The following is a 243,793-nucleotide window of genomic DNA, read 5'->3' on the forward strand; positions in this document are numbered from 1 at the left end:
CTGTCCCTGGCTAATCTGGCCCTGTCTTCCCCACTTTGTAGGGGTTACAATCAGTAAAAATAACAGATACTGGGTAAAGCCCTGGCCCTTTTCTCTGCACTGGTCGGTTGTGTAAAACTGATGACCGCCCGGAATTTAACTGTCCGAGTTCGCGTTAGGGGTTCTCGGTCCAGGCTCCCCTAGGGTGAGTATAATTTGTACAGGTCTATGTGTCCTTCTGTCCTTCTGTTTCTTTTTTGGCTAGTAGCATTCAAATTGAAAATGTTACCCTTACTAGCCCCTGCGAGTGGTGAAGTTAGCTTTGTAACGTGACGTCGGATGCAGTACCACTTGATGGACTGCATCCAATGTCACAGCATTGAAGCCCAATTTTGAGAAGAAAGCTGGCCCCTTCAGGTCATCTACAATATTCACACATTGACACAGATTTCCACTGACTCTGGTTGTTTCAGTTTTGTGGCAAATACAGTGGACAACACGCAAAGGATAGGACCTGTCACTCTCTCGATGATGACTTCACACACTATCTTGTCCAGTTCCACTTTCTGTTTCAAATAGAATGGCACTTTTTGGTTTTTTAGAGCAATTGGTAGTATAGTTTGCTCATTGTGCGGCCTCACTGTTGGTGCTTGGAGACAACCCACTCCTTGAGAATGTCGGCAGAGCCGTGTCACATCGCAACAATGCATCTTCACAGATTTTTGTCATATACAATCTCGATTGTATTTTCTTATGTTAGTGACAGAGAGGGGCGGGCTGGCCTATCTGCCATTCTGCCACCGGCACAATCAAAATGGACTTTGGATGGCCATGGGGCCAATTTTATAAGCCATATTAATATCCATGGAGCTGGGCTGGATTTTTGTAACTGAAGTTGTACTTGTTACTTTGCCTCACACAGCCTGGCGCCAGCTCGCTGCACAGCGGTAAACGGATGCATGTATGATTAGAATGCACACAGTGTCAGTCAGAGAACATCATCAAAGAAATGTTAACACTTAGTAAGTGTTAACTTTGCTTTGATGATGCACCATTAGCATGAGTCGTGGGGCTGCCAGTGCCCCAGCCATCCACTGGCTTGGCGCCAGACAAGAAGCTTCACGTTCTCTTCGAAAACACCAATAATTCCTGTCGTGGGGAGTGGGCTCTACATCAAGTTTACTTTTGCCTGCTTTGGGTGGGGAGCAGGGCGGGGCTGATACAGGAATGACTCTTGAGCCTCGCCCTGTCAGGACAGGGTCTGGGGACCTGGTGATATGTAGCAGGCTGGCAGTGGGAGCCAATCATGCTCAAGACGCGTGGGCCGTCATGCACATTGTTGTGTTGCTGGGTGGCACACCCAGCACAATGCGCAGATATTCAAAAGGAAATGTTTATGACAGAGGAGGGAGCAGGCCTCAAGCAAAGCACGCCCGACAACAAGGAGGGGCCTATTTGAGTTGCCTGGCCCAGCCTTAAATTGCAATGGAGAGTCTCTGGAGACAGAATGTGTGCATGTGGGTTACACACAGTCAGTAATAAAATCATAAAATTGAATGGGCCAGCAGGGGTCGGGAGTGGGAGAAGGTGCAGTCACTCTGCACGAGAACAGCCAAGTGAAGTGTTTGTCATTAATTGTTACTATATCTGTTAATCGAGAAAGGGCCAGAGCACTGACACTCAGTCAGTGTGTGTCACGGCCATGCAATCATCGTATCAGCATGACTAACAACACATGCAACTCAAACCACAAAAGGATGTTTGAGCACAGGCAAAAAAAATGAAATAAAATCACATTTCCAGTCAGACTAAATTAGTGTCTTTTGAATGAAGATCGGGTTTTCTCAAACACCTGTTGCAGGCAGCAGCATACCTCCCATCCATGGCATACATTTGATACATAAATAAATAAATATGGTGGTGGGAGCATGAGATGACTTAAACTCAATGCTGTTCCTGGTGCTGTATCCGGAGCTGGTGCATAAGGGAGTCGTATCATGGTCTGCGTGGGTTATTGCTTGCAACACCTGGCTCAGTGTGGGCTATACAGCACAGCAATGGAGGGCCGGCTTTTGTAGTAATGCTAGTCCTTACAAAAGTGCACCATGGTTGAGGGGAACACTGAATCCTAAGATGACCCATTTGTGTGTACATAAATATGCGCGTGCAGGATTGCTAATTTGAATGAATGCCAGAACAACACGCTTAAAGTAGTGTGGACTTGGCCCACATGGAAGAGCTTCCCTGGACAGACTGGGTGCAGGGAAAGGTGAAAGGTCATGTCCTGGTGGTGCATGCAGGGCCTAGATATCCTGGTTGATGTGAGGTTTTCAGAAATAATAAAATTGTGCAATCTTTCATTCTACTAGTTGAAGCGTCAACCTGCTCCAAATTCCCATTCCCCTTTTACCTTTATCTTCCTATCTCCACCCTCCATATTCTATCAAGCCTGGCCCCAAGTATTCAATTGTTTGTTTATTAATTTGTAGGGCGCACCGAACCCTTAGGTAACTGGGTGCAACAGAATACAAATGATACTTATAGCTTAGTTGCATAATGAAAGACGGTAAGGTAGGGTTACATAATAAAAGACAGGTAATTACATAATAAAAGACAGGTAGGGTAGGGTACATACATACATTGTGAAATGAGGTGGTACATACATACATTGTGAAATCAGGTGGTCAGGTGAGGTTCATATATACATAATTACAGAGTCAGAATATAATACAAAGAGCAGCTAGGTACAGCGGTACCAGCGGATGCAAGTTCCAAGGCTGGTGCAAATAGGTTAGTCATAATGGTCGTTGGTACGTAACCAGTTAAGGGTGTTGCGTCTGAAGCTGTAGTAGGATTGATCTCTTCTAAGATCAAGCGGGAGTGCATTCCAATGCTGGGCAGCTTTAACCGGAAAACTGTTACCACCTGTTTTTTTTAACCTGAATCTAAGTATTTGTATCAATGGGAGTTAGCCACTCTAGAGGGGCGGGTTGATGTTCTTCTGACTATTCTTTCCATGAGATAGGGTGGGGCTGCGTTGTTTAGACATTTGAAAGTTAATGAGACTGTTTTGAGGAGGATCCTATCGTTAATTTTAAGCCAGTGATGGTCTCTTCTTGTATTGGATACATGTTCTCTGGTCGGTAAGTTCAAGGCCATTCTAAGGGCATTATTTTGCATAATGTTGCATAAAACCTCAGAGAATTATTGAAGAAATGTGATGTAATCATAAGTTACCTGCCATGTTAAAGAGGGGCAGGTGTCAATTTGTGAGAAGGCGCGCTCTGCGCCCTCCCGCATCGTTATGTGGTTCGGCCCACATTTGGGCCACAACACTGAGGGAAGTGACCTTGGGTTAGGGAGGGGGCGGGATGAAGGGAGAGGAAGGGGGTTCCTCAGTTTATGTAAAGACCTTGATTAAAGAAGGTTCCTTTCTACCTGCTGCCCACTGCAAAAGATTTAGGCTTACAGGTGTTTGGCAGTAAACCCACTTGGTAGCAGTCTGTACCACACAGATTCACCTGGTAGCTGTGGCTGAGCAGTCAGACCTCTCTCAAGAAAAGTTAGGCAGTATGTGGAGTATACAAGATAGGGAAATTTACACCGTAGAACAAGCAGACACAGAACAGAGCTTGGGTGTAAAGATATATAATTATTTATTTTAAGGACACATCTATGAAAACACACTGGCACTAATACGGCAAACAACTTCAATTACAATTACTATAAGTATCAATCCCCTAACAATATTTCGACAAGTCTAGGTTCAACGGCACCACTTATTTGCAGACAGAGGTGAATGCTTTAACCTAGATGGCACTCTAATATTCGTTAGAACGTGAGAGAAAAGGCAGGGTATGAAACCAACTCGGTACCAACACTTTTACGAAGCAAATGCAAGGCCCGCAAGGCAGGGTCTACTGTGGATCACAAAGTTCAGAGGCCAGGCCCACTCGGAGGGAGGCAAGGCGATATGTCCCAAAAAGTATCACAGTGGAAACGCACTTCGAGTCTTTGTAGCAAATTGTCACAGAAAGGTTGGACCAGTTTAGAACAAAAAGTTAAGAAGGTCTGGAGGCGACCCAATGGAAAGGTAAGGATTTAAGACACCTCACCTAACCGTCACAAGGGAAGCCAGGCGGACACGGTACCTTGTAAGTGAAGAGACAGCTCCGGCGGGGGCAGTTGTTCTTGGTGGTGGATGCAAGTCGGGGCTTTGCCAAGAGATGAGATGATCTCGTCGTCAAAGGAAAGTTGAAGATCGTTGCACCACCAGGGAAGAGACCAGCCGCGGAGTGCTCCGTCACAAGGCACCACCTTTTGGTTGCGGTATGGGCTAGTGTCTATCCAGTTGCCGGGGTGCTCAGCACGGGCAATTCGACCACTACGCCCTGGAAGCGAAGAAAAAGCAAAGGGACTGGTTGTTCCCACCAGTTAGGGGGAGAAGACTCTCCAGCAGGGAGATCTCCTCTGTCGTTGGGAAGTGGTCAGTCGGTTCAGCAGGGCTCCACCGGAGGTGTCGTCGTTGCAGGTCGGCTCAGCTTTACCCTCGTCGGATTCTTAGGTCCTGTGGCGACTTCTGAAGATCCAGTCCCAAAAGACCTGCTTTTATGCAGGAAACCCCCATTCATTCAGCCTAGCTGTCAATCAAAACACGCTAAGTGGTGAGCGGGTTGGCTCACCACTTGGGCCAATCACACCAGAGTGCGACTTGAGTTGGCAAGGCAACTCAGTCCAGGCTGCCTAAACCCCCTCTCACACCTCCTGTTGTACCCAGACAGAATGGCACCACTCTGGAGGGCTTCTGTGTAGAAACCCGCCAAAAGAGGAACAAAGGGCTCAACCTTTGGTTCGGAGTTACAGAGGTGAACACAGATGCCATTTTAAAAACCGAGTTCTGGCAGAAAATACCAACCGGTAGATTTATTTAAGACAAATAAACCGGCGGTATGTTAGAGACTAACAGGAAAAAGTATTAGCCTCCAACAATGGGAAGAATCCCATAGAGTTATATTCGGGGTTGAATATAACAAGTAGTTTCCACTGCCACCAGCCAAAACTCGACGAGGGGGGACGGGACAGTGCCCCCGCGAATAACAGACCCAGGCGTAATCGAATTACCCCTACTAGTACGTCCACAATAGGATGGTTTGTACTAGTTCTGTTAGTAAATTTAGGTCTAGTAAAGCCAATGGTGATTTTACATGCCCTGGGAGACAGTAGTCAGTCCCAGGGTATGGAGTCTATGGTGGGGATCCTCTAGGACGCCCCAGTGTTACGGCACGGAGGGTGTGGTGTAACACACATAGTAAAACACATGAGACCCTATGGAGTAAAAGACCCCATAGCCCATAGAACACATTGACATTCACAGGAATCAACCACATTCATGTCCAAGAGTGGGAGAAAAGAGTCTCACTCTTGGCAGGATGGAAAAAAACAAACTCCAGAAATCCAGCAAAGCTGCTGGGGGACTCACAAGGTTAGGAAATTCAGCCTAAACAGAGAATTCTCCCTAACACTCGCTCCCCCCCCCCACAGACTAAGGGACAGGAGGATTTAATCCACTCCTGGATGAATCTCATACCTCTAGTCGATGACATACATCCTAGAGAAACCATCAGCATTTTGGTGGTGACACCCTGACCTGTGCTCAATGGTGAAATCAAACCCTTGCAGGCAGATTGACCATCTCAGTAGTTTTGGGTTTTCCCCTTTCATTTGCATTAACCATCTCAAGGGTTGGTGGTCAGTATGAATGAGAAAAGTAGAACCATACAAGCATGGCCTAAACTTCTTCAGAGCCCACACGATAGCAAAGCATTCTCTTTCGATTGTTGCCCACCTTGTTTCAGGATCCTTCAGCGTGCGGCTGATGAAGCAAACGGGGTGCTCCCTACCTTTCCCATCCAGTTGACTGAGTACGGCACCTATTCCTACATTAGAAGCATCTGTCTGCACAATGAAAGTTTGGTGGTAATCAGGAACTCTGAGTACTGGGGCTTCGCAAAGAGCCTTTTTCAGGTTTTCAAAAGCCTGATTGCACTCCTCGTTCCATCTAACCTTTTTAGGAAATTTTGGAGAGGAGATGACATTCAGAGGAGAAGCTATGGTCCCATAGTTCTCAATGGAATTCCTGTAATACCCAGTGAGACCTAAGAAGGCTCTCACCTGGGTATGTGTAGTAGGTGTCGTCCAATTTTGCACAGCTTCAATCTCACTGAGCAAAGGCCTTATTTCTCCACCTCCTACCTCATGTCCAAGATAGACTACCTTACTCTGTCCAATTTGGCATTTACTCGTCTTTATGGTCAGATTGGCTCGTCCAAAAGCCTGCAAAACATCTCTTAGGTGGGTTACATGTTCTTCCCAGGAATTGCTGAACACTTTTATGTCATCCAAGTATGCCATGCAGAAGTCCTCCATCCCATTCAGAACCTGGTATACCATCCGTTGAAATGTAGCAGGTGCATTTTTCAATCTGAAAGGCACCACCTTAAACTGGTATAAGCCAACGGGGTAGAAAATGCAGTTTTCTCCTTGGCATGGTCTGTTAGGGCTATTTGCCAATAGCCTGACGTCAAGTCAAATGTGCTGAGGAACTTGGCTGAACCAAGTTTATCCACCAACTCATCTGTTCTTGGCAAAGGGTGGGCATCAGTCTTGGTGACTGCATTAAGAGCTCTATAATCCACACAGAATCTAAGTTCTTTAGATCCTGCCTTTGGTACTAACACAACTGGGCTAGACCATGGACTAGTAGAGGGCTCTATTACCCCGAGATCAAGCATCTTGCTGTCCTCACCTTTGATGTGGGTTCGTACATTTTCTGAAATTCTGTATCCTCTGCTTTTGACTGGCAGTCACCAGTGAGCATGTCATGCTGGCCCCAAGGGGTCAAGCCTGGTGAAAGCGAGAACAGAGGGGCAAACTGATTCAACATAGATTTGCACTCTTCTTGTTGCTCGGGTGTCAGATTTGAAGAGAGATTCACTCCTTCAATTTTTTCGTCTAAGGGTAAGCCTCTGAGGAGATCAGGAAGAGCTTCACTCTCTTCTTCTTCCTCTGATGATGCTAGAAGCAACGCTCCTACATCAGGTCTCGAGACATACGCTTTGAGTCGGTTGGTGTGGAAGAGTGTCGGAGCCTCCTTGGGATTGCCCAAGTCCACCAGATAGTTGACCTCTCTGAGTTTACCCACAACTCTGAAGGGTCCCATCCATTTGTTTTGCAAGGCCCTCTGCCTTGTTGGGATCATAACGAGAACTAGCTGGTCTTGAGTGAACTCAACCATGTTAGCCTTTTGATCATGCCAGTGCTTGACCAATGCTTGTCCAGCTTTCAAGTTATTACTTGCTTCCATCATCATGTGCGACATTCTCCTCCGGAGACCTATCACGTAGTCAGTCACTCTGACTGGCTGGGGGGAAGGAGCACTCTCCAACCCCTCCTTAATCAGGGCCAATGGACCTCTGACGGGATGACCATAGAGAAGCTCAAAGGGAGAATAACCTACTCCCTCCTGAGGGACTTCTCTATAAGCAAAGAGAAGGCATGGCAGTAGAAGGTCCCACTTTCGTTTAAGGGGTTCTTCTAAAGCACCTATCATGCTCTTCATGGTTCGGTTGAACCTTTCTACCAACCCATTGGTTTGTGGGTGATAAGCTGTCGAGAACTTGTAAGTAACTCCACAGGTTTTCCACATGGCTTTCATGTAGTGGGACATAAAGTTTGACCCCCTGTCAGAGATTACTTCCTTAGGAAACCCGACCCTGGTAAAAATACCAAGGAGGGCCTTAGCCACAGCCAGAGCTGTAACAGTCCTCATAGGAATTGCCTCAGGATACCTAGTAGCATGGTCTGCTACAACAAGTTTAAACCTGTTGCCTGAGGAGGTTGGAGGATCAAGGGGACCAACAATGTCAATCCCTACTCTCTCAAATGGGACTCCCACAACTGGGAGAGGCACTAAAGGTGCCACATTCTTGGAGCCCACCTTACCAGAGGTCTGGCAGGTGTGGCAGCTCCTGCAGTGTTTTTCTACTTCGGCCCCCATCTTTGGCCAATAAAAGTAGAGATAGAGACTTTCCTTAATCTTCTTGAAACTCAAGTGACCGGCCAAAGGAATCTTGTGGGCTAACTGCAAGAACTGTTGTCTGTTCTCTTGGGGTAATACAAGTCGTTTGTAGTCTCCAGGTGCAGACTCGGTTGGTTCACTGTAGAAGAGGCCATCTTCCCAGTGCAACCTGTATTTCCCAGGCTCTTGCCCTTCAGCCTGGGCTTCTGCCTGGTGGCGAAGACCTTCCAGAGTTGGACATTCCCTCTGTCCCTTACTGAAGTCCGCCCTGTTGGGTCCACCTTCTGCCAGTAAAGACTGCAGCTCAGGATGGTCAACAGGATCCAGATCTCCAATGAGTTCCTGGCCTTCTATTAGCTCTTCCTCAGAGTCTAATTCTACCACACAGGGTTGTACCACCCTCTCAGCCTCAGCTGGAGGGGGAGTTACGGGTGTAACTTTGGACAACCGCTGGGAAGTCCTTGTTGGCTGCACTGGAATGCTGGCTGCTGGTTTTGGTATAGAAGTCTTAGTTTTCCCTTTCGCTTCTGATTTCTTTGAGACAGCAGCTGACAATTCCAGTGGAGCAGGAGTGATATCTTCCTTCATCATTTCCTGGGGAGTACCTCTCATGGATCTCTCCCTTGCAGGTCTGGTTAGCTCCTGTAACCGTTTACTAGGAGGTCTGTGTCACGATGCCCGCTCCCGGGGAGCCGGCTCAGGCCCTGCATCCCCGAAAGCGGACATCAAGTCCCCGGGGAAGGTCCCAGCAACCCCTTATAGGGGCCCTTTGGACAGCATCCTGGCGCCTATGGCGCCAGGCTCATTGAAAACGTCAGTCCTGGCACCATAGGTGCCAGGCTCATTATGAAAGTGATAGGGTGCACTTACCTGATGCAGACCATGCTGCAGAACCCCGGCCTCCTTGAGGCCTGAAAGGAACTACTTTACCTGCGGGACTCATTTACCACCCGGGCGTGGTCGGGGAAGGATACATACCTGATTGGAGGAAGGACACATTCTAGGAACTTCTTCCAAGGCTATTTAAACCACACCCGATCAGCCACACGTGCTTCGCGTTGTTCTGCATCTAGCAGCTGGATGCTCACCGTGTCTGCTCATGACTTCTGCCACACCTGCCAGCATCCTGAATCACCTGCAAAGGAAGGGAACAAGAGAACAGAAGAAGGAAAAGGCCTCACCTGCTAAATCTGCATCCCAGAGACATTTCGCCGACAATCCTGAAAAGGAAGACATTTATTTTTAAAAGCACATCGCATCGATCGCTGCAGCGCCGCATTCTACTCACCTCTACAGGGCGCCTCCATGTTCAGCAGCGACCATCCGGATTCGCAGTCGCGCCCCCGCGCCTAGGGAGAAAAGACAAAAACAAAGGTGAGAGAAAGAAGGGAAAAGGGAAGCTAAAACTCCATGTCAAGACTTACCTGTTGGGTCATTCCCTTTTCATTTCGGGTCCGCGCCGCATCCAGGCATTTTCGGACCCCGGCCCCTAAGGGGAAAAATACATCAGTATTAATGAGTGAATGAAAAGACATTACCAAAACACTCATTAAAGACTTACCTGATTTCCACAAGGATTTCACCGCTCACCTCGGGTCGGTGCCTGTTCCCTGGCATTCCGTACCCCGGCCCCTATGGGGAAAAAGACACTAGCATTAGAACATTAATGCATGGACACAAGGGGAACCACTTATAGAAAACTTACCTGGAAGCCAAGCAAGTTTGGTTCTCACCCATCCGAAAATCCAGTGACGTAACTGGATACCAACGCGCCCCTGCATCAGAAGCAGGATGGAGAGCGCGTCCTTCCAGACCCTAAGGTGAGACGCTACGGGGAAGCACAGAAGGGTTTTGAGGAGGGTGAGAGGGGTAAGTGGGAGGCCGATTGCATTACCCCGCAGACAGTTAACCCCATATTCTCACCTACAGAAGGATACTTCTGCGAGTCAGACAAGCCAGATCTGGGGCCCGGTGCAGTCCATCTTCCGAACCCTGCGCATCACCTTAGACGAGGTCACAGCAGCGCGAACCAGGCCAGCGCCCCCGTGGGAGTCAGGTGAGCGTTACAGAACGTGAAGCCTTCCTACAAATTCCCACCCAGGCGCTATGGAAACTTCTGAGACTGATCAGTTGGCCCAATTACTGGGGGAATTACGGGCCGAAGTACATGCCGCTCGTCAAAGACTAATGCCCTCAAGAGGGAATTAATAATATCAAAGGAAAGAACTGATGACCTGGCCAGACAGCTTTTGCAAGGTCAAGCTGGACAAACTCCTCTACCCTGTTCCGGAGGGAACCCCGCTCCTGTGGTTCCCAGTAACCCTGTGCAGATTAATCTACCTGGAAACATGCCGCTGGCCCCACCTGAACGCTTTGCTGGGGACCCCAAACGATTCGCCGTATTCATGAATCAGTGTCGTTTGCACTTCCTATGCAGACCTGGGGCCTTCCCTAATGATCAGACCAAAGTAGCCTTTGTATTGTCATATCTCAGCGGCTGCGCTGCCGATTGGTCAGTTCCACTGGTTACTCAAGATGACCCGATTCTCCGTGATTTTCAAGGATTTCAAGCAAGCATGGAAAGGTTATTTGCTCGACACTCTCAGGGGCAGGCTTTGGATGACGAACTTCTATCCCTGCGACAGGGCAATCAGGACCTCCTATCCTATATTGCAACCTTTAATAGACTAATTGTGGAAACGGGATGGCCAGAGGATAAAAGAGTCACTTTATTTTATCGAGGTCTACGCGGAGAACTTAAAGAAGTCTTGGCCCAAGTTGTAAATCCGCCCCAAGAATGCACAGAATATATAGACTTAGTGGTCCAATTGGATCACAGTCTTCAAAACAGAAAAACAGATCGGTCCAGGTTTGAGACCCGGGTGTTGGTCAAGACCCATGCTAACCCCAAGGGAGTTGATGTCTCTGAGCCTATGCAAATTGGAGGGGTTAAAGAACCCTTAACTCAAAAGGAACGTGAAAGGAGGCGGCAGTTAAAATTATGTCTTTATTGTGGGAACTCTGGACACTTTCAACGAAATTGCCCGGCAAAACCGCCCCGAAAAGCGGTAGGAGCCGCTGATAAAAACCATAAAGACTCTGTTTCGGGAAACGACTCAGCCCGACAAGCGTAGGGGTCCGCTTGCCGAGCTTGAAAACTAACTCTCAGACCTCGCATTTCATTGTGCCAATGGTTCTCGTAGATCCAGAAAAGCCTAAGCGGTTGCATGCAATAAAGGCATACATCGATAGTGGGGCTATTGGAAACTATGTGGATCGTGAATTGGCATCTAGGATTAACCTCCCTCTCCGTCCTAAAACCAGCAAAGATGTCATCACCACAGTCGATGGAACTGAAATTGCCTCTGGACCGGTAACACATTCCACTACTGGGGTGACTCTTATTGATCCTGACTGCCATCGGGAGGCAGTTGTGTTTGATGTAATCAAGGCTCCACAGTTTCAGGTTATTCTTGGAATTCCTTGGTTAGAGACACATAATCCTCGAATTGATTGGCGAGCTAAGAGAATAAACTTCCCGGATTGTGCACAAACATGCTACCCAGAAAACCTGAAGATTAATCTGGCATCTGTAACCTCTGCCTCCATGCAATTACCTCCGGAATACCAGGACTTTCAGGACGTTTTCCAAAAGGAACAGGCCAACACGTTACCTCCTCACCGGTCGTACGATTGCCAAATCGATCTGGTGCCCGGTGCACAACCCCCTTGTAGCAGGATTTATGCCCTTACCGAACCTCAGAACCTGCATTTGAGACAATATTTGGATCAATACCTCGCCAATGGTTTTATTCGCCCATCAAAGTCCCCGGCATCCTCGGCTTTGTTCTTCGTGCCTAAAAAAGAAGGCGACCTTAGAACTTGTATCGATTACCGCGCATTGAACCAGATAACGGTTAAAAACCGTTATCCACTGCCTCTGATTCCTGAACTCCTTGACCAGGTGAAGGACGCTTGCATATACACCAAGTTGGATCTCCGGGGGGCATATCATCTGGTGCGAGTAAAAGAAGGCGACGAATGGAAAACAGCATTCCGTACAAAATATGGATTATTCGAATACCAGGTAATGCTTTTCGGGTTGTGCAATGCGCCTGCTGCCTTCCATTCTTCATGAATGATGTCCTTCGGGAACTCATTGATGTTTGTGTTGTCGTCTATATCGATGACATTCTAGTGTACTCCTCTTCGGAATCTGATCACAGAAAACACGTTAGGGCAGTTCTGGAAAAACTGCGCCAACACAAACTATTTGCTAAACTGGAGAAATGTGTTTTCCATACCACAGAAGTTGAGTTTCTCGGTTTCATCCTGACACCCAAAGGAGTCCGAATGGACTCAAGAAAAGTGGATGCCATCCTCAAATGGCCATCACCTAGCTCTGTAAAAGGGGTTCAAAGCATGCTCGGCTTTGCCAATTTCTATCGCAGGTTTATCCCGGAATTTTCACGCATAGTACAACCCATTACTGCACTCTTGAGGAAAAATAAACGTTTTGAATGGTCTGAAGAAGCCGAGCAGGCCTTCCAGGATTTAAAAGCTAAGTTTACCTCTGCACCTATATTGAAACACCCACGTCCAGATCTCCCGTATGTCGTCGAAACTGACGCATCCAGCCTAGCCATGGGAGCAGTTCTGTCTCAAAGAGATCCTGAAACCAACCAACTGCATCCCGCAGCATTTTGGTCCAGAAAATTCTCGGCACCAGAGATTAATTACGCAATCACTGACAAAGAACTGTTAGCCATAAAGTCCGCTTTTAAAGCCTGGCGGCATTACCTGCTTGGCGCTCGGCATACCATCACGGTGATCACTGATCACCGGAATTTACAGTATTTGAAAACCGCCAAGGCTCAGTCATCACGGCAGCTCCGATGGGCTTTGTTTTTTGCTGAATTTGATTTTGTGATTACCTATCGACCTGGCTGCAAGAACGGCAAAGCAGACGCCTTATCCCGAATTGGAATGGGAGAATCTGATACAAACTCAGAACCAGTACCAATAATTCCCGAACAGAGAATTCTAGGCATAACTTTGTTACAGACGCTTGAAGACATTCAAGTCAGAGTGAAACAACTCCTGGACACTACAGTCCTACAGGATTGGTTACAAAAGGGATCAGACTTTACCATAGATAATGGTTTACCTTATTACCAAGGACGCTTATTCCTGCCGCACAAGGATTTACACGAACTGGTTATTTCAGGTTATCATGATGCATTAATAGAGGGACATCCCCGGTATTGCCAAGACAATCGAAAAGGTGAAACGACAATTCTGGTGGCCCTCTTGGCGGAAAGATGTTAAATCTTTTGTGATGTCCTGTGGTGTTTGCGCCCAAAATAAAGGTCAAAAGAAAAGACCAGCCGGTCTCCTTCAACCTCTAGACATACTGCCAGCACCCTGGCACACCCTATCAATGGATTTTATTACGGACTTGCCTCCTTGTTCGGGATACAATACCATTCTGGTAATTGTGGATTTGTTTTCCAAAATGGCCCACTTCATTCCTTTGAAAGGTTTACCTTCAGCTTCTGTCCTAGCCAAAGAATTCCTCGAAAATATTGTTCGGCTACATGGATTCCCATCTATACTAATCTCTGACCGGGGAAGCCAATTCATTTCCCACTTCTGGCGCAAATGTTGTCAAATGGCACAAATCTACGTAAGATTATCGACCAGTCACCACCCTCAGACCGATGGTCAGACCGAGAGGACAAATCAGACCCTTGAGCTGTACTTACGGTGTATGTTACAGCAATCTGAAAGCAACTGGAAAGACATTCTTTGGATAGCCGAATACGCTTATAATAATTCGGTACACTCTGGAACTGGCCATAGTCCTTTTTATATCTTGTTTGGACATCACCCTCGAACCTCAAACCTCGACTCACCTCAGAACCTCGGAGTGCGCGCAGTAGAACATCTGCATTCTACCATTACCCGAGCCTTCAAAGAGGCGACCACGCATTTACAACAAGCCAAGAGAAAATACAAGGAGAATGTTGACCTACATCGGAGTGAAGCACCTCCGTATCAGATTGGGGATCAAGTGTGGTTAGCTACCAGACATTTACCGCTCAAAGGGCCTCAAACTTTTAACCCGAAATATCTGGGACCTTATTCTATTACGGCAATAATTAACCCAGTAGCGGTTAAACTTGATTTACCAGCTAATATGCGAATTCACCCTGTTTTTCATGTGTCACTTCTGAAACCAGTGGTCCCCGGAACTCGGCTACTCAAACCTCCAGAACCTATTCAAATAGATGGGGAACCCGAATTCGAAGTGAAGAACATTTTAGATTAAAAAATGTTTAGGTCAAAGCTTTTCTACCTAATTGATTGGAAGGGGTACGGACCTCAGGAGAGGTCGTGGGAACCCAGTGACCATGTGCATGCACCTCGATTAGTCAGGAAATTCCACTGACTCTTCCCAAACAAACCAAAACCCCCGGAGGGAACAACCTTGGGAGGGGCCTTGGGGGGGAGTGCTGTCACGGTGCCCGCTCCCGGGGAGCCGGCTCAGGCCCTGCGTCCCCGAAAGCGGACATCAAGTCCCCGGGGAAGGTCCCAGCAACCCTTTATAGGGGCCCTTTGGACAGCGTCCTGGCGCCTCTGGCGCCAGGCTCATAGAAAACGTCAGTCCTGGCGCCAGGCTCATTATGAAAGTGTTTGGGTGCACTTACCTGATGCAGACCATGCTGCAGAACCCCGGCCTCCTTGAGGCCTGAAAGGAACTACTTTACCTGTGGGACTCATTTACCACCCGGGCATGGTCGGGGAAGGACACATACCTGATTGGAGGAAGGACACATTCTAGGAACTTCTTCCAAGGCTATTTAAACCACACCCGATCAGCCACACGTGCTTCGCGTTGTTCTGCATCTAGAAGCTGGACGCTCACCGTGTCTGCTCCTGCATCTTGACTTCTGCCACACCTGCCAGCATCCTGAATCACCTGCAAAGGAAGGGAACAAGAGAACAGAAGAAGGAAAAGGCCTCACTTGCTAAATCTGCATCCCAGAGACATTTTGCCGACAATCCTGAAAAGGAAGACATTTATTTTTAAAAGCACATCGCATCGATCGCTGCAGCGCCGCATTCTACTCACCTTTACAGGGCGCCTCCATGTTCAGCAGCGACCATCCGGATTCGCAGTCGCGCCCCCTCGCCTAGGGAGAAAAGTCAAGAACAAAGGTGAGAGAAAGAAGGGAAAAGGGAAGCTAAAACTCCATGTCAAGACTTACCTGTTGGGTCATTCCCTGTTCATTTCGGGTCCGCGCCGCATCCAGGCATTTTCGGACCCCGGCCCCTAAGGGGAAAAAGACATCAGTGTTAATGAGTGAATGAAAAGACATTACCAAAACACTCATTAAAGACTTACCTGATTTCCACAAGGATTTCACCGCTCACCTCGGGTCGGTGCCTGTTCCCCGGCATTCCGTACCCCGGCCCCTATGGGGAAAAAGACACTAGCATTAGAACATTAATGCATGGACACAAGGGGAACCACTTATAGAAAACTTACCTGGAAGCCAAGCAAGTTTGGTTCTCACCCATCCGAAAATCCAGTGACGTAACTGGATACCAACGCGCCCCTGCATCAGAAGCAGGATGGAGAGCTTGTCCTTCCAGACCCTAAGGTGAGACGCTACGGGGAAGCACAGAAGGGTTTTGAGGAGGGTGAGAGGGGTAAGTGGGAGGCCGATTGCATTACCCCGCAGACAGTTAACCCCATATTCTCACCTACAGAAGGATACTTCTGCGAGTCAGACAAGCCAGATCTGGGGCCCGGTCCAGTCCGTCTTCCGAACCCTGCACATCACCTTAGACGAGGTCACAGCAGCGCGAACCAGGCCAGCGCCCCCGTGGGAGTCAGGTGAGCGTTACAGTCTGGGGGTATGAGACACAACTCTGAGAGTTTTTAAATCGTTACCCAACAGAACTCGTCCTGGTACCTCACTCTGTATGCTGACAGGTATCTTTACAGTCATGTCGTTACACTGGATGAGAACTGGTAATTGGGGAAGCATCTGCACAGGCCCTCCAGCTAACTTGGTGAGGCGTTTGGGTGCCTTAGCAACATCCTCAGCCTGAAAAAAAGATTTATCCACCACAGTTATGCAGGCCCCAGTGTCCCTAATGGCAGGAGTCTCCTGACCATTCACCTGGACACTGTCCTTATAATACTCTTTAGTATTATCTGGGATAGAATTATAGACATCTAAATTCTGTTGTTCCCACAAACCCAGAGACACTAAAGAAACACTGGCTGAGACTCCAGTGGGTTCATCAGCCAGTAGTAGAAATTTCCACTTGCCATTTGGACTTCCTCCTCTGGAGCGAAGGCTAAGGAGACAAGCTGGACCCCTGAAGGTTTACCCTTGCATCTGGGATCTCCTTTCACATGGTCAGTCGAGCCACAAACAAAGCATTTACCGAATGCTTTCTGGAATGGTGGCTTGTTCTGGCCTCCCTCCGGTTTGGCACCAGAAGGTACACTATTCTGCTGCGGTTTTCCTTGTGGCTTACCCTTATGGTTTTGTTTGGGGCCCTCTTTGGAATTTGAGTTATTAGAATTCTCTTTTGAGTCTTTTTTAGGCTGTTTTCCCTCATCCTTCTTCTGAGTTGCCCCAGAATCCTTATGAGTAGCCCTGTTGGCAACCCACAAGTCAGTAGCCTTAACTAGCTTCCTGGAATCCAATTCGTTCGAGTCAGCCAAGTGCTGTCTGAGCTCAGGAGAACAGGCATCATAAATAGACTCCAACATAAAAAGATTCTTCATACCCTCATAAGTGTTCACCTTGTAACCCTTAATCCATCCCTCTAAGTTTTTCAACCCTTCACTCACCCAGGTAGCCCAAGGGGTACCATCATGCTTTTTGAGGGTTATAAACCTCTTAAGATACTGGGAAGGGTTCTTCTCAAATCTAGCTATCAAAGCTAGTTTCACACTTTCATACTCTTTCCTATCCTCCTCCCCCAACTCCATTACCACATCAGTTGTAACAGGGGGGAGCCTAGAGAACAACCAGGTAAGTAGCTCATTACCTGTGATGTTCTGGAGCCCATGATTGTACTCAAACAAACTCAGCCAATCCAACACATCCAACTTTGGTTCATACACACCAATTAATTCCTTAAGCATCCGGGGTCTTTTGGGACTGGAACTTCTAGAGGAGCCAGAGACAGAAGCAGTTTCGACAGACAACTTTTTCATTTCTAACTCATGATTGAGCTCCATTTCTCTGAGCCTAAGAATTTGTTGCATTTCTTGGTGTTTCTGTTCAGTTTGAGCAGTAATCCTTCTGAATTCCAAGTCTATTTTCATTTTTTCTAGTTCAAGGACTTGAGGACTTAGTGTGGGACCTGTTATAGGGCCAGTAGGTACAGCTGGTAAGGCAGACAGGAGAGCAGGGGAGACAGTTTCGTTAGCCTCTCCTTCCTCTTCAGCCTCTTCATCACTATCATCAGAACTTTGATTTAGATCAACACCATTACTGTTATCTACATTTGCTGGAGAAGTTGGTTCCTCTGAACCTGTACCCAGACTTTGGTTTTCCAGCAATCTCGCTATCAGTTCTACTTTCTTGCCTCTTACAGAAAGATTCTCTTGTCTACAGAGAGCTCTCAAACTCTCATTACTTTCGCCTGACAAGAACGCTTGGCTGTAAACTTCCATAGTAGACATGTTTTTGAAAGTTGCTTTTTAGTGCTAAGCTTTGTGGTTAGTTATCCTAAAGTGTTGAAAAGCACTCTAAACTGTATACTCGATACAAATCCCACCGCTGTACACCAGTGTTAAGCAGAAACCTGTGCAGTTCCCTCTGGGACCACTGCAAAAGATTTAGGCTTACAGGTGTTTGGCAGTAAACCCACTTGGTAGCAGTCTGTACCACACAGATTCACCTGGTAGCTGTGGCTGAGCAGTCAGACCTCTCTCAAGAAAAGTTAGGCAGTATGAGTATGTGGAGTATACAAGATAGGACAATTTACACCGTAGAACAAGCAGACATGGAACAGAGCTTGGGTGTAAAAATATATCATTATTTATTTTAAGGACACATCTATGAAAACACACTGGCACTAATACGGCAAACAACTTCAATTACAATTACTATAAGTATCAATCCCCTAACAATATTTCGACAAGTCTAGGTTCAACAGCACCACTTATTTGCAGACAGAGGTGAATGCTTTAACCTAGATGGCACTCTAATATTCGTTAGAACGGGAGAGAAAAGGCAGGGTATGAAACCAACTCGGTACCAACACTTTTACGAAGCAAATGCAAGGCCCGCAAGGCAGGGTCTACTGTGGATCACAAAGTTCAGAGGCCAGGCCCACTCGGAGAGAGGCAAGGCGATATGTCCCAAAAAGTATCACAGTGGAAACGCACTTCGAGTCTTTGTAGCAAATTGTCACAGAAAGGTTGGACCAGTTTAGAACAAAAAGTTAAGAAGGTCTGGAGGCGACCCAATGGAAAGGTAAGGATTTAAGACACCTCACCTAACCGTCACAAGGGAAGCCAGGCGGACACGGTACCTTGTAAGTGAAGAGACAGCTCAGGCGGGGGCAGTTGTTCCTGGTGGTGGATGCAAGTCGGGGCTTTTCCAAGAGATGAGATGATCTTGTCGTCGAAGGAAAGTTGAAGATCGTTGCACCACCAGGGAAGAGACCAGCCGCAGAGTGCTCCGTCACAAGGCACCACCTTTTGGTCGCGGTATGGGCTAGTGGCTATCCGGTTGCCGGGGTGCTCAGCACGGGCAATTCGACCACTACACCCTGGAAGCGCAGAAAAAGCAAAGGGACTGGTTGTTCCCAGCAGTCAGGGGGAGAAGACTCTCCAGCAGGGAGATCTCCTCTGTCGTTGGGAAGTGGTGAGTCGGTTCAGCAGGGCTCTACCGGAGGTGTCGTCGTTGCAGGTCGGCTCAGCTTTACCCTCGTCGGATTCTTAGGTCCTGTGGCGACTTCTGAAGATCCAGTCCCAAAAGCCCTGCTTTTATGCAGGAAACCCCCATTCATTCAGCCCAGCTGTCAATCAAAACACGCTAAGTGGTGAGCGGGGTGGCTCACCACTTGGGCCAATCACACCAGAGTGCGACTTGAGTTGGCAAGGCAACTCAGTCCAGGCTGCCTAAACCCCCTCCCACACCCCCTGTGGTACCCAGACAGAATGGCACCACTCTGGAGGGCTTCTGTGTGGAAACCCGCCAAAAGTGGAACAAAGGGCTCAACCTTTGGTTCGGAGTTACAGAGGTGAACACAGACGCCATTTTAAAAACCGAGTTCTGGCAGAAAATACCGACCGGTACATTTATTTAAGACAAATAAACCGGCGGTATGTTACAGACTAACGGGAAAAAGTATTAGCCTCCAACAATGGGAAGAATCCCATAGAGTTATATTCGGGGTCGAATATAACAAGTAGTTTCCACTGCCACCAGCCAAAACTCGACGAGGGGGGACGGGACAGTGCCCTCTCGAATAACAGACCCAGGGGTAATCGAATTACCCCTACTAGTACGTCCACAATAGGATGGTTTGTACTAGTTTTGTTAGTAAATTTAGGTCTAGTAAAGCCAATGGTGATTTTACATGCCCTGGGAGACAGTAGTCAGTCCCAGGGTATGGAGTCTATGGTGGGGATCCTCTAGGACGCCCCAGTGTTACGGCACGGAGGGTGCGGTGTAACACACATAGTAAAACACATGAGACCCTATGGAGTAAAAGACCCCATAGCCCATAGAACACATTGACATTCACAGGAATCAACCACATTCATGTCCAAGAGTGGGAGAAAAGAGTCTCACTCTTGGCAGGATGGAAAAAAACAAACTCCAGAAATACAGCAAAGCTGCTGGGGGAATCACTAGGTTAGGAAATTCAGCCTAAACAGAGAATTCTCCCTAACACTGTGCGTGTCATCTTTCATGTGCATTCAGATGCCCTGGTAAGCTGGGTCCGCTTACAGCTAAGCGTGGCCCGCTCACTTCCACACTCAGGGTTTTGATTTTCAAATGTAGGCAGGTATGCTCCCAGGCGCTTCAGAATGTTGGCATGCATGCTTTCAGCATGTTCAAAACAAAGCAACATTTTGTCGGATTGCTATTTTATGCCTCGCTGTGTCATTACTATAGTCTCTTTGACACAAATGCATTTTGCTGTCAGCCAAAAGGTTTGGAGTTTGAGGCCATCTCTTGACAACCTATAGTATCATTGATAAACTATAAACTATAATAACGACAATTGTTCAGAAAATGACTCTCAGAAGTGAGTACTGGGACGAGGAAGAGGGGCGTGGCGGTAATACTATTTACTGCCATACCAAGATGGTCGCCAGGAGACGCAGACATTAACTACAATGTGGTTTAAACTCCAGTTTTTTGATTTGTGGTTTGAGCTACAACTGCTTTCAAACATAAATGGGAAATATATATATTTATTTGTCATCACGGAATTAAATACAGCATTTGACAAATATGTCACGTTATGCGTTTTTATTTCCATATTACATAAAAACACATGGGCTTCATTTGGCTCTGTGTTTCTTGTCACGATCATTCTAATCCCTCTGTTCTAATATGTTCGCTAGTTTTTACGTCAGACGTGCACAAACACTTTGGCTCTTGCAGTTTCCTCTTATTTGTCAATCAAGTGCGGACTTTCTGTCGTCATTTCCTGGCTGTCAGACTGCAAGATGGCGTGTTTATTACTGAGGTGACTTTACTGAGGGGATGGGAACGGATTGCAGAGGGTTACGCGTGTATATGTTTAGGAATTTTTCGGGACGAAACCTAACAAGAGCTGGCCGGCGGTTACATGGGTGTATTGAAAACTTGGGAACAACAGTGGGGTGATACGTGTCCTGCCAAGGGCACAGTGGACACCGTAGAATGGGGAAGGGTACTAGTTCGATTACGAGCGGCGGACAGGTAGTGGTACACTGGCGTTGCGGTATAGGGTAAACAGTCGAGTTCACCGATTTTTGCTAGAGACACCTTCTATTTCCTCGAGGAAGCGGATAATTTATTTTTTCCTGTCGCTTCTAAGATTTTCTTTACTTCAATGTAATGTCGGTTTCGCCGACATTACATTGACCACCCAGCTCCTAAATGCTTCACTTGACTTTATTCCAATCAGAACATTTGAAACGGCCTCTGAGCCCTATGTTCACCAACCGAAGAGAGCATTAGTTGGCTCTGACTGACTGCACGTTCAATGAAGAGCGAAATTGTTGAAAAAATACATTATTGAGCAGCAATAGATTTGAGACAGTAACATCTAGAATAGTGCCCTCCCATTTACGCAATGAACATAAACGTGTGTTTCTTGTAATATTGTTGCATACGTTGTCTACTTCTTATTTTGTAGTACAAACCAATACATCTTATTTAAGTTGCAATCTTTTTGGAGCGGGTTGCAGTAAGGCGCAAAGTCGGGAGAGGTGGCGTGTTATGGCTTTTCACCCTAGGCGCAGTATTATGTAAAAACTGCCCATCACACAATGGCGTAATAACCAACATGCAAAAGTGTTGCTCTGATTCCTTCTATCATTGAGAGCAGATCATATACTAACCAAGAAGTGCTCGGGCACAGTTAAAGAAGATTCTCTGTGGTGGTCCTAACCATACAACAATCTTCAAACTTCTTGTGCCGCGCCACCTCCTTGGTATAATAAAAAGTGTCCTAATAATATGATTAAAAAACACCAATGTGTGTTACTCATTAAACCGTACATGGCACTGAATGCCCACTTTTTGGTTTTGGCGCTTTTTAGTGGCGTAACCAATTAAGGTGTAGGCTCTAACTCGAGTGGCAGCAGTGCAAATTGTAATAAGGGATGTCCACGCTCAGGTAAGTTCTTTGTAGGTCTTTAATGTCTCCCAGTACATGTTGAAACATAGGAGAAAAGACCCTGACTTCCCACCCAGCGGGCACTCGCCAACCGACTCCTCTAGAACACGCACACGTCATCCAAGTTATAGAATGCATTGCTATAGGCGCGCGCATTACACACATTGTAATGATATAGAATGCATTGCTATAGGCGCGCGCATTACACACCATTGTAATGATATACTACAATCATAGATTACAACACTTCTCCCCCCCTTTGATTAATCAAGAATTCAAAGAGGGCTAAGCCAACCAACCAGAATGCACAACATGTGGCCACCATGATGTGCACTCCATTATAATCCCTGAAAATTGCATACCCCGCAAATCAAATGGTGCAAACAGAAATCCACACTTTTTGTGAGAAGAACCATGTGTCAAGGCAATGTATATCCCTTACCAGATCGTACACTTCCGGCAAACACCACCAACTCGCCGCCTAAACACAACCCAAAGCAAAATGCAACTTATACATTGCACATTAACCAAACCAACCCACCTAGAACACCAACACAACCTGCACCACAGAACACCAGTTCAGCCACCTTATTCCTACAACCAAGGACCAACCTACGAGAACACCAACCCCACTCCGAGCTGCCCCTCGGAGAACAGGACTGCCACACCTGACACTCTAAATCCGAGCGACACTCCCAACCATCACTGCACTAACCACCTTCTGCCCCAGGCTGCCACCCCAGGACCTCCAGGCTGCCACCCCAGGACCTCCAGCCTGCCAGACCGGAGCACAACCCATAGGACATGCACCCTCCCGGCCGTGCAAAATCCCAAACAACAAACGCAACCCAAAGCACTACCACCGGTAATATCAACCCCGGGAAAAAAAAAACATTCTAAACAACCAAGAAGTAAGTAACGCAAGCATAGCACAGTACCCTCAGCAAAGACTACTGGCTCTTACATCCCAACAAATCAACCTAACAATCCTACTCTGCCATCGAAAGGCGACACCAATAACTGAAACCTGACAATAGTTATGCAAAACCTCAACTCCACTTATATAGCACGCAGGGCCCGGCCGGCACCCCACACCCCATGGAGAAACATGCCATTACACTGGCACCCAAATAGGTCCACCCGGCCACCTATTAAATAAAACAACATTACACAAATCTTTCTTGATAAAATGCCATGGGCCTCTGTCCAAGTGTCCTTCCCAGCTAAACCAGCTTGCATGAGGGAGGATTCGGGCACACCCACTGTGAAATTGGTATAAGGTGTGGCACAAAGGATTTTGCAGTTCTATGCAGCTGCAGGTGGTTTGTTATAAACAATTTAGTAACTTAGACACTCATAACTGCAATTGTTCCTGACGTGCCAAAGTTTACATTTTTAGCTGCACATTAGATCTGTTAACTAATTACAGTTATGCACAACTCTGACCACTTACTCAAAATTACGCATACGAGAGCTGGTTCAAAATGCCAGCTTCCGTTGTAACAGCTTGGTGATATGACCACCACGCTCGAAACAATAGCCAATCTTGGTTTCCTTTGGCGAGGAGGCTGATTGGGGCAAGAGTTGAAATAGCTGGGAGCCGTCTAGGTCCTTGTAGCCTAGAAAAGTCTGGTTAACTAAATACCCAGAAGTATCTGAGGCTGTTTTTGACCTCCAGGCCAACATTTACCATCCTAACATACTGTATGACGTTATCTTTGTCCGTATCCATAGATGAGTATTAAAACCCATTCATAAGATTTTAAAGGACAATGGGCCCATGTATAGGTGCACATGTGCTTTCACATAGAGTTAGATTTGTTGCCAACTGTTTCAGCACCCTCTATTAATACCTTCCTCTGTTGCTCTATTCCCCTTCTTGTTCCATTGCACACCTGCATCTCTTATTGCATCCCCCTTTAAAACTTTGCATTCTCCTCTTTGCGCCCAGGTGCCTATAAATGCTAAGAAGAACCATAAATGCCAAAACTATTGGCGTTGACAGTGCTTGTTTCAAATGGTCTGCACAGCATTCATAGTGCTAATAATAACCTTTTGGACACCTTCGAAGTGGGTCTATTCATTGCCCATTCTTTTCGTTTTTATTCAAATGAATTGTTTAATTCATTGTAACCATGACTTACAATCATGTTCTAGTCCTGTTTATTTTCATCTCAACTAATACTTTTGTGTAAGGCTTCCTCGATTATGAAACCACATAGATATTAAAAAAGCTAAACAGTGAATATATATATATATATATATATAATTTTTCAGTGAAAATTCTTTGTTAAAGGGACGTTATGGTTCAAAGTAATACCGAAAAACCCCTGAAATTCGGCAGTTATGGTAAGGTAAGCAACCATAACTCGCGCCACCGTGCACTGCTAACACTAACACCCAGGACATCAAAGATGACATCACAAAAGAGCCTTTTTATTTTTTTTTATTACACACCAACACACTCCACTGAATACAATTTTTAATCCAAGTTTCACCGCGCTGTCCACTGTCGTCGGCGAATGCAAGATGGCGGGCGCCACAGAAAATCTGAAGCACCACGCCGTCCAATCAGCGAACACGTCAGATGCCCGCAGACATCGCACAAGCCGCTCGGCCAATCGGCACTGTCCGCGGAGCGAACCGGGAAGTCAGTCCGCGAACCGAGATATCACTAATTTTTTTGCCTTACATTTTGGTCATTTAAAAAAAAACTACTGGACGGATTTACACCAAATTTGCAAAAGCACGCTTTCGGGACCAAGCACCCGCTCCTGCCGCAAATGTGGTGTAAATCCGTCCAGCGGTTTGGGCTGTAGGCGTGCGCAATGTTTTTTCCCATTATGTCTATGGGAAATAACAAAAGTTTTGGGTCCCCCCCCCCCCTATAACTTTGCCCACCCTGGACCAAACCTCTCCAAACTTTGCAAAAAAATTCAGAGTGGGCCATATACATTTTTTTGCAAAGTTTGGTGAGGATTCGTCCAGAGGGAGCGAAGTTATAAGCCCCCCAAAAAATGCTCTTCCTATGGAAACACCAACTTAACCATAACTACATGGACGCTACTGCGTCCATGTAATATATAATATATATATATCCAACAATTAGTTTGTCCTGCACATTTATTTGTTAAAATTACCTATATAAAGGTACATGAACAATCTGTGTATGATACATGAGTTTGACTAAAAAATACCTCTTTTGTCCTAGACTTTTATACACAACACATATACAGATACAAAACGCATAGACAAATTTCAACTCTTCACATGTGTTCAGTGTTCCTAATTTCTATTGCTGCCTAAGTCGATCAGCTGCATGTGAAATCTGTGTATTCCTAAGGGTTTGTTCTTCATCCTAGGGGTCCTTATGGCGCATAGTGTCCTGTTCGTGGTAGTTAATTCCTAGAACAGTCACTCGACCAGTTCTTAGTCGAGGATTGGCTGAGTGAGTGTTTTAGTCACTCTTTTTAATCAATTTATTAGGATTTTTTGTTATAGAACTATCTTTGTCCTAATAGTAATGAGCTCCCCTTCCGTTAAATAAGCCACCTTTCTTAATTTTAGCGAGCTTGCCAAAATCTGTTTGCAATCGAGACTGATGGACAGTTTGCTTCAGGATTGCGTCCCTCCAACCTCCTCTTAACGCTTGCTCTTGCTGTTCCATGATTCTCTAAGCATCTAGTAACAACTGATTTTGTAGTGTGAGTTACACAAGTATTATAATAAGCTGTCAAATGCGGCACAAACTCTCAACTTCTTTGGTGTCTGAAACCAGAGTTATTTTTCCAGGATTTATACCGTGCACCACTACTATCTGCATGTTATGCATGTGCTCTACTAATCTGAGAGAGGAGGGGGTGAGGTTAGTGGGGAGCCGGGGCGGGATGAAAACTTGCTGTTGTTGATGCATACAGACCGCATGTATCCTGAGCTCTGTATGCAGGTCAGTTTTTAGGTGTTCTTTGTCAAAAGCATAGTGGCTTTTGTGCCTGAAGGGGAGCCTTGTGCCCACAGTGCTAGGATGCATTGACCCAGAGTGTGTACGTTGGTGCAGATAGCCATGATTTCACAGAAAAATTTGGCATTTGAAATTGCCGAATGCGGCAATGCCGAATTCGAATTGCGCCCCCCCACCTGCCCCTCTACTTACTGTTGGTGGCGCACCTTGTTTGCCACAGACTCGTCCAATGGGAACTGGTGCTGCAAGGTACTCCCCCCCCCCCCCCCCCCCTTTTTTTTTCCCTCAATTTTTTTTCTCACTATAATGGCACAGAATGAGATTTCTTGGACATTTTCGGCTGTTCGGAATTTTCATTCAGCTGAAATTTGAACCAATATCCAATTCTATTTTTTGTTTGTGGAGTGTGTGTGGCTTTTTTAAAAAAATATTTATTCAAATACATCTGTAGATACCAGTTGGTGTTGCATGAGCTAAATGCCAACATCTGGGTGGGCAGACACACCCTTCCGATCATTAATTCATTTACCATGGGGCGGATATCCTGGTTGTCAGGTGCTGATACTCGTAAGATATGCCAGAGGATGTAGACCCCTCCCCCCCTTAGTCAGGGGCTCCTATAAAGGAGGACTTTATTCCCAAGAGAGGTTGCCTCCTGAGAACCAGAAGACTCTGGTGCAAATGGCTTGGGCAAAAAAGTTGTAGACCGGTGGAATTAAAGAGTGCACCTCTTTCTGATCTGGGGGAAAAAGAGAAAGGAGGTCTGTGAGTAAAGGGATTGGGATCCCTTCCCCTACCAGCCCACCCCCCTGTCAGTAGTTCTACTTAGATTAAATTGTTTTTGATCCAGACATCCAGTGCGCCAGATACGATTTGGAGGTGGGACTATTTTACTCCCTATTTTTAAACTTTGAGAGTAAATGTGATTTCAAGGGAGTAAAAATAGTTTGCTTCTTTGCAAGACAGTAAAAAGTAGTTTAAACTGTATGGAAATCATTATCTTGCTGCAGCTTTCTGCATTGTGACATAAAAGCAGGTTTCTCTCACAATCAACAGATGAGGTGCATGATGCAATGTCACAGACACCTTTCGCAAATTGAACGGATGATCACTAACACTGTTTTCCTTGCATGTAAAGAAAGGGTACAAGATCAGTATAAGCTTTTTAACGCTTTGCTCATACAGAGCCGGTCAGCTTGAGTAGGAACGGGCAGGCTTGCCCTACACAAACAGAAAAGGCCAACAAGGGCAACCCCAATGCAAGCTTTCAGCATGTAGAATAAGTGAAGGGCATCAGTGCAAGGTGTAAAACAAGGGCAGAAGATTCCCACACCGAGAACAGATCCGGAATGTGTCTCTGTAGTACAAGCTCCTCTCATATAAAACAGGTGTAATGTAGCGTTCATTAGTGCACACTCCACTCCTAAAATAGAAACTATATATGATCTCAGTAGACCATGCTTTCCTAACGTAGAACAAGAACTTTGCAAATCTCAACAATGCTGGATTACCACACTTGAAACAGATAAGTTCAACTTGCATAGAGCAGGAACTGCATGGGATAGAGCAGTGCAAGCACCCCCACACTGAAGAGGTAAGTTAAGGGTCTCACCACAGCAGTCAAGCTACACTCGCCTATGACTGGAACATCATAGGCCTCAGCAGTCCAAATTACTTTCACAGAGAACATGCTCAACATGTGCCTTACCGATAAAGCGTTTAGGAGAACCACCCGCAAAGAACGGGAACAGTTAATTGCTTCATTAACATCCACAAAGATAAAACTAATGTAACATTAATAGCAACTAATCAAAATACGTAGGCTAAATGAAATAATGCTTTGCATACTAGGAATTCAATAAACCATGATAAGAAGGAATTCAGCCTAGAAAAACAATTTTGATACCAATTCCTAGCCACTCTACAGCTGCTTCACATTCTAAAACATGTTGCAGAATGGGATGTTAATATAATACAGTGCGATAAGTCACTCAATACACCTTTCATATTGGGGCTGGCCATTTTATTTCTGTATATATTTTAATTTTTAAGACACAAAAACCTTGCCAGTTACACAGTAAAGCAAACCTGAATTGTATTGTGTTTTTGGTGCGATAGCAGAATTGTCTTTGGATGTTTAAGTCCTTGTTTCCTGGAACTAGTACCTAATGGTTGCCAATGTGTGACACAACAGTGCATACAGGTATGGGTTGAATACTAAATTATATATCTAATCGCATGCAATCCTCCAGATAAGGGTCGTACGAGGCCTTTTTACGTATTAAAATATTGTAAATACAACACCTTTTAGTTTTCTGTGAGTTTTTTACACTCTAGTGGAGGAAAGGTCAGTTCACTGGACAGAAAACTGAACATCTTGATTTGTACCTGCCTGGATGAAATTGAATGCTGTAGAGAAGCAGTCTGAAAACCAGACATTTTCCCTCTGTGTGCATTTAGACTTTCAGACTTTCAGACTTTCACACTTTCAGAAAGAAACAGCACACAGTGTGATAATTAAAGGTTTCTTTTGATCAACTTCTGCTGTGTTGTGTGTCTGCAGATCCATGCAGGAGAATTATGCTTGCATATTTATTTTATTTTCCTAGCAGATTATGGTACTACCAGTAATAAGATAGAAAAAAGTTACTATTGGGAAATATCCTTAGTAACAAACAAATTATACTTCAAGTGAATGCATGGATGGTCGCCAACTTCTTGACGTTGAATGAAAATAACTTCTTATTGTGGCTACTGGGCAGGGACTCGAGAAACTAGATCCATTTTATAAGAGTTTTAATAATGCTAATAATCAGATTAGAGTTAGTGTAACAACTGTGGGCGTCCATCTAGATGCAGAATTGGGTATGAAGACTTGTCACACGTTCGCTCATCATGTGCTTATGTGGTTAAGCTCCTTAATAAAATCAGGCTTACATCTCGCTTAGCAGTAGAGCAATCTTGTGGTCGGCCTTAATCAACTCAAGATTTGACTAATATAATAGCCTTTTAAGTGGGACAACAAAAGCCAACCTTGTGATTCTCCAGACTACCCAGCACAATGTGGTACAAGCGGTCTTTGGTCTTCGAACAGGACCACATTACTAATTCCAGAAGGGCACTGCATTGGCTGCCCATTAAGCACAGGATTCCGCATAAGATTCTAGCATTATCCTATAAATGTTGGACCTCCATTGCTCCCTCTCATCTTCCAGAGCGGCTTACGGTTGATCATCCATTGCAATAACTACAAATTTAAACAGCCACCTTTCAGGCTGGCTAAATCTGGAGGTGTTCGCTTTCTGGTACAGGCCCCCAAAGAATGAAATGTACTTACTTTAACCTCAGACCTTCCAACTCCCTGTCAGCTTTCAAAGGCGCAGTTAAAATGTACCTGTTCACTAAACGTATGATGCTTTGTTAAATGCTCCACATTATTCTTGACTCTGGCCATTTGTTTGTCTGTTTCACTGTGATCCCTGAGGCCTACGGGCATGTAGTGCGAAATTAGAAATAAAATAAATGGTTGCATTAAAATCATTTATTTTTTGAAGTTCCTGCATTGTGTGCGTTCATCAAAACGCATGTATGCAGTGTGTTCATTCATGCTAATGTGTAGGAGAAGGTTTTCTACAAATATAATATATTTTTTGAAGCCAGACATCTATGCTATACAACTTATTTTTTTGTCCATTTATTTTTTTATTTCTAATTTATTCTATTCATTTTCAAGCTTAGTCATGTTTTGGTTGCCTGTCGCTTACGTTTTACACTCTTCTGTAGGCAAATCATTTTTAGTCTTACAATTTAATTAACACTCTTAAAAAAGAAAAGGGGTCTAAAATACTTGCACCTCGTAACCATATGAGGCACAGATGGGTATGGAATTTCTAGTTTAAACATACACTAACCTTAACTTGGAGCCGATGTGGTAAATGGTTCTATAATTGGTTAACAGCAGCAACGCCCTTACTCGAACTTGAGTGATATTACACCAATAGCAGGCTTCACATCATCTTTCAAACTTCAAGACTACAATTCTAACAGTCACAATCTGCCACTCCAGCTGTGCAAGCATTGTACTAAACAAATAAGGTTTCATTTGTTACTGAAATAGTAGAAACTAAGCAAGACCTCTCCCTGTAGAGATACTCCAGATAGGTATTTAAATTTATGTAGTGGTTTGTGCAGCCTTCCTTCAACTTCTAAGCACTGTACTTATTATTGCCCCTGTCAATAATTTACTGATTTAATGAAGGATGTAAGGCGGCCTAGCAAACATTTGACCATGAGATTCTGTGCATGCTAAGAAACTCGGTATTGGCACACATCTGTTTCATTGATGAGAGGATGCTACTTCACTCTGGGCTTCCATCTGTTAATTGTGAGAGAAACCTGCTTTTCTGTCACAATACGACTGCTGACACATAAGAATAATTTCCATACAGTAACTTTTTTTAATGTGTTGGCTGTATGTCGCCTACTTTCTACTTTCTGCTAAGGATTGAAATTGCATTTCCTCTCATAGTTAAAAATAGGAAGTAAAATACTCCCACCTCAAAAGCTTATCTGGAGCACTGATCTCATGGTCACATTTTGGCTAGACAGTTAATGATTTGTTATTTATATAGAGTTTTTGCCAAAGCGCTGTATATAGAACATATGTACATTTATCACCCAACCGAAGTTGGTACTCCTTTATCGACCTCGGAAGGAGGAAAGGCTGAGTTGGCCTTGTTGGGTTTTGATTCTTTAATCTGCAGATCACTCAGATTGTAGCAGCGAGCGCTCAACCTGCTGAGCTATCTTAACGGCTAGCATCCTTCAGAGGTCGGTGAACTATCGACTGAGGTCTAATAATCGCAGTGTTTAGACGTTGGATGAGCCATGCATGAAGCGCTACAGAAAAAAGTTAAATGCCTATCTGGATTCTGACTACAGAGACAGGTTTTGATGAGTTTCTATTTCAATACAAATGGAACGGTTTCATTTTTGTTTACAGTGCTTGCACTCCTCAAGAATCGAGTTTTTCATGTTCTAATTGTAGTCATGAATATTTGAAAGAGGCTACCTTGAGCAAGGATTCTGCTGCCATTGACCATTTATAGTAATTTACCCCATTGACTGTAAGTTAAGGTTGAATGGATGTAGCTAGAACTTGCATACTTAGCAGTGCCCCACAAGGTTCTGAGGTGAGAGTATTTTACACACTGTTTTTATAATTGGAATGTAAATTTAAATTACAAGAGTACATATTATTTGCCATTGCAAGAGTGTAAAAAGTATGCAACGGGCAATCAAAAGAGGACAAAATGAATAGGGCCCAAAACAGTTGTTCAGCAAAGATGTCTGGCTTTAAACAATTTATAACATTTGTGGAAAACCTTCTCCTACACAATGTGTATGCACACGCCATATAGATGCATCTTGATGATAAATGCACACAGGAATTCTGAGAAATACTTTTGTGCAATACAGGTTTGCTTTCACTGAATAAAAACATAATTTGTTACACAAGATAATTCTCAATTGTAACTCAGTTTTCAGTCTTATTAATTATATGATCCTAACATGCTAGGAAAATCTTCACAAGGCTTCCGTTTGCTCTGTGATCATCTTGACCCAATACAAAATGCTGAACAGAGAGAAACCATTCCATATATCACACTGTACTATGTTTCTTGCTGTAACTCTTCGGAGAAAAACATCTGTTTTAGAGGTTTCTCCTGCAATTTCATCCATGTAGATAAAAATGAAAAGAAGCGTTCTGGGATCTGTCAAGTAACATGACCTGCCCTCAACTGGTGTGTAAATGGAACGCGGGAAAATAATAAAGCTGTCGTATTTATTTTAATGCGTAAAAAGTCCCGTTACAATGCTTATCTGGAGGTATGACCCACTTTTCAAGGCCCTGGACTATATGGCAGATGGTCCGAGGGTGATGGGAAGAAGGGACTACCAATCGAGGAGATCAAATGATATTCAAAAGGAGAGACATTAGGGCCAGTGCCAGTACGCTGATGTCAATTGGGAAGAAGGCGATGGTAGCATTAAGGTAGTAGCCAAGCAGAGTCAAAATAACGTGGCAAGGTCATACCAAATTGATCCAAACGGAAGCAGCAAAGAGAGCTACTCATGGGGAAAAAGTTTTTTTAGTAGCTCCACCTTTTTTTGACTCTCCAAATACTGCGGCCAGTTCTACAAATATATTTTGGAGGTGGGAGTATTTTATTCCGTTTCTATAATTGGGGAGTAAATGCCAGTTCAAGAGAATAAACATGTGTTTTCACCCAAAAAAGGCTACACATTATGTACCATCCATCCAGTGTGTGCGCGTAAAGTAAAAAAAAAATATCTCATTAGAAACAATTAAAGCGTTCTGTATCAGGTATTTGGCTTAAAACAATGTGTAGCACTTGTGGTAAATAAACTCGATAACTTGTAGGCACGTAACACAACTGCTTCATAATAATTTACACAACCAGTATTAACTTGTGTGCCATTAAAATGGCTAACATTATAAGCCCCCATAAAAATAAAAAACGTCTGTTTTCCCTGGGATTTGAACATAGATCTGCTACAAGCATGTAACCCTTAGCTGTCTGATCTGTAGTTTAATATAAAATGTGTAAATGTGGTTTGTGAGTGATTAGCCACATGTTTACGGGATGACAGTAGGTGCTGAAGAAGTCTGACAATGGAGTATTTTAGCTTTGCTAATAACTTGTGATTCTATTTGAGTCATCCCTTCATTTGGGTGATAGAAAAGGGTAGTGTTTTCATGCAGTGAGGGCCCCTTAACCCAGCAGGACATCAGCCTTGGTGGTCTTGATGCTGCAGAACACTCAGGCGAAAACCTACTCCATTTATCAACCGCGCTGTGGGGGCGGCAAGCCTTGCAAATTCTTAAAAATCCCACTAGACCTGCAGGGCGAGTTCCTTAGTTTACATACTCGACCTAAGAGAAATGCATTTGCCCCAAGTGGACTGGTGACAAAATATTTACCAGTGCTTTTTGTAAAATGGTGCATGTCGCCATAAACGCACTTCATATTTGGTGCAATGCTGTCAAGCATGTCCAGTGACACTTGCATTTGCCATTTACTGCAAACAAAATGTGTTTCCAGTAAATGAAAAATAAGTTTCTACTATCCCCATAGTCCCCAGCAAGTCGAATATCATGCAAATGGTACTTGCCCTTCTTAAAAACTGCTTGCCAAAGCTAGTGGGCTAGTAGATTTTGTGATTCCCTGGGTGGACATGGCCTTTAATGGCCCACCAGCCATGTCTGCCCCCCACAGAAGTGGTGAAAGCCATTTACGCCCCCCATACCTTCCCCACCATGGTGCAAGATAAACATATAGAGGTGAAAACAGTCACACACTCTTAGGCATCGAAGGAATAAAAATCCTTCCTTAATTTTAGAGACTTGTAAAGCTTAAGACCTCCCCAACACCCAAAGGTACAGTGAGAGAATATCTGTGAATTATAATGGCTAAAAAGAACTAACTTACCCTTTTCAATCTACTACAGCTTGTAGAGGAGAGACCCACTGTAGTGAAGCCTGTAGAGGAACAGCTTGGCCAAAATCTGGGTACTGTACTATAGCATGAATTTGCTCACTCTGAGACAATAATGTCTGCACTGCAATCTGTAGGTGAGATTCTCACTCAGATGCTCTATGCCTTTACTGTTTTGTGTTGCTGAAATTCTTAATCACAGCGTTCGCTAAGCTAATCCTTCCTTTTGGGTCAGGATCAGTTAGTACAATGAGGCAGTGATCACAATTAATCACACTTTTGAAGAGAGTTTTATTTTTTCATAAAGATGGGTTGTGAGAGTTTAACAAAGAAGGGAATGCCTTTTGATTGGGTTGGTTAGGCATACAATGAAGTTTTTTCTGATTGACAGTACAAGAAGGGGATCCTGTTAGTAGAACTTGCAATTGCTTTGCACCTCGGTGGACTTTGTACACAACATTTCTTCAGTTCTTGGTACAAGAGTGTTGGCTAGCAGTGTCATTAATAAATCAGAAGTCGTCCTTGTGTCCAAACAATCCACTAAATCCTTCCCCCTGGATTCTTCACTGGTATCACAACATGCCTCTGAATCAAACTGTTCCTTTGTGTCTTTCTTGGCCCACAACAATCCTGTTAGATAAACATTGTTCAGTCTTATAAGTTACTTTTTGACACAAAGTTCTTGCTTGCAACACAAACACCTTCCTTGTTTAACAAACACTGTATCTGACACTTCTTGTATGATTGTACATTTCCTGGTGTACTCCCCTGCCAGGATTCTTGATGCACTGTTGTCTAGTGTACTCGCCTGCCAGGACTTCTCTCTTTCACTCACAATTGCCTGGTATACTCCCCTGCCAGGATTCTTGATGCACTGTTGTCTAGTGTACTCACCTGCCAAGACTTCTCTCTTTCACTCACAATTGCCTGGTATACTCCCCTGCCAGGACTTCACTTGTATTTCACAACTGCCTGTTGTATGCTGGCCAGGACTTCTTATGGTTTCTCTTTTTTGTCCTCAAGTAGCATACACCTTTCTGTTTGGCTAGTTATATCTACTTGACAAATATTCACTTTGCTTTTCTTAAGTTAAAAATCTTTTCTCTTCAAGTAGTATATGCATTTCGGGTTGACTTGGTATATCTACTTGACAAAATATTGACTTTTACAACGTTCAGAATCTTTTTGCCTTTTGTGTTTCAGAACAATCTTCTTTGCATTTCACTTTCTGTAAGTTTATAATGTTCTAAACTTCTTTGGCACGTTCTGCGTTGACAGATCCACTGGTTTCCAGTAACGTTTTCGGTCTTGTTCGCGCATACACAGTATGCATTCACTGTCTGTTTACCATTCCGGGGGGCTCTGCACCTGTATGCTGCCTTCACTGGTAATGCTGCTTCTGACAGCCAGACGCCCAAAGCCCTCTTGCAGTTCCATGTGTCTCCACGGCCCGCCGCAAATGCACTACGTTCCCTTCTTTCCTGCCGGTGAGCCTCCTTGTTCTGTGACTCCGGTATCTGCTTTCAGCCTCTGCACAGCAAGTCTGGCTTCTCTCTCCCACATGCCGGCTAATGTCTCCAGCCTCGATCTGTCTTTGTTGAAGCCCTCACGTCTTCTCTTGAGCTGCCTCTCCCTGTGCGGTCCAGATTTTTAAAGGTCCGGCGCACAGGTGTATTTTACCAACAATAAGCATGCTAGATGCAGTTGCAGCTTTGTGTCCACTCCTTCTACCTCCTCGTCTCAGTACTTGGAGAATTATGGGATTTGGAATCTCTTAATGATTTTTGTTGTAAAATGTTTGAAGAGTTTTTTCAACAGTCTTACCTGCAGCAACATTCATAGCAGTAGGCTATTGGGGCATGGGGCAATAGGGGTTTTCCAATGGAGCCATCTCCTCCCATGTGGTCCTCCCTAGTATAGCCACCCCCAAGTCAGGATCAGGTAGCGGCTGCCGTCCCCTGGCCACATGGCAGGAGGCTACCACTGTGGAATCCGTGATGACTTCATTGGATTCATGACCGGGAGCTCAGTCTTCCCACAGTGTAATAACCGTCCCATAGGCTCTCTTGACAACTGTGAGAAATGTAATGTTTGATGGTCAGTGCATCATGAAGGGACCTTTGCAGAAAAGCACTGGAGACTGAACAAGGGAGTAAGTGTGTTTCCTCTGCCCAGCCCAGCCCTGAAAACTGCAACGGCCACTGAAGCTGCGTGAAAAGCTTTTCTTGCTTTTCTTGCTCACCGGAACTGACGGATGTTAGGCTTTTCCTCCTGGCATCTTCTCCCTACACCTGAAGGACAGATACCTCAGGAGTCCCTAGAAGAAAAGGGGGCCGGGTCGACGCGCCTTCACTTGCTTTGGGGGAAGTGACAAAATGCTGATGATGCCCTTAGTCCTGTGGGAAGGGCTGTGGGTTATTGGGGTTGTTGGAACTGATACAGCTTTCTACCTTTTCAAGACCGCATTGGGATGTTGACCACGCTGTAGTGCAAGTGGCCGAGGCAGGTTGTGGTGCCATGGGTAGGCAAAGGGCTCCTGAGGGAGCCCCATTGGGTCAATACCATTTGACTACTTTGCTACTGGATCTATTTGTTGTCGATGAACATTTCATCGACAACAATTGGTCGACAGGACATTTGGTCGACGTAATTTCGTCGAAAACCAAATGGTCCTTTTTTTTTTTTTTTTTTTTTTTTTTTTTTTAAATTTATATTTTTATGTTTAAGGTTGTAGTTTAGGGAAAAAGGGTTTTCGACGAAATTGGTTCGACCATTTGTCCAGTCGACCAATTTTTTTCGATGAAATGTCTGGTAACCTTGTTGAACTATGCTATTTGGTTGTCATTTAAAATGAGTACAATTATCATATCCTTGCCATTAATTTCCTCTCAACCTTTCTTCCTGCATCTCCATGCACACCTCATTAGCTTTCTCTCTCGGAATCTGATCTGTCATCTACCCAACACCTCTATCTGGTCTGCACTCCTCAGTATACAGCAATTACACCTTGGCCCCTCTTACTCCTCAACACTCCTTCCAAGATGCTGCTGCTCTTTTCTTCCTTACAGCCCTCTTTTCTGGTTCTCTCCTCTCCCTTTTCAGAGTCGGTCTCATCTGAGCAGATTCCTTTAAACCTACCACCACCGTTATACCACTGCCACCAACACAGTCACTGTCATTCCCTTCACCATTGACACAATCATCACAGTCAACCTCCTCTGTGACCAGCCATTCAACACCTATGGCTTGCTGACAATCGGCACTGCAGACTAGACCGACATCTAGGGATTTCCCATGACTTCAGTGTAAGGAATCATGTTTCAGTTCTCATATTTCATGATGTGAGTTGTTTTGCACCATCCGGCAAAACTCAAATATTGGTTGACAGAACCCTGTTTGTTTGATATAATTGAAATTAAATGAATCCGCATATAAGCATTTTAATACTCTGCTATGCGGTTATGCGAAGATAATCTGTGCATTTATAGTGAACACGAGCATCCTTAAATGTATGTAACATTTATATGTGCAAATATACTTAGCAAGTATGTGTTTATAGCAGTGAGATACTTTCTTGTGGGCTAAGGCTGCTTCTTTCTTGTATTTCCAACTTGGTCATGTCACAACTAGTTTAGTTCCAAGCTTGAGGGTTGAAATATTTTACTTTCAATTTTGCTGTGCATAAGAGTGACTTAACGTGACCATTTCTTTGCTTGCAAATTTAGGTTAATATATTTCATTGTCATTCATTAAGTGGTGAATCATTCCTGGATCTTAAGTATTGATCTCTATCCCTGCTGTTAAATACTCTGCACCTCAACTAGGGGGTGACACAGACATGATATGGTATGAAGGGAACAGGCCTTTGTAGTTGCCCCAGATCCCAACCTACTCTTTTGGCCACAGCTCTGCTGTCTTTAGGCCGCTTACTTGCTGATGAGGATATATTTGATGCGCAAAACCCATGTTTTGTGACCATTCATATGTTATGCATGTAATAAGTAAGAACATGCAAGAGTTGCATGTCTGTGTCAAACAAGGACAAGAAAGATGTCTTGTTCTGCGGTTTCTTAAGTGCCCAAGGATGGAAAGTAGCACAACCTGTTTGGCAGGTTTTGAAGGCGCACCAGACCAGGTGTGAAATAATCATCCATTCTTTGTTTTTAGGCTCCCATCATATTGCATTCTGATACAGGAGGAAAAAGGACCTGAAGCGGGAGGCAGTGCAAGGGGTTCCCTGCAGCATATCCCCCCCCCCAACCCCTCCCAAATCGCTGATGTTGCTGTGTGGGCAAACAAGGCTTCCACCTGTGTTTTTTTATTTTATTTTTTATTTTTTTTTTTTTTTTTTTGTTAAACTGCAGTGTTGCCTATTGGATAAAAGAGGAACTTCACAAGAAACTGTTTTGTGCTGCCTGAGTAACTGATATGCAAGAAGAAAAGTAAATTTGAGAATATTTACATTCTTTAATTGTATAAATAGATCTAGTATGCCCCTTATCTGGAGGGCTGTCTACTGGCTATGAACGCAATAAGTCTCATGCCGATCAGCTGGTTTCGTAGCAGGGTGGCAACATGTTGCTGATGACAGCACCGGTGTGGGTAATGTACTTTCTGAGCATCCCGCGTCCCTCTCGGGTGCTATGACAACCACACTGGAGGCCGTACTGCGTCCTCTTTCGAAGTGAACCGTTTTTCTGCATGCCATCAAATCAGTTTGAATGAGGCACAACGTTCCCTCACTTCTTTTACAACCTCTGTTTGTTTCCTTTTAGGTTCTGTAGGATGATCCTTGGATGTGCACTGGCATTCACTATGTTTCAAATTCTTGCATAGGAATTTGGTGGTATGCAGGATGCGATTTCAAAGATGACATTTTGGTGTGGGGTAAAACGGACAGTGAACACGATGAACAGGAGAGCAGTTTTTTTTTTTTTTTTTTTAAATTTCTTTTAGCCTTTTGTAAATTGACCATTAAGTTATGTGTCAGATCAAAGTACAGCGTGTGACATATCTCAGACATGCTATATTGTAAGATATCAAGCCCCGTGAGAGAGTGGTTAAATGTTACAGGCCCACTCTCATACCTCCAAGGAACAACTCCTGTCATTCCTTGGCATAACTGAGTATTACGTGAAATTCATCCCCTCCTGCACAGAAAAATATTGACAAATGAGAGCGCACCTTCAGAAGCATCTCCCTTTTTTATGATCCTAGCACTGCCAAGCTTATTTTGAAGTATTGTCACGAGATATAGACCGGGTACCCTCTCAGTCCACCTTCGATGTCAGATGCAAAACTGTTCTCGCAGTCAATGTTTTTGAGACGGTACTCCATCAGTGGTACCTTGAGACCCAGCTAAGTGGTATGAGTGATTGAGGGGGGGTGTTGGCTGTGTGGTTGGCATCAATGCATTTCCATACCGTCCTGTGGGGGCCTTCCCTATCTGGTTAGAACTGACCACAAACCCCTCACATATGTCGTGACTACCAAAGACCAAAACTCTGTTTCGCCAAGCATTGTCAAGTGGATCAATGATTTACAGGAATAATGGCAGAGCACGTCCCTGCACAAGGGCACAGTCTGTTTGCAGCGACTGCTCTGCTCAACCTCTTGCATGGTTGCGAATGAGGACAGTGTAGATTGCATATGTAATGCCCGCGGTGAAAAGGGGTGAATGGCTGACTGACTGTGACAAGGCAGAGTTAGTGCATTTACAATGATTTGCGTGATTCTAGTGCAAGGTTGACCAATACTAGGTGAGCAGACGTTGCAGGACTGTTTTGGATGAATTGACTGGGGAACCGTGGGGTGCGACCATAGGTTCCTTCAATTTCATTGAGGGATCTTCTTTCATTTTATTGAAGCCTTGCCTAGAGACCTTTGTGACTTTTATTGGTGTCCAGCCATGGATAGCGACGTGTAGCTTGCAATAAAGGAATGTGCCCCATGCGTCGTCATTGTCAAAAGGCAGTTAGTGCGGGGCAGCCTAGTTTTCTTGGTCTGATTAAGGTTGAGGTTTGGTATAAGATGCGTGCGGAGCCAGGAATGAGACACGGACACAGAGAACTTAAGTCTGTTGCTATGAACATTTCATCAAATAAAAAGGGGTTGAAAAATGTCTTGCTGTCCTAGCTAGGAGGTATTTTCCCTAACTCGACCAAAGCTAAGGGTCTGTCCAATGTCAAGATGTCCAATGCAAACTGTCCCTTGTCTGAAATCTTATCCTTGCCCTTACAATCTAAAAGTAACTCTAAGGTGCTAAGTGTAATGTCTCTCGTCTTCCAAATGAATAAGGTTCACTCTCCCAGGGTATGTTTCCCTTCCCTGGGTTTTTCTTCAAGATCCTAAGGGCACATATCCTCAGAGTTCTTTGGGCAACACACAAAATAAAACACCTTGTATTCAACACAACTTAGATGTGACTCCCAACTACGTAGGACACCTGGTGTACTCCCGTGCCAGGCTCTCTTTTTAATTCCATTTAACTTTACTCAGTCTTTTTTTTTGCCTGGTGTATTCCTTCGCCAGGACTTCTTTACGTGATGTTTTGCACACTTACAAACTTGACTTTGCCTGGTATACTCTTCTGCCAGGGGTTTCATGTGATATTCTTTAGACACTTGCAAACGTGACTTTGTTACATTCACCTCTATTAGTTCTTTTTCGGTAATAATCTCATTTTCTCTTTCATTCACTTCACTGTCCTTTTATGTTCTTTGGTAGCATTGCCAAAGTGCCCTGTTGTCCCAATCTCCCTCCTTAGGCCTCAGCGGCTTTCTGTGGCGTTCTTAGGTTTCCTCACGGTAAAAGGGAAGCAGCAGTTCAGTGTCCCGCCTCCACCTTGCAGGCTCACTGGCTTCACCCACCAGCTTCCGCGGCTTCGCGGCTCCCGCCTATTTGCTGAATTATTCTGTGTGCGAGGGACGTATGTGCTGCTCTTCGGTTCCTGCGGCCTCCAACCAGACATGATACTGGAAGAGGTCATCAATAGGTTTTGTGGGTCGTGGGAGGTAACTCCTACAACAAGCTTGATATATGGGAGAAATATCTCTATTTAGGGAAAAAGGGGGGGGGGTATGTGTCTTCACCTGATGATGCTATATTATCCCTTTGAGGGTCCCTCCCCCATAAAGCTGCCCCTAGTGCCAGGTTCAGGCAGCGGCTGCCGTCCCCTAGCCACATGGCGAGCGGTTATGTTTATTGAATTCATATAACGCTTTAAGCCAAAGCGCTTTACAATAAAACAGGTTGAAAAGGTGTGATGACCCCCTCAGAGTCATCACAGATGACACTGCATATCGTGGGCCTCTTTGACGATTCAAGGAGGGAGGGTTAAGGTTTTTGCTAGTTACGGTGGTATACACCTCCTAGGTGCGTGGAGGTGTCTGCTGCAGAGTCTGTGGCAAAGGAAATGTGATGGATCTCATGTATAAAGTTTTTGATCAGGAGGGTGTTCTGGGGAGTCTGATGACGGACAACAGCGTGCAGTTGTCTGGTGAACCGTCTAGACTGGAGCATTTTGCTTTCCAAGCATACAGGCATACTCCAGCTAGTCTCACAGGCCACAATCCTTTTGAGATGAGGGGCAGAAAGACCGGAGCAAAATTTAGGCCAGTATGTTTAAGGGTGTGGTGGAGTCCTAATCCTGGATTAATTGGAAGACTGTGGTCGTAAAGGGTCAGGCAGAGGAAGTGGTAACAGGCTGGCATCTCCAGTGCCAGGCATGGTGCCAAAATACTTCAATTGCTTGTAGGGTTTCTGGTCTGAGTGCGTAACCCCAAGTTTGTAAAGCAGGGTTTACTTGTATTCCTACCACTCCAAATATTGGTCAAGGCAGGTACTGACTGTCATATAGATGATAAATCAATTTGGAGCAAAAACAGGATCCCCAAAGTGCATATTGTATTGATGGATAGAATGAGGTAGTGGTTGGGGCAAAGTGGCTGATATCCATTGTCGGGACACGGGTGCCAGGGCAAGTGTTGGTGGGTACAGATGTGGATGTGAGCCCCTGGGCCATTTGACGATCTTGACCAAGTCATGTGCACCTGTGCCACTCTTGCAGAATTAGTACTTGTCTCCTTCAGGTACAATGATTTTGTGTGTGAAGTGTTGCGTCTGGGGAGGGGAGAGGTGTAGTAGTCGGGTCAATGGTTAGCCATTGTACGTGTTGCAATTCACTGTTGTGCACATTAATGTAATCCACAAGTGTTTTGTACAGCTACATTGTTGATGCTGCCTTTAGTCGGGCTCACTCCATTGGTACCTTGCAAGGTCGCTATGGATGTTTTTGGTTGGCACTTTGGCTGTGAAGTGCCTGCAATAAAGCTCATACCTGCGGTCCTGACCTGGTGTGCTCACTTCAAATTTATATCTATATTTGGGAAAGTTTGTTTGTATGTTCGCGGTTGTCTCCAACCCCATAACAGTTGGTGGGCTGAAACTTTGGCCCAAGGTCGGCATGACAGTCTTGGGTGTACTGGCGATAGTGAAATTTGACCATCCCCACCCATTTGAGCTGCACAGGCGATTTGTGGAGATTGCTGATGTTGTGATTTTTTCAAAAATAGTAAGTTGGGGCACAATATAACATACACAAGGCTATAACGGACTCAGGCAATGCCGGGTGGTACCATTAGTAATATGTTTTATCATTTTGACATAGAAAAATAACAAAATACATAAAAAGAAATGCATCGGCAGAATGTACACAATAGATCCGTTTGTGTGACAAAGATACTTTTGCTAGGAAAAAGAGCAAACTGTGAAAACATTTGTTCAATTATACGAACAACTTAAAGGAGAGTTGTGTTTTTTATTTACTGGTTGCCAGTGAATGTTTCTCATGAATTGCCTTTAAACTTCTTGACAGATCAGGGAAAAGATTCTCCTTGCTTATATTCTGCTAGTATATTTGCAAATTGTCTGCGTAAGTGTGGCATTTGATGTGGTCACAGATGAGGCTCAAGGCTATCGCAGGGTTCGTGTAAATATTTAATAGAAGTAGTTGAACTGCCTTGCAGTACTTGTATGGGAAGTGTAACCAAGTTGAGGTGAAGTTATGTTCCTAGTCTGACTTATTGATGGTTGGTTTTAAAGCCTTTAAAACCAGTTCAAGTTCTGTTCCGAACACCAACTACCTGCACTGGTTGTGTCAAGGGTTGCAAATGGTTGACAATGTTGCAGGCTGCCGGCCAATTGATATGGATGGTCGAGTGTGGGGGTGGGGGAGCACTGGAATCATCTGTGGATGGACTATGATCCCAGACGTACACAAGGACAAATTCCTTGCTCTGCTTAAGGCCGAAATCCTGATTGAAAGGTGTCCAGAATTGTGTTTGAAAACAAATTGTTTGAAGATTATGGCGATCCAGCAGGGATGGAAATAAAGATCTGATGAGCATGGACAAAAAGCGTCTACTGGGTATTTGGCATCGTCCAGTAAGCATGAACGATCTATACGGAACAAGGAATTGGTGTATCGCAGGCTTCAAATGTAACTTGCAAGCCACATGGTTTGCCTATTATATATGATCTGTCCAGATTTAAATGTCATAATGGCCTTTTCTCAGCCACGCAGAGTTAATATCTCATAGATATGCTTGTATGACACCAGCTAGCTTCTGCATCAAGTAGCACCTGGTTGCTATTCGAGTCCATCTAACCAGGCTCTTCTACGCTACAAGCAGGAACTAAATAGCCAACAGAAATTTCGAATCCTGCATTGGATAGACCTGTCATGAGGCGATGTATGTCTATGGCACTAAAGGTTCAAAGAATGCATGATTTTTAAGCAGTGGGATGGTGAAGTTTTATTTGATGGTGTCCCATAATATAGGTCCTTTGTGCAGAGATTGGTGATGCTCAAGGATGTGAACACTGCCACTAGCAACGGTTGAGTGATGGATATCATTGGATACTTTTGGTATGTTTAAACCTTTTTAGAATCCTCTATTTCTATTTTTCTATTTCTATGTGTTTGTAACGCGCCGACAGCCCACAGGCATCAGGGCGCGGAGACATCCTGAGAGGAAAGGTAGCATTATTAAGAGGGTAAGATAAACCAATGTTGGTTCGCGAGGAACAAGTCGGTCATATATATACCTAAGGAGGCCCTGTAGAGTCAGAAAGTTATTGGAAAAGATGTGTTTTCAATAGTTTCCTGAACTTGCTATAATTACCTTCCAGTCTTAAATTCACTGGAAGGCTGTTCCAGGACTTAGCCGCTCTAATCGGGAAAGCTCTGCCACCACCTGCTGCTCGTTTGACCAATGGGACAACCAGTAGCCCTATGTCAGCTGATCTCCGGTTTCTCCTAGGTGTGTAGATAGAGAATTTCTCCTTAAAATATTTTCGGGCCTTGCTATGAAGGCATCTATGAACGATCGTCGTGGCCTTGAAGAGGACTCTCTCTTCAATTCTGAGCCAAAGAAGATCCTTCCTTGCTGCCGATATGTGCTCTCCATATTTGATTTTCTTAACAATGCGAACGGCATCATTTTGCATAACCTGGCATCGTTGCAACTCCTTCTTGGTGGCGCCCACTAGCATCGCATTGCCATAGTCCAAACGGGACAGAATAGTCGCTCTTGCGATATTTGCAGCGTTAGCTTCACTTATATAGGGTCTGATGGCTCTCAACAGTCGCAAGTAATATGTATTGTTTTTCTGCAAATAATTTACTTGTGCTTCGGCCCCCACTGATGCTTCTACCAGCATCCCTAATGGTTTAACTTGGGGTAGCACTGGAATTTTGGCTCCTTTGGTCTCCTAATTTGGATCTTACATGCTTAGAACCAAAGATCATGAGCTCGGTCTTGCTGTTATTAAGACGCATCCAGTGCTTCTGCATCCAGATGTCAATGATTTTATAGACTTCTTCTATTTTCGCGCAGTCTGCGGTGTAATCTGCCGTCATTTCGAAAACCAATTGAGTATCATCGGCGTAGTTAGTGAAAAACACACCGATGCTTTCTAATAAGTCACAGAGACTACGCATATAAATGTTGAAAAGCAGAGGAGACTGGCTGGCTCCCTGCGGTACTCCGAAAATGATGAGAGCTGCATCAGAGAATGTGTCTCCCCAATGAATACGTGCCTTCCTATCACTTAGGAAGGACGCTATCCAAGCCAGTGCTGATTGAGAGCAGCCTACGATCTTATCTAGTGCCACTTGAAGTAGTTGATGGTCCACTAAATCAAATGCTGCGCTGAGATCCAGAAGCATAAGCATCCCTGATTTGCCCTGTTCTATCAGCTCTAACATGTGGGACTGTAGGTCGAGCATAGCTGACTCCGTGCTGTGCTGTTCTGAAGCCCGATTGCTGTGTGTGTAACATCTCCAAAGTCTCCACGTGTTTTTGTAACTGATTTGTGGCGATTTTGTCCAGAATCTTCAGTACAAAATTAGTTTGTTATAGAGCGTAGGTTGCTGGGGTCTTTCGGATCCAGGCCTGCCTTTTTAACCAAAGGAGTTATTGTTACTTTTTTAATGTTGTTGGGTATTTTCCTTTCGGAAAATGAGGCGTTAATTATTTTAGTGAGGGTAGGTGCGAAAAACTTTGTCCAGGATGATTTTTGTGGGCAGAATGTTCTACGCACAGGATGTAGGTTTCATCTTGGCCAATAGCAGACAGAAATCCTCCTCCGTTATAGCTGTGAACTGAAAGCCTTCTCCGTTGTTTGGTCTCGGTTCTTCCATGGTGCAAGTTTCCATACTAGTGGACTCCCTTGCCTGTATTATATTCGTTCTGGCCTTTAATATTTTAGCAGCAAATGCTTCTTGTACTCTCTCACAATCATCTTGAGAACGATTGTGTGGTAGTGAGAGTGCCTTAGGTTTTTCGATAGACTTGAGGATTTCGAAAAGTTTGCTTGTAGAGTTAGCAGCTGACTCTATTTCTCTATATAATAGTTTAGTTTGGCTTCTTTGACTGCCTTTCTATACTCTAGATCCTCTAAGATCCCACTCTGCCCGAAGTGATTTAATTACTAAACTCTTGGCAGACCTCGAGAGCCTGGAGGTAGCCTGCTGCTGGTTAAATCTCCAAGCCCACCGTGGTCTAAGAATGCCTGTCGTTCACCCAACCTTACTGCCTACAGAACCAGGTCGGTTATGGACTAAGATTTCAGTAAGCAGTGGTGATTTAATCTTTTGTTTTGCCTTTCCATTGTTTCAACAGTCACCTGGAGCGTTGTTTCTGGTAGTGTCTTAGATCGATCCAAAGGATATCTTCAACTTAGCCCATTTCAGAGATGCTGTTATTGATATTTTATTTTTATACATTCTCTCATTTAAAATGTTTCCCCTTTCTGGGCATGTCTAAATGCAAATGCAACACCCCCTGGTTTGTCTGATAAAATCCCTCCCTAAATTATGGAGCTTAAAAAGGGGACTGGGACTAACCCAGACTGTGTATATTTATGAAAAGCTGTTGATGCACGTGATATAATGAGAAAACAAGATGCTCTACAAAATGTGGGAGCCCCTCTAGTGAGAACGAACATGGGCCAAATACCCTGTTGTATGGAATTTCTTCACTCAGGAGGGTCTACAACCAAGTTTTAGCTCACTGCACCCTTCACAGAGGATAGATATCCCACACTCCTTTTCAATTTTGTAATCCTTTGAGTTTCACCCTAAGTAACTAAGGGTAATCAAGATGGTGACCCCTTGCTAACTGTGCCTTAGAGAGGCTCAGCTTCACTTCACTGAGGGAGGACCAACTAGGCCGAAACATGTGTCTGGGGTTGCTGATGGTACCTCTTGTTCAGAAGAGAATTGCCTAGCATTTCATTGCTGCACTGCCCTTGTGAGTGGGACCAAGACTGATGATGCAAATGAATAGTGTTCCTCTGTGAAGGGTGAAGTGAGCTGCAATGTGGTTGTAGACCCTGCTGAGTGGAAGAAATTCCATAAAACAAGGTATTTGACCCACGCTCGTTCTCAATAGAGGGCCTTCCACACTCCTGTTTTACAAGGCTATAATCTACATCCCTCATAACACCTACCCATCCTCTTTCGACTGCATTGTCCACCTTGGATTCAGTTACTTCTTGGAAAAACCGCACAATGCTTTCCGTAAACCCACCCTACCAACAAATATTTTCTCTCCATTGACTTCAGTAGTAAGGAAGAGTTTGTAAACAATACAAAATGTGAATATGGCTGACTGTACAAATTCAATAAACATGCATTTTGGGCTATGCCCCTTCTGAAAGTCTTATTTTCTGAAAATAAACAATTGTCTTAACTGAATGTAATTCGAACACCACCCAACTCAACAATTCATTTTAATATAGTCTCCTCCCTTTTTGTGTGTGAAAAAGTTCACCAATCTGTGCGCAAATAAACTGTTCCTTTTTTGGGTAAAAACTGCAAACTACTAGCCATACATAATAATGTAGCCCTCAATTCTCCACATTCGTACAGCACTCAATTTCTTATTCGCTGAAGAGTGCATATTTTGAGACATGGTGCTACTTTTTTAAAGAGTTCAGCCATCCTATTAATTTACCTACTTTCTACTTATTTATGTTGTCCAACCAATGATTGTAGGACAATGCTCTTAATCTCCCAAATGCATTCACTTTCCAGTAGCCATGCGATTTGACACAAATTTGTAGAAACCCATCACATTTGCTAGAAGAATATTTCTCCCAGGTTTATGTTATGGGAGATATGGAAAATAGAAAAATCTATGTTCTGCCCCTGTTATGAATCTGGAGATGGTGCTTCTATATATATATTTTCTATGTTTGTGTCGTGTTCCATTTAAGGTGCATCAAAAGTAGACCCTGTGGCAATGTCACAGATATTGCATCCACCATTGCACCAGAACCTGGAGAAAAACGATGCAGTCCAACATTCTCTTGTGGTGTGAAAAGACCCAGCCTGGGAGTGCCGAACCTCACACAGATCTCCTTGAAAACCCCTGGATTCAAGATCCAGTCCTGTGTGGGAGAAATATGTCTGCTCAGCATGCTCGCTGCTGTGTTCTTCACTCCCTTTTATGTGTACTGCTTTCAAGGCAATCAGATTATTCTCTGCCCAGCAGCCACCTTTGAAAAGCTAGCTTCACCGGATATTGAGAACTTGATCCGCCCTGTTTGTTTATGCTTGCCATTGTGCTTACGCTGTCTATTTGTAAAATCACCAACCTTCACTTAATCTGTCCCTCGAAGTGGATTAGTGCCCTTCTGTAGATTGCTCCTAATTAATTTCACTTGTAGTATACAGGAAATATGTCTCGTTCCCACGTCTTTTGAGGCATGTTTCTAGTACCTTTTCCCCAGCCAATCCCGCTGGCATTGGTGGGAAGTGTGATTGGAGATGGTTGATCCAAGGGAAACATTTTGCTTACATTTTCATTCTGTAGGGGCTGCATGCACTCAAGCTGGTATGGTATGCAGTGATTTTACCGAATTTAAAATAACGAACAAAAGTTTTACCGAAATAAATACAGAACTTTAACTATGTATATGGGGGTGGGGTAAGGGGTTCAAATGGGAGGGGTTTGAGGTGTGATTACAAACTAAGAGCAATAGGGAGTCTGGGGGGGGTGGGGGAACAAATCCCAAATTTTAAAAAAAGGTATTTCTCTCAGTAAAAATGGTTAAACGGGGAGCCGCTAGGGGGTGCCGAGATGTGCTAACGTTTTTTGGCCGGTCTCCGTCCCGGGTGCCGAATTGGTGGGAATTGAGCCCCCCTACCCTGTTGAAGCTGGATTCTGACCCCCATGTAGGCAGCCTGGACCTTGCCAGCGGCAAGTGGTCCCGGAGTCCTGCAGCGCTGGGAGACCGAAGTTGGGCAGTGCTCTTACCAGAGGCGGGTGTAGCTTGTGGTCCTCCTCAGCGGGCCGGCCGCTCGGGAGACGACTGCCCTTCGGTGGGGGAGGTGCAGCTCTGGAGGTGTGCTCTCGGTCCGTCTGCGGGACCAGGGCTGGGACGTCTTGAGCAGCGGCTGCCTTCTGGCTCCCCCGGGGATTGTGTTTGGCGGATGCTGGAGCTGCTTATTGAGCTTGTGTGAGAGCTCTGGTGCGGCAGGTGCTCGGCGCGCAGCTGGAGTTGTCCGTGGCCCGGACTGCGGCAGAGGAGTCTACAGCAGCGGCTGCCTCCCCGCTCCCTCGAGGATCGAGAGCAGTGGATATTGGAGTGGGCTGCCGGGCTTGGGCGAGAACCCCTGGAGCAGCGAGCCCCCTAGAGCGGGCGTCCGGCGAGGTGCAGAGGCCGCCTCACCTGCATTGTAGGAGGCTTCCCGTGTTTTCCTGCAGTGTTGGGTTTGAGCGGGGAGGCTACCTGGAGGCTCAGCCCGGGCTGCCGTGGTGAGTGGAGCCGGGGTGTGCCTGGTATACGTGCCCTGAGAGTCGGCTCTGTGAGTTGGCTAGCTGCTCTTGGTGGAGGCTTGTGGTGGGTGAGTGGTCCTTCTCCCCCTGCCCCCCGGAGACTCTTTTAGGCTAATCAGCCGCTGGACACTGATGCAGGTGTGCTTTGTGGGGGCGCTCTGAGCTGCATGTGCCCTTGCCACATGGGCCTGGAATTCACTGTTGGAGAGACTGACTGAGTGGGTGGAGAGGAGAGGCCGTCCGGACTGGGCCCAGGGCCCTACTATAACTGCCCCAGGGGGGTCTCCAGTTTTTGTATTTTTCTTTTTGGTCAGGGGTGTCCTCTTGATTCCTCCGCCCCCCCCCCCCCCCCCTTGAATGGACTGGGTGCTGGCCCTACAAAAAATATCGGAGAGTGGTGGTAGAGAAGGGGGGGGAAGAGGCCGTCATGCAGGCTGGGGCCCAGTTGGAGGCATCGGAGGCTCTGTCAGTGAGCCGCAACATGGCAGCCCTGCTGGAGGAGATACGAGGCTTTAGAGCGGACGTCAACAAACGCTTGGGCTCCTTGGATAAGAAGGTTGACGCTTTTGAAGATCGTGCTCAGGCTCTAGAGGCCAACCAGTCCTCAGCAGACGTTTTTGAGACGCAATTTGATATGAGGCTGGCTGAGCTTGAGAGGTGGGAGGAGAAGGTCACCCTCAAGCTGGATGATTTAGAAAATAGGGAATGGCGCTCTAATTTAAGGTTTTTTGGTATGCTGTAGCAGGAGGGGGGAGTCTCAGGCGGACATTGTGAGAGGGGTCAAGGCAATTGTAAGTAGCTGGTTCTTTGTTCTGTTTCAAGCTTATGATGGGGTCTTGGGACCGGGGGAGGTGGTAAATACTAGCTGTGGTGTTTGGGGCTTGTCTCTTGCTTAGGGTTGGGGGCTCAATATGTTCTTTGCTCGTTTTATGGGGCAGGTGCCCGGGTCGTGCGGCGGTGAGATGTCTCAATCTATCCAGGTGCTTGAGGGTGGGGGAGGGGGGTGAGATGATGCTTGTATTGTTGGGATGGTTTTGGGTGGGGGATGGGGGAGGTCTGGTTGTTGTTTTCATGGTTTTGGGGGTGTGCCTAGGGTTGATGGGTTTTCTGAGATGTAGGGGTTATATAGGTCTTTCCTTGTTTTCTTCTGGTGCACGGGAGCTGGGGGTGGGGACATTCAAGTGTGGCCCCCAAGAGGGGGGGGCTTCTTATGGCCTATCAGATGGATGATTCTATGCAGAGGTTGTTGGTGGGGTCCCTGAATGTGCGGGAATTAAATTCTCCTACAAAAAGGTCTCTGGTGACGAGGGAACACTTCCTTTTTGTGCAGGAAACTGACTGGGTTAGGGGGAAGGAACCGCCGCTTCGATCCGAAGCTATTCAACGTTTGTTCCATTCCCCGTATATGGTGAAGAAGCATGGAGTGGCTTTGTTGGTTTCTCCCAGGGCTCTTTGTCCCAAAGGCTCATAAGTCCGACCTGGAGGGACGCTATATTATGGTTAAGGGGTCAGTGAAACGTAGGTTGTTTACCCTGGCAGGGGTTTATGCCCCAAACGAGGCGCAGGATCACTTTTGGGAAAAGATGGGGGAGACTATGCGGAGGGTGCATTAATAGTTGGCGGGGATTTTAACATGGTTCTCTGGCTGAATAGGGATAGGAAGTCCCTCTCCCCCTGCCCCGACCAACGGGTTCAGAGGAAGTTGGCAGACTCATTTCAACGGACTAATGAGGTGCTGGGCTTAGTGGACGCGCACTCCGTCGAGGGGAACCGTGACCCTCTCTTCACTTTTTACTCTACAGTACACAGGGAATTCTCTAGGATAGATCGATGGATCTTGTTTTAGTGGACTCTACGCTCCGGGATAGTGTCTCAGACTTTGGCGTGGAAGTGGTCCCGTGGTCGGATCATGATTTAGTTAGGGTCACGCTGGGGGTTCCCCCGCTGATCGCGTCCAGGGCTCGGTGGATATGCAATGATACTCTGCTGCTAGATAAGGAGCTTAAGGAGTCTCTCTTGGGTTCAATTAATGAGTAGTTCCTTCTTAACGACACAGGGGAGGTGGATGTCTTGGGAGTGTGGGATGCATTTAAGGCCACAATCGGGGGCGTGCTCATGGAGGTGGGTGCGAGAAGGAAGAGGGAGAGGGGTCGGGAGGAACTTAAGTTGAGGGAGCGTATTGCTCCCATCCAGCCGGGAGGAAAGCTGAAGTCTCGGATGGGCCCAGGAAAATGGGAGGATCTCCAGAGTCTTGAGGCTAAATTATCTGCCTTGCTCGTGGGCCAAACGGAGAGAAATCTGGCATTTTTAAAACAGCAGTATATGGAGCGGGGGAAAAAAGCGGATAGGATCCTGGTGTGGCGTCTGAGGGAACTTCGGAACAGCAGGAGGGTGAATCGTATTATGGGTCGGACGGGGAGGGAGTTCTGCAGGATGACATGATAGCAGCGGAGTTTGGGCATTATTATGAGGGTATTTACTTGTCGGAATAATCAGGGGACGGGGCCGATGTGGACCAGTTTTTGGAATCTCTTCACAGCCCTCGCCTCGCCGCTGAGAGCGTTGGTGTTAGAACGCCCAGTTTCTCCTCAGTCGGTGGTGGATACTATCTCTTCCTTGAAGAGTGGCACAGCTCCGGGGGACGATGGCTTCACTGTCCGGTTTTATAAGACGTTCCGCTCCGTGGTAGCCCCATTTCTGGCTAAGGTGTTGAACTCTGCCTTGGACTCTGGTTCCTTGCCTCCCTCTATGATGTCAGCTCTTAAAGTAGTGTTACCGAAAGATGGGCAGGATCCCTCACAATGTCAGTCATATAGACCCATTTCCCTTCTTAACATAGATGTTAAGATTTTGGCTAAACTCTTGGCGAATAGGCGATCTAAATTTCTCCCCTCCCTGGTTCACGGCGACCAAGTCGGATTCATCCATGGTCGCCAGGGGTCAGATAATGTGAGGAAGACCTTGGGGTTAATGCATGAGGCGTCGAAGCGATACTTGGAGGCCTATCTCTTGTCTTTGGACTCTGAGAAGGCCTTTGACCGTGTTGAATGGCTTTACATGGGGAGGGTGCTACAGAAAATGGGCTTTGGGGACAATTTGTGTAAGTGGATCGCTGCTCTGTACAATGGTCCCTCAGCTAAGGTGCTGGTTAATGACTGCATGTCAATGGGGTTCCCGCTCTCTCGGGGCACCCGTCGGGGGTGTTCCCGCTCTCCTCTGTTGTATGCGTTGGCGATGGAGCCTTTTGCCATTGCGATCCGGGCTAATGGGAGGGTTGACGGGGGGGTACATTGTGGAGACCATCAATTTAAATTGTCTTTGTTTGCAGATGATATTTTGGTGTACCTGACAGGTCTCCGCGCTGCTCTCCCGCGGTTGCTGGGTCTGATTCGTTGTTTTGGGTCTTTCTCTGGGTTAAAGGTTAATTTATCCACGTCTTGTATAATGCCTATGGGGGGAGGATGGATCTTGAGATTGAGGGAAGAGAGGAAGTATATGGAGTGCGTGTGGAGCGAGAGTTTATCAGGTATCTGGGCATTAACATTCCCAGAGATCTAGGCAAAGTGTTTGAGTTAAACTCCCCCCCCCCCCCTCTTCAGGCAAAAATCCAGGGTGATCTCTGAAGGTTGGCCCCCTTGACCCTTCCATGGTTTGGGTGAATGGTGGTGGTTAAAATGAATACTCTCCCGTGGCTCCTCATCTTTTCACGTCCCTTCCTTGCCTGGTCCCAGACTCCTTCTTTGCTTTATTGCAATCGCGTATCCTTCGTTTTGTCTGGAATGATAAGAGACCCAGAGTAAGTTTGACCTTGACCCTTCCCAAGTCCTATGGGGGCTTTTGTTTGCCAGACTTTAGAGGTTATTTTAAAGCGGCTCTACTACGAGTTATGTTGGAGCACTTGAGGGACGATCTGCGGTCATACTGGACGTATGTGGAAGATGTTCAGGTTCACCCAAGAAAAGTTAGGGTCCTCCTGTGGGCTCCCCCGAGCTCCATTTCAGAGCCCATTAAATTACACCCGGTCCTTGCGGTCTTGTGGTCGGTTTGGAGGCCCACTAGAGACAATATGCTTCTTTCCTCTTGGCCTTCCCCCTTGTCATCTTTGTGGGGCCCCCCGATTGATCTGGGCGCAAGGGGGTTCCGGGAGACGCATTCCTGGTCTGATCAGGGGCTGTAAAGGGCTGCTCAGCTGTTTAATAAAGGGTGTTTCATGAAATACGATCAAATGGTGGAGGTGCTTGAGGACAATCCGCTTTCTGTCTTCGAGTATTTGAGGCTCAAAGGAAACCTTACCCAGGTGCGGTGGGTGACTGACTTATCGCGCCCCTTAACTCCTTTTTGAGCAGATTTTTGTAGAAGCCAAGTCTAGGAAAGGGTCCCTTTCTAAGATTTATAATGTGCTTGTTTCTTCTAACTCAACAGGAAGGCAGTCATTCAAGCGTATCTGGGAGGAACGGTTGGGCTTGTCTTTGGATGACCAAACTTGGCAGTCGGTCTTTAGGTCGGTGCTTCCTGGGGGACTGTACACGGCAGCTATGGAGCACAATTTTAAGATTTTTGCACTCTTGGCATCGTCCCCCGGTGGCCCTGTCCAAGATGTTTGTGGAAGTGTCCCCATTGTGCCCCAGATTGTGTCCCAATAAAGGTACCTGGTTTCAGATGTGGTGGGAGTGCCCGGTTATCTGGTTATATTGGGTGGAGGTGCTTAGCTGGATTAAAGACATCCTGGGAACGTGTCCCTCCCTTCACCCACTTGAGGTTCTTCTGGCAACTCCCCTGCCTGATAAAGAGGTGGGTTCCTTCTCTGGTGTAATGGGGGCCATGTTGAGAGCGGGAAGACTGGCTCTGGCTCAGCAGTGGAAGAGTTCAATGGCGCCCTCCAAGACAGAATGGTTTAATAAGTTAATAGCTATTTTTGAGTACGAGAAACTCTCTGCTGTTGCCAATGATTCTATGTCATCTTTTTTGCAGGAATGGACTGTGGTTATACTTAGTGCGGACTGTGAAGCCTTGAATCTATGAACTGTTTAGTGGTTTTATGCACCCTACAGCCGGGGAGGGGTTGTTGATGCTTTTACCAGCGGAAATGTGCTTGGGTGTTTACGGGGACTCCACCATTAGCTTGGCCTAAAAGTACTGATGCGTGTTTAGTCCCTATTCTCCGTCTCTAGCACCATGGATTCACGGAGGCCTAGTCAACTCTGGGTTGGGGTGGGGGGGGTTGTGGGAGGGATAGGGTGAGGGGGTTAATGGGAGGGTTTAGTTGTTGGACAGATTATTTTGTTATTCTTTGTTAAATGCCCCTTGGGGAACTTGTTTTTCTTTTGCTGAACATTTCAATACAAATAAAGTGAAAAAAAAATGGTTAAACAAGTTTTCGTTATTTTTTCGTTTGGTAAAATCAAATGTAACCGCTGGTATTTACCACGGTATCTGCAGCATTTTCCTTAGGAGTGATCCTTCTGGAGAATATTTCATAGTGTTCAGAGCCTCTTCGCCGAAAAACAGAAAACCCAGACCATACTGGCTCTGACCAATCCTTCTATGGAGCTCCTGAGTCAGAGTGAAGTAGGGTTTCTGAACAATGATTAGCCACCCCAACTTCTTCAGTAACTGCTAAGGTCTCGCCACATGCTTGGGCAGGAGGATTTCCAAAGAGGCCTGTACCAACCAATTACCTAGTTCAGCAAATACCTAGATTCCGTCCAGGTGTAAAGCTGCCACTTCGATGCCAAGACCTTTTGTCAAGATCTGGGCGCTGTCTTCAATCTCCATGGAATAATCCTCAACTGCAAGTAGTTAGATTCTATTGCAAATATGAGAAACGTTTGATCTTATATTTTATTGGTATCTGAACGCATGTGTCCTTGAGGTCTAATGACGCTAGAGAATCGCCTACCAACTCCAAGGTGCCCATTTGGAAGTGCTTGTTGGACGCAAACTTGTTCAGGTCTTAAGTTCAGCACCTTTTTGATGGTTTGAGTAACAGAAATAAGATGGAGTCAAATTCTTCCCCTTCTTGTTCCTTTGTCAATTTCACAATCTCCTCTTTCTCCAACAATTCTTCCATGCCTATAGGAATGACCTCCTTCTTGGCCCTTTTTATGGGTGTTGAGTAATTGTGGCCCATGCGAGGCAAGAGGGAGAAGGAATTGCTATCCTGCATCTTGCTCTCAAGAGCCTCAGGACCCATTAATCAACTGTGATGTATTTTCAATTTCTTCACCAAGCCTGCTTGCCTGGCCCATACTGGGCTTCTGTAGCCATCGGGGTCTCTGCTTCTCTGGTAATGCTGGTTTGTTTGGAGCTTATTTAGCCTTACTACTGGCTTTTTAATAAAATCTCCCTTTTGACAGTTCAAAGTTATTGTAAGACTTTCTGTGGCTGCTTTACTGAGCCCTTGTATGGTGGTTTCGTCTTTCTTATGAGTTTGTCAGCATGTGGGTAGTTTAAAAAAACTCAGCTGTCTCCAAATTAAAGTGCTCCTCAAAAGGCCTTCTCATTGCAGTGGATTTCTGGTTGCTTTCTGAGTTCCGGTCTGACACATATGTGCCTTCTACCATAAACCTACGTCTCCATTGTCGTCCCCGTGACTATAACCCCATCAAATGCTAAGTCGAAAAGAACTCTGCCCATCTTTTCGAAGCCTGCAGAATAAGAGTACTGTTTTCACCCCCATCTATTGCCATGTACAGATTCTGAAAGCCATTAACTACTGCATTGGAGGTGTAGCAAGCATATATTTAAGACGGTAAGGATGAATGAGTTCCTGCGTCAGCTTTTCAGAATTGCGTCCACCACTCTATCCAACTGGTCTCTGATAGTGTCTTTGTTCACCAAAGAGCACAGACTTCTGCAACTTGGCTGCTTCTCATTCAACCAAATGTTTCTCCCTTTTTTAGAACATACATTTTCACCAAAACCCGGTGCCTGGTCCACTCTCCGAATATCCTTTTCGTAATATCAGAGATTACTGGAAGGCCCCTCTTTGCCATGTGGTTTCATTGAGGAATCTTCTGGTCTTCAAATGGACCAGGGTAATGCATTTAGTCTTGAGGCTACTGCCACTTCTGCCAAGTCCTCTGCCACTGCCTCTCGGCTGAGGTATTTCCCCCTGCCTATCAGCTGAGGTATTTATCCTTCCGATGCCCCTGTTCCCATTCTGAGACACTTGACGAAGATGAGACTAGAATAATTTGAGGACGACGATGAAGAGCATGAAGGCACAGCACCTTGCTTGTGCTTCCTGTTACTTTCATATAGGTTTTCATCCGTTCTGTCACTTGTGAAGATGACCACCTCGCCTGTGATTTTGTTTTTTGCCAAGATTTTCTTCTTTTCTTGAGGATTCACCCTCAGAAGAACTGATTATTTATTGGACAACATGCTTACTTTTTCCATGGCTTTATCCATGAACCTGTACTTGAAAGTCACTCTGATATGAAGTAACACTCGGAACCATTCCCAACATCTTTTAAACGGCATGCATAGCAGCTCCCGGGTCCATGTGCAAAACAGTCTTCCCATTTCAACACGGCCGACCATCCTCGCCAGTGATGTCAAGCTGAGAATAAATGTGATTTCTACACTCTGCACAGCTTCAAGTCCATACCCCAAGGCAGGGCTTGAAAGTAAGGTTGGATAAGCGGGAGCTAAAATCAGCTCCTGGGTATCCACCATTACCAGTGACCAGGAGCTACCACTGGGGAACGAGGAGCTCGTACACAACGTTTCGCAAATGTAACTTTCACATAAGATGGAAACATAATTGTGTCCATTATTTATGACCCCTTATGCTTTTTAATGTTGTATAGATGGGTCCTAATGTTTGTTTATAGATAAGTGTGTATGTTCAGCATCAGTTGGCCCTGGGAGCCAAAAGTAGCTCTTGGTGTCAAGCTAACCAGGCTCTTCTAGGCTACACGCTGGAGCTAAATCACTCCCAGCTCACCTCAATTTTGAACCCTGCCTCAAGGAAAGGTGGGAGAGCCTGACTTGCTCCACACTTACCAACACTCGGCACTTTTCACATGTCCTTGATCCTTGCTGCTGGTATACAGGGATTGGGCTGCCTTCTGGTAGCTTTTCAATGCACCATCTGCACAATGTCTGCCTGAAAACGAGCACTTTCTTGCTTCTGAAGGCAGGGCGACCCCCTGTTCAAGAATGCTCCACCACAAACGTCCACCTGTTTGCCATCACCTTCTTTTCCCCTGATTGGTTGACCTTGAAGGTCTATAGCTGTTGGTCTTCCCTCGGCTTCATTACTCCCCTGCAGGGATCCACCACATGTAGTTTCTTGAATCCTATCTGGGGGACCGGAAATGGAAAAAACGGAAACATAATGGGACATTGGAAGCCTGTATACCTCAAAAGGGCTGGGAAATGGAGAAGACAAATTTGAAAAGGAGGGGAATGACTCAAAGTTGGATACTGGGATGTGTGGCGGCATTGGAATGAGTCTGACATAACGGAGGCATAGTAATTGCTATGTAATCCTATTAACAACCAACCTATCTGTTTCTAACCAATGGATGTTTCCCTACCTCAAACAAACTAAAACTCTGGCAGTCAGGAAGTCTGTGTAGTCCAAATCAAAAGTTCACTGTCCTAGTTGTACCACTTGACCAATTCTATTCTAAAGAAAGTTCTTTCTACAGTCCAGGAAAATGGCTCCCTTCTCCTGGGTACAAGTCTCTCCAGGTACAGCGTTCTCAACTTCTGGAAATATTTCAAGGCTCACAATCCAAGAACACAAGGTTTCACTCTACTCCAGTGGGGCTAGGAGAAAGATCCCCTTGTCTTTTCTTCTTTTCCTTTTCAACCTTCTTAGGGGCTATCTTAATTCTAACTTCAACAGTTCTTTAGTTCCCTCCAAGGGCTTATTCCACTCTTTCTCTACTTTCTTTAACTTGCCCCCACTGGGACTATGAAGAGGTTCACCGAGTCCTCCTTGACTTCTCAGTACCACACTCTTGTGGAAATAGCCAGGCAATTGCTTCACAACGTGTTCCTCTACTTTCTCTTCTACCGCTTCACTATTCAGTCTCAGACTTTCCCTGCCACCTCCCGGATTTATTCTTATACCTGTTACCTTCTCTCGGGAATGCTTCACCGGGGGACACAGGATTATTCTTCCTCCTTCTGCTTCTTCTTCTCTTCGTAGGCCTGCTTGTCTTTGCAGCCCGTCTCGACGCATGTTCCGGACTGGGCGGTCCACCCACGACAGATCACGCCACCACCTCTCGGTTTCTCCACTTCAAGGGTGGCGGCTCCCAGCTGACTCGCAAGATATTTCTCGGCCGTCGCGCTGCTTGCTTCTGAAAGTCTGGAGAGCTGCTTCACTGCAGTCTCCCAAAGCCCAATTTCAATCTTGTGGGCTTCTCGACTGTGTCCTCAATCGCCGGGTTTTCCCTCTGGATTCAGAACAGAGCACTTTATACTTGATGGCAGCGTGCTCACAATCATCTTCATCCCTGTCCTCATCACAGCACGATCGTCTGACAGTTTACAATAACACATGGTTTCAGACTGCATCATATGATATGATATGATAGGTTATTTATAACGTGCTTAATACCCAGAAGTTTCTAAGCGCGGACCCAGCGATCGAACCTGTAATGTGGTGCTCTGTGTTGTCTTGCTTTCAAGGCGAGCATGTTGCCCCTGAGCTATCCTCCCGAGGTAGAGAAGGTTTGGTTGTTGCTACCCTGTGGGAACGGGAGTTAAAGGGGCCGTGACCCGGGCTTGTGTCCTTTTTCTCCAGGAGCGGGGATTTCCTCCCCATGAGATCTGCCCGCATGTTACCACCCCTAGGGGGACTATTGGTTAGCAGCCACTCCTCCGTAGCCACATAGGGACTCCCCTCTGGGAAGAGGTGACGCCATGTGAAGGATCGTCACAAATGATGAGGTCATGGAGGTCATGCATGTAAAGCAAAACAATATTTCCCCCAATGCTATGTTGTAATGGATGGATATACTTGTTAATGTTACTTGTTTGTTGGTCTGCGATAATGCCTCTATTCATTGTGAGTTTTGCTTGTTTGCACCTAGCATGTTAAAATATATTATGTAATGTAATTAATGATGGCTGAAGATAGTGCAGTGGTTTGAGCGCTCACCCCTGCGATCTGTGTGATCTGCAGGTCATAGATTGAATCCCAGCAACAACAACTCAGCTTTTCACCCTTCCGAGGTCGATAAATGGGTAACAACTTCAGTTGGGTGATACGTATGTAAATATGTTCTATGTACAGTGCTTTGACGAAGGCATCATATAAATGACAGATCAGTGTTATTAATGAAGAGTGGTGTTGATGCCCTTTTTGGCACCTTAATCGCTGCATGGGAACTGTAGAAGTGCTCTCAGAAATTGACATTTGACTGCCTCTGCATTTGAGTTTTGCCTCACACCAAAGTTTTGATGTCTCCACATCGGAGACGAGCCAAATCCTCTTGCATCCCAAGCTTAGCACTGCCATGTGTTGACCAGATTCTTTGAGCTCCAAGCCAAAGCTGCTGCAATACCCTGAGTCTGTGTTGTTGTCACGCCAAAACTCTGCGATGTCTATGAATACCTCCGTCCCCAAGCACCGGTGAAGGAGAGATATGAAATACTCCCTCACCGATTATTGAGGCCACAGGTGCGATGGGGCAGGAACACGGGTACCAGGTAGCTGTAAAGAAAAGGTTGGGCAAGCATAAGTAAAATGTCAAGAATTAGGGATCAGATCAATAATAGAAAGAAAGGGCAACACCTACCTAATATGCAGGATGAGTCGGGATTGAGGGTTCCACGTCGTGCAATAGTCGGGGTAGCTGGGGGGAGTAGAAGGAGGGCACTGGACCCTACCCCCACCCCCTCTTGAGGTTGGAGCACCCAACGCCGAGCACAACTGGAGTCCAAAAGCCAACTTGAGATTAGATGATGCGGACAGTACCCGGATGGCACTGGACCCAGACCCCCTTGACTGAAGCACCTGACGTGGAGCACAGCTGAGGTCCAGAAGCAAACTTAAGCCTAAGAAGAATCCCAGATATTAGTCCAAATGTCCAAAGCCAAAAGTCCAAAGTCCGTGAAAAAAACAATGTCCAAAGCACCAAATCCAAGACCCAGCCAGAGGCAATCCGGAAACACAAGGAAACGAGGTCCAAAAGCCGAGAAATCAGGATCCAAACACGAAAAACGCCACTCGTAACGCTGAAAGAACAGCTGAGAAGCGTGGAGGAGTAGTTTCAGCGTTCTTTTAAGCCTGTGCTTTGGTCACGTGACCGCATCCCAATTGGACCACGCGAGTGGTGTTGTGTCATGTGACCCGTGCAACCGGGAAGTGGCAATGGGTTTGGCTGGGCGGACTGTCCCCTTAACGTCACGTGAGCGCCGTTGGACGACACGTGACCAGGAAGCAGGGCCGATGAAACCCAGTGCCACCGCGGCCACAATCTCCATGACACTGCGCGCGGCCTCCCCGGCGCAGCGGAATCCAGAGGGGCACAACCAGAAGGGATTCCAGGTATTGTGCTGCGGAGTGGCCTGCTGTGATGTGGTCGGTGTTGTGTGCGCTTGAGTGATGTATTTCGTGTTGTGCTAGCCAAGCACCTCTCCACCAAAGGCTGATTTAGTCTTCTCCGCACCTGAGGCCAGTGAGTCTTCCAGTGCCGCCGATTCCTGGTTCGGCGCTGAAAGGCCTGGCTCAATGCTGTTGAGCACACTACATCAAACAAGGTATGAGAAAAGGCCCCGTCCCCTTGGTCAGCTTTAGAGTACAATTGTGACTTTTAAGGCCTCCCCTTCAACTGGGAATGCCCATCTTACCAACAGGCTGCATTCTGTTTCCTTTACAGGTTTCATTCTTTAGTGATTTTAATAAGTTGATTGCAGGAATTGTTTTTTAAACTAGGTATAGTTGTTGGGCTATACCTGTGTCACCTTTATGATTGGTTTACTGCTGGTTTCGGAGAAGTGTGGGGATGGGCAGGCGGTTTAACCACTGCTAATCTTTTTACCCCCGCAGAGCAGTAGTCATTTTGTCACACTTCTTAAGCGCTCTTCTGCTTTAGCTGTTGGACACTGTTTGTGGCTCTGTAAGAAAAGAGGAATGGGGGTAGTTGGTGGGTCAGCAGGTGTGGCAGATGCAAATCATGTGGTGTTGACATTTGCAGGCCTGGGATTTGAGTACCAGTCTACTTCTGAGGGCTAGGAGTAGCAACAGCAGTTAGTCAGAGAAAAGGCTGCTTGAAATATTAGCATCCCAGGCACCCAATTTGTGGTTTGGCAGGCTGACCCCCACCCTAAAATCTATTTTGTCTTGCTTAGGAGCTATACCCAGTGGCCAGCTGGGACCTTTTCCTGTCAGGGTAGCAATCTGTGTTTGTCAGGCGACCAGTTTTTCTCAGAGGTCCACCCCAGTGTATCCCACAAGCCTCAAGCTCGTCAGAGTGCACACAGACACAAGGCGAAATGAAATCGCACGCCACCCACATACCCATATCCAGCCAACGCTCTCTTGGTTGTTGAGTCAACTCCATGGCTTTGGTTTCAGAATGATTCGGAAATCGAGGAGGAATATAGATTCCTCAAAGAGCCCCACACAGCTTGGGAAATCATCCCTTGGTCTATAGGGGTGCAGAAAAGTGAGGAGAAGCAAGCTGGGTGAACTGCAAACTCGAATTTGTGTGCAAGTCCCTTTATTCTGTAATAATGTCTGCCTGAGGCCCTTGGGAAGCTTTTTGCACCAGCTAAATAAGAAAACAAGGTCTGGTGTATTCTCTTTTTTTAAAAACACTTTAATGGACAACTCCACCCCTCCACCCCACCCCCCATGCCTCCTCCCACCGCCCCAGGGACAGCATAGTCTAGCAGTGGAGTATACTGTACATGTAGCTCGTAGACGGTAATGGGATTGCATATGGCTCTTTAATAGTCACTGTATGTCCAACACCCGTATATTTTGTGGGCACCATTGTTGGACAGAATCGCTTTAAAAAAAACCTATAACCTCTTCCCAGTCGTTCCGGAATCTCTCCACCTCCCCTTAGATTTTGTAGGTAATCCACTCCATTGCTACCATTTCCCAGTTATTGTGTGTGGGATTTTTTGTTTCCATTTTTTTGCGATAACCAGCCAGGCCGCTATTAGTAAAGTCACCATAGCTCTTTTCTGTGGCTTTGAAATTGTATGTTGCTCTGGGTCTAATAGTACACTTAAATTCTCACCCAATGAAAGAGGTTGAATTTCTGGTACTATTTTCTGTAAATGCCCCGAAACCTCTTTCCAGAAGCCATTAATCTTAGGGCACCCCCACCAAATATGTCTCCAATTCCCAGTCCCTATACAACCCCTCCAACATTCCTGGGAAGTAAAATCCTACATTTTATGTAGTCTACTAGGGGTGTAGTGCCATTGCAGCAGCATTTTATACCATGCCTCTCGTAACTGTAGGGACCTAGTCCATTTCGGGACGTTCCTCCACAGTCCTTCCCAATGGCCCTCTGAGACAGCTTCTCCCAACGTGCTTCCCAGGCTATTTGGTACGGCCAGATGTTATGGCCTGAGCAAACTTGAAATATCCTATATTATATCCTAGACTAAATGTTTATCTCCCATATTTCTCAAATTATGTCAACAGCCTAATTGCTGCCTGACAGATCTCCCTCTGTCGTAACCGGTGCCTCAGCTGTATGTATTCATATCTCTCTCCCTCTATTAGCCCTATGTGTCTTACAGTCCTCAAATAACGCTATTTCCCCTTCCCATACCATATCTCTAATCTTCACACCCACTTTCCTTCCACTGGCTAAATGTACCCTTCACCGTTCCCGGAGTAAAGTTGGGATTTTCAAACACCGGAGTAAATGGGGATGGAATTGTCGACGGGTGGCCCCTTTTGATCCACCTATCGCGTATATCGCATGTCGCACGAAGTACTCTTCTACGCCTGGCGCTCGGGTGTCTATCTTTCCTGTGGAGCCACTGTAATCCGGCCAATGTGCATCCCGCCACCGCTCTGTCCATCCGTGCCCAGACTTTGTCCCTGCATTCGGAGAACCACTAGCGCATTACTCTCAATTGAGTCGCCTTGTAGTAGAGGTATAGGTTAAGCAGCCCTACTCCCCCTCTGTATTTGGGTCATCAATAGGTCTTAAAGCAACTCTCTGGCGTTATCCTTGCCAGACAAACGTAGAGATCAAGGGATTCATTGAGTGAAAACATGTTTTAGGGGCCACTATAGGGAGTGTATGGAACTTATATAACAACCTGGGGAGGGTCACCATATTTACTGTATTTATTTACCCTAGCCAAGAGATCCGCATTGGGGTTTACCGAAGTCTGCTTGTGTCTTCGTAATTAAGTCTCGGTAGTTAGCTTTATACAGTGCAGAAATGTGAAGTATGTTCTTTTCCCCCGGCAGAGTGAACAGCAAGCAACTTTGCAGGGTGGTGATCACATCTTTGGATAGGCCCACCTCCAACGTTGATTTACCCATGTTTATTTTTAGTCCAGACAAGCCTTCTTGTTCCCTTAATATTCCGACCTGGGCCAGAAAGGACAAGGCTGGTTCCACCAGTGCTGCTAACATGTCTGCATAAGCGGATGGTTTATGCATTTCCTCACCGAATGGAACCCCTTTATATCTTGGTTTTGTTTTAATTGTGGCTAGCAAAGATTCCAAATATATGGCATGCAGATGGGGCCAGAGGGGTTAAAGGACATCCCTGCCTGGTCCATCGTTCAATATCTATTGCGTCAGAAATATGACCGTTTACTGACAGCCTACTCGATGGGTTTCTGTAATTTGCCTCGACCATTTGAACATACTTCGGGCCAAACCCCATCTGTTCCATCACCTAAAATAAGTACGGCCAAACCATCCCGTCAAAAGCTTTTTCAGCATCCATGGATATTCGGGTGGCCGGGATCCGTTTTCTTTCTAATTTCTGTAATAGATGGATTACCCTTCTGGTATTATCCCACGTTTGCCTCCCTGAGATAAATCCTGATTGATCTGCCTTATAACCCCTGGCAGTACTCCCTTTAGTCTTTCCGCTAGTATTTCCCATGTACATTTTAGTGTCTATATTTAGTAGTGCAATGAGCCTATACGATCCACAGCTTGTAGGATCTTTATTTGATTTTTTTCCAAACGGGACCACTTTCTTCTCTGTCATTAAACAATTCCCCATTCCGAAAAGTATTATAGAATCTAGTAAGGAAGCGTTTTAGCTCACTACAATATGTTTTATAGAAGATCCCTGTGTAGCCATCCGGGCCAGGTGCCTTGTTATTAGGGAGACTCTCTTTATTATTCTCTCCACCTCTTCTTCCTCTGTGATTTCCATTTCAAAGTTTTCCCTGTCTTCTCCAGTTACCCTGGTCAACTTTACCCCTTCTATAAATGTCTTTATCCTGTGACAATTCGGGTGCTCCGAGGAGTAGAGCTGCTTTATATTATCTTTCGAATGCCTGTACTATCCCGCCTGAGTCTTTGACTAAAGGCCTGTCCGGTTGCTTTATTCCCCCTACATGTCACTGACCTCTCTGTTGTTTCAGTAGCCTTGCAAGAATTTGATCTGCCTTATTGGCCCCGATATAATAGCGCTGCTTGAGACTTAAGGGAATGCGCTCAGCCCTAGTGGTTCTAAGCACCCTTAATTGTCTTTGGGCTTCTTTCAGTCTGTTGTAGTTCTCCCTGTTCTTGAGTTCTGTCAGAGCTTTCTGTGCTTTCTCCCCCCCCCCTTCAATTCGGCCTCCAGATCTTTTTCTAATCTAACTCCCGCCTCAGAACTGCCTTAAAGGCATTCCATACAATGCCAGGGACCCCTTGTGTATCATTCAATGTGAAATAATGTTTTACCCCTCGTATTATGTCGTCCCTAAGGCGTTCTCCAGGCATTCTCCAAGACCACAACGGGTTACTTGATTTCAGCCCCCTAAAATGGATCTTTATTGGTGCGTGATCTCATAGGGAAATCGGATCTAGCTCCATCACTATTAACGTCCCTAATATTCTGGGGGGCCACAGCCATAGTCTATTCTTGAGAACGTTCAGTGGACATGGGAGAAGCATGTGTTGCCCGTTTCTTCCCCTTTTTTGAGCGCCAGAAATCTTTACTTGCCATTCACGCCAACCTATCCGGCACTGCCTTAGATGGGTACTGCCCCCTTTTAAGAACCCGGTCACTCCTATCCCTTTCCGGGTCCCAAGCTAAGTTGAAGTCCCCTGTGAGGAAAATCTCCCCTTCTGCAAAGCTTTCTAATTTCCACAGCACCTGATATAAGAACGCATCCTGTCCAGTGTTGGGGGCATTTATAGTGCCTATTGTCATCACCCTATTTTCCAGCAGAACGTGCAAAAAGAGGAACCTCCTATTCAGATCTGCTAAGACTTTGGTTACTTTTGCCCCCAAGGAATTCTTTATGCCCACCAATACTCCTGCCGTTCTGTTCAGAGCATTCGCCTGGTAGATTTGAGTGAACTGATGTATGTGTAGCTCATGGCATCTCCTTTTTGATGTGTTTTCTGTCATGTCGTCTGCCTGCCCGTTTTTTATCTGTGCTCCTAGCTTCTTCCTCTTCACTGTGGTATTCAGGCCTCATGCGTTATGTGAGAGAATTTGCAGTAGCCGCATCTTAACACTGTCATTTTCCCCCCACTTCTCTTATTGTAACCCCGAGTTCCCCATCCCTCTGAATGTTCATAGTCCCTCTTTGCGGACCCCCCAAACCCCTCCTCCATCTACCCCCCTACCTCTATCTGGTCTAGGCCCGCCATCCTAGGATTCTTCCCAGCCAATTTGCAAACCCACGTTTTCACCCAGACCCCTAAGGTTACACTAACCACATAGGATTCCAGGCGGTGCCCCACTCCCTCCACGTACAGGCCCGCTTATTTCTGATGGATAACCTTCAACAGTTCCTCTTCTCTCTGCCCATTCGCCACCCCCAAGGCCCCCCCCCCTGCAGATTTTGCTTTCTTCCATTCACCACAGACTTTATCGTGTCGTTTAAATACTTCTTGTGGATCAAGTCTGTTATTTTTCATCCCCTCTTCGTCTTACCTGGGAACCTTTCAATTTGTATCCTCTCTTCCCCTGTACGATGGACGAATCACTTGGCCTGTATCTCTGTTTTTTGGGCCCTGCGTCTTTGATTCCCGGGGTCTGCCTCCCCATCCTCCATCCCCAGGATGTCTAGGCCTTCAATGCATGTGGTGGCTCTGTGCTGTCTTCCATCCTAAGTGAATAACGGAACAAAGGGGAAGGTCCACTTTCAGGGGATTTCTTTTCTCCACCAATGTTCTTGTCACTGGGCCCATTGCTCTTCTTTTCTGAAGTGTGGTAGCAGCCAAGTCTTGGAACGGGCTCACCTGTGAGCAGTCGATCGTGGTCTGGCTCCTAGCATCCCTGATAATGTTCTTTCTCTTCATAGGAGGCCAGTGCCACCCGTACATCCCTTGTTCTGATTCCCTCACCCCTCTTCGGGCCCACTCCATGTGTTGGATCTATCCAGACCTCCTCTGGGGCAGTGTCCGTGACCCGGGCTGCAAAACATTGCTGCACTGTTGATTTCAAATCTGCCTCTGAATTAGACTCTGCTAGGTCCTTGTTGAACCGATATAAAAGGGTTCTCCAGATCCTTGGCCTGAATTTCCAGGTTTTGCTTGGCGGAGGCGATTTGCTCCATTAGTTCGAATTCTTTTGCACCTCCTTGTCAACTTCAGACATGCCCTGCTCTGCCAAGTCCACCCTATTTCCCAGAGATTTGATTTCTTCTCCAACTTCCTTCAAGGAGCTCTTGAACTGTTCCTTCAGATTTGCCGTTTGCTCCAGGAGGGACGCTGTCATTTTCTCCTCAATGCCCTTTAAGCACAGTTGCGGATCTTCTTTGCTTAGGGCCATTTCACCAGTTGTCAGGGGGCCCTTACCGTCCTTATGTTGTCCTGGTTCGCCTGAAACAGGCTCTTCAGGGTACCGTTGCCAGCACTTTTCCAATTGGCCCCTCCTCGTGCTTTCCTTGATTGTGTCACTGGGGTCTGCTTCCCTTTTTCTTTCACGCATCTGAGTATGCTCCAGATGTTTTGCAGTTCTACGTTGGCTTGCCTGTTTCCCTGCTCCCTAGTGTATTCCTGAATATCTGTTCAGCTTCTTCGCCATTTATTTTGGCCACTGCAGTATCTTGCTCCAACCTTTAATTACCCCGGCAGCTGTGCTATTTCTCTGCTACTTGAGCATCCATCAGGACTGAGCCACAGGTTCTCCCCTCAATTACTGAGGGCCCCGGCTCCTCCGGTGGGCCCCATCTCGTCTTTGTCCTTATTTAATAGTTGGTGGTGGCTGAAGTGGGGGGGGGGCTTGGGTGAAGGGGCACAAGGACTGCGTGCCCCACTTCCAGGCCTGCGTCTCTATGCCTTTTCTTTGCGCCCCGGCATCTGCCGGGTGAATAAGCAAAGTGTTTATCGCTCACTGGGAGGGTGGGCCGGCTTGCTGCTGTTTACCTGCCGTTCTGTAACGGAGTTCCCCTACAGGGCAAGTCCGCCTCTCCGGTATGATGTAGTGAGTGCCCTATGCAGGCTGGGGTCACCACTGCCTTCCCTCTGTGAATGCATGTCTGCCCGGGTCCTTCTCCTGCTGTGGGTGTGTGTGTGTGTGTGGTGTGTGTGGTGTGTGTGGTGTGTGTGATGTGTTGCGGTCAGGCAATGCCACCCATTTCTTGAATTAACTCTTTAGGGAAGTGACCGCATTATTGGGCATTAAGCATCAAATGTGCACAATTTACCAATTCCATGCCAACTGGGTTGTGGCGGGGATCAATGTATTAAGGCCAAGCTGCCTAAACTGTGTGCCACTCTGCAAAGAAACTAGGTGACCTGCCTCCTTCTTGCCTTGTGTGCCCACAGCCCTGTAAGGATCATCACTTTTATAACGACATGAGGTGGGAACTGGCTGACGCCTCTATCTGCTGTCCAAAAGGCTTCTGATGCTCACAGGGCAGCATCCGTTCTGGGGGTAGAATTTAGGGATTGCTTAACTGTTTTAACTAGATCAATACAATGTATTCCTCAACAGATAGCATGACGGTGGTCAGAAGAAACAAACTATGCTGCAACTGCTTAAACGAAATCACAGCCTCTACAATTTTTAGGAACTTTGTGCGCAGGTAGAGTGAGACAAGGTATAACGCCCCTTTACTGTCGTGTATGCCACTCCATTTGCAGTGAAGGTCCGGGAGCTACGATATTGGTTAAATCGTTCAGATGTTCGGAAGCCCTCGAATGTCGCACCCCCACAAACGAACACAACAGTGCTACATGAGTAATGCTTAAGAATAGTGTGCTTGAACTTTAAACCCATTATCTGCTGTACATATGTGTATGAAACGTAGTTGGACTTTTATCAATCGGTTAGCTTAACTGAACATAACTTTGTTTTCTGTTTTATTTTTTGTTTTTGAAGTGGTTGATTATTTTATTGTTCTGGATGGGCCATGAAGATACAGATGCCTTTTGATGCCCCTGATGCTGTTCTACAATGTGATGCTACAGTAACCTACTTTTATATAAGTTTGTGTGTGATTGGCTTTACATTGAAAATATTTTGCATTTTTATGGTTGGATTATGATTATATTTAGTATTTAATTTGATATTGTTGGAACATAAAAGGGTATATTAGAGGGTGGTGTTCCATGGCTGGGTGTACATATCAGAATGGGGGCAATAACACAATACTAGGTAGTGACACTAATATACCAACACATATGAATATATTGCCAGATGCAAAGGTTTATGTGCCATACGCCAGCATATTAAAATGTCAGGCAGATCGGAAGTAGGAAGTATAACCAGTATAGAGGATTAGGCCTAGACATAATAGAGGATGTGCACCACCTAGAAATAAGTAAAGTTGGTACGCAGACATGAGCCCGATCGGGAAACGGAGGGTAAATGGGAGTTGTTATATTTGCTTCTTAATATCACATGCATCGGTAGCCCCCAAGGTCGTAATACCGCAAGCTTCCACTTCGATGCTCAATGTCTTGTTCATCTAGCCCTATGTAGGTTTGAAGCACGTTCTAGGCGCACAGCATGCAACTTGTAATGATGGATCCAGATGAACAGCAAAGTGCCCGTAATGCCAGTAGCCTACAGTGTTTACAAAGACCGTACATTCATCTAAAAGGTGAGGTTTGTGGCCAATCCGTGGGAAGAGACTGTGATAAGCTGCATGGCGAGGGCATGGGGGTTCATTGGACAAAAGAAAGCAGTAATCCAAGGGGTAAAAAAAGTATGTCAAGATTATTGGGGGAAGCATGTAGCAAAGCGTACATGGATTGAGGCAAAGAAGAAGTTGGTGAAAGTGCAGAAACAAGACTATCAACTGTGCGTCTATTATGCAGGCAATGTTTCTGTGGGTACCAACGACAAGTGCAATGTGACAATGAACATTCCAGATCTCAAAAATGAATCTGTGCCAGTAATGGATATGTACTGGGTCTGTTGTCAGCAGGTGTTTGTGTTTCTTCACCTCCCACCATCATGGAGGGGCATATACTCTTACCACGCAGCACTCAGCTCTTCTGGTGGTCCCTGAAGCCAGCGGTCACGAAGCACATCCCTGAAGCCAGGGAGCTTGGTTACCCCAAAACCACCCCAGGACCTACTGCCTCTGTATCACCACTACAACCCCCTATTTTTCGATTCCCGACAGGAAAAAAGGACAACATACTTCTGAAGCAGAAAAAGAGATCCAACTATCTGTAAAAACACTCGGCTGAATTGCTTAAGGAAATACTGGACCAATATACTGTACAATAAAGAAGAGACATTTTTCACTTCTCTGTTAGTGCCAGGGATACAAGCAGCGGCCAACGCCAAGTGGCTGCAAATAGTTGGGTATGAGCTGATGGCGAACTATACTGAACAAGGATTTAATGCAATCCAAAGTTGAACTGAGAGCCATCCTGTTAAAGAGTTTGCACAACAGTTATGTGCTTGACCTACTTACCCTCATGGAAGAGGGCGTTTACAAAAAGAAATCGGAAAATCTTGCTGTACATGTGTACCTTCATCCCCCCCAACGATGCTGCAAATGAGTCTCTCAAACAGATAATGGAGGCCTTACACACTTTCGAAGAACATATGCAAAAGGAAGCAGGGATTCGCCAAAGTGACTGGTTCGATGATCTCTTCTCATGGGCACCATCGTGGATGGGAGCAGTCATGAAAATACTGGTGCCGGTGGTGTTCATGCTGGTGATCTTTTGCACATGCCAGCTGTGACTTCGATGCTGTGCGCTAAAGCGATTCCGAATATTGCCATGATGATGGTTTCAATTGGGGTAAATGATACACCACGTGGTACAAAAGACAGGCAGGTACAAACGCATGACCCAAGTAAGCCTTTCATGGCGAGAATAGAGCAACCCCCCCCCCCCCCCCCGGAACAGATACTATTGCCCCATCAGAACCTAAAATTACCAGGAATGCTGGGTTGATTTAGGAGGAGACTGGGGCTGTATATATATCTTACTTGCACCCTGGAGCAGTATGCCCAAACTGGAGAAAGTTATGCTTAGTATGTAGAGTGTTGGTACCTAAGAAAGGCACATTGTGGTGTGAGGCTGCTGAAAGGATGGTTGGTGAGTTTGTCGATATAGAATTATCAAAAGGGGAGAATGTTGGCGAGCAGGGGTGGAGATCCCGGGCCACTCTGTGATTTTGGACGAGGGCGGTTGTAGAAAGAGATAGTCGGGGATCTGGGAGAGTGGAGGGAGCAGGGGGGGTGCGCTTCAGAAGCTGGATGGTAGAGGAAACATAGTGATTCTTTGTCAAGACCGGAGGCTCACATTATGCTTCTCTTTCTTTATTAACTTAAAAGAGAAGTTCAGCAGCGAATATTTTATGCACCAAACTGATGGTATAGCATATACATTAACCAGGGTGCAAAATATCTAATAAACAAACATTAAACATGTGAGGAAAGAAAACCTTCAGTCCATAATAAGTCACTTGAAGAAAAAGAACTCTTTTTCCCAGGAGGCTTTGGCTCAAGTCCATAAACTGTCACAGCACATCAGCAACAGTCCACCAATAAGCAGTAAACATTCCCTCCAAATGGGAGCCAACAGTGTATCACTTCCTCTTTCTTTGCTGCTAACAACAAGAGATGTACTATTTTCGTTATTTCTATGTTCTATATTGCAACTTTTCAACTGTCCAAGTGCTCCTAGGCACTCTACCGTAAAGTAATTTCTGATGATTGTTAATCTGCTTAGAATGACATGCTGTGCATAGTCCGACATCCAGTGGTCACTGAGGAGTATTGCATCTTGTTTTTTGAAAGTCGAAAATGGGACGTCAACATAGGCGTGTCTGTAACACTATCCCTATAGTGACGTGTAGTGTACCCAAAAACACATCGAGGTCCCTCAGATTGTTTTTTCCGCCCAGAATACTCGTCACCTTAAGCGGAGCTCGTAAGAGACATTGCCATTGACTCGACCCTTGGTCGATTTTGTTAATTATTGTTAACTCGTATCACCTCCAACCCTCTTTCGACAGCCATTCCACTTCCCCGCCAAGACCAGATCTTCGACGGCAGTGGTTTTCGATGGACGGTGACCCTATCAGCGCTGCCGACCTACACAGTAGGGAGAGTGGGGGTGGGGGTGGACATTTCTGCTTCTTCTAGAATGCCTTTCCTTTTCTCACCACCCCCCTCTCCCCCCGTTTCCTTCCGGGTCATTATCACTGATTACGTCCTCAGCTATGGAGAGGACTCCTTTTAGATTTTGCCCACGTTGTAAAGGCAAATTCCCGTGGAAGGACAAGCACAAGCGTTGCAACCGCTACTTACCCCTCAACCACAATGAGGCCGGTTGCGCGCCTGTAAGCTCCTTCGACCAAAAACTCTGAAGGAACGCAGGGTCAAAAGGTGGGCAGCCTACGGGATGTCGAAGGCTGATTCCTCGCCCGCTGCCGCCGAGTGTGATGAGGGAGATGGTGATAACTCCACCTTCATAACAGAGGTTGTGGCCCCCACCACCCCATCGGAGCGCTCTCGCTCTGTGGCATCTGTACCCGGCCCCGGCCCTGCTCTTGAGGATGAACACCCCGGCGACGCTGACAGACACAAACAAGTCACTAAGCACACAACCCACGGCCATTCGTCGAGTAAATCGAAGAAGGCCTCCGTGCCAACTGAGACGTGGACACAGCCGGCTGCCTCCACCGACCGTAAGGGTTGGCAGCCCTGCCCGCAGCCGCATGCGTGCCTAGCGACTGGGCCGTCTAGTACGAAGGGCACTACCACTAAAACCTCATCCGTTGAGACGCCTCAGAAGAAGGCATCCGTCGATTGCAAGGTTCCGCGTCTGCCGAAAACTACTCACGACCAGCCCCCAACGGAGAGGATGGTCATGGAAAGTACAGCAAGGATAGTCTCCCAGGACTCTCAGAAACAGCTGGTGAAGGAGTCGCCGAAGCTCACTCGCGTCAGGAAGACGCCGAAACCTAGCGAAGGTACGCCGGAACCTCCCCCTAGGTCGAAGGAGAGACCCAGAGGTACTTCCCCCACCATCGGGCCCACGGGAAGGTTTCCCGGAGGGCGACAGGGGTATCTCCTCCACTTTATGGGAGAGATCTCGATGCCTAGAGGCGGAGGAGCAAGCTTTTCTGCCACTAGACCATTCTGGGTCATCCCACTGGACTAGGGAAATATTTGAATCCTGTATGAACAGGCTGGATAGGTTTGTGCCACCTCTGAACACACTACACCTAAAAGGCCAAGGGAGGTATTCCCTCAAGACCCTGTAGACAAAGTCCCAAGACATTTCGACCCCCATGAGGAAGAACGACACATATGACCTCACTGAAGAGAATCCCCACTTTCAGGAAGAGGATGAATTCATAAATACTGAGGATTTACAAGACCCTGTAGGGGACTTTGAAGAAGACCTCGACATGTGCGAGCCACAGCCTTGGCAGTCCCCAGGGGCATCAACGGACCCTGATGCTTTGGATCTGGCCTCTCCAAAGACTACGCCTGTCAGAGATCCCTCACCTGTGGACGATCAACCCACATTTAATGCCATGCTACGCAAGGCGGCAGCATACTTTCAAATTGATATGGGGGAGGCTACCCTGAAGTCGATTTTGTGGAAAGAATAATCAAAGAAAAGCCACCTGCTAGCCAAGCCATACTTCTCCTCGCCTCCATCAAGAGACTCCTTGTTCCCTCTATCTATACCAGCCTTAGTTAGAGGTGTGAACCCATGGATCGAGAAGCTTTTTAGCCCCTCACCCTCAGATCCCTTATATATATTAGGGGTCATTCCATACCAGATTCTCTGGTGTTGACAACCACGAGAAAGAGGGCAGGGTTTCCGCTGTCCACCAGTGAAGCACCTCCCGATAAAGAGGGGAAAAAGCTCTATGCTTTAGGGAAAAGGATTACATCCTCTGTAGCATTCGCCACGCGTATTGCCAACAATGTTGGCTAGTTACGAGATGCCCTGTGGGGCCTGTGGCGCGAAGGTCTACAAGAAGTCCCTGAGCCCTTTCGTACCCGCTTATTGGCCACCGTCACAGAAGGCACTCAAGTGAACCAAAGCATCATCAAGAATACTTTAGATGCTGTGGAAACAGCTGGCCGTTATTCCAGGGCGTACTCTTTAAAAGACATGCATGGCTCAGAAACTCTGGTTTCAAGCCAGAAATGCAGGCGTCCCTCATTAACAAACCCCTTGAGGATTCCAACTTGTTGGGTAAGGCGGTTGATGATGCACTGGAAACAGCTAAGGAGGAGCATGAAACATTAAAGACCCTGGACCAAATCACAAGACCCCCTAATAAGCGCGGATATGGCAATAGGCGCTTTTTTCCTGGCCAACGACAAACTCAACAGCAATACACCTCAGCCAGCAACTGGTCCTCCCCTCAGGGAACCAGTGGTTACAACACGCAGTATGCTCAAAGAGGACAACATTGTGGCAAAGGAAGAGGTCAGGCCCTACTCCTAGAGGCTCCCCGGCCACTGCCACCAAATGACCTGAAAATTCAGGTCCCCTCCCATGCATCCATGGTCGGGGGCCGGTTAACATCTTTTCTGCAGGCATGGGAGGGAATTACCACAGATCGTTGTGTACTGTCAACAATAGCCCACGGTTACTGTATCGAGTTAAGCCTGTCGCCGACATTCAGACCTCCAAAGGGAAGACTTCGCACACCAGAACACCTTCTCATCCTTCAGGGAGTGGAATCGCTGCTGCAAAAAGCAGCCATAGAGGTTGTGCTTCTGTCACAGGTAAAGGAGGGTATTTATTCAGTGTACTTCCTTGTACCCAAAAAGGATCTAACCAGGCACCCTGTATTAGATCTGCGCCCAGCGAACAAATTTGTAAAACCTCAAAAGTTTTGTATGGTCACTCTGCAGGAAGTAATCCCACTGCTCACACAGGAGGATTACATGGCAACACTAGACATGAAAGATGCATACTTTCATATTTCAATGTTGCCAGCGCACAGGAAATACCTCAGGTTCATGATAGAAGGCAAACGCTATCAGTTCAAAGTGCTACTCTTCGGCATAGCCTCAGCGCCAAGGGTATTCACGAAGGTACTGGCAGTGGCACACCTGCGCAGGTTGTCCATTCCGGTTTAGCCTTACCTCAACGACTGGCTCATAACGGGGGATTCTTACGAAACATGCTTCTCAAATACCCAAAAGACTGTAGACCTATTGTTCCACCTGGGCTTCTCCCATCAACGAGAAGAAGTCCATTCTAGACCCCAGCCAAGTCAGGCGATTCCTAGGGGCTCTAATTCGAACAAAGGATGGCCACGTCTTCGTCTCCCCCCCCCCCCCCCCCCCTCCAATGAGAGGGTCCAAAACATGCTGTTTCAGATCCCTCAATATGTAGCTGGTCGAAAGGTGACAGCACGCAAAGCCATGCGATTTGCTAGGAATGATGGCGTCATGTATTTATTTGGTCACTCACGCGCGCCTGCTCATGCGTCCAATGCAAGAGTGGCTGAACAGCCAGTGGTGTCAGGCCAGCGGACAATGGGACTATCTAGTGGTTGTCTCGCAAGCCTTAGTTCTCTCGCTGCGGTGGTGGTCGAGGGAAAACCTCGTGTTGGGGAAATCCTTCGCCACTCCCGCAGTGGACGCCACTCTAACCACAGACTGATCCCTCACAGGATGGGGGGCTCACCTATCCCATCAGACTGCACACAGAGATTGGACTCCAAGTGTGGCGTCCAAACACATAAACCTGCTGGAATTGTTGGCGGTCTTCAAAGCACTGAAGGCTTTCCAGACACACCTACAAGGAAAGAGAGTGCTGATCCTCACAGACAGCACCACAGCCATGTACTACCTGAACAAGCAAGGGGGCACTCGCTCTCCAGGATTGTCCAAGCTGTCCATGAACATCTGGAAGTGGGCTCTCAAACACATGTTCCTGTTATCACAACATGTACCAGGGGAACTCCATCTTCTGGCAGACAGACTGAGCAGAGACTTCCCTCTACCCACAGAATACGAATGGCGATTACACAAAGACATTGTCTCCAACGTTTTCGCTGAATGGGGCTTCCCAGAGCTAGACCTGTTCGCAACTCTGGATAACGCCCAATACCAAGATTGCGCCTCCAGGTACCCCCCAGAACCGCTCCAAGGGGAACAGCCTCTGGATAACATGGTCCGGGAGATTTGTCTATGCTTACCCCGACTCCCCTTCTCAACATGATAGTGCACAAGATGCACCAGGAACCAGTTACCATGATTCTGGTGGCCCCGATGTGGGCTGGCCAACCCTGGTTCGCTCATCTGATGGAGATGTCTCTGTCTCCGCCAGTGAATCTGTCCTGCCCGTACAACATGTTGGCACAAGACCGGGCCTGAACGCTGCATCCATGCCCGCAGTCCCTGAATTTAGCAGCCTGTCTCCTGAGGTCATAGAATTTGGGCATTTGCAGCTCCCTCAAAGATGCATGGACGTTCTCAGGGAGGCTAGGAAACCAAACACTTGTTACTGCTACTCTAGTAAGTGGAAACGGTTCGTCATCTGGTTAACTCAAAGAGCATCAACCCCGTTGACTGCTCTCCCACACATATTGTTTTATACCTGACTCACTTGCTGGACTCAGGTTTAGTCTTTAACTCTATTAAAGTTCACCTAGCTGCACTCTCCGCCTACACTACGTCACAACATAAGGTGTCATGGTGGAAGGTTCCAGTTATTAAAGCTTTCATGAAAAGAATTCACCCTCCTATATCTAACCCAGCTCCCGGATGGGATCTGAACGTCGTGTTAACCAGGCTAATGGGCTCCCCCTTCGAGCCCATGCATAAAGCAAGCCTTAAGGACCTCACTCTTAAGACTGCTTACTTGAGAGCAGTCACCTCCATTAGGAGAGTGAGTGAACTACAAGCGCTCTCTATCCTAGATCACTTTGTAACAGTTGACAAAGATAAGGTGGTTCTACGCACAAACCCTAGGTTTGCACCGAAAATCATTTCAAAGTTTCATGTCAACCAGTCTGTAGAACTTCCAACGCTCTTTCAAAACCCTTTAAACTTGGGGGAGAAGAGCAGCCTACACACACTCGATGTGCGCAGGGCAGTCATGTTTTATATGGAAACAACTCATCCACCAAGAAAGACTAATCAGTTCTTTGTCTCAATGGCGTCAGGAAGAGAAGGGGATGCAGTCTCCAAATCCACTATTTCTAGATGGATTGTCCAGTGCATCACTCTCTGTTACACTCTTGCTAAGAGAGAACTGCCCTTCAAGCCTAGAGCACACACTACTCGAGGCACTGTGGCATCATAGCGTTCATTGCAAATGTTCCCCTAGAGTCCATTTGCAAAGCGGCAACCTGGAGTTCTGTACACACCTTTACAAAACACTATTGTGTAGATGCTCACTATATCTGATTCCCAGGTGGGACAAGCAGTACTAAGACACCTTTTTTCTACTGTGCCTTCTCACAACCCACCTCCAACTCCGGGTACTGCTCGCTAGTCTATGCACAGCATGTGATTCTAAGCAGATAAATAAACATCAGAAGACATGCATTACTTACCGTAAAAGCATTTCTGACGGTTGTATCTGCTTAGATTCACATGCGCCCACCCTTCCTCCCCGCTCGGATGGAAGGAACATAGACTTTTTATTACTTTCTCTCTTTTCTGTACTCAATCGCGTTAGTCATAAGGCTCCCTCATGGCAGAAAAAATACAAACAGAGGGACCTTGATGCGTGTGGGATTTTGGGTAGACTACATGTCGCTATAGGGATAGTGTTACAGACAAGCCTATGTCGACGTCCCCTTTTCGACTTTTGAAAAACAAGATGCAATACTCTGCGGTGTCAACTGGATGTCGGACTATGCATAGCATGTGAATCTAAGCAGATGCAACCATCAGAAATGCTTTTACAGTAAATAATGCATGTCATTTTGCTTTTTGCCTTTTATTGCGGCCGCCGCATATACTGTGTTTCCTCAGCTAGCATTGGAAAACATTTTCCCCCTCACTGGAGCCTCCCTTCTGGGAGCCTCTTTGTATCATTACACTTACGTTTCGCCGTATTCGGCATTCTGTTCTCGCCCGCACGGCCTCTCCCCACACGATTGTGCATTTTGTGAGAAAAGGAGAGGCTGTGCAGAGCTTTTTCCTAGGTGCGCTGCTACCCACGGCCACCAGAGGGAGTCACCTCTCCGGTCCTTTTTTCTACTCTCCGGCGCTCACACTACGTACTTCCTTTGAATGCAAAGGATTCTGCGAGCATCAGACAACGTATTTGCAGCTCCTGGCAAAAGGATTTGGCTTTAACTATGATCTTTTTGTTTGGAAAAAAAAAGGGAAAGTTATTTCTCATAGAACTGCATTGGGTCTGAGAGAAGGCTAGTTGATTACACACTTATTTTTATTTTTGTGCGACAGTGAGCAAACAGCTATTCATTACTATGGCAGCCCAATACTCCCCTCAGGCTGATCAATGATCAGAGGATGAGGAGGGAGCATATGAAATAGACAAAGTGGCTAGGGCGAACAGTTTTAAAAAGGTGCTGGGATCCTCTGTGGAAACCACCATTAAGAAGGCTGCCTCAGAAATGCTCTTGCCGATCCAACATCGCTTGGATAGTATGGAGGAGCACTTACCGGTAGCGCCCATACTGGGGAGGAAGAGAACAAAGAAAAGAAAACACCTTTCTGATGTGGGAAGTACCCCGGCTCGCAAGAGTAAGGACTCTTTGACCTCCCCCCAAGCCAGCCAGAGCAAGCCTCTGCTGCCATTTCAGACGCCTTCTCCAGGTTTAAAGCTTTCCTGACTAGGAAGGAGACCCCTTCCGACGATGGACCCCCTCACCCCAAGGAAGACAATAGGGGTGCCAGACCCTCGAGCCCGGAGGTGTATCAGCAGGGCACAGATGACGTGTACGATGTGGGGGATTGAGGGGGGGGGGGGAGTACAATAAGGATGACCAGACCCCCATCTCCTCGGAAGAGGACGATCAAAGTATAGGGTCAAGACCCTCTACCTCGGGAAATGCGGCAGCCCCCATTCCCAAGAAAACATCCAGAGAACACTATTGTTGAGGGAATGTTTACAACAGAGGATTTGATTCACCCCAGATCCACAGACTGGGAACCGTCATTCAGAGCCACACAGTACATCAAAGCCAGACTGTGTCGGCCCCTAGAAAAAAAGTCTGTGCCAGACTTAAATCAGAATGCCCCCGCCCAGAGATTCTGGGGAAGGTAGCTTTGACACCAGAACTTGATTAAAAAATGATTACCTTCCTAGGGAAGAACATCAAAGACCCCAAGAAAGGCATCTATCGTGCCTGGAGATCCTGTCAAGATAAGGTCCTGGATATTACAGGGCCCCTGGCAAAGATAATGCACCTGGCCGAAAAAGCCATTGATACAGGCAAGCCAGTTGACCCAACTATCCTACCGGGTTGGTCACAGAGAGCACTCTGCTTGCTCGGGATTGCCAACTGTGCCATTTCCACAGAACGCAGTAAAGGCATTCTCTTGAACATTGACCCCAAACTGGGAGAACTGGCATACACTGAATCTGGAGCAGCAGCTCAAGGTCTGCTATTCAGAGATCCCTTTGTGAAAGAGATGGCCAAATTCGTGGGCACCTTCACTGCCTTAGACAAGGCGCAGGCATCTATTAAAAGAGTCTTCGCCACCAATATTTTTTCCTGGGCCGGACGAGGTAGGGCTAGCTTCTCCGGCCGATATTCATTTGATAGGAGACCTCTGCATTCAAGGGACCAGCATAATTTCTGGCAAGAACGTTCAGACACCTTCTTCCCATCTAGAGGACGAGGAAGAGGCTGCGGCTGGAGAAGAGCGGCAAGATATCCAGCCCAACAGCCGACAGGTCAGTGTAACCATAGCGCCAGCGCCACAGAAACCCATAGGATGTAGGATAGCTCTCTTTCCGCAAGCCTGGCACTCCTTATCAGGCGATGCCTGGATCAAGCACAAAGCTCGAGGCTTGCGTCTAGAGTTCTTTGCCCAACCCTTCCAAGCGAATCGCCCCGCACAGATAGTAATGTCCGAGGCAGACGCAGCAGCGCTAGACAGCGAGGTACACAATCTACACCAAAAGCAGGCAATGCGCCTTTGTTCGAGTCAGGGCAGATTTTTCAGCCCTATATTCTTGGTTCATAGGAAGCAAAAGGTATGTCCAGTAATAAATCTCAGAGCTTTTAACAACTTCATAGTCTACTGCTATTTCAAGATGTAGTGGATTCACATGCACAGACATTTTAAGACCAGGCTACTGGCTCATTCGCTTGGACCTCGAGTACTCTTATCTGGCAGTGCCCATTCATCAGGCGCACATACGCTATCTGAGGTTCTCCTGGGAGTATCAGGATTGGGAGTGGGAGTGTACGCGCTTGTCCTACGGGCTCTTCTCGAACTTCTAAGGCCAAGAGAGAACGGTGTCAGACTCCTAATATACTTGGACAACATCATTTTCATGGCTCAATCCCAAGCTCTGGTAGAGCAACAAGCCAGGCTTGCAATAGATCTATTACACAGCCTCGGTTTTCTCATAAATTGGGAGAAGTCAGTTCTCTGACACTCGAGGAACCTAGAATTTCTAGGAGTCCTTGTGGATATGCAGAGCTCACAACTGTCTCCCTACCCCCAAGAGATTCACAGACTCCTACTGAGGAATGTTATCCCCCTCTGGGAGTTAGTGAGAGTAACGGGCCTTTTATCCTCTTCCATACAAGCAATATTTCATGGACCACTCCACTACCGGGAGTTGGAGACTGAAAGGCCAGCATTTGAGGCACAGCCTTTCCTACTCATGTCTGAAACTCTCGCCTCAGGCAAGGACAGAGCTCGTCTGGTGGCTCACTCATATGGAAGCCTGGAAGGGCAGAGCTATCTTCGGGGCCACCCCAGACATATTGATAGTCGGACGCCAGCCGCTCAGGTTGGGGAGCAAGATGTGGCGCAGTAACCACAGGGGGAACTTGGTACCCTCAGGAACTGGAAATGCACATAAATTTGCCTGGAGCTCCAAATGGGCTCTTTCGCTGTACGGTCATTTGCCAGAGGCCGAGTGAGCTGTTGTATTCTACTGAAAATGGACAACATTTCAGCAGTGAAATACATCAATCATCTGGGTGGCACCAGATCAAGACCTCTAGCAGAACTAGCCAAAGATTTTTGAAGCTTCTGCCTGGAACACCGAATCTCCATCACAGCGGAGTATCTCCCAGGGCTCAGAAACATAGTCGCAGACAGGCACTTCCGCCAGTCCACCGACTACAGCGATTGGAGGCTCAACAGAGATTTTCATCCGCCTCCAACGGGTATGGGGCTCCATGTCCAGAGATCTGTTTGCCTCCCGCCTCAACACCCAGCTCCCGAAGTTTTATTTACAGCTGGAGGCCGGATCCAGCGGCTGCAGCGACGGATGCATTTCTACAGTAGTGGACTGGGGGGGTTGGAGGGGAGTCCTTTAGGCCCCCCCCCCCTTTTCACCATGATGGCGAGGACCCTGGCGAAGGCCTGTCAGGAACGAACAGCTTGTCCCCATAGCCCCGGTCTGGACATCTCAGACCTGGTATCCAGTTCTTCTGGAACTTTCCTCGGATTTTCCAATCCTTCTACCCCGATCTCCAGATCTGCCAACGGATCTGACAGGTCAACGCCACCCCCTTCTCAGCGGGTCGTTGACCCTAGCGGCCTGGAGGATTTCACGGCAAGATGGAGGGTCCCAGACATCTCACACAAAGCCATCGGTCTCATTGAGGAGAGTTGGGCCACAGCCACCTACAAGAGGTGCTCTAACTCTTGGAGCACCTGGACACGTTGGTATTTGGACTGAAGCCTCCATCCAGTTTCAGCACCTATAGAAAAAATGTTGAACTTCCTAGCCTCATTAGTAGGGCGAAGTCTCACTTACAGGACTGTCGACGATTACCGCTCCGCAATTTCAGCCGGCCACAATCTCATGCAAGGCGTCCCAGCAGGAGAACGTCGCCTAGTATGCAGGCTACTTAAGGGTATCCGCCTTACAGTACTGCCTCCAATCCGATATGACAAACTATGGGATGTTAATAAGGTGCTCAACCTTTTCCTCTCTTGGCCTCATAACAAAGAGCTATCTCGCACAGCCCTTTCCGGCAAGCTCACTACGCTACTATGCTTAGTCTCCTGCAGAAGCATCTCCAATGGCGGGGCACTCGACTTAGCAGGTAGGACCTTTTCTCCTGATGGCATAGTCCTCCATATATCCAGAAGGACTAAATGCAATTCAAGAGTAATATCATATCCTGCCTTTTAGAGAACAACCAAAGCTATGTGTGGTCAAGTGCTCAAAGGTCTACGAAGAAGTGACCATACCCCTTAGGACCTCTCCTAACAGGCAGCTATTGATAGCACTGCACAAGCCACACAGGGCAGTTTCTACCCCGACATTGGTACGCTGGACTCTCTAAAAAGCAGGAATTGATACTAATCTTTTCAGCGCTCACTCAGTGAGAGGTGCCATGGCTTCCAAAGCTTTCCAGGTTGTAGTCTGTCTAGAGGACATCATGAGGATGGCCGACTGGGCAGGTGAATCAATTTTCAAGCAATTCTACCTGAAACCGGTAGAGCAACCTGCATCCGTAGTGGTGAGTAAGCTTTAAACAAGCATAATGTGAGTCTCTGGTTTTGACATAGAATAAAGATTTTCGAGAATAACTTCTAAGAAAGTCTTAATTCTATTAAAGACACGGAGGCGAGCATTATCCCACCCGACTATAGAAATAAGCGGTGCATAACACACTAATGTACAGTTGTTCAATATCTTGGCATTGGTTGAATTTGTTAAACTATATGGTATGTAAGTTTGCATACTGATCTCTCTCCCACCCATACAAGATGAATAGGGTTATTATATCCATCAAGTAACCCTCGATATTTTCTCTCTTCCTCCGATGGGGATTGCGGACAAGCCCGCCTGATCTCTGATCTGCCCGGTATCCCACAGGACGTCTGCAACTTTACGACTTCTTCCTGTTTGCCAGAGTTCGCAGCTTCGAAAGAGGAAGTGATAAACTGTTGGTTCCTATTTGGAGGGAATGTTTACCTCTTTTTGGTGGACTGTTGCCACATGTGCTGTGACCTGTTATGGTCTTGAGCCAAAGTATACGATGGTACCAACCAGCTACCTGGATTTGTAACTCATGTGATTTGTGTTACTTGTGACGCTGTGTACCTTTTTTATAACTTGTTGCTTATACTGTTTTTATCGGAGCGCTCCGTGGCTGCAAAGTTCTTTGCCTGGCGCATACTTGCATTTTTGTGAGATTAAACCTTGTTCTCCTTGCAAAAGGTTTGCTGGGCCTTTTTCCCTAGCGTGTTGTATTTATTTCTGGTGTGAGCTTTTCGGTGTTAGTCTACAGAAGCGTACCTAGGCTGAAGAATGCTGTTGAAGGCCTAAAAGTCACGCATGCTTTGGGATTGGATGCAGCTAGGTATTGGTTCCGGGCTCTAGTTCTACTAGCAGGGCCCTAGGGATGTGATGCAACCAGGAAAATTGGATTGGAAGACCCTCTTCAGTCAACCCACGAAAGGACAAAACACAGCGGAGATGAAGTACAGAGGTGATCCTTAAATGCAGTTTGCATATGGCTCTGATAGGTATAAACAGTCATGCAGCAGGAGCATTACAAGAGCGAAGAGAAGCTGCCAAGGTTAAGTTAGGATGTTCCTCAAGAGTAGGTTTGGCAGTGCAGCAGCAGGCCACTATGAATGTTGACAGGCAGCATGCGGTTGTTCAGATTAGGTAAGTGTAAAGACTTGAGGGGGGGTGTCTGTATTCCTGCTCTCTATATGGTAGAGGGGAGGCACAGAGGACCCCAGCCAAGATGCTCTATTGTTGGTAGCAATGGATGAGCAATCAAGGCCTGGCTTCTCAGGAGGTGATGCAGGCCGGTTCTTAAGTACAGTGTAGCCCCTAGCACCCACAAAGGAATGTCCACACACTGTATTAGTTAGTCTTTAAATAATTAAGGTTCAAGGTTATATACACAATCGCAATAACTCACTTTTTGCTCAGTTAATCTACAATGGCAAATATATACAGTTCTAAGTGGTACCACAATTATCAGATTTCATTACAGTGCATCAACTGTACTCTGGTTAAATGTCACACAAAACACTTAATGAAGGTAACCAACAATAGACATAGGAGGAAAAGCAGTTGATTAGAACAATTGGCAGAATAGTACTTTAGCTACTAAGTCACAACTCTGTGTGGAGAACACCCCACCCTCCGCCCCCAACTGGGCAACCTGTAAAACAAAGATATATCACAAGCCCAGTCCATATTTTGTCTAATTAGTCTTATTTCCTTCTAAAATGTTTCTACCACCCCAATGTACCTGGAAAAGCAGAGTTCGATGACGGGTCGTCGACGGATCCTTCTTGAGCAGCTCCCTTTAAAGCAGGAGCCATGGATCATTGAGATCCCTCGAAGAAAGTGAACTTGGCATCGAGGCGGCAGCGTCGGTACCAGCAGTGCTCGTCGACAAAGCCAAGATGTCCTGCAAGGAAGAGGCGTGCGGGGCACCTCGATGTCGATAATTCAGGACCCCAAAAAGTTTGAACAACTGTGGCCAAGCAAGGGCGTCGAGTCGTCCGGCGTCACTACGGTCTTTGGGTCACAGGAAACCCACCGGCGGATGCTCCTCGGCGTGTCGACGGCCTGGCCTTCTCCGGCGGGATAAGGCGGTCGGCGGTGCAGACGAGCATGTCCGAGAATCAGAATGTCTTAATCAATGGAGCATGCGGCTCCGGTTGTGGAGGGCATGGTGTCAAGCGGTCCCCGCTTCTGGGCAACAAGGCTTTGACGGGCTTCCAGCAGTTATAGCAAACCTGCGAACCCTGGTCGACGACGGTGGACGGAATGTCCGATGCTCATCTTCGTTCTCCTCGGCGGTCCCAGTCTCCGGTCGGCAGCCTGTCGAGGGTCTGACTTCCAAGGAGCTTCGGCAAAGGTTAGCTGTGCTCGATGGTCCCTCGGAGCTCGGGAAGAGGGTGCCTAACCAGATTCTTTCTTGGATCAGTCTCGACGTCACGGCAGCTTTCAGATTGCGGTGAAGGTAACGGCGGTTAACCTTCTTCGGGCTCGCTTCGAGATTAAGCATCAGTTTCAATTTCAGCTTCTGCACAATTTCTAGCAGTGAGAGGCCCCCAGATATTCTAGTTGATCTCCCATTCATTCCGTTGGGTCACACTCCGGCAACCAATCACTCAGAAGGGCATTCAGCTGTCAGCCAATCGGGCATACAGTGCATTCAGGCCATTCTCCTCCCTTTCAGACACTCACAACAAGGAATGTGTATTGGGACAAGTACCCAGCCATTCAACACTGCATTCATACCAGTTTCGGGCAGGGCTGTCGCAGTCGTGTTTCATACCAGAAACCAGACATCCACAACAAGAAGTGCATATTGGTCACACACTCCATTCACCCAGGTCCCACCCACAGGGTGTACCCACAACATAGTCACTGGGAATGCTCCAGCCAGTCTGGCCTGGACCTCACCGCAATACATATATGGAACTTGCACCCAACAGCCAGTCGGGGGCGGAGGGGGGAGGGCCAGAGTCTGGGCTTACCAGGACTTTGGGAAAACAAGGTAGTGGGCAATAAAAAGCAAGAGGCCACAGGGGCCATCTTGTTTCCTATCAGTAATCCACTGATTCCAATGGCCGGGCCTGGGTATCCCAAAATGGAGGATACTCGGAGCACCTGTCAAATTCAGCATAGAGCTACCACCAGCCCATACTCTGCTCTGTGGGCCACACACAGGTGCCCAAAAACATACACTAGGGGCATAAGGTTGTACCCCCACCCCTGGGTGCCATAAGGGTATCCCATGGGTCTGTACACCAAACCAAAAACAGGAAGAGCTGCACTGCCAGGAGTCCCATGTGGACTCCTGGGCAGAAAACAATACAGAACACAAATTAAAAAGGACTACAGTACAATGACAGGGAGGCCCTGTCCCTCCAATGCATTTCCAGCATCACAGTAAGTATTGCAAGTAAGGGAAGTATCTTGGGGCACCAGAAGTCGTTAGTCATGGGTGTTTCAACAAGGACTGCATGGGTGTTTCAACAAGGACTGTTGGGTGGAAGTTGAGGAACCGCGTGAAACAAAATTCCACAGCACACAGAGGCAGAGTTTTACTGTTAGGAGGATGAGGAGTTTAGCAATTCGGCTAGCACCAGGATCACCGGGGGTGTCCCATCTCTCCAGCTACTTTCAGGGTATGTTTCAGTAAACGAGCTTCTTGAATGGTCTCCCGAATTACACACAGCGGGCAGGGGTTGATATTGAGGGGAGATTGGTGCTATTAGCCCCTGCTTTTAGCCTACGAGAGCCTGGTTAGCTTGAAGCCAACAGTTACTAGGAGCTACTTTTTGCTCCCCAGGCCGCTTGGTTCATTCTAAACATGCGTATGTGACATTAACTTTGAGTATATGAAAGCGCTAATAAAGAAGAATTGGGATACATCTAGAACACATTTAAATACAATGGATCATACATTATGGGCAAATAATTAAGTGTGCATCTCATGTGGATGTTGGATTTGTGGTGCACTGTGTTCCCTCTATAATTGGAATCATTCTAGGAGCAGAACTACATGCAGCAGATATATGCCAATGTTGTATGGATGGAAGAGACTAGTGGAAGAATATTATTTTGGACCAACATTGGTTTGGCGTGGAGCATAGATATTTTAAAGAAGCTGATACTAATCGGAAGAATAGGAATCTGAATGAGAAGAAGACCTTAAGAAGGAGGTTGAAACACATGTTGGCAAGAATTGTATAAATTTAACTGCCTAACCGCCAGTTAAAGGACAGTCTTAACTGTAACAACGATTGTTTAATCTGTACTGTATAATAACTGGATTTCTCAGGTGGTTCTTTTCTGTATTAAACAAAGATGTTAATCTATAAGGGATTTCCGTTTTAAAATAATGTTGAAACCTTAAGAGAACCGGCGCATTAGGTGGTTTTGCCATTTCTGCACTGTGTACCGACTCCTGATTCCCCAGTGATGGCTCACTGGGTGATGCCTTTTTTTAGCCCTTGCTCAGCGAACTTTGAACGCTGCAGGAGCAGCTGGTTAGCCATGCCGCCCAATCTACAGCCTTGCACCTTTCAAATCTGTATGGCCAGCCTAGACGTGGCCCTTTTGACAAATCCTTGTAACTACAAAACCAAACGGCTGTGGCAAAGGACGTTTAATATGCCTTTCTAGTGATTGTGCCACCATATAGGGACAAAACGCTTGCAACATAGTAAAAAGGCTACTGAGTGGAGTATCCAAAAGTAAATCTTGTAGCTGCCGCCAGCCTGCCTCTAACACTATCTGAGTGAGAACCCACTGGAACCAAATGTGGGGGTGTTTTTAAAGCACTACTGCCCAGGTAGTAATGGGGGCTACCAAGGGCAGAACATCCTAAATGCGTTGCATCTGCACGGGGCCCCAAAGTCCCCCTGACAGCAAAAAGAAAGTATAGGAAACCAAAAAGCTAGCAAAATGTTAAGGGCACTACTCAAGTTGGCAAAAGGAACCGCAAAATGGATTTCTGACTTAACAATTATGAAAGTGCATGACACAAAGTTGCAATGGAAAACTGTTCAGTCAAATTCAACTGGATTGTAATGCAAATTTAAGCCATTGGATCTTCCAAAAATATTTTAAAAATGATATGAGTAATAAATTGATATAGGAAAACAATACTTTGATCTAGCAGACTTTCGACTGCTTCATTCTATGGAAATGGCTCTTCTCTCCATCTGTGGTGACTCTCTCCTTTCTGCCCGCTATGCTCCTCTATTTATACGCTTGGACTTAGCCACTGCATTTGATACGTGGATCACGCACTACTACTTCAATCCCTTTCTTCCTTTTGGATTCTCTGGTTCTTTAATTACATGGTGTCACTCTTCTCTCTCTATTTGCACTTACTCGGTATCCTGGGCTGGTGTCTGTTCTGATCCTCTTCCTCTCTTACGCAGTGTTTCACAAGGGTCTGTTCTTGGCCCATTTCATTTCTCTCTATACCTCTCCTTTGGCTAACAGCTCTTCTTTTGGGTTGTCTCATCATTTTTGTGCTGATGACACACAATTATTTCTATCTTTTTCTTCTCTTACAACTGCTGTGCGCATGAACCTCCCTGCCTGTCTTTCAGCTATGAAAAAACTTGGATGTCGGGCCACTTTCTTGTCCTTACCGTTTAAGACTAAAGTCCCTTTTTTTTCTTTTCCAGCAGTTCAAACTATTCCCCTGCCTTTCTCCCCTTCTTGTGTTCTGTTTGCCCCTTTTCATCCGCCATTTTCTCGGCCTGCCAGCAATCTCGGCCTTCATCTTGATACTAATGTTTTTTGCTCATATTACGATCACATCTCACTCCTGTCGTTTCCATCTTTTTAATATTTGAAAAGTTAGACCTCGTCTCACTAGCAGTGCCACTAAGCTTCAAATCTCCCCTTTAATCTTTTCCCGATTTATTCTGTTGTTCTGTACTCCTCTTTGGTCTTCCCGTCTCTCGTCTAGCTCCTCTTCAATTCCTCTATCCGTCTTCTGTATTCCTCACCTATTCGCGACTCTATCTCTCCCTCTTTTGCCTCCTTTTGATGTCTACCCTTTCACTCTCAACTTAAATTTAATTTTCTCTGCATAGTATTTAAATCCCTTTATGGGCTTGCTCCTATTTGTCTTACCTCTCGTTTCCTTTGCATTCCTTCTCACACTCTTCATTTGCAAACCCACTTCCTTTTAACTGTACCTCGTCCTCCATGTGCTTCGTCTGATTTCTGTTCTTTTTCTCTATTGGCTCCTCTTCAATGGAATGCTCTTCTTTTATCTCTGCTGTCTATTCACTCTTATTCTACTTTCTGTGCTCCTCTTAAATTGTTCTTACTTTAACCTTTAATTGTAGTCTGGGTCTCATTGTAAATTATATTTTGCCATCGTATTTGCGTGCAAATTTCTATTTTAATGTAAATTGGTTTTTTTACAGTGCCTTGGTGTAAGGCGTTATATAAATGACAAATACGAGAAAGAAAATGCACAAAAATAGTGTTTTATAATAAGTGCCATTTATTTGGCTAGGTTATTCTTCACGCTAGCCATCTTGAAAAATATTTTATTCAGAGGTATTCCTGGGCAAGAAAGTGCAGCCGCAGGAACCTCGTCCGACACCAGGCAGGTGGCAGAATCAGTACTATGAAATGGATACATTCATTGCAGTGTATACTTGTGATCTTTGGGAAGATGCAAGATAAAATGTATATTGTAGCTCTTGTTTCATTGGGAGGAGAGAAAATTAACTGGGAGATGAAAGCGTTCATTACAGTACAGCATAGTGGTTCTGGTCAAGAAGTATATTGTAAGGTCTTGAATTTCACGAGTGGGGGAGGAAAGAGAAATATTCAATGCAATGAATGATCTTTGTCAAACAGCCTGTTTTAAGCTCTTGTGTTCTAGCCATGCAGAGGAAAGCAATCACAGCAGTCCGTACAGGAGTTAAAAGGATTTATTACAGTGCAGCCTTGTGATTCTGGGCAAACAGTACCTCCAGCGCTCTTTTGGCATTGGAAAGTGAATGTATTGTTTGTAGAAAGCGTTGTGATCTTCGACAAATTATGTATTTAGCACTTACATGCCCCATTTTGATGCATGATGCTGTAGGCTCCTTTCTTGCGATGTGGGTTTCCACTCTAGTCTCACATTCTTTTCATTAACCCATTTTGCAGATGAGATCCTGCGTCTACTGGAATCCCCTAGGTCCTGAGATAGTTGTGTTGCGAGTCCAAACACTCAGGCTTGCACGCAGAGACAAGTTACTGCCACTTTTCTTTTTTAAACACTTTATTAATTTTACAAAATAACCAACAAGTAACTAATAAAAGCATTCATGTAATAACTTTATTAATTTTACAAAATAACCAACAAGTAACTAATAAAAGCATTCATGTAATATCGGAGTAAATTCCTTTCTGAACAATCACTTAATACACTAACACAACTTAGGAATCCTATGGTACAGACTTGTACTATAATAACTGTAATATGGCACAATCCCCACTTAACCTGCCCTTGTCCTCGCTCTGGGTAGTCCTTAAAATGGCCCACAGCATCTTCAAGCTACCTGAAAGCTTTTTGCTTTCTGTAAACAGGAAACCGCAGATTACCACCGACAAGTAGCCATCTGCAAGATTGTAAAGTGTAGGTCAGGGGACTATGTCAACAGCATTTATCTTTTGGGTGGGATATATGAGGGGGGGGGGCATTGGGGAAGAGATGAGGGGGGGGGGAGGGTGTCTTCTAACCTGGATTAGGCGGTGCTCAGGTTTTCATTACGTTTCTATGAAGCCTTTCCTGTGTCCTTAAAAATAGAGCAATAGATTTCCTCTCTGTTTTGGGAAGAAATGTTTCTGGTGCCAAAGCTGCTTGACGGACTGTGGAGCAGTCCAAACCAACTAAGGATTGCAAGGTGCAGTTGGCCCGCCAGTAAAAAACACAGTTGCACCCACAGTGTAATTGTTTCCAAAAGGGTTGTGAGCTGTGTGGCTTTTTCTGTGTGTATTGTACTAAAAAACATTTTGAAAGTAGAATCCAGTGATCTACATGTAGTACAGGTTTTTTTTTTTTTTTTTTTTTTTGTTACATGTCAGAGTGGGTATGACTTTTTTTTCTCTCCCAAAACTCTCATTTGTTAAATAGTCCCTGTAAACACCTTTGTAATCCATCCTATCTGAAAATGGAACACAATTTTCAGGAAGAAGGCAGCCAGCCAGCCGATTCTAATCTGAACAGGGTTTCATGTTTATGCAAATTAGACCAGTCTGATTTCTGGAGCATGTAGGGTAGGATCTGGCAAGTGGACTAATTTGTCCACTACAGGTATCTGCGTTTGACCTCCGGGTCAAAGGTTCAAATCCGACAGATACACTAGCCCTTCAGTTTTTCGAGGAGCCATTGTATTGAGTAACAAGATGCATATGTTGTCTATAGTACCTAAAAAAACAATGGTTGCAAAATGTCTGATCTGCAGACACCCTTGTTAGTCTCTTACTAAGACTGCAGAGCAAATTGGGAGCTTGCGAAATTTGCTTCAAGGGCAAATCTACAATAATAACTATTGTCAAAATCCACAGATCTGGTTTTTCAAATGTAATGACTAGTTTCTCATATGAGGGCTTTACACAAAAGAAATCATTAATGTACATTTAAATAAAACAATCCTTTTGGTGCTGCCCATGCTTGTTATATCTTTCTGCATAGAAGAATCTAGCACCAGAGGCTGGAAAACCTCTTTTGTGTTAAAGTGTGGGGGACAATGGCATACGTTTTCCCGTTTCCCCCAGTTCGTTTTGATTCAACTTAGGGTTTGAATTGCAGTTTGCTAATGAATCATTCATCTTGTACAATGAAGTCTGGCTTGTTCATTTGAATATTGATTTGCTATCTTATCTGCAATATAAAGCAGAGTATTTGGCGCTGTGCATACTTTGGCGGTAAACTGCTTCATCAGCCTAAAGTATCCAATCCCTGTTTGCCTTGCAGTGTTCTCTAAAGTGCCTCAATCGCCTATACATTTTCAGTTTGAAAAGTTGTTTTATTGCCTGCCCATATTTGCTGGTTCCCTAGCTGGTTACCCCGGGAACCTCTGTTTGTGTGACTGCTCATATCGGCCTGAGTTTGCCACCTGAACAGTGTGTCAAAAAGTTGTCGCCAATACCTGATGAAAATGTGCACATTTGGTGCCCGGTACATTAATTTGCTACGCAATTAATTAGATCTACTTTGTATCTGCTCATATCGTTATTGGATTATTCTGAGTGGTATAATTTGTCACTTTGTTTTTCTCTTTCAGACATGCCCGACAGCATTGCTTGCGATCTCAGTTTTATCCTATGTTCTCAGTCAGAAAGTAAGTTTTTTTTTTTTTAATTTAAAGGTTGTCTTTGACCAGCATGTTGCATGTATTCTAGCCTCACGATCTATGTCCTCTCCCAGCTTCAGACATCTCACCTAGAACTTTGCACCCCTGGGGCCAACAAGCCCGCCAAATGTTGGCTATGCTTCCTACAGATATTCAGTCTTTTTGTCTGAAGGATGTCGCAAGACACAGCCAAGGATTGTCTTAAAAATAATCAAGGGTGAGGTGGAGAAAGTATTGCCGATGAATGATATTACAGATGTGCTTGGTCCCATGATATTACAGTACCCTCCTGGACGATTTTATTGTGATGGCTCCTATTGAACTGGCTCAAACCTTTGTAGCCAGAGGCTGTAGATTTACATTGAATGCATAAGGCACCATTGACTGATGACATGGGATCTGTTGATAGGAAAGCCACTATGGGGCCAAAGGCTGCATTGGTAAGACATGTGTAAGCTTATGATTTAACACCTGATTGATATTGTTATTCCCCCTCCCTCTTTGAGGCTTGGATCAGCCTCTTACTGGCATAACTATATTAAATCTAATAAGAACGATCTCAATCTACTTTCCTGAAACTCTGCTGAATTGGCAAGCAGGCTAGACTATCCAGAATTATTTCTAAGGGACTATGAAAGTATCTGTATCCGGGTGACATGGTCATTAGTTTCATTTTTTCTCCCAACGCTATGCTACTTACTTTGTGGCAGCAGTCCAGAGAGCATACGGTCGCTCCCGCGGGGCAATTCCCAACACCTCTTGTCTTCGTCCAGACTCTAGATGTTTAGGGACTTCCATATTATTGTTATTGGGCACCGATGTCTAATTATCATTATTAAGCATGTATTCAAGACCCGATTTTCATTTCAGCTACATGTATCCAGGATTTTGTAACTGCATTGGGCGATCTATCATTGAACACTGTGCTGTATTATTGCTGTTGACTTGTGTTTACAACCATATACAGGGAGCTATTGTAACTAAGATACTGTAGCCATGTCACCAGAGGAATATACTGTAATACACATGGGTACCCTTGATTAGTACATATATTTTAATGCCTTGAATTAATCAAATCTCTAACTAAACGCTCTCTGTCCCTCAACGAAGGACTACGCTGGCCCTAGGTAGAACCTGCCCTTAGGAAGAGGTCTTGTGTTTACAACTGGGTCCAATCCTGGACGGAAATATCACTTGAGTTGAATATGAAGCTTGTGGGATCCCCTATCCTTCATACGAAAAGCCACATCAGAAATATAAACATGCTATTTCGAAGGGATTGTGTCCTCCGACGTATTCCTCATCTTAGATATCTCCTTCCAGCTCTGCTGGCCTTGGAAAATTGTTTCTCTCTAGAGGGCGCTGCGCGTCAACGTCCTCAGTCGATGTCCCTCGACAGCCGCCGTGTCGACGTCATCCTGCCTATAAAGGCCGCGCGCAGCGTCCGTTGTTCAGTTCCGTTTTTCCGCGCTTACTCAGTGCCTCGGAATACCGTTGCTCAGTTCTTAGTCAGATTAATCCTATTTACCGCGAGTCATTCGATCCGTACTCGATGGCTTCCTCGTCGGAACCGACAACGCCTCGATCCGGCTTCAAAAAATGCTGAGATTGTGGGAAAAAGATGTCGTTGACTGACCCTCAGAGTTTGTCTGTGGTGTTTGGGAGCTGAACACCATTGTTCGGAATGCGAGGACTGTATGTCCATGACAGCTAAGGCCCTGAAGGAGCGTAGGGGGAAGCTGGAGAAAGGTAAGACTTTTAAAGCTTCTTCTTCGTCGACGAAGTCGAGACACTCGTCTCCTCGTCGCCATTCGCGCTCCAGGTCTCGGAGTGGGTCCCATCACTCGAGATCGAAGCACTCGAAGAGGAGACGTTGAAGATCCCCTTCTCCGTCTTCCTCTTCCTCTGTTTCGCCAAAAAGAATCCCTTGCTCCACGAAACATAGTTCCCGGGCTGAATGGGAGGAATTCCGCAAAAGTATGATGAGCGTCTTCGAGAAAGCGGCCTTGACCCCTCGAAGACTGCCGAGAGCGATGCTCTGGTCGAAAGACCCGAAGGTCAAAAACGCCGCGAGTCGCAGTACCCGGCGAAGGAAACCTCTCGAGCGCGTCTCGAACCCTCGAGTAGGACTATGACCTCCAAACCTTCCTCGAAGGTTCTGTCGACGCCATCGACGAGGGTTCCGTCGACGCCGAGGTCGGTGTCTTCGACGCCATTGTCGAAGGGACCTTCGACACACGGGTCTGTCGACTCGACGCCAGCGTCGATGCCAAGAAAAGTCACGGTTACGACACACCCAGTGACTATCCCCAGGTCCTCGACGTCGATGGCTACGAGGTCGTCTAGTAGAATTCCAATTCTGTCGAGGTCTTCGAGGCCTCCGCCTTTGTTTTCGACGCCACGTTCGAAGCCTTCGGCGTCGACGACATCGACGTTTTCGAGGCCGATAATGACAAGTTCGGCACCCTCTGCCTTGGAAATGGGATTTACTCCCTTTATGAGTTCAGAACAATTGAGAACTATGTCCTCAATTTTGGAAGAGGGTGAATTGTCTGAACAGGAAGACACATTTGAGTTGCAGGGACCTGTAACCCCAATTAGAGAGGAATTTTCCTCTGAAGAACGCAGGTTAAAGGATCTTCATGATTCCTTACATGAGGCAAGTGGGTTAGACACTTCCCCTGAGGTGGAGTTTGCTAGGCCAGACACGGGGGAGCATGCTGAAACCCCCTATAGAGCCTTAATGGCCAGGATCACAGAGTTCATGGGGTAGTCTGCACCTTCACAATCTTTCCAACAAGATGACCTCACGGATATTCTTGACAAAGGCCCATAGGCCTCGGAAATGTTTTCTCTCTAGAGGGCGCTGCGCGTTGACGTCCGCCGATTCGATGTCCCTCGACAGCCGCCGTATCGACGTCGACGTCATCCTGCCTATAAAGGCCGCGCGCAGCGTCCGTTGCTCAGTTCCGTTTTTCTGCGCTTACTCAGTGCCTCGGAATATCGTTGCTCAGTTTCGTAGATATTTCATTCCATTTTCCTCGAGATATTCGATCCATACTCGATGGCTTCCTCGTCTGAACCGACGACCCCTCGGTCCGGCTTTAAAAAATGCCGAGACTGTGGAAAAAAGATGTCGCTAACGGACCCTCACAGGGTCTGTCTGTGGTCATTGTTCGGAGTGTGTGGACTGTATGTCCATGACAGCTAAAGCCCTGAAGGAGCGTAGGGGGAAGCTGGAAAAAGGTAAGACTTCTAAAGCTTCTTCTTCCTCGACGAAGTCGAGACATTCGTCTCCTCGTCACCATTCGCGCTCCAGGTCTCGAAGCGGGTCCCATCACTCTTCGAGATCGAAGCACTCGAAAAGGAGACTGCGAAGATCCCCTTCTTCGTCCTCCTCTTCCTCTGTTTCACCTAAGAGAATCCCTTGCCCCACGAAGCATAGTTCCCGGGCTGAATGGGAGGAATTCCGAAAAAATATGATGAGCGTCTTCGAGAAAGCGGCCTCGACCCCCTCGAAGACCGCCGAGAGCGATGCTCTGGTCGAAAGACCCAAAGGTCCAAAACGCCGCGAGTCGCAGCACCCGGCGAAGGAAGCTTCTCGAGCGCATCACAAACCCTCGAGTAAAGCAAAGACCTCGAATCCTTCTTCGAAGGTTCCGTCGACGCCGAGGTCGTGTGTCTTCTTTGTCGAAGGGACCTTCGACACACGGGTCTGTCGACTCAACGCCATCCTCAACACCGGCGTTGACGCCAAGGAAAGTCACGGTTGCGGCACACCCAGTGGCAATTCCCAGGTCGTCGATGTCGTCGAGATTGTCGATATCCTCGAGCAGAATTCCGATTCTACCGAAGACCACCTTTGTTTTCGACGCCACTTTCGAAGCCTTCGACGTCGGCGTTGACGACATCGACGTTTTCGAGGCCGATTACGACAAGTTTGGCACCCTCTGCCTTGGCGATGGGTTTCACACCCTTTGTGAGCTCAGACCAATTGAGAACAATGTCTTCAATTATGGAAGAGGGAGAACTGTCTGATCAAGAAGAGCCATTTGAGTTGCAGGGATTGCAACCCCAGTGCAAGAGGAGTTATCCTCAGAGGAACGCAGATTAAAGGAACTGCATGATTCCTTACATGAGGCAAGTGGTTTAGACACTTCCCCAGTGGTGGAGTTCGCTAGGCCAGACCCGGGGGAGCATGCTGAAACCCCTTATAGAGCCTTAATGGCCAGGATTACAGAATTTATGGGGTGGTCAACACCTTCACCGGCTTTCCAACAGGATGACCTCACGGATATTCTTGATAAAGGTCCACAGGAGGATCCTGTAGTACCTTTTTCATAAAGCTCTTCAAAGAAAAATAATGACGAACTGGGAAACCCCAGATGTCGTCCCGGCAGTAAATAAAAAACTGTCTACTAAAAACAGGGTATCTTCTGCAGACCCGGAGTTTTTGTCCCAACACCCATCCCCAGAAAGTCTGGTGGTACAGGCAGCATCTTCTACTGACATCAAGACTGCTTACCCTACCGTCCCACAGGAGAGGGACGATAAGAAATACAATGCTATGGCTAAGAAAGTCTTTTCTGCATGTAGCATGGCGTTAAAATCTATTAATGCTACTTGCACCCTTGCTAGATTTAGCCATACACTTTGGGAGTGTGCTTCTACAGCGTCTGACTGCATCCCGGAGGGAGAAGAAAGGGAGGCGTTCCTAAATATCATAAGGGACGGTAAAGACGCTATGTGCGAATCCCTCCAGACGGGCATTGACTCGGCTGACAGTATCAGCAGAGCAATGGCGGCAAGTACAACAACCAGAAGATTTGCTTGGTTGAGAAAGTCTGGTTTTGCCCCAGATGTGCAAGCCAGGCTCTTGAACATGCCATTTGATGGCTCTTCTTTGTTTGGGAAAAAGGCGGATGACAGTTTAGAAAAACTGCAAACATTAAAGGCAGCAGCAAAATTCCTAGGCGCTGCAATCCGTCAGACACCTTTTCGTCCCACAGGAACCTCTGCGAGAGGCAAGTCTTTTCGCTTCTACTCCGCATTCGGAAGAGGTAGAGGACGACCGGCTCAAAGGGGACAAAGAACTACCCGAGGTGGACGGGGTAGATATTCAAAAGCCGCAGCAACAGCACCATCGGCATCTGCATCAGCTGCCGCTGCCCCTAAACCACTCTGAGGACTTCCCTCACAAGACACCTGTAGGAGGCAGGTTAACTCAACATCTGGCGGAATGGCAGGCTATCACGTCAGATGCTTGGGCATTGGAGACAGTTGCACAAGGTTACTGCCTGCCTCTCCTACGCATACCTCAGAGTCATCCACCGGGGATCAGCTCTCAAAAAGCTCCAGATCCGCTCCTCTTGCAGGAAATTTTAGACCTGCTAGAGAAAGGTGCTATAGAACCTGTACCTGTAGCGGAGAGGAACAAGGGCTGGTACTCCCCTTACTTTCTCATACCAAAGAAAGACGGAGGACTGAGACCCATCTTGGACTTGCGGGAATTGAACAAATTCCTCGGAAAGACAAATTCAAGATGGTAACTCTCTCTCAGATCCTTCAGGCCCTTCAGTTCCAGGACTGGTTGGTATCTCTGGACCTTCAGGACGCTTATTTCCATGTGCCAACCCATCTCAAACACAGGAAATACCTGAGGTTCGCAATTGGCAACTCATTATCAATTTCGAGTTCTGCCATTTGGGCTGACCTCCGCCCCGAGGGTCTTCATCAAGTTAATGTCGGTAGTGGCTGAAAGTCTAAGGAGGGAAGGGATTCACGTCTACACCCAACCTGGACGATTGATTGATCAGAGCTGTATCTTCGGAACAAGCTCAGATCCAGCTAAATCACGTGTGCCACTCCCTTCACAGACTGGGCTTCTCCCTCAATTTAAAGAAGTCACAAATGATACCATCGCAGAGACTCCAGTTCATCAGAGCGATCCTGGACACTTCCCTGGGAAAAGCCTCGCCACCAGAGGTGAGGGCTCAAGATATTCTACAGATGGTCACCAAGTTTCAAAATGCCCAACGTCTCCCAGCCTTTGACTTTTTGAGGTTGCTAGCCCTCATGGCATCCTGCATTTTCCTAGTGCCAGAGGCTCGCCTGAGAATAAGATCTCTCCAGTGGGCACTGAGAACTCAGTGGTCACAATTCTCAGGGAGAATGACAGATCTTCTTGAGGTTCCCGACAGGGTGGCTTGAGACCTTCAGTGGTGGGCCTGTCAGGAGAACATTCTGAAAGGAGAGCAGTTTTGGCAACCTCGGCCGGAGATAACAGTAGTCACGGATGCCTCACTTACGGGGTGGGGAGCCCATGCCAACAACTTGACGATCAGCGGTCATTGGTCTCCATCGGAGTCCAGACTACATATCAACCTGTTAGAGCTGAGGGCCATCAGACTTGCGCTGAAGGCTTTTCTGCCATCTGTACAAGGAAAGAATGTCCTGATAATGACGGACAACACAGTGGCCATGCATTACCTCAACAAAAGAGGAGGCGTAGGATCACTACCACTGTGCAGAGAGGCGATGCAGCTCTGATTTTGGGCAATCCAAGAAGGAATCTCTCTGTCGGCAGTTCACCTAGCCGGAGAGAAGAACTTGACAGCGGACGCTCTGAGCAGGCAGAGCACAGTCTCTCACGAGTGGGAACTAGCTCAGGAAGTCCTTCAAGAGATTTTCGCCCTTTGGGGAGCCCCTCAGGTGGATCTGTTCGCCACCAGTGTCAACAGGAAGTGTGATCTGTCCTGTTCAAGGGAATTTCCCCCGAGAGGAGCTCTGGGAGACGCTGGGAGTTTCCACGCCTGTACGCGTTTCCACCAGTCCCTGTCATTCCTCAAATGATCAGGAGGTTGAGAAGATTCCGGAAAACCATGATCCTAATTGCCCCGGATTGGGCCAGGAGAACATGGTACCCGGACCTTCTAGACTTGTCCATCTGCCCTCCAATTCGACTTCCACTCAGAGAGAATCTGCTCTCACAGAAGGGAGGCCAGGTTCTCCATCCAGACATCAAAACCCTCAACCTTCACGCTTGGCTTCTGAAAGGCTGAGGTACAAGGATTGGGACCTCCCTGATGACGTTATGGAGGTGTTGCTTTCGGCAAGAAGGCCAGCAACAAAATCTTTATACCGCTGCCGTTGGAACAGATTTTGCAGCTGGTGTAGGGAAAAGAATACCGATCCCTTTTCATGTGGTACACCAATGGTTTTGTCCTTCCTACTTTATTTAGCAAATTCAGGCCTTCAAGTTGGCATCATCAAGAGCTATCTCGCAGCGCTATCCATCTTTAAGCGCACTGCAGAAGAACCATCCTATTTCAAGTTACCCTTGGTAATACAGTTTCCAAAGGGGTTAACTAACGTTTATCCCCCAAGACCATTCCAGGTTCCCCTATGGGATTTAAATTTAGTCCTAACTTTCCTGATGGGCACACCTTTCGAACCACTCCACTCTTGTTCGTTAAGGTTTCTTACCCTTAAGACTGTTTTATTAGTAGCACTTACATCTGCTAGAAGGGTGAGCGAGTTACAAGCTCTTTCTTGTAAACCCCCTCATGCAATCTTTCACAAAGACAAAGTTGTTCTGCAAGTGAAGCCTAATTTCCTCCCAAAGGTGGTTTCTGAATTTCATATCACACAGAAGATTACCCTTTCAACTTTCTATCCTCCTCCTCCCCATCCGGGGAAAGAGGAAGAGAGGTTACACAGGCTGGACCCAAGAAGGGCTTTAAGTGTTTACATTAGTAGACTGGCTAGGATAAGACAAGCAGACCAGCTGTTTGTAGGCTACGGCTACGCAGGTCACAAGCTGGGGCTACCGATAACTAAGCAGACCATTTCCAGATGGATTATTTTAGCCATTTTGGAATGTTATAAACTGGCAGGAAAAGAGCCCCCTCAAAATCTTAGGGCTCATTCGACCAGAGGTATCGCAGCTTCATCGGCCCCTAAGAGGAGTGCCAGTTCGAGACATATGTGCGGCTGCCACATGGTCGTCCGTCCATACCTTTACACGGTTTTACAACTTGGATTCCTCCTCCAGTCAGGAAACTAGGTTTGGAAGGGCAGTATTGCACTCTATTCATCAATAAGAGGAAGCATGAAGTCAGTACTCCCACCTCCAATAACCGAAGTCTGCTATGGGAGCCTATCTAAGATAAGGAATATGCCGGAGGACACAATCCCTCCGAAGAACAAGTTACTTCTTACCTTGTAACGTTCTTTCGATGGGATGTTCCTCCGACGTATTCCTGATCGACCCTCCCATCCATCCCCGCAGTACTACTTCCCTTGTTGTTGCAGTTTACGCTCCTTCAGGGTGATTAGTCTAGTCCAGAAAGAATTATTGTGGGCTACAAAACGGAACTGAGCAACGGACGCTGCGCGGCCTTTATAGGCAGGATGACGTCGACATCGACTCGGCGGACGTCGACGCGCAGCGCCCTCTAGAGAGAAAAAATTTCCGAGGCCAGCAAAGCTGGAAAGAGATATCTAAGCTAAGGAATACGTCGGAGGAACATCCCATCGAAAGAACATCCCATCGAAAGAACGTTAGAAGGTAAGAAGTAACTTGTTCATTCTAAACGTTCCCTTCTGTGAAATAATTAACGCAGGTATGAAGTGGTCGTGTACCTTGACAGATGGAAGCAATGTTACGGAAAGACTTGTTAAAGAATATATTCTTTTGCTTCAAAGTGGAAATCTTTATCTCATATAATTATGAAGTGAAGTAAGCAACTTTAAATGCTGAAGTGAATAAAAGTAAACCAATTGGAATTATTTAACACCGAACTGAAAAACGCACAAGGTACATTTTTTCAATGCTGAAATGAATGAAAGGAGTATGTTGCTTATTGAATACTGAACTGAACCAAGGCATAAAATTAGCAGTGTCACATAGGAATTTGCTATGCAATTCTGTTCGTTTGCTAATCAAATTGACACTTGTGTAGCAAAGATAGCTATTTAACTCGCCCTCTTCAATGAAAGCACAGCTCGCCCTGCATTCCTCTCTTGCCCTCTGTGTTCTCTTCCCCCTATTCTCCCTCTCTTCTCTGTTCACTGCAAGTCCTAATGGAGAGAAAGTGCAGCAGTAATCCTCTCCAAAGGCATGTGTGGGAGTGCTAGGCAAGAATTTCTTATTCAAATAATTGTAAACCAGAAATAAATTGGGATGCTACTTTTATTAAGCTTTCTATATGCTGTCTGGTTAAGACCAGTATGTGTCAACTTTATATTTTTTTTTTTAAAGGCAGTCATGAAATTCCATTCGTAAAATGTAGGTTACATAATGCATGATTATATTGATATTGTAAAACACTGCATCATCTCCAAAGTGAAGATCAGTGTATCTAAATTTCATTGTATCCACTAGATCTAATTTTGTTTTAGGAAGATGCATCATATTGATGAGGTTGCATACATCTTTCAGCTTGTGCTCAACCCATGAGTGAATCCATACTCCTTGACATTCTATATGATCACCCAGTTGCTTTATAACCGGTACCCTGAGAATTGAGATGAACATAAACTACCATATTCCATCTAGTTTGCCCAGTTATCTGCCTGCTACGCAATCCACTCTGCTTAGTCTTTCCTCTTACATAATGAATACACAAAGCAAACTAGATGCTTATGCAAAGTAGTGATCAATAGTTCCATCCAATTTGTAGAGCTACAGATCTATTCCAATACCAAACACTGTAGTCAGCCTCCAGAACTCGCTTTGCTTTATGATTATGATTGCATTATATATTACCACCTGCAGGAGACAGCTGGCCAAACAGTTTTCAGAGCCTTTTTATCATATCTATTTGTGTCCATTCATGCAGCTAACCTTGTACATTTTATAGAGAATTGGCTGTGGCATGCAAAGCCTTTTCGCCCACTCGCATAGTCGAGTAAATTGACGGGCCAGTAGCATTAGCAAGAGATGTTTAAAACCTTCATGTAACATTTACTTTACCAGTAAATGTCAAACAAAAGTTTCACTGTGCATGGCTGTCCTCTGGGTGGCAGCAGTGTGCCAAACAAAGCAGGTTTGTAGTAACATGCACCAATCTCATTTTAAATTTGTTGTCCTCCATTGCTGTGTGTTGAGAGCATTTAGCTTAATTTTAATGAATTTGCAAGGCCTGGCTCCTCCAACCAATGTCTTATTTCAGCGGTACGCAAAACTGCTGTACAGTTGCTAATTTTATGTCTTGGGTACAAATAACGTCTGGTGAAATTAACAATGTTAGTAAATTGCTAATCAAATCGGTCTGTTTGCTAATAAAATGTTAATTAGAAAACTCTGCTAATCAATTTGTGAAAACTAATTTATGCCTTGTGAACGAAAGAAGCACAGTTGTGTTTAAGCAACAACTTTTACATCCATTGAATACTAAACTGAATGAAAGAAGCATAGTTGCGTTTTGAATTCCAAATTGAAGTACCCAAGCAAAGTGGTGTTTGTTAAATATCAAATTGAGTTAAACTAGCAAAGCAGCATTTTTGGAATTCTAAATTAAATGAACTAAGCAAAGCAGCATTTCTGGAATATTGAATCAAATGAACTAAGCAAAGATGCATTTAATAAACACTGAATAAGAAGAAATAAGTGAAAAGATATACGTTGATTAATGAAATGAATGCAATAAACAAAGCATGCATCTGTTGAATCAAAGTGAAAAAGAGGAAAGAACAACCTTATTGCACTGTAGCACAATGAACTACAAGCCAATGCAAAGTTAAGGCAAGATCTTGGGTGCAAAGTTGAAGTCAAGTTCGAGAAACCATTGATATGTGAAAATCCAGGAACTGCATTTGAGAAAAGCCTTGTTTGATTGAATATTGAACTACTCAAGGAAACTGGAAGTTCCTGTTTGCGTGACCTGTAATGGGTGGTCAGTGTGGTTTGAAACTGCGCCAAAGACCAGATAACTACTATTTGTTGTATCAAGTACTCTGATCACCATAGTATGGGCAAAGCAAGACAAAATGGGCCATAGCTTCAATTGCATCCATACAAAAGTGGCAGGTCAGAGAAATGCTACAGTTCCACTTGTTCTTCAAAGTGGCCAACGGCAAAATGCCAATGTGAGCTTTAATAAAGGTTTGCATTTGTTTTGGGTGCGTTTGGTCCAGGTACATTTCATATCCTGTAGTCTGTTTTAATGCCCAGTATCTAGAGAACTGGTTTGAAGTGACCATCTCCGCAATGATTTTAGCCTACCTTGCTATCCTACGAGCATGAGCAAGGCGAGTTTGAGTCTCTATCAATAATGGTGGGGGTGAACCAATAGTCACTCGTACCATATGCTGACCATGGCAGATGCGTGACTCATGTATGTATTTGTAATGCGCAAATCCCAAGGGAACGAAGCAGGAACTGCATGTGGGCGCAGGTGAAACTGTCAATTCGAAAGACATATGACTAAGCAAAGAGGTATGTTTTCAACTTTTTCCTGAAAGTAGTTAATGAAACAGAATTTCATAGGTTTGGAGGAAGCGAGTTCCAGAGTCGAGGACCCATGGTGGAAAGCGGTTTGTCACCCCATGAGGTCGATCTGTAAGAAGGGACCAACCACTGACCTTGTCCCAATGAACGAAGGGACCGAGTGGGGCAATATTGCCCGATTTTAGCCGTCGAGTAGTCTGGGACGAGGTCCTGGAAACATTTAAACACCAAGCAAAGGACCTGGAACAATATTCTCTGATGTACTGGGATCCAATGAAGGCTCTGACAATAATGAGAGATAGAGGACTGTCTAGGTAAGGAGAAAATTAAACTAACTGCCGAGTTATGGGCAACCTGTAGTTGCTGCAATTGATGTTTAGGAATGCCCAAGAGTAGGACATTTCAGTAGTCTAGCCGCAAATTAACAAGTGCACCGACTACCCTGGGACGATCGTCAATTGCCATTAGAGGTAACAAAGGCTTCAGAAGTTTCAGTTGAAAGAAAACCGATTTAACAATTTGATTAATATGAAGATTATAATTAAAGTCAGATTGCCAGATACATCCTAGGTTCTTAATTTTCATAGACTTTAACGAGGGCACCAAAGAGAGCAGGACATGGAACCAGTTGTAAAAGATGGCAACCTTTTTCCTGGAACCAAAAACAATAACTTTATTTTTTGCGTGATTCAGTTGAAGTTGCATCCAAGTTCTTTTATGATTGGTGTAGTTTATTTAGCCGAACATAAATTTCAAATACAGTGGAAATAGTAACATTTCAAAATATAGTCGTCTTGGTCTACAATTGCAAAAACCCTCTAGGGTAGGGCAAGGGATGGCACCCCCTTCTCCTACATTTTGCGCTTCCCCTGCCCCCAGGCGGCATAGGCAGGTGTGGGCCTGGGTTGCTGTGCTGATATCCTCTCTATGGAGATAGCCAGCATAGAACCGAAGAAGAATGCACTTACATGCTGATGCCTTGGGACCAACAGGTGCCCAGTACTGGGTTTCTGCTCTGGCATTTGGGAGGGTTGAGGGGAGGTGGCAGGGTACCAGGTGTGGGGCTTGCAGTCTTGGTGATAATAGGAAGGATGCAAGGTATAGGGCTTGTGATCTGGGTGTTGGGGGGACAGATTGCCAGCCAGGTTTGGGCCTTGCAATCTTTGTAATGGGGGGCAGGGTGCCGGCTTGTGCTATGGGTGGTGGGGAGGAAGGAGGCCAGCTATGGGCTTGTGCTTTGCATAGTAGGGGGCGGGATGCCAGTGTGAAGGAGGGCAGGGGCACTCTTAGCAGCTACCCCGATTACCAGCAAGAGGATACTTGGGCCCTAACAAAATCCCTGCCGCAAGAACGGAAGACTTGACCATAAGGCAAACTTTACTATTATCCAACAAAGTGAGAGGAATCACACTAGAAAAGCATAGTAGTCCACAAGTTCTTGTTCTCCAAACGTTTCAACCATAAATGATGTCACAAGAACAAGTTCAATCTCTATCCCCGATAGGTTTTGGGGAATGGATCAGTTTAGGAAAACTATATAAGTAATACATATGGGTTAGTCTGGTCACTGGTTTGCCATATCTGGTGGCTACTCAAGGACCACCTCAACATGTAACAAATGCAAAGTTGCAGGTTAACAGAGAAATTATTGGCCACTGCAACATAGTGTGCCTTAACTTGAAAGGTAGCTAAGGATTTGACAGAGCACGTCTTCTCAGCCTTGCGGACTTGGACAGCTACCAGGCTGATTGAATCCTGAACCCATCCAAGACAATTGGAACGATCGGGAAGGTGCTGTATGTTCCCATCATGTTTCCATCTCTTCTCGCCTAAGCCCTGAGAGAGTACATCCAGCTTTGAACCTGTATAGTAATTGCATCTTTCCACCTCTAGTTCAATGAGAATAGTTTTCCTCCATCTACCTCGAGTGAATAGGCATTGTCCTGTTCTTTCAGGTCACATGTGTAGCTTTCCTGCTTAATTGAGGAGTTTAAGCCGTATTCCTAGTAGGTGTCTTATCGCCTTGGTAAACTGGAAAATGTCAGTCTCCACTCGTCCTTGGCAAGGTGTGTGTGTGTATGTGTGGGTCTGATTTTGGCAAGTGGGGGGGGGGGTAACGGTGGTGAGGGTTTCACAATAAAAGCATTTTAAAATGCCTTTGTGTTACAATCAACCTACCCACCAAATTTATTTCTCCTTCTGAGGCGGTGAGGAGCACAGTGGACAGGGATGGTATTTTTGTTTCGAGGGGATTGGGTCCTCCGACGTATTCCATATCTATGACAGGTAATGTCCACAGCTGTGCTGCTTCGGAAAATCTTTGGCGTCTGTGTCCTGCGTCGATGCGCCGTCCCCGAGGACCTCCTCCGACGGCCGACGTCACCCGATGTGATAAGTAGGACGCACGACGCCCATAGCCTCAGTTCCGTTTTTTCCGTGAACGTGTTCGCTTCGTGAATCTTGGTACGCCTCGACTCGTTGGAGTTTGCTGTTTTCTATTCTCGGTTCGTTGAACCTGTTTGGTTTGTTGTGAAGAAGTATCTATCAGAGCACACCTAATTACTCAAAAACTAAATAACTATTTAGAGAAATTTTATTACAATTCTGGGTGCTGGGGAGGAATACACGCCCTGACACTGGAGCATGTGTTAAACATAAAACAAAAAGTGTCTAAACTTAAAGACACTCCCGTCCCCTGCACACCTTACAAGCTGAAATAAATCAGTCAAATTTCATAACATTTGCACTTTTATATATAGAAAGAATTGTCAATTTAGAACATAGGTAACAAAATATCTTCATAAAAGTACAGAAAAAAGGTATCCACTGACTTCCAATATGGCCAGCATGAAAAACAAATCAAACCAGACAAAGAAATAAGCTCCCAATTTTGAACTGCAGCTTCAAGCTCTACGCGTTTCGGGGACTATCCCCTTCTTCAGGAGCAAAAATATCACAGTGGGAATGTTGTCAAAGAAAATAGAGTCTCTGTCTGTGCATCTGTCTGTGCACGACGTACACAGAACCAGGATCCCTGCGAATACTCCTGCCGTCCTCAACAAGTGAAATGTTATTGCCGAACTCTAAGGCAAATCAATAGCCAATCCAATCCAAATTCAGGACTTCCAGTACCCCGCATCCAATGTAAAGCATCCTGCTGATTATAGAAATGTATAATGCAATTCCAGAAGCGCACCTCTTCACCTCAGATTCAACGGCTCCTCTCCAATTCACACGTAACGGATCCCCTGAAGGCTTTTCTGCCGCCTGTGCGCGGAAAGCGTGTCCTGATTCTAACGGACAACACGGTGGCCATGCACTACCTCAACAAAAAGGGGGGGGGGGCAGGGTCACTTCCGCTGTGCAGGGAGGCGATGCAGCTCGAGTTCTGGGCCATCCAGCAGGAAGTTTCGATCTCGGCGGTTCATCTGGCCGGAGACGACAACGAGACGGCGGACGCTCTGAGCAGGCAGAGCACGATCTTTCACGAGTGGGAGCTGGCTCAGGAGATTCTCCTGGAGATCTTGGCCCTTTGGGGGACCCTTCAAGTGGATCTCTTCGCCTCCAGTGTCAACCGGAAGTGCGAAAGCTTTTGCTCGTGGGAATTTCCTCCAAAAGGAGCCTTAGGAGACGTGTTCGTGGTGGAGTGGTCGTTCCCACTGCTGTACGCGTTTCCTCCAGTCCCCGTCATCCCGCAAGTGCTGCAGAGGTTCGGTTCCCGGATGATCCTCTTTGCTCCGGCGTGGGCCCAGAGGACGTGGTACCCGGACCTTCTAGACTTTTCCATCTGCCCTCCACGTCGTCTTGCCTACCGAGACGATCTGCTCTCACGGAAGGGGGGGGTCAGGTTCTCCATCCAGAGGTCCGATCCCTCAATCTTCACGCTTGGCTTCTGAAAGGTTGAGGTATAAGGATTGGGACCTCCCTGAAGACGTGATGGAGGTGTTGCTCTCGGCCAGGCGGCCGGCAACAAAGTCTCTGTACCATTGCCGTTGGAGAAAGTTCTGCGACTGGTGCAGAGTTCAGAATGTGGATCCTTTTGAATGTGACATTCCCATGGTTTTGTCTTTTTTGCTTTCTTTGGCCCACAGGGGCTTGCAAGTGGGGGACCATTAAAGGTTACCTGGCGGCGCTGTCCATATTTAAGCGCTCGTCTGAAGAGTGTTCCTATTTTAAGATTCCTTTAATTTCGCAGTTTTTGAAAGGGCTCACTAATGTGTTCCCTCTGTCACCTTTTTTGGTGCCAGGTTGGGATTTGAACCTTGTTCTTAAGTTTCTTATGGCTGCTCCATTTGAGCCTTTACATTCTTGCCCTTTGAGGCTGTTGACTCTGAAAACTGTGTTTTTTTGGTTGCGGTTACTTCCGCTCGCAGAGTGAGTGAGTTACAGGCACTTTCAGTTAAGCCACCCTTCACTGTGTTTTCATAAGGACAGGGTTGTCCTTAGAGTTCGTCCTTCTTTTCTTCCGAAGGTGGTTTCGGAATTTCATTTGAGCCAGAAGAGGAGAGGCTCCATAGGCTTGATCCTCGTAGAGCGTTGAGCTTTTATATTTCGCGCATGTCCCGGGTCAGAGTGGACGATCAACATTTCATTGGTTACGCTGGAAAGCGTTTGGGACAAGATGTGACGAAACAGACTTTGTCTCGTTGGATTATTTTAGCTATCTCCGAGTGTTACCGCTTGGCGGGTAAGGACCCTCCGGCTGGCTTGCGGGCCCATTCTACCAGAGGAGTGGCTGCGTCTACTGCTCTGCAGAGTGGAGTTCCTATTCGTCACATCTGTGATGCAGCCACCTGGGCTTCAGTACATACTTTTGTACGTCCCTATTCCCTCGATTCCATCAGAGGGCAAGATCTGGCCTTTGGCAAGGCAGTTCTCTCTTCCGCAATTTGATTGGGCATGCTAAATTTGTATTCTAAATTCTTTCCCACCTCCTTGCTTGGTACTGCTTTGGGAGTCTGTCATAGATATGGAATACGTCGGAGGACCCAATGCCCTCGAAGAACAAGTTACTTTCTTACCTGGTAACGTTCTTTCGATGGGATGGTCCGACGACTTATTCCATATCGCTCCCTCCCTGCCTTCCCCGCTGCAGAATTTCTTTTTGCGATTGCAGCTTGCGTTCCGCCAGGCCTTGTGTGTCTGACTGGCAGAAAACTGGTGGCACACGTTCTGGGAAAAAACTATAATTGAGGCTTTGGGCGTTGTGCGTCCTACTTACCACATCGGGTGACGTCGGCTGTCGGAGGAGGTCCTCGGGGACGGCGCATCGACGTCATCGACGCAGGATGCAAACGCCAAAGGTTTTCCGAAGCAGCACAGCTGTGGACATTACCTGTCATAGATATGGAATACGTCGTCTGACCATCCCATCGAAAGAACGTTACCAGGTAAGAAAGTAACTTGTTCTTTTTACTGGATATCATAGATGTCCAGTCAAAAAATACCGTGCTTTCCCACTTGACCCCCAGCACCAATTGCATGTTTGGCTTCTTACCCATTTTTTTTTTTATGCTCTAAAATTCATCAGCTAACACTGTCCCTCGGACTCTGTTGGGAATGGGGTGAGGAGAGCCCAGGGACTGTGATGGCAGCAGGATGGGCGGGAGCACTGGGATAGTGGTGGGAGCAGGATGGGGAGAGCCCAGGGACTGGGTAGGAGTGGGATGAGTGAGCCTAGCGACTGTGATGGGAGCAGGTGGGGAGCTTGGGGACTATGCAACCGTAATCGGGAGCCGGGCCAGACCACTAAGGCCCTTATCGAGGACTTTACATCATTCCTGCTTTCTTCGCATTTCCTACTCTTGCGGTCATCGACCAGCCTACAAGGCTCTCAGGATCTCCCCACAATATTCAGAGGCAAGCCATGCAATTTGTGCTTGTTGCGCCTGTTCCACTTATCTCAGCAATTTCCTTCTAAATTGTTTTGGGCTATTGGCATAACTACGATTGCATAAGAGCACTCACTTAAAGGATTTAAAAACCCATTTTCTGTTGTTTTTTTTCCAACTCCACTGTGCAGTGACATCCACATGTTTTCGGCCTTTCGAAGATGGCCGGGATGAAATAACTTGTGCTGCCTTTCCACCTGGCCCGACTGTGACACCCTCTCCCATTGGTTGATGGGCCTACATAGGCCCATCACTGCAACGGGGAGGCGGGAGCCGGGCCAGACCACTAAAGGCCCACAACAAAGGCCCCTGTCTGCTCCCTGTCTGCTACTTGGGGGCCCTCTATGCACCCCTAGCACCTTAACTTCAATGATGTTGCGACGTCACTCTTCTAAGAAATTTGGACTGCCTTGACATTGTCGCCTCCTGAACTATGGGTTGGATCCCTCCTACCCCCTTTTGACTTTCACTGTTCCTTCTGCTTGTTTCTCCCATGTTTACTCTCTGACTTGCTCTACGTTTCTAGACCATTCGCCAACATCTGAACCCAATTGGAAAGTCAAATCTTGCTGTTTTTGCTTTTTGGTTTGAAAGTCAAATCTTGCTGAACTTTGCTAATCTGCACTGCACTTTGCTTGTAACTGTTGCTTCTCTGTATCTTGCCAGCCCAGTGACTTCACCACTCTTTGTTCCACTCCTACCTGCCACCCATGCTTTCTCCCTGCTTTGCTCGCTACCACTCCCATGGCGCTTTCTGTTTCTTCTATCTTTTCCAACTGCTTCACCATCGACTATCCATCCCTTCTTCTAACTAAGTCTGGTAGGAAAAAGTTCAAAAAGTATATCTTGACTTCCAACCCTGGTCTCCCTACCTATTGCTGACACCTTTTCCAGCGCTTCCGCCAGACAGACACTCACCGAAATCCTCTTTGTTCCTTTGCCAGATCTATGGACTTCTCGTATGATCTGTGTGCTCTGTCCTGTCTTCTCCTCTCCCATTAATGGTGGCACCCATTGGGAAGTTCTCATGGCTTTCTTCGACTCCTCTAAGTCATCATTATTGTCTACCTTAATGGCACGGTCCTTCTCCAAGGCCCTTAGGCCAATCACCTCCTTTTTGATAAGCAATTCCCACGCCTCATCAATTTCCTTTAATCTCCTGCCCCTCCTCTCCTGCCCTTGGCTACCGTGCCCTCTCTTTCTTCCTCCTCTGGCTCCTTCTCCTCCGCTAGGGCGTACCTCTGATATGTACCCTTCCCCAGAAGATCTTTAATGCTGGCAACCTTCTTCATCTTTCCACTCTCTCAACTCTTGCTTTGCTGTCAAGCATTCTTCTGACCTCTGCCACCTCCTTGACCTCGATGTCCTCAATCTTACTGAGACATGGTTCATGGCCAGCTCTGTCACAAGCTTTCACACTCTCCTACCTGATGGCTACAAGATCCTCTCTGCGCCTAGATACTCTCGGTCCAGAGGGGATGTAGCTCTGATCTTTCCCGAGTGGCTTCCTGCTTCTATCATTCCCACTTAGACTTACTCCTCTTTTGAATGCCTTGTCTGCAGGCTCTCTCTCTCTCCTAGCCATTCTCTTACTGTGGTTACTATCTACCGGCCTCCTGGTCAAATCACCTAATTTCTCTGAGTGGACAGACCTCTCCTCCTCCCTCTGGGCCTCAACCAATCAACTCCTCCTCCTTGGTGACCCCAATGTCCTTCTAGATTCTCCTTGTTCATCCTCTGTACTCTTCTGTGACTCCCTCTCCCCTTCTATCCTCTCCTCTGGCCCGACTTACTCTGCAGGGCTGTCATGACCTCCTCTGACCTCCCCCTCTCCATCCCTTTGACCACTCCTCTCTCCTGGAGCGATCACTCCCTCATCTCCTCTCATCTCTCCCTCTCTTCCACCCAGGCCAAGTCTACCCCAACACTGCCACCTACCTTCTGAGACATCCGGCCCATGAAGCGTGTGTCATTGGAGGCTTTCGCCGCCACCTTCTTCCTACTCCCCTCCCCCCACCTCTGGCTGAGTCACATCCTGACCCAGCCCTGTCTGCTCTATTCCTCTATTTCTGTTATTCTTGATGCTCTTGCCCCTGTCATGAGGATCCATTTGAAGTTCAAAGTCAAGTGTAATTCTTAATTTTGACTCTGACCGGTCTATACTTAATTGTAGGGCGGCTGAGAGGAAATAGAGGGCTTCTTGTTCATCCTCTGACAAAGTGGCCTGTCGACTGCTCCAAAGGCAATACCGACTCTGTCCACACGAAGTAGAGTCCACATCCAAGCCAGTGTCTCTGCGACATCTAACAACTCAGCTGAACGCCTTAAAATATGCATAGAGCTGGAAAATGCTTCTGCAGTCTCCACCCCTTCTGTCGCCTCACAGGCTCTTTGCAATTCCCTTGCCTCTCACTTCATCTCATAAACCCAGGACATCCTGTCCACCCTCTCCTCCCCTCCTCTCCCTTTTCCTTCTGTGAACGCTGACCCTCCTTCAGCTACCCCCCTCTTTCTCTTCCTTTTCTCTTGTCCGATCTATGAAAGCCTCATCAAAACAGGTTCATCCTTTTTCCTCTAAAACCATCAACGACCACGATGATACCCTCGATCTCGCCCTTGATGGTTTCTGCGACCACTCCTTTGCCTCGAGAGCCTTTGCCTCCCTTCTAAAACACCCTTGTGCATCCTCTTCTCAAGAAACCCACAGCTGATCCTTCTTGCCCAGCTAACTATCGCCCAATCTCCATTACTTCTTTTCTGGGCAAACTCCTAGAAAAGCTGGCCATCGCTCGACTTAACCTTCATGCTGATTCTATTGGCTGCCTCCACGACCATCACTCTAGCTTCAGAGCTGCCAAAAGCATGGAATCTGCTCTCCTGAACTTATGTGAAGATCTGCTCTCCAACCTTGACTCTAACATTCCCTCTGTCCTCATCCTACTCTCTCTCTTCTGCCTTTGACACGGTCAGCCATACCATCCTACTCCACCATCTCCGTGACAACCTGGGTATCACTGATCAGGCTCTGCCCTGGCTGGCCTCTTTCCTCTCTAATCGAACCTCCCAGGTCCAGCTTGGGTCCTTCCTTTCATCTATCTCCCTTTCTACGTGTGGTGTTCCCCAGGGGTCTAACCTCTCGCACTGGCTTTTCAACCAATACCTGGCAACTCTCGCCCACTGCATTGCCATTTTCTGCTCCAATTTCCTGTGCTATGCTGACGACACTCAACTCATTTTCAGGCTTCCCTCGCCCACCTCTCCTTCTCTCATTTCTGATTGCCTAACTGCCATTCAGGGTTGGTGTACAGCCAATGATCTCTGCTTGGAATGTCAGCAAGATGGAGATCTTCCTCATCGGCACACCTTCAACCTCCTTTCCCCTCACTCTCTGGCCGGCTTCCCTTGGCTGCCCTCCTATACCCACCTGTGAGGCTAAGAACCTCAGGGTCATCTTTGATTCAACGCTTTCCTTCTCTGCCCACAGCTCTGTAGTCTCAAACGTCAAACCTCCTACTGCACCTCCTCAGAGGTACTTTGCCTTTCTTCTCCTTCCCCAGAAGCTCACTGTCTCCCGACCCCTGGTTCTCTCTAGATTGGACTATTGCAACAGCCTCTTTCTAAATCTACCTGCCTCTACTCTCCGCCCTTTGCAACTCATCCAGAACAGGACTGCGAGACTTGTCCTTGGCCTCAAGCCCTGGGATATTATCTCTCCAGCCCTGAAATCTCTCCCAGGCTCCCAGTGGACACAACAATTAAATTCAAAACCTTTGGCATTGTCCACAAGGCTTTCTGGGTCCTGGGTCCAAAATACCTTCAGCTTTCCTTCCGTAAATGCCTCCCCTCTCGAGCTCTTCGCTCCTCTACCTCTAACTCCCTCAGGGTCAGTTCTTCTGGGGGTAGATCTGTCTTCGGCCGGGGCCTCCCTCTGGAACAGCCTCCATGCCACTCTGAAACTTAAGAACCATCTCCGGTTCCGGAAGCACCTCAAAACCTTCCTCTTTGCTTCTGCCTTCGCACCTCCTCTCCAATGCCGATCTTCTCTATCGGCACCGTGCACCTGGCCTACCCTCTGTTTTTCCAGGCCCAGGTACCCGCTCACCCTGCCACCCACCCGCACTGCCTCTAGACAATCCCTTGCACTGGGGGCTGTATCTGTACCTATAGTCGCCCCCCCCTCAGACCCCTATTATTTTTCCTGTACTTATCAGACATACCCTGTCTGCTGCCTTAAACCCAGCACTTGCCAATTGCTGGCTGCACTACCACTGTTTGTTGCCTTTTATTTTTTATTTATTTTATTATCTGTTGTCCTTTGTTCCGCACTTTCCACTTTCCCCCTTACCCACGCACTTGCGCATTCTCAATGTCACTGGGCCTAGTAAGATTGTTGTTTTGTTATAGCTTGTTCCCCTCCCTTGCCTTGTCGCGCTCTGAAACCCCTGTGTAAGAGCATGATACAAATAAAATAACTATCAAGTATGATGCAGTGATGGCACACAATAGTTCATAGCCATTTGTAGCTACTGTCTATTTGGCATTTTTCGGTGGGCCCGGCCTGCCCATATTTTGCTCTGGGGGTGAGGGGGCCAGGCCAAAAGGGTTTGAAGACCACTGGCCTAACGCCTTATTTGGAAAATGCTAAAAGGAGTATGACGCCCTCAAATTCCTGGGACAGCTCACAAACAAAAAAAAAAAACAGGGCGGGCAAACCTCATCTTGGTGTTCCTTGAAGGGGCAATCCTCCCAAGAAAATGTTGAAAGGGGCCACATAAGGTTGAGAAGTAGAGGCAGATCCTCTTCCACTAGAGGCTCCACCCAACCAAAGTAATGGCCACCCGCTAAAGCTCCCCTCCAATGCTTCTCCAGTAGGAGGGCGCATTTCTCATTTTGACCATGCATGGGAGGGGATCACGTCAGACAAGCGGGTGCTTTTCACTGTGGCAAGAGGCTATTGCATAGAAGGCTATTGAATATAACTCATACAAACACCACCTGCCAAGACAAAGACAAACGATGTAGGAGGAACAGGGCATTCTGCTGGAAGAGGTCAAAGCACTGCTACTAAAGGACACCATAGAAATCGTCCCAGCAAAGCAGGTAAACAAGGGTATCTATTCATGTACTTCCTTGTGCCAAAAAAAAGGCCTTGCCATTCTCCCTGTCTTAGACCTGCACCCTGCAAACACATATGTCAATGCTCAGAAATTTCACCTGATTAAATACAAGAAGTAATCCCACTGCTAAAACAGGGGGACTACATGCCAACCTTGGACATGAAAGATGCATACTTTCATATTTCATTGTTCCCAGTGCACAGAAAATTCCTGCGCTTCAGAATAGCAAATCAGACCACTAGGGGGCGCGGGAGAAAATGGCCACATAAGCACGTAGCTCCAGCTACCTCCAGCAAAAGAAGAGCTGATACAGACCACTTTTCACTGCAACACATGAACATGGTGGTACCGGAGAGAAGGCAAAAGCAGACCATGCCTGTGGAGACGGCAGTCAGCAAGTAGCAGTGAATTGCGAGGAGTGAGATGGGGCTTAAGGAAGCGCTCAGGCCCACGGAAAGGAGAAGAGAAGAAGCAACCAGACCCCGGTGCTGCTGCAATAGCGTGGTGTGGCCGTGCCCCGCACCGTAGGCCAGTGAGCGAGGCTGAGGCGGCCAGAAGTGGCAAGGTGCGATAGCGATAATGCAAATGGAAGCCGAGTTTGTGCATGGGGCGCCGGCACATGGAGGAGTGCCCATCCCAGGCACCAGAAGGACGCCCTGTCGGGGGACAAGCCTGAAGGAGGACGATGTGGAGTAGTGAATACCAGGGAGGAGTCGGCGGTGCAGGCACCGCAACGCGGATGGGCTAACAGGCTGGCATACGGGGGTAAAGAATAAAGGAGGGAGAAAAGAAGAGGAAAAGAGGATAAGGTGCAGTCAGTCCTGATGGGCGAAAGGGGGCCTTCCCGGAGTGGAGTGGAAAGGTGAGGGAAGGAAGAGCCCTGGAGAAAAGCGGAGCAGCACAGTGCGCACCGGACTGAGACAGAAATACGATCCAGGTACGGCCAGGACCCCGCCGCCCCCCAGCCCCGCTAACGGAGTTGAGAATGCCAGAGCCCAAAGGAGCAGCTGGGAAGAGGGACACCTGGGGGGGAAGGCGGCGTGATACAACTTTGGTCCAACTCGAGGGACTGCGAGATCCCTATTCCGCAATCCGCGAAGGCAGCAGCAGATCGGCGCACCGTCCATAGTCCCCAGCTCTGGGAGCACAGCCCGCACCCCCTCAGGAGCCCTCATTAGAGAGGGAAAGTACCTGGCGGTGCGACGAGATGAACAGCATAAGGGGGCACAAACTGACCAGAAGGGGGAAGGCAACGCCCCCCCCCCCCCCTGACGCTCTTTGGCCCTGGGAACACTAACCAGCACCAAGACATGCTGGTAGGGGCCACTAGGGGCCAGGACAGTCTAACAGGACAAATGGATTGGAGCGGCAATCGGGAGACTATGCAGAAAGAGGCACAGGGTGATGGAAGTAACCTACCTATAGGCTATTGGACAGGGTGGTGGAGGAAAATGGAACAAAGAGCCGCCCCAATATCCACGGCCTGCACAAAACATGTACACGGGGAGGAGCAAAAGCAGCGCGCCCGGGACTGGAGACCACCCAGTGTCCACAAGGCTGCACGCAGGAGGAATAGAGACCCGGCCAGGAAGCACGGAGCCTGTAAAACGGCGAGATAAACATGGCCACTGCACAGCTGAGAGTCTCCCTTGTATGTGCTCCTCAATGAAAATGTGCGATGGGGAAGTAATCGGACACGGAGACCATGTCGGAAGAAGACAAAGGTGCCGTAAGGAGAGCGGGAAAAGGCTACGCCTGGAGCAAAGTGAAAGGGAACGTGGCCATAGGCCAGTGGAGTGAGCAGACAGCGCAGTAACTCACGGATAGGCCTGTGGAAATGGGAAGGGGCAAAGAAGAACTACCCAACAGAAGGAATAGAAGGAGAAAGGAATAAGGAGAGAAGAAAGGGGGCGATCGGAGCAGAGACAAGACACAGATGTATGTAGGGAAGCCACAACTAGGGAAACGAGGAGGAGCTGCAAACAAGTCCCCAGAGGCAAAAAGGGTGACGGAGATGGGCATGTCACTGTTTTCAACAAAGGAGGACTCGAGGAATATCCTGACGGAGATCAAAGCCCTCAGGAGACATAAAGCTTCACTAGCTGACCTAACTGGCAGGATAACCGTATAGTGGAGGGCCTCAAACACATTCAACTCCATGCAGACATGGTTGAAATGTTAGATGCCAGGCTGATGGCGCTAGAGCTTAGAGAAGAAGTGATGCTCAAAATGGACGACTTGGAAAATGGAGAGAGGCGCAATAACATAAGGATATTGGGCTCAAAGAAACGGGAAGAGAAACTGAGGCAAGTGGAGGAGAAGGTGCAGGCACTAGTGCATCATCTCTTCGAAGCAGAGAGGCAAACGGGTGCAGCTCGAAAGAGCACATGGGGGAGGCAAACCACACGGAAGTGATCCCCGCTTTATCGTGGCAAAATTCCTACGCTACAAGGACAACACCGATGTCTTGACCAGGGCATCTAATCTTACACTCTCCAGGCGCAGAGACTGCAGGCCCCTCATGAAGTGGTTACGAGACAAGGGCATCAGGTACAGATGGGGCTATCCTTTTTCACTGCACTTTGAAGTAGAAGTGGATTACTGTATAACTTCAGTGGACGAAGCAGAGCAGGCCCTGTCACCTCACAGCGGACACTGATGCAGCACCAAGGAGCCCCCTGGGGCCGTCCACAAGCACAGAACAGGCAAGACCTGCGTCCAGGCCACAGGGGAGGAGAAGAGGAAAAACGGGAAGAAACTATGAGACTAAATGGACTGTTGCCCCACAAGACACCTACGATGCCTTATCCAAGTTGTAATCTATGTCAACAAAGAAGGCAGAAAAGGAAACTAACCATGGTAAGGGAGATGAGAAGGGTAGAGGGGTACAGTTACGATGGGGAAAAGGTAAAGCAAATCGGGGTCTGATTGTTGGCGCGTTAAATGTGAAGGGCCTAAACTCCGAGACAAAGAGGTTGCTATTTGTGAGGGAGTTCCGCAAGGCCTCCCTAGATGAGCTTTTTCTGCAGGAAATGCGCTTGATACAGGAAGAGCGAACACTGAGGGGAGGGGGAGATAGGGCAGGTTCACTGGGCATCAGGCAATACCAAGTGGGGAGTTGTCGGCATAGTGCTGCACAATGTAGGATATGGGAGTGTGTGGCCACAAGCCTGTTAGATGGCAGATTGTCAGGATATGATGGAAGGGGCAAGGATATTACTCGTATGCACCCAATCAGAGGCAAGCACAATTTACACTTGATGCACTCAATGCAATACAAGGGCTCGAAGCTGACCTGTACAGCATAGGAGGGGATTTCAACTCTTGGGCAAATTAAACTTGGGACAGAAGCGCAATGTGGGAGAGGCCGGAGGGAAGGGAAGACAGGCTGGGGCACCTGGGATGGGCATTAGAGGCACATGGCCTAGTGGATGTGTGGAGGAGTCAGCACCCACGAGAGGAAGGTTATACCTTCTTTTCAGCCTGCATAAAACGCATACTGGGATTGACGATCTGTTCTTAAATAAGGACCAGGGCACAAGGGTGATGAGTAGTACTATCAGGCCGGTGGGTTGGACCGACCATGATATTTTGACAATGTCCTTTAAACATTGAAGGATTGCACAGACCAGATAGCAGCTGGCGCTGTAACAAATCACTCTGGGGAGACCCCCTCTTTGCGGCCCAACGAGACAATAGAATACTTTGAATTAAATGATACAAGGGGAAGTACGAACGGAAGTGGTTTGGGACGCAGGGAAGGCAACCTGGAGGGGATTACTGATTAGAGAGGGGGCCAGGAGGAAAAGGGAAAGGGGACTCGGAGAATGAGGAAGGAGATGGTGGAGGGGGAGGAGAGGATGCATGCAACAGAAAGGAACACAGACAAGATTAGAGAAGAGTTATTATTGAAGAGGGCCGAGCTGGAGGCGCTAGGTATGGGGGAAACACTATGGAAACTGAGATAACTCAAGCAAAAATACTACGAAAATGGTGACCAGGCGGACGCACTGCTGGCGGTGAGGCTACGTGTGCGAGAGCTGAGAGATGTGTATCAACTCTGGGGGATCAACTCTGGGGGGGCCCCGAGAGGGTAAGCAGGGATTCAGCGATTTTGTTGAAGGATTCACACGATACTATGAGAAGCTGTACGAGTCAGAAGCCCCTAGTGGGGAAGCAGAAATGGGGGAATATCTGAGGCAAGTGACCTTCACCAGGCTCACAAGCCCAGAGGTGGAGCACCTAGAGAGCCCAATAACAGCGGAGGAGGTACAGGACGCAATATTGCGCCTCTTCAGTGCTGGTTGAGGGACGGATACACTATAGGCTTCTACAAAAAAATATGTCGGGGGTTCTGTCCAGCATATGGTGAAGGTATACAACCATATCCTAGATTCGGGGGAGGCACTGGCATCTTTCAGCAGGGTGTTTATCAGTTATCCCGAAGGAAGGGAGGGACCCGGCTCAGTGCTCATCGGACCGGCCCATCTCGCTCTTAAATGTTGAAGAGAACATCCTTAGGCGCATCCTGGCAACACGGTTTGAAGGGAAACTTCCCTGAATTGTCCACTTGGACCAAATGAGGGTTTATAGCAGGGAGGCAGGGCCCTGATGCGATTCAAAAGACCCTACATCGAACATACTGAAGGAGATCCAGGGCACCAGGCGTTATTGAGCCTAGATACAGAAAAGGCCTTAGGGTCGAATGGGGCTTTCTCTTTGCCATACTGCGAAAGATAGGGGCGGGGGGAGAAATGTGTCATACAATCAGGGCAATTTACTCTGGGCCCACGACAAGGGGGGGTCGTAAATGGAATAAAGTTGCAGGAATTTGGGCTGGGCAGGGGAGCCAGGCAGGATTGCCCCCTATTGCCCTTTGTTTGCTCTGACAATGGAACTACTGCGAGAAAAAATATGGAGGGAGGACCAGATAAAAGGAATTGGAGTGGGGGTGGAGAACCGCAAGGTGAGCATGTACGCCGATGATGTATTATACCTCAATGAGATAACGGGGTCTGTCCCAAGGATACTCAAGGTATTGGAAGACTATGGGAGGGTGTCAGAGTTCAAGGTAAATGTAAATTATTCAACGCTCCTCCCCCTCCAAGAGCCAACTAGGGAACAAAGTGCGGAATGGCAAGGACTAGGGATCCCAGTGGAGAGGGATAGTATAAAATACTTGGGGGTGAGGATACCCAAGAGCTTGATAATCTATATGAAAGAAACTACCCCCCTCTTTTGCACAGGCTCTTTGGCGAGCTCGAAACCTGGTCGAAACTCACTATTTCTTGGCTAGGATGGCTAAATGCAATAAAATGGTGCTTCTCCCCAGATTGTTGTACCTATACCAGGCGCTACCAATAGCGTTACCGGATTTGCATTTTGTAGAACTGAAAAGGACAGTGAGATTTCTATGGCAAGGGAAGAAAGAGTGGCGTACAGAATACTAGTGCAGCCTAAGGAAAAAGGAAGGGTGGGTCTACCTGATGTGCGCACCTATTAGAAAGCGGCACAATTCAGAGCCTTGATTCCCCACCTGAGAACGGACCAAGAGAAACAATGGGTGGGTAACGAGAACTACCTATTCAGTCCGGTTACGCTGGGGGTATGGCTTTGGAATCTCCTTCTAGTACTGGCAGAGGCAGCCCCCAGAAGGATAAGAACACATGATTCTGGGCCTGCTTTGGAAGTTATGGAAAGTCAAGAAGGAAATGGTGGGGGTCACAACGTGGCCATCGCCACCAAGTCATATATGCCCCCCCCCCCCCCCATGGAGAGAATAGGGCAGGTCCTAAAGAAGGATGAATTTATAGGCTATGGGGAGTTAGCGGAGGCCCTGAGGATGTGGAAAATCTCTGTATTTAAATACTTGCAGCTTGAAGGGGTACTAATGGTGAAGGAATGGAAATGGGGACTGCAGAAGGAACTGACGGACACGGAGAAGATCCTGAACACAGCGAGAGGTACAAGAGGCCTGATATCCAAACTGTATCTGGCCCTGTTGGAGGCACAGTGGGTGGGGGGGAGATGGGAAAGAGATATGGGAATGGAACTGGAAACAGACAGTGGAGTAGGCTATGTGTGAGTGCACACCGCACCTCGGTGGCATGCCAATACAAACTGCACGGGCTTAAGCTCTTACATAGGTGGTAATGAGACCCAGTATGGATCTCAAAGATGTACCCAGGGGCGAACCCACACTGCTGGAGAGGATCCGGGCAAACGGCAGATTACTGGCACATGTGGTGGGGGTGCGCAAAGGTACAGAAGTACTAGGAAATTCTGGGGTGGATAAAGGATGTGGAGTTGGTGTACAGGAGCCTGGTGCCCTTATTGGTGGTGTTCGGGATGGAAACTGTAGAAGGGGACTAGGGTAAAACCTCCACATATGCCCCATTACTTGTTAGCGGCCATGGCCTGCCTGGAGGGGGGAATCAAAGTTCATTGTGATATTTTGTATCTATAACTGTGGGGGGAAAAAAACCTGGAGGCTTTCAGTGTAAATCTTAGACTAAAGCTTGATTGCAAAAATGTTAGTGTTCCCCTTCTTTAAAGAACCAATTAAAACACAGGAAAAAAAATTACTTTATATGCTTCATTTGCGAATGAAACCGCACCATGGGCTAGAAAGCAACAGTGCCGGGCGATGGCATTCCGTGAGAAAAGTGTACACCCTGGCTATGACCCTTACCTGCATCACCAAAGTACTAAATGTTTGATTTGTTCTGCCGATAGGTGCGTTTGGTGGAAAACAAATGCTACTCATTAACACACCCGACTTGTCATTGGGCCTACCAAAAATGCCCTAAAAATACAGGGGTATGTACAGAGAACAGTGTTTTCTGTGATACTCCCCCAATTTTTCAGGCCTTCCAAGTAGGATATAATTCATGGTTACTCAGACCTGAAGTCTGGTATTTGTGACCGCAAGTTGCTGTAATGCCTCAAGGGACAGGGACTTTTGACAACAAATGGCCTTGGGCAGCCTAAGTTCACAGAACATTCTGCCAAAAAGGTTCATGATAAACGCCCTCTCATGGGTCATACATGGCCAGCTCTGAAGCCTCAAAGGAAGTGATACCATATCTGTGTTGCCAGTGCAAAGGAAGGCATGGTATCAAACAGTAAGACCGGCACATGGCACCACAGTTCCAGGGTGTTTATTGAACTTCAATTGGGTTTGAAAAACGCCCATCTCATCCTAAATCTAAAGATGGGAGCAAGCAACAACCATCAAATAATAACGCAGTCCTGGTGGTGTTTTGCCAAAGTAAAAGGGTCTATACTAAGAAACCTATTGCCAATCGTTACTTTGAAATACAAATAGTGTGCAAAACACTGTTTATGCAAAAGAAGTGTTTTAAGACATTATATGTCAGGATATTCAAGCCGTTGGCTTCCCTTCCCCATGTTTTCAGCACGGGACAAGGCGGCACACTCGAGTTTAGCAGTCTTGGCTTCTAGAGCACGAGCATGCAGTTCAATTCCCAGCATCGCGGCATTCTGGACCAGTCTCTTTTCCATTGAAAGTCTCTTGCTTCATAGGGCCTGATAGTGACCAACAAAAGTACCTCTCTGCTCCAGATTCTCAGGCACAACTTTGTGGGTGATTATTCAATTCACCCCACGTCCCCCTCAGCCAGGCTCAGACCCACTTTAACACAAAATCTTCAATTGGTCTCCCTCTGCTGGGCTGGGACCAGATTTATGTATTCTTCCAAACTTTGTTTTATCAAAATCAAAGCTTTTAGACTGTGTGTGGGATTTTGTTTGACTTGTCGCAGGACCACCTCAATTCACATATATTCTTACACTTTCAAATGATCTCTCTGCCGGGCTTTGATCAAATGCATCTACTTTCATTATTCCTCAGCTGGATACCTTACAGAGACTTTCGATTGAGCACCCACACAGTGCTGGCCCACTCTGTCAAAGGTATTGTAGCTCGCATTAAAGTTCAATCACTCATTAGCAGTTTAACTTCGCTCACATCTCCTATAACACCAATTTAACAATATTCGTTCCAGCGCTCACCATGCAGTGTTGCTGCTTGCAACCTTGGCTTCAACAAAGACCGGTCTTGTATCAGTCTACCCAACTCACCGACTGTGTTGATTTCACTGACGCTGCTTTGTTCTTGGAACCAATGGTTATGTTCTGCTATATGTAGGTCTGTATTCTTTTTATTAGTGATAACTTGTGTTGAATAGCCTCTTAATAAGGAAATCCTGTTGCATGCTACAGGAACATGTTAAATCCACATTTGCTTGCCACTCAACATTTTGATTTTTCATCTTTTCTTTTTCTACCAAACTTTGAACCCAGTACCGTCCCCATGACAACATCTACAAGCAAACGATTGGAACAATATGAGGAGAAAAATGCCAGACTGAATCGCCCTCTTTCTCCTCACATAACTATATACAAGTAAGTGAGGCTTCATCAGCAACGAGCAGTGGATCAGTCTAAAAAATGTGTTTTTAAATGTTATCTATTGGTTTAGACTGGTGATAGCCATCCATCAAGGAGCACAACCAAATATGAGCGTGTCTAGAATAGCTGTATCTTTGCAAACATTGTTCTGCATTGTTCTATCCTTTGTTCCTGCATTTGTTGCCTTGCCCTGCAAGTTCTCTTCCCCTTTGCTGTTTTCTGCTGCTTTGTTTTGTCACGTTGGTTGTCTTCTTTCTTTGTGCTGCTACTATTAGTAGATCTGGTTCATCGGCCTCTTTTTATTGTAAAGCGTGCCTCTTCCCTACCTATTATTGCCATACATAGAGGAGCAGCCTTGTCCATGACCTACCCTGTGGAAAAGCTTGGTAGGTAAAACCGGAGAGTGATAACTGAGTTTTTGAGAACCATGTACCATGCAATGAATTTTCCAATTTCTTTGGCGCATGGATTGCCACACAAACTTCGTGCTCCTAGATCTCTAGGCGTTGGTCAATAGTTGGGGATAATCTTCCTTTATATCCCTGGAGATTACGCCATTTGCATTCCCAACATTGCCCTAAAATCAAATGGTCCATGACCACCTCTTATCCTCTGGAGTCCTCTGCCAGACCCAGAATCTTGGTTGTCCTGAAATGCCCGTCCATGCTCTTCATTAACTCTATAATTTAAAATTAAAGTGTTTTTAGAGATTTTTTGCACAATTCTCTGGTGCAGAACTTTGAGAACGTCTACCCAAAGGGTTAACCGGGTAACCACCAAAGGTGGACTAAACTCACTCTTGTGTGGTAGGGAAGCACAGCAGCCAGACGGGTAGCTAGGTAAAGTTAATCAGAATAGATAGACATTTCAATGCAAAGGTATACTGAAAAATATATACTTTATTATAGCACCACACAATAACAAACATGCATGCAAATACGTAATATAATTGACCCAATAAAACAGTGTGATGTCTAAAACAGTAACAAGGCCTTTGGAAAGACCCTTCCAACTCAAACAGCTAATGAAATATCTGTTCCTGGTGACAAACACATAATGTGTTGCGTGTGATTTCAGCACTGGAAATAAACATTGTCAGGTTAACAATATTGTTTTCATCCACTAAACATCCATCCCAACATATTTTAGGACTGGTATAAGTATAATGCTGGATAGTGGTTGAAAAGAAGATTGTTTCCCCAATGTTGTTTTAATGATATCACTTGATACCCACATGATTCTAAGAGCTAAGGAGAAAATGCATTCCAAAACTGACAGGTTCAGTGCGTACACATTACATGCAATCACTGTGCCAGTACTTGGGTTGAACAATTGTTCCTCACAAACCTCTAAAACACATACACCTAAAAGGGAAAATGTTAGACACATATAGTGCATTAAATAAACAAGGGAGTGACTGGTCAAAATAATTGGAAACCAGCCTAGAAGACCACCCAAATGTGCAGTAAAACCAGATGAACCTACAGACGCAGTTAAAAAATTCTGTAGTACAAGCTGTAACTGAATGTTGCATATGGGAAAAGAGTAAACTGCAATGATTTCTTACATTTCCTAACAAAACCCTGGTACCTTCAAAGGTCACATTTTGCTAGCGAAATCCTAGGGGACATCTACAAGTCTGGGTAAGTGCCTGTGTTCAGTTAGTTTTAAGGAGTTCAAAAGTTTGTGAAAGGTTTGTTCCTTGGAAATGTCTGGATAAAATCTATATTCAAGCACGGTTTTGTGATTGGCAAGTACTAGTTCTACTGGACAGCTGAGAAGTGCTTCAGCTGCAAGTCTGGGTCCTCAGCTACTTGAGATGGACTTAAGCAGAGCAGGAATACTGACAAATTTGCCAATGAGATGCAGTGGGTGGCCTGCAAATCGCCATAACTACAAGACATCGGGACCCCAGATTACGACTCGGAGTATATAAGGACCACAGTACCTGGGGACAAGTACTGCTTGGACCTGAATTTGCAGCGACTACCACTAGAATGGCGGGAGAACCTGGTAAGTATAAGGCTTACTTTATAGGTCTGGAGAAGTGCTTCATCTAATTATTAATATATAGGAGGAACAATTCTCTTTTGATCACAAAAGAAAATACGGACATTCATAGATTAAGGATAACCAACATTGGACATTTTAAAGTGCAGGTAGGCAGTACGGCCACCTGTGCTCGGGATGTGACTGTGATGGGTGAAGTGCTAGAATGGAGGCAGAGGAAGGGAGAGACAGAGGCAGGTTAGAGGCAAGGAAAACATGTTAGCTAGCAGATTAAGCTAGGTTAGGTGGTTAAGTTAGACGAGGTGGTATACTTTTTAGTTTGGTTTTGAACAAATCCGTGTGCACTGTTTCTCGTATGTCCTGGGGAAGAGAATTTCATGCAAGTGAAGCAAGAAGAAGAAGGAGGAGAGAGAGAGAGAGTGAGAGAGAGGAAGCGGGAGGAAGTACAGGGAGGGTGAGGAGCCACAAGGGTAGTCCAGGGGGCAGAGCGGAGATTAAGGGAGGGCTTATAGAGTTGGATATAGGAGGATATATAAAGTGGTGACTTACCATAGATAGATTTGTGAACCCGGAGAAGACATTTAAATCTGGCCCTGGTTTGCAATGTCAGCCATCTAGTGCGGAAGTAGGTGTAAAGTGGTGGGGGGAAAGGAGTGGAGTTCAAAGAATCCTGATGCGAAGTTAATGATTTTGTTGAGAGGATGGAAATCTTAGTTAGGAGTGTAAAGACGCCAGAGGGGGGTGTCTGTACTTCGGCTCTCTATATGGTAGAGGAGAGGCACAGAGGACCCCAGCCAAGATTCTCTATTGTGGTAGCAATGGACGAGCAATCAAGGCCTAGCTTCTCAGGAGGTGATACGGGCTGGTTCTTAAGTACAGTGTATTCCGCAAGCACTCACAAAGTGATATCCGCACACTATCGGTTAAAACAGTCTTTATATAATTAATATTCAAGGGTATATACAATATCACGATAATGCACTGTGTGCTCGGAAAATCAACAATGGTAAATATATACAGTTCTAAAGTGGTACCACAACGATTATTAGATCTCATTAAAGTGCCTCAACTATATGGTCAAAATGTCACACAGATCAATAAAGAGGAAACCAGCAGTAGAGAGGGGAAGGAAAGCAAGATGGTTGAACAATTGGCAGAATACTGGTCACTACTGTTAAACACAGCTCTTTGTGGAGATCACCCCACCCCCCCCAACCTGGGCAACCTGTCGGATAAAGATACAAGCCCAGTCCATATTGTTCACTCTAGACTTCCCAATAGTTCTGCAACCCCAAAGTACCTGGTGTTGTAGCGTTCCTCGTCGGGGAATCGACAACCCCTTCTTGAGTGCCCTCCCTTTAAGGCAGGCGTCGCGGGTCGTCGAACATCCGACGGAGAACAGGTTGAGCTATGACAGTGAAGCTTAAACGTCCTGCAAGGTGGAGGCGTGCGTGGCACTTCGGTGTCGATAGTTCTGGACTGCAAAGAGTTTGAAGAACTGTGGCCCAGCAAGGGCGTCGAGTCGTCAGCGTCTCTGTGGTCTTTGGGTGGCGGGAAACCCACCGGCAGATATTCCTCGGTCAGACGGTCAGGCCTTCTCCAGCAGGATACAGCGGCGACAATGCGGACGAGAGTGTCCTTGGATCAATGAAGTTCTTAGGCAAACAGGAGCACGGCGGCTTCAGTCGGCGACGGCAGTCGTCGACCGTGGTGGACAATAGTCTGGGTGTTTCTCCTTGTGATTCTGCGGCGGTCCCCGTCTCGGGTTAGCAGCCTGTCGAAGGTCTGTCTACCAGGGAGCTTTGGCAAAGATCAGCTGGTGCACGATGGTCCCTCGTAGCTCGAGAAGAGGGCGCCTTAACAGGTCCTCTCTGGGTCAGTCCTTGGAGACACAGCAGCTTTCAGATTGTGAAGGAGAGCAACAGCAATGCTTCTCGTCCAGCAGGGCTTCAAGGTCAAGCTTCAGCTACTCATCGTAGTGGACTTCAGCTTCTGAACACGATTCCTAGCAGTGAGAGGTCCCCAGATATACTGTTGATCTCCCATTCATTCCGCTGGGTCATACTCAAGCATCCAATCACGACTAAGGGCATTCATTCATGCAGGCAGGCAGCCAATCGGGCACACAGTGCATTAGGCCATTCACTTCTCTCCAGACACTCACAAAATGTTGTGTATTGGGACAAGTACCAAGCCATTGAACACTCCATACTGCATTCATACCGGTTTTGGGCAGGGCGATCTCTGTCATTGTGTCAACCACCAGATACTAGACACCCCCAACATAGAATGCGTATTCTTCACACACTCCATTCACCCAGGTCCCACCCACAGGCGCACCCACAACATACAGTCGTTGGGAAGGCTCCAGCCAGTCTGGTCGGCACATCCCCACACTACCATATATGGAACTTTCACCCAACAGCCAGTCAGGGGGAAGGGACAGAGTCAGGGCTTTCCGGGACTTCGGAAAGATCAAGGTAACAGGTGATGGAAGGCAAGAGGCCATGGGGGCCATTTTGTCTCCATCAGGAATCTACCGATTCCAGTGACGAGGCCTGGGAATCCCAAAATGGAGGACGCTCGGGGCACCAGTCATTTCAGCACGGAGTTGCCACCAGCCGGTACCCTGCTCTGTGAGCCACACACAGGTGCCCAAAAACATACACTAGGGGCACAGGGTTGCACCCCTACCCATGGGTGCCATAAGGGTATCCCGTGGGTCTGTTCACCAAACCAAAAGAGAGCTGCACCGCCAGGAGTCCCACATGAACTCCTGTGCGGAAAACACAACAGAACACACGATAAAAAGCAGTAAAGGACAAGGATACAGAGGCCCTGTCCCTCCGATGCATTTCCAGAATCACAAGGAGAACAAAGAGGGAGGAAGGGAGGGAGGAAGAATGAGCTTGATTACGAATCCCAAGAAGAGAGCTTTAATGAGATCAGAGTGATCGACTGTGTCAAAGGCAGCAGCCAGATCAAGGAGGGTAGGTTTGAGTGATTAGCAGAGGCGATGAAGTTGGACACATTGAGAGCAGTTTCTGTGGAGTAATGGGTGCAGAAACCTGCTCGAAGGTTATGGATGTTTAAGAAATGTGTAAGACGGTTGAACACAACCCATTCGAGCACTTGAGAGTAGTGCAGGGAGAGACATTGAACACTATGGTGACTCAAAACAGGTGAGGGGAGAAATAATCTGTGTACTCGGGGTGAGGGAATTCTCAGAAATATTCTAATTCCTCTCTTCCTTAGAGACCCCCAGCATTTTTGCTGGACTCTAGGACCTTTTTAATTTTTAACCTGGAGAGAGCGAGACCTTTTTCCCCACTCTCATGTATTTTTCTGTGAATTGAACTCTGTGCTTCTTTTGGTTTTTGGAGTCTGACAAACATTGTCTCACACAGCACCTTCATTGCAGTGGCACCAGGAAGTCCTTTAGATTTCCCAAAGGTTTAAATACCTTCTCTTGGATAAACTACTCTTTCCAAGAGCAGTAAAGTGAAATTAACTATGCTTACATTTGTAACTTTCTAGACCCACCACACACATAATTGCAATACGGTGCTGGAGGGGTTACTTAGTATCCCCTTTGACTAGCTTCTCATGTCACATTTTTATGTTATCCTTTTGACAATTAATGGCTGATGGCAGTGCTATACCTTTTACTACCATCATGGGATTTTACTGTGGGCTGTGTTTGCAGCTTCAGTGAAGCACCCATGGGTTCCATTTTTGTCAAGATGGCCCCGGTCTTCTTTTTTCACCATTTCTTGTTGTTTAAGTCCTTCTTGAGATTTACTCTGCATGCCAAATTGGGTTTGGTCCCTTTGTTAGTTTTGTCTTTTGACGGGCTTCACGAGTGAAACCCGCCTCTGGCTCCAGGGTGTCTGGCGGGGGCAGGAAGTGAGGGAGGTGCCCGAAACTCCCTGTGCTTAGTCTCCTGGGAGACAGTAATGCACTCTTAGATGGGGAATGAGAGAAACCTGCATAAAAGGCAAGGCTTTTTGGCTTGGAAGGCAGTCGACCACTGGACAAAGGGTTCCGAAGAAGAACTTGGAAGAGATGCCTGCTGCAAATCCCAGACCGTTGGTTTGCCCGGTGAAGCCCTGCTGCTGTGCTGAAACTCTGAATTTGTTCGACTAGAGAAGCCCTGCAAGGACAACTTGTCCCCTTGAGTTGATGGGAACAATCGACTCCAAAGTAAGCCACCTGGACATTTTCTCAAAGATGGTTGAATTTCCACTGCAGACGCTGCTGGAACCGAATAGCTAGGGAGAGGAACACCAGTTCGTGTGCGTCACTTTTAAGCTGGCCAAGCGCTCCAGGAAGATCCAGACTCCCAGGAAGCAAGACTGACCGAGCCTGAGCCACCTCAACAGAGTGCTGGACCCCAGATGCAAGGAAAGCCCATCTCGACGGCCCGGAACCGCGGTGTTGCTAGCACAAACACCGAAGTACCACTTGTTTGAAGCTTGCGGTTGCTGTCGGTGACCATCCCATTGCAGTGCAAGAGTCCCCCCGAAGTCCTCCTTGTCCCCACAGCTGCGGCCCAGCAACGAAAGGATCTGCAGAGCTGCACAGGAACAGAAGTCATCTGCTGCATTTTAAAGAGAACTTGCCTCTTGTTGTAGAGTTGCTTGCATCTTCGACCCTCACAAGCCTAACGGCTTGTGGCCCTACATTGATGCTTCTTTTTCTTCAAAGACTTCTAAAACAATGTGCAAATATCTTTTACTTACCTGCAAGAAGTGCTTCAGCTCACATAGACTTTTGCCCATTGACATTGGCTTAGCCTGGTTCCCTGAATACTCTTCTCTCCTCTGTTATTGTGTTGCACCTATCCTTCCAGGAAGGGGTTAACTTACTCTGCATTGGTTGGGTCCAAAAGTATTTGCCTGCTTAATATGTGTGATCTCTTGTGTGTTCTAATTACACTTTCCTTTGACACTCTCATAAGCCATACTCTGAATGCAACAGTGATATATTAATGTCCACAGTGTCCTATGGTGTAGGAAGTGTCTTTGTGCCATCCCCAGTGGGTATTTGCTGATTCTGAGAATCTAAGAGTGTATTTTGAAGTGTATTTGAGTGTTGCTATTATATTACTCCCTTCTGAAGAAGGTTTATTTAACTGACTGGTAAATACATTAATAATTGTTTAATCAAGAAACCTTTAGTATCCGTGTTTATTTGAATACTTGCCACTGTGAATCTCTGTGTAACTACCCTACTGCTCACATTGACCCCTCTTGAGATGAGCCTTGCTGTTTATCCACACTACCAACCTGTGTAGTTCAGACTTGTACCAAAGGTTGGGTCCCTATTGCCAGGAGGCTAAGGTTGTTATAGTGCACCCAAAGGGTACTGCTCCAAATCTTACCTAACAGGGTGTAACTCCCAAGGCACAAGCAGCAGCAGTGACAGAGCGGCCACCAGGAGACCAGAAGAACCTGACCAAGGTTTCAGGTCCGCTTTATGGGGCAAAAGGGGAAATCCATCAGAGTAGTTCTACAATGGGAGCATTGGATTGATGCAACTCGGGACGGGCGGGCCAAAAAAACGGAGGTGGAGTGGTAGCGACCCACCAATCATCCAGCTAGGGAGACTCCTCGTCTTGAAGCCTTAGACCAGGAGGATTTTTATGTGAGGCAGCACAGCAAAGGTCAGGAAACAGTCCAAAAAGGCAACCGGCAGCCCAACCAGCATGGATGACTGCAGGGAGTGTTGTGAGGGGTGGGTGATTTGCCTTGAGCCTTCTGGTTGCGGTCTTTAGGGTCATTTTCCTAACTTGGTACCATTGAGTCCCACAAGCTCACCCAGGCACTCTAACCAGTAGAGTTGCAATGCATCCCAGGCCTAACAATGTCCACAAACTATATTTTTATAAAAATAGTCTTTATATATGAAAGGCCAAGACCTAAAACCCTAAACCTTTGCCACATTGGACTATGTTTATGACTAACTTTAATGCCACACTTTTCTTACTGGGAGTCTGGTTGTCCTGGAAGGACAGCCCCCCACCCCAAGTTTGATTGACAGCATGCATGTTGAATGGCTAGGTTCCTGCATAAAAGGCGAGGGTCTTTATGCTGAAGTCCGAGTCGACCACTGAAAGATCCATTCCAAAGAGAAGGACGCCTTCAGCCACCTCCAGAGCCATCTGAGTGACCGCTGCTGCTCCAGCCCTCTTTTGCAAGCGACAGGGAAGTTCTGATCCGGTCGGCTTCTTCCCTTAGACTGAAGGGACCAACTAGTCTGACAACGACCTGCATTTCAAGCCATCCCATGACGAGCTGTGACCTTCACGGTCACAAACCGCCAGTACCCTGGGACAAGTGACCAGTGTGCAGTACATTGCCTTCCGACGATCAAAGCCTTCCGAAACTTTGGTGGTCTCCTTCCCTACCTACATAGGCAAGATTCTGCTTCTTGAAGTCCCCTCATTGGAATGCTGGGCTGAGGGAACAAGCTGAAGCGACTGGTCTGTAACCCTTCTTCACTGGTGCTTCAAAAAGGACGCCAAAACCACAGAACCGCAAACAATCCTTTGTCTCGAGCCTCTCCACTCTGCTGCTGCTGCGAAGGTACAACCAGTGTCCCTTCTTTAGTTTGCCTGACCAAGAATCCGGTGACCAGGTCTATTGTTGCTGCATCGCAGAAGCTTTGTGCAGCAACTTCTTCATGCTTAAGGTAATGTGAGACTCTTGATGGAACTTCCCTAGAGTTGCTTTGCTGCTCCTGTGTTGCTGGAGTGCTGATTCAAGTGTTTGGGAATCCATACACGTTTGCCTAGGTCTAATGCCTGTTCACCTACAGGGAGCCGTCTCTAAAGCCCCTGAACCTTTTTACCATCCATGAAATCGTACGTACTTGTTACAAGTCTTCTGGAATTCTTGACATTCTACAGCCTGTGCCTGGTCTATTTTGCCCTCAATCTCACTCAGACTCCCATAACTAGATAGGGAAGGACTTCTAAAGCATCTGTGAATTTAATGCAAGTCTTACTTGGTCTGTGTTGGTTTTGATACATTCTTTCCTGAAACAGTGATTCCAAGTATCAATAGTCAAAGTGCTTTACTTGCCTTGAATTGCTTCCAAGTATTCTACAAGTGTGTACAACGTTATTTTACTTGACCAGTATTATCCTTCTGTGATTGCTGGTCGATGAATACTTTTGCAAACTTTTTCCCCAACCTGCATTACAACTTAAGGTTTACCATTGAATTGAGTTACTGTATAGATTTATACAATGTTCCCTTAACTACCCAAGTTGGAAAGTGAACTTAACTTTGCCTGGTATGTTTAATAAATATCTTTTGAATGGATTTTCCTCCCATGTATTCCTCATTTTATGATATCTTTGTTTCCATCTTTAGCTGCTTCGGAAAAATTGTTCTTCTTGGCAGAGAGCGCTGTCCATTGAGACGGTCGACCCGATGTCCCTGGAGGGCTTCCATCTCGAGTTGAGGTCATAGAGACCACGCGCAGCGCCCGTTGACTTCAGTTCAATTTTTCGTGTATGCAGTTGCTTCGAGAATTGCGCCGTGCTTCAATTTTCCACGAAAACCTTCCAGGTGGCCTCTTTTGTCAATTTCTACTACTCCCAAGACGGGCTGCAAAAAGTGCCTTCATTGCAGCTGCAACATGTCCATCACCTGCATAAAATATGCATCTGGTGCCTGGGTGTCGAGCACAAAACTGCCATCTGTCGATCCTGTCAGTCGATGACAGTTAAGGCATTAAAAGGGCAAAAAGCGGAACAGTCCGTGGGTAGAATTGTCCCCAAATCCCCGTCCACTCCTTCGAAATTTGGGTCATCTCACAAGTCGAGAGATTCATCTACTCATAAAGTTCAAAAAAACAATCCTACTTGCGGAGCACACACACACACTCCTCTTCGTCATCAAAAAAAGAAAAGAGAAGGTATAGATCACCATCTCCTACATTTTCTTCCTCGGTTGATCCTTCTTCATTTTCTTCCTCAGTTGAAAGGAGCATAGTCTGAATGAATAAGATGAGTGGGAACGCTTTATAAAGAAAATGTGTGAAATCTTTGAGGAACAGCCTCGTCATCCTCGAAGATAAGAAAAGTGGCCATGCTATGGTCGAGGACAAGCATGAGGCCAAGGCAAAACCCTGCATGCCCTCGAGCCCGGTTCATAAGACTAAGACTTCTCAAGAGTCTTCGAGTACTTGATGAGACGAGAAATGGTTGAAGAAACCGTTGAGATGAGGGTCTAGTCCCACGAAGCACAAGTCCAAGGACAAAGCATTGATATTGATATTTTATTTCTATCGCACTCGTACAAAAGTGTTTCAGAGCGCGACAAGGCAATCGAGGGGAATGGAGAACAAAACAGCGATCTTACTACGCCCATTGACATTGAGAACGTGCAAGTGCATGGGAGAGGGGGAGGGGAAAAGTGCATGGAAGGGGGGGGGGAGTGTAAAGTGTAAAGCAGAGAAGAAACAGATAAATAACAATGAATAATAAAGTCCACAAACAGTGGTAGTGCAGCCAGCAATTTGCAAGTGTTAGGTTTAAGGCAGCAGACAGGGTAGGTCTGATAAGTGTAGGAAGAAAAAGGGGGGGGGCTGTTTGGGTACAGATACAGACCCCAGTGCAAGGGGTGGCCCGGAGGCAGTGCAGGAGGGTGGCAGGGTGAGTAGGTACCTGGGCCCGGAGGACAGAGGGTGGCCAGGTGCACAGTGCCAAGAGAGAACAGATCAGCAGATTAGCAGGGGAGAGGGGGAGCAAAGGCAGAAGAAAAGAGGAAGGGCTTGAGGTGCTTTCGGAACCGCTGTCATTATTCCTGACCCTCATGTCCCCAGCCCTCCAAGATGTCAGGCTGGAGCCAGGCCACAATCACCTACATGGCCCTCAAGGGCCTCTCCACCCCTCCAAAGACCCACTTGGAGTCAGACTTGGCGCTTGTGGCACCAGACTCACTCCCATAGGATAACATTGGGGATTGGACTTGTAGTGCATTGATGGGGACAAGATGGATGCCCCCACATATTTCGGTTCCCAGAACTGCATGTGAAGTCTAGTCTTTTGGGTGTGGTTCAGCCCAGAGACACCTGGGATACCCAGAGACTATTTAAGCCACGCCCTGGCTGAGAAACATGCTTTGTGTTTTCTGCACCTGCAGCGTGACACTCACCGTGTTCGGTCTCCAGTAGGCCTGCATCTTTCTTCTGCGCTCAGCTCCTGCAAGAACAAGAACACCATTAGGAACAGCCTTACCTTGCGGCGCTTCTGCCCATCATTCATCGCTCCTTCTGTTCTGCGGGCATCTTCGGCGGTGTCATTCCCATCCCGGCACACCGCTTTCTAAGGAAAAGGGAAAAGAACAGAAAAAAGGCATTAGTAAGCATTCAGCAAATCTTCGCTTATTTTTAAAGACTGTACAAGCTTCAAACGCTTACCTGAATCCCAGCCGCTCTGGGGGAACTCTGTCTCTGGAACTTCTCACCCATCTGCAAGAGGGAAAAGACACTCCAGGTTAGCCTGGAAACATCTAGAGGCGCCGCATACTGCGCTTACTCACCGCATTTCTTCTTCATAACCGGCATCTACGCTGAAAACGTCGCGGCACCTAAAAGACACAGAAAAAGAAATCGGTTCAATACAAATACTAAAGGGTCGCACCGCGCATTGCGCTCTCACTCACCTTCAGCGCTACTCATCTCAGCAGCACCTCGCCATCCCCGGACGCCGGCCATCCTCTAAGGAAGGAAAGGAACGAAGTTAGAGAGCTGTTCAAAAGACTCATTATACTTACCTGTCGGACTCTTGCCAGTGAAGTAACTAGGCAGCAACAAGCCTGCATCAATCAACGCGCTCCTGCGCTGAAAGCAGGATGGAGAGCACATTGTCCAAGAAAACAAGGTGAACTGTGGATCAAAGGGAAGGGTTGGACCCCGGGGAAGAAGGGGTTCAAGCACACAGAGACAATAAGGGAGTTAAACGCTACCAATCCTGTGTTTTCAGGCCCAGTCTCCAGTCGAGTAGACTCTAGGGAAGGGTTTGAGGTCTCAAGAGGTAACGTCGCCATGGATACCAGGTGAGCGTTACACCGGAGATGGTGCTCGTAGAGTTTTAGAGTGGCAGGGAGGCTGTTCCAGAGGGAGGCCCCAGCTGAAGACGGATATCTACCCCCAGCTTGTTTCTTTGAAAAACAACTGACCCTGAGGGAGTTTGAGGTAGAGGAGTGAAAAGCTCGAGAGGGGAGGTATTTGCAGAGGGATAGCTGAAGGTATTTTGGACCCAGGCCCCAGAAAGCCTTGTGGACAATGCAGAGGGTTTTGAATTTAATCCTTGCATCCACTGGGAGCCAATGGAGAGATTTCAGAACTGGCGAGATACGATCCCAGGGCTTGAGGCCAAGGACAAGTCTCACAGTCCTGTTCTGGATTAGTTGCAGAGGGCGGAGAGTAGAGGCAGGTAGATTTAGACCGAGGCTGTTACAATAGTGCAAGCTAGAGAGAACCAGAGCATGGGATACCATGAGCTTCTGGGGGAAGGAGAGGAAAGGCAGAGTACCTCTGAGGAGGAGCAGTAGGAAATGTGACTTTTTAGAGACCTCCGAGATGTGGGCGGAGAAGGAAAGGGTGGAGTCAAAGATGAAGCCGAAGTTCTTAGCCTTGCAGGTGGGAGTAGGAGGAGGGCCAAGGGAGGCAAGCCAGAGAGTGAGCGGAAAGGATGGTGAAGGTGTGCCAATGAGGAGGATCTATGTCTTGCCGGCATTCAGACAAAGATCATTGGTGGCACACCAATCTTGAATGGCAGTTAGGCAATCAGAGATGAGGGAGGGAGAGGAGGTAGCAGAGGGCAGCCTGAAAATGAGTTGTCAGCGTAGCACTGGAAATTTGAGCAGAAAGTGGCCATGCAGTGGGCGAGAGTTGGCAGGTATTGGTTGGAAAGCCAGGGCGAGAGGTTAGACCCCTGGGGAACACCAAAGGTAGAGAGGAAGATAGATGAAAGGAAGTACCCAAGTTGGACCTGGGATGGTCGATCTGAGAGGAAAGCGGTCAGCCAGGCCATAGCCTGATCAGTGATACCCAGGTTTTCACGGAGACGGTTGAGCAGGATGGTATGGTTGACCGTGTCGAAGGCAGCAGAGGACCGAGGGAATGTTAGAGTCAAGGTTGGAGAGCAGATCTTCACGGATGTTCTGTTCAGGAGAGCAGTTTCCGTGCTTTTGGCAGCTCTGAAGCCAGACTGGTGGTCATGGAGACAGCCAACAGAATTGGAATGAAGGTTAAGCTGAGAGATGGCCAACTTTTCCATTGGTTTGCCCAGAAATGGAGTAATGGAAATTGGGTGATAGTTAGCTGGACAAGAAGGATCAGCTGTGGGTTTCCGAGGATGCACAAAGGAGTGCTTCAGAGGGGAGGGGAAGGATCCCGAGGCAAAGGAGTGTTTGCAAAAATCAGCAAGGGCCGGAGTGAGGGTGTCGGTGTGGTCCTTGTTGGTTTTAGAGGAACAGGGATGAACCTGTTTTGTCGAGGCTTTCATAGATCGGACTTGTCTAGCAACCTTGTCAGGGGAGAAAAGAGGAAAGAACGAGAAGGATGGTTGGGGGTAACTAAAGGATGGTAAGCAAGCACAGATGGAGAGGGGAGAGGAGGCGTGTGGTGGGAGAGGGTGGACGGGATGTCCTGGGTTTTTTTAAATGAATGAGAGGCAAGAGCATTGCAAAGAGCCTGGGAGGCAACAGGAGGGGTAGAGACTGCAGCAGGGGTGGCCAGCTCCTTGCAGATTTCTTTTTTTAATAAAACATTTTGTTTTTCATAACAAGGTCGAAACAACCACAAAACAAGAAAACAAAAACAAAAGAAAAGGACAGCAAAAGCATTACAGAACAGCATCCCCCGTCAAAGCTCTGCCAAGTATTAATGTCACCGGCCACCATCTTCCCCCCCCCCCCCCCCTCCTTAGGCCTGCTCTCAAGCCAGTCATACGATGACTACCAGTGTCCGGCCCTCGGGGCCCATATTCTTCCCATTTCCCCCATATTTTTGATGCTTTAGTTGGGCATCCTCTCATACTGTAGATCCGTCGTTCCATCATGGCACACAAGTCCATATCCAGTACCCACTGCTCCAGGGTTGGGGGTCCGGGCCTCCCCACTTTTGTCCAATGTTACGTTTCATTAGGGCCGCCGCTGTATTCAAAAGCAGTCTCTCCCATTTATTTGAATCGGATTCATCAGGCACCCCAAGGACCAGGACCCCTGGGTCCAGTTCGATAGAGCAAGTGAGTACCCTAGACAGTTCTGTGCAGCAAGCGTTCCAAAAGACGTGGATCTGGGGGCATGACCAAAGGATATGAAAAAGTTTCTTCTTCCTCTACACATCGGAGACAGTTTGGGTTTGTTGCCCTCCTCCAGCCATACAGGGTGGTCCTAGGGTAGTACACCCTGTGCATGATCTTAAGCTGCACAAGCCTCAACCTGGACGAGATGGCCACCTCCTTTCCCAGTTGGTCTTTAGTCGCAGTAATTCGGGTGTAGCAAAGGATGTGATGGCGTTATAAAGGATGGACGTGCATTTGGCGGGGATGTAGGCTGGGAGTATATTACGTTCTATGGGTGTGTAGTCGGGGACTACCTCCTCCAGAGGCATGTGGGTTCGCAGAGCATAAATCAATTGCATAAAGTGGTACCGCTCGGTATTTGGCAGTTGGAATTTGTCCTGTAAGTCTTCGAACGAGATTAACTTCCCGTCCCTCAGGATGCCTTCTACCCTCAAGATTCCCGCTCTCACCCAGCGTGGCCACGGTTCGAATTTCTCTATTTCGTTCAGGTTGCTGTTATGCCATAGGGGTTGTGCCGAGGTAATCTTGTTTCCCCACCCCACAAACATGTGTGCTTGCCTCCAGACGGCGGTGGTGTGCGATCCAATCGTCGGAAGAGAGGGCCGCTGTGGGGATTGGTATAATAGATGCATTGGATCTGTACATTGCATGACGTCCACCTCAGCCTTAATGTGCAGTAGTTCCCCTTCACCGTGAAGCAGGTCATTGACCACTACGAGTTGTGATGCCCAGTAGTAGTTTTGGAGGTGGGGTACTCCCATCCCTCCCTCCCAGATAGATCTCTGCAAAGTGCTCAAAGCTATACGTGACTGTACCCCCACCCTGCCCCCCCCAGATGAGTTCCCAAAGAAGGGTATCTATCCGGTTGAATTCGGAGGTGGGGATCGTAAGTGGGGCGTTCTGCAGGACATAGAGATATTGTGGGAGTGCCATCATTTTAAAGAGTGCCGCTCTGCCCATGAGAGTCAGGGGGAGAAGCTTCCAGTGACGGATGGCGGCAGCAAATCGGTCAGTGATCAGCTGGAGATTGTGCTTTGTGTAGGTGGTAAGATCACTCGTTATCCAGATTCCCAAGTATTTAAAGCCCTGCCTTTCCAACTTATACGGGCAGTTGGGCGGGATGGCCTGTCCCCCTCCACCCCCCGCCCGCCCCCTCTTCACCGGGAAGAGTACGGACTTCTTCCAGTTAATTTTCAACCCGCTAAACTCCCCATAGTCCACGAGCATCTGGGTTACCAGAGGGCAGTTCTGAGTCGGTTCAGCCAGGTACAGCAGAAGGCCGTCCGCGGAAAGGGATATTCGATATTCGTGTCCCTCAGGCCAACTGAATCCCGTCCATGCCCCACTCTGACGGAGCCAGAGAGCCAACGGTTCAATCGCAAGGGCAAAAAGGAGGGGGGGAAAGGGGACACCCCTGTCGTGTACCCCTGCCCAGGGGGGAAGGATCTGGAAGTCCACCCGTTCACTCTTACCTCTGCCTGTACGTTCGTGTATAACAGTTTTACCCATTCCAGAAAGCCCTCTCCAAACCCCATGCGCACCATAATTTCCCAAAGGCTGTCCCACTGTATTGAATCAAATGCCTTTTCAAAATAAATTGCTAAAAGGGCCAGTGGAGTATCAAGGGTAGGAGCCCATTCCATCGCCAGGTGGAGTCGGTGCAGATTCATTCGGGTTGATTTGTGAGGCATGAAGCCACACTGATCTGGGTGTATCGGGGTGTCCGCCACCGGTTGGAGCCAGTTGGCTAAGAGCTTAGATAAGACTTTGGCTTCGCCATTAATTAACGAGATCGGCCTATAAGAGGCACATATCTCCGGGGGTTTGTCCGGTTTAGGAATGACTACAATGGTAGCCTTACAAAGGTCCTGTGGGAGGGAACCCTGGTCTCGGGCGTTCAACAGCATCTGGTGCAGGGGAGGTGTTATGTTGTTACTTCCTAACTTCTGCCAGATTTTGATCGGAACCCGTTAGGCCCTGGGGTTTTCCCCGATTGCAGTTGCGCTAGGGCCTCTGCTACTTCGGCTTCCGGGAGCTCAGAGTCAAGTACCTCCTTCTGTTGCTCCCACAGGGAAGGGATTCCTATGTTATCAAGGAGGGTTGGGGTCAAAGGACAGTGGCGGAGCCCGATACAATTCCGCGTAGAATTGGGCAAAGGCCTCTGCTATGTCAGTGTCTGACTTGCATCTCTCTCACCTTGGGGTGAGGATCTCCCGGACACATCGCTGTCCTTCGTCTCGCCACTCCAGCAAGGCCAGCAGTTTCCCAGCCTTGTCCCCAACCTCATATATCCTTGCTCTGGATTCCCAGTGGGCTTGTTTGGCATTGTCTAGCATAAGGTTTCGGAGGCTTTCGGTGGCCCGTGTGGGTCTGAGGGGTTGGGTCAAGGATATGGTCATCCTCCCAGTGGGTCACCTCCTTCTCCGCTTTGCCTATCTTCTGAAGCCTCTCCCTTTTCCTATTAGCCGTCCAGGAGATTATTTCACCTCGCAGCACGGTCTTATAGGCCTCCCATACCACCACTGGGTCGCTTTCGCCAGTATCGTTAATCTCGAAATATTCCGTCGAGATTTACGTGAGGTGTTCCACCAATTCCGGACAACCCAGATAATAGTTGTTCAGCCGCCACGTCCTGGGGGGGGGGTGGGGGGGGATCGTACCCTGCAGCCGCGTCTCCACCACCAGAGGCGAGTGGTCAGAGATTCCCCTGGGAAGTAAGTCTGCCGAAATTACTCTAAAAAGCTCAGTGTGCGGAACAAATAGTCAAGCCTAGAAAGGGAGCCATGGGCGCCCAAGTGGAATGAATACCCTCTGGTTCCCTGGTGCAATTCCCGCCACACATCACAGAGACCCAAGGCGGATGCAAAGTTGGATAGTCCCGTGGGGGCATCCGGGTTACGGTGTCTAAGGTGGGATCGGTCCATGGTGTTACACATCACATCATTAAAGTCTCCGCCCAGAAACCACTTATCGGGTTGATACAAGCCCAACAGGGTGGTCAGTTCCACCAGAAGCTCCTGCCCCAGACCCGGTGGGGAGTAGACCGAGACAAACCCAAAGCTCTCACCTCCCCCCCCCCCCACCCTTCACCCTCCTGAGTGTCCCAAGGACCAGCACGTAACGACCCCTAGGGTCTCTCTCCACTTCTTGCGAGGCAAATGGGACGCGCTTATGTATAAGAATAAGGGTGCCCCTGGATACCATGGTGTACCCCGAATGAAAGGCAGCCCTATAGTTGGTCCACAGGAAGAAGTTAGTGTGAACCTGCAAGGTGTCTCTGTAAGCAAGGCCACATCGGGTGAGTATCTCTTGAGCAGTTGTTTAACTAGGCGTCGCTTAATCGCGGACCCCATCCCGTTCACGTTCCAGGTGAGGACCTTAAGGGATTTGGGACGTGATTTGCAGTTGAGATTGGTCAGGTGCCATCTAGCAAGAGCATAAGAGGGGCTGGCGAGTGAGATATGGGGGTAGGATCCCGTTGTGTGCCGGTGGAATGTAGAATCAACAGTGCCTGGTGACTGAAATGCTGTTCGAGCATGCGACGGTCCCAACTGACCAGGAACCCCGTCACTCCCTGAAACCTACAGTAGTAAAGTGGCCCTGGGGTAACTAAAAACTCTTCCCAACTGTCCCCACCCCCTCCCCATGCTCCACCCCAACTCGAAGTACCTGTTGCCCTACCCTGCTGACATTCAAAAACAGTTTGGTTCCAGCACTAACAGTCCCAACTGTAGTTCAACAAAAGAGTTTGGAGGGGGTGGCACCCAGACGCAAGGGTATCAGTCCCCCGCTTACCGCCCTGTGGATATGTGAAACGCTGTGTGTGGGTCACCGAGGGCCTCCTGCAGTGTCGTCCTTAAAGTGACCACCTGCTGGCTGGAGGGTGAATCCCCATCAGGGATCAGGACGGGCTCCGTCGTCCCAATCTCTCGGTCGGTCCAGCGGGGGTGGTTGGTTTGGTATTAGGCGCTGCTCCGGTGGTGGTCCAGGGCTTCTGTCTTTAGGGCCTCGGGATGTCGACCAGTCCCCTTCGATGTGGTGTTCCGCCTAGCACCATGCTTCCCCGGGGTCATCAAAGTGGACCGTTGTCCCTTTGTGATAGATTTTCAGCTGTGCAGGGAAAAGCAAGCCATACTTGACACCAAGCGTTTGCAATTGTTTTTTAAACTTTCCAAAGGATTGCCTCGCCTTCTGTACCTCCCTCGTGTAGACTGGGGCGGGGGGGGGGATTCCAGCCTGGACCCGTTGAAAGTCATCGTGCCCTTTGAGCGTGCCAGTTGTAACGGTGCATCCCGATCTCGGTAGTTTAAGAACCTTGCAATCACCGTGCGTGGAGGAGCACCAGACAGCAGTTGTCCTGTAGGCATACGGTGTGCTCTTTCTATAGAGAAACATTTTGAGAAGGATTGCAGGTCGAACAGGTCCGTTAGTAATTGTTCCAGAAACAGTTCCATGCATGGTCCCTCCTCCTTTTTGGGGATGCCAAGTATGCAAACGTTATTCCGCCTGGATCTTCCTTTGCCCTCTTCCACCCTTGCTTCCAGAGACTTGAGCTTAGTCGAGACCCTCTGGAGTTGTTGTTGCATGGTATGTAAGCCATCTTCTGTATTTGAGATGTGCTTTTCTACTTCTCCAGTACGCGCGGACAGTTTCTGTAAATCATGCCTGAGGAGGGACACATCCAGGCTTATTCGGTCTATCTTCTGCTCCATAGATGAGCGAGAGTCGGCTATGGCCGCCATGACGTCTTTAAGGTAGAGCGTGTGCGTGGAGTCAGTCTCCAGCGGGCTGTAGTTGGGGGTCAGCGGGCTGCGATGGAGGGATAGTGTATTGCTCATTGCTCAATCCTGTTTTGCAAGGTGGATTTCTTCGTTTTTTCTTTGCACATGGTTGCCACTCTGATCCTCTGACGTATTCCTACGGCGGAGTTCCTGCCCTCTGAACTCTCAGATCTTTCCTTGGGCTGATCCCCCTTCCCCAATGCACTGTTGGACCAGCGGCTTACTCCAGCAACCTGGGGAGAGGTGGTGCATTTTGGGAGGGTGGGGAGGCACATCGTTGTTGTTACTTGTTGTCGGTCCGAGGCTGTCTGTGCTCCTGGGTGATTTTTACGGCGTTGGCGCGTGGGGCCCCCTTCGGTGATGTTGTAGAGCGGAGCGTTCCAAGGTTGGGTACAGTGTGTTCGTTCCAGGCCCACTGCTTCTGTTATAGTGCAGGGAAGGTCCCCGCAGGTATTGCAACAGGATTAAGCTACCCTCCTTTCGACCTACTGCCCCGCTCTGCTTGGCGTTATTTCCAGTGGTGTGCCTGGGGTAGCTGCGCTGGTGCTTACTGAGTCGCATCTTACCCTTTATTTAGGCCTCCCCAGGTCAGCCGGTCTGCACTTCCCGCTGCGGTCACGGGTGGGCCTGAGCCCCGGACCTAGTATCCAGTCTTCCACCTCAATTCCGAGGGACCGGGCCTGGGTATTGTCACTCCACTCCCTGCATCCAATGGTCCGTCTTGTCCCTCTTTTCGTCAGGGCACTGCTCGATCCTCACGGAGGGGCGCCCTGTTGGCTCTCCGGGAGAGGCACTGTCTTGTTCTGCCTGCCGCGCTGTGTGCGTTTCTCCCACTCCCAGGGATGGCCAAGCGGCCGCAGGCCTCCTTCAGTGTTCGGAAGGTTCCATTCCTCCTGCGGATCTGTCTCTCCTCACTGGGGCGGACTCCGCTCCTCTCCCCTGAGGCCCTCCTTCCACAGGAGCTCCCGGGACGCACCCAAAAGGCCACCGGGTATCGCGGGTCGCGGGTGTGTTGAGCCGTGCAGCGGAGGAGAGCAGCGGCGGGTGTGCCGATTCCCCAGCCTTCGTCGAGGGCGCGCCACCACTACTCCGCCCCAAACGCAGCCGGGTGTGGGTGTGCTCCTTCAGAGCCCGGGGGGGCAGCGCCGGGGCACCCACTGCAGCCCAGGCAGCTCCGATCCGGTTCCAAACAGAAGGCACCGAGGGCAATCTCAGCTCCAGTCGCCTGGCTGCACCTCACAGCCAGGACAGGCTCGCGGCTCCGGATCTCCTCCAGCCAGGTCTCCCAGCTCAGTTGGTGGCCATCTTGTGCCGAAGGCACCGTTCGCCTCCCATTTTTCGACACACCGGGTTTCAGGGCTGCCGGCAACTTCCGCCGTCAAACTTCCCGTGTGTACGCCGCGGAGCCTCAGCTTTCAGAAGGTCTCTTTGTTATACTGCTGGCGGTCATAAAACAGGCTGTAAATGCAGAATGTATAGAGCGGTGGCGGGAGCCGAGGAGACTTGTGTCCGCATTGCCCCACAGTTGGCCACGCCCTGCAGTTGGCCACGCCCCCCTCCTTGCAGATTTTAAAGAGTTTGGCTGAGTTGTTAGATGCCGCAGAGACACAAGCTTGAATGTGGACTCTGTTCTTGGTGAGGACAAAGTGTCGGTATTGCCTTTGTAGCAGTCGACGGGCCAGTTTGTCAGAGGATGAACAAGAAGTTCTCCATTTCCTGTCAGCCGCCCTACACTTATGTTTAAGTGTAGCTACGTCAGAGTCATACCAGGAATTGCACTTGGCTTTGGACTTCAAACGGATCCTCATGACCGGGGCAAGAGCATCAAGCGTATCAGAAATTGAAGAGTAGAGCAGAGACCGGGCTGTGTCAGGATGTGAGACAGCCAGAGGGGGAGGGGGGAGAAAGTGGCACCAAAAGCCTCAACTGACACCCGCTTCATGGGCCGGATGTCCGAGAAGGTAGGTGGCAGTGTTTGGGTAGGCTTGGCTTGGGGGGAAGAGGCGGAGAGAGGAGAGGAGAGGAGGGAGTGATTGCTCCAGGTGAGAGGAGTGGTCAGAGGGATGGAGAGGGGGCCGTCGGAGATCAAGACATCGAGTGGGTGCCCTGCAGAGTGAGTTGGGCCAGAGGGGAGGATGGACAGGGAGGAGTCGCCGCAGAGGTCACGGAAGAGTACAGAGAAGGAGCAAGGAGAGTCTAAATGTATATTGAGGTCGAGGAGGAGGAGGAAGAGGACGACGAGGAAGAGGACGACGAGGAAGAGGACGACGAGGAGGAGGAGGGGGAGAAGGGGGACGGGGAGGAGGAGCGGGAAGAGGGGGACGGGGGGAGGGGGAGGAGGGGGTGGAGGAGGAGGGGGACTACTGAGTGGGAATGATAGAGGCAGCAATCCACTCAGGAAAGATCAGAGTTATCCCCCCCACACCAGATCGGGAGGATCTGGGTGCTGAGAGGATCTTTTAGCCATCAGGGAGGAGATTGTCAAAGCTTGTGACAGAGCTGGCCGTGAACCATGTCTCGGTAACATCAAGGACATCAAGGTCTATTTCTTCAAGGAGGTGGCAGATGTCAGAGGAGTGTTTAACAGCAGAGCGAGAGTTGAGAGTGGCAATATGAAGAAGGTTGCCAGCCTTAAAGACCTTTTGGGGAGGGGTATAGGGAGGAGGAGGACCATTAATGGGAGAGGAGGAGATGGGGCAGAGCACAGGGACCATATGAGGAGTCCATAGGTCTGGCGAAGGAACGACAGAGGATGTCAGTGAGTGTCTGTCTGGCGGAAGCATTGGAGTAGGTGTCAGTGATAGGAAGACCAGGGTTAGAGGCCAAGATATCCTTTTTAAACTTCTTCCTACCAGACTTAATAAGAAGGGGAGGATAGTCCATGGAGAAGCAGTTGGAAAAGGTAGGAGAAACAGAAAGCGCCATTGGGGTGGAAGCGAGGAGAGGATGGAGATACTGGGGAGGGGGGGGCGCTAAGGCAGGTAGGTGTGGGACAAAAGAGTGGTGTGGTCACTGGGCTGGCAAGTTACAGAGAAGAAACAGTATACAAGCAAAATACAGAGAATTTCGCAATGGGCAGCAAGATTGGACTTTTTAGCACAAAGCAAAAACGGCAAGATTTGACTTTTCAATCTTGGAATCTGATGTTGGGAAAGGGTTTTAGGAAGCACTGCGCATCAGGATGACAACATAGGAGTAACAAGCAGAAAGAACAGTGATAGTCAAAGGCGGTAGGAGTGAGTCCATAAGGAGGGAACTAACCCATAGTTCTGGAGGAGGCAAAGTCAAGGCAGTCCGGATTTCTTAGAGTAGTGAGGTGGCAGCATCATTGTGGTTAAGGTGCAGCAAGGACCCCAATTAGCATTCCAGAAGCGGACAGGGAGCAGACAATGGCCTTAGAAGTGGGCCTTTGCTGAGAGGGCCAGCTGAAGCCTGCCAGTCCCTGATTGGATGGAAGAAAACACTCAGCAACCAATGGGAGTGCAGCACAGGGAGAGGTGGTTCAGCACAGTCTGCCTACAAAACAAAGAAAACCACGGTGGCCATCTTGGAAGGGCCAAAAACCAGTCAAATAAGCAGGCAATAGTGGGGAAAAACTTGTGCTTTCAAAATAGCAAGGCAGCTCAAGGTATTAAAAAGCTCAAAAAATGGCAGCACGATGAAAATGCCAAATAAAACTGTACTTTCCAACAATTTTATGCACATTTTGTTTCGATTTTTCAGGTTCAATAATTCCCCTGGAGGTGCAGTAATGCACAGAAAGTGCACCTACTTAATGGAATGGTCAGCAGCCAGGCACAAACTCCACATGTGCAGGAGAAAAACAGATGGCCAGGAGGGTGGAAACAGGACCTCACTCTCACTGAGAAGCAGATGAAAGAAACCAGTTCCAGCCAGTGGGCCTTGCCAAGAGGGCCGGCTGAAGCCTGCCTGTGTCTGATTGGATGGAAGAAAACACTCAGCAACCAATGGGAGTGTGGCACAGGGAGAGGTGGTTCAGCACAGTCTTGCCTACCCAACAAAGAAAGACACGTCGGCCATCTTGGAAGGCCAAAAACCAGTCAAATAAGCAGGCAATAGTGGGAAAAAAACTTGTGCTTTCAAAATAGCAAGGCAGCGCCAGGTATTAAAAAGCTCAAAAATTGATATCTTTGACGCCACGGATGTCGACTCAGTCAATGCCATTGACGCATAAAACATTGACGCTGGCTACGCATTCCTCAACGCCTTTGCCTCAAAAAAGTCGGGAAAAAGAAAAGGGCTTCAAACTGTTAGGCAGAATTGCAGGCAGTATCCTCTGGGACCACTACACACAATTGGGACTACAGGTGTTAGCCAAACCAACCTTTGGTATAAGTCTGTACCACACAGTTTTTGGTAGCGAGCTGAGCTGAGCAGCCAGGCTTATCTCGAGTGAATGTGAGCAGTACAGTAGTTACACAGAGGACTTTCAATCACAGTAATTCAAGTAGACCCTTGTACTCAAGGTTTCTTGGTGAAACACTTATTAATTTATTACACAATAATTTAGAAAACATTTTACTAGAAGAAGGCAAATTAATAATATAAACAAATACACTCCAAAACTACCTGCAAGCTTTTGAGACAGTTTGAGCTCCCCTGAAATAGAAGCAAAATGGCAGTTCAATTACTTAGCAGTGAGCAAAAAGGACATAAGTAAGTAGAATAGATCACATATACTTTATAGGCAGTGGTGCAAATCGTTTCAGTTCACCAGAAGAGTTCAATTCAAGTCAATAGGTCAGGCCAAAGTCAATGGGCTAGTGTTCAGGATAGGAAAGAGCACTTCTGGTATCAAACGGTAAAATCTTTTTGCGAAAGTTCTTAGAAGTAGTTTAGTTGAAAAAGGATCATACGATGGGTCACAAGCTGATTAGGCCTGTAAGTTGGGAAAGTTTCACAAACTTTCACTGCGAGAGTGGCATTCTCTCAATTGGGTTGGCACAGTACCTTTTGTAAGAAGAAACAAATGCTGCTGAAGTCGTGGGTCCTGGCAGGTCCTGCAGATCTCGCTGTTCCTGAGCCTCAGTCGTGGGGACAAGAGGGAGGATGTCTGGGAACTCCTGCACTGCACAGAATCGTCGAAGAAAGCAAACAAAATGGAGTCACTTCAGTTCCAGTAACTGTAGATTCAAGAACACAAACTGGTGTTGCTCTCTCTGGTTAATCCTAACCAGCCTTTAAAATGTTATCCAGGCGTCTGAGTTGATTGGGTCCCACCAACTCAAAGGAAGAAGGCGTTCTTGAAGGAGCTTCTCTGTCGAATGGAGTTTGGCAATTCGGACCTGCAGCAGGGCTTCACCAGGCAAATCAACGGTCCAGGAGTTGCAGCAGCCGTCCTCTTCCAGCTTGTCTTTGGTTATTTGGTTCCAGAGGTCGACTCTGCTTTCCAGTCCTAGAGACTCGCTTTTTAAACAGTTTTCTCCCATTCATTCCAGCCTGGATGTCACTCACCCAGCAGGGTGGCTCTCCTTGCCGGACAGTCAGCCAGCCAGTCACGCCAGAGTGCATTTCGGTCTCTTCGAGAGACTAAGCACAGGGAGTTTCGGGCACCTCCCTCACTTCCTGCCCACCTCAGACACTCGGACGCCAGAGGCGGTCTTCAGTCCTGGAGCCCGCCAAAGGCCAACGAACAAAGGGACCAAACCTGGTTTGGTGCGCAGAGACGAACACTAGAAGGACCTTTCCAAGAAGAAACAGCGAAAAAAGACGACCGGAACCTGTTTAAACAAAGGGGCTTAAGGCGCCATCTTGAAAAACATGGCTCCTGTGATTTTTAGCTACTGATGTTTGCGGTCGTACAACCACTGTCACTAGCCTTTTCAATAGGAAAGGGTAGCATTTGACTTGCTACATGAGTATTTTAGACCTAGGGGATACTATGTAACCCCTCCAGCACTCCATTGCATTTATTTTAGTTTTTATTTTATATAGCGCTTTATGCCAAAGCGCTTTACAAGAGAAACAAGCAAAGTACAACAAGCATTACATAATAATTGAATCAAAATAAACAGTATAAGGAACAATTTACATTAGTGATGAGGTTAAGCAATAGTGGGGAGGGACCAAAGTGAGAGAGGGAGGAGGAGGTGTGGATAGTGGTAGAGACAGAAGTGTAAGATGGGGTGTGCTGGGTCTAAGAATTTGGAAAGACTAGTAAAGTCAATTTCACTTTACATTCTCTGGGAAACAGTAGTTTATCCCAGAGAAGGTATTTAAACCTTTGCGAAGTCTAAAAAGACATCCCTGTGTCACTGCACTGAGGCCATCCAGTAGCGACCCTGGCTACCTGTCAATACATCCGACTCTGCAAAGTCTAGATGTGCAAGCAGCAGCATCCGTCGGTAAGCAAGCTGTGTATCCAAACATACCCCCCCCCCCCCACCCTCTGATAGGGATGATAAATGCGTTGATTCATGAGCAAAGAAAGTCTTTTCTGCTAGCAGCATGGCTTTAAAGTCTGCTGACTCTACATGTGTTCTTGCAAAATTCGCATCCACCCTGTGGGACTGCATAGCGATGGCGGCTGATGAAATCCCTGAAGGAGAGGAAAGAGACTGGTTCTTGAACCTGATAAGGGATGGTAAGGAAGCCATGTGTGAGTCTCTGCAAGCAGGTCTGGACACTTGTGGCAAGCACTGTCCTACGCAGATTTGCGTTGTTGAGGAAGTCGGGGTTTGCACCCTCTAGACTCCTCAACATGCCCTTTGATGGCTCACACTTATTTGGTAATAAGGCTGAAAAAAGCCTTGAGAAGCTGCTGATCTCAAAGGCAGCAGCCAAGTCCCTAGGTGCTGCTGTCAGGCAGCCACAGCCTTTTCACCCCAGCAGATCATTTTGGAGGGGAAGTTCATTTTGCTACTACTCAGTTGGTAGAGCAAGAGGACAGGCTGGTCAAAGAAGATTCCCTCTGGGTGGATGAGCTGGAGGTGCAAAGCTCACACAAGCAGCAGTGAACTTCTTGGAGGTGTGATGATTTTTAATTTTGATATATCTTGTTTTCTTTTCTCTCCTTTTTTCTGCTGTTATTTTTATTTCGGCTTTCAGATACAGTGAGCTACAATCAAGTTGCAAGTATCAGATTCGGGGAAATATGGGCCTCAGCTACTTTATTAGAAATTGCATATATTTCTGTTTTTTTCTATGGTAGATACAATTTAATGGTGCACCCTGACGAAGACGACTATCAGTTCTTGTTGGAACTAGATACAGTGTGTCATTGAAACTACATCTTTTGGTATTTTTTGCATGTAGTAGGCACTTGGCACTTACCTTGTTAGCACTTTTTCTTGTTAGCACTTTCTAAATCGACCAGCATATATGGTTCATTATTTATAGATGGATTCTTAACATATCTGCCAATATATGTTAGGTCTTTTTCAATTTTTAGATTCGTGCGTAAACAATTATGGATATTTTATCCTTAGTGATATATTTAGATGTATTTTTATGATGTTATGGTGTGATATTAAATGTTTTATGCTATTATGTCAATTTTGACAAATATTAAAATGATGTTTATAAATTGTTCATTTGACTGAGCTTTCTTCTTCTCCACACTTTGAATCAATTGTGATTTAAATAATTTGTGTTTACCCGTGTGACCACCTCCTTGTTCCTTTTCATCCACTTGGGAAGCCATTCTCTAAATGTTCCAGATCCATTTCTGTTACAGGGCATTTTGACCCTGCTAGAGAGAGGTTCTATAGAACCAGTACCTGTGATGGAGAGAACAAATTATGGTGTTCTCCTCATTTCGTAATCCCCAAGAAGGACCAGGACTGAGACCTATCTTGGACTTGCAATACTTCAAGTTCCTCAGGAAGGACAGGTTCAAGATGGTCGAACTTTCTCAGATCCTTCAGGCCCTCCAGTTCCATCATTGGACCTTCAGGATGCTTGCATTCATGTGCCAATCCATCGCAAGCACAGGAAGCGCCTGAGGTTCGCTGTTGGCGGTTCTCATTAGCACTTCTCATTAGCAGTTTCAAGTTTTGCCATCCGGGCTGACCTCCTCCCTAGGGCTTTCACCAAGTCGATGGCAGTGGTCGCAGCGAGTCTCGGGAGAGGGGGGGATTCACATCTAACTGTACCTGGAAGATTGGTTGATCAGGGCACGTTCACCCGAACAAGCCCTGGAACATCTCAGCTTAAACTGCCACTCCCTTCACAGACTGAGCTTCTCCCTCAATTACAAGAAGTCCCACATGATACCATCTCAAAGACTCCAGTTCATTGGAGCAGTCCTGGCTGTATCCCTGGGAAAAGACTTGCCACCAGAGGTGAGGGCTCAATACATTATGCAGATGGTAACCAAATTCCAGAATGCCCAGCGTCTTCTGGCCTTTGACTTTTTGAGGTTGCTTGACCTCATAATATCCTGAGTTTTCCTGGCGCCAGAGGCTTTCTTGAGAATGAGATCCCTTCAATGGGCTCTCAGGACACAGTGGTCTCAATTCTCAGGCAGGATATCACATCTACTTCAGGTTTCAAGCAGCATCGCACACAATCTTCTGTGGTGGGCCTGTGATGAAAACATTCTGAAGGGAGAAACTTTTTGGCAACCATGGACTGAGATCACAGTAGTAATGGGTGCCTCACTCATGGGTGGGAGGCACACGCCAACAATGTGACAATCAGCAGTCATTGGTCTCCATCGGAATACACACTACACATCAACCGTTTGGAGCAGAGGGCAATTAGACTGGCGCTGAAGGCCTTTCTGCCCTCTTGTCATTATCAGGGCATTCTTTCCCCGTACATACAACACGATGGGCATGTACTACTTCAACAAGAGAGGTGGTGTAGGGTCACTACCACTGTGCAGAGAGGTAATGCAGCTCTGGTTCTGGCCCATTCATGACACTCTCCCTATGGGCAGTTCACCTAGCCGGAGAGGATAAAGCCGCGGCGGTTGCTTTGAGCAGGCAAAACGCAGTTTCCCACGAGTATGAACTAGCTCAGGTAGTCCAAGAGATATTCACCCTTTGGGGGAACAACTCAAGTAGATTTGTTCGCGACCGAGGTCAACCAGAAGTGCGAAAGATATTGCTCAAGGGAATTTCCCCCAAGGGGAGCTCTAGGAGGTTGAGAAGGTTCAGGAAATCCATGCTCCTAATTGCCCCGGACTGGGCCAGGAGGATGTGGTACCCAGACCTTCTGGACATGTCCATCTGCCCTCTGATAAGTCTTCCACAAAGAGGATCTTCTCTCGCGAGAGGAGGGTCGGGTCCTATATCTGGACTCTCAGCATTCATGCATGGTTTCTGAGAGGCTGAGATACAAGGATTGGGACCTCCCGGATCACATAATTTCAGCCAGAAGGCCAGCAACCAAATCTTTATGCCGCTGCCGCTGGAATAAGTTCTGCAGCTGGTGTAGCGATAAGAATGTTGACCCTTTCTCGTGCAATACATCAAGGGCGTTGTCCTTTCTATTACAGCTGGCAAATCTGGGGATATCTTGCAGCGCTTTATATTTTAAAGCACACTTCGGAGGAAGTCTCCTACTTTAAGATTCCCATTATAATACATTATTAAAGGGACTCATTTTTTCCCTCCAATCCTGTTTCAAGTCCCATTTTGGGACCTCAACTTGGTGTTAAAGTACTTGATGGGAGCTCCTTTCAAACCTCTACATTCTTGTCCATTAAGACTTCTAACTCTGAAAACTGTCGTCTTAGTGGCAATTGCATGAGCCCGAAGGGTGAGTGAGCTACAGGCTTTATCCTGCAAGCCTCCTCCTACTGTCTTTCATAAAGACAGAGTGGTAATAAAAGTGAAGCCTACTTTTCTCCTCAAAATTGTTTCCGAGTTTCATATTACTCAGAAGATAACATATTACCATCTTTTTATCCTCCACCACATATGCGGAAGGGGGCACAGGCTTGACCCTAGACGTGCACTGAGCTTTTAAATCTCCAGATTGACAAAATTGCGGTAGGATTATTAGTGATTTTTGTCATCTATTTTGATGACGACAAACTGTGCTGTTTGCTGTAATTTAAATGTGCATTTCAAATTCAGATGGTTATTGTTGCGCATCATATATTTGCATATATAGATGTCTTCACTAGCACATGGCAAATTTAAGGCTAATATGAATTGTCTATGGAGCTTCAGAAAAACTTTTATTAACTTTCAAAGCCTTCGATGAAAATACTACACAGTAAACTTCCGAGACAATTTCAGAATTTTTCATGGCTACTTATATTTAAAAAGAAAGGTTGTTTTGATCATGTTTTGAAGAGTATTTACTGTTGGGTTTCTCATATGATCTGATATTTTATTTATATTGCGCTCGTACACAAGTGTTTCAGAGCACGACCAGGCAAAGGGAGGGGAACGGGGAGAACAAAAACCGGGATCTTACTAGGCCCAGTGACATTGAGAACGTACAAGTGCATGGGGAAGGGGAAAAGGGGGAAAGTGCTTGGAAGGGGGGATTGGAAAGTGCAGAACAGGGGAGAGAACAGAATAAAAAGTAAAATAAATAAAGGTGATAAAGGGTGGTAGTGCAGCCGGCAAATGGCAAAGTGCTAGGTTAGTTAGGGTGTATCTGATAAGTGCAGACAAAGAGTGGGTGGGGGACTGTATGGGTACAGATACAGACCCCAGTGCAAGGGATGGCCTGGAGGCAGTGCAGGAGGGGGTGGTAGGGTGAGCAGGTACCTGGGCCAGGAGTACAGAGGATGGCCAGGTGCACAGTGCCGAGAGAGAAAGCAGATCAGCATAGGAGAAGAGGGGCAAAGGCAGAAGCGAAGAGGGAAGGTCCTGAGGTGCTTCCAGAACCGTAGATGTTCTCCTCGAGTTGGCAGGGAGGCTGTTCCAAAGGGCAGCACCCTGAGGGAGTTGGAAGTAAAGGAGCGGAGGGCTCAAAAGGGGAGGTATTTACAGAGGAACACTAGACATGCCTCCAATTGCGTCACTGTGTTCCGTTCCCTGGGCTCGGAACAAGAAGTATCATCTCTTCCACTTTCTCCACCTTACTAAAAAAGAACATTGGATAAGAAACCCCCATGACCTCCTTCTACTCACTTCTGACAAACACCATAACATCAAAAGCAGCGAGGCACAAACTCAATGCATTGGGAAACATGGATACAACTCCATATACCAAATAAACAATTGGGAGAGCTACTTGTCGCACTTGAGTGGCTAGGCTGAAGTTAATGCAGTATAAAATATTACATGACTGGTACTGGACTCCAAGTAAGCTAAAGGAATGGGTCCCATCGACCGAAGACAATTGGTGGAGAGGAGATGTAAAGGCAGGAGACCTCATCCATATTATCTGGGAATGCAACAAGCTAAACACATACTGGTCCTAGATTTGGTATAATGTATGCACCTGCTTGTGTACCCAAATCGCTAAATCTGCCTTAACTGCAATCCTACATAATTTCTCCATCACACGTGCTCTGGACAAGCATGGGACAAGGTGGATATCCACAGCAATAACCCCTTGCACTCATTGATGAACAATATGGCAATAATGGCAAGTTATGAAAAGGTCACCTACAGAATGACCAAAAGAATATATTCTACAAAGTATAGAGTCCATTCATACAATTGCTGCCGGACAATGGTTAAGATGAAATGATGATTTATAAAATCCCCAAAACATCCATACTGCTCACCTTCCTTAATACTCATCCCCCCCAACCCCATGTCGATAGCCATTGTTAAGATGGATTTCTGAACTCTGACGTGGTGGGCAGAGGTTCAGGAGGCCAGCCTAGTTTCTTGGAACAGGGTAACCTTCTGGACAAGCCAGACCAATCAAGGTAGCTTGGCGGCGGTTAAGACTAGGTCTAAGGAGGGGCGAGGGTGACTGAAATACCTCAGTGAGCACACAGAGTAAAGGGACATTTACAAAACTCTCCCAGTAAGGTGTAGATATATTAAAAATACATATACATTTATTGCAAGACCTTTGAGCTTCAAACACACAAATCAAATCACAGTAATACTTATGAAGCCAACACAACACTATCAGAATACATATATACAAGACCATTGGGGTCTAAAGGGTTAACTGCATGAATGGGTCCACAACCTGAAAGGGAAGGAAACGGGCAGTGCAAGTAGTCTTTAGCCTCTTCTACATCCAACACACTCCTAACTAAGAGGCAGTCCAGTCCCTAAGAAGAGAGGGGCCTAATGCTCAAAGTAAGGGCAATGCAAGTGCACGCGGTAGTTCCAATGGGCAAAACAGGGTCTCTTCAGGAGGCAGTAGCAGCTCAGGAAGGTGGGTGAGGCGATGAAGAATAGGTTTGTGGTGGTAAACCTCTGAGAATCTCATGTTGTTCTCCCCAACTTTTTCACTGAATTCCCAATTGCTCTTAATCACACTATTGAAATCTCTGTATATCCCGTCTTCTCCATCTGCAAAGTTCCTGGTTATGGCTGTAAACACTCACAAAATTGATATTTTCCCCCCAATTGTTCTCCTTTGGCAAAGCGAAATCTCCCTTAGTGCATTATGGACTTGTTACAAAAGGGAAGCCTCATCTGATAACTACAGCTACACTTCCCTTTTTACAAAATGAAAATATACAAAATTGGACTACACACTTTCTCCTGTTAAATTTGGGTTCCTTTTCTCTCCTAAAATATGTTTACTGAATCCCGGCATGGACGTTCCAGTCCTACGATATCTCCTGTGAGACCTGAATGTTCGAATGGATTGTGTCCTCCCATGTATTCCTCATCTTTGACACTTGTTGTCAAGCTTCAGCTGCTTTGGAATTTTATTTTCAGAAGAGGGCGCTGTGCGTCTAAAGCATTGAGTCGAGTTCTCTCGAAGGCCTCTGTCGAGGAGGATGTAATCAGAGGCATATATAGCACGCGCAGTGCCCTATGGCCTCAGTTTCATTTTTCTGTGACAGCGATAGCTTCGAGCAAAATTTGGCGCGCCTCATCTTGTGATGTCTTTTGTTACAAAATCACCTCTCGATAATGTCTTCTTCATAGACACTGTCGACTCCAAAGTCCGGCTTCAAGAAGTGCTGGGCTTGCGGGTCAAAATTCTCAACTCACTGACCCACACCGTATCCGTTTGTGGTCCCTCGGAGCAGACCACGACACCTCTGACTGTTCATAATGTCATTTCATGATGGGAAAAGCCTAGAGGGAACAGAAGGGGAAACTAAAGGTAGGAAAACCCTCTAAAAAATCTCCGATCTGCGAAACCTTCGACCGACGAGTCGAGAGGCGACTCTCCTAGGAGGAAAAGGGCCAAGCGATCCAGGCCGAGGAGTGGCTCACACCACTCTTCTTCGCCCTCTAAGAAGTCGAGGAGGCACCGTAGGTCGCCTTCATCGACTTGGTTGTCGGACTTTCCCCCCGATATGGTTGCTTGCCCTACTAAGAAGTCCACTCCGGCCAAGTGGATAGCCTTCAGGGCTGAGCTCTTAAAGACTTTTGAAAAACAAAAAAGCCATGCTCCTACCGTGCCTTTTGAAAGAACCGGAAAGGAAAGGTCTCTTCCGAAAACCTGCGTGCTCTCGAGCCCGTGAAAAAGGCCTGATCCGCATCGGGAGACTTCGAGGCCTCTCTACGATAGACCATCGAAGGATCATACGAGACACAAGGAAAAGTCAAGGTCATCAACGCCATCGATCCCGGCGGTGCTTTCGACGCCCGCCAGGCCCTCAACGTCGATATCGACGCCGAAACCTTCGCCAGGTGCGCCATACTTGCCAGCTGTGCTGTCCGTACCGAGCGCCCCTCCTAAGTCGGCGGCGATAAAGAAAACGATGTTGAATCCTACGGTTACAAAACCAGACAAGATATATGATCCACTTCCTAAAAAGGAGTTCTTTAAATCTCTTCAATTTTTTTAAGAAGAGGAATGTCCTGAGGACTATAACACCCCTTTTGGCTTACAGTACATACACGCAATGTACCAGAGTTTTATCTCTGAAGAATCCAGAATAAAGGACCTGTATGACCACTTGCAAACAGCTATTGGGGTAGATTCCCCGATTTTAATCTCCCCCCCGCCCCCTCACCCAAACTTGAATTTGGAAAACCAGAGGCTGTAAAGCATGCAGATGCATCCTACAGACAGCTCATGTCGAAAGTGGTTGAATACATGAGATGGCCTTTGTTTGTTTATTTGATATAGCACAAAACCAAACCCGAGGGTAGAAGGGCGCAGACATTACAAGAATACTTGAGAACTTGGTTACAGAGTGGTACACAAATAAAAGCAGTTGAGACATATATTTACAAATGTTGGTAAGGTAAGATCATTAAAGCAAGATGAGATAAGTAAGAGGGTGAGCATTGATGGCATAGTCAGGAGGGCGGATTGTTCAGTCAGGTTATGTGTCATTAGTACGTAGCCAGGTGAGGGCCTGGCATCTGAAGCTTGGGTAGGGTTGGTCAGTTCTGAGATTAACGGGGAGTCTGTTCCAGGTTTGGGCTGCTATGACCGGAAAGCTGGAGCTGCCGGCAGTATTTTTTTTTTTGTATCTGGGCACCATTAAGGTGTCTGCGCTGGCCCTTCTAGTGGGACGGTTTGATGATCTCTTGGTGATTCTGTCGGGTAGGGAGGGGCAATGTTGTTGAGGCATTTTGATGTGAGGGGAGAGGGTTTTTAGGGTAATCCTGTCCTTGATTTTTAGCCAGTGGATGTTTCTTCTGGCAGTGGATATAGGATTTCTGGGTGGGATGTTTAAGGCTGCTCTTAAAGGGTTATTTTGGAGAGTTTGCAATTTATCGAGGATGTATTTGTTTGATCCTGCATACAGAGCGTTGCAACAGTCCAATCTGGATATGATTACAGCATTAGCCAGTGTGATGCAGCTGGTCTCGGATAGGAAAGGTCTGCAAGCTCAGATTAATTTACAGGTATACGCTGTGGAGGATGCTAGGGTATTGATTTGCTTCTTGAAGGTGAGTGCTGAGTCAAGATACACCCCCAAGGGTTTTGACTGCAAGCATCACTTTAATGACATTGTTGTCGATGTTAAATGAGGTATAGTTGGGGTCAAGTTTTTTAATTGTTGTCTCTGTGCCAAGGATTAGCAGCTCCGTTTTGTCCTCATTCAGGCAGAGGCCATGGGATGCCATCCATGCCTGAATGAGGAGATATATCTTGTTTACCAAGGCCAAATCTTCCGAATTGCCCGAAAGGGGGATGAGGATCTGAGTGTCATCAGCATAATTTGTGTAGAGAACACCTGGTCTGTCCAACTTGTAAAATAAGGGCTTGGTAAAGATGTTGTATATCGTAGGAGATACACCGGATCCTTGGGGGATGCCGCAGGAGACTTGTATGGGATCGTCAGCTGCTAGGGGGGAGAAGACTCTCATTGTACGGTTTGCAAGGAAGGATTGCACCCAGGCTATGGCGTCACTTGAGAAATGGGCGGCTGAGGTGATTAAAACCCTTAGGCACATCTTTCCATATCTCTCCTTCCCTAACAGACTCTGCGCGGTCCAATCAATCGTTATGTCAAGACTGGACTATGCAAACCCCCTATACCTCGGACTCTATGCGTACCAACTGAATAAACTCCAAAGGGCACAAAACGCGGCAGCCAAATTGCTACTTGTGCTCGGCCCAAGAGACCACATCTCCCCAGCCCTTAAGATGCTGCACTGGCTTCCAGTAGCCCGAAGGGTGACTTTCAAAACCTTATGCATCTCCCATCGAGCACTGCATAAAACCGGACCTCAATATCTTCAAAACAAACTAAAACCCTATCACCCCCCTCGCACCCTGAGATCAAGCTCAGCCGGCCTCCTAGTCATACCTAAGACGAATTCAGTCGGATTAGGCAGATCATCATGCTCAGCCTTGGCCCCCACACTGTGGAACTCTGCTCCCACTGCACATCCGCCAAACTGAGGATTTGTCATCCTTCCGCAAACTGCTGAAAACCTGGCTCTTCCCCTAAAACCAACCGGTAACCAAACTAACCCAAACTGACAAACAGCATCTCAACGACACCAACCCAACAAACTACCTGAGGCGAGAAATGGACAACTAATAACCCGAATATAAACTAGAAAGACAAACAGAATAAAACAAGTAATGTAGATCAAAACAGTGAAGTGGATAATAAGAATAAATCATATGGAAACAGTAAGGAGATGTAAACTGCTGAAATGCACATAATGCATGAGGAAGGAACAAAGTGAATAGCATCGATGAATTAGTTAGAATGGATGAAGCTTGTTGAACGGATGAATGCACAAATGGAAGAACAGATGACTATATAGATTGAATAAGTGTGTAAATCGAATGACTAAGTACATTGGATAAGTGTATAGAAGGATGAACATGTAAGTGGTTGAGTGTAAATAGTTGAATGCACTAAGTGGAAGAATGCATGAGTGGAGGAACAGATGATTACATAGATTGAATGAGTGTGTAAATCGAATGAGTATGTAGATCGGATGACGGTATAGAATGGATGAACATGATATGCGGATGAGCATGTAGAGTGGTTAGGTATGCAGATCAGACAAGCGCGTATGGCGGACGATGGCATAAATACAGAGAAGCAAATGTAGAACTGATGACTGCACAGAACGTATGAGCGTGTGGAGTGGAGGAGCGTGTAGAGTGGAGGAGGCTAGAGAGCAGACAAGTGTATAGAACAGGATTACTGCGTATTAACGAATGACTCTAAGGGACTAATGAGTGCATACTAATTTTGAAGCCGAGAAAGCATGAGTGCATAGAGTGGATGAGTGTGCGAAGCTGGTGAGTGCAGGGAATGGGTGAATGCGGGGAGCGGGTGACGGCGCACGGTGGGTGAATGTGAAGTACAGGCGCAGGCAGGGTGCATGCGAGGTGCAGACAGGAGTGCGTGCGTGTGGCAGTCAGGAGCGCGCGGGGCGGGCTGGAATGCATGAGTGCGCCGAGCAGACCGGAGTGTGTAGCGCTGACGGGGACGCATGGAATGAATAAAAGTCTATAGAACGGACTGGAGCACATAGAACTGCGCGACATACATAGTATGGTCCGGAATGCAGAGAAAGTATGAAAGAGCATGTAACCCATCATATCACACCCCACGCTTACTCTCTTCTTTACACCACCACTCAAGTAGAACACAGAGATACTATGACACCATTCGGTATAACTGTTCTCATACCAACACCTCCCGCTCACTCCCCGTCACTCTAAGTAAACACTGCTGGTCACACACCCCCCAGCCAGGTGTTCTCAGGCCTAACGCAGCCCCAGTCAGTCTGGATAAATCCTGCCAGAACGAACACATACCCCTGATCTCAACCACCACACCTACCGCTAAGAAGCAGCTATTAACGAATACCGCGCCAGCTGCACACATACCCGGTGCGCACACACACCGTTGACTCTCCCTACTCTCTCTACTGACCTGAACTTCGGTTCCCAAGGGCGTTCAACCTACCAGCGCCTTCAGTCCATACCAATGGTATATAAGGCGCTATATAAGTGCAAAATAGCATAACATAAGACTGCATGATCTACCAAGTCAAAGGCCGCCGATAGGTCAAGTAGGAGTAGCATAGATGATTTTCCATTGTCCTTCAGCTCGTCAATTTTGGTCTTGAGGTCAATCAGGGCTGTTTCGGTGCCATGAAGGGGGCGGAAGCCCAATAGATGGTTAGTTTCCAGATAGTCCTGTATTTGCAAGTAAGCTACTCTGTCTATGATTTTTAGTAGGAAGGGGATGGTGGCGATGGGTCTGTAGTTGGTCGGTATGGCAGGGTAAAGTGTTTGTTTTTTGAGCAGGTGGAGTACCCAGGATTGTTTGAGGTTGTTGGGTATTAGGTTTGACCTGAAGGAGGCATTGATGAGCTTGGAGATAAAGGGGGCAAGATCTCTAGCTGCATCCTTGATAATTTGGGGTGGACAGTTGTCTCCTTTACAGTTGAAGGGTTTTAGCGAGAGTATGATTTTTATAGTCTCTGGTATAGTTTTGTTTGAATGTGAATGGCTTGGGGGTACTTTTTAGTTGGGTTGAGAGGCGACTGTGAGGCCCCGGTCACCAGGGGTGGGTCTGGTGGTAAGTGTAGAGAGGCTTTTTTATTGGCAATTTTAGTTTGGAGAGAGCAGATTTTACCTGCGAGGGCGTTTTTTACATTAGTACACCATGATTTATCTTTGGGTGTATTGTCGATCTGAGGTATGGGTGATTCCATTTTGCGGAGGATGGAGAATAGTTCCTTGGTGTCGGATTTGACTTTAGCTATTCTGTCATTATAGGTGTTCTTTTTGGTACTAATTTCCTTTTTATACAGTTTGGAGTGATTGGTAAGCTTAGTTTTGTTCTCCTCGGTGAGTGAGTGGCGCCAGATTGGTTGCAGCTTTCTTTTCTGAATTCTTAATTCTTTCAGATGAGGTGTAAACCAGTTGTTCAGATGAGAGAGAGTTGTCTGCTTTTTCGGGTTTTGAGCGGGGCTATGGTATCCAGTGCTTTGGTTATCGTACTATTGTAGACTTCCACGAGAAAGGTGGGGTCCGAGTTGTTGTCTAGGTTGTCAAGGGTGGGGAGAAGGTGAGGTAGAAGGAGTTCTGCAGTGATATTTTTTTTGCACCTGGTGGGGAGTGGCGGGGCCATGAGTATGGGTATGGGTTTGGGATGGGTAAGATCAAGTGTGGTAGAGAATGCGATTAGGTGGTGATCTGTCCAAGATTTCGGTGTTATGTTGGTGATGCTGATGTTGCAATTCAGGTCAGCAATCCAATCTAGAGTCCTTCCTTTGGAGTGTGTGGGGGCAGCGACTTTTTGTGTCAGGCAATGGTCTTTTAGTAGAGAGGTTATGGCGAGGGCGTGTTTATCGGTGCAGTCATTGAAGCAGAAAAGGGTGGCTAGGAACTCCAGAGTCCAATCCAGCAGTCGACATGAACTTGACAAAAAAATACTCCCCTTCCAGTAGTGACCCCGACTACCTGTCGATACACCCCACTCCAGAGAGTCTGGTGGTGCAGGCAGCTACTGCTACTTCCAAACAAGCAGCGTACGCCACCATCCCTCCTGATAGGGACGACAAACGCGTAGATGGATAGGCGAGAAAGGTATTTTCTGCAGGGAGCCTGGCACTAAAATCTGCCAACTCCACTTGTGCCCTCGCAAAGATTTCGTATACTCGATGATATTGTATTTCTATAGCGGCAGAGCACATTCCTGAATGGGATGAAAGAAATGGCTTCTTAGCTATTATTAGAGACAGCAAACAGGCCATGTGTGTGTCTCTTCAATCAGGTTTGGATTCTGCGGATGGGCTCAGCAGATCCATGGCTACCTGCACCGTTATGCGCAGATTTGCATGGTTGAGGAAGTCGGGTTTTGCACCTAATGTGCAATCTAGACTTCTCAACATACCTTTTGACGGGTCTCATCTGTTTGGCAACAAGGCTGACGAGAGCCTTGAGAAGTTGCAGACTTCAAAGGCGGCAGCCAAATCTTTAGGTGCCGCTATTGGGCAACCGCAGCCTTTTCGTCCTAGTACACAACCTTGGAGGGTAGATCTTTTCGCTACTACTCCTCCGTTGGAAGGGTGAGAGGAATGGACAGTCAAAGAGGCCAGAGAAAATGTCCTCGTGGTGGACGAGGTAGAGGTGCTAAGCCAGCTCAAGCAGCAGCCTCCTTCCCATCAGTCTCTACATTAACCGCCGCTAAACCACTCTGAGGTCTTCAGTCACAGCTCACCAGTAGGGGGGGCAGACTGTTTCAGCATCTGGAAGAATGGCGAGACATTACTTCAGATGCTTCGGCTCTGGAAACAATAGCCCACGGTTACTGCCTTTCGTTTATAAACGGACCTCCGAACAATTCACCGGGGAACCGCTCTTTGAGGATTCCGGATCTGCTTCTTGTGCCGGAAATGTTAAACCTGCTAGAGAAAGGTGCTATAGAACCAGGGCCTGTAACAGAGAGGAACAAGGGATGGTATTCTGCATATTTTTTGATACCCAAGAAGGACTGAGGACTGAAACCCATTTTGGACTTGAGATACTTCAACAAGTTCCTCAGGAAGGACAAGTGCAAGATAGTCGCACTCTCTCAGATCCTTCAGGCCCTCCAACTCCAGGATTGGTTGGTGTCATTGGACCTTCAGGATGCTTATTTTCATGTGCCAACCCATCTCAAGCACGGAAAATACCTGAGGTTCGCCGTTGGTGCTTCTCATGATCCATTTCTAGTTATGCCATTTGGGCTGACCTCAGCCTCGAGGATTTTCAGCAAACTGATGGCAGTGGTGGAAGCAAGTCTCTGGAGAAGGGTGATTCACGTCTACCCTTACCTGGACGATTGGCTGATCAGTGCCCGTTCTCCCGAACAAGTCCTGGATCATCTCAACGTCACTGGCCACACTCTTCACAGACTAGGCTTCTCCCTCAATTACAAGAAGTCCCATATGACACCTCCCCAAAACCTCCAGTACATCGCAGCGGTGCTAGATACATCCTTGGTAAAGAGCTTGCCACCCAATTTGAGGGCTCAAGACATTCTACAGAAGGTGACCAAATTTCAGAAGTCCCACAGTCTACCGGCCTTCGATTTTCTGAGGTTGCTTGGCCTCATGGAATCCTGCATTGATCTGGTGCCAGAGGCTTGCTTGAGAATGAGATTCCTTAAGTGGGCTTGAAGAACTCAATGGTCCCAGTTCTCAGGAAAGGACGACTTCAGATTCCAACCAGGGTTTCACAGGATCTTCTGTGGTGGGCCTGCAAGGACAATATTCTGAAGAGAGAACCTTTTTGGCATCCATGGCCGGAGATTACAGTTGTGACGGGCGCCTCACTCACTGGGTGGGGAGCCCATGCCAACGATCTGACAATCAGCAGTCGTTGGTCTCCATCGGAGTCCAAACTACATATAAATCTTTTGGAGCTGAGGGCAATCAGAGTAGCGCTGAAGGCCTTGCTGCCCTCTGTACGGGGAAAGAATGTCCTAATAATGACTGACAATACAGTGGCCATGTACTACCTCAACAAGAGAGGTGGTGTAGGGTCACTATCACTGTGCAGAGAAGCAATGCAGCTCTGGTAATGGGCAATTTGAGAAGGAATCTCTGTCAGCAGTTCACCTAGCTGGAGATCAGAACACGGCAGCGGACACTGAGCAGGCAGAGCACAGTCTCCCACGAGTGAGAACTAGCTCAGGAAGTCCTTCACCCTTTGGGGAACTCCTCAAGTAGATCTATTGACGACTGAGGTCAACCGGAAGTGCAAAAGATATCGCTCAAGGGGATTTCCCCCAAGAGGAGCTCTAGGAGGCGTGTTCGTAGTTGACTGGGAGTTTCCAATCCTGTACGCGTTTCCTTCGGTACCCGTCATTCCTCGTGTAATCAAGAAGCTAAGAAGGATCGGGAAACAGTTGGTCCTAATTGCCCCGGATTGGGCCAGGAGGATGTGGTATCTGGACTTTCTGGTCATGTCAATCTGTCTTCCGATGTATCTTCCTCCAAAGAGAGGACCTTCTCCCCTGAGAGGAGGGACGGATTCTTCATCAGAGGTCCAGACTCTCAACCTTCACGCTTGGTTTCTGAAAGGCTGAGATATAAGTATTGGGACCACCCGGAAGATGTAATGGAGGTGTTGCTTTCGGCCAGAAGGCCAGCAACAAAGTCTTTGACCGTTGCATTGGAATTCATTTTGTAACTGGTGCAAGGACAATAATGTATATCCTTTTCTAAGTAAAATACTGAATTTGTACCATTAAAGGCTATTTGGCAGCGCTGTCCATTTTTTAAGCGCTCGTCAGAGGAATGTTCCCATTTCAAAATTCCACTGGTGACTCAGTTTCTAAAGGGACTTACTAACATGTTCCCTCATCTCCTTTCCAGGTTCCGGTTTGAGACCTAAATCTGGTTTTAAAATTCCTAATGTGTGCACCTTTTGAACCGCTGCACACCTGTCCTTTTTAAGAACTTTCAAAACCATCCTATTGGTAGCTCTCACATCAGCCCGTAGAGGGAACGAGTTTTAGGCACTTTCATCTAAGCCACTCTTTGACCATCTTCCACAAGGATAGGGTTGTTTTAAGGGTCAAACCCTAATTTTTGCCCAAAATCATTACTGATTTTATTTTAGGTAAAAAAAAAAGTTCCATCTTCTTTCTATCCCCCACCTCGTCCTGGTAAAAAGGGTGAAAGACTACATATGTTCGACCCTCGGAGAGCGATAAGCTTTTACATTTCAATAATGTCTGGGTTGCAAATTGATGACCAACTCTTCATTGGATATACAGGACACAAGCACGGTCAGGCTGTTATCAAACTCACTTTGTCCAAATGGATAATTCTGGCAAAATCAGAATGTTACAGGCTGGCAGGAAAAGACCCTCTTGAATGTTTAAGAGCTCATTTCACCGGGGCATGGCTACATCTACAGCCCTTCAAAGGGGTGTACCAATTAGCATTTGTGAAGCAGCAACGTGGTCTGCCATACACCCACGTTCACTAAGCATAATTCCCTAGATTCTTCCCTTGGTCAAGATGGTTCTTTTGACAAGGCAGTCCTTCACTCTGTCCATGATCATTCATGAATTTCAATTCTATTCCCTCCACCAAACCGAATACTGCTTTGAGAGTCTGCCAAAGATGAGGAATACGTGGGAGGACACAATCCATTTGAAGAACAAGTTACTTACCCCTGGTAACGTTCTTTTCGACTGGGTGTTTCTCCCATGTATTCCTAATCGCCCTCGCATCCTACCCCTGAGTTGAATTTCCTGTCCTATTACAGCTTCCGTTCCATCAATGCTGAGTACGGTTGCTCCCGTGTTTACGGGTATCTTTGCTACAAGATGAAGGAAAGACAGAACTGAGGCCAACGGGTGCTGCGCGTGCTATTTATGCCTCTGATGATGACATCCTCGTCGAAGGCCTTCGAGGGAAATCGACTCGATGCCTTCGACGCACGGCACCCTCTGCCAAATATCAATTGCTGAAGCTGGACAACAAGTTTTAAGGATGAGGAATATGTGGGAGGAACATCCAGTCAAAAGAACGTTACCAGGGGTAAGTAACTTGTTCTTTGGTGGGGAGAGTTCAGTCCCTATACATTTAGAAAACGCATTCTTTTTCTTTTTTTTTCCCCAACATGTTTTTATGGTGCATTTATATAACATACTATTATTGAGCGATTAGTACACACTGACTGGTTTCTTTTTATGACCCAACGGGACAATTATGCCCTCTCCCTTCCCCCTCCACCTCACAATGATTAACAGGTTGGCATATTTTAGCACGACATACAGATAAGGCAGGTTGGGACCATGGCTTAGACCAGTAACTGGTGCACTGGGCTCTATGTAGGAGGTGGACTTCATGATTTGTACCTGGGGTATGGTTGAGCGGGGGAGGGGGGGTCTAGGGGTTAGAGAAGCATTTGGTAACATGCGCTCATTACATTTTGTGGGCTTCACACCCTACTTTCAACAGTACACAGTTCCAGTCCATCACAAATGAGTCCATTTTGTAATTTATCATTGCTGTTAGCTTTTCATACCCACAGATAGTCCATAACTTGGCCAGCCACTCCTTCTTGGATGGAGGGTGCAATAGCTTCCATTTCTGCACTACTGCATTTCTACCCGCTCTAAACTGGGTTTCCATTGTTCTAGGGATGGCTGTTAGGCCATAGTCAGGGGCGGGGGAATCCTAGAAAGATTTCCCTGGGATGCAGGTTTGGGGAGAAGCCGATCATGTCTTTGATCCAGCTCAGGAGCTCAGTCCAGTACATTTTAATAGCTGGGCATTCCCACCACATCTCGAACCATGTACCCTGCTGCCCACATTCCCTTGGACAAAGTGGCAAGGCTCCCACAAACATCTTAGACAGTCTATCAGGAGGGAGTTACCAAGCGTGCACAATTTTGAAGTTGTGCTCCATTGCTGTTGTGTAGAATAGAGAGACCCTGCTAACACTGTTTTACCAAGAGAGCCCCAGGTTGCGTTGTCAATTTATTCACCCATGCTCTCCACCCAGTAAAATTTCAATTTCTGCCTCCCCTCAAGATCTGCAGTGATTAACACTCTAGATTTTGGAGAGCGCTCCTTTTCTAGTAGTTTGCTGGGAGATTGTCTTCTCGAAAGGGGTAAAGAGACGCGAGAGCTTGTTGGACCATTTGGGGTCTGTCAATGTGCCTTTCACATGGAGATATTCAAAGACTGAAAGCAGATGTGAGCCAGGTGGCCCCACCAAGGACTCATAATGACGGTCTGCTCCCTAAATAGATGGACGGCGCGCAGCAGGCCCCCATCCAAGAGGGTCTGCGCGTGGCGCAGGCCCAAATTGTCCAGATCAATGGTAGGGCCCCACAACGATGTCGAGGGCCAGGAGGAGATGTGAGGTTGCCTTGTTGGAGCGCCATAGCTGCCAGAGGATTGCACGCGTGGGGTGAGTCCTGATTTGCGCAGAGATTTCCCTAGGATGTGCCCACAAGAGGTCCCTAACTTTCCATGGATGTGTATAGGTGTTTTCTATATATGCCCATTTTGTCTCAGCCTCTCCGCTCAAATGTTTTACCAAGACGCAGAGTTGTGCCGTCTTATAGTATAGATTAGTCTGGCAGGGCGAAGCCCCCGTGGTCCCTGGTGAGAGTCATCGTAGAGTATTTAACTCTCAGCTTTTTCCCTTTCTGGATAAAATGCTGAACTGCCCCTTGGAGCACCGACAAGAAGGCGGGAGGCAATGGGATAGAGAGTGCTGTAAACTGGTTCAAGAGGCGTGGGAGGACATTTATTTTGACTGAGACCATCCAGCCGAACCAGGAGAGCGTAAGTGGGGCCCAGCGAAGCAGATCCACTTTAATTTTATCCAAGAATGGGGCGTAAATGAGGTCGAATATGGTAGTCGGATCCCTCATGAGGTGCACCCCCAGGTAAGGGAGGTCTTTTTCTCAACTCTTATTCCCCCTAGTGTTTCTGGATGGGTTTATCTTCAGGCCCGAAAATTTGCTAAGTGTTTTTATTTTTTCTAGTAAGCACGGGAAGGACTTGGGGAGATTGGACAGGTAGCACAAAATATCCACAAACGGAGAGAATTTAGACTCTTGCCACCCAATTCTAATACCCCAATCCCATTATCCATTCTGATGCCAATGGCCAGGAGCTTAATGGCCAGGGCATAAAGCAAGGGAAAGATGGGGCATCCGTGCCTGCTACCTCTGGGGAGAGATGGAAGGGGGGTGAAATTACCCCATTAAACACCGTTGGGGCATTGTACAATGCTGCGATCCATGCTCTGAATGTATCACCTAGCCCCATTTTCTTCAGTACTTTCCCTGTATACTGCCATTCAACCCAGTCAAATGCCTTTTCTGAGTCTATGGACAAGAGGTGGGCATCTAAGTCTTTCTGTGACGCTTCATGCATTAAGGCTAGGGTCTTTCTAATGTTATCTGCCCCCTGTCTACATGGAATTAACCCTACTTGGTCATCATGAACCAGCATGGGGATGTGTTGATCAAGTCTGTTGGCGAGGAGTTTGGTGAGGATTTTCACATCAGTGTTTAGGAGAGAGACTGACCTGTATGAGGAGGAATGAGTTGGGTCCTTTCCTTCCTTGGGAATAACTACGATAAAAGCTGCTGACATGGAGTGGGGGAGGGGGCCCATCTCCAAGAATGTGCTAAACAATATGGCCATAAAGCTAACGTGGAGCAGAAATACCTTATAAAAAGCTTCAGTGAATCCATCGTCTGGGGTAGTGCCTCCTTTGAGTCCACTAATGGTGTCTATGATTTTTTTGGGGTGTGATGGGCGCTTCCATAGCGTCCACCTGTTTTGGGATTGGTGTGGAATTGTGAGAGCGTCAAGGAAACTGTCAGCTTCTGAGCCGTCCCCGCTATATTCTGGTGTGTACAGACCAGCGTAGAAGGGGTGGAATTGCTTTGCTATCTTGGTATCATCCAGGTGTTTCAAACCCTCAGCCGAGGTCAAAGTATTTACCCTTCAACTGCTCCTAAGTTTCCATGCCAGAATTGTGTCCTTTTTCCCACTTTTCCATGTACCTCTGTTTCAAAAAGGCCAGTTTGCGTTCTGTTTGGGCTGCCATGAGAGATCTCAATTCTTCTTTGAGCTTTTGGAGCTCACCCCATTTGCCCGGGAACATCTGGGATCTAAGTTTCCCCCCAAATCTTCTCCCTGAGGATGTTTTTCTCTCTCTACCTTTCTCTTTTTCGCCTTGCACCCATTCCAATGAGGTAGCGCCTTATCGTTGCTTTGAAAGCTTCCCAGACTCCTGCTACACTCACCTCCCCGTTACCATTTATTTCGAAGTATTCTTTAAGCGAGTCGACAAGGGAGAGAGCTAGGGTTTGGTCCCACAGCAAGTGGTCGTTACACGACCATCTTAAGTTGTGTTGGGGTTTCGTGAGGGCACCTATTAAGGTTTTCACTAGGTCGTGGTCCGACCACAGAATTGTCTCTACTGGTCCCGCGTGGCCGCATCTACTAAGATATAATCAATCCTTGAGAATGTGTAGTGGACTTGGGGACGAAATTAAATAGGGGGGCGTGACCCTGTTTTCTCATGGGTGTTGGATAGGCCCAGATCCTTGTTGACCTGCTGAAATCGGGCCGCTAGTCGTTGCTAGGGAGGGGAGACCATGTATGGGCCCTCACTCGTCCTGTCACTTTCTGGGTGTAGAACCATATTGAAAACCCTCCCACAACCGGGGTTCCCTCCGCAAACTCCCTTATCTTGGCACCCACCCCTTCCCAGAACTGGTTCTGTGCTTCGTTTCAGAGAGTAGACTGAGATTAATGTAACCACCGCCCCTCTAATCTCACCCTTGACCATTAGGTAGCGCCCCTCTGGGTCTATGCGTTGCCCGATCGGCACAAAATGGGCTTCCCCAGACACCACCCCCCCTTTTTTTTTTGTTGGTAGGGCTGATGCATGGGCAATTTCTTGTATTGTTCTGCCTCTCAATGATGGTTCCCGACCCGTTCACAATGGGTCTTATTAGCTTTGACCTGTTCAATTCTCTCACCACCAGTGATCTTTTGTGGGGAGAGTTTAAGCCCCTAGCGTTGAGAGAGCCCAGCACCAGTCTACTTAGTGTGTCATCCATTTAAAGAGGGCCATGGTCTCCTGCCTGTACGTGCGATTGCCTTAGCCTGTGCGTCTAAGCCAGTGATTTGGGAACTTGTGGTCCAAGGACCAATGCCTGTTCCTCTAAGGCTTGGATTCAAACCTGGTAGTGTAAAAAAGGAAATAAACCGAAACCTTAACCCATTCGAGGGGATTGGGTCCTCCGATGTATTCCATATCTATGACAGTAATCACCACAGCTGTGCTTCTTTGGAAAATATTTTGGCGTCTGCGTCAATGACATCGATACGCCGCCCTCGAGGACCTCCTCGGACGGCCGACGTCACCAGATGTTATAAGTAGGACGCACAACGCCAGTAGCCTCAGTTCCGTTTTTGCTGCGAACATGTTCGCTTCAGGAATCTCAGCGCGCCTCGAGTTTCTGTTGTCATCTCGGTTCTTCGAACCTGTTAGTTTTGTGAAGTTTCTTCTTCGTGAAGAATGTCTACCTCGTCTTCCACCCCGCGTCCGGGCTTTAAGAAGTGCAGGGACTGTGGGTCCAAGATGTCGGTGACGGACTCGCACGACACCTGCCTCTGGTGCCTCGGGGAGGCCAATGACACGGATGGCTGTCGACTGCCAGTCGCTCACGTCCAAAGCCTTGCGGGAGCGCAAGAAGAAGTTGTCGGTAGGTAAGGTGTCCAAGCCACGGAAGTCGAGGTCTGCGGGGCTTTCGATGGACGATTCGAGGGGCGACTCTCCGCATCGTTATCGGAAGTCCAGTGGGTCTCGGTCCCGGAGTCGGTATCGCCACTCCTCTGCCTCTTCGAGGCACTCCCGGAAGCGCCGTCATCCGTCGCCTTCCTCATCCGAGGACTCCGGCCATCGGCGGGTCGCTTATCCCACCAAGCATGCGACGCTGGAGGAATTGTCTTCCTTCGGGATGTACCGGTCTGTCCGCGCCTCCGAGTGGGGTCGGTCGAGAGACACCGCTCGCACGCCTTCGGGCTCGGGTGGTCGGCACGATTCGCAGGAGAGGTCCCGCTCCGAAAAGGGGAATCTTTCTTGTCATGCCCAGTCCAGGTCCCGGTCCTCGACGCGCTCGAGACCGTGTGAACCTGTGGTGGCTTCGAGGAAGACGTCGACGCCGGTGGCGCCGAGGTCGTTGATGGACTCTTTAGAGGCCTCGCCTCCAAAGAAGCCATCGGCGCCCTGGCTGTCGAGGGACACACTCGGGGCTCCGGCCTCGAGGACTGTGTCGACGCCATCGATGCTGTCGGCACCACGTTCGGCGTCAGCACTCGACAGCCTTTCGAGGCTGTGTCGACGGGGGTATCCCAGGGCTCGGTGGAACCCCCTAGAAAGGCTCTGGCCAAGGTCAAGCATGGCTTTGGTTCACATTCTGTGCCTTCTTACCGCCATCTTGAGTTTATTTCAGAGGTGGATGAAGGCTCTGATGATGGCATGGTTCCTAATACGGTGCCTGACGAGATTCTCTCGGGCCATAGCCAATTTGAGGACCTGAGGCAGTCCCTGCATGATGCTAGTAGGCTGGACACCTCTCCGAGGGTGGAGTTTTGTAAGCCTGAGCCTACTCATGCCGACTCCTCGTACTGGCGCCTTATGTCTAGGGTCACCGAGTACTTGGGATGGTCTGCTCCCCCAGGGGAGTTTCTTCAGGATGACCTTTAGGATATCCTCGACCTTGGTCCACCAACTGACCCGGTACTGCCGTTTCATATGGCTCTACAGAGGAGGGTGGCGGCGGCTTGGACCGATCCGGAGAGTCTCCTGGCAGTGGGCAAGTCTTTGCCGCGAAAATACCGCCCAGCCAGCAGCGACCGCTGCTACTTGTCCAAGCACCCTACTCCAGAGAGTTTGGTGGTGCAGGTGGCAACGGCCCCGGCAAAGCAGGCGTCGTATCCTACCATCCCTCCTGATAGGGACGACAAGCGTTTGACGGCTGGGCGAAGAAAGTGTTTTCTGCAGGGGGTATGGCGCTTCAGGTGGCCAACTCCATATGTGCCTTGTCACGTTTCACGCACACTCTGTGGAACTGTTTCCTTAGCGGCTGAACATATACCCGAAGGGGACGAACGGGATGGTTTCCTTGCCATGGTTCAGGATGTCAAGGATGCCATGTGTGAGGCCATTCAGTTGGGTTTGCACATGGCAGATTGCATCAGCCGGTCCATGGCGGCGAGCACCGTGATACGCAGGTTTGCGTGGTTGCGGAAGTCGGGGTTTGCTCCTGATGTGCAGGCCCGGCTCCTCAACATGCCCTTTGACGTGGAACATCTTTTTGGCAGAAAGGCTGACAAGAGCCTTGAGTGGTTGCAGACCTCCAAAGTTGCAGCGATTAGGCGCTGCAGTTCGACAACCTCTGCCTTTTCGTCCTAGGGGACAGCAGTGGAGCGGAGGTTCCTTTCGTTATTACTCATCCTTTGGTAAAGCGATGGGAGTGCCAGAGGTGGAAAACCGGGTACTCGAGGTGCCAAGGCCGCTCGGGCAATTGCCTCTTTGCCCTCAGGCAACTCCGCAGCTGCTTCAGCTCAGTCATGAGGCCATTTTCCATGGTTCCCCGTTTGGGGGAAGGCTGGCGCAGCATCTTGTAGAGTGGCATGCCATTACTTCAGATGTGTGGGTTCTGGAGATCATAGCCCATGGCTACTGTCTTCCTTTCTGTCGGAGGCCTCACGACAATCCACCGGGGAATCTCTCTTTGAAGAGTCTGGTTCCGCTCCTTGCGCAGGAAATTCAATCCCTGCTGGAGAAAGGCGCCATAGAACTGGTGCCTGTAGCGAAGAGGAACAAGGGATGGTATTCCCCTTATTTTTTGATTTCCAAGAAAGACGGGAGATTGAGACCCATCATGGACTTGCGCAGTTTGAACAAACTCCTCAGGAAGGACAAGTTCAAGATGGTTACTCTCTCTCAAGTCCTCCAGGCCCTTCAACTTCAGGACTGGTTGGTGTGTCTCGACCTCAAGGACGCTTATTTTCATGTGTCGATCCATCCAAAGCACAAGAAGTACCTGATGTTCGCGGTTGGAGACTCGCACTTTCAGTTTCGGGTCCTGCCATTCAGATTGACCTCCGCCCTGAGGGTCTTCACCAAGCTCATGGTAGTAGTGGCAGCGCATCTCGGAAAGGGGGGGATTCACGTCTACCCCTACCTGGACGATTGGTTGACCAGGGCGCGCTCTCACGAGCAAGTCCTGGATCATCTGTCCGTCACCTGCCACTCCCTCCACAAGCTGGGCTTCTCCCTCAACTTGAAGTGCCATTTGACACCAACTCAGAGGCTCCAGTACATCGGAGCAGTGCTCGACACATCCCTGGGGCAGTGTTTTCCTCCCCAGGTGAGGGCTCATCACATTCAGCAGATGGTGCACAAGTTTCAACTTGCCCAGAGTCTCCCAGCGTTCAAGTTCTTGAGACTGCATTCTTCTGGTGCCAGAGGCCAGGTTGCGGATGAGATCTTTGCAATGGGCACTCAAGCTCCAGTGGTCTCAGTCCTCCGGCAGGATGTCAGGTGCCGTCCTCGGTCGCCAAGGACCTTCTGTGGTGGGCCGACGAAGGCAATCTGATGAGGGGGGGCTCCATTTTGGCTGCCCTGGCCGGAGGTGACGATCGTGACGGACGCATCCCTCACGGGATGGGGAGCTCATGCCAACGAGTTGACAGTCAGCGGTCGTTGGTCTCCGTCGGAGTCCAGACTCCATATCAATCTGTTGGAGCTGAGGGCCGTCAGGCTAGCCCTGAAGGCTTTTCTGCCGACTGTGCGAGGAAAGAATGTCCTGATCCTGATGACAACACGGTGGCCATGCACTACCTCAACAAAAAGGTGGGGTGGCAGGGTCACTTCCTCTGTGCAGCGAGGCGTTGCAGCTCTGGTTCTGGGCAATCAGCAGGAAGTTTCGATCTCGGCAGTTCATCTGGCCGGAAATGAAAACGAGATGGCGGATGCTCTGAGCAGGCAGAGCGCGATCTCTCACGAGTGGGAGTTGGCTCAGGAGATTCTCCTGGAGATCTTCGCCCTTTGGGGGACCCCTCAAGTGGATCTATTCGCCTACAGTGCCAACCGCAAGTGCGAGAGGTTCTGCTCGCGGGAATTTCCTCCAAAAGGAGCCATAGGAGACGCGTTCGTGGTGGAGTGGTCATTCTCACTGCTGTACGTGTTTCCTCCAGTCCCCGTCATCCCGCAAGTACTGCGGACGTTACGGAGGTTCATTTCCCGGATGATCCTCATTGCTCCGCCGTGGGCCCGGAGGACGTGGTACCCGGACCTTCTCGACTTGTCCATCTGCCCTCCACGTCGTCTTCCCTACCAAGACGATCTGCTCTCACGGGAGGGGGGGGGGGTCAGGTTCTCCATCCAGAGGTCAGATCCCTCAACCTTCACGCTTGGCTTCTGAAAGGTTGAGGTATAAGGATTGGGACCTCCCTGAAGACGTGATGGAGGTGTTGCTTTCGGTCAGACGGCCAGAAACAAAGTTCCTGTACCGTTGCCGTAAATTCTGCGACTGGTGCAGGGTTAAGAATGTGGATCCTTTTGCATGTGACATTCCCATGGTTCTGTCTTTTTTTGCTTTCTTTGGCCCACAGGGCAAGTGGGTACCGTTAAAGGTTACCTGGCGGCGCTGTTCATATTTAAGCGTTCGTCTGAAGAGTGTTCCTATTTTAAAATTCCTTTAATTTCTCAGTTTCTGAAAGGGCTCACTAATGTGTTCCCTCTGTCGCCTTCCAGGTGCCCGGTTGGGATTTGGACCTTGTTCACAAGTTTCTGATGGGTGCTCCATTTGAGCCTTTGCATTCATGCCCTTTGAGACTGTTGACTCTTAAAACTGTATTTTTGGTTGCGGTCACTTCCGCTCGCAGAGTGAGTTACAGGCACTTTCAGTTAAGCCACCCTTCACTGTGTTTCATAAGGACAGGGTCGTCCTTAGAGTTCGTCTTTCCTTTCTTCCGAAGGTGGTGTCGAAATTTCATTTAGGCCAGAAGGTTGTTCTTCCGGTGTTTTACCCTCCTCCACATCCTGGTAAGGAAGAGGAGAGGCTCCATAGGCTTGATCCTAGGAGAGCATTAAGCTTTTATATTTCACGAATGTCCCGGGTCAGAGTGGACGATCAACTCTTCATTGGTTACGCTGGAAAGCGTTTGGGACAAGCTGTGACGGAACAGACTTTGTCTCGCTGGATTATTTTGGCTATCTGAGTGTTACCGCTTGACGGGTAAGGACCCACCGGTCGGCTTGCGGGCCCATTCTACCAGGGGTATGGCTGCCTCTACTGCCCTACAGAGGGGTGTTCCTATTCATAACATCTGTGATGCAGCCACCTGGGCTTCGGTACATACTTTTGTACGTCACTTCCATCCGTGGGCAGGATCTGGCCTTTGGCAAGGCGGTCCTTTACACCGCAATTTGATTGGCCATTCTAAATTTCTGTTTTCTAAATTCTTTTCCCACCTCCTTGCATTGGTACTGCTTTGGGAGTCTATCATAGATATGGAATATGTCGGAGGACCCAGTCCTTCGAAGAACAAGTTACTCTCTTACCTGGTTCTCTTACCTGGTAACATTCTTTCGATGGGATGGTCCGACGACGTATTCCATATCGCTCCCTCCCTGCCTTCCCCGCTACAGAATTTCTTGTGCGATTGCAGCTTACGTTTCCGCAAGGCTTTGTGTGTCAGACTGGCAGAAGACTGGTACCACACGTTCGGGGGAAAAAACAATTGAGGCTACGGGCGTCGTGCGACCTACTTATAACATCTGGTGCCGTCGGAGGTCCTCTAGGGCGGCGTATCAACGTCATCGACGCAGGACGCAGACACCGAAAGATTTTCCGAAGCAGCACAGCTGTGGTGATTACTGTCATAGATATGGAATACGTAGTCTGACCATCCCATCGAAAGAATGTTACCAGGTAAGAGAGTAACTTGTTCTTCTCGCCCCCCCGCCCCCTCCCCACAATCCTTCACCCCACCTCGAGCGCCTGGACTGTTTGCGACGAGGAAATTGTTGCTGTGCCAGGCCACCAGTCTCGTGCACCTCACATCTGGGTTGCTATGAACAAAGAATCATCACTGAGCCCCCTCCCTCCCCCCCCCCCCCTCAATGAATGTTGCAACGATAACATGTAGATTAAACCCCCAAAAGCCCAAACAGAGAACAGCAATGACATCAATTCATGTGCATCAAGCAGATCCCTGGGGTTATGCTTCCTCACCAGGGCCTCGCCCCTGGCTTCTGGTTCACGTGGACCTGGGCCCCACTGCTGACGAAAGAGGGGCGGCCCATCCTGTCTTAGAGTCCGGAGAGTAGAACCTGTGTGAACCGGTCCCCCGGGGTTTGAAGAGCTTGTACACTCTAAGGAATTCTCAGAGTTTCACCCTAGTCTTTTGACGACGAAGGGGAAGTTGGGGGCCACCCTCCTAAATGTTCTGTTTCCCCGGACTCCGCGTCCCTCCACTAGGCAGTTTGCCTTTTGTGACTGTAAACTCCCATCCGCAGGTTTCTGCCATGCTGTCCCCCCGATGGGGATCCCCAAGGAGTTCCTAGGTCACCCACGGTATGTTATCTTCCTAGGGTGTACTTGTACCCCTCGTATTCAAAAGAAAGAGCGGAGGGGGAAGTCCCATCTGTATCGGGCTCGTTTTGACTGGAGCCATTTTGTTAAAGGGCCGCACATCTACGCCTGTTGAGGGGGAATGGCAAGAGGTCCTGGTAGATGGTTATCTTGGCACCCCCTCCCCCAATCTATTGCACCCCTTTTTCGTGCCAGCGCCAGCATCTTGGACTTCTCTATGAAGTAGTGGAACTTTACTAACACCGATCTTGGACCTCTAGTGCTTGCTCCCGCTCTGTGTGCCCTGTCAATTGTTGGCTTGTTGATGTTATCTTCATTGCAGAGCATAGCAACCACTGCATTAATGAGGATGTCTGCCTGGGTCTCCCCGTCTCGTTCTGGAAGCCAGAGAAATCTTAGATTGTTGCGCACTCACGGTTTTCCGGGTCATCCAGTTTAAGAGCGTATTTCTCCTCCTTCCTTCCAAGTTCTGCAAGCCTCATGTCAAATTGCGTCTCCAGGAGATCCACCAACATTCGATTGGCATCCAAGCCCTGGATGCGGTCGTCCATGTTGTCGATCTTCTTGTCTATTCCCTCAAGCCTCTTCCCAATGGCTGCTCTTAAACCCCTAATTTCTTCCAGCAGGGCTGCCATGCCCCTGTTCATTGCTTGGGCTTCCTCCGTTTCCACTGGTGGTGAATCCAACATGGTTAGCTAGGGCTTTGCCAGGGGCTGGTCACGTCGGTCCCGCTGAGGTCATATGCCCGCTCCTATAGGCTGCTCTTCTTGGTGGACCAGGAGGTTCTCGTGGATGGCACGCGGGGAAGGAGTCCCGTCAGAGTCTGGTTGAACGGGGAGCACTCCTCTCTGACCCCTTGTGGTGGAAGATGAGGGGGGCGCCACTTGGTGCGATAGGGTAGTTGGTGTTGGTCTAGCTAGGCCAACACAGACCCTTGACCAAAGTGTGGTCTCTGGTGCGCCCGAGGATCGGGGCAGTTATTTTCAGTGAAAGCTCCTCTTAGCCCTCGCCCGATGTCCCGCGAGGGGCTGGTAGTGAGCGGGGCTCCACCATGCTCCACTGCCCCAGGCCCCGGGCCGTGCAAAGTACGGCCCGATAGAGGGCCTGGGGGGTTGGGCGCGAGGTGGGGGCGAGATGGCGCAAAGAAACATGGGGAGGGGCAGCCAGTTGGCGCCACTGCCCCAGCGTTGCCAGGCAACGGCCCTCAACAACTGGCAAGGTGTGAGGGGAAACCTGCAGGGGGGCTGGGCAGGGCCCGGCCCCCAGGAGAATAACAAAAGGACAGAGGGGGTATAAGTATGGCCAAAGGACAAGGTAGAAAAACAAACCGGGCAAAACGCTCACCTCGTACGGGTAGGCGTCTTGGGACCTGGGCAAAGGAGAAGGAAGCGTTTTGCCTCTGCGGGCTTTTCGTGTCTTTTTTCTTTCTTTCCCACTACAGCTGAGAGGACTGCAGGGGTGTCTGGAGCAACGGGCAGAGGGTCTAGAAGGAAGGAGCTGCGGGCGGCACCCACGAAACAGCCCGTTTTGCGTGGTACTGGCTTGACGGGAGCGGCAGGAACAGGACCTAGAAGCCCACCGGGAAGCGAGAATCATTGAGGGCAGGAGCCTGAAGTCAAGCTGCCCGTCCACATCGGTGCCATTGGGAACGCTGCAGTGTGTGACCTCTTCTGCCAATTTCGGGAGTGTTACCCAACAGCAGCACTTTCAATACCAGGATCTTTAGTGAATATTCACAAAATAGGAACTGCAAGTCCCAGGATGCACCGGGATGCCAGCTGTAAGTGTCACTCCTGGGGTATAGTGGGCTGAGCAGGGTGGAAGTATTTATTGAACTCATTTCTTGGCATTTTAAACTGTATTTTAAATGTGCAGACCATTTCCCATACAGACGTGGTAACTCCAATGTCTTTTGTTGGCTGCCTTCTATGCAGATCAGTGATTCCTGTTAAGGTAATATTCAAGTCATTTCAGCCAGTCCGCGTGTAGAGCTGAACTGAGCAAGTTCCTTTAATTTAGATGTACACTTCTAACGGTGTGCTTGGAAAGGGCCACGGCAAAGCTTCGGCATACTTTCCTGGGTGTGTTTGAAAATCTATCAGGTGTATTTCTACCGATCAGAGGGGTTGGTTATGAAAGGCACTTGGCCGGGTTGGCGCACTCTCAAGAGTGCATGTTTTCCCCGGGCAACTTGCTGGCACCGAACCAGCCCTCGTTTGTATGTCGAGCACTGTAAAATGCTTGTTCTCTTCTAAATGCTTGGCTGTTCCAGAAACTACCAAGAGCCCCTTGTTCCCAAGTGGTCTTCCAGAGCTCCGGGCAATTGTTTCCCCCGAGGCCGGCTACTTGTGCGCGTGTAAACACATTGGTGGGTTTGCAGTCAGCTTTAACATGGGTTTCAAAAAGGACCGCCTTCTCTGTGTCATAAGAACGTGTTGCAAACAACTCTGCTGCCAATTATAGACATGCGGATTAGGCTTATGTTTGTCCTCAAGTTTATATTCAGTAGCAGAGCCACCCCCACCTGTCAGTAATTTCTAAATACTCACTGGGCCAACATGTTTTTCTGCATCTGTGAATTATTTATGCTGGGATATATCTCTGCCTTTTTAATAATAGTTTGATAAAGAGCGTCTAAACCCCGTGACAAATGGTGCAAAATGTATCAGTCTTGAAAGAATGAAGGGCTGAGTCGGCCCCGTGGAGCAGCTGAACTGGTGACTGTACTTATTGCGCGTAGAGATCGGACCTCTTAACTTACTGATCTATCTCATCAGTACCGTGCATTTATGTTGCATCGCTTTCCCAGCTTTTCGCACACGGGGACGGACAGCAGGTGTTTTGTGCACCAGCCGGCACGGAGGCCCAATGAATCGTGCAGGCCTCGTGGAGCATGGGCCATGCATTGTAATATTGCACGGTGGTGTGAGGAATCGCGCCATTTAAACACTTCTGTTTTTTGTGAACACTGTGCGCAGCAATGTGAAAAGTCCAAACAAACCGCGTTGGCTGTGGCAACTGCCTAAGCCACCCGCGTTAAACAAACTGCCCTCTGTGCACGGCATGACGCGTTCCCCACAGGTCAAGTTGCAGGACATCCCAGAGGAAATGGCGGGTCAGGCAGATGGATTTAGACATACGATAGCACAGGCCCATCGCCGAAAGCGGAGCCACGAGACAGGCTAACAAGCCCGCCGCCAATCACCAGCGCGGTGCTGGTTTAAGCAGCTCATTAATTCCCCTTTAATTGAATCCGGCGCTTAATCCAAAACAATGTAGTGACAGTTTAAGCACAACAGGTGAGCTCTTTTGTACAACATGCCCCCCCATTGAGGTCGATGTTGAATTGGTACTCACAGCTTTAGAGTTACTAAGAATATGGGCCCACAATAGGTGTCGTTTTTGTTGTGGTCATTTTTTACAAGCATGAGAATGATGCAAAATTGGCACTCCCAGCTTTAGAGTGGCAGTAAACAGAATTGCTGTGGAGAGGACAAGACCTTAAAAAGCAGAAAAGGAATATGGAGCACAATGGGTACTGGTCCTGATGCAGAAGGAGGAGAAGGCAAGGGCAATGTCACCTTTGCTACTAGAGGAGTCCAGCCGCAGCAAAGATGAGGCAATAATACCACAAGGCCAGAAACGGGCGAGGGAAGTAGCAGAGGGGCCACAGGAACAGCCGGAGGAGCCCAAGATGAAGCAAAAGAAGACCAACAAAAAGGTAAGGAAATAAATGATAATAACATTGGGGAAAAAAAAAAAACAAATTGTCAAAATGTTGAAAGAATGCATAACGGTTCAGGGTAAGTCGCCCAGAGCTAAAGAGGGTAAAGAGAAAAGATGAAAAAACCGCAGGGCCGAGCAACCAGCAGTAACATCCGACGAGGAGGTGAGTAGCGAAGATGAGGGAAAGAGAACATTTAAAGGCTTGGGTGAGATGGAAGGGGGGTAATACGCAAAGATGGACAGAAGAAGACCAGGGCAGAAGGGGCTGGAGGTGGTCAGGGAGCTGTTGGTTTAGGCCCGACAGGCAGCGGGGTACCCATCACGCAGGGGGATGGGCAAGGGGTGCTACCAGGAGCTAAAAAAGCAGAAAAGGAATATGGAGCACTGTGGGTGCTAGAGCTGATGCAGAAGGAGGAGAAGGCAAGGGCAATGTCGCCTTTGCTACTAGAGGAGTCCAACAGCAGCGAAGAGGAGGCAACTATACCGCAAGGCCAGAAGGGGGCGAGAGAGGTGGCAGGTGGGCCACAAGAACAGCCGGAGGAGCCTAAGAAGAGGCAAAAGAAAACCAACAGAAAAGGTGGTAAAAAAAAAAAAAGAAGAAATTTGTTATAATGTCACAACCAAAGAAGAGAGCAGCAGGGGGGAACAGTGGGATACCCGGGAAGCATGGGTAAAACGGAAAGGAGTAATAGTTAAGGAGAGAGTTAAGGGCTTTGGCGTAGAACGGGCAGGCAAGAGTGCAGGGGCAGGTCCATTTCCACGAGGTGACCCAGGGGACAGGGGATACGGGACACAGCCCTCAAAAGGCACCGACGGTATTGCAACAATACCCAGAGGATGGAGTGGCATTGTAAATTTAGCAACAAGGGTTTTCAGGTATACAAAGCATTGGGGGGGGTGCATGAAAGGAATACGAGAGGGAGTGAGAAGGAAATGAAAGGTTACCCGGACAGAGGGTGGGACGAGGAGAGTTTTAATCGGTACATGTTTAACGGATTAAAAGATAAAGGGGACCACAGGGTCCACAGTTCAGGAGGGCAACAGGAATAACGAGAAAATAATGATAGAAGCAAAAACAGGGACAACAGGGGATACGTTAACAACGACAAGGAATCGTTTGAGGTCAGGGGAACAATACCTTTGGGGCTGTCAATAGGGGACACAGAGAGGACGGCAGAGTAGCAAAGTAACATACCACCCACCAACGGCACGAGGGCGTGGCAGGGGAGATATCGGAAAAACATAGCTGGGAGCATGGAGCATAAGCAGAAGGGCAGAAAAGGGGGGAATTCCAAAGTGTTCAATAAGAACAGTCATACGGCAATCGCCTATCAACCAGGAAGAAAAGATGGCTCTGGGGCAACAGTAGGCAATCGTACGGCAGAGAACGCCCACACCAGGGAAGGCATGGGTTCCACGAGTAAGCACCGGAAAGAGTGAAAAGGTTAGCCATAAGGCTGACTAGGGGAAGGAAAATATGGTCACGCATATAGCAGGGGAAAATAACGCCCATACCTGGAAAGGCATGGGTTTCACGTAGAAGCACCGGAAAGAGTGAAAAGGTTAGCCATAAGGCTGACTGGAAAAGGAAAAGATGGCCACGTGTATGGCAGGAAAATAACGCCCATACCGGAAAAGGCATGGGTCCCAAGAGTAAGCACCGGAAAAAATGAAAAGGTTAGCCATAAGGCCGTCTGGGAAAGGAAAATATGGCCACATGTATGGCAGAGGAAAACAACGCCCATACCGAAAAAGCATGGGTCCCAAGGATAAGCACCGGAAAGAATGAAAAGGTTAGCCAGAAAGGCTGACTGGAAAAGAAAATATGGCCACGTGTATGGCAGGAAATAAACGCCCATACCAGGAAAATCATGGGTTCCACGAATAAGCACCGGAATTAATGAAGACGTTAGCCATAAGGTTGACTGAAAAAGGAGATTATGGCCACAGGTATGGCAGGAAAATAAACACCCACACCGTTAAAGGCATGGGTTCCAATGGAAGAGAAGGGAAGGTTAGCAACAAAAAGATATCTGAGAAATAAGTAAAACTAAAGGAAACAGGGCGAGTCAAGGGAAACCTGGGCAGGAAAGCACAAAAAAGTTACGAAACGGGTAAGCAATGCAGAAAGCATGTGCAGAATGTAAATTTTTAGACGGGTGTAAAAAAAAAAAAAAAAAAATGAAGGGGAAGGGTCAACAACAAAAAATATGTGAATCCTTGGAAGGGGCTTTTTTGCCAAAGGGAAAAGGTAAAAATTGGGAGGCAGCACATCTAGACGCAGCTACATACACCGCGAAAATAGCAGGGGTAATAGACCCAACAAACAGCCCGCTAATAATAGTATGAGTTGAAGGGTTGGGGCTAGGTTGAAGGGGCATATAAAAAAGATGCGATAGCATATTAAAAGGGCCTGTAGAATAAGGGAGCCAGTAGACCGGAATACTGTAACAGGGGATGGCCTGGAAAGAGGGAAGGTTAACAGGGGATCTAAAGGGATCTCAGGCTGAGGGAAACAGAGATTTTCATGTCAACAATAATACCACATAGAACATAGGATGGGGCATTTTGCAGACACTAATTTGAAGGCATTAGAGGAGAGGGGACGCAGACATGGGTACTTTTGGGGGGAACCTGAGCGGCCGAGGCAACGCCCACTCAGGTGTGGCGGCACGTGTCCAGGAACGGATGCCCAAGGGTAACCGAGACTGACCAAGGAGAAGGCTGGCATCGCTAACCCTGGACACGGTGTGCCCAAAAGCACAGACACATGTTATCATGATTCTTGTTTGTGTTATTTTCTGTAGAAAATAAATGCCTACGGCCAATCATTTTTCCACAACAAATCTGTCTGTAAGTCATTCCATAGTATAGGAGGTAGGAAACAAGAGCAAGGAGAAGCCCACACTACACAGCCTATAGGGGTTCTGCTTCATGCTAGGATTCCAACCATTGTCTGGTAGAGAGGGGAGTGTGCTGGCCTCCACCCAGTGCGGTAAGGGCCTCTGAACCCCCCCAGCCCCCCGAGCATTCCTGCTTCAGCAGTCACTGCACTATTCGCTGCAATGGTAGTGGGTTCTCCCACTCCCCAGGTGTCTCCGGCCCGTAGCTCTTGGGGATGAGGTGGATGGGAGGCCCACTGATGGCACTACGGGACCGCTGGTGTGCTTGCTATTACGGCAGGTGCAGAGCACAGTGGAGATGGTGAGCGGCTGTAGGGTCTTCCCATGGTGATTGGGGTTCTGTCCACGCTGGCGAGGCTCAGGCTGGCGCACACCCCACCCACGGGGTAAGCGGGCGTGACCAGTAACGAGAGCAGCAGTGCGCCCTCTCCCCGCATGCCCGGGGGCTGGGTGAGCTGTCCCACTGAGGTGGAGCAGCAGGGATGTTAGGGTGCTCCCGATGGGAGCTGGGGCTTCACTCACCATCTCGTTGGTGCCCTGGCTTGTGCAGCCAGCGCATCTGCCATCTGAACGCGCGGTCACTTATTTTAGAGTGGATCTGCTCTCTGGCGCTGCCGGTGCTCTGTGGGTGCTGGCTCGACAGTCTCCTGCTGGGGAGGGCGGAGGTGGGGGGGGGGGGCTCCCCACTGATGAGGCTGTCCAGGTGTGACCGTTCGGGATGATTATAGCCAGGAGGGCCCCTGGGGCTGGAGGCTATTCTCGAGCAGGGAGCTCCCTCAACTCCTCACATGTTTGTTGCTCGTGGCCCATCCCCCTCCAGGCCCGGGCCGCGTTCATCTGGAGGCGCACATCCGCATACACTGGGCCTTTGAGGCGCTGTGCTGGGGAGGCGGTGAAACTTTGGAACCCTAGGGTTCCAGAGTTCTTTTTTTATACCGTGGGGGTGCCTTGCATTGTTGGCTCTCTCGTGGGGGGGTCGGCTCAACTGTCCAGATGCTGCCTGAGGGCGGGGGGCTCAGTCCCTTTATATCAGCCTCTGAGGTGGAGAGCGACTTTGGAGCTCAGCTCATGTCTGCGCCCCCCTGGTGGCTCCAAGAGAACACATTCTCATACCTTTCATTTGAGCCATATGTCAAGTCCAAGCAATAATATAGCTTGGCGAGTTGAGCGCTTGCTTCTGCTATCTGAGCCTGATCTGCAGGTCGCAGGATCGAATCCCAGCCAGCCCAACTCAGCCTTTCATCCTTTTGAGGTTGACAAATGAGTACCAACTTCGGTTGGGTGATATTGTATGTACATATTTTCTCTGTAAAGGGCTTTGGAGTGAAGCGCTGTATTAAACCACACATCATCATGTCTACCACAATTCTAATATCAGGGTATAGAGCAGCAGGGAAGCAGATTGTTCCGTTATTAAGGAATGATTTTGGGGTGTCTGTTTGCCAGACCTATATAACCAAGATTGCAAAAAATGCAGATTGACAAGACTGAAAAAGAAAAGATAAAAAAAAAAACAAGTGAAGTCCCTTCCCATCATTTCTTGATTTTCAAGCGAGTAAATCCATAACGTGGAGGCGTCCATTCTGCCCTTAGAATAGATTACACCCCAAGCATTTCTTCAACCCATAAACGTGCTAGGAATCCCACATTTAGAACCCAATCACTTTAACAAAAAGAGCACAAACTTTAAACCTATTTCCAAGCAGACTGTGAATAACCAGAGGGTGTATCACAACCTAGTCCCCAGGGATCCCGTACTTCGGTGGCCAGGGAAAGGCCATCGCTTTTAGATCCTGACCCTGAGGGTGGACACACGAGGTAGGATCACCTGGGTAGGGGGTCCTCTGGAGTGGGTGAGAAGCACCCAAAGGTGCGACATGGAATCCCCCTTTTTCCACAACCCACCTAACCCTATCACTACTTATTTCATGGGAAACTACTACTCCCATAATTCCTCCCCACTTTACCTTGACAAAGGTACTGCACCAAAGAAGATGAGGAATTAGGTTAAAAGGATTACCTGCTGTGACTTGCATTGTCCCTGTAATTAGGCCAGGTGGAGTCAGGCATGTAGTTCTAACAATGTACACCTGCCACTTATTAACACTCCCTGCGAAGATAAAAGCAGGGCTGGGTACGAGAAGGAACAGCTCTTTCAAGGCTGATGCGAACCAGGCTGTGGAAGAAGGAAGGTCAACAGGCTATCAACAGTCTACAGGATCCAGAAAAAGCCAGGCAAGATGTCCATGCCTTCGGAAGGCAGTGTGCGTTTGAAGAGCAAAGCTGAGCGAGCGGAGGAAAGACACCTTCAATTTGCCAGAAAGCATCCCGGGACACTCCCGAGTGAACGTCAGGAGGAGCAGAAGAGGCATTGGTAACTGCCTTGAGCTGCAAGAAAGTTATGAAAGAAATCCAATTAACATAGCCAGTAAGTTATCAAGGATAACAAAAGTCTGGTTGATGTTAAAGGGAAAGTGACTGTAATTTGAAAGTTGAAGGTTGCGCGTGTGCAGATTAAAATGCAGTTGAAGAGAACAATTGTTGAAAGAAAAGGATACAAAGTAGCACAGTGGTCCTCCGAGATGAAGTCGCACATTCGAAAGTGTCTGAAATGTTATGAATTTTGAAACCTATTACACGCAGAGATCAAAGGAAACCATGAAAAGGAAAGAGTTGAATAAGGGGAAAGTAACATTTGTGAACTGTGAAATATGCCAAGAGGGCAAAAGTAAAATATAAGAACTTTGGAAAAAAGGCCAAGAAGGCAAGTGAAAGAGAATAAGAACTACAAGTACCAAGAGGTATTGGTGCTGCAAGAGAAAATTGTGAATTGAAGGATTGTTGAAAGATAGGTCAAAGTGGTCATGCAGAGGTCTATGAAAGGGTCTGTGTAAATTCCTTGCTGTCTCAAAGGCCTTCGATAGAGACAAGGTATATGAGATGAAATGCGGGGAAGGGAACCCCCATGAAGGTGAGACAGGCTCAAGTTCGGCAGAGGGAAGCCTGTGCAGAACTTAAGAGACTGAGTATATGAACTGAGTATTGATGGCAAGGCAGGCGAAGCCTAAAGAAGTGATTGAACTATCAGAAGTTAAAAGCCTAGGAAGGAACTGTTCAATTGTACCACTAAGCCAAAGTGTGCAAGACTGACAGAATTGTGGCATCTACCCATCCTCTGTTTTTTTTTTTAGACTCTCTAGACCCAGTGGGGTTTAACCTGGGGAAGGGAGTTGTTGCAGAAGCCATTCTGACTTTTCCTTTGGAGACGCTATTTTATTTTGTATTGCCTTAACACATTTGTTATTCTTAGAACTTAGAAGGAAGGCAAGGTTAGGTTTTCTTAGTATAGGCCTTTTTATTTTGACCGAACTCACTTGGACGTATTTATTATTGTTAAATGGTCGAGATTAATCGCATTTTAGAGTTTGGGCCAGTTAGGAATTCTACCATCCCAATCGAAAATAAAGATTTCGAAACTTGTATCCATTGTCTCTGTGTCTGCTGCTCAATACCATGCCTTCCTTACAAGAACTTTAGTTTCAGAGTTCATTTTCCATGACCTGCCAAATTATGATGAGGTCTTAGAAAAGCTGTTACCTTAATTACCTACCAAACAGCGATGGGTTTCATCCACAAAAGCACTATAGCCGTTAACTTACATTCTTTTTGCCCTTTACTTTTAGTCATTTACCCTTTCAAAATCTCTAGGATAGCTTGGAGGTGTATTGGGTTTCCTGAATTTCTCCTGCTCTATGTTCTTCCAACGATCATCATTCGTCATCCTTTCTTCATCCTTTCGTCATCATTATCCATCTTCTTAGCCGATGAAACATTACCCCCTTCCTAAACATCCTACAAATTGGAACCTGGTGAGCTGGATTGCTTGTATGCAAGTTAGACTCAAGCCTCTCCCGCACCCCCTCGCATTTCAAAACAGAGCAAAATGCGAAATCCCCATCTGTTGGTGACTTTATTCCCTATCAACCAGGTAGTTTAAGTTCTGGACATTCTGCAGTGTTGTGAAGTGAGTGTTGATAAGTCTTGGTAAATGCTTATCTGGTTACCTCCAAAGTACACTTTTTACCCCTCAATTTGTGCAGAATTGCCTCTTTGTCTTGATAGTGATGAAACTTTAAAATTATTGGCCATAGCACAAGTCTCCCTCTTGCTCCCCTATGCGTTTTATCCCTGTTCATTGTATTCCCGAAATCAGCCGGAGAAATCTGGTGCACCAAGTCCTGAATTGACTGACATTCTTTGCAGCCTCTCTCTTCTTTTCCAGAAAGCTGTGAAAGCGGGGAGTGTACACCCCATCACTCTTGGCTTTCAATATCAAGTTTGGTTACAATGTCTTCCTCTTTTCTCGAGCTCATGAAGCTGGCCATCATTCTTTTCCCCCAGCCAGACTGTGTGTATCTGTGCTACTTCTAATGTTGTCACTTTTTTCCATGCCAGACCCAGACAGTGCAAAGTTAGTCTTAAATCTCATTGGTTGTATTTCGTCAAGAATACTCTGTACGTCGGCCTTTTGTGCCCATTTCATTCTTCCTGTAAATTTGCCACCGTTTGAGTGACAAGGGATGGGGTCTGCTGCAATTGCACAAGGAGCACACCCATCTGATCAGACCATGTTTTGTTTTGCTTTGCGTTTTTGCCTAGGAGTATGAGCTAGGCACGAACTGCTATACACTATACAAATATGGCATATCGGGCATTATTGATTCTCTATTCAGGATTACATGAGGCTGACACTGTGCGCATGACCAATACAAGCAACTGCAAAACTGCACAGTTTAAGGCAAATGAGAAGCCACGGGTTGGTGAGAGGGGCACAATTACAAACCTCTCTGGCATCACAGGGCTTCTCATTTTAACCTTACAGCGGGGATGTCCTGCGGTACTCTAGTTCCCACTATGTACAGTGTCTCAGCTACTCCAGGTACCACCTGATGGTGTGCCATCTTTATAACTAAAGTTTTAAAGTTTTATGCAGAAATGCACATATAACGAAAATGTTATAATGAAAAACAAAACGAAATGTATGTGGGGGTTTTGCAAAGGGGTCAGTCTTATGGGGCAACGGTTGGGTGGGTTTTTAGATTTTTGTTTTCATTTTTCGGTATATGTGCATTCTAAATAAAGTGTCAGTATGAAGACATGTAACCGCCACTGATTTATCATTTTACTTAAAGTTGCAGGGCAGCAAGTGTCTCTCTTGCACCCGACACCTGTTACTAACGGGATCAACATGCCTGACTCGCCTCTCTAGCCCACTTCCCTTCTTAAACTCTGGAGGGGAACGATTACGGCAAAGCTCCTGTCCCCCAAGTAGGTGGCCTCGTTCTCTGATCGTTGCACCCATTCACCTTCAACTTTTAACAGTGTAGTTTACTTCCCTTGACTCGCCAGTTCACTACTCCAGGGCTATAGCGTGTTGGGCCTGGCCGATGCAGCACAACCCAGCGCTCTGCTTTCCGGGAGTGCTCGGTTGTAGGCTTTCCACGCCACAGACAGCGGTTTCGTTTGCGCGTTGCCATGAGACAAAACCACATATTCTCTCATACTAATACTGAGTGTTCAGATGGATGGATGGATGAATACACAGCTACGGGATCACAGTAACGTTTTTTTTTCATTTCATGATAGTCTCTTATCGTTGGCTTCCCTGCAAGGGTGCAAATGCAGAGATCGGAAAACCGAGCTTGTTTATTAAGCTACAATTCTCTAGTGCCCCAGTGGCCTCCCCAATTTACTGTTTTTATATACTTGCTCTGATGTTTGTGTGTCTTGCTACAGTACAAGTGTTTTTAACCTTAATGCAATATTTAAATGCATCATGTATTTTTTCCAATATATTGTGTGTTGTATTTTGCTAGCAGCTCATCCCCTCTCTGAAGAGTGAAGCCTAACTGCTCAGCCACACTCCCAGTAGTGAGTAATGGATAACTTGATGGATTCCCTGCTGATTCCCTGATCTGTCGCCCTACTCGCCTCACCAGAGAATTATGGAAAAACTGCCTTACACTGATATCACTGAGAACCTTTAAGCAATGCTTGTACAGGTGCTCCGTTCACATCACCCACAGACCACATGCCTTTGCTCCAAGGACTCTCAGCAGCTACCGAGGGGGAGAGAGATTGATTTAAGGGGGGCAAGATGGGAAGCAGGGAGTCCGAAGAGGAGAGAAGAACAATAGAAAAGACGAGAGAAGATGAGGGAGGAGATTAAAGATTTGGTAGCATGGAAGGTGAGAGAGGATCGGACTTTACGAATATTGAAAAGATGGTAGCAATATGCAGGAGAGGTAAGAGAAATATGGTGGGTAATGGAGAGGGAGGAGTCAGTGAATGCTAAGGTTACGAGCATGGGTGGAGTTGGGAAGATTAGAGGGGGGAAAATGAATAGGATGGGGGAGAGGGAGGAAGGGAGCGTGTTGGAGGGGAAGAATAAGACTTATCAGTATTGAGAGAGATAGTGGAATGACATCCAGTTTTTAATGGAGGTAAGATGGGAAGAGAGATTAAGGTGGAGGTCAGGTGTGAAGGAAGGGAAGGAAAAGCTGGGTGTCATCAGCGTAGAAATGGTGAGAAATCCGGAAGGAAGAGATGATGGGGGTGAGAAGGGAGGTGTAGAGAGAGAATAAGAAAGGTCAGAGAACAGAGCTCTAATTCGCTCTCCTCCCTTGGCTGGATCCTCTTTCACTCCCAACTTAAATTTCACTTCCTCTGTCTCGTCTTTAAATCTCTTCAGGACCTTGCTCCCCCATATCTCTCCTCTCTTCTGTCATTCTACGCTACCGCCTGCTCCCTCCGATCTCTTCCTACTTTCTGTTCCCCTGCCCCCATGTGCCTCTCGTTTCCGCTCTTTTCAGCTCCCTTGACCCCCTACATTGGAACTCCCTACCTTCTATCCGCTCCATCCCCACTTACTCCTCCTTCCGTACTTCCTTGAAATCTCTCCTCCATTCCCCACCCTGACACTCTTATCCCCTGTTTTCACCTTTCTCCCTCTCCCCTCTTGTCCCCTTCATCCTTCTCTTTTCCTGCCCTCTTAGTTTCCTCCCCTCCTCGTGCTTCTTCACTCTATTTCCCATTTTGTCCCCCCTCTTCCCTCCCCTTCTTCTCCCCTCCTTTTCCTGTTCATCCTCATAGGCAAATTGTTCTAATACTGTTTTGACTCATGTTTGTAATTTGCTTCTACTGTTATCTTCTATGTATTCTTGTTAAATGATAAAGCGCTTTGGACACCCCCCCCCCTATACACACACACACACACACACCCCCCACCTACACACCCCCCACCTACACACACCCCCCATCTACACACACCCCCCCACCTACACACACACACCCCTATACACACACACCCCTTCACCCCCCGCTCCCTAGATTGTATTAAAGCTAATGGCCAGGGTATAGTAACGTGAAAAAGCTGATTGCGGTGTGGAGATCTTGTGCAGTGTGCAGAGATATATGTTCCAAATCTATATACCCAGTAACGAATGTTAAAGACATAGGTCATCAGCTATATGTAGGAAATGCTGTGTTTTGGGAGGGGGAAATACTGTGTCTGGGATGCGGGGGAGGAGGGGCAAAGTAGTTCCACCTGTAGCCATTAGAAGCAGGTTGTTGCATGGTACATATCAGGGAAAGCAGGGTATTGCAGGGACCAAAAGATTTTGTTATCGAATACTGGTGCGGACAAACGACCAGAAAAAGCAGTTTATACGGTTTATAGTGAATGCTTGTGGTGTGAGGGATTGGACCTAAGCGCTGCACTATTGATCCTGCTAGGGATTTCAGATGCCCCATGATAGGAGGCAGCTAAAATAGTTGGCCCATCCAATGTGTTATTTTTGGACAAGATCTGCTCCTTGTACCATGTAGATTCTTCTTCTAAGATGGACTGTAGGTTGGTTTCTTACAAGTCCCTACAGAAACAGTAATCAAATTCTTGACCTAATTGGCAGGGAAGGCCATTCTGAAATCTTGATATGGTGTGCAATAAAGGTACACAGCGATGAAGGAATTATTTACCACGTCAGTGAAACCTACAACTGTGACCTTGTGCCATTCACAGGATAAAAAGGTACGATAGAGCATTTTAAGAGGGTGTTCAAGGACACACTGCAATACACAGTCCAGACGAATTAGCCTTTTAGATTCTGTGGAAGAGATGTCAAGATGAATATGTCCAGGCCCCACTTACCTGCTCGGGTCGTGGCATTTTATGTCTTGCAAGATAAGTGTACCATTAGGACCTGCAAACCTCTGAGGGTGATGAGGATTGTAAACTGAACATGCAACCTCTACTTGGTGCACGTTTGAGAGAAGCACTGGTATGATGCGAAAAAATAAACGTACCCTGGCAGAGAGCTAAGTATCAAAAGGTTTAGCGATCCAATCAGTATTTTCAGAACAATGAAAGGACTATTACAATTGTCCGTGATAATATATGTAATAGAGGTGTGGAAATCCTATCACCCAACACTGAGACGTCTTTGGCAGAAACATGTTTTTAAAGGAATGTTTTATGACGAATGCAAAAGACCTGCTTCTAACTCATGTAACCCATTTCTAATTGTCACCAGTCAGCAAGCACTGCTGGTGTTGGAGATGGGGCCATGATGTGGGACTGCCACCAGCTGCATTGCAGAGTAGTCTGGGTGTAAGTGTGAGTGCAAGATCCAATCTTAATATGAATGGGTGTTACGCAAACTTCTGTGGCAGATAGTGATGCTACAAATGCCAGGATTCCTGTGCAATATGATACATGTTAGATCCTTAATGTGGGGTTTCGTTCATTAATCGGATAGAAATGTTGGGTAACTGTTCAAGTTCATTGTTGTTGCATGCACTGTTTGCTCTGCCCTGCATTTCTGCCAATCCCTACTACTGACATGACGGTCTCTTGCCAGGGCTGAATGGAGATTTTTTCCATGTAAGTTGGGGAGCTGACTGAGCTTTTTATTTGCCCCTGTGCTACACTCCGTTCACTGATAATGGATGTTGTCACTCAAAATACATGCCAATTTTACCACCAGTTGCGCTTCTGATTTGGTATAAAACAAACTGGCAGTAACAAAAAATAATGACAAATAGATTTTTCTCTCGATTTTGTTAACTGAGAAATCTGAGCCTGCAATGGTCAGTAGTAGTTGATCTAGCAAATGCCACGGCCAAACAGACAGGTGAATGGTGATGTGCGCTGCTGACGTGACAATGCATCTCTCCATTTATGCTTATGTCCAAGTATTTAAAATGTAGTTAATTTTTACTTGGCTTAAAAGCTTCTTTGGTCTCCCTTTTGAAGAGCAGGTCTGAGTAAAACTATTAGCAGAAGACGGTGGTAAACTGGTCTGCCGGTCGGAAAACGGCAAAGACAGTGCGAGTACAAGGAGATGCACTACTTTGAACTTACCACGTTATAGCATGATCTCGATAAAAATCCCCTCTGTTTAGATCTCGGATGAATTGAATAGTGTAACTTCACTAGGAAAATGCTTTTATAAAAACAGTAGTAGATTTCAATTCACCATCTACGTCAGTTTGTTTCTGAACTCTATACAACAATATCAAATGTACATATTTGTTCCTTTAAACTCTTCCTAGGACATCTTCTGTAAAATTGTTTGTTTCCGCCTTTGTCTTTATGTATATTTGCAAATTCTAGAGATGTAACATGTCAGTGTTTTGATTTGATGCGACAATCACAATATATTTTTAATTCCAATAGTGCTATTGTTTAAAAAAAAAAAAAAACACAGTAGAAACAATACCCTACCAACACAATGTGTTTCCCCACCCTTCCATGTGTGTATTTTATAATTCTAGGGCGGCAAGACAAATGTTAGGTGTTGCTGCTTACTGATGATGCCCCTTCTTTCAGATGGTCTCTGCCCATGATGATGTCCATCACTCACCGCGGAACTGGAATTGCTTTGAGTGGAGGTTAGTATGTTTCACATGTACTCACCCTTACCATCTGACTCCCACTTGACTCCTTAACTACAGGGCCTTATGTATCTTAAAAGTCAAACTTGGGTGTATTTTGCATTTGGCTTGAAAGTCAAACTTGGGTGTATTTTGCATTTAATTTTTGACCATTGATTGTAACTTGCTAGCCCAGTGACTGTTCTTTACCGCTGTGCTTGCTTACTCCTCCCTCTACCTCCTCTCTTCACACTCATGGCGCTGCCTTTCTCCACTCTATTCCAACTGCTTCTCTATCAACTATCCATCCCTTCTCACTAAGTCTGGAAAGAAGTTTAAAAAGGATATCTTGGCCCCCAACCCTGGTCTCCCTATTGCTGATACCTATACCAGTGCCTCTTCCAGACAGACCCTCACCGACATCCTCTTTGTTGTTCCATCGCCGGATCTATGGACCCCCCATATGATCTGTGCTTTGTCCTGTCTCCTCCTCCTCCCATAAATGGTGGCACGCGCTGGGAAGTCCTCATGGCTTCTTTCGACTCCTCTAGAGTCATCCTTAAAGTCCTTAAAGTCTACGTAAATGGCACTGTCATGGTCCAAGGTCCCCAGGCCAATCTCCTCCTCTTTGATGGGCGGTTCACTCGCCTCATCAACTTCCTTTCTTCTCCGGCTGTCCCCGCCTCTCATTCCTTGGCTATCTTGCCCACTCTTCCCTCCTCAGCCCCTTTTCTGGCTACCTCCATATCTTCGCAGCACGTACCTCTGATTTGTACCCCTCCCCGGAAGGTCTTCAAGGCCGACAACCTTCTCCATCTTTCCACTCTCAACTCTCGCTCTGCTATCAAACACTCCTCTGACATCTGCCACCTCCTTGAAGAACTTGACCTTGATGTCCTTGCTCTTACTGAGACATGGTTCACGGCTAGCGCTGTCACAAGCTTTGACACTCTCCTCCCTGATGGCTACAAGATCCTCTCCACACCCAGGTCCACTCGGCCCAGAGGGGGTGTAGCCTTGATCTTTCCAGAGTGGATTCCTACCACTATCATTACCACTCAGATCTACTCCTCTTTCGAATGCCTCATCTGCAGGCTCTCAATCTCTCCCAGCCACTCTCTTACTGTTGCCACTCTCTACCGACCCCCTGGTCAGATCACCTCTTTTCTCTCTGAGTGGGCTGACCTCTCTTCCTCTCTTCTGGCCTCAACAACTCCACTCCTCCTCCTGGGTGACCTCAACATTCACCTTGATTCTCCCTGTCCCTTAACTTTGCTCTTTCGTGACCTCTGCGATTCCCTCTCTATCCTCCCCTCTGGCCCAACGCACTCTGATGTCTTGATCTCCTCTAGCCTCCCCTTCTCTATCCCTCTTTCCACTCCCCTCTCTTGGAGTGACCACTACCTCCTCTCCTCTCCTCTTATCTCTCTCTCTTCCCCCCAAGCCAAGCCTATCCCAACACTGCCACCTACCTTCCTGGATATCCGGCCCATGAAGCATGTGTCAGGCGAGGCTTTTGCTGCCACCTACTCTCTCCCGCCCACATCCTCTGGCTGACTCACACCCTGACACAGCCCTGTCTTTTCTCTATTCTTCTATTTCTGATACTCTTGATGTTCTTGCTCCTGTCATGAGGATCCGCCTGAAGTCCAAAGCCAAGTGCAAATCCTGGTATGACTCGACCTAGCTACACTTAAACGTAAGCATAGGGCGGCTGAGAGAAAATGGAGGGATTCCTGTTCATCCTCTGACAAGCTGGCCTGTCGCCTACTCCAAAGGCAACACCGTCTCTGTCCGTACCAAGAAGAGAGTCCACATTCAAGCCTGTGTCTCTGCGGCATCGAACAGCTCGGACAAACTCTTTAAAATCTACAAGGAGCTGGCCAACCCTGCTGCAGTCTCTACCCCTCCGCTTGCCTCCGAGGCTCTTTGCAATGCCCTGGCCTCTCACTTTATCTCAAAAACCCAGGACATCTTGTCCACCCTCTCCTCCACTCCCTCCCCTCCCCTCTCCGTCTGTACTCACTGACCCTCCTCCAGCAATCCCTCCCCCCCTCTTCCTTTCCTCTTTTCTTCCGTGATGAGGTCGCTAGACAAGTCTGATCTATAAAAGCCTTGTCAAAACACGTTCATCCCTGTTCCTCTAAAACTATCAAGGACCACATTGATACCCTCGCTCCGGCCCTTGCTGATTTCTGCAACCACTCCTTTGCCTCAGGATCCTTCCCCTCCCCTCTTAAGCACTCCCTTGTGCATCCTCTCCTCCAGAAACCCACAGCTGATCCCTCTTGTCCAGCCAACTATCGCCCAATTTCCATTACCTCCTTCTTGGGCAAACTCCTTGAAAAGCTGTCCATCTCTCAGCTAATCCTTCATTCTGACTCAGTTGGCTGTCTCCGGGACCATCAGTCTGGCTTTAGATCCGGCAGAAGCACAGAAACTGCTCTCCTGAACATCCGTGAAGATCTGCTTTCCAACCTTGACTCTAGCATTCCCTCTGTCCTCATCCTACTCAATCTCTCCTCTGCCTTCGACACGGTCAACCATACCATCCTGCTCAACCGTCTCCGTGATAACCTGGGCATCGCTGATCAGGCTCTGGCCTGGCCGACCTCTTTCCACTCTGCTCGACCCTCCCAGGTCCAACTTAGGTCCCTCCTATCATCCATCTTCCTCTCCACCTGTGGTGTACCCCAAGGGTCTAACCTCTCGCCGTGGCTTTTCAACCATTACCTAGCAACTATTTCCTGCTGTATTGCCATTTTCTGCTCAAACTTCCAGTGCTGCGCGGATGACACTCAACTCTTTTTCAGGCTGCCCTCGGCCACATCCTCCACCTCTCACATCACTGATTGCCTAACTGCCATTCAAGAATGGTGTGCCGCCAACGATTTCAGTCTGAATGCCAGCAAGACTGAGATCCTCCTCATCGGCACACCATCACTTTCCTTTCCCTTCACTCTTTGGCCGGCCTCCCTTGGCCCTCCTCCTATCCCCACCTGCGAGGCCAAAAACCTTGGTGTCACCTTTGATTCCACAATCTCCTTCTCCGCCCACATCGCTGATATATCAAAAAAAGTCAAACTTCCTACTGCACCTCCTCAGAGGTACACTTCCTTTCCTCTCATTCCCCCAGAAGCTCACTGTCTCCCAAGCTCTGGCTCTCTCTAAGTTGGACTATTGCAACAGCCTCTTTCTTAATCTACCTACCGCTACTCTCCGCCCTTTGCAAATTATCCAGAACAGGACTGCAAGACTTGTCCTTGGCCTCAAGCCCTGGGATCGTATCTCTCCAGCTCTGAAATCTCTCCATTGGCTCCCAGTGGATGCAAGGATTCAATTCAAAACCCTCTGCATTGTCCACAAGGCTTTCTGGGGTCTGGGTCCAACATACCTTCAGATATCCCTCCGCAAATACCTCCCATCTCGAGCACTCTGCTCCTCTACCTCTAACTCCCCCAGGGTCAGTCGTTTCTCAAAGAAACGAGCTGGGGGTAGATCTCGGTCTTCGGCTGGGGCCTCCCTCTGGAACAGCCTCCCTGCCACTCTAAAACTTGAGGAGAACCATCTCTGGTTCCGGAAGCACCTCAAGACCGTCCTCTTTGCTTCTGCCTTTGCCCCCCCCCCTCTCCCCTGCTGATTCTGCTCTCCCTTGGCACCATGCACCTGACCGCCCTCTTTCCTCCGGGCCCAGGTACCTGCTCCTCTCCGCACGCACTGCCTCCGGGCCGCCCCTTGCACTGGGGTCTGTATCTGTACCCATACAGCCCCCACCCCTTTGTTTTGTTCTTCCTGCACTTATCAGACCTACCCAGCCTGCTGCCTTAAGCCAAGCACTGCCACTTGCTGGCTGCACTCCCTCTGTTTGTTGCCTTATTATTTATTAATTAATTAATATTTGTTTTTTTTCTCCTAGCTCCACACTCTCCTTTTGTTCCCCCTTCCATGCACTATCCCTCTCCCCCTCTACCATGCACTTGCGTGTTCTCGATGTCACTGGGCCTAGTAAGATCATTGTTTTTGTTTCTCTTCTGTTCCCCTCCCTTGCCTTGTCACGCTCTGAAACACTTGTGTATGAGCGAGATATAAATAAAATATAAATATCAATGCATCTTTTTAAGTCTTTTCAGCGAGAGTACTCTGGCGATCATGGTGCATTTAAAGTGTTCATTATAACTAGGGAGCACCTCTTTATGGTCAATTGAAAAATTAAGCCATTATTCATGCAGAATATTTACAGCACTGTTTATGTATGAACTACCCTTGCTCAGACAAAGCACAGGATCTTGGTTTGAAGCTGAGTCAGATAATGCAAAATTAATATAGAAAGAGATGTACAATGGTGCCAGGCAGAGCATGTGATACTTTAGACCGGATTCTGTTGGGAGAGTAGCACGATGTGAAGACTAGAATTTAGGGGTTCATCAAGTTCTACGAATATCGCAGTATCACATATGTTCATATATACCAAACAGCAGACTTTGAAAAAATCTCTGAATTCCACCACCAAATGGGATGTATCGGAGTTGTGAAACAAATTTCTTTTCCTTTCTCCTTAGGGGTCTCCCTTTTTGGTGTGGCTGCCTTGCTCCTACCAGGAGACTTTGCCTCTTACCTGGATCTTGTTAAATCCCTTAGCTTGGGGCCAGCTCTTTTATACTCTGCAAAATTTGCCTTGGCATTCCCTCTCATGTACCACACCTGGAATGGAGTACGGCACTTGGTAAGTAGATATTTGTTATACTTGTGTTTATGCCACAGTTAATTTAGTGAAATGTCTGTATTAACTGTATTCCTCCAGCATTGGATCTTTCATATATTCACATGCTTTGACTATTCCCTGTCAGGCTGGGAATCATAGGTTACAGACTTCCTACTTGTATTAATAAAGAACAAACAGGTGTTTTTTTTTATTCAGCCCACCATGTTATGGTGCCTTTGGTCCCTTCCAATGGGACATCGAGTGCAAAGACCCAGCCCTAGAGGCAATGCTCAGATTCTAACCGCACATCGTGCTGAGAGGAGTCGGCCCACTGTTCTCCAAGGAGAAAAGATTTCTACAAACAATTTCAGATAAATGAATTCGTATTTCAGAAGAAAAATATTCCCAATGGAGGGTAGATCTAAAACATACCTATTGATGACCTGCTACACCTATGGGTTAAATAATGTATCTAAAGGGTATCAACAGGAGGATTGTATTTATTGTTTACACCCCAATCATACCGGCAACGATTTTGGAATATGCCAGGGATTTGGTGCAAAAACGCTGAGCGATAGGCATAGACTGGTATTCTGGAAAAATTATGTCAGATGCCCATCCTCTAAAGTGTAGTTGTCTAGGAGTATGAAAGATCTTTTGAGAAGGCCTCCTCCTTTCAAAAATGATCAAGGTCTAAGGAAAGATCTGACAAGTCGGAGAAGAGGGGAAAATTGAGCCCCAGACACAAGGAACGCAAATCCTGTCTACGGGCAGTCTACGGGTGGCCAGTCAACAAGTGTAACGCTCACCTGATTCCCGCAGAGGCGCCGGTCTTGACTGGGTGAATGCCGTATCTTCAAAGGTGATGTGTAACACACGGTTGGCTCTTTGGGCTGGACCTCTGTGCACTGTATGTCTGACTCGAAGAGTAAGATGTCTGCAGATAGAAAATATGGGATTAATGAACTGGGGTTATTGGGTGCCTCTCTCCTCTTCCCTTTCTCTTCTCCTGTAGAACCCCAAAGTTTAACGCCCTCACCTTAGGTAAGTGAACGCCGAGCTCTCCATCTGCCTCGGGGCAGGGTGCCGTAACCAGTTTCTTCACTGGATAAGGGTGCAGGCCTCTTGACCTCAGAGGACTGCTGTCCGTCGTTAACTGCACGAACGGTAAGTTCTGGGCACTTCAAATGTCCTAAAAGTCTTTTGTAATTATATCTCTTGTTTTGCAGGGTTCCGGCGATGGCGGATGGCGGGCTGATGAGAATTGAGGATCGAACCCGCGTGAGGAATAGAAGTGCCTGGAAGCACGTAAGTAAGCGCTTGTAGCCTGCTTCACGATGCGCACTAACTGTCCCTTTTATCTTGCAGGTCCAAGTTCGGAGCTTTAGAGAAGCTGAAGGGTGCTGGAATACCCACTGGATTCGGCGTGGGAAGGAGTAATGGCACGTGAGTAATAAAGTTGCCCAATGTCTTTAAACGCACCTTCTTTTGTTTTTCAGATGCGGGATGCAGCGCCGAAGGCCTCCGGAGCGTGCGAAGAGCTGGTAAGCTTTTGTCTTTCAGATGCCGGAATGCAGTGCGAAGACCTCCGGAGCATGCGAAGAGTAGGTAAGCCTTTGTCTTTCAGATGCCGGAATACAGCGCGAGGCGTTGGTGACAGCCGATGGACCAGGTAAGAGATGCGCTGCCACTGAAGACCGTAGTGCTAACCTGTTCTTTCTTTGTCTTTACAGGTGCTGCTGAAGACTGGATTCCAGGATGGTAAGCCTTTGTTCCCTTAGGCCCAGGATCAGAAGACACGATGAGCGTTCTGCTGCAGAGAATGCAGAATAACGCGAAGCAAGATTCATCCATCGGGTGTGGTTTAAATAGCCTCCTGTAGTGCTTAGGTGTCTCCTTCCACAGCCACGCCTAGGTAAGAAAAGAGTTCCTGCTTTCCAGAAGAGTTCCAGTGTTCTGAACCTAGGGAGTGGCTCCTGCCCCACCCAACAGGAAAAGTAGTCCCAAACAGAAGAGGATCAGGGGTTCAACTGGAAGGTAATTAAGCAGCATGGTCTGCTGCAGGTAAGTCCACCCAAGCATTATGAGCCCGGCGCTTCCAGCGCTGGGACTGGGCATCTTTATGAGCCTGGTGCCACTGGCGCCAGGACAGGGTCCGAAAGGTCCCAATTGGGACTGGCTGGCACTCGGAACTGGGGTTATGGGTCTGCTTCCAAGGGAGTCGGGCAAGTCCTGATCTTTTGGAAGCAGAGATCATGACAACAAGCCGCGAAGGACTGTCAACCAAGGCAACGTTGCAACAGTCTAGCAACGAATGGCTGGTGTAAAGGATGCAAGGTATCACAAGTATGACACTGACTCAAGAGGTACACGTTTGAAAACCTTTTTAAATTCTTGGGGTTTGGAAAAACTCCTACTTTGCCCTATAGCTATGATGGGTGTAGTCTCTACCATCAAATAATAAAGAAAACACTGGTCTATGCCAAATCAAAATTGCCTATACTAAAAAAAAAAACGAATAACTTCCCTATCTCTTATAGAAAAAGTGTGTAATGGGAAATACATATGCAAAGGAAAGTCAGTGTTGGAACATAAAGGATCAAGATGGCTGAGTCAGCTCTCCTCCCCACGTTGGAAAGCACAGAGTAATGCGGCCCCTGTAGACAGGGTGACAGTCTGGCTCAGGTTATCAGAAAGGCAGTTAAAACGCAGCTCGAGGCCCTCTTGGCCTTCCACGTTAGTCACTTAAGCTCGCAATGTTTTTACAATTCAACAAAATTCACGTAGGTATCCCTCTGTCGGGCTCGGACCTCACAATCACAGCACTTATAGGGGTTCCCTTCCCCAAGTTCTATTCACATTTGTTGGGGGTTCCCTTCCCCCAACTTAATTCATGTTCTAGGACTCCCTCTGTCGGGCTTGGACCTTTCACTGATGTCCAAGACTTTCAAATGTGCAAGCCTTTTCCACAAAACACTGCAGGACCACTTCGAGTTCCACTTCAGCTCTTCCTTATGTTTGCCCCAGTGTCTCTTAGTCTGTCTAGCTCCATAACACACAATCAGAATAGTTCAAAGAAGTCTTTCTCTTAAAGCAATCATCTTTTAACTTCCCCTTTCGTCAGGGATAATCTCGACTATTGCTATTTCAAAGTTCATTCACTTTGTTGCTTTATAACAAACAGCAAAGATTTTGCGGAGACTTTCGAGTGGGCTGTTTCCTTTCGCCAGACCACTCCGATACTCTGTATCACTGGCTTCAAAGTTCACTACAGGTTTGCTTTCTTTCGTGTTTGATCAGCACACGCGCATCCTTCAGTTGTGAGATACACTGTTGCGGCTTCAATCTTTCCATGACGCAAACCGGCCTTTCATGTCTTTCGCGAACTCACCTGTTGTGTGCTTCCTTTTCTGTTATCTTCTGCTTAAATTCTCGAGACAATGTTAATGCCACAGGCTTCGCCTCGCATCCCCAACTCTGCCGTTCACCCGGGAATGTCGCTGGCGTCCTTGAAACGCAATACAGGCTTCTTGTCTGGGTTTTGGCTTTCTCTGCGTATCTGTCACGGTTTACCGGAAGAAACAACCTCCTGCAGGGATGTTCAGGGTTCCCCAACCCCTCACTCTGGTCCCTCGATTCGTCCTGCTCCAGTGGGGTCACGTTCGCCCCAGAAGATCTGCTCCTTCTCGTGTTCCACCTTGCTCATAGTGTGTCTCCATGTTGCATCTTTTATCCGTGTGAGGGGAGCTAATGGGTAACATATGTATGTGATTAAGGTCAAGTGCCTGACCTTATTAACGGGACATGTCCAATAGGATATGTAAGGGTTGGCCTCTCTTCACTCTTTACTCCTCTTCCTCAGCCCAGTCTATGTGTAGAAAAGGGGTTGGGGAGTTGGGACGTCAGAGAATCCTATGGAATAGGATGGGATATGAGCATGGAAAAGGAAGGAATAATGCATCTCACCCCCCACTCCCCTGAAGATCCCTCACTTAGGTGATTTCCCCCCCCTCACCCTACGCTGGTCCACCCCCAGGGTCTAGCAAGTGAGACGCGCTTTTTCTCGCACCGGGGACCGTCAACCAAGGCGCTGCCAAAACCTTTAATTACCTCGTCGATGACTAGTGACCAAGGACACACCAAGGGAACGGTGGGGGCCTAATGATCCATTGTTGATCACTCTTGAGACACATCATAAAGGCAGTACACAGCCTCAAGATGTCCTAGTGTACTTGGACCATCAAGACGCATACTTCCACATTCCAATGCACAGAAAGGTTAGTGGGAGACGAGCATTATCAGCTCAAGGTACTGCCGCTCAGCCTAAAGTTGGCCCCAGGACATTCACAAGTCACCTTGCCTCCTTAGCAGCCCATCGGCAAAGGTACTTTAACCACGTATACCCCTACCTGGCAACTGGCTGGTTGTGGCACCACAATCTGATAATCCGACAAAAGCGACAGTCCCTGACGTACACTGCGAGTGTGTTAAAATGTCTTTGCTTTTCCATCAGTAGTCCTTATGCAGACTTCCAAACAAGTGACCTTCCTAGGACCTGCCTTCTCAATGACACAATGGACGATAAAACACATCCCAAAATGAATCCCATTGCAAGAATCCCTCAATTAAATTAACCTGGTCACAGACATCTCCTTATCAGGATGTGATGTCGATCAGCTATGTGTGAAGGGGCTGTGGACGCAAGAGGGAGCAACCCTGCATACCGACATCCTTGAGGTATAGGCCGTCTGATGGGTGCTTTTCTCATTCTTAACGCTGCTATGGGGAAAAAAACGGTACTGACCGACAACATGACGACTATGTATTGTATAAGGCATCAAGGAGGTGACCAGTCCAGGCAACTGTCACAGGAGGCTTAGCAACTTTGTTATTGGGCAGTCAGCAACCACATAACCCTACAAGCTTGCCACCTAGCAGGTGTCAAACACTGGCAGATCCGCTCAGCAGAGCGGTCAGTCAAATGAATGGGAACACAACACTGAACAGTTGTCAAGGGTTTTCAGACAATGGACAACACCACAAGTAGACTTGTTCACGATAAAACAAAGTGTGCACTGTTCACCAACAGTCTACCTCAAAAAATGCTCAGTGGCAGACGTGTTCTCAATCCCGTGGAAAGGTCTGTACGCTCATGCGTTCTCTCCAATCCTGGTGATTCGCAAAGTGATGGGGATGGTGTTGAGATATCAGTGTCTCCTGCGGCTCCGGCGTGGTCACGCCAACCGTGGTACTCTTACTTGGTGCACATATCAGAATATCGCTACATTCTATTGAAAATAACTCCTGACTTACTGTTGCAGAACATGGGACAAATAGTTCATCACAATCCGGGATCTCTCAAGCCACTATATGTGGCTCCTGACATTTGCAAACTTAGAGGTATCCGTGGAATGAAGAAAGATCCTGCAGGCGCCAAAGGCTGTTTGCTACGAACATGCATAAATGAAAAAAGTTTGCATTATGTGCATAGCGGAACCTGGAGCTGCACCATCTGTTTGTTTTGTCCAGGTACAATAGAAAAAAGAATTCTCTTCCTTTTATTCAGGAATAGGATAATTAAGCACTTCATGAAGGGTCTTGCACACCTTCCCACTGCTTAAAAAGTCGGCAAGAGATACTCTGCTTACAATGAGGTCACCGTTCAAGCCCATGGCAACTGCAAATATAAAATGTCTCATGGAAGGTGGCATTCTTAGTGGCTATTATGTTATCCAGGAGAGTGTCAGAAATCCAGCCACTGTCTATCCGTGAGCCATATCTGCGATTTGGTAAGGACAGATTGGTACTAAAGACGAAACACCACTTCATCCCAAAGATACCCATGAATTTCCACATCGACTCAACCATCGACCTGCCCGGCCTTCTTTCAGAAGTCACCGGCAGAAGCCGCTTTGCATTCCATGGACATCAAAAAAATAATCAAACACTACTTGGATAGAACCAAATCATTCGGGAGCACTACTCGTTTGTTTGTCACTTTCAGCCTCTCCACCAAGGTAATTACCACCTCAAAGCATGGTTTGGCCAGGTGGATAACTTCAAGGATATTGCTGTGTCCGTGTCCTGCAAATAAGCCATTAAAGGGAAGCTTGCAAGCCCACTTCACAAGGACAACAGCAGCCTCAGCAACAATGCAAGCATTTGCCGTGCCCCAACCCTTTGAGGCACTACTGCGTGGAAGGATGACGCAGCCGAAGCAAGAGTGAGAAGAGCAGTCTTGCAGCGGTCCTCCTGTAAGGTAGGCCTTTATCCTTACCACCAGTTTCGAAACTGTTAACGTTGCTGTGAATTCTATTCAAAGTATGAGAATCTATGGAAGATCCAATGCTAGAGAAGTGGTGAGTTGCTTACCTGTAGCTACAGTTCTCAATCATTGGTATCTTGCATAGATTCACATGCGCCCAGCTCGACCCCAAAATAAAGGTGGCACTCCAGGCAAAAAGAAAATGCTGCGTCACACGCCTGGTTACAATCTGAGCATGGCCTCTAGGAGTGGGTCTTTGCACTCAACGTCCCATTAGATGGGACCAAAGCACCCATAATGAGGTGGACTGACTACAAAACACAACCTGTTTGTTCATTATTAATAAAAGTAGGAAGCGTGTAATTGAGGATTCCCAGCTGGACGACTAGGAATATCTAACTCGCACATAATATGCAAACCTATCATTTTGTCTATTGTTTATGATCCCTTATTGTTTAAATTGGATACAGAGGAGTCCTAATGTTTATTTATAGATTGTGTCAAACACACAGAGTTAAATTCAAATAGGTGTTTATTCGCCATTGGTTAGCCTTGGGAGCCATAATTGGCTCCTGGTCCCTGTTGGTGTCAAGCTAATCGGGCTCTTCTAGGCTACAAGCAGGAGCTGAATAGCTCCCAGCTCTTCTCAATTTCAAACCCTGATACAGCTAACTCCAAATAACTTAGAATGCATTAAAATTATGCTTATTGAATTCACAAAATATTAATTTTTTATAAAATATCTCTCACTTGGAATTAGTACGAGAAGATGAGAGAATACACTTTCACTTCATACATTGAACGTGGAATTTTGTTCAAAATTCATTGCAGAGATGGGTTTATACTTTTGTTATTTGTTCTGCCCATCTACCACATATGAGTTTCAACACTTTTCTTGTCATGATGATGTTGGGATAAGTGCCTATGGGGACTTGGCATTTATCTACAAGTAAAAAGGGTACTCCTCTCATTCCACAAGCCGACACGCAGAGATGAAAAATCAAACTTTCGAGGTGGGATTTTAACCCAGAGAATATAAGGAACGGAAATCTGTTTTGGAATACAGAATACTATAAGAATGGAATATATGCTTACAAAAAAATGCCCCATTTTGAAAAAGGCTCAAGGAGACCCGCAACACGTGTCGTAAAAAAGGGCCCTCCTTCGGTAGATCTGTGATCGCTATACTTCAAAATAATTTTTTGTGAACAAGATACATTCACAATTGAAACTATTGTGGCGCAGTTCATGTGTGAAAACAACATAACCCTACTCCTCTCTTTAGACCAAACTAAGAAAAAGTTGTCAGGATGGGGTGAATTATAAGGGGGTCTGTGTTCTTAGTCTACTGGGTTCTTAGTCTACTTAGTCTTCCTGGTCTCCCTCTAAATCTCTACTCTGGATAAGGTCTCGGGAATATAGCGATCAGCATGCTACTTTGCCCTAATCGCTGTCCCAGGAATTTAGCACCAGCTCACTTTTTGCCACAGTCAATGGACTTTAGTACCAACAGCTTGTGTTATGTAATGCACCCAGGGTTATAGTGCATGACTTCCTTTATTTCTGCTCCAATGGATACAGGGTCCAGCCCACACTTCAGGGATATGATGTCTAACCCACTGTTCAGCACTCCTAGGTCTTTAAGGTATATCAGGCTTCCCTGCCTCTTGGGCACATTACCTTGCTCTCCCTCTGTCTTCTCAGCTGTCTTAAGCCTGTCACATGGTTCCGCTTCAAATCAAAATGATGCCAAGACCATATGTTGTAATTTGTCATCTTTTTATTGGGGGATACGTTACAAGCAGGGCAAAAAAATGAAAATTGGATCCTCCTAAACAAAACAAAGGTCAAGACGGTTCATTATAGATGTGATAAAGTCGATTATCCTCAAAGACCCACCCCATTTCCAATGTCGCTTCTGCTGGTTGTGTTCCTAGGCATTCAACCCAATTTGTACAGTTGTCCCCACTCACCACAGTTTGGGGCTTTAGGGTGATCTGAATCCTTCCTCTGTCTGTTCTAGATGCAGGCCTTCTGGGGTTGTGTACTACAATACTCGCTTGGGTGTAGGTGGATCAGTAGACTTTGCCGGCATGGGAGGTAAAGAGAGGTGCCTGGGGTTTGGCTATGTTTGGGCTTCTTCCTTGTTTATTTTTCCTCACCTCACAGACCATGCAATAGTCTGTCAGGCCCACATTCCATTCCACCTCCTTATAGATGGTCCTCCCTCTCAATTTTTGCCCTTTCTTCAACACCTGATGTACTCATCTCCTGTTCCACTCCTCTGGATGTTGCAACCTAATCTGCTGTGGTCTCCCTGCCTGTTGTTGCTACTTCTAACCCTATGCCAACTGAACTTTGTCTCAACCTTGGTATGGCCACTTGATGGTACACTTAGAACCTCCTCCGTACCACCTACCCCTTGTCTTCCTTCGCCTGTTCTGTATTGCTCTTTTGCCCCTATGTTACCTCCAACCTCTGATGTTATCACCTCTTAATCTGCTTGGTACACACCACTTCCTCCTACACCTTGATTGCTCGCACCTCTGCTCCTGTGTCCAGATGTTATCACCACCTCTTGCAGTCATCGTCCTTCGGATGTTACCACCTCCTGCCTTCGTTCCCTCTGCGGTTATCTCATCCGCCTTAACCTTTTTAACTCTCTCCACTGATGTTAACGCCTCCTTCACCACCAATCCCTGCTCTCCACTATTGCTATCTCATCACTAGTCTGTCTCTCTAGCCACTGCTTCTTCCACCACTCTCCAATCTTCTGCAAACATGATCCTCCTGCAATCCACACTGACAGACTGGGCTTGTGTGCTTTTAATACTGGGTTCATCATCCCCCTTCATTGGACTTTGTGAGGGTCTGCAACTGTCCTGTGGCTTGTAACTGGGTGAGGACTGGAACTGGTTTTCATCCAAGTGCACCTGGGGCTGCTTTGGCCTTAAGGGGATGGACAACCTATAACTACTTTGTCTGCCAGCGTTGATGTTAGTTTTCTTCTGCTGACCATTGTGGTGCTGCCTGTGCGGAATTTAAGTCTTCTGTGCTCCCGGCATGTGAATTGAGTGCTTAAATACACTGGGTATGCTTTATTAATGCTTTGTTTCTGTAACATGTGTGCGTGGTGAAATGGAAACATTGTAAGCCCAGCATAAGAGCCACTTGCCGGGGAAGAATACATCCAACTTTGTTTTCTGCAATGAATTCTCAGCTTTTGGGTAGTCGCTGATTTGTAATATTGTATGTCTAGAGCTGTAGAGCACAACACAGGTTGTGCAAACGTCGCAAAATCACTTCTTTGATGTATCCTGTGAAGCTATGACTATATATAAACTCACATTAACGTGAAGTAAAGGGAAATAATTTCCTAAAGAGAAGGGTGCCTTTTACCTTGCTAGAGCTGTGGGCCTGCTCAGAAGGAGCTTTATTTTCTTTCAATTGGTAGGAGGAGCCTTATCATTGTCTTGCAGTTTTTTTTACAAGGGGTTTGTTCGGGGTCAAATCTTTTAGGGATGGTCTGCCTCAAAGGGTAGGTGCACTGGGGAAAGGTCCAGTTCCACAAGTCATGCCTGTGATGAGGCCCTCTTATTTTTCTCAGCCATGGGACCAAGGCAGAGTGACAAGGGGATCCTCTGCATACTGGCCCCAGGCCCAACATCTGCCGAAATGGCGCTTTGCCCCCTTAGTCACCAGCTTGGTGGCCCCTAGAAATACACAGGTGACTTCATCACAGGCCATTCGGCTTTCCTGGTGTTTGGTTGCATTGCTTGCTGCCCTGGTGGTTTCCTCTTTACAGGCAGACTACCTTCCCTTTCTTAACTTGCAACAGCCTTCTATAGGCCTTTACTCTCATGGCCCGAATTAGTAGTACCCCCTAATTAAGGTCCTCCTTTCCATTGTGTGAAACCTCCGGATAGGATCTGTGTCCCAGTGGAGGCAGGTCATTTTTAGTAAAAGCGGAAGTCACATTTTCCACACCCTGCTCTGCTGGCTTGCAGCTCTTTGCTGAATTACATTTTTGCCAACATAAAAAAATATATAGTTTTAAAAATAAAAACTGCTAAATCCTTCAGTTCGCATCAGTGCCTGCTGGGATCCCTGCTGGCATATGGTATGCCACAGAACTGTTTTGCAAGCTGCATATTCTGCCCCTAACTTTAGGTCTCTGTGCCTCGCTATGATTGTCCCTCCTTTTGTATGGCACCCAGCGGTGCTCCAGTACTTGTTACCTGGTATTTGGCCCTTCCTCCTTGTTCCATGTGGTGCACTCCTTGTGAGATCACCACTGGCAGATTGGGCCCTGCTGGGAGGATGTGAATGTCCTGGACCCTGTGCATGGTTTTAGATGATGGGCAACCATAATGATCATGGTCGCCTCTTAGTCTGACATCAAATATAATTGAGACCTCGGTCTTTCAGAATGGGGCTAATGCAGTTTGGAGTAGTCTACATCTTCAGAGGCTGGGTCACTGGACTAGAGAGGGAGCACAGATTATGAGGGGGACTCTGCAGCTCACACCCTGTAAATACCTACACGTAGCTTTTGGCACTTGCAACAAGACATTGGTAGGATAGCTTTCCTGTGTTTGTGCCACCTCCAGACCTCAGTGCTACTTATCAGTTGTTTGTGCCCAATAAACGCCTGATGTGGTCACAATTAAGGCAAAGATTTTCAATATAGGGAAAATCCCTTTCTTGAACATCTTGGTGAAATGGCTGACTTTTTTTGTATTATGAAAAACCTCAAATTGCGAGTAAGCAATGTATGAGTGCAGAAGAAGGCAACTGACCAGGAGGAGTCCTAGTGGTTGGCAAAGACTTTTATTGATTTCAAAAATTGGCTATCCCTAACTTTAAGATGGGTTTCCCTGCCTCAAACTAAAAACTAAAGGAGCTGTCAGAATGTCCGTCAACTACAAAAGCCACGGTCCTGAGTCAAAACCCTACATCTGTCCCTTATACTAAAACTAAAGAGTCTTATTTAAAAGTCAAGTTCTCTCACTAGGAGAGTGACTCCCTTCTCCTGGTGTCTGAAAGGAAAGTCTGTTCAGTACACTTATTGCAACCAGGGGAAATTACTCTCTTCGCCTTGTCTTGATTTATGCACAGTTCCAGGGGTGGCCAGGAGGAATGACTCCCTTCCCCTGGCTTTTCTGATAATGTTGAAGCTGTTCCCAGGGGGGAAATGACTCCCTTCCCTTGGATGTTAGTATCAACAAAGTGCCAAGGGTGCCCAGGGGAGGAATGGCTCCCTTGTTGTGGGTATTAGTTCCGACAAAGTTCTGGTTGATGTCATGGGGGCGGGTCAGGGGGGTCGAATGGCTCCCTTCTGCTTTTTTCTTAGGTACGTTTTCTAACAGTTCCAGGTTCTCCTATCCCGTCCATGGTCTTTTCTTTACCACTGTTGGGAGGGTTCATCCCTCCGATATTCACCCTGTACTTGTTTGGGTCCCAGATCCTGTTCACTCCCCCTTTCACGTCGGGCCCACTTGGTTCACTGCCCTGCCATGAGTAAGGTGACTCGCATTAACATTGGCTTCCCCTCGATTCGGAGCCTTAGACTCTTGGTTCTCTTTCGTTCTCACGGCCCACTCGGATGACTCTTCCCAAGTACTGCCACAAGGGAGATGCTTCGTATTGTTATTCCTGTGTGGTTTCTCTGTCTCCCGTACCTCCAAGCCTCTACCAGTCCCCATGACGTGCCAGTTACCTTTTGTTGGCTGGACTCTTGGCTGGTTCTTCATGGGTGCTTGCATCTTTGTGCCGGGCTCTGTAGGTTTCTCTGGTCTCTGCTGCTCTTGCTCTGTGCACCTTCTTCCCGCTCTCTTCACTGATGGTGTAGGTGCCGTTACTGGAGCACACAGGCCACCTCCCAGAGGTCGCACCACCGTCTTCTTGGCCCCAGTCATGTCCTTGACCAGCTCCACAACACCAGGCAAAGGACCCCCATTGTCGGCCCCTTGCCTTTGGCAGCGGACTGCTCTCAGCTTCCCACTGCGTCCTCTGCGTCGTAGTCGAATTTCCCGGAGTGAACTGTCATTCGTGCTGGTATGCAGCACCCTTTCTCAAAGTCCTTTTGTCAGTTTTTATGTATTTCACATGAAGATTTCCCCCTAACCCCCTGCGGAAGTCTACGTTCCTGTATCATCTCTGAGCTATTCCTATTGGCTCCTGATGGCCGCCTCCTTTCAGTACTGGCCTTGCTGGTGATCTTAATTCTTTGGATGATCCTTTTTGTGAAGTACTGGAGTTAGTTATACTATCTATATTGTTAGCAATCTGCTTCGTCTCAGTAGAAGAAACTGGTATAATGTTACAATAACAAATAGAAGTTCTATCAAGGGGGGGTTGATGGAAAGATGGGAACCGTCTTGAGAGGGTTATGTTCGGGGTGTTGTGATGACATTTTTACCCAGGGAGTCCCTCCCCATATGGTACTCCCGCATTAAACCACCCATAGGGGGAATATTGGGTAGCAGCCTCACCTCCCTATCCGATTGAATCGCCATAGCAGCTTTTCCCACTTTTTCTCCAAAGCGTCAGACTGGGGTAATCTCTCACCTAACTCTCCAACAATCTCACCTTTCAGTCGTCGCCAGAAGAACTGCAGCAAAGCTAAAAATTGTAACATCTTTGTCTACCTTTGGACATCACTGTTTTAAAAAACTATTCAGAGCCACCTCATCATGCGGGCCAAGTTGTATTTTAACAGATTATGGTCAAATCCCTGTCTCCATCTTCTGTTGTATAATTCCAGAGGAGACAAAAAGTACTAGGCACCAGAATCTATCCTCTGTTTCTGAGAAAAGACCTATCCCAAAAACTCACTCGTTGCATCAACAGTGGAAGATGTTTGATGCATCTAGCACTTCAGCCATTCCTGAAAAGGAACCCCGAAGGCTTAAATTCTCTGGGAAGAACATTTTCACCACCTTGGCTAAAAAGTTAAGATCATCATGCGTTATTTTATATTTAGAACTTGTAAAGGGTGAAAACTCACTCGTTGCATCAACAGTGGAAGATGTTTGATGCATCTAGCACTTCAGCCATTCCTGAAAAGGAACCCCGAAGGCTTAAATTCTCTGGGAAGAACATTTTCACCACCTTGGCTAAAAAGTTAAGATCATCATGCGTTATTTTATATTTAGAACTTGTAAAGGGTGACATTCAGCACCAATGGTGGCTCTTGGCACTGACAATCCAGAAAGCGAGGATAAAATTCAATCAGTTCTTCTGAAGTAAAACAGGGTATCGGGACTTTTCATCAAAATTAATTGCATCCAAGCCATTTCCATCGAATTGTATTCAACGAAAATCATTTCCATCGAAATGCCTTTTCATTGAATAAAATTTGATGGATATTCAATGCATTTTTTAGGTTAGTGTAAGGGGTAGGGGTTAGATTTAGGGTTAGTGTAAGAGGTAGGGCCTGGGTTAGAATTAGGTTTAGGGTTAGTGTAAGGGGTTAGATTTAGGGTTAGTTTAAGTTCCTCGGTCAATTGCGTAGAAGCTTCAGTATGTTAGTTCGGCTGGCGTTATTTGCACACATATTGGAGAAACCATCAACGTAGATTTTTTTATTGGGTGGACCTTTTTTTGCAGATGTAGATTGTGTCAAGTGGTCAGCAAGGAATTCAAAAACATCTTCATTATATTCAGTTTCATCTTCATCTTGTGGCATTCTTACATTGTAGCAAAGGTCCAACAACACCTTGCTGGCTTCGCCGGTCACATTCGATTCATTTTCTGGCCATTGGACATAAGCATCTCGAGTCTGCTTATTGACTGGACCACGCTGCACCTCAAATGGTAGTTGCTCCATGGTGAAATCGTTTTGGCAAGCAGCATCTTTGGTTTCATTTGTTGACTGTGTTTTTATAGTTCTTTTCCTTCTGGGCCTCTAGGAGATGGGTTGTAAAAACATGTTCAATGTAAAACACACATACAGCCGATAGCACTTTAAGTTATTAGGAAAACACCAGCTCAAGACACTTCTAGAAAACGAAAATAATGTTTTAAATTTACCCTAGTTTTCTTGATTTTCTGTGAAACTGTGGTCTTCTCTGGAACGACTGCATCGGCAAGCTGGTCCACAACCTCTGATCCATGTGCCTCCTTTTCTAATTCCCAACCTTGTATACATTCCTTGAATAGAATATTGATTAAAAAACTAAAAAAACCAAATGTTGTAAAAAAAAATTAAAATCATTCATCACACACATCGCTTACATACATACCCTCGTAAACTGTACGTCATTTAGTCAAAATATACATTTGATTGTAATGTTGCCCTCAAACATTTTGCAATGTACTCTGCATTCATAGAACTGAAATGATTGAAACACAGCGCATTTATAAGAATGTCAATGTCTAATAGTATCCTATGTAGGATTTACTTTCTTTCATTAAAGGGAACTGTAAGTCTGCTTCTGATGCTTGTTAATCTGCTTAGAATCAGATGCTGTGCATATGGTCCGACATCCAGTGGTAACCGCTGAGTATTGCATCTTGTCTTTCGGGGGACCGAAAGGGGACGTCGGCATAGGCATGTCTGAAACACTATCCCTATCGTGACGTGTGTAGTACCCAAAATCACTCACGCGCCAAGGTCCCTCAGATTGTTTTTTTTCCGCCCAGATAACTGGTCGCCCTATAACAGAGCTCTTCATGAGACATTGTTTATCTTACAGAATTGTCGGTTTAATCCCCGTTAAGTCACTTCGTCTATCAAGAACATCTTCGAAGACTAGGAGGGCACAGTCTACCACTGTGGATTCCGGCACCTAAGATCCGGTGTTCGGACCTCCACGTGGTCAAGCCTTCTGGCCGGCCTACACAGTAGGGAGAGTGGGCTCGGGGTTTGCCATACTGCTATAATGTCTCTCCTCTTTTCCACTTCTTTCCTTTTTGGTCTGGTCACCCTTCACTTCTGCTATGGAAAGGACTCCATTTAGATTCTGCCCTCTGTGAAGGGTCAGATATCCGTAGAAAGACGAGCACACTTCGTGTACGCTTGTCTCCCCCTAGAGCACTAAAGCGGTGTTCGGCGTATAAACTCCTTAACCCTTAAGGAGCGCCGGTTGAAGCGGTGGGCCGCGTACGGTATGTCACGCGTGGAGCCTCCCTCCCCTGCCGCGACATCAGCTGAGAGTGACGGGGGTACATTGGATGACCAATGCCCAACGCGGACGTTGTAGACCTTGAGGCGGACGATTCTAGAGCCGCCACGCCCATCCACAACCCTTCCAGGCTCGACTCCGTTCTTGCTACCGGGACCACACCCGGTGACGGGGGCGTACAATCGCACCACACAAAACACACAAACCAAGCGCCCTCCTCGACGACCTCGTCAAAGAAGGCGCAAGCACCATCGGATCGATCTGATCCGAAGCCTTCCCCGCATCCGCAGCAGCGCATGGGCTTAATAAACATAACAAAGGCGCTACTCCCCAAACTACACATGCCGAAGTTTCTGAACAAGAAACTTCGAGTTTCAAGGTTTCCAAGGCCCGTGCAGGCCCGAAAACTACAAGTAGTCCTCTACCCAGGAAGCCATCATCGGAGGCGTTGTCCCCCGAAGATTTGGTAACTATCAGTAAGAGCATCAATAGGAATTCTGATATCGTTTGCCTCGATTCTCCCCCATCCACACTGGTTCGGCAGGCTCCCCCGGTGGATGATCAAATGGCTTTCAACAAGACGTTGAAAAAAGCAGCGGAATTCTTTAAAATTGCCACAGGATTTCGCAGAAAACATTATTAATAACAAGCCTCCGGCTAGCTAGTCTATCCCTCTCTTGAGCTCTGTAAAAAGACGGCTGGCCCCTTCTTTATTCACACCCGCTCAGACGAGGGTTGTGAACCCAAGGGTCGAAAAACTCTTCCGGCCCTCCCCCACCGACCCGCTTTACATCAAAGGGCACGCAATCCCAGATTCGCTGGTGGTGACCAACACTCGCAAAAGAGCAGGGGTTCCCCTTGCCACGGGAGAGTCACCACCCGGACAAGGAGTCCTAAAGGTTGTATGCCTTAGGCAAACGGGTCACGTCGGCGGCTGCTTATACCGTCCGGATTGCCAATAACACGATGTTACTGGCAAGCTACGTCGACGCCCAATTGAACCTACTCCAGGAAGGCCTTTAGGAGGTTCCAGAACCAACCAGAGCCAAGCTTCTCGCCATTGTCTTGGAGGGCACACTTGCCAATCAAAATGTTTTAAAGAATACCCTGGACTCTGCAGAGACAGCAGGCAGGTCTCTCGCACAGGGTACTCTCCTAAAGAGACACGCGTGGCTGCGCACGTCTGGTTTCAGACCGGAGACCCAGGCATCCATCATCAACAAACCCATAGAAGAGGCCAACCTCTTCGAGAAGGCGGTAGACGATGCGTTGGAGACAGCCAAGAAGGAGCATGAGACTATTAAGTCCCTGTACCAGATTTCCCAAAAACCCTCTTCACAGAGGGGCAGCAATTCTCGGCGGTCCTTTCGAAGACAAGCCCGCACCGCTCAAAATAATTTCGGCACGGGCAACTTCAACTCAAGTCAACCGGCTGGAAGCCCCACTTACTACCCCCAGAGAGGTCAGAAGCGCGGAAAGAATAGAGGCAGAGGCTCCATTTCCATAGGTGCGTCAACCTCGGGTCAGAAATGACCACCAAGTGCAGGTCCCCTCCCATGTCTCCCCGGTCGGGGGCGATTAACATCTTTCCTCAAGGCATGGGAGGGGATAACTTCAGGCCAGTGGGTATTAAAGACGGTCGCCCACGGTTACTGCGTGGAATTCGCCCGACCCCCAACAGTTCAGACCGCCGAAAACATCGACGCCTTTCACCGGAACATCTGCAGATCCTGGTCCAAGAGGTGGAGGCGCTGCTGGGAAAGGACGCCATAGAAGCTGTCCCGATTCTTCAGGTAAACAAGGGTATTTATTCAATATACTTCCTTGTACCCAAAAAGGATCTCACCATGCGTCCTGTTCTAGACCTGCGCCCAGCGAACAAGTTCATAAAGCCCCAGAAGTTTTGCATGGTAACATTTCAAGAGGTGATCCCATTGCTAAAACAAGGGGACTTTATGACAACATTGAATATGAAAGGTGCCAGCGCACAGAAAATTCCTAAGGTTCGCGATTCAGGACAAACACTACCAGTTCAAGGTACTCCCCTTCGGCATAGCCTCGGCGCCACGGGTGTTTACCAAGGTCCTGGCAGCGGCACAACTGCGCAGACTTTCAGTTCCAGTTTACCCTTACCTCGACGATTGGCTCATCACGGGGGACTTGTTCAATGTTTGTTTTTCGAACACCCAAAAGACAGTAGACCTTTTGGGTGTTCGAAAACCTACTGTTCAGCCTGGGATTTTCTATCAACGAAAAGAAATCCAGCTTAGTCCCCAGCCAAGTAAAACAGTTCCTGGGGGCTCTAATTCGCACGGAAGACGGTCCAGTCTTCCCTTCCAGCGAGAGGGTTCAGAACATGCTCTCTCAAGTTCCTCAGTATGTAGCCAGTCGGGAGGTGACGGTACGCAAAGCTATGCGTTTGCTAGGGATGATGGCGTCATGCATATACTTGGTCCCCCATGCGCGGTTGCGCATGCGTCCCATGCAGGAGTGGCTCAACAGCCAGTGGTGTCAGGCCAGCGGACAATGGGAATATCTGTTAGTTGTCTCGCCAGCCCTCGTTCTCTCTCTCTCTGCAGTGGTGGTCGAGGGAGAACCTCTTGAAGGGGAAAACCTTCACCACCCCTGCAGTGGAAGCCACTCTCACGACAGACGCATCTCTCACAGGGTGGGGGGGGCCTCACCTGCGTCAACAGACAGCGCACGGAGTGTGGTCCCCTCAGGTAGCGTCCAACCATATAAACTTACTATAGCTACTAGCAGTGTTTAAAGCATTGAAAGCCTTTCAGGAGCACCTGCAAGGGAAGACAGTGCTGGTCCTAACCGACAGCACAACAGCAATGTATTCTCTGAACAAGCAGGGGGGCACTCACTCTCCAGGGCTATCAAAGCTGTCCCAAAACATCTGGATATGGGCTCTCAAACACAAGATGTTCCTGATATCCCAACATGTTCCAGGGGAACTCGATCTTCTGGCAGACGTACTCAGCAGAGATTTTCCTCTGCCAGAAGAATACGAATGGCATCTGCATGAAGACATTGCATCCAACGTCTTCGCAGAATGGGGGTTTCCAGAGATCGACCTGTTCGCTACTCAGAACGCCCAATGCCCAGATTACGCCTCCAGGTACCCCCAGATCCGAATAACTTGGTCGGGGAAATTTGTTTACGCCCCCCCCCCATGCACTCCCCCCTGGCCTCCCCTTCTGAACAAGATGGTGCACAAGATGCACCAGGAACCAGTCACCATGTTTCTGGTGGCTTCCATGTGGGCCCGCCAACCCTGGTTTGCACACCTGCTGGAAATTTCCCTCTCCCCACCAGTCAAGCTGCCCTGCCCGTACAACATGTTGTCTCAGGACAGGGGGGAGACTCTGCAACCATGCCCACAAACTCTGAATTTAGCAGCCTGGCTCCTGAAGTCATAGAGTTTGGACATCTGCAACTCCTTCAAAGATGCATGGACATACTGAGGGAGGCAAGAAAGCCTAACGCATGTTATTGCTATGCCAACAAATGGAAACGTTTTGTCATTTGGTGCAGTTCCAAAGGCGTCAATCCCACCGATTGCTCGCCTTCACACATTGTGTTATATCTAACCCATCTGTTGGTCTCAAAGGTTCACCTAGCTGCGTTGTCAGCCTACACCACGTCACAGCAGAAGGTGTTGTGGTGGGAAATACCTGTGATTAAAGCCTTTATGGAAGGGGTTAAAAGAATTTATCCCCCATCACCCACCCAGCCCCTGGGTGGGATCTAAATGTGGTTTTAACGAGGCTCATGGGACCCCCTTTTGAGCCTATGCATGAAGCTAGTCTGAAAGACCTGACTTACAAGACAGCCTTTCTAGTAGCTATCACTTCTATCAAAGTTAGCGAACTACAGGCCCTCTTGGTCTTGGACCCCTTTGTTACAGTCGACAAAGATAAAGTAGTTCTGCGCACTCATCCCAGATTTGCGCCGAAATTTATTTTGAAGTTCCATGTGAACCAGTCAATCGAACTACCCACGTTCTTCCTGAGACCTACTAACATGGCCGAAAGAAGCCTTCACACACTAGATGTGCTCAGGGCAGTCATGTTCTACATGGATAGAACTAAACCACTGAGGAAAACTAAACAAAACAATTATTTGTTTCAGTGGCAGCTGGTAGAGAAGGGGACCCTGTCCAAAATCAGCAATATCAAGGTGGATTGTCAAATGCATCGCACTATGTTACACTCTTGCAAAGAGAGAACTGCCCTTCAAGCCTAGAGTACATTCTACTCGAGGCACTGGGGCATCCATGGCATTCATTGCAAATGTTCCCCTAGAATCCATTTGCAAAGTGGCAACTCGCTAGTCTATGCACAGCATGTGATTCTAAGCAAATTAATAAACATCAGAAGACATGCATTACTTACCATAAAAGCATTTCTGATGATTGTATCTGATTAGATTCACATGCGCCCTCCCTACCTCCCCACTCGGGGTGGAAGGAACATAGACTTACTACTTTCTCTCTTCATGTACTTGCTCACTATAGCCTTGGGCTCCCTCATGGCAGAAAAAATACAATCGGAGGGACGTCAGCGCGTGAGGGATTTTGGGTACTACACGTCACGATAGGGATAGTGTTTCAGACACGCCTTTGCCGACGTCCCCTTTCGGTCCCCCGAAAGACAAGATATACTCCGCAGTTACCACTGGATGTCGGACCATATCACAGCATGTGAATCTAAGCAGATACAATCATCAGAAATGCTTTTACGGTAAGTAATGCACGTCATACCTCATACTCTGGACCAGCTCCAAAGGATGCTGTAATGGTAGTCGAGGTACGAGCATCTGCCTGTAACACAGTACTTGTGTCTTGTGTCTTGAAGAAAACAGCGAAATGGAACAGACAATGGGATACAGACACTGGTACAAAGAGAAACCCATAAAGGACACAGTGTAAACAACCGACTGGATACATATTTCATATTATTTGAAATTCCAAGCATAATACATTAGCGTAATTCAAAAGTGATATAAAATTACCTCATAGGCGCTGGAAGATGATGTTGACTCCGGAAATGAAATGGATGCAGAATCTTTTCATTTTCAGTGCATTGTCACCAAGTGGTAAAAGGGAAAATTAATTTTGCATTAGATATGTTGGAAGATCCAACTCCTGATAGTATGAACTTCTGCAAGTCTATAGGGCTCACCATTGGTATACTGGACGTGTCGTCAATTGCGAGGGTCTGTGCTCCACTCAGTATGCTCTCCTAATAAAATGGTCATGTCAAGCACACGGTTACGAAAAGATTATGCTTCTTTTGTAGGGCACTATTGCACTGTTTTCTATGGTCAAAATTACTATCTATGATGCTCCATAAACCAGGGACAGATGTGCAGTAAAATGTGGTATAGTTAAAAAGAAATACAATCTGGTAAATATGCAATTCATTATCCGAAACTCACCTGAGGCAGCTCGTGCACAAAAAGAGTTGAAATTGCCTTTGGAAGCAATTTACGAGACGTTCTGAGTCGATGCTTTTTTGTGTACTGCGATAGGTCGTACATATCCGGGGTAAAGTGCAGGCTGAAGATGCAGAATCGATTGGCCCTTGGGTCTTCCAAGACAGCCTCCACTCTATTTTAAAGCTCGACTGCCAGAAATCCACATTGTCAAACCCATTCTCTTATTAAATCAATATTCGTAGGGAATTTATGCATGATGTTGCCCATACTTTTCACATGGCTCCTAGAACGGCAACTGAAAACCATACAAGCAGGCATTCTTGAAAAATTTGCATAAAGGAAGTACACATAATTACAAACTGGATGCATGAGATGGATGGGATTATATCAAAGTTTTCTATACAATGTTTCATTTGATCAGAGAAGCAAAACCTGTGTAGCGTGGTGGAATATACACCGGTATAACTTTCATACAGAATTGATTCAAGCGATGTAAATCGTAACGCGTTACTCATCCGTTGAATGTACTTCCATGCATCCAAAGGAAACATGCTTACAGACATGGTTCTAGAAAGATGCAATTCTATCACAGTTGATGCCGATGAAATTTGCTATATGTCGAGATCACAACACTTTATACAGTAGAAAATGGTAGTCATAGAGCAAAATTAACATTACACTTCTAGGTACATTCGTTCGAAATGGATCTAAATTTTGAGATCAGAAATAGATGATTAGGTGACCTGCCCTTACCTTGACTAACAAGCAATTGGATTGAGCAAGCTGGGTAGTTAGTAGCAGGAGAAATGGTAGCACGATCACGAGTTGACTTCCAATGCTTACAGATGTTCTCAGCATAAGTATAAAGGGGTTTATAAGGAATTTGAAAAGTGGGTGTGTATGTGATGCAGAAAAGGGCCCGAACACTACTGAATGGAGACACACTTATGTGGATTGCAGGGGCGCAACCTGCCTCAGGGGGGAGCCTGCCTGGAGACACTGGGTCTGGCTAGGCCATGTGAGCCCTGCGCGGAAGATACCTTTTGAAGTGTACATGGTGTTTGGCACCTTGGCCGTTCCCACTCTGCCAGCCCAGCCAGGACAAATGAGCGTGTCCTTGATTCAAACTAAAAATTGCAACAACTATTCATAAAAGATGATTTTTATTTTGTTGCTGATGTTGATGGCATAAATGTACTACAAATTGTATACTTCGGGTTGCAGCAGAATGGGGAAAATCCCCTGTACTGACCGCTGTCATTGGGGAATTCGGCTCGAATGGCACCAACGACACAGGCGGGTGTTACTCGTCGAACGCGGTATCCAAGCCTCCCATGAAAACACCATGTAAAAGAACGATAGGTCACCAGCCTGTACCACCTGTGAAAGAGAAAGATACAAACTGTTTTTAAATGACCAAGATAAGTGTATTAAACCTCAATTGTCAATGACAATTCTTGTATCCAATGGCATTTTTGCCAGGACAAATGCTACCTAGACACTGCACAATATTGAACAACTTTTATATGACTATTACTAGAGAATTGCAAGACTAAATTGATATGACAATGATATATTGAAGTTACGACAATATAGGAGACTACCATGAAATGGTAGTGACCTAACTGACATCACAACTAGAGTATAATTACTTGGATTACGAGGGCGAACTGTTGCGCGAAGTTCGTGCATAAGCACCATCAAAACCCTCAACACAGACCGTGTGAGGCAGGCTGCCCTGAAGTCTGGCAGCTCGGTAACGCATTGCGGCCGAGGCTCGACTTGCAATATGTAGGACAAGCATCCAGAGTTTTCTCTGCAGCAGCAGTTCTCCAGCTCGGTTGGCATTAGCGCGCACCGATTGCAGGTACACCAGTTGGAGACGCCGTCCATGTGACTAGGCTCAGGCTCTTGATCTGTTGAATCGTCCTCCCAACTGTCCAAAGCCCCATTGTTTCCGCATCTTTCTCTTTCCAGTAATTCCTCCTCGGAATAATCGGGCTCGTACTGGTAGGGCATTATTGTTGCCATTGTGTGGTAAACAAACAAAAATAATTTATAGCATTGGTACTAGTATCTGTTCGCATGGGCTACAAGCAACGAAGGTAGCTGACCAGAGCACAGAAACAAGTCAAAGAATACTCAAAAGAAATACAGTGAGAGGAATGGAATAGAAAATCTGATGTTGTGTGTTGTGAAACGGTCTGTTTATACTTGAGGAAAGAGGCGTCATGCCATTTCCATGGCGATACGTCGTTAGCTGAAGCGCAGAGAATGTTGACACAAGACGTGCTTTGGCGTTGTGAGATGGGCGGTTCGCGTCTAGTGATGTCGGGCTCTGGGGCAGGGGATATGATTTAGTTTTGCAAACGCAGTACACCCAGGGCAATGCGTCAACTGATAAGATTATCACAAGATGGCCGTGCCCTGCTGCCTGATTTCAGTTGTGTACAAAAGACGAAAACTCCGGTAAGGTGCATAGGAAATGTTTGTACGATCAACGTATGGTTAAAAACACATGGCCAAACCATAGGGACAATAATATTTCTGACTGCACCATTCCTTTAAAGTTCCACTGACATCGATATCGCAATCAATACATTCTGTTCCAGAATGTGTAGCATCTGCTTGTGTTGTGTGCTCCAATGCAAGCATTAGAATGGTATGAAGTAGCCTGGAACCTTATAGTCCAGGGTTCCAGGACTGGCAGTTGATGATTCAGGATGGGAAATCTGATAGCAGAGGATGCTTGTTACATAGCTCCTGCCTCCCTTCACCCAGCTGGCCCTGTAACATAAATAAAGCAACTTATTTTTATATATACCAGCCTCCAGCGTCCTCTGTCTTCCTGTGACTCCTCCAGTATCCCCAATACTCCAAGTGACGACGAAGGTGGGATACGAACCCATGTGTGCAAAGCACAATGGGTTTGTATCCCATCCTCGTCGCCACTTGTAGTATTGGAAGGAACAGACAAACTTACTTTTAAAAGGATATAATGTTCCATTTCTCATACTGACGGTTCACTTCTTCTCCTTGTACTGTACTTTAAAGCAGTATCCTCGCCGACCACGGATGACCTTTCACCAGTTCACAACAAGCAACAAACGCCACACAGTGCTGACCTCTGCAACTTCGCGCGAACCTTGCGCAACCTCTGCCTTACAAACTCTGTGCCACTGGACACACAGGAGGCTTCCACAACCGTGCCTCTTCCACGTCCTCACTTCCTCCATGGGCACGGCACATTTCCTTGCTTTGCTGCTTCACTTTCCCATCAGCATGCACGTAAAGGAACGAAAAAAAGACATAGTCAAAACAAGCACCACGTCACCATGCTTGGACATGCAGCAGGGTTCCCTTTTCCACCCCGTGCTGCAACGTTCCAGAAGGTCGGCCAACTCTTCCACGTAGTGACGCTCTCACTACACTGTGACCATCGCCATCTGTGATTTGAACCGCCGCTCGCACGCGGCGAGAGACTGCTGCTTCGTAGTATCTAAACACTGGGGACTGCAAGCACAGCTTCGTTTACAGCCTTTTCCTTCCCCTGGCTTGCTTTGTCCCTTTCTTCACCTCATGAGACCCCAAAACTTCATTTTCGCTCCTTTCCTTCACCATGGAAAGCCTTCCCTTGGCTTGCCTTGTCCCTTTTCTCACCTCCCGGGACACCTCTCGCCTTAGCTCAGTCTATGGGTGCATATGACGTAGCCTCCCTTCTCCTGCTAATGGGACAGTTTAGCTTTTCTTTTATAGGCAATCCTCCCACTTCATGGGCAATCCTCCCACTTCACACCAAAAGCAGCAACTTCCCACTTCACTTAACAGGCACAGCGTCACATTTCTCCCTGTGGGCCAGCTCCTCTCTACAGCTTGGTCAGCACAACTTCTCCTTTCATTAGAGGGGTTCAGCTTTCCTTTCACCTACTGGCCCAGCTCCCTCTCCAGCCCCGGGACTCGGCTCTCCTTCCACCTATGAGCTGCTGATGCCCCATGGCTGGCGGGATGAGTGTTCTTGAAAAGGAAGGAGATGTGTTGTGAAGTGCTTGGCTGTGAAGGCGAGAGCCTGTCATGTCATGTGGAATGTTTGGTGATGAATGCAGGATGAATGTTATAACCTGTGTCAGTGGAGCCTGGGTGATGGGACCCAGTGGTTGCTTATATTTTAGCTTAATGCAACTTGGTAATAAAGTATATGTGAGAAGCTACAGAAGACCACGAAGTTACATAATTACACTGGCGACCAGGAGTTCAGAAACAAAGAACCTGCGCAAAGAAGAAGAGTCTGCTGAGGGGGGAGCAGCAGAGGAAGAAAAGGAACCACTGCCCCTCCCCCCAAAGAAATAGGTCCCATCACCAGAGCACAGGGAGCTGTGAAGAAGAGTCCCAGTGCTCACTGAGGGCAAAGAGGAAGGGGGGGGTATCACCTGTGTAAAGACAGGGGGTGTAGAATAGTGAAGCCCCAGAATTGAAGTGAACTTAAGCCCCTAAGTTGAAGTAGGCTCCAAAAGTAGAAGTGTGGAGCACAAGCGGATCACCCCAAGTGTGAAGCAAAGTCCGAAGAAGAGAACCCCGAAGTAACAAATCGCTGGCGGTAGGGGGGGTGAGGAGGGGTCCCCCATTACGACTGAGGGCAGGAAGGGAAGAGATGCCGTGTTGGCAGAAGTTGCAAAGAGGGGCGGATTGTTCAGAGAGAAGCCAAGAAAGACCATAGCCCAGGGCACCGGCGTGAGTGGAAGGTGACAAAGTACCGGCAGTGAGTTATGCACATGTCACGTTATTGTGACGTGCTCCCCGTCCTCACCTTGGCGTTCAAGGGACATCGGAGGTGTGGATGAGCGTTGATGTATTTGCCTGGCTGGAGCTTTGCTCGGCTCGGAACCAGCGAAGCAAGTGATGTCATTCAGCTGCCGAGAGGGATGGCGAAGTAACGGAACACTCAGTGCTTGCCATTCTGTGTGAGTGGGGCAGCGCTGTAAGGTTCGTTGGAGAAACTTAAGAAAGAACCTTGCTGCACACTCACGACGTGTGCCGCACTGTGAAGCAGGAAGCATTGAGCTGCGAACAGGTGTGTTGGAAGGTGAAGAAACGACCTTGCTACGCGCTCACGGAGAAGAGAGAGAACATTGGTAGTGCCGGAGTTCGATTATAAACTCCATGGAGACGGTGCTGCTGCCAGTGAGGGTGCTGCTGCCGATAGTGAAGAAGGCAGCAGTCATTGAGAAGTCTGCCTGAGGAGCAGTGACTGGAGGTGCTGGTAGTTTCATTACCGCAGAGATCAAAGTGAAACCACTCGATGTTGGAGAAGTGATGGACATGAAGATGTGCCATCCTAAACCTATATCCTTTATTTTGTCGAAAATACAAATGTCTCAGGTGCTGTAGTGTTAGGATAATAAGGCTACCTAATGCAGTGAAATGGTGTATTTTATAAGGATGTAACTTGAGTATGAACTACAAGGAGCATAACATTTTTTAGGATTTGCAGCCATAAAAAGGACTACTGTGGACTGCAATACATATGGTCACTGTTTTAAAGTGTGCATGATTCGTGATGGCTAATGAAGAGGGGCATGAGTGGACTAGGAATAACGCTTTGAGGCATTTAAGCATTACGTTGTTTAATGCAACATGGATTTCTAGGATCTTGATGATATGCATTATGGAAAATTAGGCTGCCAGGAGGCGGCATGGACTATTAGGTTGCATAGAGGTTCAGAATTACTAGTGCTGGTCCCAGTATCATACTGACCTGCAAAATGGGAATGCAAATGGAATATTGTAAAAGAGAGAGAGAGTGTCGCCATTGTTGAAGGGTGAAATGTGTGCACGCATACAAGAAGTGTATTATACTGTCAATATTCCAGTAGTGTAGGGATAGCGACCCTCATTGAGTGAAGCGATTGGGATAGCGTCCATATCAGAGGGAGGTAGTGCCTCCACTGATAAAAGAAAGAGTAGGGATAGCGTCCCATTTAAGCTGGGGGATTGCGTCCCATTTGAGGTATTGGGATAGCGTCCCAGAGGAATGGCATCCCGTTTATGGTGTAGGGATAGCGTCCTATTTGCAGAGTAGGCATAGCGTCCCATTTAAGGTGTAGGGATAGCGTCCCAGTACAATGAGTCTGAAGTAGGTTTAGGGATTCCGTCCCAGAGTAGGGATAGTGCCCCAGCGCAATAAGTCTGAAGTTGGTATAGGGATTTCATACGAGTAGGGATAGCGTCCTGTTGAAAAGTATAGGGATAGGGTTCCGGTGAGGTTACATGTAGGGATAGTGTCCCATTTTGGTGTTGGGATAGCGTCCCAGAAATATTTTGAGTTGTATCTCTCAATAAAAAGATGCAGGGTGTGGATGTTTCGTGTGAGCTTCTCGTGTCCGTGTTCCCCGCACTGGTGTTGTATCTGGAAAGGAGGGGGTTGTGTTGTGATGTGCTTGTCTGTGTATGCGAGAGCCTGTGAGGTCATGTTGGAATGTTTGCTGATGAATGCTGGTTGAAGGTTCTAACCTATGTCAGTTGTGCCTGGGTGATGGGACCCAGTGGTTGCCCTTACTTGTTTGCTTAATGTAACTTAGTAATAAAGTATATCTGTGACTACTGATTTTTCCAGTTCTTAAGATACAGTTACAATAGGACATAAGGACATGCAACACCGGCTCCCATCACCCAGGCAGGGAGGATCTAACTGCCCCAATAAGGAACCTTCACCATAAACATTCTAACATTCACACATCAACATTCCACGTGACATCACGAGCCACAGCCAACACAGACAGGCACATCATAACACATCTCCCTCCTTTATATAAATATACAAGCATACAAAGTACATCTGCACCCATCACAGATCGTGCACCCATCACAGATCGTGCGCCCACACTAGCGTGCCACTTCATTTGAAACTCCCTCCAGGCATAACAACCAGAAACTACCACTTTACAAACCTGGATAACACTCACAAAATACACAATGCTCCTTCTGTCTGTTCCTGCCACAAGCAAACGCTAGACTCTCACTCGAGACGCATACCTGCCCAGCTCCAAGGTAATCAGACCTGCAACCCCAATCCAACAGAAATGTTACTTTTATCCTTCTGCCCGCCCCTGGTGGCCTCCAGGTTGCCACCCTGAAGCACAACCTGCCCTCAAGGATGACAAATAGGTCACCATACCTGAAAAGAAAGCAACACGATGGAAATCCACGATACCAGGTTACACCACCATTGCCGCACGCATCACGACCTACTGTGCGGGACCTACACCAATTTGTTGCATGCATCCCACTCACATAAACCATTTAAAATAGACTCAGCCAATCGGGCACAAGCAACAAGACCGTGATCTTTGAAATCCTTCTAACCATTTGAAGACACTGGCCAGTCATCCTCAAATCCATCTACAAAATTACTGGTTCACCACCATTACCGCACGCATCACGACCTACTGTGCTGGACCTACACCAATTTGTTGCATGCATCCCACTCACATAAACCATTTAAAATAGACTCAGCCAATCGGGCACAAGCAACAAGACCGTGATCTTTGAAATCCTTCTAACCATTTGAAGACACTGGCCAGTCATCCTCAAATCCATCTACAAAATTACTGGTTCACCACCCACAAACCGATGGCAGCTTCAAACGAGTCACAGTGCTAAATCCTGTATCTACATGCAAAGACCAGGATCTAGATGCAAAATCTATTAAAAAAAAATATATATAACCGCTACTAAACTCATCACCATGGACACATCAACATTTTCCACTACCAGGAAACTTAGCGGGCGTCCCTGGTCAGTCACCTTCAACTTCGATAGAAACAACACCAGACTTCCTGTCCCTTATGGATGGATGAGTACTCTAAATAATTATACCAAAACACCTCTTCACTCTACCTTCTCTAATCTCCGTAGTACACCACACTCTCTAACACAGTACCATCAGAGATGCTGATTCCCAGCATTTTATTTTAACCTCAAAGGAGGCACTACCTCTAACCCTTGTGATCCATACCACAAACTTCACTATTGTCATAGGTACTACCTACCAACAGACTTACCACACTCAATGAAGGCGCTACCCCCATACTAATCCCACTCTGGGCGCTACCCATCTCACACTTCTTTGACTTGCACCATACTTCATGCTAACATTACACTATATCATGAGTCAGTTAAAATTCATATGCATTGTAACAACCTAAATGCACAACTCCTAGCTTTTGATGTAACAACCATCAAAGCAGGTTCAAAAACACTCTATGCATTCCTAAAAGTCCATGTTGCCTTTAAGCATCCTACTACTGTGACCTACCAAATCACTTTAAAATACTGTGTCCATAGGCAGTCCCAGGCTTTTCCTGCAAATTCCTCAATGTGGTTAATACTGACATCACCTCCTAATAAGTTTGCAGCACACTTGCCCTCATCCTCTATCACTACTACAATTCATGCCACACTCGATACCCTACTTCTTAAAATTCTACCTTCTATGAAACTCCTTTGAAACATGCTACAAAGCATAAAGGATATAATGTTCCATTTCGCATACTGACTGTTCACTTCTTCTCCTTGTACTGTACTTTAAAGCAGTATCCTCGCTGACCACGGATGACCTTTCGTATGACCCTTTTGGCAAAAAACATCTTGGAATTGCCAGTTCACAATTAGCAACAAACTCCACGCAGCGCTGACCTGTGCAACTTCGCGCGACCTCAGCCCTCCAAACTCTGTGCCGCTGGACACACAGGAGGCTTCCACATCCTCTCCCGCGTCCTCCCTTCCTCCATGGGCACAGCACATTTCCTTGCTTTGCTGCTTCAGGTGCTACCTACCAACAGACTTACCACACTCAATGGAGGCGCTACCTCTCAAACTCTTGAGGTCCAAACCACTCGCACACTGGCATAGGCGCTACCTACCAGCAAACTCGCCACAATCACCAGAGAGACACATGCTCAGACCTCTGTGGTGCTCATTCTTCATAGTAAAACAGGAGCTACATCCAAATCACCTCAGTGGCACATTCCTGATCATCAATCAGGTCACCATCCCACAAGACAGCATTACATTTCAATATAGCTCCCATACTTATCACACCTTATGAAACTTTAAGCCAATCCCCATACTTCTGAAACGTAAAGCCGTTACTTCAACTTCACATTGTCTCTCGACAAGTCCATGGCCAATTTGACCTTAATTCCTAAAAGTCCATGTTGTTGTGTAACTACCTAACTCCTAGAAATCCTCAAAGATTACCTCTACTTTACACATACTTCATACCTCACACATGTCATGCATTTTCCATGCAACAAGATTTAAGCTGGTTTTCCTGCAAGTCCATATTGCTAATAGTCCATCTTGCTACGCGGATCATACCCTAAAAATCCTCAAAAGGGTTATTCTAACCCATTCACACACACAGGCTCATCCTTCATACCATGCTAATCCACTTCAAGCACTTCTCTTTTAATACTAAGAAAAATTTATAGTCCGTTAACACCTATAAGTCCTCAAAAAGGGTTAACTTCGACTTCTAACATGACCTCACTTTTTAATACATTTGTGTTAACTCTACTTACACAAACATCATACATCACTGCAGCAATTTGTAAGGTTTTTTTTCAACTGCTACATCACCAAACAATACAATCGCTCTCCTTTTTTTAAAATTTAATTTTATATTTTTTTTATCTTCTCACATATACTTTATTACTAAGTTACATTAAGTTAACATATAAGGCAACCACTGGGTCCTATCATCCAGGCTGAACTGACACAGGTTCAAACCTTCATCCAGCATTCAGCAACAAACATTCCAACAGGACATCACAGGCTCTCACAGACAAGCACTTCACAACACACCTCCCTCCTTTCCAATAACGCACAGACACTTGACACTCGCAAACAAGCACATCACAACACATCATCCTCCTTTCCAAATACAACACCAGCGTGGGGAACATGGACACTAGAAGCTCACACGAAACATCCACACTGTGCATCTTTTTATTGAAAGATAGAACTCAAAATATTTCTGGGACGGAATCCCTAAACCAACTTCAGACTCATTGTACTGGGTCACTATCCCTACACCTTAGATGGGACGCTATCCCTACTCTTCAAAAGGGACGCTATCCCTACACCATAAACTGGATGCTATCCCTCTGGGAGGCTATCCCAATACCTCAGATGGGACGCTATCCCACAGCTTAAATGGGACGCTATCCCTACTCTTACTCTTTGTTTAATCACTGGAGGCACTACCTCCCTCTGATGGGGCCACTATCCCTACTCAAATGGGATGCTATCGCTATCCTCAATGAGGGTCACTATCCCTACACAACTGGAATATTGACAGTATCATACACTTCTTGTATGCTTGCACACATTTCACCCTTCAACAATATTCCATTTGCATTCCCATTTTGCATGTCAGTATGATACGGGAACTAGCACTAGTAATTCTGAACCTCTATGCAACCTAATAGTCCATGCCGCCTCCTGGCAGCCTCATTTTCCATAATGCAGATCATCAAGATCCTATGGGTCCATGTTGCATTAAACCACGTAATGCTGACATGCCACAAAGCGTTATTCGTAGCCCACTCATGCCACTCATCAGCCATCACGAATCGTGCACATCCACTTTAAAACAATGACCATATCTATTGAAGTTCACAGTAGTCCTTTTTATGGCTGCAAATCCTAAGAAAATGTATGCTACTTGTAGTTCATACTCGAACATTCTCACAGCAAGTTGCATCCTCATGAAACCATTTCACTGCACTAGGTAGCCTTATTATCGGAACACTACAGCACCCGAGGCATCCATATTTTCGACAAAATAAAGGATACATGTTTAGGATGGCACATCTTCTTCATGTCCATCACTTCTCCTACATTGAGTAGTTTCACTTTGATCTGTGTGGTAATGCAACTACCAGCACCACCAGTCACCGCTCCTCATGCCGACTTCTCAATGCCTGCTGCCTTCTTCACTACCGGCAGCAGCACCGTCTCCATGGAGTTTACAATCGTACTGCGGCACTGCCAATGTTCTCTCCCTGCTCCGTGAACGTGTAGCAAGGTCCTTTCTTCACCTTCCAACAGACCTGTTCGAAGCTCGATGCTTCCTGCTTTACGGTGCGGCACACGCCGTGAGCGCGCAGCAAGGTTTTCTTCAGTTTCTCCAACGAACCTTACAGAGCTGCCCCGCTCACACAGAATGGTGAGCACCGAGTGTTCTGTTACTTCGCCATCCCTCTCAGCAGCTGAACGACGTCATCACTTGCTGCGCTTGTTCCGAGCGAAGCTCCAACCAGGCAAATACATCAACGCTCATCCACACCTCCGATGTACCTTAAACGCCAAGGTGAGGACAGGGAGCACTTCACAATAACGTAACATGTTGTGCATAACTCAACTGCCCGTACTTTGTCACCTTCCACTCACGCCGGCGCCCTGGGCTATGGTCTTTCTTGGCTTCTCTCTGCACAATCCGCCTCCTTGCAACTTCTGCCAACATGTCACCTCTTCCCTTCCTGCGCCGGGTTGTAATGGGGGGATCCCTCGCTTCACTCCCCTGCCCTCCAGCCCTTTACTTCTTACTTCGGGCTTCTCTTCTTCAGACCGTGCTTCACAATTGCGGCAATCCGCTTGTGCTCCACACTTATACTTTTGGAGGCTACTTCAACTTAGGGGCTTAAGTTCACTTCAATTCTGGGGCTTCACTATTCTATGCCCCCTGTCTTTGCCTTCCTCTTTGCCCTCAGTGAACATTGGGACTCTTTCTTCTTCACAGCTCCCTGTGCTCTGTGCCCCTGGGTGATGGGACTAACTTCTTTGGTGGGGCAGTGGTTCCTTTTCTTCCTCTGCATCCCCCACCCTCAGCAGACTCTTCTTCTCCTTCTTTGCACAGGTTCTTTGAAATCCTCGTCGCCAGTGTAATAATGTAACTTCGGAGTCTTCTGTAACTTCTCAACATAAACTTAATTGCTAAATTACATCAAGCTAACAAATATTATATAAAAGCACTATAAAAGCTATACTTGCGCATATTTACTGGCAGCTGTGACAGATTGCTGTATGTTAAAGGTACTGTCAATATGCTGGAGTGCAACGATGACTGGCAGCAGCCTGCGTGCTGATCCTGTTCCTAAATAAGTACTGGTGATGGAGTGGAGACATAATGTGGGGCAACGCAGCGTTTATTTTCCAGTTTGACAGTGTAGCCGTGATAATGGCTCGGTGTGGATTGACTTAACACATGGCAGCTTTCATACTTCTGCCATTAATACAGTTGCTGCGCTGGAGCTCTATTGTGTGACGGCTGTTGGGTGTCTGACGTCTCAGAACGCTGAGGCTGTATGGTGAAGCAGCAAACGCTGGTCCTTTGAGCGTTCTTAATCGTTGTGGGGAGAGCTACGCGTCGTTTGCTTCTTTCATCGCGTAGTGAAAATATTAGAGGAAAGGCCTTTATGAAATGACCCAACGCGATGGCATGAGCGGAAGGACCGCAAGATACTTCAAAGGAGGCAGATGTATTCCCAACGCTGGTTCTGCGAGAAAAAACTTAATAAACCGTTGTGGCTGCACCAGCGGTGAAGATGTTGTGTTCTTTTATACCCAAAAGAAGTACTGTTTGTCTTGACATTCCTCCAAACATTCGCGGAGGTTGATGAAGGATTTATGATGTGGCCTGCGTGTTGAAGCTTACTGCTCTTGCTTGTGCTGTTGTGATAAGGACTCCTGCCAGCAGTAACAGAGGATGGGACGCAGAGGCACTAGCATTGCTTTCTGTATCCATGAATGCATAAACAAAAGGTGCTGTGTTCATTTTAATAGGTTCGCCAGAGAATGTAGGCGTGCAATTCATGGACATGCGTGAAATGTATACACATGCTTTAACTGCTTTTGGTGCAGGTAAATTCAATATTATTGAATGGGAATTTAAATGTATTTAATCCTCTATCATTCCAGAACGGATAGTCATTTAAGACGTATGTTTACTTGATAACATGAAATGTGCAATATGTTTTCCATCTTACTGCAGGCTGATACTCGCATTTTTGATGCAATGAAGTTATATTGGTTAGGGTTTGTGCAGGCTGAGGCGCTGCCATTATGGAAATGTTGTATGTGCCAGTATTTTAACGGCACAGGATGTTGTGCATGTATGTTTGTGAGATGTGCCTGGCTGGGAAGGTGCAGAGTGGATGTAGTGACTGGATGGAGTGCACAGTTAGTTTTATACTATTTCAATGCATTATAAATAGAAAGGCACAGATATGATGCAATCTATGAAATCAAAATTTGAAGAAAAAAAAATGTTTTCCCAGGGTTTAAATCTATGGACTGCACCTATGGACTTTACTTACTATGAACTGCCATAGGAAATATGTTCTGTTATTATTGCTATTATTATTATTATGAAAGCAGTCTAATGCAATAATACATGATGCAGATATATATGAAATATAATTAAATGTTATGGTGATTCATTTATATGTTACAAGGGCATGATGACATTTTATTGAGTAGTGGCATGTTCGGGTTATGAACTGCTAGGTGCCATGAAGTGATGATGCGCCTGTATGAAGTTGATGTTATGAAGGGTATGGTGTATCCTATATTATTGATGTATTGGAAGCCCGGATGAATGAAAGACCTGTATGCGAAATGTGCTGCTAGGGCGTGGGCGTTATCTATGAAGCATGCTATGAGCGCACATTTTGAGTGCGGAATATATGAATATATATACATGTTTTTGGCCATATTTGTTGTTGGGAGTTGAATGCATTCAGAATTTCTTCACATGCTGTTTCTATTTCATTTGCGTTGTTTGCATGTGTTCTTTATGTAAGTAGCTTTGCTTTCTTTCCTACTTTTGAATGTCCCCTTGGAGGCAGTAGGAGTGTGTGTGTGGACAGTGAAATGGATATGTGCAAATGACAGGTTTTTCTCGAGAGAATGGGAGTGTGTGTATGTGGTCAAGGATGTGCTGATATATATTGATGGTATGTTAATTGTTAGTTGTGTTTCTTGAGTGGTCATGATTGTGCTCCGGGCGTGGCAGGCCCGAGTCTCCGTGTGGCAGATGGAGTGGAAGGTGCATATGCTGTGTTGGTCTTTGAGTGTGGTCATGATGGTTTGTGCTTGCAGGTGGCAGCTGCAAGACCCGGGAGTGGCAGTCCGAGGTAAGTGGTGAATTAGTGTTTTAGGATGGATGCAGTATGCTAGATACGTGAATGTGGAATACGTCATGAGGTTTGTGATTGTAGTTGGTTTGACATGTTGGTTTGTAATGGGTGTTGGTTTTTGGTGGTTTCAGAGAGCCTGGTTGGTGAATCTTGTTGTGTGTGTTTATTGAAAGGAGCGAAGATGTGTAGCATCTGCTTGTGTTGTGTGCACCAATGCAAGCAGTAGAATGGTATGAGGTAGTCTGGAACCTTATGGGTTTTCAGGGTTCCAGGACTGGCAGTTGATTCAGGATGGGAGACTTGAGAGGATGCTTGTTACATATCTGATGCCTCCCTTCACCCAACTAGCCGTGTAATTTAAATAAAGCAACTTAATTTTATATATACCAGCCTCCAGCGTCATCTGTCTGCAATGCTTTGGAGCAAGTGGCAGGCCAGTTTGTCGGGGGGGTGCGCCCGATGCCCTCTACTTCCTCTCCGCCGCCCTACATTTGTGTTTAAGGGCGGCGAGGTCGGAATTGTACCAAGAGTTGTACTTGGATTTGAGCTTCAAGTGGATCCTCATGACAGGGGCAAGGACATCAGAGTGTTGGTGATAGAGAGGTGAAGGTTAGAGACTGCTGTGACTGCATTTCTATCTCTTGCAGAAAGTGTGGGTGATGTCAGAGTGATGGATGTCAGGAGTGGAATGCGTTTGCTTGAATGTTAGAATGTCCTAACCCAGGTGTTCAGGGGGAGTCGGTTAAAAAGATGTGGCCTGGGTGGTGGGCACAGGTGGACCCTCTTCCTATGTAATGGACTTACCGGATTTAATTTATGGAACTTACCTGCGGCTCCAGCGATCATTGAATATAACACTGCCATCTTCAAGACATTTAAACAGAGATGTGTGCCCATAATACAGTTAAGACTTCCACCTTCTTATTGTCATTCTTTTGAAGGTGCTTCTGTTAGTAAGAAATGAATATACTTTTGGCAGGATTAAGAATAAATGTGCTAGGACATCGGAACACAGGGGGGCAATTAAATACTGCATTGGTGTGCCACTTTTTTATTATCGATCTTGACTGCAAGCTTATTGGTAAACATGGACTTTCTAATCTGCAGTACAGCTGAATATAAAGACCTAGTCTTTCTCGAATGAACATGCCGTTCCCATTTTCATTTAATTTCACTTTGAATGAAATTTTCTATCCATATTCTTTACTCAAAACTGCATTTTTCTTCTACAACCCCTCCACCCCTTTTCCCCCTTAACGCCTACATCTTTGAGGCTTATGACCACTAGCCTCATACCTTAAATTATTTGAATTATCAGCTCATGGAAACCAATTTTGTTTATAAACATCTTTGTTTGCCTTCGTCAACATAATTTTGTATTGGACGGAGTATTAAATGTTTTAGTTTCCAGACCTTTTAAACACATTCTGATTAGCAACTATAGCCACAGAGTTGGTAATGTGAGTAATATATGTACAGCATTCTGATCAATGCACAAACGCCTCATTATGAGGCCAGAATAGTCTCTAAGCTATTTCATTTTATAATACCACAGTACTCTTAGCTATCTGCTCAGTGAAAGACAAAGTGAGATGTCATTTGCCACACTCTCCAGTAGCAAGGACAATTTAGGAATTGTATAACAGTTCAGTTTATCGCCCACTGCAGGCGTTAAGTAACCCATGCATTGAACAAGTTTCCTAATCAGATTTCCTTTAATCTTTTGTAGGTGAAGAGATAAGAGGCAAAAAAAACAGTACTATGATAATCAAATCGCATTAGCAGGTAACACTACAGGTAAACTGTTTCGCATCCTGAAGTCTTATTGAAAAACCCAAGGCCATCTCGCCTCCCTTCATTCCATCTCAACAGGATTGTGAGAATACCGCAAAGGCCTTTTTCCTGAAAATCGAAAAAGCCAGAGACATAATCATTAAAGCCCAATTAAACAAATTAAAAATAAAAAAAAACGAATCTACTCCCTGAAGAAGCTATAGGCAATGTCAAAACCTTTAATTTTTCTAACATCACCCCAGAGGACATGGAAAAAACACTAGCCTCTACGAAGCCAACGTCTTGTGCCGAAAACATCCTACCAGCTAAAATTATTCTACATAATTCCGATGTCTTTTCACCTCTATTATCTAAAATCGGTAATTCTTCCTTTAGGGATCAATTAGTCCCTCAGGACATAAAGGGTCACTGTCACTCCACTGGTCAAGAAACCAGGCCTGGATCCTAGAGACCCCAGCAATCTCAGGCCCATTACTAATTGTAACTTCTACTGAAAATCATGGATAGGATAGCCACATCACAACTACAGGCGCATGTAGAAGTGTCGGAATCTCTTCACCCCCAACAGTCGGGCTTTAGACCTGCTCATAGTACGGAGACATCTATGATAGATCTTCAAACAAATATCGCCCAGTATTATGGACCAAGGGAAAGCAGGCCTTCTTGTCCTATTGGATCCAAGTGCTGCATTCGACCTTCTTGACCATGATCTCCTCGAAGTGGCTCTGGGGAAAACGGCCAATTGCTCACCAGCAGCCAAAGGGTGGATAATGTCATTCCTAAAAAATAGGACATCACAGGTTCATTGGGATGATATATTCTTGTCAGAAAGAGAAATCCTCTGCAGGGAGCCAGCATGTCCCCTCTGTTGTTCAATCTATATCTCAGATTCCTCTGCCACGTACTGGACCAGATCAATATCTTTTTTACAAATTATGCTGATGACACTCAGCTAGTGTTTGAACTCTGTGGCAATCACAAAAAAGATAATGATAACCTTCTTAACTCTATTCCAGTATAGAACAATGGATGGACACAAATTGGATGTGTTTAAATGGGAAAAAAGACAGAGTTGATGGTCTTCGGTTCCCAGCAGGTCAGAAATTCCCTCTCCCGAGAATACAACTCCTTTCAGAAAGAAAACACACAGGTTAAGGTCCCCGACAAAGTTAAAACGTTGGGCATGATGATGAAGCATCATTAGGAGCTGTAGCACAGTCACAACATATATTAAAAAAATATATGTATATAATGTAGCTATTATCTTAGACTCCTTAAAGTTATTAGCCCTTACCTATCAGGACAACTGTGCCACAATGGTAAGGGAAACCATTTTACCTCGTTTGGATTATGGTAACGCCCTGATGGCAGGGGCAAACAACAAATGTCTCAGTGTACCAGATCATACAGAACAATGCGGTCAGAATTAAGCGCATACCTAAATTTGACCACATTAGCAACTCCAGGGTAGAGTTGCACTGGCTTAGAGTAGAGAATAGAATTCAATTCAAGGCCCTCACCATAGCACATAAAATAAGAAAGGAAACAAACTACCTAAGTTTTCGTAAGCAGGTGAAGAATCTTATCTTTAGCTAAACCGTTTTTAAAAAAAACATCCGATCGCCCCATTCTGCGCTTGTCTTGTTAATTTATGTTCGTACCTTGTGTCCATGTATCTGCGCACCGAGACTTGCGTGTTACCGGCGCAATAGAGATGAATAGAAATAGGTCATTTGGAAAAGCGTCTAATAGCCAGCCAAATGTTTCCCATGTAACAACTCCCACCCCAATAGATGGGACTCTACAGAGAAAATAAGTCCCATGGTGAGTGACCTATCCAGATATAGTAAAGAAAGATCCTTTACCAAGAGAGAGGGCAACCCTGTTTAACACTAAGGCTTGTGGGTAGGTAATATCTGCATTTACTCATGCCCATGATTAGTGTAACCGGGAAGGCCTGTGGCAGGAGATCAACTTATCCCAGCAGGTTTTTTCTGAAGCTGGTCAGGACTGCAACAATTCAGAAAGCCTATAAAAAATTACAAGAACAAGTTTTAGGGCCATCCAATCGTGAAACGCATCTTACATTCCTGCGGATATCTCCCCAATTAATAGGAACTGGTGCCATAAGGAAGGCTAACCCTAGGCCCTAATGGGAGTGGGGCGCTGGTCCACACACTTTGGATACAGGTGTATTGTCAAGTAGCATATAGAAGATAGTCTTGCTTTCTATACAAAAAGGCACATTAGTGCCCTGTGAGTCATGACATGTAGGGTTAAATGTTCCAACAGTTAAGACCATTATCCTCCCCCAGGAAAGATGAAAATATAGATTTTGATAAATCAGTTAATAATTCACTTCAATCTTAAAAAAAGTTCCTGACACAGGACACCAAGTGCCGTTTAGAAGTCTGGTTATTCTTCTCAGACTTTTAAGAAGTTAGTATGCTGCATATAGACCTAGAAGCAAGAACAGCAATGCAAACCTAAAATGGAGGTTGTCGTCTGGGTGTGCCAATGGACAAGCAAGAAAGTCAGCAGTTGTGCATTGTTAGAAAAGGACGTACACATGTAGGTGTATTAAGATACCTGAAAGGAAGCCATAAAAGCCTTGAACAAAAATGTCTTTGCAACATCATTAGTAATTTCTATCAAGATTATCCTTTTCAAAAGGCAGCATAGTATTTTGAATGTGTTATTCAATTCAATCACGTGGGCAATAGATCTTTTTTTATTTCAACAATTCAGAGTCGCTTCTCTGCCTGTGTGGATGGAAATTGGACTTGCACTGGAAAGTGGAATCTGACTGTTGGAGGGCAGATAAAGCTGGTGGCTGTTCCTTTTCCACTTCTACGTCTGCACCCACTGGTGATGAGATTGCCCTACTAACCGTAGCCGCCTGTGAAGCATGAGTTGAAGCGGCATCACTACTCTGAACAGGCGTCAAAGATGTGCCACTTGTTTCAGTAGAGATAAACGCAGAAAGAGTTTCAGATGATTCAGATGTAGAATGACACAAACTCTCAGAAGTGAACATATCTGGGGTTCTCCAGAGATGCAGCAGTAAACTTTGATGGGGGCTACACACTCAGGCGAGCTGCAAAATGCTGGCAACTCCCATCTTTTCCTGAAACCCTGCAGGCTATTAGGTGGAGAGTGCCTGCTTGTATTCAAGGGTGTGGTAGCCCGTTCGGGCTGAGCAGAAGGGGTTGAGCAGAAGGTCCTGCCGATGGCCAACTATCTTTGGGAAATCTGAAGAAAGTTCCATCGCTACTGTAAACCAGGCTTGGGACTTCCAAAATGGGATCATCACCAGCTCTGCTGTCTCTCTGCGTACTTTCGCATGGACTCTTGTCAACATGACGAAGGGCGGAAAGGCATAGGGCACTGCTCTGCTCCACTGGTGTAAAAAGGCGTCTGTCCCGACTGCTTGCTCCCAGGTCTACCCTCCAGCTGATGTACTTGGGCATCTGAGCGTTCAACCTGGACGCGAACAGATCGGTATCCAGGGGACCCCAAATCACCTGTAATTGATTGAAAACCCGAGGGGTGAAGCCTCCAGTCGCGAGATATCGAGAGTCCAGCCTGCTACACTGTTCTGTTCTCCTGGTAAGTATTCTGCTGATACTGTAATCTGATGATGTAGGCAGTGATGCATAAGATCTTTTGCCAGCTGTGCCAACATTTTGGATCTGGTCCCTCCTAATTTGTTTATATAATGCACGGCCGAAATGTTGTCCATCTTGAGTAAGACGCAACAGTTGGCTTTGTCTTTGGTAAAAGCGTGCACTGCGAAGGACCCTGCCAGCAGCTCGAGGCAACGTATGTGCAATTGCAGCTCCTCTCCTGACCACTTCCCTCCTGTCTCTACCTGTCCTCATCTAGCCCCCCAGCCCGCTCTTCTTGTGTCTGACTCTATTATATCTGGTACTTCGCCGAAAATAGCTTGGCCATTCCAAGCTTCTGTGTTCTGGAGTCACCAATTGAGCTCTGTCAGCGCTTCCTGATCCAGGGTCACTAGCTGATGGTAACCTACTCCTCCAAGTGTCTGATTTTGAGTCTTTGCAAGGCTCTGTAATGGAGAGGTCTGGGAAAGATCGCTTTGATCGATGACGCTAATAGTCCCACTATCCTTGCTAGACTGCGAAGCGAAATAGTCCTCTTTGCAATGAGTGCTCTGAGCTCCTTTTGATTGATTTCACCTTGTGGGTCGGAAGCTCGAGAACTGCTTTCTTGGTATCTGTAATGAATCCGAAGAATTCTACTCTCTGGCCCGGCTGTAACTGAGACTTGTCTAGGTTTACGATGAACCCCAGAGAGAACACTAGGGTGTAGACCCAGCGTACGTTCTCTTGGAGAGTTACTTTGAGGAGCTAAAATGAGGATATTGCTGGGATAGATGATAATCCTGATCCATCTCTCCCTTATTGCCGCCCCCAACGGCCTCATTATCTTGGTGAACGCCCAAGGGGCGGACACTTGACCAAAAGGGAGACATATGAAGCGTCAAGTCTCTCCGTTCACCGAAAAAGGACATATCTCTGGTGAGCTGTCGCTGTCGGAATAGTGAGATATGTGTTTCTGAGGTCTAGGCGCACTAACCAATCGACTGTGCGCAGGAGGTCTCGGAGTAGGTGTATTCCTTCCATCTTGAAATGCAAGTTAGCCATTTGTTGAGACCCTTACTGGCCTTATCTTCTTTCCCCTGTGTACCAGAAACATATTGCTGAAGAAGCCAGGGCCCCCTTGTGAATCGTGCTCTATCGCGTTTGTCTACCAGCTTGCGCAACACGTCTTGTAGAAATGCCAACTCTTCGTGGGGCATATGCATTGGCTGGGGCCCTACTCGTACTGGCTTGCATGTGAACTCTAAATATAGACTATTGCTTGGAGCACCCAGACATCATTGGATAATGCTTGCCATTCACATAGACAACCGAGAATTCTCCACCTAACTCTTCATAGCTGTGCGCTTTGTGTACTCACCGCCTGCTGCGCTTGGTTGTCTATAAGAGCCTCTTTCCCTGTGACCTCTGCGGAATTGTGCTCTGGCTGTATCCTGCTGCCTTCCTTCCCAATATTGTGCTCTAGGGCCTTGGTGTCTGCGGTACAAGTTGAAGCGACTGGATGATCAATCCCCTTGTCGTCCGGTCCTGGCAAAAACACGTCCTGGAAAGATTTTCCAAATGGAGCTCTGGGCTTTTACTAAAGCCGAGTAGGTTCCTACAAACTGTGCCATCTCCTTGGAGAAGGCCTCTCCGAAGAGTAACCCTTTCACTCCTTCCCCGCTTCCTAGGAAGCTAAATCGCTGTTTACCGTCAATCTTCAACAGTACGCCTCTCCTTTCTGAGGAGAGCACGCAGTTAGCGTTCCCTAGAAGATATAAAGCGCGCTGTGCCCAGCTACCTAACACTTGGGTGTCTACCGGGGATCTGGTGTCTTTAGCCTTTTCCGCCAAATCCATTATCTTAGCCAATGGCCCTGCTAAGTCCAGTAGTTTGTCCTGGCACCCTCTCCAGGCACGGTCGACACCTTTTCTAATTTCCCTGGCTGTCTTTGTTACGAATGTTACCATCTTCGGATCGAGGCCGGGGATGTCCACCAGTTTCCCAGGTAGCTCGGGCCGTGGGCACTCCGCTCTCATTCTCGAACGAACTTCCCTGTCCAGAGGTTTGCTGATCTGCTGGGACATGTATAAGGCCACTCTCAGGAACGGCACCCACTCTGATAATTTGGTGTGTCGGATAGACTCTGGGTCGAACATATTGCCCCTATTATCCTCCTCTTCCTGAGTCAGGTCATTGTCAAGGGGTTCTCTGAGGCTTCTTCCTCCTCATCCACTTCGTCATTGGGCGAATAACCGCTGTCTTCATCCCCTACATTTTTCACCTCTGGGGCAGGAGGTCATGGGCTTTGTACTGTTGACTTCATTAGGAAGGCCTTTTTTAGACTGGTGACTGGGTCGGTCACCTCTTTGGGAACAGTTTACCCCTTTTGTTTGGCTCGGGGGGGGGTTCAAAGAGGTCAACCTCTTCAGAACTTTTTTACACCCCTTGTGTTCAACCCCTGGGGGTGTCTGGCTGATGTCCCTTCGCCAGGGCTGTCTCCCCATCTTTTTCTGGAAGCTTCTTGGTCAGCCTTTTGCTTGGCTAGCATAGCTTCCAGCACGTCCAAGCATTGTGCAATAGGCTGCACAACCTGGGATCCAGCTTGGGCTAGAGTGTCACCCAGGACTTTCTTAAAACTGAAGGATAGCACTCTCTTCCTTTCTGTGAGTTCTTCTACCCACTCTACTCTGGTGAGGTTGACTGTGAAAACCTTGGTTCCACATAATGAGCCATGGTTGGTCAAGTGTCTGGCAAGCCAGCTTCTGGACAATCGGCCTGTTGTGGCTCTGCAAGCAGTCATTGGTTAAATTCCTGCTTCTTTTAAGTACTTCCCTTTTTTTTTTCTTTTCTTTTCTTTGCCTGCTCGTAGCGATGTAGAAATGTGGCGTTCCATAATGTTGTGGAACGTTGGCAGGGACCAAAAACTTTCTTGGAGAGACCCAGAGTTTGACGGGACGGCTACACGCCTCCCGCTCCTCTGGGTCCTACTGCCCTCCTTGTTCGCAGATGATGCTACGCGCTCCGGGAAGGCTAATATAAAATACACATGGAGCAGGGCCGACAGCCTAATAAGAGCGTGTTCGCGTGCGGCTCCGGCCCGACTTCTGAGGAAAATTGTAAAAGGAAGGACTGCGCTCACACAAGCTGCAGAAAACGAATATGCGCGCGCGCGCACAGAATAAACACTAAGGTATCTTAATAGTGATAATATAAATACTATTTCACTCACCTGAATAGCACTAGTAACGTAACACTGTTACTTGATGAACTTGCATTACAGAAGCTTGTAAGAAAAATGTTACTTATCTGAGGAGCTGCAGCTAAAATAAAGAGGAAAGGACCTAGGACAGGAGCTTCTTGTTCTGGAACCGAGCAGCTGATAAGTGGAGGACAAGAGCCTCAGGACTACCAAAAACTAGAGGCTCATTGGACTAGTGGTTCAGTTTAAATTTTTTCTTGAACCCTTTAAACTATTGGATTTCATTTTTTTTCTGGATCTAAAAGTTAAACGAACATGTTCAGTTTAAATGTTCACAATGTAAAAGACTTTGGCTTGCAGTAATAAAGAATATATAGCATAATGCTCGCCTCCTGTCTTGACATAGAATTGCTGTGACGTAATCGCCTAAATTGCTGTGACTTATGCACAGAGTACAGGGCAGTCCATAAAATGAAGTGTTAAGAATGATTAAACAATAATAATCGTGTGTGCAGTGTACCTTGATCGTACATATGGAATTTAGTTTAATTTGTAGGATAAAGCAATGACCTGATTATCTTTTCATGTGCACTGGGCTGTTAATATTTTCCAACCTGTAATTACCTTCATTCTGACTTCTCCACAGGCATGGGATCTTGGAAAGGGCTTTAAGATACCTCAAGTGTACCAGTCAGGATACATCGTTTTGGCTTTGACTCTTCTATCTACTGCTGCCCTTGCATCGCTGTAGTGCCAAGTCTTCACCGAAAACTGCTGCTCTCATGTAAAAGGGAAAGAGCTATCTGCAATGCTGTTCTTGAAAACATGTCTACAGCAGATAAATAGGAGAGTGAATGATAGTTCTTTGAGCAATTTGAACAAGTGATATGTTTTGTTATTTAATGTGTTCATTTAGAAGGCTTTCAAAGCTGATTTGTGATTTTGAAAAATTCCGACATTTGATGCAGGGACCACCTACTGTAGTCTCCATATTTTCTCCCTCTGATCTAGAACAATTTAATAGCACTGTCATTTTATTGAGCAGTGTAATATGCGATTCACACCATGTGATGCAGAATTACTAATACCCAACTCTGATTCCTAGTTCAAGCAACTGCCATACACCTTGGCACATCACTCCATTAGCCTAGCCTCGTAGCTCACCCTTCTGGTTGGTGATAATGGAATGTAAGGGGACAGATGCGAGTTAATGAAGTGTTTGCTATAACATCTTATATTTTTAAAGTTATGTCACCATAGTTTACCTGACGTTCGTTTGATCTGTTTCAAAGTGGAGAACTACAGTTTGGCCTTTAGAACAAGCTTGTGTCCAAAGACATTAGAATACAAAAAACTCCACAGTATGTAATTGGTGACAAACATACGTTAGTTTACACTTTGACTGTTGAACAAGCTGATCTTGGGCTCACCATGTGGAAATCTCATATTTGGGCCAAAAGTGATTTGTCAGTTGCAATTTCGTATTACACTTAAACTTTGGTAATGTACCTACAGAATGGCTAGTTCAACAAAGGAATGTGGGTTTTGCTGTAGGTTTTCATTGCTCTGCTGCCACAAGGCTCTATAATTGTGTCCTACTTAATTAATGGGATTCGAAGATGTTTCACTGTGCATGGGATTATGGTTAGCCAATGTGATGTGGCCGATTAGTTCTTCTATGGACAGTGTAGTCCACGTTTAATGTCACTATCTTGTAAATGTTTGGTGTTTGTACTCGGTCTCTTCACCGGTCCTGTGAGCAAAGACCTGCATCCGATTGCTGTGTCGGATTTACGCTTTTAGAACAGTACTATATTCAGCAGACCGGAACAAGAAAATGAAATTGGTTCCTTTCAGCACTCGACTTCTTAGCTGAAATTGCAGATCTCTACTCTAGTTGCAGTTTAGAGTGCACCGTCAAATGATGATGATCATCGGAGCAAACTTTCAAGAGAACCACAATTGGGCATGTCCTAAGCGAACATACATCCTGAAGTTCATGGTGCTAGCTTGCATTGTTTTCTTAGAATTGGCCTAATAAGCTCTGGTTGTTGTGCTGCAGGCATTGTGACCTTCTTGAAAGAAACCATATTTACACGATTTGACTCATGGTGTTTGAATGCTTCGAGCGTGCTTTCAGATCGCTGCATTTGTGGGTACTATTAACGGATAAGACAACACTAGCGAGCTTATTGCAACTGCTACAGAAGGTTTCCTCAGTGAAGCTGGGAACTGTAACAGAAATGGTCTGTGCACCGGTTTACATGACTGCATCTTGTAAACATAAACTGAGAAGTTAGATGTTTACATGTGCATCGTGAATGCTTATTCAGACCATTGTGCAACGTTTCGTTTATGTCCAACTTTGTTCTTTTGATTTCCCCATAAGGGAGCTCTAGGGATAAACCAATCTTTAAAAAGGTTGACTGCAGTTATAAAAACAACTAATTTGACCATCTCCCCCATACCTCTTCTTGTCCCTTGTGAGCCAAGAACCATAGTCCTTTTCATTCTGCTGATGGGATATTATTTATAAATAACACAATGCTCCTTTGTACTGTGGGAAGATTGAGCTTTAAGTTATATCAGGAAACCTATTTCTCCATTGTTTAGGATGACTAATGTACATTTTCAGGATAGCTATGATTTTACAAATAATTATTCACTATTTCTGCACAACTGGGAAATTTAGTTTGTTGCACGTGCTTGTACCAATTTCATATATGCATTAAGGTACAACACCAGACTGTTTGCGCCAAGTCACGATTGTGTTTGTCTTCCTGTCCAAGTCTATAGGTTTCTAAAACTTCATAACTTATGGGTATGTTGGTATATAGTTGTACTGTGCCAGTGACTAAATATATACTGTAAAACTGCATCTGTGCCTAATTCTACTTCTGAGGTGATATTTGATAAAGTAGAATGTGTAATTGATGCGGCCCTTATGCACTTTTGCTTGTACTTCCGAATGTTCCTCCCGTTACTGTGCCCCAAACCAAATGATCAACCTGAATTTGGCTTGGGTACATTGCTTTATAGTCCTTTTGGCATAATCGGTAGTCCACGACACCCACTTAGAGTGTACAATCAACATATGTAACTTGTCTGTATTTCAACAGCCAATGGATAGTAATTATAATATTTCAAGCTACTCCATATGTGTGGCACTATTGTGTTCAGTCTCAGTAAACTCAAGGGCTCACGAAGTCCAATGGGGAGGGGGGCATACTCTTGGCAGAACCACACTAAAATGAGCACGGCTTTGCTGCAATATGAAGCTGTGGTTGTTGGCGTGGTGCCCTAGCGAATTTCATAACACCTTAATGTGGCCAGTGGTTTTACTAAAAAGTATTTACATTTCAATCTTTTCTTTTGCTTTTTCCAAGAAAAAACTTTATTTTCCAGATATTCAATGTGTATGTGTCTTGTCTTTACAATTAAAAATATATTCTATTAAAATTGGTGTCATCAGAGTCGTTTTTCTGTGTCTCAGAAATGCATAGTTTCTTTTTGGTAACTATGTGAGCATATTCCTGGTGGGCTTGATTTATAGTTTTGATTGATTTGTGGCTTGGAGCTAAGTATTGTAAGCTGGACAAGCAAAGATCGACAAAACCACCCCTCTAGGAGAAGCTGACACATATGGAGGCAGCACCTTGAGATAAGAGGGCCCACCCTCCTCCCACGAGAGCTGGAAAAGGGCTTACAAGGGATGCTTCCCCTACCTGAAGCTTAGCTGCTCTTGCCAAACACACACAGAGCCTGGGTCCCTGTTCAAAGGCTTACTGCGGCTGTTTACGTCAGTAGACATTTAAGAGGCTTGCTGAAGACGTACTTGGTCAATTGACAGAATAATATGGATTGGCAATTGAAGGCATTAACATCGTGGATGTTGAGGACTAAATCTACATAGGAGTCTGCATAAGACAAATGTGCATATTTCTATCAGAGGTGTGGTCTATAGATGCCACCATTCCCCCATCACAACTCCC

The 243,793-nt window shown here is 47.0% G+C and overlaps 1 protein-coding gene across 1 annotated transcript; it reads left to right on the forward strand.

The window, feature by feature from the left end:
* The first annotated feature begins 20,700 nt into the window (after nucleotides 1-20,700).
* On the forward strand, nucleotides 20,701-243,260 carry SDHC (succinate dehydrogenase complex subunit C). Its single transcript, XM_069604684.1, has 6 exons — nucleotides 20,701-20,800; nucleotides 91,210-91,266; nucleotides 122,064-122,165; nucleotides 191,416-191,477; nucleotides 196,019-196,182; nucleotides 240,448-243,260. Exons 1-6 carry the CDS (start codon nucleotides 20,781-20,783, stop codon nucleotides 240,550-240,552), a joined length of 510 nt encoding a protein of 169 aa, XP_069460785.1. The 5' UTR covers nucleotides 20,701-20,780; the 3' UTR covers nucleotides 240,553-243,260.
* The last annotated feature ends 533 nt before the right edge of the window (nucleotides 243,261-243,793 follow it).

The sequence above is a fragment of the Ambystoma mexicanum genome, chromosome 1p (assembly GCF_040938575.1).
Source record: "Ambystoma mexicanum isolate Mex_15411 chromosome 1p, UKY_AmexF1_1, whole genome shotgun sequence".
Taxonomy (NCBI): Eukaryota; Metazoa; Chordata; class Amphibia; order Caudata; family Ambystomatidae; genus Ambystoma; species Ambystoma mexicanum.

Coding starts and splice junctions, on each gene's coding strand:
- SDHC (XM_069604684.1), top strand. CDS start 20,781: ATGGCGTGTTTATTACTGAG. Junction 20,801..91,209: donor ATGGCGTGTTTATTACTGAG/GTGACTTTACTG, acceptor TTTCTCTTTCAG/ACATGCCCGACAGCATTGCT. Junction 196,183..240,447: donor GGAATGGAGTACGGCACTTG/GTAAGTAGATAT, acceptor ACTTCTCCACAG/GCATGGGATCTTGGAAAGGG.